Source organism: Panthera leo, chromosome B2 (assembly GCF_018350215.1).
Source record: "Panthera leo isolate Ple1 chromosome B2, P.leo_Ple1_pat1.1, whole genome shotgun sequence".
NCBI classification, from domain to species: domain Eukaryota; kingdom Metazoa; phylum Chordata; class Mammalia; order Carnivora; family Felidae; genus Panthera; species Panthera leo.
The window spans coordinates 142,435,276-142,723,633 of NC_056683.1; the positions used below are offsets into that span (position 1 = coordinate 142,435,276).

The 288,358-nt window shown below is 44.3% G+C and overlaps 1 protein-coding gene and 4 long non-coding RNA genes across 8 annotated transcripts; 3 read left to right on the top strand and 2 right to left on the bottom strand.

The window, feature by feature from the left end:
- The first annotated feature begins 95,397 nt into the window (after window positions 1-95,397).
- On the top strand, window positions 95,398-200,969 carry FNDC1 (fibronectin type III domain containing 1). 3 transcript variants are annotated; one of them, XM_042940213.1, is made up of 23 exons: window positions 95,398-95,506; window positions 121,446-121,640; window positions 123,978-124,064; window positions 124,505-124,573; window positions 139,979-140,185; window positions 145,601-145,699; window positions 147,255-147,372; window positions 149,656-149,843; window positions 150,731-150,838; window positions 153,775-153,963; window positions 155,348-157,930; window positions 159,622-159,722; window positions 161,933-162,044; window positions 163,148-163,543; window positions 178,260-178,328; window positions 179,902-180,060; window positions 182,143-182,373; window positions 185,837-185,945; window positions 191,476-191,555; window positions 194,883-194,912; window positions 195,860-196,021; window positions 197,364-197,486; window positions 200,055-200,969. In XM_042940213.1, exons 1-23 carry the CDS (start codon window positions 95,398-95,400, stop codon window positions 200,168-200,170), a joined length of 5,640 nt encoding a protein of 1,879 aa, XP_042796147.1. In that variant the 3' UTR covers window positions 200,171-200,969. The 3 variants fall into 3 exon arrangements, with proteins under 3 accessions (XP_042796147.1, XP_042796145.1, XP_042796146.1); XM_042940211.1 differs by lacking the exons at window positions 121,446-121,640; window positions 123,978-124,064; window positions 124,505-124,573; XM_042940212.1 differs by lacking the exons at window positions 95,398-95,506; window positions 121,446-121,640; window positions 123,978-124,064; window positions 124,505-124,573 and adding an exon at window positions 118,270-118,349.
- On the bottom strand, window positions 152,877-158,533 carry LOC122220553. Its single transcript, XR_006202930.1, has 4 exons — window positions 158,381-158,533; window positions 156,267-156,361; window positions 155,289-155,401; window positions 152,877-152,978 (listed from the first exon to the last, which is right to left on the bottom strand). It is a non-coding gene; the product is annotated as an uncharacterized LOC122220553 (long non-coding RNA).
- LOC122220552 lies at window positions 163,744-178,963 on the bottom strand. The gene is made up of 2 exons (XR_006202929.1): window positions 178,794-178,963; window positions 163,744-164,586 (listed from the first exon to the last, which is right to left on the bottom strand). It is a non-coding gene; the product is annotated as an uncharacterized LOC122220552 (long non-coding RNA).
- A 9,177-nt stretch (window positions 200,970-210,146) lies between the features above and the next one.
- On the top strand, window positions 210,147-228,854 carry LOC122219220. Of its 2 annotated transcripts, XR_006202314.1 has the most exons (5): window positions 210,147-210,349; window positions 212,951-213,012; window positions 226,158-226,314; window positions 228,141-228,314; window positions 228,483-228,854. It is a non-coding gene; the product is annotated as an uncharacterized LOC122219220 (long non-coding RNA). The 2 variants fall into 2 exon arrangements; XR_006202313.1 differs by lacking the exon at window positions 228,141-228,314 and having other exon boundaries at window positions 210,160-210,349.
- A 54,021-nt stretch (window positions 228,855-282,875) lies between these two features.
- LOC122220554 lies at window positions 282,876-287,224 on the top strand. The gene is made up of 3 exons (XR_006202931.1): window positions 282,876-283,137; window positions 285,534-285,963; window positions 286,702-287,224. It is a non-coding gene; the product is annotated as an uncharacterized LOC122220554 (long non-coding RNA).
- The last annotated feature ends 1,134 nt before the right edge of the window (window positions 287,225-288,358 follow it).

A 288,358-nucleotide genomic window follows, 5' to 3' on the forward strand; every position in this document is an offset into this window, starting at 1 on the left:
CAGACTCTGAGCGGTCAGCACAGAGCCCGATGCAGGGCTCACCCACAAACCATGAGATCATGACCTAAGCTGAAGTCAGATGCTCAACCAACTGAGCCACCCAGGTGCTCCACCCCCTCAACCCCCCCCCTCCCCGCGCCGCCCCCCCCCCCCCCCCCCCCCCCGTAGTGTTCTTGATAGCCCATGACTCCTGGGATCTTCCTACAGAAAAAAGAATCACAAGACTTTCCCTCCTGGCTTTGGGTCATAAACCATTATACGAAACTCTAAGTCGCGAGATGTATTTTCAAACATTCTTTTATCTTTCCTAAATGTTACCCATATGGATTGCAAAACTGAGCCCTGGTGCCATTTCTCTGAGATGTAGCCTTTGTGAGATCTTCAGTAAATCCTCAAGGGCGACCCTTTTTCAGATTTGCACTGTGGTGGTGCTCAGACTTGGACATTCTTCAGCATCACCTGAGGGCTCATGAAAACACAGATTGTGGACCTCGCCCCCAGAGCTTCAGATTCAGCAGGTTTGGGAGAAGCCTAAAAATGTGCATTCCTAACAAGGTCCCAGGTGATGTCGCTGCAGCTGGTCTGGCAAAGACTACTGCTGAAGCCTCATGATGAAGTAAACAGTGAGCCCATGGGACTGGTGCTTCCCGGGCACTGGAGTGGATTCATGGCATTTTTAGAATCACTAGGTTATCCCACAATGCCAGCGCTTTGCTGGCTTTCACTCATATGTCTTGCCCCTGAAATTAGCCTGCAGGTCCTTACAATGGAGAAATTCGCTCTGACCAACACCCTGACACACCCTGACACAAGCCCGAAGTGCCCAGATGTTCATTTTTAAGAATGAGTAAGATAGCAGGCTCCCCAGGAGAAGTTATACTTCTGCTTTTATCAGATATTTGGACACATTTCTACTCCTGTTTGCTATGCTCAATGCTGTTTTTTTTAATCAGTTAAAAAAAAAAAATGGGGACCATTCCAAAGGACCTGTGTAAGCTTTTGTGTTTAGGAGAATTCCAGGCACCTTTACTAGATAGCCAAAGACAGATAAGGCACCTACAACTTGACTCAGTAACTGCAAATAGGCTTTGCTAAATTTTTTTTTATTTTTATTTTTTTTCAAATAAATGTGGTATTCCCCTGTTGGTGACTCACTTCCAGTGGCCCAGGGTTAAGGAAACCAAATGGACCACAAGATATATTAGTTTGTTCTGAACCTTAGGGTCGGCTGTTGGCCCACAAGGTGTCTTATTCCTCATTTAGAGAGCTCAGTTCTCCACAAAATACCCTTCTGCAAATCCCTAAACACTTGAAAGCAAGCTTCCTTCATCAGCATCTACCAGAATATGCTGTGTGTGTGTGTGTGTGTGTGTGTGTGTGTGTGTGTGTGTGACATCCTTCTGTGTACACATCACAAATGACCAGATAGATAAGCATTAGTTGCATCTTTCTTGCCGACGGAGAAAAGGCAGTTTCAAGTTTAAACACCCGTCCTTTGCACACTTTGCTGCACATTAGAATCCCCTAGGGAGCTTTTAAAAATCCCCAATACACAAGTGACATCCTATACCAGTGAAATTGTGATTTCTCGAGACGGGACCCAGACAGACCTCAGTATTTTTAAAAACTCTCTGGAGAATTCCAACATGCACCACATTTGAGAACCAGGGAGGTCAGCACCAGCTTTCTGGGTAAACTGATCTGTTGATTCTATGACCGGATCCTTTTCTGCAACTGTGGGCACCGGGCAGTCTTGGAAGCAGCAGGTTCATTCTTGGCCAGGAAGGAAGGCTGTGCCTCAGTTTCCCTCCTCAGAAGAGCACCAGCTCAGGAGAACCGTTTCCCTGACTCACTCCTCTTTTGCTCACCAAGTGAGAAAGTTAAGGTGACTTTGAATCTGCTGCAATCTTGTGGTTGATCAAATGTGGCTATAAATTCTCTGTAGCTGCTCCCATGAAGAGATGAAGTCTATTTCCCTCTCCTCTAAACCGGGCTGGTTTCATGACTTGCTCTGACCAGTAGATTGTAGCAAAAGAGATGTCACATAAGTTCTGGAGCCTGGGCCTCCCATAGACTGGAAGCTTCCACCTTCCGCTCCTGAATGCAGCCCTGAGAAGGCTGCGTGGGAAACCAGTCTAGCGTCCTGGAGGAGGAACGGCCAGGCTCCCCAGACCTCAGTGACTCACCCGAGCGAGCCCTGTGAAACCAGCAGAGCAGTGGCCGAACCATCCATAGAATCAGGGGAAATCAGAAATTGCTGTTGTTTTGAGAGACTGAGTTTTGGGGTGGTTGTTACTCAGGAATAAGGCTGAAACAAATAGTGACTCCATAAGTTATTCTCATAACTTTTGTCATTGTGCTGTGAGGACTGGCTTGCATAGCATTGCAAGTACTGATTTTAAAAAGTGCTGAGTTAATCTCTTTCTTGGTGGGAATCTTTTTATTTTAAAGCAACCTCATGATGATACAGTATTTCTCACCATGAGCCCCTGATGTGTTTTTCAGTGTGTTCATGATGATACAATTTAAAATAGACTGTAGAGATATAAAATAAAAATAAAAAATAAATACATTAAAATAAAAGAAAAAGAAAAAAGCAGTACCTGTGGATCCAAATGATGTATAAGGGCAGAGTATCTAAAACTTTGAGTAGTTAATTTACAAATTCCAGAAAAGAATGCCTTTCTCTGAGGACTGGAGGAGTTGAATGGGATACTTCTGTACATTTAGGCCTGATATTGTTTGTATTCACTCAGTCAATAAATAAATATATTTTTTGAGTCCCTGCAGTGGAGCAAGGCACTTTACTGAATGTTGAGGAGGTTCAAAGAAGGATGCAGAATGTTCTCAAACTCAGGGAGCATGTACCACGTTGTTATCCTGTCATTTCGGTTTTCCAAATTATTAGCTGCTGGCAACAGGGCATATCCCAGTCCTAATGACTGGAATTCAAATCTGGCTCTTCCGGAAACAGTCTACAGTTTTTCAGTGCTAAGGAGAGGAGCTGTTGTTCCGATAAGGGTTCCATGGATTGATGAATGGAACAGGAAAGATGGGACTTTTCATTCAATATTCTTTACAAGGAGCTTCTACTGGGCAACATAGTCATGTGACTCAGCAATCTAGAATTAACGAGAAGGCTTTGCCTTGCAAGTAACCACTCAAATTTTTATCATTAACTCGCATTATATGTGCACGCATGGGCACATGGTGGCATGTGTGCACACACACACACACACACACACTCTCTCACACAATCACTTCCCTGGATCTGCCATAGTAAAATACCATAGACTGGATGGCTTAAGCAGCAGAAATGTATCTGGAGGCTTGAAAGTCCATGATCAAGGTGTCTGCAGATTTGGTTTCTCCCACGGCCTTTCTCCTTGGCTTGCAAATGGCTGCCTTCTCACCATGTCCTCACATGGCCTTTCCTCTGTGTGTGAACATCCCTGGTGTCTCTTTGTGTGTCCTAATCTCTTCTTAAAAGGACACTAGTCATGTTGGGTAACAGCCCATTCTGATGGCTGCATTCTAACTTAATTACCTTATAAAAGGCCTCTCAAAAGACAGTTACGGTTTACAGTACTGTGAGCTAGGGTTTCATCAGATGAATTTGGTGGGGGACGTAATTCAGTCCACCTCTCTCTCTCTCTCTATTTCCATTGACAGAAAGTATGCCTGCATTTTTTTCTCTGCCAAGGGGTTAGGCTTAGCTCTCTGCCTCATGTTAAAACCTACAGATAAAGACAAAGGGAAGGGGACAGCAGGTGTTTTGAAACAGCAGACACTCCAGACTGAATCGCTGGAGGTAAAGGCCAGAAAAGCTGAGGGGAAGCCTGGCGGGCGTGGGGTGGGTGGGCAGCAAAGCACTGAACACCAGGTAGTGGGTGGGCTTCTCTACTCCAGGCCACACGCCATCAGGGGGGGCGTCGGTCTATGCGCTTCTGACACTGGGACATGCACTTCAGTTCATTGGGACAAAACCCCCACCTTCTTGAGTAATATTGCACAAGTTCCTATTCAGAAATAATCGTCAAGGAGGAAATTACTTTTTTTTTGGCGGTTCTTTTTTTCCTTCTCATTTTTAAACTCTCCTTGATATGATAGGCAGATGCGACTTCCTTAAATGAAAGCCACTTACTTCCCATTTTCTCTAATTGGAGGCTCTTCAAATAAAAAGGCAGGTTATCCGATAGACAGACACACATACACAAGATGTTTCTTCACTGAAGGGGAATTCTGCAGATAACTAGGAAATCTGAGAGGAGGGTGTTGATTTACACACTTAACAGATTGCGTTATAGAATCCAATCCATACTCAAGACTGAGTGAGGAACCTCTGCCCAAAAGAATGTAATGGAACTTTGCTCAACTGCCAGGAAGCCAGCCAGAGGGGAGATTTCCCATTGCCTTCCCCAGGGGGCTGAGCCATCCCAGAGGGAGGGGCCACCCTTCTGCTGGCCATGGGAGGAGACCAGACAGTGTTTCCAAAAGGAAATATGGTGGCACCTGGATAGCTCAGTTGGTTAAGCATCCAACTTTGGCGCAGCTCATGATCTCGTGGTTTGTAGGTTCGAGCCCCGTGTCAGGCTCCGTGCTGACAGCTCAGAGCCTGGAACCTGCTTCGGATTCTGTGTCTCCCTCTCACTCTCTCTGCCCCTCCCCCACGCACACTCTGTCTCTCTCTCCTTCAAAAATAAATAAACATTAAAAAAATGTTTAAAAAAGGAAATATGAACAGCCTTCCCAGGAACGATGAGACTATGTTACATTGCAATCCTAAAATTGGAATTGTCAACAAAATGGCCGGAGGAAAACATCCAGTCCTGCAAACACTGAATCCCCCAGACAGACCTTGACAGGAGGACATTGGGCAGATGCTGTCCATGTCCCACAGGAGTCCCAGATGGAACATCTTCTTCCCATGGGTTTTAATTTTGTAGTTAGTTTGCCTTCCTGCACACTTTTGTTTGTTTGTTCTGTTTTAGTCATGATCGGGTTGAAAATGTTAAAGAAGGCAGACTCAGAGAGAGGCACAATATTTCAGCAATGAACCCTGCACATACAGATGATCAACTTTACTCAGAGCTCATTAAATGAGTAAAATATGTACATATTTTCTGTACTGCTTTTTCTCAATAGAGAAACTACTTTCCCCTAGAAAAGGAGCCATAAGTGGGGCATACATCCCACAGGAACCGTGGGTCTCTCTTGTGGCAGTGAAAGTACCTGTGTGGCATGGGTGGGACCATCTGAACAGAGGGTCTTCTGATGCCCTCCCCTGGGAGCCTCCTTCTGTTCCTCAACTACTCTCCGTGTTCTGTTGCTAAACAGAAGAATGGTGGTCTTTTTTTGATCCACAGACAGATTGAAGTTAGAGATGGAACTTGCTTAGTTTTAACCCCCACGCTCCATATTTATTATGAATTTGTCGCTGACATTTTTCTCTCTTGATATCTACTCTGTGATGCTGTTTGATCTGGCACAAAATTACGCAGGTATTTTACATTAGCATTTCATGGTGATCAAAACCCTTTCTTGTGACTTTCAGGCTCCCTGATGCTCAAACAAGGCTCAAAATCAGACCCTGGGGGCATCTCATACAGTGGTTTGCTTCTCTGTCTGTGAGGGCAGGGGCTGTGCCTCATTAAAATCTGTATTCTCAGGGCACCTGGCTAGCTCAGTTAAGTGTCTGACTCTTGGTTTTGGCTCAGGTCATGATCTCATAGTTCGTGGGTTCGATCCCCATGTCGTGCTCTGTGCTGGCAGCACGGAGCCTGCTTGGGATTCTCTCTCTCCTCCTCTCTCTGCCCTCCTGTGTGTACTCTCTTTCTATCAAAAATAAGTAAATAAAGTTAAAAATTAAAATCTGTATTCTCTCCATATCAGCTGGCTCATAGGGAGCATCCAGTTAAGGCATGTTGAATCAATGAATTATCATCTGTGAGCCTGAAGCAAGCATGGTTTGACTTTGCAATTAATCGTGATGGGGTGTCATCAAATCGCAGTGACTTTGCTAATTAGGCCCATCCAGGTGTTAGTCAAGAGGGAGGCAGAATCATGTTCCAGTCTGGGGACTTCACAGGAAAGGAGACGACATTTCCAGTGTGGTACTGATTCTGGTTTTCTCTGTGGTGCATCTGGGAGGACACCTTCTCACTATGACCAGAGGAGAAAAGTCTATCCCTGCTTCTTCCCATAGAAAACTTTTATAAGAATCCAGGAAAAGATCTAGTGATGGGAGAAGGTGGCCACAGAGCCAGGAAAACGGCTGGTCCCCTAGAGTCTCTTGTTCTTTGATGCCCACAAGCATGAAAAGAAATACCTAGTCTGAAGCTGGACAGGGGATTCCTCATTCTTAAGTGTTAGTGAGGAGCCAATCTGTTCCAGAGAAATAGGAAGCAACGCATCCTGATACTAGTGATCCTTGGCCAGTTGTGTGGGAGGCTATGAAGGCTTTCCAATTAAAGTTCCTTCGTGTCTTTCTCAGAGCTGTATGGTTTACACAATAATAAGTACAACTATTTTTCTCTCAACAGGAAGAACTATTCCCGGGAAGAGTTGATTTTCCCTTCTGAAATCTCTAGACCTCTGAATCCTTTTTTGAGTTTGGAGATTGGGGTGGCTGTGTCCTAGGACAGTAGTGCTCAGGGCTGCCCAGGGAGCTTTTAATGATCCCAGACCCCTGGCTGGACCCAGGCCAATTTCTCTGAAGTCTTTGGACTCAAGCATCAGTATATTCTTTTAAAGATTTTATTTATTTATTTATTTATTTATTTATTTATTTATTTATTTATAAGATTTTTAAAAAACTTTTTAAGTGTTTATTTTCAAGAGAGAGAGAGACAGAGACAGAGACAGAGTATGAGCAGAGGAAGCACAGAGAGAGGGAGACACAGAATCTGAAGCAGGCTCCAGGTTCTGAGCTGTCAGCACAGAGCCTGATGCAGGGCATGAGCTCAGGGATTGCAAGATCATGACCTGATCTGAAGTTGGATACTTAACCAACTGAGCCACCCAAGCCCCCTTTAAAGATTTGAATTTTAAATAATCTCTGCACCCAACGTAGGGCTTGAACCCACAACCCTGAGATCAAGAGTCGTAGGTTCTACCCACTGAGCCAGCCAGGCGCCCCAGGCACCAGTATTTTTTAAAGTCCTTCAAGGAGTTCTAACATGGAGCCAATGCTGAGAACCACCACTTAGAGTCTACTACAGCCCTCACATGTAAAGGTTTTGGTGAAAAGAAAAATAAGGCCAAAGATTTCTTTTAATTGGAAAAAGTATATATTTTTTCACATTCTCGTATCTCAAAAGCTACCAAAGGGATTTTTCCCCCCCTCAACTTTCCATTAATAAAAAACAAAACAAATTTATACTGAAACAATGATGAGAAAATTCAGCCAAAAGTAGAATTTTCCAGAAAGTTATGGGCAAGTGAATAAAAAAAATCAAAGACTGTCATTGAAAAAAATGCTTTTACAGGAATTTCCTTTTAAATCTGCTTGCAATCAATGTCTCATTTCAAAGATGGATAAACAGCATTTGCCAAAAAGTCCCACCTCTGGCTATTGCTAAGAGGCTCAGTGTCAGGTGATGGAAATGCCCACGGCAGAGTTAACTCAGTCTGACTCAATGCGGGTTTTAAAGAAGAAATTAACAAATTTTTTTTGACAGTAAGAGCACAAGTGGGTAACAAAATGACTGGAGGCTATATGACTATATGAGTTGAAAAGAATTATCTGAACAGCTAGGAATGATGGCTCATCTTGCAAGCACAACTTTCTGAAGACTGTATCAACTCTATCTTTTGGTGACAGAAGAAATGTGTCTCCAGTTGGTTATATGCTAGTACTCTGAAGGCGAAAAAAGGGGGGCACATGATCTGAGTTGTGGACCCTGCCCAAGCGCATCAAGTCCTGGTTCATCTTTTGCTTTACTTTAATCTGGCACAAAACATTGACCTCACTGATGTTTTTATTTTTTTATTTTTTTATTTTTGAGAGACAGAGAGTGAGAGAGAGAGAGAGAGAAACTGGGGGAGGGACAGATAAAGAGAGGGGGACAGAAGATCCAAGGCAGGCTCTGCGCTGATAGCAGAGAGCCCCATGCAGGGCTCAGACTCACAAACCTCAAGATCATGACCTGAGCTGAAGTCAGACCCTCAACCAACTGAGCTGCCCAGTCTCGCCCGAGCTCACTGATTTTTAGGCAAAAGCTTCCCAGTGGCTCCAGCAGAAACTCCTCAGGCTGGCATGCAAGCTGCTCTATAATGGGGTCACACCTTGCCTTTCCATCACTGTACCCCAGGGTGCCTTTTAGTGGGCTGGTGTTCCTAAAACCTTCCTAGTGAAGAGACTTGGTGACAAATGAGAGCCCAAGTCTCCCAAACTCTTGTGAGTTTTGCTTTTCTACCGTTGCCGGCCTTATCCTATAGGCTGAGCTCTCTGTTAAGCATCATCCAGACCTTATCAAATAAGCTGCTACCACAAACTGGAGAGGTAGGAATTATTGCCACCCCCAACCCCCCCCCCCACTTTTATCTAAAGTAACTACTGTTGTCTCCTCCTTCAGATACCAGGGTTTGCTGTCTTAATAAAAATAATACCTTTTCACTCGTTTTTTAAAAATGTTTTTTTAATTAATTTATTTATTTTTGAGAGGTAGAAAGAGTGCAAGCAGGAGAGGGGCGGAACAGAGGACCCGAAGCGGGCTCTGCACTGACCGCCAAGAGCCCAATGTGGGGCTTCAACTCAGGAACCGTGAGATTACGATCTGAGCTGAAGTTGATGCTTAACCAACTGAGCCACCCAGGTGCCCCTACCTTTTCACTCTTAAAACATCTAGTAAAGTTGAGGTGCAGGTTGGTGCTTTGTCCCTGGGTCATGTTGGTTTCTTGGGATACTTTTGACTGAGCACGTCTGTAAGGGAATTGGAGCAAAGCAACTCAGGACTTGGCCATGCTGGAATTGCCCCTAATGAATGGAGGAGAGGGACATTCTTTGTTTGGTATCTCTGTCACATGGCTGGGTCATGGCAGGGGCAGTGCTCATGATGGAGGCGAGGAAGGGACAGTCAGATGCAAAGTCTCATTCAGCCCTCCTGTCACATGGCTGGTGTTCTGTGCCTGTGACTGGTGCTCTTGTGCCTCTGGACCTTCATTCCTCTTGCCCCTCTGCTGGAATGTCCTTTATGCACCTCTCTAAAGGCCCAGTCCTGCCCCTTCCTGCAAGGCTAGCTTAGATGCTACCCACTCCCCACCCCCACATCCTTGCTTGTTTCTCCCAACTTGAGATAAACTGCCCGTCGTGTGTTGAATTATGTCCCCTAAACAGATACGTCTAAGTTCTAACTCCCTGTACCTGTGGCAATGTCCTTGTCTAGAAATGGTCTTTGCAAATGTAGTTAAGGGAAGGATTCTGAGATGAGCTCATCTTGGGTTTGGGTGGACCCTACCTCCAGTGAAGGGGGTCCTTATAAGAGATAGAAGACAGACACAGAGGGGAGGCCACATGAAGACGAGGTAGAGGTTGAACTGATGTGTTTACAAACCAAGAACACCAAGATTGCCAGCAACCACGGGAAGTTAGGAGAGGACCTGGAACAGATTCTCCCTCAGAGCCTCCAGAGGGAGTCAACCCTGCCGACCCTTCAGTTTTGCCCTTCTGGCCTCCAGAATGGTGACAGAATAAGTATCTATCAGTCAGCCGTCCAGCTCTGTGGTGATTTGTTTCCCATGGCCCCAGGAAATGAATATACTTCCTGTCTCTGGACTCTCCTATCATTCCATCTGATCTTCTCCTGAGACCCATCAATTCTGACCCCACATTTTATCTTCTCACATACACGTCTGCCTTCTCCTACCAGATCTGTCTGGACCACCCTTCAGGTCTCCTGTGATGCCTTCTGGCAGGCTGCATTTGATGATAGCATTTGCAGGGTGCTGCGGGGGAGGGTTGGAGAACAGACCAGGTCATGCTCCAACAGTGACTGGAGCAGCTCCGGGGAAGGCTTGGACTCTGGAGGCCACTCTTCCCTTCCAGGTGGGGGCCGGCCCAACCCTGAGGCCTTTTTGTCATTTCAGGACTTTGGGGTGACCTCCGCCAACCTCTCTGGCACATTCCAGGCGGCACTGGGTGAGGGGCTCCTGCCTCTGTGTTTCCCATTAAAATTATTATTATTATTTGATTATTCTCATTATTAAAGTGCATGCCTGGATCACTATTTGAATGATTTCTTCAAGGCCTGTCTTCACCAGAATTGCAGCCTGCTAAGGTCAGAGGCCATACCTTATTTTCCTTTGAATTTCCTCAGCCCAGTACTGATGACGTATTGATGTGCAGTGAGTATCATTTAAAGCTCTTAAGGATTTGGTCCCCAGCTAGCTTTTCAGGATCATTTTGTCTTATCTGTTCATTCTGACTGTCCCCCACCCCGCCCCCAGCCTTCCTAGTACAATCCAGTGAAGCCACTCTCTTAGTTAAGCATTAAAATGTTCCCCGCTTGGCCTCTCAAATTCACATGTTGAAGCCCTAGCCCCCAGGACCTCAGATTGTGGCTTTTTGCAGAAAGAATGCATTTACAGGGGTAATCAAGTTAAAGTGAGGTTGTCAGGATGGGCCCCAATACAATATGACTGGTGTCCTTATAAAAAGGGGAAATTCCTGGGGCACCTTGGTGGCTCAGTCGGTTGAGCATCCGGCTCTTGATTTCGGCTCAGGTCATGATCTCAATGGCGTAGAATCGAGCTCTGCATCAGGCTCCACACTGAATGTGGAGCCTGCTTGGGATTCTCTCTCTCTCTCTCTCTCTCTCTCTCTCTCTCTCTCTCAATCTCCCCCCATCTGCCCTTCTTCCCTGCTTGTGCACTCTAAATTAAAAAAAAATTAAAAATAAAAAAATAGGGGGAAATTCAGGCACAGAGACGCACCTAGAGGGAAGGCGATGTGACGACAAAGTGGGGAGACAGCCATCTACAAACCAGGGAGAGAGGCCTGGAACAGGTCTGCAGCCTTCCAAAGGACCTAGCTCTGCCAAAACCTTGATCTTGGACTTGGAACCTCCAGAATTGTGAGACAATTAGTCTCTGTTGTTTGAGCCATGCCGACTGTGACCCATTGTTATGGCAGCCCTAGTTGGTCCTCCTTCTCAGGGCACCCAGCCTCTCCCTCGATCCTTTGCATATGCCGTTCCCCTTTACCTGGAATGTCCTCCCATTATTGGTGTACAAAGCTCAACTTCTGTTCTATGTGGCAGACTGTGCTAGGAGGCTTACAAGCATTACCTCATTTAATTCTCCCAGCAACACCGTATCTGGAAGTTCCCTTTTTGAGAGAGAGACAGATAGAGCAAGAGCTGGGGAGGGGCAGAGAGAGAGGGAGACACAGAATTTGAAACAGACTCCAGGCTCTGAGCTGTCAGCACAGAGCCCAACGCAGGCCTCGAATTCACAAACTGTGAGATCATGACCTGACCCAAAGTTGGACGCTTAACTGACTGAGCTACCCAGGCGCCCCAGAAGTTCCTTTAAAAATAAAAAAAAAGTTTTTTTAAGTTCATGTATTTATTTTTGAGAGAAAGAGTGAGCACCCAACCATGGGAGGGGCAAAGAGAAGGAGCAAAAGAATCTCAAACAGGTTCCACACCATCAGTGCAGAGCTCGACACGGGGCTTGAACTCATGAGATTATGACCTAAGCCAAGATCAAGAGTCGGACACTTAACTGACTGAACCACCCAAGGGCCCCTGGAAGTTGCTTTTCATAAAAAGAAGTGTTGCATCTGCTGGTTGGCCTATACTGACATTATAGTTGGAATTCATCCCAGTGAGTCAAAAAAGCGCGGCTACATAATGTCCTGGTATCCCAGTGACTACACTGAAGGCACGGGTCAAAAGGCACAGCCATCCTTGGGTTCCATGTCCTGGCCCAGCTTGACACGGGGGGAATCTCTTGGTCACCTGATTGATATTGGATGTGGTGGCACTTCCAACATTAGTAAGACAGAGCATTTTTTTGTGACTTAGAGGAAGCCATTCTGGAAACTAAAAATCTGTGACGCCCTGCTTGAAAGACTCTTACCTCACATGACACCAGGGCATCTGTGTCAGAAGGGAAGTGAATGATGTATTGTATGTCAAGGACTCAGAATGGTGTCGAGCACGTAGCAAGTACTGTATACCTTAACTGCTGGCTGTTACGGGTACCATTCTAAGACTTCCTTGCCAGGGGAATGTGTCACAAATGTTAATTAGGGCTCCTCCCTTGTGCATGCAAGCTGATCCTATGAAGTTCATAAGGATAAAATATAAACTTTATCTAGAGTATTGCAGCAAGTGAGGGAAGGTGACACAATATTAGCCATTTCCTGCCAAGCCCCAAATCTGTGGCTACAGCCTCGCAGGACCTACTTCCCATGTAATGATGCTCAGCAAACATCTCAGTTCTTGTGCGCAACTCTAAACTTTTCAAGTAGAAATTGAACCTCTTCATGGCTGCCAAGGGAACCCTCTCCTTGGCCCCTTTTTTTGCAGGTGTGTGTATCTGCTGTACACCACAAAACTCTTCTCTACACTTTGCCATTAAGTGGTTTGCCAGAACAGTTTGAAGCAAGTAAGAAGGTTGTTGGAAATTTTCCAGTCACCCCTAAGAGACTGAGATCAGAAACTGTGATGGATGGTTCTAATATTACCATTCATCTTGGCAGTGAAGCCCATCTTTGCTGATCTGGATTTTCCCCTGCACACACACACACATAATAATAATAATTAGTAGCCGTCATCCATATCCCTATCTGGAATTTTACTTAAGCTGCTTTATTTCTCAATCCTCAAAACTATGTGTGGCAGCAACTCATTTATTTCCTCTCAATATTCTATACAGCAGATATAGTTGCTTCCTTAACAGTTGAGGAAACTAAAACTCAGAAATATGGGAGAATTTGTCCCTGGAAAATAGGCAAGTGTAGACAGATCTAGAACTCCAATGTAGGTCTTCTTGGTCTCATACTCTAGACCATTTACAAATCCCCACAGAGTTTCTCAGCCTGGGAGAACTGGAGTCAGGGTGGACCATCTAGACAGGGAGGGACAAGACTGATGAAGTTCACTGAGAGGGTCCCCTATACCTGGTCTCCAGATGGGTGCAATTCCTTAGTCAGAGTCTCTGTTTCTAGCTAAGGCATGTTTACGAAAGGTGACCATCAGACCTTAAGGACCTTATGTTGGCAACACAGGAGCACTGCCCATGTGGGTCCCTATCTCAGATGGCTCCTGGCAGCCAACCAAGAGCACAGGTGAATATGGACAGGGCACAGAGATTAGGAGGCTTCACAGAAATCACCAGAAAGGAGCAGGAAGATTCAACTCCGTTCAACACATATTTTTTGATTGCTGTTATGTGCCAGACTCTGGGCCAACAGCAAGTTCTGGGCTGGAGCTACCTGTTTCTGGGTGGGGTGGAGATGGACAGAGACCTAGTGCTGTGGATGGGTTATGAAGGTCAGTGGGGCAAAGCATGATGTCAAGGTCATAATGGACCTATATTTACGTTGCCTTCTGTTCCACACTGAAGGAACAAGTACTGCCCTTTCTGAAATTTTTATCCCTTTGATACAGCTGACATGGACAACCATTCCCAAAGCAAAGAAGGATAATTATAACAATGCTTATGTGCATATATGTATATAACAGAGCAGACCCTTCCCTGTCAATTGTCGATTCATGGGAGGACATTTTCACATTTTCATGTTTGTTGTAACAGTCGTGACTCAATTAAAGGGCCAGGGTCTTCCTGAGTATCTTAATGTTGTACACCTACAGTTGAACTTAGCAGCACTCATGGAAACTCGGTGATACAAGGGTTAAAGGTCAGCATGAAGAGGAGAGCGTTTCCTCCACCAGTAATGTGGTCACTGGTTTTGTCTTTGTCCTGATCTACCTCTTTGTCCTAGGAGACTACCCCCAAGGCAGAGAGATGCAGCTTCTGTTTGAATCCTTGTAGCTCCTGGAATTCCTGGGTAAAAGACAATGAGAATTTGGTTTGTATTCTCCATTTGACTCTGAAGTACAGTGGAAATGCTCCAAGTTGAGCGAGTCCTCTCATGAGACCCCTGAGCAGCCTCAATTTAGAAGCTTAGTCCTCTTGTCTTCTTTTCTATCCATATCTGTCATTTGATTAACCATCTATTCAGTATCCAGACAGTGTTTGGAAAGAAAGGACAAGCACTAGCAAACATTTCTGGATCTGTAAATGTGAGGCATGTGAGGAAGGAGCCATCAGTAGGTATGATTTTACACGACACTCACTGACACAGATGATTTGAGATTTCCTCCAGATCCCCCAGTTCCAAGTGGAGAATGGACTTGTAGTTTAGATTTGGCATAGTGCCAGGGATATGGCATCCTTAATAGAGCTGAGTGGGGACCATCCCCACCCAGCTCCCGTCTTATGCAATGACATACTCAGTGACCAAGTGGTTTTTTTTTTAAGTTTATTTATTTATTTTGCTGCAGGGGGTGGGGGGAAGGCAGAGAGAGAGAGGAAGAGAGAGAGAATCTTAAGCAGTCTCCGCACTGTCAGCAGAGTCCGACATGGGGCTTGAAGCCACAAAGTTTGAGATCATGGCCTGAGCCAAAATCAAGAGGTGGATGCTTAACCAAATAAGCCACCCAGGCAGTCCAAGATATGGTCTTGTAAATACAGAGAGAGGAAAGTGAGAGGAAAGAAAAGGTGTTAGAATTAGTCTTTTTAAATTCTCTCTCTCTTTTTTAGTGTTGTTTTTTTTTAAAGTAGGCTCCATGCCCAATGTAGGGCTTGAACCTATTACCTTGAGATTGAGAGTCACATGCTCTACTGACTGAGCCAACCAGATGCCCCTCCAAGTGTTTTGATAATAAAAGCAGTAATAATAAATGAAGGTTATTGCCTTCTCCATTACTTTTTTTGAAAGCACCAAGAGTCAGCAAAAGGACATTTCCTCCCAGCTCATATTTAGGAGACTCCCAGCTTTGTTTTAGGTATAAATAAAAAGCATAATGTGATAGATCAAAAGAAAAGCAGAAGGCCAGGCAGAGAGTAAGCACTTAATAACGAAAAGAAAAACTTACGGAAGAATCGGAACTTATCAGACACTTTGAAGGATGAATAAAGACTCATGAGTACACAAGACTGTTGAAACATTCCTTCTTGACAAGGACAAACTTATAAGTTTCCCCTTCAATCTTAGCGGCTACCACCATGTACCAAAACATAATTATTGTGAAGCTGAGAAGAAACAAATTCTGAATGTGTAGGAAATAGTCATCCTAGAAGTAAGATACTTCTTGGCTTCTGAAGTCTTCTCAAACTCTTTTTCTGTGAAGCTCGTAACTGGGATTCAACAGAACTGTGGGAAGGGGATAGTAGTGGCTTTGGCTGGGGGTGAAAGAGCAGAGTGCCAGGGGTGAGGGTGGTCCTCCACGCCCCTGATTTAGGACGGAAGGATCGCTCCATCTAGAGGAGAGCAGACCTGAGCTGAGTAAGAGGAATGGACTGAATAGTGAGTGCAAAACAAGGGACCCATAAATATCATTTAGCCTCAGCATATTTTCAAAATATTTCAACCATCCCCAAAGCACATGGAAGCTCTAATACATAACAGTGGACTTCGATGATGCTGGGGCATCTGGAAGGCTTGGTTGGTGGGGAGGGAGAGGTTGAGGGCAGAAGAGAGGGCAGGCACAGGTCATCTTTGCAATTCTTCCACGTTTCCAAAGATTAGCAGAAGGGATTCCGCTGGCCATCTGCAAAAAGTCCAGTTATTCTGCAGGGCAGGCTGACCTGCCATCTGAAATATATGGATTTGTAACAACACTTTTCTGCTTGAAATAATAGATAAGAACTACCATTGCATTGGGTTTTCCCCTCTCACGCTGCCACCAGGGCACCTCAGGTTATTTGGACTGCAGAGATCCAGGACAAATGGCCAGTGGCATCCCCAGTTTAAGCACCAAGGAAGAAGTTGCCATACATTTTTCTATGGTTCTTATCATTGGAAATTTTCTCCCTTCAAAGATGGCGCCCTTGCCGTGTGATCACAGACTGTTTCTTTGGAAGTAAACAGACATCTAAGTCTTCCTCCTAAACTTATTCTTGTGAGAGCTGGAGTGCATCAAGGACTCAGACTTTGCTAGAACTTGATCTTCAGTGCCTTTTCCCGAGCACATTTTTGTTTCCAAGGGAGCTGTATTTTGTCACATGTGGCCTGTCAAGAGCAGTAAATGATGCTGGGTATTTTTAAAGTTTATTTATTTATTTTGAGAGAGAGAGAGAGAGAGACAGCATGCAAGCTGGGGGAGGGGAAGAGAGAGAGAGAGAGATTGAGATAGAGAATCCCAGGCAGGCTCTGTAGTGTCAGCATGGAGCCTGACGTGGGGCTTGATCGCACAAACCGTGAGATCTGGCCTGTCATGACCTGAGCCGAAATCAAGAGATGGACACTCAACCGACTGAGCCACCCAGGCGCCACAGTGCTGGGTGTTTCTAAACGCAGACTCCTGAGACAATCCCATCCTCCCACAATTTGAAAAATTTTTAAATATGCTCTTGGTTCTCAACAGCTGCTCTCCCTTCTTCTACTCCCTCCTGTTCCCACTCCCAGGCAAGCCTGCTGTGTTTTATGATCTTCATGACAGGCTTTTACCCACCACCTTCTCAAGGGAGCAGCAGGCTGGGTTACTTTCTGTTTGTTTGTGTTATTTTGGTTTGTCTCTAGGTGGCTGTGCAAACTACAAGCCAAATACACAGTTCTCCCTTTTTTACAGACTCAGTTGATGGCAAGACAAAAGGACACTTCAACCCAGAAAGATGTGGTGCTTTTTACTCATGTGAAGAAGAAAGAAAATCAAGAAATGGCCAATGTTTGGGGTGCCTGGGTGGCTCAGTCGGTTGAGTGATTCTTGATTTTGGCTCAGGCCATGATCCCAGGATTGTAGGATCGAGCCCCATGTTGGACTCTGTGCTGAGCATGGAGCCTGCTTAAGATTCTCTCCTCCCCCCCCCCCACCCCGTGCCCTCCCCTGCTCACACTCTCGTGCTCTCTCTCTGTCTCTCTCAATCTCGAAAATAAAAAAATAAATGGTCACTGTCACTGGTTTTTCTCCTGGGAAATGAGGTGGGGTGTTTATTTTTCCCTGCCCAAATCCTTTCTTGGCTTATGTTTTGGACTTTTTTTTTTTTTATATTTGTTAAGATAGAAGGTGAAATCATAAGCCATGAAATAGCGACGGGGTGCCAGAGACAACACAGTAGACTGTCTCCTTGTTCTCTAGCTATGCTTCACCTGTGGTCATTAAAACATGACCTCCAGTGGGAGGAACTTGATGGGCTAGTGCAGGAGGGGAAGACACAGAATGGGGCCTTTCCTGGGGACAGGGTTTCATGTGATGTGCGGCGTGGGGAAGCTTGTCTGAAGGACCTGACATCTTGCCTCACTCAGACAGGGTTATGAAACAGAGTTGACTCAATATGATGTGTTAGATCTTCAGCTGATACGCAGCCTAGAGCACCAGGAAAGATGCTCTCACATGTGCATGGAAAGTACTGCATTGCTATTCTAGGGAGATGCTCCTTTGTGCAAAGGGGGATGTCCTTTCTCGGCTGGGAGAAGATGGCAACTGAATGGCTATGCTGTCTGGGAATAGGTTAAGAAATCCAGGAGGCCACGCTGGCAGTCCCTCTGGCTAGGGAGATATAATTAAAAGGCTGGATTATCTGCAAGCTTTCCCTTGGTGAGGCTGATTAAACAACTGTGGAATGCCTACACAGCTGGGAAGAAAAATAGGTAAAAGTGAATTGGATTTACTTTCCTCAGCTAATGGATGTGACCTTGCTAGTTCATTGGATTTCATCAAACAGTGATGAAAAAAGAGAATTCTGCGTTAGACAGTACTCCTGGGTCAAGAATCCCACAATTATACCTGATAATACACTTCTAGAATTTTTGCTTCCTGTTGCCCGCAATTTAAGCTCTTGTAGGAAGTTTCACTTTATAAGGGAAGAATGCTTTCCCAGGGAACCCAACAGTGAGTGATTCCTTCTAATTGGCAGTTGAGACATGCAGCTGACAAGTTGGGGCTCCTCATGCCTCTGAACCAAAAGGTAAGGAAGAGAATTATCTGTGAAATAATAGAAGCTGTGTATCTTGGTCTCTGCCCCCAGTTCCTGGCATAGAGCTCCTAAAATACTTACAATTTCCTAAGAGGTAAGAGCATTTAGGAGCATCTTTTGTTCTAACATTTGGTCTTTGATCCTGGTTCCTGGCACAGAGCTTCTAAATCCCTTGGAATTTGTTAGGTGATTGGAGTGTCTTTTGTCCTAATAAAGTGACTTTTGGTAGGCTCCTGAATAGCTTCAAGTTGGAGGCTGATCACCAGAAAGACCGAGGCACAATTAGAAACATGGAGCTTTTAGGGGCGCCTGGGTGGCTCAGTCAGTTAAGCATCAGACTTCAGCTCAGGTCATGATCTCATGGTTCATGAGTTCAAGCCCCACATCAGGCTCTGTGCTGACAGCTCAGATTCTGAGCTGCTTCAGATTCTGTGTCTCCTTCTCTCTCTTCCCTTCCCCCACTCGTACTCACTCTCTCTCTCTCAAAAATAAACATTGAAAAAAAAGAAAAAAAGAAAGATGGGACTTTTAGCCCCAACTCTCATCCTGTGGGAAGAGGAGAGGGGCCAGAGACTGAGTTAAAGATTGATCATGCCTATGTGATGGAGCCTCCATAAAAATCTCAAAAGCATGGGGTTTGGAGAGTTTACAGGTTGGTGAACACCTCCACATGCTGGGAGGTGGTGCACCCCAACACCATGGAGACAGAAACTCCTGCGCTCGGTACCCTTCTGGACTTTGCCCTATGTGCCTCTTTATCTGGGTGTTTATTTGTATCGTTTATCATATCCTTTGTTATATAATAAGCCAGTGAATTTAAGTAAATGTTTCCCTGAGTTCTGAGCTGTTCTAGGAAATGATTGAACTTGAGGAAATGGGTGGTTGGAACCCTGATTTTTAGCACTGGTGACAACCTGGTCCTGGAACTGGCATCTGAAGTGAGGGCAGTCTTGTGGGACTGAGCCCTGAACCTGTGGAGTCTGCACTAACTCCAATTAGTGTCCAAATGAATTGAATTGTAGGATACCCTGCTGGTGTCTCAGAGAATTACTGGGTGTGTGGGAAAAATCCACACATCTGATGTCAGAAGTCTTGTGTGGTAGCAGTGTGAGAGTCAAGGAGAAACACTGTTTTTCCAGCCATGACCCCACAGACTGTGGTAGGTCATCCAACCACCAAGTGGAAATTTGGTTGTTTCAGCACTACAAGGGCAGGGAGGTCTATGTCTGGAATGAGAGGATTTTCTGGGTTGTCCCTTAGTACTTCCATGTCCAATGGAAAACTATAGCAACCAGAGAAGAGGAGGACCACTGAGGATTCCGACCCCTTTGGAACAAAGGGTTGAGTCACTGTGTCAGAGAACTTCAAAAAGCTGAAGACTTGGTTGAGGACAAAGGAAGCACAGAATGGATCATGGAGGAAAGGAGTTACACAAATTAACCAGTTAGAGAGGAAGACTGTAGAAACCAGGCATATTTCCTCAAATGCTCTCTCTGTGTGTGCATCAGTGTGTGCATATATATTCACATAGCTCTTCTCTCTTTACAACAGTGAACACATCGTTGGAGGCTAACCTACAATTTAGTCCTTAGGTAATGCAACATTTGGTTGGGAATGTGATTGAATTTGAGGAATAATTACCCACGTTTTCTTTGCATCTCTAAGCTTTGCTTCTTTTTTTCCCCCTCCCCTCCTGCCTTTATTGAATTGATCACATTTTCTTTTACCTCCTCATATCCCCCTCTAATTGTTTGGAAAGCATACATTCTATTTTTATTATTTATGAGGTCATCCACAATTTTTGACATGCGTACTTGACCTTACATTTTCTAGAGGTGATTTATGTTTCTGTCTTCTTGAACAGGAATGGTTTAGCTTCTTTCTGAACTCTTCCATCTTTTATGGTATCGGCATCTATTATATGAACTCCCCACTGATTTCAAGCAACACTCAATTAGCCCTTATTAGTATCGGTACCAGTCAGTAATGACTTAGATTCTGTAGGGCATTTTACCAATTTATTTGGCTGCCCTTGTTTTGGGGATCTTCATCTTTCCTTTTGGATTCAATTTCCTTCTTGACGAAGTACACCTCTTAGTGATTTTTTTCAGCAAGACTCTGGGCACTCAACTCTCTTTGTCTATGTATGTCTAAAATTGTCTTTAGCTTTAAAATTTTAACTTTGAATGATAATTTAGCTAAAATTTAGATTTCTGTAATGACAATTGTTTCCCCCTGAGTATCTAAAAGATATTATTCATGGCCTCTGGCATCTACTTTGGCTTCTTAGAAATCCACTTGTAGTTTATTATTCCTTTGTAGCTCATCTGTTTTGTTTTCCTTTAGGTAACTTTAAGATTTTCCTCTTTACCTTGGATATTCTGCAGTTTTATTACCCTGTGCCTACATGCTTTTATTTATACGGCTCTAGATTCAGTCTACTTGCATAATATGAAGACATGTTTTTCCTCCCTTTGAGAAAAATTCAGCTCTTATCTCTTGAATATTGTCTCTCTATCTTGTTCTAGAACTTTGGTTAGACATATATTGGCCTTTTCATTCTACCCTATGTCTTTTATATCTCACACTTAATCTTTCTGAACTACATTTTAGGTGATTTCCTTAGTTCTATATTCTAGTTTGCTACTCTTCTCTTCAACTGTATATAACTTACTATTAGTTTTTTAATGTTTATTTATTTTTGAGAGAGAAAGAGAGAGGCAGAGAGAGAGGGAGACACAGAATCCGAAGCAGGCTCCAGGCTCTGAGCTGTCAGCAGAGAGCCGAAATAGGGCTTGAACCCATGGAACCATGAGATTATGACCTGAGCTGAAGTCAGATGCCCAACCAACTGAGCCACCCATGTACCCCTAACTTACTATTAAACCCACCTATTGAGACTTAATTTCCATGTTTTTTGTTTAATTTGTATAGTTTCTGTTTGAGTTTTAGGGGAGGGATCAATTTATCTTTTTCCCCCTGCACTATTTCGTTACTATGTATTTCTTTTTTTTTATCCCTAAATGTTTTAAATGTATTTAAAATCTCTTCAGATTGATTTGTTATCTCTGGTTTTGATGAACAAATGTTACCATTTATTGTGTTTGCTAACTGCCCATTTTGGTAATTTGTTTCCTAATGTGATTTGGATTCTGAACTCATTTTTAGGAAGGGCTGTTTTCAATGGGATGCTGTTGCTTATGGGAATATTCTTATGGAGCAGTTCAGTATTTCATACAAGCCCCTAGTAAAGCATCTACAGGTATCTTTAACCAGATGCCTCATCTGGCTTCTCATCAACCAGAATGGAGTCACATGTTTGTATGTCTGTTCCTGAGCCAATCAATTGCAAGGAGGAAAGAATACTTTTAGGCCAATCAAGTTCACCCCAATTCAGCTGAGAGTTGTTCAGCTTCCTCTTAGGAATGCAGGCAGCTGAGAAGGAGTGGATACCTAAGAAAAATCAGGGTTCTATTAGAAAGAAAAATGGGAGGGGCACCTAGGTGGCTCAGTTGTTAAGAGTCCAACTTGAGCTGAACACATGGTCTCACGGTTCATGGGTTCGAGCCCTGCATTGGGCTCTGTGCTATCAGCACAGAGCCTGGAGCCTGCTTCAGATCCTGTGTCTCCCTCTCTCTCTGCCCCTCCCCTACTTGTGCTCTGTCTCTCTCTGTCTCTCAAAATTAAATAAAGGTTAAAAAAAGTAAAAAAAAAAAAAAAGGAAAGAAGAAATAGGATATCTACACTCACACTGTAACACTCCTAGAGATTTCAAATTTTCAGAGACGCTTAGGAGTTAATTCAGTAGAGAAATTCTTCAACAGTTGTGGAAGGAGAGGGGAAAAAAAGAATAATTAAAAAAAAAACAAACCCAAATACTCATAGAACATACTTTGGTCGACTGTCATTTACTATATTCTCCAGAAATGCCTCACATTTTCATGAAAAGCAACTTTCCACTGTGTGCCTTTGTCTTTTTTCCCTTCTATTTACAGGAAAAAAAACACAAGTATGACAGCCATTTGACAAAGAAATGTAAATAAAATGATCTCTAAATTTCAGATCTGACAAAACAAAAATGTAGCATTAACAATATTTTGAATTAATCTGTGAGGACACTGTGATCCTTTGAAGGGTTCAAAGTCATTTGAAGAAAGGAAAAGCCATATTCACATTTTGATGGAGAGCTTTGCCTGGCCCTTGGTCACACGCATAGTAGTTAAGTAACATTATAGGGAACAGAGTGTCTGGCTCCTGGTTCCAGCACCCTGCCCAGCCACACAACTTTGACACCAGGTCTTTACCAGAAGCAACCAAGGTGGGGCCAAAGCTCTGTGAGGTTTTGCTAACACTGATCTGTCTTCTTCCTCTGTTCAGTCAATATTTGATGAATGCCTACTACGTGTCAGGAATTAGACTAGGTGGTGACAGGCTAAGGAATGAATGAAGTTTCTGCCTTCCTTGGAGCTGACTGGAGGAAAAAATACTATGTCAGACTTTATTTTTAAACCTATGGATATTTGAATTCCTCATTACTCACAGAGATATGTGCCACTTTATTAAAAAGTAACAGTAATACTAATCATAGTGGTAGGTGCTAAAATACCCCAAATTCGACATTGTAGATATCTAGATCCTCCATTTGCTTATGTGACTTCTTCCTGCCATTCACTCATTCATCTATTCAACTGATGTTAGACGAGGTGGCAGAGAAGACCTCTCTGCAAAGGTAACAGTGGAACATGAGAGTAAGTGGTGGAGGTTGGCTGAGGCAAGGAGAATATTCCAGAGAACAGAAGCAGCATATGCAAAGAACCTGAGATGGGGAAGAGTGTATTCCCTTCTTGCCTGAAAGCCACCAGGGAGCCACGCTCCCATGCTCCCCAGCTCCCTCTGGCGTTCCCCTCCTCCCCTTGGGCTTTCTCCTTAGTCTTCCCCTTGGTTGTGCCCTATCTCCCCTTATTACTTTCTCCTCTTATCCTTTCTTGTGTTCCCTCACCTCACATCTCTCCTATCTTATCATTTCATCCTTGAACTTTAAGTCTGCCTGGAAACTGGTTGTTTTCTGGCCATAATGTAATTGTTTAAACTGAAATCTATTGAGTCTGTGAACATGCTTGGAATTGTTGCTGGTCTTCCTGTAAACCCACATTTAGACACCATATTGTAAACTTGTCATGATCTCATATATAAACCCTGTGAGGAAATCAGCATTCGTTCATCATGTCAAAGTTTGCATGGTGCCTTTATGCATGTTACCTCGTGTAACTCCAGCCCTAACTTGTCAAGGAGGTGTTCTCATGAGAAGACCAAGGTTGTAAGGACTTTGCTGAAATCTAAAGGTTAATAAATAGTGGAGGTGAGTCTGAAACCCAGGACTTCTGACTCCAAATCACTTCTTTGTCTTTTCTATAAATCATACCATTGCCCTGAATAAAGATTGAAGGTTTTATTTTAATAACTACAGGACATCTTACACAAGGCTTACATTGAATAGGGTTCAGGGTGTCAGTTGATTTTTGAGATTGAAACTCTTTAATTTAGATCAACTATCCTTCAAGATGGCATGGACAGAACAGATGAAACAACTCATTTTTATCTCCCTTCTTCCCATAGAACTAGGGTCATATTTATTTGTTCAAGTGGATTTTTGTTCAACTGATTTTCTGGATTTTCTAGATCAGGAGTTGACATACGTTTTCTGTAAAAGGCCAGATAGATATTGGCTTTGTGTAACTGCTCAACTCTGCCATTGTAGTGTGAAAGCAGCTATAGAGAGTGTGTGAATAAGTGAATGGGGCTCTGTTTCAATAAAACTTTATTTATAAAAACAAGCAGCTGACTGAATTTGGCGCCCAGGGAGTCATTTGCTAACCCTTGTTTCAGATAAATGATCCCTAAACAAGAAGATGTTTGTTTCTCATTCTCATTTCTCATAAAATGCCCAGAGGCAGGCAGTTCCCAGTTGGTATGGCAGCTCTCTTCTGGGAAGTCCTATGGGTCCAGTGGCCCTTCCAGCTCACCACTCACCATCCCTCATCCTTAGATCTGAGATGACAACATCCAATTCCAGGTAGTAGGATGGGAGACAGAGGAGATGAGAGAAGGGCACATGCTGACTGACTCTTAAGGAAAGTTCCCAGAAGCTGTTGCATGACACTTCCTCTTTCATTCTGTTGGCTGGAGTTAATGGCCACTGGTTGAGTTGCAAGAAAGTCTGGGAAATGAGATTTTTATTCCGGGGGGCCATGTGCCTAATTTAGAATCAATTACTGTGAAAGTAAGTGAGATGGGATATTGGGAGAATTTGTCCCTGCCACATATCCCTTCCTTTGTTCTGTAGCTGAATTTCCTTTGGGTGATTGCTAATATAATATTAAATAGCGAGCACCCTTTTCTTTTGTCTACAATAGGAATGCTGCTGATGTTTCACTTTTAAGTATGATTATAGCAGATTTCTGGTAGAGATCCTTTATCAATTTAAAGAAATTTTATTCTGTTTTTGGCTTGCTTATTTATTTATTTATTTATTTAGACAGAGAGAGCCAGTGGGGAAGGGGCAGAGAGAGAGAGAGGGAGAGAGAGAATTCCAAGCAGGCTCCACCCTGTCAGCATGGTGGCTTGCTGATTTTTTTTAAAATTTATTTTTAATGTTTATTTTTGAGAGAGAGAGACTGAGTGCGAGCAGGGGTGGGCAGAGAGAGAGGGAGACAGAGAATCTGAAGCAGGCTCCAGGCTCCGCGAGCTGTCAGCACAGAGCCCGAAGCAGGGCTTGAACTCACAAGGTGTGAGATCATGACCTGAGCTGAAGTCAGACACTCAACTGACTGAGCCACCCAGAAGCCCCACTGATTACTTTTAAATCAGGATTGAATAAGCCTTATGATCTTCTGATGAGACAGGTCTGGCCAGCCTCATCTTTATATGGTTCATAAGAATGAATTCAAGGCTATCTGAACGGAAAAGTGTCAGATTCCTCACGTAGCTGAGCGGGGCTTTCTCAGTTCTCCAGGGAAGACTCGCCATGCTGCCTGTGCTTCAACCTGTGATTTTACCCTGGGGAAAACCAAAGATGCCTTTATATGGAATCGCCTTTCTGGTTCTCTGCAGAGTGTCTGCTCTGTCAGACTTGTTTGTGGCTGGTGTATTATGACGATTCTCCATCCTTCTGTCCTGTAAACTGTAAAATAGGTTAGTGAGCATTTGCCCTGGGTATCCTTCTTCCTGTTTGTATAGGCTTGTCTCAGCAGATGTTGGGGGAGTTTACTGTTTCCTGTAAGGATAAACCCTAATCGCAGATTGCTTATTGGAATCAGAGTCCTCTCTATGTTTAAAAAAAAAAAACCTCCCAAATCTCTGGTAGAGAGTCTACTGGAAACACCCGTTAGAACAGCTTCTTCCCCTCGGACTTAATCAACTTTCTGTTTGTATGTAGCCTGGGCCTAATTCACCTGCCTTCTCCTCACTACTTTGAAGAAATCTTGGATTTGTTTTTTTCTAGACTGATGGTACCTACTTGTCCCTTCCTAAAGAAACTGCTATGGTCTGGTCTTCATGCCAGGTCCTTCCTGTGGGAGGGAGTCCTGTGTCTGGCATGCCCAACCAGCTCTGTCCCGTTCGATGTTCACATCCAGGCAGAATATTCCCTTTGTCTTTTGTCTGCCACAAAGCACATATCACCATCAATTCAAGGCAGACGAGCCACACCACATGTGTATTCACCACATCTCTTCTCTCTTAACATAGTGACCAGCTGTGTGTGCGACTGAGCATATTCTGTGAGCCTGTGTCCTGTAGCAGTCACAGCTGACCCTCAGGGGGCATGTATCACAAGAAAGAAATACACTTTCATGGTCCTAAGCCACAGGGATATTTGAGTTGTTTGTTTCCTACAGCATAACTTAGCCTATCCTGACTGACACAAAGACTTAAAGAGATTCTTTACTGCAAGACTTCTTAGCCCTTTAAATAATGTTGTGTCGTATGAATGTCCAAGATGGAGATGATGAGATGTACTGGTTTCCCAGTCTTAAATCCCAGCACCTTCTTAACTGAAGCATCTACTGAGGCTTGGACTGCTGTTCCAAAAAAGACAAGTGGATATATCGTTGTTCATGTTTACCCAATTAGGTCACATGTCTCAGGCTATGAGTCTGGAGTTCTTTCTTGTCCAGCAAGAGAGTGGATGCAGAATTGAATATGAGAGAGAGGCTAATGTCTGGGAGGAGACAAGAGCCCTGAACAGGGGTTTCATTTCTGTATTTGTTGAGCCCTCAAGATCTTACACACATGGTGAACATGAAGAAAACAAGATATTACCCATGTGGTGAACATGAAGAAAACAATCAGATAGTAATCATTAACTTATGTGTGTAAGAAGCAAAGGGTTTAGGGGGCAAGTGGAGTTTGTGATCAGAGTGCAATAGTATATTGGCGTCAGATGGAAAGTAATTTCCTGCGGGTGATACAACAAGTTACTTGTGATCCCATTACAATATCTTGCTAGCTTACCTTGGACACTTTCACCCCATGGTGGTGGCTTCCCATCCTAAGCTTTTTCCTAATCCATTTATGTAAGTAGAACCTATTTCCCCACAGTCACAATCCCCTCAGTGTACCCCCCCCCCCCAGGGACCAGCACATGTCTGGCACAGGGTTAAGTTCAACAAAAGCTTGTTGGTAATAAAAAAAACATGAATCCATCCCTGTCACCTCCATGACTACCCGTGTGAACAATTTATTTATTTATTTGCAATATCAGTTTCCTGTTTTGGGAATTGAGTTAAGTGCTTTATGCCTCCTGCTTAAGTCAAATGAGATCCTGTCTAGCCAGTGGAATGATCACTGACCTCTCTGGGTGCTTCTTCTGGGGCAGCACTTGGGAGGCAGAGAGCTGTGTGAGAAGCTGATTTCCAGAAGAGCTGAGGAAGGCAAATGAGTAGGATTCTAATGTTAAAGCTGGGCAGGAATCACTGTGCATCAGAGATCCAGTTTTAAGGCCCATGCTAAAAGGTCTTCAAAATAGGATAATGGCAATCACTCCTTAAGAGATGTGGCTGTTAGGGGGAAATGGTGCAGCCATTTTTTTTTTTTTTCCTCTCAAACAAATGGGACCATTCTTTTCTCAAAAGCCATCGCAAGAGAAATTCCTGTGTTCAGGAGAGAAGGGAGCAGAGTTGGTGGAAAACATTTTGGCCTCTAGTTAATGTCAATGCCAGAACATCAGGGGAGCCGTCAGAAGCTGCTGGGGTCTGTGATTTCCGCTGTCTCTGAGCTTTAAGAGAAGCAGCACCTGAGTAATAGCACCACGGCCCACTCCGTGGCAGGTGGGAGGACAGGAAAAGTCAAACCACAGAGTGGGCTTCTTAGCTGCTGGAGCAGTGGCCTCTCTGTCCTTACCCTTGAGGGGGCTCGGGAGGCCCGGGGGAGGAAGGCAGGCTGGGTGTGAATGTGAAGGTCCTGTCGTGGTTTCCGTGGTAAACCATGGGTTTTCCAGACCCCCAGATTTCAGGGCCTACCCCACAGTGGCCGCCCACCCTCCTACCCCGCTGATCCAGCACAGGTCTCTCTACCCAAGCCCAGCTCCACAGAGGAAGGGGGCATTCAGCCTCTTCTCACAGAAAAGGGAAAGCACTTCTCAAACAGGATTTTGATTTGTGAGCGATGAAGGAAACACAAATAAAACTAGAGCATCATGGATCCAGGCATTTGTTTTCAATCTGGTATTTATTGGGGACGTTTATTGTACCTGGCACTGTGATAAACATTTTCCAGTCATTTCCTCTGCAAGCCTTCCCACCATGACTGTGCGGCCCCTCTGCTGCCCTTCACCTTCTACACAAGAAGAGACTGGCGTCCCCCATGGCAGAGATGGGACTCCATTCAGGTCCAGTTGAGCCCCCAGCTTCTGCCCTTTGCCACGCTGCTGTCCTGTATGGCCATTTTGAAACATTCCGGCTGAAATGGTGATTCCATGGGAACTAAATTCCCTTACTGGGTCAGCATTTCTCTACTTTTCCAAAGAAATTTTGTCAATCTCCTGCTCAGTGGGAGTCCAAAGTGAATGAGTTTCACCCAGCCCAGGAGGCGTCTCCATTCAGTGCAGTTACCGGGGACAGGGGACTTCCTGGCGGAGGTGTCAGCAAGGGTGAAGGCCCAGAAATGGGAGAGCACAGGATGTTTTGGAAACTGTAAGCATTCCTGTGCACACGTTGGAGGGTGGGGTAGAGGGCTGGAGGTGTGTGTCAGACCAGAGAGAAGTGTCCTAGATGCCATACAAAGTTGGTGGGCCTCATGCTTATGATATTGGAGATGGTGTTTGACAGTGAGAATTGGAAATGATGGAAGAGAGGTGAGGCGGGCTGTCTGATGGAGTCAGAGTCTTAGAGGAAGGGTCTGGAAGGTGAAATCGGGCTGGGCAGGGAGCAACCGTCAGTACAAGAGAGGAGGAGGGCCTGGCATACAACTACTTAGGCCAGGGGTTAGGTGCATGGCCTCAGCACTGAATGGATTTGGGGGAAGGAGGAGTTTTGGCTTCTGTCTGGGCCACAGTGTTCATCCCTCACTAAAGAGGACCCTCTGTCTTGACCTTATGTGTACATACCCCCTAAGTGAATTTTTAGGATAGGCATTACCTAAGTGGAGGGTGACGGGTTTTAGGCTCCTATATTTCATTTGCTCACTTCTAGTGTTTGTCTCACCAGCATACATTTGCAGGTAGACCTTGCTCCCGTGGAAACTCCTGGTGGAAGTTGGAAGTCATCAGAGACACAATGGGCTTTGAAAGGTAAAGCTGGTGTCACCTTTCCCTATCGTCCCTCCTGGCCTTACTCTGGGTTTCCTCTGGGTTACAGAGAACAGCATTCTGGGGCTCCTAGCTTACAGAAAATAAAAACACTTGGCACTTAGTAAAACCGAACAGAGACCTGCAATGAGGAAATATTAACTCTGGACCATTCAAGGATAGAATGCTCAGTGGGAGTCCAAGGATAGACTCCCTTGGGCTCAGTGGGAGTCAAGGATAGAGTCTCTTATAGGACATTTCGATCACCAAGACGTAAGAGATGCTTTTAGAGGACATGTGGCCGTCCAGCAGAGAGGAGGGGAAGGCAAATTCAAGTGACCCCTTTAGTTGGCATCCTTGGTAAAATTGGGTTACAGCCTCCTGGGATCAATTTTTTATTTTATAATTTTTCCTTAAGCTCTGTTTTGTTATTTTCACTAGCTATATCAGAAAAGTCTAGCCCAAATTAACTACTGACATCTGGGCCCAGACCCATGAGGCCCCATGTAGAGTCCAAAGCATAGGCTTGGGTGTGGGGCAAACCAGGTTCAAATCCCAACCTCACAGTTTATTCGTGCTGTGATTCTAGGTAAAGAAGTAACCTAAATATTGGCTTCCCCATCTACACACTGAAAAGAAAAATACCAATGATGGGTCAGATTATGAGGGTCAGATTACAGAAATAATATGAAAATGTTATCGTAGTGCTTGGCATATAACATAGAATCAAATGGTAGCTGTATTGTATCCCTCAATCCACAGGAACCAAACCCACGAACGGTGGCATTAAGGCACACGGGTAGGCACACAAAAGGTTTCGGGGTCCAGCACGGGTGTCTTCCTCAGCTTCTCTCGGGAGACAGAGGTGGGCAGCCGGTGTTCACTGTGTTAACGAAACAGAGACCCGACCAAGGTCTCTGCAGCATGGACTTGGACACCCAGCAGGGTCCTTTTCAGGTCAGGCTTTAACCGTACATGACAGGAGGTGCAGAACCTTCAAGAAACCTAAGAGTAACCCAGAACCCTCCCCATCCCTTCCCATCTAAACTCTGGGCCTGTCCCACCTTGGGCACCGCAGGAAGTGGTCCGTTTGTGGACACTAGGCTGGTCACTGCCTACGTCTGTTAGCGGGAAAGTGCCGGGCAGGGGACGGGTCATGGGCTTCTCCTGTGTATACAGGGCCATGGAATACACTGAGCTTCCGGGAGAGGAAAGGTCCCTTCTTTCCCTCTGTCCTTGTTCTGAGTTAGGGCAATAGTGTTCACTGAATGGAAGAAATAGTCTCAAGGGCCTTTTTTGTAAACCTAACCTTCATTCCTGTCAGTGCCCCCTAAATGTGTCACCAATAGGGAGCAGAGAGGAAGGGGAAGGGGAGCTGCCCTCAGTGTTGCCGGCCCCAGCCCCTCTCCTGGTCCACACTTGGTGACGGGGATGTCCACCCTACAACCAACTTCCCTCATCCTTACATTTAGGAGTTCCTGTGAAAAACAGACCTGGAAGAAGGGAATCCATGACTAAAAGAAAAACAAAAACAAGAAACCAAAAGACCTTACAGGGATTTTGAATTAGTTACACCCCCCCCATACTATTCTTAAAATTTACTTACTTTCATTTTTTAAATGAAGCATCAAGAACTTGACACATTCACATTAAATGTTTACTAAGTTCCCTACAAGGGAATTCGATGACTTCAGTTTGTGGGTGAGGGAACTCGTGCCTGCCCACATGCACAGAGCCCAGAAACTACAGGAGAGGGATTGAGACTGTCACCAGAGCTCATGTTCCCTTCAAAACTCTGTTTACGCACCGAGAAAGCTGGCCACCTCAACTAGGGGAGGCAGTCCAGCAACTTCTCGGTCAACACGCGTTTCCCAAGAAAAGAGGATAAAGCAAATTTCTTTGGCTCATGAACCTGTTGTCTCCGGAGCCGGGCTGGAAACTGGCAGTGCCCCTGCAGCAGCTGGCACACCAAAGGGTGCCCCTGCGAAGTGGCAGAAAACAAAATATCCCACATTTATGGTGCTAGTTATATGTTCTACAAAAAGGACTTAAACATTCGAATTAACATTAAAAAACAAAATTTGAAAGGGTTGGTTTTTTAGTAAAGTGGATTTCATTTGGAATTATTTGTTTAACGTTTTTATATATTTTGAGAAAGAGAGAGGGAGAGAGAGTGTACAAGCAGGGGAGGGGCAGAGAGAGAGGGAAAGGGAGAATCCTAGGCAGTCTCCATGCTGTCAGTGCAGAGCCTGATGCAGGGCTTGATCCCACGAACCCTGAGATCACGACCTGAGCTGAAATCAAGAGTTGGATGCTTAACCGAGTCACCCAGGTGTCCCTCATTTGGATTATAACCAACATGGTTTAGCAACATTTTGTTCATGTGAAAATGGTAACGTTGCAATCTACAATTTTGTGAATTGTGGAATTGAAATCTGCAAATTTATGAATCCATCTCCACATCTGGCAGGTAGTCTGTGATGATACAAACGTTGCTAGGTACCTTGCAGAAATGTCACCTTAGTGCCTAGATAGAGAATCGCATATTCGGCTTGCTGAATCACACCTAATGTGGCCACCTGTCAGCTGTCACTGCACTGATATTTCTAAGTGTGTTTGAAAATCACCTTATGTGTTCTTCAGCTCCTCTACTACCTCTGATTTGTTCCTGCTGTAACTAGATGTGTTTATTTTATACAGCTGACCCTTGAACAACACCGGGGTCAGGAGTGCCAACTCACCAGAAGTCAAAAATCCACGTACAACTCTTGATTTCCCCAAAACTTAACTCCTAATAGCCTGTCATTGACTGAAGGCTCTACCAATAACATAAACAGTTGACTAACACATATTTTGTATGTTATGTGTATTATATACTGTATTCTTGCAATAAAGTAAGTTAGAGAAAAGAAAATGTTATTAAGAAAATCATAAGAAAGATAAAAAACATTTACAGTACCATACTGTAAAAAAAAATCCGTGTATAAGTGGACCCGCACAGCCAAAACCAGCGTTATTCAAAGGTCAACTGTATATTTTCTTTTCAGAGGGGAGCGACTTTTAAAATACAGAAAAAAAAAAAAATACAAGCAAGAGAAAAAGCAATCCTCCATAATGTGCCTGCCCAAAGACATCTGTTTTAGTTTCTATGGGTTTATATTTTGTTTTGGTAGATGGTAGATGTTGGAGCCTCTCTTCCTTCTTCTTTGTTTTTCTTCACAAATTTGTCTTGGCTGTTTTTGCACATTTAAGAATTTAAGAAGCAGTTTTATTTAAAAAAATCCCCTGGGGATTTTGATGGGCACAACGATGACAGAGTGATTTGGGGGAGAAATGAGAGCTTCACGATTCATCTCCCCATCCATGAATATGGCATACCTCACCAGTACTGAAGTCTTCTTTTATTTCATATTTAATCAAAATGTTCTCTATAAAGGTCTTAAACATTTTTCTGAGATCTGTGTCTCAGTTCTAATGATTTTCTTTGCTATTGCAAACTAGATATTTTATTTCTATTTTTACATTTTAAAACTTTTATTTCCAACTTTTGATTTTCTTTGTACTTTTTTCTACTCATCAAGGTGCATTTTAATTTTGCTTTTCTAATTTTCTAATAATTATTTTCTAATAATTTTCTTATTTTCTAATAATTGCATTTAAGATGTGAACTATAGAACTTAGGCTAGTTTTAAAGTTCCATATCTCATAGTCAAACAAGAGATCCGATTTTTTGATAGTAAATTTATTTTAATAGTATGGTCAGAAGTTTACCACAGTTATATTTCAAGATTTTGGAAAACAAAGATGAAATCTGTGTATACTATTATCTGTACCTGAAGAGAAATAAGTTTCACAGTGAACCAGGGTGAATAGATCAATTGTGCAATGATGTCAGTCATGAGAATTCATTTTGTTTCCATGAAAGCACTGGTGTTGCATCATCTACATATGAAATAGTTACAACTCAATCTATTTTAGGATTTAAACAAAATTGTTATTTTTCCTTCGATGGTATTTTCTTCCAATTGCTGTTTCATAATCCATTAGCCTCTTACAATCTGACGTGGTCAGCAATAAGTGATTAATAGAATAAGGTGACTGATTGTATTTCACTGAAATTTTAAGCAATATTGCCCACATTGGAACAATTTTTTATAATGGAAAATGAAAATATTAAAAATTTTAAAAAGCAAAAAATTCTTCTCATCAGTCTGAACTATACTTCCCTTACTTTTTTTTATTAATTTGTTTGATGTTTATTTATGTTTGAGAGAGAGAGAGAGAGTGGGGAGAGAGAAGGAGACACAGAATCTGAAGCCAGCTCCAGGCTCTGAGCTGTCAGCATGGAGCCAGATGCCAGGTCTGAACTCATGGACCATGAGATCATGACCAGAGCCGAAGTCAGATGCTCAACTGACTGAGCCACCCAGACGTCCCTATACTTCCCTTATGTTTATTATAAAGTACTTATTTAATGTACAGTTATTAAAATAAAAAAGTGATATAGATTTTATTACATTTTCATCTATTGCATACAAAATCAGTTACAAATATGTAGAAAACAGTTTTTGAAGCAGTTGAAATTTATTCCTGTCCTAGACAATCATATGGAGTAGATTTTTAGGTTCTAATTAAATTCTCAAAACTTAATACTTGTAAAAGGTAAAAAGCTTTGGAATCCCATGAGCTATAAATATATTTAAACCTATTCAAATTATAACAGAAAAACATCCCATGAACCAATTCTCAAACAGTGGAAAATACTAGTTACGTTTTATATTTTAAGACTATATTTATTTACATAAATTGCACTTTTGTTTTACTCATTGCAGACAACTTGAAATGAAAGAAAAATATAAAAAGAGTGAACTTTTGGATAACTAGTGGAATTTTGAAAATAGATTTTGGAGTAACTTCTCTATTTGGGAGCATAAACTTGCTAATTTATATGCAAGGGCAGGTGCAGTTGACAAGCCTGTGGATAAATGACCTGGGGAGATGGGAGATCAGCACGGGCCGGGATCCTCTTAGGCTGATTCTTTTCTTAATTTTTTTAAAAAAAAATTTTAATGTTTATTTATTTTTGAGAGAGAGACAGAGTATGAGCAGAGGAGGGGCAGAGAGGGAGAGGGAGACACAGAATCTGAAGCAGGTTTCAGGCTCTGAGCTGTCAGCACAGAGCCCGATGCAGGGCTCGAACTTGTGAATCGTGAGATCATGACCTCAGCCCAAGTCAGATGCCCAACAGACTGAGCCACCCAACTGTCCCAACTGTCCCCTTTTTTTAATTTAAAAATTTTTTTTTATTTTCGAGAGAGAGAGAGTGCAAGCAGAGGAGGGAGGGAGGGAGGGAGGGAGGGAGGGGAGAGAGAGAGAGAGAGAGAGAGAGAGAGAGAGAGAGAGAGAGAGAGATGGAGGAAATATCTCAAGTAGGCTCCACGCTCAGCACAGCCCAATGCAGGACTCCATCCCACAACCCTTGGATCATGACCTAAGCGAAAATCAAGAGTCAGGTACTCAATTGACTAAACTACCCAGGCGCCTCCTTCTTCTGCTGACTCTGGCCTGTTCCTTCCCCAGGCCTTTTCCCACTCCATGTCTGACCTTTAATGTGTCTTCCCTGGCCCACAGGAGCTTTCACCTGGTTCCTGTTGAGCTACTCTGTGTAAGAGCTTGGGGTCTAGAGCTGGTCTGCTTGGGTTCAAATGTTCCATGTTAGTTTTACGACATTAGTGGACTAATAGAGTACCTGATATATAGGGTGGTTGTAAAGATAAAATTAGGTACTGGACTAGGTAAAGAATTTACAGTAACCACTCAGTGTTGGGTTTTTGGTCTGTTTCCAACCCTCTGTGTCACACTCTGGCTCCCCAGCTGCCTTTTCCCAGTGAGCTGATTTTCCAGTGTGACACTCTCTTGTGAAAGGCACCCAACTGCACCTATAGTGGTCATGCAGTCATGACCCCAAGCTGATCCTTAGATAGAACCTCACAGTCAGAGGGCTGATACGTATAAGGTAGGATCCTCTACGAATACAATCATTTCATAGTTTTCTGGTAGTTAAAATGAGAACACTACTCGGATAAAAAATACTTAGAAAGATTTTATTACAAAATTTTCATTTCTTCCGTCTTTTCCCTCATCAGTGTTCACCTGAACAATCAAGATAATATCTTATTGCTGTGGATGGAGATCCCTTTTTCAATGAAGCCAATGACTCCAAGAAAAACATTATCTAAGCCCAGATAAGTAAAATGAAAGTTAATATCAGCTTTTCATTTCTTGAAAGTGCCAAAAATGAGCCAGGGTTTATTTTTCAACAAAGGCAAATAATTCATCTAAGTAACTTCACTTGACAAAAGATAATGCACCACGAGGTGGTACTGTAGCTCTGTGACCTGAGCAAATACGCAAAGTGTGATACAGGAACCACATGACTTCACAGAGCTGTTGTTGGTAATGAAATATATTAAGATGTGCAAAGCGATAAACATGGCTTCTGGGCCATAGCAGGGTGCGAAGGAAATGACAGACATTATTCAAAGTTGGCACAGGCTAAGTGGAGATGGGTACGGAGAGGGTCATCCCTTCCTAAGTAGCCAGCAGGGAAGTAGCCAGCCATGGCGCAGGGGCAGCCATGGAAGTTGGGGACAAGCCATACCTAGAGCTTTTTTATACATTTTATCAAATGAAAAGCATTTCATGGATAATTATGAATAAATGTGAATCTTGGGATGTCTATTTCTATTTTATCTTTTTGGATCACATTGACGATGGCTTTTTGCCAGTTTGTCAAATTATTACGTTTCAACAAGAAAAATCCATTAATTCTGTAGCTTTGTGATAGTCATAATTTTCTCAAGATTGCCAAATCATAAAGTGAGTTTTCATTAAAGCTGTACTCAAACTTTAACATAATCTGTGATTGCATCAAGTAGTTATTGAGAAGAGTTGAAATTTAGTGAGCAAATTGTCTTTGTGATTTATAAAATCTTATTTCAGTTTGGTGTGTTATTTCATGTTATGCTAACATTAGCTAATATTTTATATAACTTGTTAATAACTTTTAATAGAAAAATATGTTGAAAGAAAAAGATTTTGATATATGTATCACAGTAAGTCACTTATTAGATGATCCCCCTCTGATTATCCAATGGCTTCTCCATTGCCTGGTCCAATTCCCAAATCTCAGTGCTCATGTTACTTGACTTATGTATGGGATGTCCATATAATTCATTATCGGACTGGGCTGCGTTTCAGAGTAAAAGAGGGTGCTATTAGTAACAACACCAGAACAGAACCAGAGGAAGCTGGGATGGTCCTGAGCAAGTCAGGGTAAATGATTACCCTACCTACCAGCAACATTTGACAGAGTAAACCACTATTTCTTTCTTAATGCACTTTCTCCACTCAGTTCTAAAACATCATACTCTCTTGGTTTTCTTCCTACTTTACAAGCCTCTCATTCTTGACCTTCTTTGATGGGTCTTCATCTTCTCCCCCACCTTTCAACGTTGAAGCCTCCTAGGACTCAATCCTTGGTCCCCTTCTCTCTCTCTTTTTTTCCCCACATGCACTCTTCTGGTAAGCTTATCCAATCTCATGGCTTTAAATATAATCTGTATGCAGATGTGATGGTTTTAAAAGTATCCAGGAATCCTTTGGAATATCTGTCCTCAAAAGGTGAAGCTTAATTTGACCTGCCTGGAGTGTGAACTGGATTTTTTGATTGGCTTCTACTTAATAGATTAAGGCAGAAATAATTGAAGGTCATTTCCAAGTTTAGGTTATAAAGAGGCATCAGCTTCCATTTTGAGTAATTCCTCACCGTCTCTTGGGTCCCTCATCCTGAGCTAAGCCAGATACTGTGTTGTGAGAGGCCCACGTGGTGAGGATCCAAGGCTACCAACAGGCATGTGGGTGAACATGGAAGTGTATCTTCTGAGATCTGCCAACTGCTATGCAAGTGACCATGGAAGCTGATCTTTCCCCAGACTAACCTTCAAATGGGACTGCAGCCCCACCAACACCTTCATTGCAGTCTCAAAGCCAGAACTGTCTGGCTGAGTGGCTCCCAGACTCCTGATCCACAGACACCTTGGGGGTAACAAATGATTGTTGTTGTAAACTACTAGGTTTTGAGTAATTTATTACCTAGCAACACATAATACAGTCAATTCCCGTATCCATCTGTCTCCCCACTTTTTCTTCCAGATGTCTAACAATCATCTCAAACTCAACAGGTCCAAAACTGGACTGCTTATCTCACACATCCAGAACCTACCCCATCCCAGTCTTTCCCATTGCAGTAGAAGGCCACTCCATCCTTTTGGTTTCTTGGACCAAGAGATTTTAGTCCTTTTTGGCTCTCTCTCTGCCTCAAATTTGGCAGATTGGCCTTATCTCTGACAAGGACCACCTTTGTTTGATAACAAAGTTTGTTCAGAATCTGGCCACCTTGGACTACGCTTACTGCACCTTCTCTGGGCTTAGCCGCCATTGTCCCTTGCCTGGATTACTGCAGTGATCTCCTAACGGTTCTCCTCCTTTCTGCCCTTGTCATCTCCCCTGACCCTAGGCTATTTGCAGCAAAGAAGCCAGTGTACTTCCTTTAAAGCACAAATGAGATCACAGTACTGCTCTGCTACAATGTTTTCAATGGCTTACCATCTCACTTGGCCAAAAAAGACAAGTCAGGTCCTCCTAAGGGCCCACCAGGCCCTGCTTGACCTGGCACCTGTTACCTGTTGCCTCCCACACTTGCTCCCTGGCCCATTGGCCACCTTGCTTCTCCTTTACCATGCCAGGCACACTCCAGCCTTCAGGCCTTTGCTTTTCTGTTTTCTCTTCCAGGAAGGCTCTTTCTCCTGATGCCTTGGCTAACCCTTTCATTTCCTTCATATGTCTGCTCAAAACTGCCTTTTGCAATGAGGCCTATATTGTTCACTCCCTTCACTATTGGAACTGCCTCCTCTCTGGTATGAATTGCCAATTCCTTTCACCCAATTCTATTTTTCCCCCCATTGCACTTTCCAACATACTAGGTCATTTGTTATGTTTGTTATCTGATATTCTCTATTGCCCCTTGCTAGAAAACAAGCCCCATAAGAGCCCCATAAGATATTTTCTCTTGCCCCGTAAGTGCCTAGAATACTACCTTACATATAGAGATGCTCAACAAAAATTTGTTGAATAGATGAATGAATGGTTATATGAGTAGTGCCATCATCTGGGGGAAGAAACATTGAGGCCAATAACTCAAGAAGAAATAATAATTTTTATGGATCTTACACACCAGACCAAAATGGCAAATATCAGTTTATACACTTCCATTAGTCTGCTTATTTGCCGAACTTGGCCCTTGGTGGTTTCCTTCAGGGCAGCAGAAATGAAGCGTGCAGACTCTGAAACCTGAATGCCTAAGTCCTGGGTTCAGCTCCACCACTCACTGGCTTGGTGACCTCGGGAAGCTGCATAACTCCCATGCCTCATTTGCCTATCTATAAAACAGAAAATCAACCTTTTAATGTTGAAGTTTCCGAGGGCTCACACTGTGGTCTCCTTTCCTTTTTTCTTCATACTCACTCTTTTGGTGATCTTATCCGGTCTCATTTGGTTTCAAATATAATCTGTATGTCGGAGAGATGGTTTTAAAAATATGTTCTTGATTCCCTCAGTATATCTTCTCCCAAAATGTGAAGGTTAATTTCCTCCTTTTGAGTGTGGCTGGACTTGTTGGCTTATGTCTAAGAAGAGACTCTGGTACAAGTGATGGGATGTCATTTCCTACCTGATGGGAATGTTTCGAGAACTAATCAAGTTACTACAAGTGAAGGGCTCTGAACAGTGCCTGGCACAAAGTGAGCAGACACTGTTGTGTTTGTGATATTCAGCAGGTTTGCTCTCCGGGTGGCCCTAAAATTTCTCTTTCCAAATGTGCTGCTTTGGATAAGTCTTGATGAGTAAATTTTTGAAAAGCATGGGAAATAAATAGATATCTGTTATTTTAGTGAACAGACACAAGCAATCTCAATTTTCACTCCTGCTGGAGCCAGGATGGGCTATGTCAACGTGTGAATGAGGGCACGTGGTGAAATCTACAATGAAGTCACATTTTTCAGCCTAAAACAGTTAAAATCGTTTATTTTAAGTTTATAGAAAACATGGGAAATGCATTTATATAGCTCTTATTTAAAAAATAATATTGAAGATGTATCTATTTTATTCTGAAATATGATTTTTGGAAAAAAGATCTTCTGTGAAGCAAAGGGAAGGTTATTAAATATTGGTAAATGCTGGTAAATATGTCAAGCAAAGGTGTTAAGCTTGAAAGTTCCTTAAGTATGTTAATGACGTTAATGTTAAAATACATTAAATTAATAAAAGAGGGCAGCTGGGCTAGCCATGAGGACATGTGACCTGTGCAGTCATGTGGGTCCCCATGTTCCGAAGGTACTTATGTGTGGTCTCATGCTCTGCTCTTTGAATAAGGCACCCCATATTTTCATTTCAGCCTGGGTTCCGCAAATTATGTAAGCCAGTACTGGAGTTGGTAATTATCAACTGTGAACTTCGACTGCCTCAGGGGTAAAAGGAGATTTCAAAACCATCTGGGCAGGTTATGAAATACACTTAACTTCTTTGTATCTCATACTAATTATAGTGAAACGCAACCGAAAGCATTTTTCCTCTGGCAGTGGAAGCAAAGGGTATGTTCTTGTCAATAAATTTCTGTGGCTACCATAGATCTTCACTCACCGATGCTAATAACACAGATCTATATAAAATCCTATAAAAATCCTATAAAATCCTATAAAAATCCTATAAAAATACAATAACACTTCTTTAAAATAGCTCCTCATTATACATATTTGAATATGCTTCCAAATACATCCTAAAAACATACAGAACATTCTACTCTAAATGAGATAAATTGGATACATTCCCCAAACACATAGGAGTTTCAGTCTTTGAATTAAAAAACAAAAACACCAACAAAAACTAAAGTAAACTCAAGAGTTAGCCATCATTCTTTCCCTCTGTCCATCAAGAGGGGCAGACTAATAAACTTTCCTGCTACATTATAAACTCTTTGAGAGCTTGGGCTCTCTGTCTTACATCGCCAGAGTGCAGCAGGAAGCCTTAGGCAGAGGAGACCCTTCAACCCACGCCAGTATTGATTAGCTACTACATTATTAACAATTAACTCTTAGGCTAGTAGACGAGATTGAGATCTCTTCTCTTTTTAGACTGAGGGTGAGGCCTCAGAACCCTTCCTGGAAAACTCTTCAGAAAGGGTTCCTCTTCATAGCAAACACAGAACATCTGTGCCAGCCCTGTTCTAACCTTTTACATGTACTCATTCTTTTCCTCCTCCTCTCAAGCCATCCTGTAAGATAAATACCATTTTATCCCCATTTTACAGACCAGGAAATCAAGGCACGTAGCGCTTAGGTTATAGTTAGCAAATGGCAGAGCTGAGATCAGTCTCAGCAGTGCTGTCCCCAAGAGTATGATTTGTGCATTGGGCACATCTCCAAGCAAGGGTTCGAGTTAGCCACAGGAAGAGGGGCCGGTGGTCAGAGCAGCAGGGACGGAGGTAAGGAGGCAAGAGGAGCCAGACCCACTGGAAGGGATGAAGGTGGGTCACAGGGCCAGGCCACGGAGTCACGGAGAGTGTGAGGACATGTGATATATCTTCTAAAGTGCTGTCGCCCTGATTCTCCTTTGGGGAAGTGACAGGGAAGGATTCCTATATTCATATCCTTTTAAAGCAGTGGCGCGAAGACTCAGTCCTGGACCCGCGGGCTGGCTCTGACGCCACGTGGCAGGTCCGCGGCGAGGTCTGGCCCACGGCGCCCCCTGCGTGTGCGAGGTGTGCTCGCAGCTCGCTGTCCTTTGCAACAGACGCCAGCGGCCCGCACTCCTTCCCTCCCCCGCTCCACTGCGGGGACGATGAGCCGGCTTTGAGGAGTGGGGGGGCGGGGGGGGGGGGAAGGGGCTCGTCCGAAAGAGAGAGGGAGGGGGCGGGGGCGAGGCTCAGCGCGCGCCTGCTCAGCGTCTGGGCCGCCACCGGCGGGGAGCGGTCGCTTCCCTTTCTCGGGATCTTTTGTGCTCGAGACCGAGAGAGGGTCAGGATTTCCCCGCCGCTGTTTGTGACCCCGGGGGATTTCTCGGGGCTGTGAAAACACAGCACATCCCCTGGCCAGGAGGGATCAGGGGGCAGGATGCCAGATGTTTTGAATTCTTTGAAATCTCTAAGCATCTAGAAAAAATAATCATTGGGGCTAGATGCGAGCAGCTCTTTAAAATGTGGCACATTTCCCCCCAAAGCTTAAAATAGAACGTTTCAAGGGAAATCAAATGAGAGTGAAAAATTCGCAAGTGCTCTTCTTGCTATAAAGCGGGAGGACAGTGTTAACAACCTCCTCCTTTCCCGTGTGGCTACAGTCATCAGCATCATGCAAAATAGGGTCCTTTCTTCCATTGCTACAGCCCGCCCCCCCCCCCCCCCCCCCCCCCCCCCCCCCCCCCCCCCCCGCCGTCTTTCCCAGGGTTCTGGGCCATGCTTTGTATAAAGACCCTGCTGCTGACCCTGGATTTCAGAGGTTTCCCTCAGGGGCCCCCCCTGTTTCCCTGATGAATCCCTAATGTCTGTATCTCCCCCCAACGCCCATCCCGCCCTCCCCCGGGGCTTTTCTCTGCCTGTGTGGACTTTTTGAAAGGCTGGCACACATTCCCTGTGCCTGTTTCTGAAAAACACCCAGAATCCTCTGTGATGTGCACATGCCCCTGGGGAGTGCCCCTGGGGAGTGTGACTCACCTCTGATCCCTCCAGGGCCAGAGGGAGGTGCCTTGACAGAGAGTTGCACTTGGAGACTAGGATGCAAGTTTAAGGCCTGCTCCCGCCACTTCCACCTGGCAGAACTTGGTCAAGTGCTCAGTCTCTCTGAGCTTCACCTCCTCTGTGAAATGGGTGTGACGATTAAGCGAGCCAAGGCGTGTGAGGCTGTGGATAGGTGCTCAGTTGTGAAAGTGCCTGATGAGGGTGGGTGTTTCCCCGGGACCCTGCTCCTTGATGCTCTCTAGTCTAGTGTTCTCTTGATTGTGTCTTGGCAATGAAGGACTCTGAAGCTGGCGGGCAGACTCCTTTCCAGAGGAGTCCTTTCCTGACCAGACTCCAGGGTGACCTTCTTCCATATTGTCATTGCCTTGGGGTTCTTTTTTTTTTAATTTTTTTTTCAACGTTTTTTTATTTATTTTTGGGACAGAGAGAGACATAGCATGAATGGGGGAGGGGCAGAGAGAGAGGGAGACACAGAATCGGAAACAGGCTCCAGGCTCCGAGCCGTCCATCAGCCCAGAGCCTGATGCGGGGCTCGAACTCACGGACCGCGAGATCGTGACCTGGCTGAAGTCGGACGCTTAACCGACTGCGCCACCCAGGCGCCCCTGCCTTGGGGTTCTAACTGCACCTTGGGTTTGTTTGTGGGCGGTGGGGATCACACCCTCTGGCTCCCTGAGTGTTCTTTTGGCCCCTGTATCCCTTACAAAGGCTTGGAACATTCTTTTGCACCCAAAGCCTGCTGGTGGCCTGTGGGTGGCTCCTGGTTTGAGCTTCCTTGGAAACCGCATGAGGCCAGCAGCCCTCCCCTGAAGAGAGGATGCTTTTCATTTCCTTTAAGCTTCCTGATCTTCTGGGAGGAGGAGAGGAATCTCCCAAAGCAAGGGGAGAGGAGTACAGGGCAGGGAGAGTTGAGGGGTGGGCGCTGCCTACGGGGTGGATCATGGGCCATTGGCCCAGCTGCCATCTTTCCCACTCTGCTGTGTCCACAGGGTGGTGTTCTTTGCAGCCTACCAGGCTCTTTGGCCCCCTCCCCTCTTCTCTTCCCTGAAACAATGCAGGAGTTACCTAGTCGGTGGGTGACCCTTGTTCCCATTTCTCCTTTGGGTGGAGCTCACATTTCAAAATTGTAAGGGCAGGGGAGGGAGAGGTCGCAAAGTGGGGAATGTGGTTAAGGCCCCTTGGTCCCTCTTCCGTCTCTGCCCAGAGCCAGTGAGAGGCAGCAACCTGGGGTGTTTGCTCTGCAGACTCAAGTTAACAACCTGAGTTCCTGGAAGTAAGGCATTGTTTGGGCTCCATCAGTGGCCTTAACTAGTAACTGCCTGGACAGTTGTAAAGATCCTCTGGGTGGGGGACACCTGGGTCCATCCGTCCGTTGAGCGTCTGACTGTTAGTTTTGGCTCAGGTCATGATCTCACGGTGTGTGAGTTTGAGCCCTGCATCAGGCCCTACACTGACATTGCAGGGCCTGCTTGGGATTCTCTCTCTCCCTCTCTCTGCCCTCCCCCCGGCCCTGTCTCTCAAAATTAAATAAACATTAAAAAAAAAAAAAAGATGTGCTGGGTGGGAACTCTTGTTTCAGAAACCATGATGAATTAGATTGGGTAAGTATCCTGAATGCCTCTGCATCTTACACACATATATACATGCACATGCATGTTCTGGGGAGTGGGAGAAAAATGGAGAGGAGACATTGCAAGTATACAGTTGTCCTACAGGCAAGAAAAGTAATATTGCACTTCTGTTGACCTAGCCTCCCCTAATCTAATGCAAATATTGAAAAAGTATAATTGCATATTTTCCCAAAGAGAAGAATGATTATCGTGGTAATAATGTTAACTCAATTCGCTTCTAGGTTTCTGAGTTCAGATGTATTGCTGAGAATACACTACATCTGTAAGCAAACCAAAAGGCCTAGTTCACGTAGGATTTATTTTTAAATGATGGATTTCCTATACGCCTCTTGTGTAGTTTTCTCCCCACTCCATGTGTGATGTTGCCCGAGGGACGCAGCCTCTTGGCCTTACTTGCCAGGTGAAGGGCAGCTCCTCATGGCACTGGGAGATGATGCAGACCTGGAAGGAATTGCCTTTTAACCAAGAGGGACACGGTGACAGTCTCTCAATTACCTCTGCTTGGTGATGACCAGCCAGTCCCTGAAGAGGAGAAGGTAGCTGTCCTTGGTCTCAGGGTCCGGGTGCAGCACCACAGGGCTGTGGAGGATGGGCTCACCATGCTGGTCAGGCAGCTCCAGCTGTTGGAGGGACGCTGGAGACTATAGACTTTTGTGGGGGAAGGTAGAAATCAATGTGAGGGAAGCGTGATGGATTGATTGGCAGGGAGGATGTGAGGAGCCTCCTCCCAAAACAAGTCAGCTTGAGTTTGGCTTAACTGGAGTGGAAATTAGCAGAGAAAACAGTGAAGAGGCAAATTGCAGATTGTTTTTCTAAAACCTGAACTTTATTATTTATTATTTTTTATTTTAGAGAGAGAGAGAGAACTTGAGCGTGGGAGAGGGGCAGAGAGAGAGAGAGAGAGAATCCCAAGCAAGCTCCACATTCAGCGCGGAGCTCAGGGCAGGGCTCGAACCCACAGACTGTGAAATCATGACCTGAGCCAAAATCAAGAGTCGGTCACTCAACTGACTGAGCCATTCAAGCACCTCTAAAACCTGAACTTTAAAATATGGAATTACAACAAAGCACAGTAAATCAAGTCCAACCGTTGTTTGGTCCTGTTTCAGTGGATAGCTAACTAAATGTTAAGGATTTTTGTGAGAATTTAAACTTCAGGCAATGACTCCCAAACTTTTTCATGCCACATGCTAATTTTACGTCCCACCAGCAGGTGAGCAGAGGCAGGGAAGGCCGACTGGCCCATGCAGACCTCGTGTGGCCCTCTCCCAGAGCAGAGGGGAGCAGTGTGGGGGCATCACTGTAACTCATTTGGGGCACACGGGTGGAACGCTTGGACTTACTCATTTACTTAGGAGAAGTTTTCCCTAAAGGTTGAAAGGGTCAGGTTTATCCTGATGCAAAATGTAAACCAGTGACTCCAAATGAACGATCTCCTTTGCACACAGTGATCTGGCAGCAGTAGAAGGAAAAAACCTTATCTGTGAGGCTCAAGTGGTCGTAATTCATGACTTGGCTCCTTGCGATGCTCAGTTCCTGTTGCTTGCACGGCTTGTTCCCTTCCTGATCACCTGCCCTGTTTCTGGCAGAGATGGGTGACCTCGGCAGGCATGCGTGCAAGTGTGTGTGTATGTGTCTGTACACGTGTGTGTGTAAGGAGGGAAGAAAAGGTAGGTGACCCTTCTCAGCAGCTCTGAAATTATGCCACCCAGATGGCTAGCTGCTTAGCCTTCTTGTCTGGTTGCTTTGACTCCTGCTCACAGCCACCTTCCGTTCTAAAGACAGACGGAGTACTAACTCTGGAAGGTAAGTATTTTATGCATGGAAACTTCTGTTTAATTCAAACGTGAATTAAACTGTGCTGGGGCTCAAGGACACATCTCTGTTATTTAAAGCAAAGCAAACATGAAAAATGTCATTGCTTGGTATTTTCTGGAAATCAGTGATGTGGCATGAGCCTTGGATTGAGCTGTCTCTGATGAAAAGGTCCAACTCATTAGAATCACTCTGCTCTCTGACCTTCCCACCCACCTCACACCTCCCACTGCCCCCGCCCACTTTCAACATGAGCTGGTGTCCAGAAATGATACGATCCCAGTAAAGCCGGCGGGGGTGTGGGGGGGGGGGGGGCGGTATGAAGTAGGGGGTTTTCGGCCCTTGGCGATGGCCAACAAAATGTTAGGGAGGGGGTCAGGATAAGAAAACGGGGACTCAACCCACCGGAGCTGGGAACTAGAACCCCTTGCTCTGTTTATAAATGTCTTTTGGCTTCCTCTGAGTTGACCTGGAAAAATGCTTGATTATTTCCATATAGTTGAGAGATAATAACTCCCTCGTGTGGAGCACAGTTTTGTCTGTCTGGTTACACCGATCGGAGCCACAGACACCCATACACTGTCTAACCTAGAGACTGTGCTTTCAGATGCCTGGGAGGCCAGGCAGGGAGAGTGAAGGGGTGAAGCGTGTTATCTGGAGCAGTGGCTACCGTGGGAAATGGCAGAAGCCGTTTGATGCCCCAACGGGCAGCCCACTGGTACCACGTAGGCAAGCAGTCCCAGTGTTACTGCCAATTTAAAAGGCCAGTGAGGGGCGCCTGGGTGGCGCAGTCGGTTGAGCGTCCGACTTCAGCCGGGTCACGCTCTCGCGGTCCGTGAGGTCGAGCCCTGCGTCGGGCTCTGGGCTGACGGCGCGGAGCCCGGAGCCTGCTTCCGGTTCTGTGTCTCCCTCTCTCTCTGCCCCTCCCCCGTTCACGCTCTGTCTCTCTCTGTCCCAAAAATAAATAAAAAACGTTGAAAAAAAAAAACTTAAAAAAATAAAAAAATAAAAAAAAATAAAAGGCCAGTGAGCCAAAATTCTATTAATTGTCAACTACTTCTAAGCAGTTATTTGTGCAGTATTTAAATTTATTGGGGCGCCTGGGTGGCTCAGTCAGTTGAGCGTCTAACTCTTGATTTCAGCTTAGGGTATGATCTCGAGGTCTGTGAGTTGGAGCCCCGCGTTGGGCTCTGCACCGACAGTGGGAGCCTACTCGGGATTCTGTCTCTCCCTCTCTCTCTGACCCTCCCTCGCTCATACTCTCTCTCTCAAAAGAAATAAGTAAACTCAAAAAAACACGTTTATTTATTTAAGCATAATTCTCTGACCTCTGACCCTCTTCATCGTAGTCACCTGCAGATTTAGAGCACGTGAAGACATCTGGATGATACAGAGTCTCTGGCAATTTGGGCAAAATAATTGAATATTTTTAATATGATGTTATAAGCCATACTGAGAGTAACAGATCTCAACCTGTCAGATAATTAATCATTTGAGCTTTAAAAAACAACGGACACATAGCTAATGTGACCAGTAAAAGGAAGTGGGTAAAGTTTCTTTTTCTAGAAGTCATCTCTGCCAAGTGCTATTCCACATTTAATTTCGGCGGAGACGCTATTTTCCTTGTCCTTCTCTTTTCTCTGCTACTTCCCCTAAATGCACCCCCCCACCACCACTTTTGTGCATTTCTTTGAGATCCCAGAAAACAGGCCGTGGCTGGGGCTTTGGCTCCCCTACACACACAGAGCCGATCTGAGTGATGTCATGAAAAAAGCACCTCGAGTTAACCGTGTTTCACAACACAGTGCCTCTGTGCTCACACCCTGGGGGAAATTTTCAAAACGCACTGAAATAGGAAACAAGTGATGTAGCAAATACTACCTGGTGAACGGAAATAAGTTTGCCCTTTGCCTTTCCACACAGGGGTGAATTTCCAGTGGAGAGCCGGATGGTGGCTTCCCACAGAGAAAGTGCTAGCTGGCCACACGCTGCTCCCAGGGGCCCCTGATGCGGGTAAGGAGCACATGTGCTGAGCGCCCCGCAGAGCCTGGCCTGAATCCACTTGACTGGGAAGGGAAGAACGCCAGGGTGTCCTGGGAGTCTGGTCAGCATGCTCACACCTGCCATTTCCTGGGAAGGAGCCAGGAAATACTTAACTCCAGTCCTACTTCCTCAGTAGGATCCCCTCCCATTTGTCTGTGGGTTTGGCAGAAAGGAAAGGAGGACGGTGACGTGTCAGGGGTTCTCTGAGTTACTGGTTCTCTTTGCAAAAGGGAAACAGTGCTGGTACATTGACTTGAGCAGTAGCAAGCCTGAGCCTTCGTAGGGGGTGGGGTTTGGCAGCGAGAAGCAGGTCCTCTGGGTCACATGACCTGTGTCACCTGCATTTGGAGTCACTCTGTGGGGAGTCACGGGGCACACAGCTCTTTCTCCTGGCAATTTTTTTTAAGTTTATTTATTTATTTTGAGAGAGGCAGAGAGCGCTAGTGGAGGGACAGAGAGAGACAGAGAGAGAGAGAATCCCGAGCAGGCTCTACACTGTCAGTGCACAGCCTGACGCAGGGCTCGAACTCACGAACCGTGAGATCATGACCTGAGCACGAACCAAAGGCCGGACCCTTAACCGACTGAGCCACCCAGGCACCCGCTGGCAAATGTTTCAATGTAGGTTCCTGCTGAAGTCCATGGGCAAGCCTCACTGCCCAACACTGAGGTTTCATTGTGGCTCATCTCTGCACATTCTTTCCTGTTTGGGTCCTATTGACCCCAACCTTGTCATGAGTTACCATTTCCTTCCATGGGGCTGACGTTCTTGAGGGCCTGCCGTGTGTCAGGTTCATCTCTTTACACTCGTTCTCTTTAATTCTCATTACACTCCTGTACAGTTAAGCCCATTTTACAGATAATAAAACTGAGGCTCAGGGATGTTACGTAACCTGCAGGTCACATACCTACCAAGTGGCAGAGTTGAGGGCTGAGGTCAGGACTTTTCCTTCTCCAAATGTCTGAATTCTCATTTACCCCTTTCCTTGTTACCTTAGTTGCTATTGCTGAGTTCCAAGCTCTTGTGGCATGTTGCCTACATTATGTCAATATTTCTGACAGTTTCCTTTCCAGAGATCTTAACACCCTCAATTTTCTGTCACCCTCCATCCTCCGCATCACTGTCTGGGGGGAGGGTGTTTAAAAATGCGTAAGTTTAAACCATCTCAGGCTGAAAATCCTGTAGGGCTCTCACGGCCTTCTGAGCTTCTCAGGGCTCCGTGTGGACCACCCTGGCCCTCTCCTGCTGTTTGCTGGGACACGCCCTCCGCGTTCACCCAGGGACTGCTTGCAGTCTGGATTGGCTGTCTCCCTGCAAACCTCTGTCATCTAGTCACCTACTTGCCAGTCTGTATTCGCTGCTGCGGTGCAGATTTGTTTCTACTCCCCTCAGCAGTGTGCGTGGAGAAAATACACAAGGAACAGTATATGAATGAAGCATTCGAACTTGGGTTGAACCACATTTGAACTTGTATGTGTGTTGCTTAATTTGCTTTCGACTGAGGTCCTCTGGATTTATCTTGTCCTTTACTGGCTCATCCCCCACAGTCAGTTGGAAGCCAGGGGCAGAGTCATGGAGTGATGGGGAAAAGCAGTGGCTGGTGGAGCCTCAGGGAGCCGGAACCACCCTCGGCCCGACTCTGGGGCAGACACAGTGGCGTCAAGAGGGAAGAGTGCCAGCCAGTGCTCTGGGAGTTCCTGATCCAACCTGGAATTATACTCAGGGCCCTTTTCCTTCCTTGTCCATTCTGAACTCGTCTAACAAATGAATGAATGAATGAATGAATGAATAAATAAATGGTATTTATGATACCTTACAACAAATGACAGACACCATTCTCTCCCCCTTGGGTCTCTCTCTCTCTCTCTCTCTCTCTCTCTTTTAATTTAAAATTTTGTTTTGGGGTTATAGTAGAAAGCTGGTTGCTTTTCCTGGGATGTTATCATCAGTTCTCCAATGGTTTCTCTAATAGTAACGCATGGCTTTTCGGAAGGCTTAGAGTTCAGAGTACTTTTCACCCACATCACCTCCCTCGAGTTGACTTCTTGTCTACCCTGGGGATCCAGCAGCCCTATTTACAGATGGGAGACTGAGGCTCGGGGGTGGGGAACAGGAGGAAGGGGTGAACGGCCAGGGTAGAGGCTCCAGACCTTAAGTGTTCCATGTGAACTCGCGCCTTCTCTGTTGTGTTTGTTTACTGTGTCGATCTCTTTATAGATCATCATCTAAGAGCCTCCCACTTGCATGACAGCCGTGGATGGAATGTTCTGTTCAGACACTGTTAGCTGAAGGGTTGACTGTGGGCCCAGGGGAAACACGGGCCAGCACAGCCCGAGCCGCCCACACGTGTGTGAGCTGCAGGAAGAGGAAGCAGGACCGCCCCCAGCTGAGCTCCCCGGTCCTGGGCGAGCAGGCTGTGCTGGGCTGGCCTCTCTCAGCGGTGGGTGGCTCCGGGGTGCTGGGTCAGAGAAGGGGGGTGATCCCGAAGGGGCAGAGAGGCGGGGAGACGGAGCCTAGCTGTATCTGTGCCTGTAGGTCCCGGCGGCTGCAGCTGGCTTGGATGCATGTTAGTCTCCAGGAGGATTTCTTCAACGGGCTCCAGGATGAATTTATGCGGGTCTGTTTTGTTTCAGTTTAAATCACATTCTCGAAGGGTTCCATGTCCCCCCACCCCCAATTGTTGAAGATTCACTATTCTATAGGAGGTCCACAAATATACAAATACCGTCCTACCTCCAAAGTGGGGGTGTTTCTCTGTTACCCCCAATTTGTGGTGATAAGAGGTGGTTGTGCTCAGGACGTCAGACAGGTGTCCTGCTGCCCCCTGCCCAGGCCGCGGTGTCGGGCACGCTGCCCACCGGGAAGCGCTGTTCTCTGCCTGCAGGGTCCCCACCAGGCCTGGCCAACTCCCATTTACTTGTCTGTCGGAACCGGGTGCAGGTTTCATTCACCTCCACACTCCAGCCTCGTTCGACTTCCTGGGGCACCTTCGGGCACCTAGCTCCAAGCCTGTCAGCACCTTGCTCTGGCTCTTACACCTGTCTCGCTGTCCTGGGCTCACTTGTCCACCAGGTGAGCGTCGGGAACACTCGGAGACCGGGGCCATCGTTGCATCCATCTTTGCATCTCAGGGCCTGGCTCTGTGCCAGGTACCCAGAGGGTGCTCAATAAATCTGTTTGACTGACAGCTGGAAGCCAGGCTGCTAAGAGCAGACGTGAAGCTAATTGTGAGCTAAATCGGGTCAGGCTCTCAAAATGTGGTTAGCCTGAGTCACACAGGACTCTTTTTAAATGTCATATGAAAATTGCCACTTGTAGTTTGATGGTGTGGTCACCATGACAAACAGAGCAGAAAACGCAGCCGCTTATTGAGCACCTATTGTATGCAAAGCACTCTACTGAATCCCCTCCTAACAGAATGTGTAAATTCTGTTCAGTTTGGTCAAGCGCAAACAAAATTTAAGGCCTTGAGCCTTGGTCCCATGACCAGACCAAACAGCATGATGTGTTTTAAGATACACTGCATATCTTAAAATGAAACATCTGGTGACAACGAACAATTGGCAAGGAACCAGGTTCTTCTATGCGCCTTTGGAAGGAAAACAATATGGTCATATGAGTCACGTCATTTGTTGATTAAAGATAGTAGCACTTGAAAACGCCGGGTACATCTGGGTGCTCACACGGAGGCAAAGGTATGAAATTCATCTATGTTACTGGAAGTCAGACACACTTCAATTTCATTTACCTCCTTGAATATCGCTAATCACACAGCTGTCTTCCTCAAGACCCACCATCATTTGACTCTTCTATAAACTGGATTCCCATTCATAATTTTTCTCATCCTTCCCTATTGTGGCGATAGCTTGTGATAGATTGTATATATATGTATATATATACACACACACGTGTATATATACGTATATATATATGTGTGTGTGTGTATATATACGTACATATATATACATATATATGTACGTATATATGTGTGTATATATATATACTTTGAAACCTTAATTTCAAGTTTTACCCACTGAAGTCGATTATAAAAATCACAGTATTTGGATTCATATATTCGGTTCCCAGCCAGTAAATTTGCACCATCTCCAACCACACCTCTCGAAGGGCTCCTGGTGACACCCCCTTCTCCCTGTGACATGTGGGCATCTTTTCTCTAGTGGCCTTCACAGGTAACAGATACTGTGTGGGGATGCTGTGGTCCGCACCAGGTGTGTTTGTCTTCTGTAGGCCAACTGTATTACTTGGGATTTTGATCAAGTTTCCTTTATGTTTGGGGAGCTGCCCATTGAAGAAAATAAGCTCCCATCACTTTCCCAGAGAAGTTTTCCATCACCTTTTAACTCCCCACTGCTTGTGCACAGACATCTGTGACTGAGGGTCACTGACCACAATTAAGGTCCCAGCTCAGTGATGCTCAAGTAAGCCCCTGAATATAGTATGATGCTCTCTGCTCTGCTCCTGGCCATTGTTGATCCTCCCTGCCTCCCTCTTCGCTTTTCCTCCAGTCCTGATCACAGCATACACAGCCTGCTGAGTGCTAGCTAGCACTGCTTCTGGGGGATGGGGTCTCAGGGGAGTCCAGGCCATGTCTGCAATGGTCCCCCAAGCCTTTCCTGCTCTGCCATTTCTCCCCCATGCTTTAACAAAAGTCACAACATCAAACCTGGGATTCAAAGGCACCCATCAGTATAACAGCAGTGTTATGCTCATTCTCAAATGATAAGAGACAGTGAGGGAAACTCCTAGTTGCCATCGACTGCTGTGGCTTCCTTTGAAATGTCTACAGCAGATGTGTAAAAGCAGAACCCACTTGTCTCTAACCACTGGGCTTTTACATTCAGGAAGCAGGAGAGGGAACAGTAAGCAGGGACCCTATGGGCTCTGCAAGCAGCAGCCAGGCCTCCCGCACGACTTGGGGACACTCCTGCAAGTGTGCCTGGGAGGACCTGAGTTCTGTGTGTCTGAGGCAGCATGGAATGTGGCTTTGTGCATGAGCATGGGGTCTGGGGGCAGGAGAGAGACCACAGTGTGATCACAGGTGGCTTTGTCCATGGCTGGAGAGGCCCCCGTTTGGTCATTCTCCCAAGAGGCTTGGCCATGCTCTTTTAGGTTCCTCTAATCCCACTTCATGTCACGAGTTTTAGGTAAGACCCAAGACTGGCTCAGACCCAGTCTGAGCTGATATCCCCGTTCTTATGATCGGTATGGCAAGTTACCCAGCCTTCCGGAGTCTCACTGGGACAATAGCTGTACCTACTCCCTGAGGCAGGTGTGGAGGAAGTAATGATGCAATGTGGCGATGGTGAGCAGCATCTGGCCTTTGGGAAATGCCAGTAACTGGTAGCTCTTCCAAGCTTTTGTTCTGCCCACGTTCCTCCTGGCGTGAGTGAGAGCCTTGGGGAGAGGGATACGGATGCTCCCCCATTTGGGGGCCAAGTCCATAAAGAAAAGATTACATTTAAACAACACTTTAGATTGACAACTTTTCATCTGTGAACTTTTTTTTTTTGTTTTTTGTTTTGTTTTGTTTTGTTTTTCCTGCTCTTCGGTTCTGTTTGGGGGGTACCCACATGATGTCAAGGGAGCAACCTGATTCTTTGTCCCAGTGATGCAGCGTGGCAGGGACCACGCTGATGCCTGCTGCGTGTACTTTATCCTTGTCTCACAATCATGTCTCATGCCCTAGAGAGAGAGAGACCTCGGAGCAGAGGTGAAATGAGGGGACAGGCAGGCAGTGCCTCTGCTTAGAGAGGTCGCTGGCCGAAGAGCTGGGGGCGGGGGTGCGGAGGGGCCAGAACTGGAGAGTTCTCCCTCCTGGTCCTCACTTGGCCTGCCCCCATAATCAGGACCCTTGGTGTCTGGGTGTTCTCCCAAGTGGTGGAGAACTGCAGGTGGCTACGTGCAGAGCAGAGAGACTGAGCGTCTTCTTGGCATCCAGGAATCAGTCTTCCCGAGTGAGGCTGCTCCTACGTTTGTGGTCAAGTTCTGAAAAGGGCCCAGATCTTCTGGGTGTGGCATTAGAGCTCACTGCAAGTAGAAATCCCTAAATATCAGACTTTCTGCAATGCAAAAATCCATTGCGAGGTCAAACAGAAAGTCCATTGTCCGCAGTCATGTTGACCCTACAGGATAAAGGACAAGGGGGGAGGGGTATGTTTCTAGCCTCAGGGAAATTTACAGGGGAAGGAGGAGTCAGGACATGTGTGACCAAAAGGAGGTGGATGGCCAAATTGGGCTGTTGACACAAAATGAACACACCTTTTAGAATCTTTAGAAGTGAGAAAGCAAAGTTTTATTGTAACCCAAGTTTGGACAGCTGCCCCAGAAACATGTACTTCATGGGGAAGAAAGTGCTCTGGAGAAGGTACGGTTCTTACAGAGTTATCTACTTTTTACATCTTGTAAAAGCTCAAGAGATGACAGATTAGCATATAGGCAGGAACTATGGGGTTTTATTGTCAAGGGATGCAGGGAATTGGAATGTGACCCATAGGTCAAGGACGAGATGGTTTTCTTTTAGGCTACTCGTTCACAAAGCAAACATACAATGCGTGTGTGTGTGCATGGCAGTCAGAAATCAGGCTTTTGGTTTGAACAAAGTTTATACACAGTCATGTTGACTTAGAAGGAAATCCAGGGACGCTCGGATGGCTCAGTCAGTTGAGCATCCGACTCTTGGTTTCGGTTCGGGTCATGATCTCATGGTTCGTGGGTTCAAGCCATGCGTTGGGGGGGGGGGGGCGCTCTATGCTGACAGTGCAGAGGCTGCTTGGGATTCTCTCTCTGCCCTCCTCCTTCTCTCTCTCAAAATAAATAAACATGAGTCCAGTATGTGAGAGCCTGTGTGATTGAACTGGAAAAAAAGGACAAAGGAAGTGGCCTCTAGCCAGCCCTGTTTTCAGGAATGAAGGAGTCTCTTTTTCCTAATCCTGTCTGTGTCCCTGTGACACCTGAACATCGCCTTGCTTAACAGTCTTTGTTTTCCAAGTTTCTGGATAAAAGACAGATAGCCTAATAAGGTGCTCTTATTTATTTATACCTCCCGGCTAATGACTTGATTCATTCTCTTTTTGAAATCAGAGGTTTACATTAGGGGAAAGGGGATGAGTTTTCCGATGCCAAAAACGTGCTTTGCGGGCCAGGAAGGCCTGGCTTCCTCCCAGTCTGGGGCTCAGGTGAGCAGTTCTGGAAGATTCCCCAGAGTCTCATTCATCCTTTCTTTTCCTGCTACCCTTTCCGAAAGCACCCGGCAGGAGCCCAGGGAAGCGCGGCTGGGCAGGGAGGCTGGGGGCATGAGAAAGGCAGCTGACGCTGGGCGGCAGGGTCTAGAGGCCGGATGGACACATCAGACTCCCACGCCACAGCTGTGCCAGCCGTCGCCCTCTGACTCATCAGCCAGATATAGATCACGTCCTTTTCTTTCCTCACACAGTTTCTGAAGCATGGGCTGAGCTTCCGTGCTTTGGACAGTTGAATCACGCTGCTTTGGTGTCGAGCAGACTGTGTTTGCAGAAGAGCAGGTTGGCGCCTTACGCCAGCCCGGGGGTGGCCGGGCCCTGGGTGCCCCCGTCCAGGCAGCGTCCTGCCAGTTTCCCACCTCAGCCTTTCTCAACCTGGCTTCATGACAGTGAATCCTGCTGGGGTCCCTCAAGGCATCAGAGAGTCTAAAATACCTTGTACCTTGTGCCCTGGGCTGGCATACAGGGTGACTCAGAGGAGAACAGGAATACAGGGATGGCTGAGAACCAGGAGGCTTGGGCTGGAGCAGTAGCACCACCTCCGACTTGCCAGGTGAGCCTGGCCGAATTGCTGAGCTTCGTATGGGGTTTCAGTCTCCTCGTCTGGAAAATGGGCATGGCCTCCGTGTTCTCCTGCTTTTCCTTCCTCCCATCAGGAATATGACAGAAGTCAGTTTTCTAAGCCTTGTCTCTTAGGAAATGAAATACTTTATCTTGGGGGCGCCTGGGTGGCTCAGTCAGTTACTCATCCGGCTCTTGGTTTCGGCCCAGGTCATGATCTCACAGTTCGTGAGTTCGAGCCCTGAGTTGGGCTCTGTGCTGCTTGGGATTCTCTCTCTCTCTCCTTCCCTCTCTGCCCCTCCCCGCTCTCTATCTCTCTGTCTCTCTCAAAATAAATGAATAAACTTAAAAAAAAAAAAGGAAATACTTTATTTTCTTATAATAAGAAATGAAAATGTCAGAAACCAGTTGGAGATTTCAGGGTCAGGTGAAGGGTTACAGGAAGCCCTGTAGTTCACCCTATCTCTTTATCTAACAACTTCTTGCATTTAAAAAATACCTGGCCCTGTGCTGGTAGGTTCTGGGGGGTAGAAAACAGAATAAAAGGACATGGTCTTTGCCTTGGGGACATATTATCTGATGGAGGATGTAGATAATGTTCAAGTCAGGTCAACAGCTTATCAGGCGTTAGATAGATTCACTCAAATGCTATTTCTGAGACAATAATACTTTACATTTTAAAGAAGTAGTAGCTGGAATATTTTGAGGACAAAGAAAGGAGAGTAACCCTTCACCCCACCGCACCCTGAAATCTCCCACCTGGTTTCTGATATGTTCATTTCCTTTCATAAGAAATAAAGAATTTCATTTCATAAGAGACAAGGCTTAGAAAACTGACTTAAGCTAATATCATATTCCTGACAGGAGCGAGGAAAAGCAGAACACATAAGGCATGCCCATTGTACAGATGAGGAGACTGAAACTCCATACAAATTTTCAGCATTTTTGGCCAAGCTCCCCTGCAAGTCTCCCAGGGGCACCTCGGCTTTTCCATCATACATAGAGCAGGTGGCCCAGAATCTCATGGAATACTAAATGAGTAAAGTCAACTGTGGTGAAAAAATGTAACACATGCTGTCGAGAGAATGGAAAGGACCCAAGGCCCAGACAATGCACACTTCCTACATAAGACATGACTGTGAGAGCTTTCGCTTGTCATAGTTTGGTTACAGCATTGGAGAAAATGGCTCATCACGTCAAACCCATGGGCAAGGTCACATTTTAAATGGGAATTTTTTTTTTTTTTTGTCTATGGTGGAGATTAAGGGGCCAACCATTCACTCTTGCACGCCTATAAAATTCCTGGCCCTTCTCTGGTCATTCCATAGTCAGCATCTACTGAGCTCATTCAGGACTCTGCACTGACTCCTTCATGGGGCACAAACAAGGCATGTCCCCGAGTCCCATGTCTCGGGCTGCTACCTGAAAAGTGCCTGACAGGTGACATTGGAGATAGTCCCTGACTGGAAAAGCCAGTTGGAGATGCTCAGCAGAGAAGTTTGCTGGACTAGAGAAATCAGGGAAGGCTTCCTAGAAGAGGTGGATTATGAGCCGGGCCTACAAATCCAGCAGAATTGGGGCAGGTGGTCCACAGTGTGGGAGTGGGCATGCTCAGGTCCAGGGGATAGGTCAACAACCTGGCTAGAGGAGGCAACGGGGGACACACTGCAAGGAAAGTGATTTCGTGTGGACCATGTCCCTGTTAGGAGATGACCACAGCAGCTAGGCTAGGTGGATGTATTTCAGCGAATCCTGGAACGAAAATCGATACGTGCACCACCAGCTACAAACCCAGCTTCCTTATCTCCTGTGTCCCTGCCCACCTCCCCTTCTGCTCTGCCATGTACACCTTGGCACCTTTGCCTTTTCCAAACAGGTGGTGGGTAGAGAGAGAGGCCCAGTGGAACTTGCCAAATGTCCTCCTGTGTAACTTATTTCAGAGGACCATGTGGTGACCTTTAAAACCCGAGGTTTTTTTGACATTTATAAACACACCTCTGCCCCCAGCCCCAAACTGAATTCTGTATTCCTGGGCTGATTCTGGAAGGTAAATCGTCACAGCCCTGGAGGTTGGGTGCCTCCTACTGGTGAGAGTTGGTAATGACAGCATCCCAATGGTCATTTTCCAGACTTCTCCAGGGTGAGAGCCTGGTGGACAGGGACCTCCAGTAGGTCGCTGCTGATATTCCACGACCACTTCCTGTGTGCCAGGAGCTTTCCTGGGTCTTATACAGACTCACTCATTTTCCCCTCTTAGTGAGGTTGGTACTGTTATTGTCCCGCATTAGCCATGAGGAAACTGGAGCCCAGAGAAGTTAAGAATGTGTGTAAGTTTACACAGCCAGCCGTCAGCCAAGGTGTGCCTGCTGACACGGGACTGACTCTTAGATAGAATGTGGGATGTGCAGGAGCTCTTAGTGATACTAATGTGTATTGTGGTGATGCTGTTTTTTTAATGTTAAAACTCAGTTGTTTTGAAAGGTGCAAATTACTCAACTGAACAAACTTTTAATATCTACTGTCTGGGAGTTCCCAGGGGGATACTATGAAATGAAAGACAATGTTATAATAACAAGGTTACAGTAACTCACACTGAGGTAGCAACACTAAGACATGTATTCAGATAATCATAACCCAGAGAATGTTCCAGAAGAATACTATGAATGCTCTAGGAACGTGGAGAGGAAACATGATTTTTGGCATGGTAAGGGCTGGTGGAAGCAGCAATTCAGGTCTGATAGAACTTCCTGGAAGAGTTCTGGGCTGACAATGGAGTCGGTAGAGGAGATGGCGGGGTGGGGGCGGGGGAAACATGGTTGTCGGAGGGATTAGCGCTAGCGAAGGCAGTGAGGCCAGAAAGCAGAGGGTGTTGGCAAGGCCAGTTGATGAGTGAGGCTGTTTGGAGCTTAAGTGGGAGAAATTTAGGTAAGATTGGGAAATAAAGATGGATCGGATCACTAGGGAGTTAAGGATTTCAAGTTATATTGTATCATATGAAAGTTTTGGATCAAGAGAGTGGTGATGGGATACATAAATGTTTGTTGGTGCAAACAAAATCGTGACCAGGACCAACTTTACGGAAAGGTGGAATGTACCTAAATAGCAGGTAACGTTTGCAAAGACCCTCAAAGGATACTATAGATAGAGCACACACATCTACACCTTTGTCTGACCAGCGCTGACCAGCACACCTGTCTCCAAATCCCCCCCACCAACCTGACACCATAGCTGGATTCCAACCCTGAGCGCTCAGCAAGACAAAGGTTTGAATATCAAGAAGGCCTCAATTAAACTGCATATAGTTGCTTGGGAAGGCAGGTAAGACAGGAGCCATGAACACATTAATAAGGATAGTAATGATATCTGCTAATATTAATCACTCTTTGTGGGGGCACTGTTCTTGGTGTGTTACAAAGTCTATCTCATTTCGTCTTTCCCATAATCCTTTGCAGTAGGTACGATTATTATCCCATTTACCAAGGAGAAAATCAAGCCCAGACAATCTGTATGAATAGCAAATGGTAGAGCTGGAATTCAGTCCTGGGGGTTTAACTGCCATATAGGTTTATCAGAATACTTGGCCATTAACTATCAACTAGTAATGGAAGCAGGACCATGAGGTAAGTGACACAGGCAGGCACATTTTGAAAGGACACAGACAAAGTCCAGAATAAGATGACACTTTGAAGGGAGGTTTGATGTCAGAGAGCAGCAGGGAGCCTGGGCTGTCTTATCACATGCAGTGTGCATGCAGCATGTGGGCATATAAACTTACGCCAAGGTCACAGACCTTCCGGACCCTGAATTCAGGGGGCGGAACCACATTAGTGTTAGTCATTGCTGCGTTCTCAGTGTCTTGCTCTGATCAACAAGTCTTGGGGTGAAATTTTATTTGGTCTAGTTCAATTGGATATTTTTTTTCTTAAAAATCTAGTTGGCAGGGACGCACAAGACCCAATGTATGCAGTCTCACAAGAGACTCACTTCGGCTTTAATGACAGGCTCGAAGTGAAGGGATGGAAAAAGGTATTTCACATAAGTGGAAATCAAAGGGGAACAGGGATGGCTATATGTATATCAGACAAAATAGAGTTTGACTCAAAAATCATAACAAGAGGCAAAGAAGTTCTTTATATACTGATAAAGGGGTCAATTCGTCAGGAATATTTAACAGTAATAAATATAGATGCATCCTGGGGCACCTGGCTGGCTCAGTTGCAAGAGTACGTGACTCTTGATCTCGGGGTTCAAGCCCTATGTTGGGTGGAGAGATTACTAAACAAACAAAACAAACAAATATATATGCGTTTAACATCAAAACATGTAGATATATTAAGCAAATACTAACAGATCTGAAGGCAGAAGTAGATTACAATATGATAAAAGTAGGGATGTCAATACTCCACTTTCCACACAGATAGATCATTCAGACAGAAAATAAATAAGGAAACTTTGGGCTTGAACTATACTTTAGATCAAATGGACCTAACAGACCTATATAGAACATTCCATCCAACAGGAGAATGCACATTCTTCTCAAGTACACACAGAACATTCTCCAGGATAGATCATGTATTAGGTGTCAAGTCTTAGCAAATTTAAGAAGATTGAAATCACACCAAGTAGCTTTCCAACCACAACTGTACAAAACTAGGAATTGATAACAGGTGAAAAACTGAAAAATCTACAAGTATGTGGAGATTAAACAACAGGTTTCTGAACAACCAATGGGTCAAAAAAGAAATCAACTGGGAAATTTAAAAAATGTTGAAACACAAAAATGGAAACACAACATAACCAAAACTTTTGGGATACAGATAAAGCAGTTCTGAGGAATTTTATAGTGATAATTGCCTACATTAAGAAAAGGAAAAATTTAAATAAGCAACCTAACTTTATACCTTAGGGAACTAAAAAAACAAATGGAGCCCAAAGTTAGAAGAAGGAAGGAAATAATAAAGATCAGATCAGCAATCAATGAAATGGAGTCCAGAAAAACAATAGAAAAGATCAATGAAGCCAAGAGCTGGTGTTTTCTTTTGTTTTTTAAAGTTTATTTATTTATTTTGAGAGAGACTGTAAGTGGAGAAGGGGCGGAAAATGAGAGACAGAATCCTAAGCAGGCTCTGCGATGTCAGTGCAGAGCCTGACATGGGGCTCAACCTCACAAATGGTCAGATCATGACCTGAGCCGAGATTAAGAGTTGGACACCTAACCAACTGAGCCAACCAGGTGCCTCTAAGCTGGTTTTTTGAAAAGACAACAAAACTGACAAACATTTACCTAGACTTACCAAGAATAAAAAGGGCAAGGACTCAAATAAATTATAAACGACAGAAGTGATATTACAACTGATACCACAGAATTAAAAACGATCTTAAGAGACTATTATGACCAATTCTATGCTAGTAAATTGGACAACCTACAAGTAATGGATAAAAGTCCGAGAAGCATAGAACCTACCAAGCTGAGCTCAGGATGTAGCTGTGGAGAGGCCAGAGGACCAGCCTCCAAAGCAGCAGCCAGAGTGGAGGCCCCTCTTGCCCTGCCTTGGGCAGTGTTGTTCCCCGCACTTTTCTTGAAGGATGGGCTGGCAGATGGAATGATCCGCTGACAGATGAATGGAGAACAGTGAAAGTGAAATATGGCCTGGAGGAACCAACGAGACGTGCTTCTCAAGTTGAGGTTGCGGGATCCACAGCATCACTAAGAGACTCTCTAGGAAGATTCGGACACTGTCTAAACAGACCCTCCAGATGATTGTGGTGGCAGATGTCTGAGAGCCATGGAACTGAGGCCCCACCTTGTCACAGCAGTCCTGAAGACAGCATCCTTGCAGATGGGTCCATTCACACCTGTTTGCTGGCCCCATTGGGCCCTCAACATCAGGGGAAGCCAGGCCTCCCTCCCAGTGGTAGCCCAACAAGAAGTGAAAGCTGGCCATTCATTATGGATTGTTCTTTCTCCAGCTGGATTGCCTGCCATTGGATGCAGGAAGTTCTTTTGAAAAAGCTTCTTCTCAGGCAGGATTTCCCCTAGAGTCAGAAATCAAGCTAACCGTGTTGATAGGCAGGTAAAAAAGATGAACTTCCCACTCTAGTGCATTTCATTTACCTTCATCTTTTCTGTATTAGTTCTCTCTTGAATTACCTCTGCAAAGGGAAGTTCAAGAGTCAGACTCTCTCCCCAGCATTGAGGATATTCTTTGTTGCTTTCTTTTTTTATGCTTATTTATTTTTGAGAGAGAGAGAGAGAGAGAGAGCAAGCAGGGGAGGGGCAGAGAGAGCGGGAGACACAGAATTCGAAGGAGGCTCCAGGCTCTGAGCTGTCAGCACAGAGCCCGATGCAGGGCTTGAACTCACGAACTATAAGATCATGAAACTGAAGTCAGACACTTAATCTCCCAGGTGTACCTAAAAAAAAAAATTTCTTTTTAATGGAGGATATTCTTCACTTCTGAAATGGGAATTTTGCTTCTGTATACTAATGCTGAGGTCAGTCATAGAGATTCAGGTTTAAAAATTTAAATTAGTTGTTAAGTCTCCCTAATAAAACAATAATAATTCTTTAAATATCTGTTGATAAAAACACAATACACTTTTAGCACAAAAGATGAATTTTTTATTATGTGTCTGAAGTTACAAATCAGGAATGATATAATTCAAATATATTTAGCTGTTTGTGTTAAAAAAAAAGCCACATAATAACAAAAACTAGTATAGATTGAAATAACCCTTATACTCTGTATTTTCTTAATTATGACAGCTTCTACATTTGTTCAAGATGTACGAGAAGGGGATCATTTATTCAGTCTGGACAATGAGTCTGGAATTCTCTTTCATCATCTGTGATTTGCTGGAAGCCAAGTTCCACAGATCTGTTTGCTGCTCTATCCAGTCTTTTCCAATTATCAAATAAGTCACTTCCTCCGTGGTATCTTGTCCTCCCAAGGGAAGCACGGGTTACTGGGAAAAGGGGCTTGTCGTGGTTGCCATCTGTTAGGGACTGAATTGTGCCCCCACCACCCCATTTGCACACTGAAGCCCTAACCCCCAGGACCTCAGAATGTGAATGTATATGGAATTAGAGTCTTTCAAGAGGTGATTAAGTTAACATGAGGTCACATGGGTGGGCCCTAAATCCAATCTGACTGTGCCCTTGTAAGAAGAGGTCAAGACACAGACATGCACAGAGGGAAGACTGTATGCAGACACGGGGGAAGGTGGCCGTCTACAAGCCAGGGAGGGAGGCCTCCGAAGAAACTAAGCCTGTCCACACCTTGATCTCGGACTTGCCAGCCCCTGGAATCATAAGAAAATAAATGTCTGTCATTTCAGCCACCCCAGCCTGGGGTCCTTTGTCATGGCAGCCTGAGCAGACTCACCCATACCCCATCTGATCTGCTCCCTCCGGCCGTCATTGTCTGGGAGAACCAGGGCTGTAGGCTTCTTGGGTTTTCCTACGTGCTTGCTCATCCCCACATCTGATTTATGAGCCTTGTCTTCTTTGGTGCTTATAGCAGCTACTCCTTGGAATTCTTTGCTGTTTGGATAAGCACAGCCTGCCCATTCCCCTACATGCTAAATAAAAATGCAGTGGTTGACAAGCAGTCCCTGGCACCCCCTTCCTCTCAACCCCTGCTCGGACCTTCCTTGGGCACCATATGCTGTTAGTGGTGGCTTATTTTGTGTGTTGTCCTTTGGTCTCTTGATTGTCTTTCTTTTCTTTCTTTCTTTCTTTCTTTCTTTCTTTCTTTCTTTCTTTCATGTTTATTTTTAAGAGAGACAAACTGTGAGTGGGGGAGTGGACAGAGAGAGAGGGAGACACAGAATCCTAAGAAGCTCTGAGCTGTCAGCACAGAGCCTGATGCAGGGCTCGAACCCACGAACCACGAGATCATAACCTGCCTCAGTCAGAGGCTTAACCGACTGAGCCATCCAGGCACCCCATTTCTCTTTGTTTCTTATCTGAGCCCACAGGGCGGTATCTCCATGTCTAGTGGTGTCCCAGCTGTCCTTCAGCTTGTGGGATGAAATAAGAATGCCCCGTGCCATGAAAATAGAGTGCTGAGTCTCCCATCGTGGTCTGTTGGACACATACATGCACCAGCACACATGTGCAAAGCGTTTCAGTTATGATTTGTGGACCTACCTGCCTCCGTTCCATGACACACAGAATTCTCCTCGGACAGAACGCCTGGTATTTGTGGGTGTACAACCGTTTCTTTTTTGAAAGGATGAAGGGGTATACACTCATCAGGGAATGGAAGTTGATAGAAGGAAAACTATAATTTCCATAGAATGGAACTAGAATTCCAACTAGAATTTAAACATAACCAAACTTTCCTACCCAAAGGACAAAACTTTGTAAGTAAACCAGATCATTAAAGTCATTCTTGGAGGGGCTCCTGGGTGGCTCAGTCGGTTGAGTGTTCGACTTCAGTTCAGGTCATGATCTCACAGTTTGTGGTTTCAAGCCACGTGTCAGGCTCTGTGCTGACAGCTCGGAGTTTGGAGCCTGCTTTGGATTCTGTGTCTCCCTCTCTCTCTGCCCCTCCCCCACTCATGCTCTGTCTCTGTCTCTGTCTCTCTCGAAAATAAATAAACATTAAATAATAAAAAATTAAAAAAAATAAAATCACTCTTGGAGCAGGCTTACTCTATACACTTTGGTTTTGAATGCAACATTGGTTTTGATTCTTCACCCTGGTCTCCCTTCATGGGGCCATAATCAGGTTCATTTACAGTATCCAGGATCAACTGTTTCCCCCCAGGTCACACAGGAGAACAAGACAGTTTGTGACTCCTCTCATGCTAAGCGGCAATGAGGTTTGCTGTGTGGCTGGAGGTGAGGAGAGGAAGTTTGGGTGGAGGCCTTTCTAGAGACATATGTTGCAGGTGGAAGCAGGGAGGTCATGAGGAGCTGCCTCTCGACACCTGGGGCCCTGGTGATGCTGCTTTGGGGGCACAGATGGCATAATCCCGCCCCCAAAGACAAGGGAAGCCATTCCTGTCCCTACCAGGAGCACAGGGTATGTGACATGGGAGCACAGTGAAGATGCTGTCGTGCACTTTCTGGGCAGGATGAACAGAATGGACTTCATCCACTGTCCACACGGGACAGCCCTGGGGGTCTGGCCACTGCAGGGCGAGGCTGCGAGGCAGGGCGGAGGCATGGCTCCTGAAGTGTGGGTCCTGATGCCCACCAGCCCTCTTTCTTCACCCCAGCCCACCAGGCCTCGGGACCCTTCCCTTCCACAAAGGATATGGTTTTGCTTTTCAGGAAAGGCAAGTAGTCATAGAGATTTATATGATAAGGCCACATGATATCATCACAAGGTGAGTGCATCTCAGATATGATCTATGATCTCCCCCATTTCCCTTTCCTCCCATGCCTTCCCTGTGGGTCCCTTCCCTCATCATTCATGATGGGGTCTTCTGTTCCTCTTAACCCCTATCCCTCCCTCCCTTCCTTCCTTCCTTCCTTCCTTCCCTTCCCTTCCCTTCCCTTCCCTTCCCTTCCCTTCCCTTCCCTTCCTCTCTCTCTCCCTTCCTTCCTTCCTTCCTTCCTTCCTTCCTTCCTTCCTTCCTTCCTTCTTCCTTCCTTCTTCCTTCCTTCTTCCTTCCTTCCTTCCTTCCTTCCTTCCTTCCTTCCTTCCTTCCTCTCTTCCCTTCCCTTCCCTTCCCTCCCCTCCCCTCCTCTCCCTTTCCCTTTCTCTCTCTTCCTTCCTTCCTTCCTTCCTTCCTCCTTCCTTCTTCCTTCCTTCCTTCCTTCCTTCCTTCCTTCCTTCCTTCCTTCCTTCTTCTTCTTCTTCCTTCCTTCCTTCCTTCCTTCCTTCCTTCCTTCCTTCCTCCCTTCCCTTCCCTTCCCTCCCCTCCCCTCCTCTCCCTTTCCCTTTCTCTCTCTTCCTTCCTTCCTTCCTTCCTTCCTTCCTTCCTCCTTCCTTCCTCCTTCCCTCCCTCCCACTTTCTTTGTTTCTTGAAAGAGACAGAGAGAGCAAGTGCACAGGGGGCAGAGGGAGAGAGAGAATCCCAATCAGCCTCCACACTCAGTGCAGAGTATGACTCGGAGTTTGATCCCACGACCCTGGGATCATGACCTGAGCTGAAATCAAGAGTCGGACGCTCAACTGACTGAGCCACCCAGGCGCCCCTCAGCCCCTATTTCATTTCTTTTCCCCGCCACTCAGTTTAGTACTTATTTATCTTATGTTCTCATGTCTTAGTTTCGTTTACTCAGCTAGATCAGAGTGAGTTCTTTGGGGATGGGGACCTGGTCTCCTTATTTGTTGTTGTTGTTTTTTCAATTCCAGAAACATCTACCACATTCTGAGTATACACGGCTGGTGTTCAAGAATTGTTAACTGAATGAATGGCTTAGAAAACAGGATAGTTTTCGACAGAAAATTTCCTGGAGGTGGTAAAGCAGAACTTTTCCTTCTAGCCCAGTACAGCTGCCCGTGGTACTGACACCTCTCTGCTGTTTTCCAAAGATGTGCCCTTTTGTCCTTTGAATGTAGAGTCCGCACCCTTTGTAAAGATCCTAACTGCTTAATTTCAGAGACAGTCTCTGAGAACTGTCAACTCAGCTTAGGTTAGAGGTCCATTTAGAATTCTGTGCCCAGGGATCCTGGATGGCTCAGTTGGTTAAGTGGCAGACATTGGCTCAAGTCATGATCCCAGGGTTCATGGGTTCGAGCCCCTCATCAGGCTACTCTGCTGTCACTGTGGAGGCTACTTTGTATCCTGTCTCCGTCTTTCTCTGCCCCTCCCCCACTCATGCTCTCCCTCTTTCTCAAAATTAAATAAGATTAAAAAATAAAAGAATTCTGTGCCCAATCTGAGTCCCGGGAGCTTGTCTTTTTCTTGCACACGGTGGGCACTCAAAGTTTGTTCAAGAAATACAAATAAATGAAGAGAAAATAATAAAGAGAGAAAACTCTCTTATTTGAGTAAAAGAATGCATTGGTAGTATTTGCACACCTATCATGTGCATGGTTGGGTTGAATTATTTTATGTGTAGGACCCACGGGAAGGGAACAACAGCACAGGATTGCCTCCAAGCTCATCGCTGTCATATTGAAGAGGAGGCGGTCTCCATGGGCCCCTCACCATCACCATGGTGGATCTCTATTTCCCTCTGGTGGCAGATCTGTGTACTGCAATTGGTATTTCTGAGGCTCAGGTGAGGTTAGATTTGAACAGAAACTTGAAGAAACAGGAAGCTTGAAGGACCCCTAGAGGTTTTTGATTCCAGTATTTCTCCAGCGGGAGAATCCTGACTGATGCTGAAAAGCCTTCGAATTCTTTACAAGATCAGCACTTGGCTTGAATTTCGGTGATAATCTAAAATATAAGCATATTCTGGGTTCTGTGGATGATTACTTTCTAACCACGCACGGTCGTGCGGTTCTGTTTTCTCATTTGTGTTTAGATTTAGGGTTAGTCTGGTGCCAAGAATTACGACTTCCACCTGCCAAGGGAGGCGCAGTGTGCCGCAGTTTGAAAACCGCATGCGGCACACCACAGTGGAAGCAAGCCCCGCGCTCAAGCCTGCAATGCCGGGGGCACGCTCCCAGGTGAGGCCCCTATTCTTTTAGAACCCTGACTTTCTCTCTCGTACTAGTTTTGCCAGCTGAGTACTCCGACTTGTAGTGTTGCTATTGCTTACTGAATTTTTTTTTTTTCCTGGAATGTGCTTTGGTGATACTCAAGAGCTAGCTACGAGCCTAAATGGCTGACCCCATATTTTATACTTGTGTATATTTATGTTATTACAGCAAAAAAGAAGCAATCCTACCATGGAGGTCTGAAAATTTTCCCATCAGTTATTTTTATTATTTTAAGTAGGCTCCGTGCCCACCGTGGGGCTCACACTCACAGCCCTGAGAGCAAGAGTTGCATGCTCCACTGACTAAGCCAGCCGGTGCCCTGCAAATTTTCCCTTTAAAAGTGGTCCAGATGCACTAGGTATTTATCCAAGGGATACAGGTGTGCTGTTCGAGGGGTACATGCACCCCAATGTTTATAGCAGCACTATTGACAATAGCCAAAGTACAGAAAGAGCCCAAATGTCCATCGACAGATGAATGGATAAAGAAGATGTGGTTTATAGATACAATGGAGTATTACTCGGTGTTCAAAAAGAATGAAATCTTGCCATTTGCAGCAACATGGGTGGAACTAGAGGGTATTACGCTAAGTGAATTAAATCAGAGAAAGACAAATATCATATGACTTCACTTATGTGTGGAATTTAAGATACAAAACAGATGCACAGAAGGGAAGCAAAAATAATATATAAAAAGAGGGAGGGGGCAAAACATAAGAGACTCTTAAATACAGAGGACAAACTGAGGGTCACTGGAGGGGTTGTGGGAGGGGGGATGGGATAAATGGGCCAGGGGCATGAAGGAGGGTACTTGTTGGGATGAGCACTGGGTGTTATATGTAGGGGATGAATCATTGGATTCTACTCCTGAAATCATTATTGCACTATATGCTAACTTGGAGGTAAATTAAAAACAAATAGATAAATACATTACTAAACAGAAAAAAAAAAAGTGGTCCAGATGCTACGCAGGTTGAGATGATACAGCTGAGGCCCAGAGGAGTGACATTTTCCAAGAATCGCGTGGGTAGTTGGTGGTAGAGGCAGAAATGCACACGAGAGATCAGGCTTTCAGATGCTCAGTCCTGTGTTACCTGGATTAACCCCAATTATCTGGATTAAAAAAAATCTATTTTGATATGGGTACACTCTGTGGTTTGCTTCACTTGGTCAGTGGAGACCCGATCTGTAATCACTTAAAAATAATACACACTGGGTGTGTTACCCTTTTCTCTGGTGATTCAAGTCAAAAAAGTGGGTTTCACACCATTCATAGCATTTTACCCAGCACCATAAAGCACATGGCATGTGGTTCTTGCCCAAGAACAGTTTGTAATTAAATTTGGAGGAAAGACATACGGGCATCCTTTAAATGATTAGCGATAGTGCAGCTGAGGAAAGAAGCAAATGAGTGTCACACTGTCAACTTTTCTCCCACTTGCTGTGTGTCTCTTAACCACTGCTTTCCTTCTTTTTTTCCTGTCTTTCCTTTTTATTTTTTTATTATTTTTTAATTTTTTAAAAATTTAAATCCAAGTTAGTTAACAGTGTAATAACGATTTCAGGAAAAGAATTTAGTGATTCATCACTTACATACAACACCCAGTGCTCATCACAAGTGCCCCCTTAATACCCATCACCCATTTAGCCCATCCCCCCACCCAACACCCCTCCAGCAACCCTCAGTTTGTTCTCTGTATTTTAGAGTTTCTTATGGTTTGTTTCCCTCTCTGTTTTTATCTGATTTCTGCTTCCCTTATGCTCATCTGTTTTGTTTCTTAAATTCCACGTATGAGTGAAATCATATGATACCTGTCTTTCTCTGACTGACTTATTTTTATCGTAAGCTATTCTAGTTCCATCCACATTGTGCAAATGGCAAGACTTCATTCTTTTTGATGGCTGAGTAATATTTCGTTGTATATCTCTACCACATCTTCCTTATTTATTCATCAGTCAGTGGACATTTGGGCTCTTTCCATACTTTGGCTATTGTTGATAGTGTTTTCCTTCTTTGTACCCAGCAGTAATGTTCAGGAGAGTCTCCCAGGAAGTAGAGAACGAAACCCAACCCCCTTGGTCCCTCAGGTGCACCTGTCCATGCCCCGAGGCCTCCACTCCTATCTTCCAGAAGTGGCGCGAGAGTACCCTCAGGTCCACCACCAGTTCCAGGAGGAACTCAGCCTCCCATAAACACACCACTGTGTGGTTTCAGCATGTGTGAGGCTCCTTGGGAAGAGTCCAGGTCCCTGCAGTTAGAGGCCCCCTTCGATCACATGGCCTTGTTTGCCCGGCTAGCATGTGTGTGTGTGAGTGTGTATGAGGGTGTGCGTGGCCTGCAGATGCGTGTGCATACATGGATATGTTTGCTTATGGGCAGTATGGCCAGCTTCTAGGCAGAGTTTGGGTTTTTCAGGCATTGAGTGATGCTTCATCTGGGAGCCTCCAGAGTCATGACTGGGGTGTTCCTAACTCAGTGTGGACTCGCAAAGATTATGTGACTCCAATCAAAATTTCCAAAGACCAGCATGTAGCATTTCCTAATTTTGGGCTAATCAGCTTCAAATTCAGTGAGTGTCTTTTGAATGCATGGTCATGTATCTCTAGGGCCTACAGATGTAGGTCCTGTATCTACAACGTAAGTATGTAAGCAAGGGGACAGAGTTTGGGAAAACTGGGACAGCCCCCATCCCTTTCGTGTAAATTACCCATTTATCCTCAAACAAGCTCATTTTGTTATTTCTTACCACTGTCTGGGTGGGTTAGGCCAGCTGGGCCTGGGTGGACAGTTGGATGATGTCATCCCTTGTCCTCCAGCTGGCCTGGGTGGGTTCCTTCAAGAAGCACCTGTCATCTTTGCTGGTGTCCCATTGGCCAAGACATGTCACATGGCCAAGCTGCTCTGGCAGGATTCAGAGTCAGGGTGGGGGGGCAGGTGGAAGGATTATATGGTCCCCATGACCCAGTGTCAGAGGTGAATAAAGGCAATAGAGGCCCGCAGGGGGCCCCGTGTGGGCTGGTTGGGAAGGTGACCCTGCAAGCCCAGTGATCAGGGAGGTGAGGGTGGCTCTGCAGCCCTGAGCAAGTGGCACAGAGCACGAGGTGTCTGTCCCATCCTCAGACACCTGAAGTGGGGTTTGGGGGGGCCACAAGGAGGTGAGGTGGCAGATGAGGCCACCAACTTCAGCAATTTGACTTTATCGCAGAAAGGGGGGGGTTCTACATTATTATTGTTTTTAGTCAGGCCCACCTTCTTGCTCAGGTGACTAGACATTTTACTTATAAAATTTTAAGTTCACTTGAAAGTGATGCAATTCCTTTGTTGGTGTTTATGCGTATAAGTGACACAGTAGAATGGAAAATATGTGGATGAATTTGTATCTCCGGTCTACGGATGATCTGTTTAATCTGTTTTCAGTTTCAGATGTGTGTTGACATTTCTGCGGGAGTTATCTTTCTTATTCCAATTATATGGTCAAAGGAAGAACACATTCCAAAATCCGTAGCCCAGGCGGTTGGTAACGTCAACTTTCCGGATGAAATTTGGCACCAGGATTCTGGCAATGTACAGAGCTGAAATTGCCGGAGATGTATTTATTATGGCCTGCAGCCACGGGAGCAGAAGTGGAATTTTGTTTGAGGTTGTAAAGAAAAATGGCTGGGGGGATTTATGGAGGCACACACTCCATAAAGTACTAGTGTAATCGGGCTCCAGGTGATGAGGGGCACGTGGCGGCAGCTTTATTTTGTTCCCCGCTCCGAAATGACACAAGCCCCTGTGAAAAGTTCCCTTTCGTTCGCTTCTCCTTCCACCCTCTTCGAGTCACCTCTATTCGTCTTCCTTTCTTCTTCCTGGCTTCACCCTAGAAGAGGAAGCAGCCATTCCTGCGCCCTGGTCAGTTCCACCCTTAAACTGAAGGGCACAGGGAAAGGCCCCGCCCTGCGGTTCAGTTGGGGTAGGAAACATCATGGGCCAGGTTTCCAGGGGGGCAGGCGGCAGTTTCCTTGGGAGACCAAGAGAAAACACAAAGAGTTTTTAACTAGAGTTTCTAACACAGTCTTTTCCTTTTGTGCATTCTTCCCCTCTCGCCCGAGTCTCTGGCATCTGTTCCAGGGTTGGCACAGAGGAAGGGAAAGAGGGAGAGGGGAGGCAGAGTCCAGGTGATTTCCTCACGCTTCTAGCTTCTGCCTGGGACAGGCTGAGAGAGGAGGGTGGGGAGAGAGAGAACGAGACGCAGGAGAGGGATAAGTGAGTAACGACATTTGGTGCTCCAGCATGGTGGTTTACGCGTGGAGGTAGGATTATATCGTTTGGGAAGGAGATTTGCAAGACATCTGCTCAGCTCAGCACACAGTGGTGTTAGTACAGGGATGCCCACTGCAGCATTGTTTATAATAGTAAAAGGTTGGAAAATAACTTGCAGAGTCAATAATAAGGCAGTAGTTTAAAACCGTGGGTTTCCTTCCAATGGAATACTATGAGACGTTAACACAGTGTAGTAGACCTCTACCTACTGACGTTAAAGAGATCTAGGATGTCTTTTTAAATTTCAAAAGTACTTGGCAGAAATTTGCAAAACAACATGTCTAGTAGGATCCTTTTTTTGATAAAAAATACATATAACTGTATATACATTTATGCATGGAAAAAATCTAAAATGACACACAGCAAAATATTAACTGATGTTTTTCATGATTGGAAGGATTTAAGGGCACTGTCCATTCTTCTTTATATAAATACATATAAAGAAATACATAATTCCTTTCTGTATTGCCTGACACTTTAAAATAATGAACATGAAAGTTTTTGGAATCAGACAACCATTAGAGGTATTGTCATTTAAAAGTTTTCTTTTTTAATGTTTATTTATTTTTGAGAGAGAGAGAGAGTGCATGCGTGCATGAGTTGAGAGAGAGAGAGACACAGAATCCGAAGCAGGGTCCAGGCTCCGAGCTGTCAGCACAGAGCCCGATGCGGGGCTTGAATCCACAAACCACAAGATCATGACCTGAGCTGAAGTCACACGCTTAACTGACTGAGCCACCCAGGCACCCCAGAGGTGTTGTCATTTTTAAAATACAATCTACCTTGTGTGTGGCTTCGATAAGCTTGAGTTTTCGGGGCACCTGGGTGGCCACAGGAAGACCCGCCAGTATGAAGCATGGTGTGGTCAGGAACGCGAGCTGTCTCAGCATGGACTCGTGTGAACAGATGAAGGTCTGAAAGGCTCTGCATACTCTAAACTTCCTGCACTTAGACGCAACTCGAGGGAAAAGAGAGGGAGGGAGACCCTAAGCTGACTGATATTACGTAGGTTCTCCTCACTTGGCAGGACGAGGCGTCCAAAGAGAAATCCAGGAAATGAGAACCGAGATCCGTACCCACTACAGACAGGGGGCAAGGGCCAGCTGGGGGTGCAGAAGGCAGCCCCGTGGTTTGGAGCATGCGCAACTTTTATGGGCTCGGAGAGGCTCTGCAACGCAGGTGTTTTCTTGCAGAAAGCCTCTACTATCTTAGACTTTCAGGGAAGTAAAAGAGTTGGTTAAAACAATAAATGAGAAAAACCGCTGAGCAAAATCACACCCTCCTTTTATGCTTTGCTTTGACTTGCTTCACTTTTAAGCTTGCCCAAGGCCAAGTAATCCCCAATTCAAGGCCGGTTAGAACTAATCAGAAGAGCTTTGTTTAACAAACCAGAGGGAGATCAGCCCTTTAAAAGCAAAACTTTCAAAGGAATTAGTTTTTATGCACATAAATGCATCATATTTACTGAGTCCCTGATATGGCCCAGAGCTGAGATGGCCCCTTGACTTCCTCCAGATAAACGAGGGTGGGAGACCTGTTTGCCCAGCTGGTTACTGCTTCTCTTTCCTTCATGGTAACTTTTGGAATGGAAAATGGATACTTCAGAACCTGGCTTCTTAAGCGACTTCTGTCACCAGTTTATTTTCCTATTTGTAATATGGGGAGAATGGTATTTACCTTTCTAATTATTAAGGCAATAGAAAATAGGTGAATCCTTTCAAAGACTTTGACTTGCATAGAATATTACTTGAGAAAATGAATGCTTTTCTGATTGATAACGTTGAGGACGAAACTGACAATAGTGTTGAGAAACCCCTTGTACTGGTCAGGATTTGGTCAGAGAAGCAGGACCACTGGGAGAGAAAATATCATTCCTGTCTATCTGTCTGTCTGCCAGTTATTCCTAGCAATCCTCTAACACTCCATAGCAATTAATATTTAATGAATAAAGTGTCTACATTCACTCAGGCCTTCTTTTAAAGTTCTAAATACAGATGCATAGTTTTCCATATGTTGGCCTCATTGAAGTTATTCTAAGGTAATTTATGACTTGATTGCTTTATAAATGGACTCTTTTATATTTTGATCTGTAATAGATTTTTGCTGGTCTGCATGGGAGAACCATACATTGCTATTTACCACATATTCTTACATCCATCACTTTCCTTACCGTTTTAGCTTGTTAGGTTGCTGTTCATCTGATTTTTTCCTTTGCTTTTTCTTTTTCATCATGAAAGTATACAAGGTTTTGATTGCTTAGGACAGAGTTGAATGAGCTTCATAAATTTTGAGATTTTGGTTAGACAAAAACATTCTATCAAGCACCCACAAATTGTGGGAAAACTCTGTTACAGGCTATCGAGTCAAAGATGAAGAGAAGGCTCTTCTTGTCCTCAGAAATTCATAGCAGTAGTCTAAAAGTCTGGATTATTTGCATTTTACTGAAATGAAGTGTCCCCTTTGTATATTTGGAACGACATCCCTCGGGGATGTTTTTGCAGCTGGACTCAGCAGCCTTTAGAGAAGCTGACCATTCTGTTCATTAAAGCACCTTTAGTTCCGCTTTGCATTTGGAATATTTTCCTTAAATTACATTTCTCTCTTTTGCAAGGACTGAAGATTGAGCGTACCGTAGTTTGTGGTAATTGGCATTGCTGGTTATCTGATGTCTCAGAAGTGCTTCTGTGTCTCTGGTAGAGTTCTGACTAATCTTGAAAAAAAATTTTTTTAAATATTTGTTCATTTTTGAGAGAGGGGGAGGGGCAGAGAGGGAGACACAGAATCCCAAGCAAGCTTCAGGCTCTGAGCTGTCAGCGCAGAGCCCAACATGGGGCTCGAACTCACTAACTGTGAGATCATGACCTGAGCTGATGTTGGATGCTTAATGGACTGAGCGCCCTGGGCACCCCAAATTTTGACTAATCTTGACTCTAAATTTTAGCCAAATGAAATCTGACTACAATGATATTTCCTATACTTTGGCTCCAAGTATTTAACTTCTTTTTGAAACCAAAGTGGATTTAAAAAATTCTCTTTCTGTCTTTAGTTATGTCACCTGACTCTGCAAGTACTGGTATTACCTGTCACTTGAAGAAGCCAAAAATTGTCACAACTGTGTGAGCGCCTGTGCTTCAGTCTCTGGCTTTGGGTAAATGACAGAAACTCTTTCCTTGATTTCTCATGCACATAAATGATTATAATTTCTGAGGCGTCAGATTAATATCTCAAATGACAACTCTTATTATTCATATTGTTAAAACATTCTATCTCTTAGATTTTTTAGAAATAAAAGCACACAGGGTGCCTGGGTGGCTCAGTCGGTTGGGTGTCCAACTTCGGCTCAGGTCATGATCTCGCAGTCTGTGGGTTCGAGCCCCACATTGGGCTCTGTGCTGACAGCTCGGAGCCTGGACCCTGCTTCAGATTCTGTGTCTCCCTCTCTCTCTGCCCCTCCCCTGCTCATGCTCTCTCTCTCTCTCTCTCTCTCTTTCTCTCTCTTTCTCTCAAAAATAAACATTAAAAATTTAAAAAAAAAGAAAGAAAGGCATGCATTTATTCTGAAATATGTGAAGAAATGATTTTAGAACAACATGAGTATTTGTGATTAAAAACAAGGTCCTGAGGTTTCTGTGATGGATTCTGCTGGTTAAAATCTGCACAGGAGTCCATGTGGAAATACGTGCTCCTTACCATTCAAGAAACAGAACTCCCTGCATTAGTCAAAGTAACCTCCTTGCTTTAGCAAACAGCCCCAACGTTTCAATGATTTACTATATAATCAGATGTATTTGTTGTTCATATCAGAGTGTAATGCAGGTTGGGGTGGGGTTGTTCTGGGACCTGGGGTCCTCCTACCTATCAGCTCAGCCATCTCCAAGGGCTTCCGAGTCACCTGCCAGATTCACTCCATCCTCCAGCTGACAACCAGAGAGAGTGTGGGGCTTCCTGTGGGACGTTTTAGGGGCCAGGACTTGGGGTCACGTCTGTCACTTTTATCTATTCTCTGCTGGCCAGAATGCAGTCACTTTGCCCCACTGAACTAACTGCAAGGGGTCTAAGAAGTACAGGGCACGACACAAAACTAGGTGTGCGAGTTTCCCATGGCTTGGGTAACACGTGACCACAGTCTTAGGGCTTGAAACAGCACAGACTTATTATCTTATCGTTCTGGAGATCAGAAGTCCAAAATGGGTCTAATGGAGCCAACTTCAAGGTATCAGTAAGGGCGTGTTCCTTCTGGAGGCTCGAGAGGTGAATGAGTTCCTTGTCTTTTTCAGCTTCTAGAGGATGCCTGTGCCTTAGTTTGTGGTCACCTCCTGTTCTCTGACTCTCCTGTTACTTTCCTCTTGTACCCTTTAAAGACCTTGTGATTACACTGGACCCAACTAGATGGTACAGAATGATTTCCCCATCTCAGGAACTTTAATCACATCTACAAGGCCTCTTGCTTGCTAAGGTAACATGTTCACAGAGATTAGGATGTGGACAGATATCTTGGGGGTGGTGATTCTGCTCCTGCAAGGGGTGAGTTCTGGCTGTTTCTGTCACACTCCCACACTCTACAGTGGCCTGTGCTTGACTCTGGCTATTGCTGGAGTTCACTTAGCTCTAAGTGGGAATAAGCCCTTACTGAGTAACACAGGTTACAGGCCATGAGACACATCGCAGGGTAGAATCTCCAGTGCTGACACTGTTCCATCTATGGTCTGAAATCATGCGGTTGTGACTATAAGTACTCAAGGTATTTTTTCCTTTTTAAAACATTACCAAAAGAATACATCGATATTTGGTTGTTATAGAAAATTCAGAATGCAGAATACAGAGGGGCTCCTGGGTGGCTCAGTTGGCTCAGCATCCGACTTCGGCTCAGGTCGGATCTCGCAGTTCATGAGTTTGAGCCCCACGTCAGGTTCTGTGCTGACAGCTCAGAGCCTGAAGCCTGCTTGAGATTCTGTGTCTCCCTCTCTCTCTGCTTCTCCCCTGCTTGTGCTCTGTATCTTTCTCAAAAATAAACATTAAAAAAAAATTTTAAATGCAGATTACAGAACTAGAAAGAATAAAAGGCAAAAGTCATCTTTCACTTCTCTCTCCATAGATAACTGCTGATGACATTCTGGAAGGTGTTTCTGCATGGCTTCCGTTTGTCCTTCTAATCTGTTCCCCACCCTTCTCCACCCTAGGCTACCCTGCAGCTGGGAGGCTGACCCACACCAGACTGCATGAATGACCCCTTGCTCTCTGGCCTCTCGCTGGCCTTGGCCACAGGGAGACACTAGCAGGAGATGGGAGGTGGAGAGGAGTGATGTCAAGGTATTTATTCCCTCTTGTTCCCTCCCTATTGAGTTATCATGAATTGGTTGCATCCCCACCAAAAGCCAAAGTGACCTTTTCTTTCTTTTTTTAAATGTATGTTTATTTATTTCTACAGGGGTGGGGGTGGGTAGAGAACGTGAGCAGGAAGGGGCAGGGAGAGAGGGAGAGAGAGAATCCCAAGCAGGTTCCACATTGTCAGCTCAGAGCCCGACATGGGGCTTGATGTCATGAACCTGTGAGATCATGACCTGAGCTGAAATCAAGAATCAGACGTTTAACAGTCTCACTGCCCCCAGGTGCCCCCAAAGTGCCAAAGCTTTTCCATAAAGCCCCCTTCTCCAGGTTATATCAGACTTGGGGCTTATAATGCTTTTGTGCTCTTGGTAGTCCTGGGCACTGCAGTAAACCTCATTCCCCCCCCCCCCCAAATTCCACCTGTACTTTAATCAAATTCTTCTCACATTATCCAGTTTTAATTCCAGGACCCCGATAGATACAGTGTGTGTCCTTCCACATCTTGCTATGACTTTACACACAGACACATGCTCACAGGCATGAGTAATAAGATGGTAAACTGGATTAAGGTGTGTGTGGGTGGGGTGTGTGGGTGTGAGAGGAGACAGAGATAGAGACAGAGAGACAGACCTAGGACAAGGCGAGGGGTGGAGGGTGGTATTTGCAATATACCACTATGCAGATATTTGAAAATCGGTGGTCAGGAACTGGTTGAAAGGCTCAAATGAAGGGTATGTGAGGTCATTGGTAGGGTTAGGTCGTTGCAGATTAGAGAGAACTTGTTGGGAGGATTGCTTTGAAAATATGTAACTCCAGGGGCACCTGGGGAGCTCAGTCGGTTAAGTGTCCGACTTCTGCTCAGGTCATGATCTCATGGTCATGGGTTCAAACCCCACGTCAGGTTCTGTGCTGACAGCTCAGAGCCTGGAGCCTGCTTCAGATTCTGTGTCTCCCTCTCTCTCTGCCCCTCCCCACTCATGTTCTGTCTCTCTCTCTTTCTCAAAAATAAGTAAAAACATTAAAAAGAAAAAGAAAGCTGTAAGTCCAGTTACTCTGAGTATCAATCCTATCTCCTAAGGGTGGGAGCACAGAGGTGATTCCCCTTTATCTCAAGCCAATGGGAGCTTTACTGGGGCCCTTCTGAATAAGGGGCCGGCCTCTGACACACAGCTAAGGATCAGAAGATGAGGCTTTTTCTCTCAGCCAGAGGCAGCCGCGTAGATGAACTGGGTGCTCTGCGTGTGTCTGGAGATGGCAGGTGGGGAGAGGGGGACGTGGGTTTATGAGTGTTTCTCACGAACCAGATGTGGGCCATATAGGAGAGAGAACTGGCTATTTTATTTTTTATTTTTTAAAAAATACTTATTTTGGGGAGAGCACAAGCTGGGGAGGAGCAGAGAGAGGAGAAAAGAAAATCTGAAGCCGGCTCTGCACAGACAGCAGTGAACCCAATGTGGAGCTTGAACTCACAAACCAACCGCAAGATTATGACCTGAGCCAAAGATGGACGCTTGGCCGACTGAGCCACCCAAGCGCCCCAGAACTGGCCATTGTAAATAGTGTCCAGGAGGGCTCCTAGAGGGGCAGTGGGTGTCAACCAAGTGAATCCATGTGGCCCTGGCACCCAGAAGAGAGAGTGATGCCAGCCCACAAGATCCCCAGTTGGGCAAGAATTATCTGCTTCCGAACCCAGAGGGGCCAGAATCCTTTAGCAAGCTGAGAGTTGGAAAACTGTAAGGAAGGAAAACAGAAGAAGCAGCCTTCAAGGTCTGCAGGCTTCCAGGTTCCACGGGCTCAGATTGGGAGGTCTGGGAGAAAATCTAATTTAAGTCAATTCTGGTATTTTTATTATTATACGGGATTAGGCATCTTTCGTTGCTGAGTTGACACTGTGTTTATGACTTAAAACAACCATAGGATTTGTTAATTACCTGTGACTTCACAGAAACCATGACCCTGCCTGAGCTTCTCCCCTAGAGAATGAACTTTTCCCACCACATGTATGTTAAAGGACCAGTGGAAGACAAAAATAGGGAAGTTTTATGAGTCTTTCCTGTTCCATAGATGTCTTTTAAAATCTTATGTGATCCTCTTCTGGTACTTCCTTGATTCACTTAGGGACGTCCCTTAGAGATCTTCCTGTGTCCTATAACTTCACTGACCTCAGTGACAACCTAGAATTCCAGTCCAGATGTACAATACTTTATTTAACTACTCCCTTATTAATGAGCATTGCTATCATTTTTATTCTTTACCATTAACAAACATTTTTCACCACCTGTGTGATGTAGAAGAATAGATTCTCTGGATAGATTCACTGATAGGCAGGTGTTGTTGCAGAGAGATTGGCCACGTGCTGCTTTTATCTACCTGTCTGCCATTCTCCTTCTTTCTGACAACAGCACCTCCATTTTCCTTTGGGGGAAAGGGAAACCTTTAAAAAGGTTTATATATTTATTTCAAGAGAGCAAGAGCAGGGGTGGGGCAGAGAGAGAGGGAGAGAGAATCCCAAGCAGGCTGTGCACTGTCAGTGCATGCGAGGCTTGATCTCACGAAGTGTGAGATCGTGACCTGAGCCTAAACCAAGAGTCAGATGCTTACCTGACTGAGCCACCCAGGTGCCCTCTCACCTCGCTGTGCTTTTTTAAAGCAAATACAAAGTGGGGCCAGTGCTGCCCCTTCCTGGAGAAGAAAGTCTGCATCCCACCCTCTTGTGGAGAAGGGGAGTCATGTGATCTAAGCCACTCGATACTCCCTCCTGGAACTTGATTCTTCAACAGAGTGACACAAAATTGGAAAATGGTTGGGGATGATTTGTCCTGAAAGGGGTGCCTTAAAGAAGCTGGCCAAATGTTTCTACCTTTAGACCTCCTGAGTCCTATTTTTCTTGAGACCTTCTTATTCAGCCTTTTGTTCAATCAGGTGAACTCTTTATTCTATAAACAATGTTTTATTATTATTATTATTACCTAATTTCTCACGAGCGTGTCTCTATTGTTCGCAAATGATATAAGGTATGTTTCCATTTAATATTTTGGCAATTATCTCTAGTTGCCCTCCAATCTGAGGTAGCAGTTTACCCTTCCACCAACAGTTGGAAGCTTCTGGATTTCATTCTATTTCGATTTGCTTTAAGCAGCTCTGTGGTGGTATGCACACAGAGTCTCTTTTTATTCAATTTTCCTGATACAAGACTACTTTGATTTCCTAATAGAGCAATTCTATTTCTAAATGAGCAAAATGGTATTTGCTGCAAGGGGTTGGCCAACAAATAAGTCATTTATTGTTTATTAATAACTCATTTACTATTGCTAGAATACAACTGGCTTGTATTTAACTCACCAGAAGTATAGTTGATGAAATGGCCCAGTGTCAAATTAATTTTATTTATAAGTGGAGTGATTCACAAGGACATGAGCCACAAACTTGGACTTCAAGTGTTCCAAAACTGAGTATTCTCACATGATCACCTTAGCAACTGTAAAATAATGACATAATCGTCAAATACCAGAAAAAAGAACAGCCAAGCATGCTACAAAAAGTTCCTCTAATTAACATCATGTTTGCCAATTACTTTATTCTTACTGAAATATGTATCAGAAAAACAAGCTGTGGCGGTAGAATAATTTGTGATTTGAGTTGAAGGCATATGAAAAAAAAATCAGATTCTCCAACTAGGAAAATATGATCATTAAAAACAATACACGTACAGTTCATTGCCCTGTGTGAAGAGAAATATCTAGGTTATTTATGCACATTGGAAATCATAAATAAAAATGAGTAGTAGTCAACACTCAATCACCAAGAATTGTATGTACCAGGAAGAGTATGGAGAAACAGAATCATGTCCACCACCAACTTCTTGAGATATTTCTTGCATCATGAAGAAGGGGAAAAAATGCACACGTTTGACTTTAATCCCCTCTCCTCTGTCCACTTACTTTTGCTGACTTTCAGATAAGAATAGAAAATGTCTAGAGGAGAGAGAATTATAATGTTGGAACAGGGGCTTTCCAAGATTTCATATAGGAGCCAGAGTGCTATTCAAAATATTTGATAGCCAGTATAGCAATGTAAATTAATATATGAAGCAACATCAAATCAGTTACCACCATGTGCCTTATAGGATCTGAGAAAGGAAGAGTGCTTAAGTAAACAAATTTGGGTTGTTTTGTTACTAACATATGTGGAAAAGATTGTCTTTTGTGTGCCAAGCAGTACAACTGACAGGCAGAGAAATTGCCAAGTGCCTGAAATAAAGGCTAATTTTCAAGTCTGCCAGTATGGTGGGCTGATGGGAGTGGGCATTCCATGCTTCTCCTGTTTCACAGTTAAGAAAGGCATTGCTGTACGCAGGTTCTTTATAGATATTATTCATCAGTTTATGGAATCTCCCATTTGTTTTGAGTTTCTTGATTTTTTTTAACCTAAAGGCATGATGAATTTTATCTAATACTTGTTCCTAGTCAAACGAGAAGACCATATGGTGTTTCTCCTCTAATTTATTAATGTGGTTAGTTAAATTTATTCTGATGTTAAACCTTCCACAAATTGCTGGGATAGAGCAAATCTGGACAAGATATATTTTTGTTTTTATACTTGGCTGGATTTGATGTTATGCTGTTTAGGATTTTTCTATCAATGTTTAACAGTTAAATTGTCTGTAATTTTCTTTCATCATATCATCTTTATCTAGTTTTGGCATTGAGGCTCTGTTAACCTCATAGAATTTTACTGGGGCAGTACTCTCTCATTTCCATCATCTAGAAGATTGGAATGATCTTTCTTTGAAAGTTATGTAGAATTTGCTTGCAAAATTGGCTGAACCTGCTATTTTCTTTTGGGGAAGATACTTAACTACAGATTAAATTTCTTTAAAAAATTTTTTTAAAATATTTATTTTGAGAGAGAGAGAGAGAAGTGCACGTGCATGAGTGTGAATGAGTGGGGTAGGGGCAGAGAGAGAGGGAGAGTATGAATCCCAAGCAGGCTCCATGCCTAGCTTGGAGCCCAATTTAGGGCTCAATCCCATGACTGTGAGATCACCACCTGAGCTGATATCAAGAGCTGGTCGCTCAACCAACTGAGCCACTCAGGCACCCCCCAGATTAAATTTCTTTAATAATTGTAGGACCATTTAGGCCTTCTCTTTCTTCTTGAGTCAAGTTTAGTAAGTTATAATTTTTCCAGGAATTTATTTCATAGTAGTTTTCAAATTTATTAACATTATATTGATGAGCAGATCAAATAATAATGATGAGCAAACAATTATGATAATCCATAATATTCTTTTCCTTTTAATTTCTGCTCTTTGTGTAGTTATAACTTCTTTTTATTCCCATTACTCTTTATTTGTGACTTCTTTCCCTTTTTCTTGATAAATCTCACTGAATATTTGGTTATTAGTCTTTTATAAAAACCAAATGCTTTTTGATTATACTCTCTGTTGTACCTTTGTTGCTTTTCCTTAATGTCTTCTCATTTCTTTTTTTAAAAAAAATTTTAAATGTTTTTATTTATTTTTGAGAGACAGAGGGAGACAGAGTGTGAGTAGGGGAGGGGCAGAGAGAGAGAGAGACACACACACACGCAGAATCTGAAGAGGCTCCAGGCTCTGAGCTGTCAGCACAGAGCCCAATGTGGGGCTTGAACTCACAAGCCGTGAGATCATGACCTGAGCCGAAGTTGGACACTTAACCGACTGAGCCACCCAGGCAACCCTCTTCTCATTTCTTTAACTTCTCTTCTAAAGAGTTTATTCTTTTGTTCTCCTAACTTCTAAATTGGACATTCACCTTATTTTCAATGTTATAATTTTAAATACAAGTGTTTAAAGCTATATATTTTCTAGTTTTGCAATATCCTACAAGTTATGATATGCTAAAATGTATTATTGTGCAAGTTCTGAGCATTTAAAGGTTTCTATTATTCAAATTGTTTATACATCTACTATTTTATCTGGTTTATATACCCATAATCGAGAAAGGAATGTTGAAATCTCTCCTGTTGGTTTAGAAATTACACACTCAATTTAAAAAGTTATACACTCTATAATTTTTAGTTGTTACTCTTAAAATTTTGCCGTACTTATTTCAAACACTCAAAGTTAATTTCCAAAAAATTTCCCTGAACAATAAAAGTTGATTTTAACACTTTTAACAATGATTACCCCAAACTGGATTTCTTGTGTGTGTGTGTGTGTGTGTGTGTGTGTGTGTGTGTGTGTGTGTGAGATCCAGTATTTTAGTTTTCTTCTTTTTTAACTCCAGGATTAGACATTATTTTGATTATGTTACCCAACTGGTGTTTGTTTAGATTTCCTACATATTTCCAGATTCCTTTGCCCACCATTCCTCCTTGCATCCCAGACCTTTGTTATGAGGTCTTTCTTTTCTTCTTGAATACTTTTAGAAGTTTATGTAGTAAAAACCTGTAGGTAGTAAGTACTCTCAAATTCTATTTATCTGAAAATGGCTTTATTTTACCAAATTCTTGAAAGATACTTTTTCTGGGTATGTAATTCTAAATTTGCAGTTATTTTTTTCTCAAAGTCTGAAGATATTATACTACCATCTTCAACCTCCTGTTGTTGAGAAGATTGTTGTTAACTTAGTCCTTTTGTAGGTGTTCTCTCATCTATTTTTGGGTGTGTTTAATCATTGCTTTACATTCTGTGTTCTCAGAGTTGCCATCATGTAAGGTATGAATTTCACTGTATTTATCTAGCTTTGCATTTACTGTGCTTCTTATATCAGTGGATTTATAATTTTCATTAATTTACAAGTAACTGTTTCTTTGAATATTGTTTCTTCTCTATTCTGCTTACTCTTTTCTTTTGGGACTTTGATTGGATAGATGCTACATATTTCTTTTCTTATACCTTTTTCTTTCTTCATATTTTCCATCTTCTTTTACTTCTATTTTACAATTTTGGCAATTTCTTCTGACCTGTCATCCAGTTACCTAATTTTCTCTTTCGCCGTGTCTACTCTATGTAACCGTTCACTGAATTTTTATCGTCCATGGTAACATTTTTCATTTATAAGTTATTTTGGCTGTTGTTCAAACCATTATTTATTTTTTACTCTATTTTTATTTCTTTAAACATGTCATGTATAATTATGTCATATTTTGAATCTAATAATTCTAATATCTAAAGCACTTGGGAGCCCAAATCTTGTTTCTTCTGATTATTATCATAGTGCTTTTTTTTTCTCTGAGGATTTGTGATCTCCTATTTTATTGACCTTAAACTGTGGAAATCATGAGTCCTAAAAATGAGGATGCTTTCCTCTGAAGAGGTTTTGTGTTTGCTTCTGCCAGGGACGGAAGATATCTCTGACCTAGGACACTCAGGAGTCCAGGCTGATGTTGGGTTTGAGGATGCTCAGATTCAGTCTCTGACTTGTGGTGAGCCCAAAGATTAATGATGGGGCCCCTTAAACGCCTTCCTATCACACATCTACCATGTTCTGTTAATTCTACCTCCCAGTATCCTGTCTATGAATGCATTTCATTCATCCTCTAGTCCAGCCAACCTGAACTTCTCAGAACTCTCTTTTTCCTTCCTCACGCTGGTCTTTCTGGTGAGAAGGTCCTGTCATCACTGTTTCCACTTGCAATATCTTTCCTTCAAGGTCTGGCTCAAATGCCGACTCTTCCAAGACACCTTTCATTGTCTCCTCAGCTGAGCAAGCTCATGTTTCCTGTGCATTAGGCATCACATAAGCACACACACACAGATGTACGTACACACAGATGCGCACACACACAGATGCACACACACAGATGCGCACATGCACCTGCACACTCACACACAGATGCACACACACACAGATGTACACACAGAGATGCACACATGCACATGCACACACACAGATGCACACTCACACACAGATGCACACACACACACAGATGCACACTCACACAGATGCACACACACAGATGCACACATGCACCTGCACACACACAGATGCACACTCACACACAGATGCACACTCACACACAGATGCACACACACACAGATGTACACACAGAGATGCACACATGCACACACACAGATGCACACTCACACACAGATGCACACACACACAGATGTACACACGCAGATGCACACACACAGAGATGCACACACACAGATGCACACATGCACATGCACACACACAGATGCACACATGCACATGCACACACACAGATGCACACTCACACACAGATGCACACAGACACAGATGTACACACACAGATGCACACTCACACACAGATGCACGTACACACAGATGCACACACACACAGATGCACACATGCACCTGCACACACACAGATGCACACACACACAGATGCACACACACAGATGCACACATACACCTGCACACATACAGATGCACACTCACACACAGATGCACACACACAGAGATGCACACACACTGATGCACACATGCACACGCACACACACAGATGCACACACACAAGCAGACATGCACACAGACATATTCTTCCTTTGGGAATTCGTGGCCTTGTGCTTTTTCTCAGAGTTTCTTCTCCTTTCTTTCCTACTACTATGAAGCTGCCTTTTGGGTCAGGTTATATTTCATTTTTGTAGCCAGTCCCCTGTTTTTTTTTCCACTTCAACCCCATTTTTAATAATTCTTCCACATAAAGGTAAAATGCATTTATGGGATACTATGTGGTTAAAAATTTTTTTTTAAATGCTTATTTATTTTTGAGAGAAAAAGAGAGACAGAGCATGAGCAGGGGAAGGGCAGAGAGAGAGGGAGACACAGAGTCTGAAACAGGCTCCAGGCTCTGAGCTGTCAGCACAGAGCCCGACGCAGGGCTCGAACTCACGAACCATGAGATCATGATCTGAGCTGAAGTGGGATGCTACCCAGGCACCTCGGGATCCTATGTGTTTTAAAGGGAGCACCGTGGAGACATCCCTGAGAAGACTGTGGTGGTTTCTACTGCATAGTGACGGCCAGTGGCTCCCTAGAGGCTTTCCAGGTGGAGGGTTGGACTGGAAGTGGGGTGTGTTCAGTGGGTGCTTTCAGGGGGCTTAATTCTGAAGGGCTAAAAGGCTAAAGTGTCCTCCACTGATGTGTATTTTATATGGAAAGGAGAGATAAAATCTTGAATGAATGATTCAATCTTGAATGAGTAAATGAAGCCCAGGGCTGGTGGCAGTGACCGCATTCAGAAGGATAACTGAGCAGAGCCACGGTGTAGATGAGGGGAGCGGGCTCTCAGTCCATCTGATGGGGGGCCGTGCTTCTGGGAAGATGCTCCATCCTCATTTGGGAAGCCCCGGCAATCTCTCTTCTTGGAGAAGCTGCAGTTTGGCGGCTCAGCAGTTGCAAGTTTTCCTTGTGATATTTGAAAGTTTGCGTATTTTCTTTCCTGCCAACAGTTATAACAAGACATCTTGCTTTTAAAAATACATTCCAATGACATTTTCATGTTAGGCTCTGCAAACCAAGCAAACAAGTGCCTAAAGAGAATATCCAGCTTGATTAATTGGCCTTATTTAGGAGTTTGCTAACTATTACAATATGCAAAGTGGCCATATTTTGATTGCAACATTTGAACTTCTATTTGATACAAAGTTTATTAAACCGTGCAGATAAAGCACACATTAAAGTGAATGATACAGGATTGGACCTTGTGCATTTTGCCATCAAGATATCATTCTGCTAAAAGATTATTCCAGACACTGTGTCTTACTCATGTTTGTGCCTTCAGTATTTATCTCAGTGCTTGATACATAGTAGGTATTCTGTGCATGTTTGTTGAAAAATCAATTAAGGTATTTAAGAATGATTTTTATGTGTGTTCTCTTGTGTGTTCTCTATGTTCTTCATGGTTCTATGAGATACTAAAGAAGAATGAGTTTGCCATCAAGCCAGGAACAACAACACATGATTATGAATGATGTAATGCAGACCTAAGTGCAAAGGAATTTTCAGGAAAAAATTCTTTGAAGGTCTAGTCAGGGAAGGCTTCCAGGAGGAAGTGGCATAAGATTTGAATACATCCTGCAAAGAAACATTTGCTGAAATGAACTGATTAGGTGAAGGAAAAATGGGTAGGGGCCTTCTAGGTTAAGGGAAGTGCACGAGAGAGACAGAGGAGGGATGGCCAACCGGAACAATGAGGACAGAAACTGCATCATTTCCACTCACGGGATGCAGTCAGGGGGCCCTGCTAAATGCAACGGGGCTGCAAATGGAATCTGTCCTGGATGGGCCTCTGCATAGACTTTATGAGCTACAACATATGTCATATTTTATGAGCACACGAGAAGGATCCTTGCCATGAAAGCAAACTAGAAAGCCATAACCTAGCTAAGAAACATGATCAGGGACACGGGCTAGTGGGACACACTGACAAAGGACATCAGAGGCAAGAGCATAAATAAGAGAAGGCGATGGAGAGTAGGATATCATGTTCTGTGACCCTGTAGAGCAAACATTCTGGGGCCTGGGCAGGTGGTGTGCCTTCCCCAGCAGCATGGCTTCAGCTGGAACCAAGGTGGGTGAGCTTGGAGCCAAGATCCAAATCACTGGTCAGTGAACTGAAGAGTTTGCATGAAAGCGGGATACCACTCGCTGTGTCACCGAGAGAATATAATGTAAGTTGCTTTGGGTGACTTCCCAGGCTGGTCATGGAAGGCATTGCTGCTTCTTCCTTGGACTCCTACTCTGCTTGCTGCAGGGAATGCCACCTGCCAAGCTCTGAGGACACTCAGCCCTGTCGGAGGCCCGGATGAAGAGGAACTGAGGCCATTGGCCAACAGCCGGCACCGACTTGCCTGCCATGTGAGTGGATCCTCTTGAAAGTGGGTCCTCCTGCCCCAACAGACCTTCAGATGACAGCATCCTGAGCTGATGTTCTGACTGTACCTAATGAGAGACATCCATCCAGGGGTGCCTGGGTGACTCAGGCTGACTCTTGGTTTCAGCTCAGGTCATGATCTCACGGTTCATGGTTCTGTGCTGACAGTGAGGTCCCTGCTTGGGATTCTCTCTCTCTTCCCTCTCTCTGCCCCTCTCCTGCTCCCTCTCTCAAAATAAATAAATAAACAACAAAGAAAAAGAGAGCCGTCTGGCCACAATTGCCTACCAAACTGCTTCTGAATTCCTGACCCATGGAAGCTGGGAAGGGCAATACATGAGTACTGCTTTAAGTCACCAATATTTGGAATAACAGGAAGACACGCTTTCTGAAAAAACACGAAAAATAAACCTGTCATATCCTTGAGTAATTGTTCAGTCACGGACTAGAAGAGAAGAAGATCATCTAGAGAGTGTCCTTCAATCTGTGCCTTTCTCATAGGACAGTGTTGGTCAAGGTGATCACCGACATTAGGTCTAAGTTCGTGGACAGCTCCTTGGCGTCAGTGGTTAATACTGCATTTACCAAACCGGCTGCACCATCTGATTAGAGAAATTATGGTGTCTGCAAATCCCAAGGCACTCACCACCTATCTGTTGGGCCAGTTAAAGAAACAACAAAAGGATGAGTGTCACCAATTAATGAAAAAAACTGGATTTGTTACACAGTTACTTGCCACTCATTCCTTCCCTGCCTTGGAAACAATAAATGAGTATCTTCTTGCAATTACTAGACTCAGTGCACCAGTTGTCCAGAATGGGAAGTCTCGTGTTTCTAAATTGTGTTTGCAGGAGCATCTCTCAGCCTGATGTCGTCTGCCCATGGGTTCAATGAACCGCTGGGTATGCATGGAGGGTATTAAATACAGCCAGGATTTGGGTGGGAGTGGAATGGCGGCAGGGAGGAGGTCCAGGCTCACCCTGCCTTCCTGCAGAGGCCAACTCTACCAAGGTTGTTCTGCTGAGTACAAAATGTCCTTCAGCCTACATGCCTCAACAAATGTTTGCTGTGCACCTGTTTGAGTCAGGTCATGCACCAGTTCCTGAACTACAGGGTGAGCAAAAACAGACCTGGTCTCTGTCCTAGTGGAGCTTACAGTCCAGCCATGGTGATGCATAATGATACGCACACAGATAAGTGCAAACATGTAGCCATGAGAAGGAATGCAAAGGAAAGATGTATGATGCTTTGTGTGGGTTTACAGGGGGCTTTTTACCAGCTTGCAGAGGTCGGGGTGGGGGGGAGGACTTTGGTATGAGCTGGGTTGTGAAGGAAAGGAAGGAAGGCAGAAAGGAATAGGGGAAAGGATCAGCTGGTGCAAAGGCCCTGTGGGAGGAGGCAGCACGGTGACTCAGACTGAGAGAGGGTGGGTGACGGTGCACACAGTTATTGTAGCAGGAGCCTAGGGGGTGTCTTCCACCGAGAGAAGAGAGGGAGAGCAGAAAAAGGCCCTGACAGCAAAGAAAATGGAGGAGGAGTGTTGGAGAAATGGAGGAGAAGCCAGGACAGTACTGAGCGTCAGGGGCCAAGGAAAGGGTGCTTGCAGAAGGAGGGCGAGATCGTGGGGATAATGCTGTATGGCTGAGGCAGGAGCAGAAGGGCTAAGGTCCCTTCCCAGAATGGAGGTAACCCATGAAATAGCTCCAGAGCATCATAAATACCCAGTTCATGAATTATGTTATAGAGAAGCACACAGGTTTGAACGGTACAAAATCATAGGAAGTTTCTTCTTGGGTGCCACTTCTGTGCTGATCTTTTCCCCTAAAGGATGTAAGAAAAATGGACTTACTTTGCTTCTCAAATGCAGCCTGGAAGAGTTGGTTATAAAGCTGGTGCAAAAAATGGGTACTTTTTCTAAAGTGTAAATGAAAGAGGTCCTAGTCTTAAATGACTGCCTGCTGATATTTTGTTGCTGCTAATTCACAGGAGAAGTGTTATTTGGACTGGCCTAAAAAGCAAAGAGGACTGAGTTTACAAATGGGGTATCACGACTTAGTTCTGGCTCTGACACTTACTAACTGTATATACGTGGGCTGGGCATATAAGGTCCGTTTGTCCCTCTGTAAAACGGGCATAATAGTGTGTTTTCCCTCTTCGTGGTTCCTAAAGGTGAATGAGATCACACTTTGTGAGTTGAAAAGCACCCAATACTTGTAGGGAAGAGCACCTTCCTGAAGCCCTATCAGTCACTTACTCACATTTCAGCCAGAAAGGGGTGTAGGGTCGACCTTGAAGGCAGGTTTGATAGTGGTGTTGGTACTGGTAGAGTGTCCATGGGCGGTGGGGACTGGGGTAAGGGATATAAGAGGAGGTGCCACCCAGGAGGAAAGGGGCTGGGGCTCACTGTGAACAAACTCTCTTCTTCCTCACCTTCTCCAGGGCGGGTCACGCTGGGTAGCACGATACTACCACCAGAGGTGGGTGTTCCTGGAGAGAGAAGGGTCTTTTTGGGCACCAGGATTATGCTGGGACATTCTGTGGCTTGCCCAGGGGTAGCCTCCTGGGCTGTTGATGGCCAAGACCCATCAGCTATCTGCTGGTCCATGCCATTTCAGAGGTGACCACAGGTCTGTGCCCCTGAATATAGGCTGTGTATGTAGTAGGAGCTCATTAAAGGCTTACGGAAGAAATAATTCACTTCTGCATTTTGAGCACGAGTACTTGTCCACGTGTGCGGGGTCTGAGGCGTGTGTGGCTAGTGTGACATGCTCGGCACTTGGCAGGTCTGTGCCCTTGGCTCTGTGGTACCCACCGACCTGCCCCATGTTGTGCTCTGGACCGGAGGCGGGGCCAGGCCAAGGCAGGCTGGAAGGCGGCCAGACATGAGTTTTGCCAGCATAATGCCCGGGCCAGTTTCTCAAACTGCCAACCGTGACTCAGATATTGGACATCTTGAGCTTCTGTTCCACCCCAGTTTACTAATGCCTTCCCCACAAACCAGATTTCTTCATTCCGTAGGATTAGAGTGAGTGCACCCTGAGTGATGCCTGCCTGTGGAAAGTACATGTAGGGTTAAAGCCCTCCTTGGGGAAAAAGGAAAATAAAGAAAGAGAAAAGATAAGCAGCATTTAGAACAATGCCTGTAAGCTTCACGGCCTAAATATCATGGCACTCTGGATTGCAATTTTTTTGTTTGTTTCTGTCTTACTTCGAGGCAAGCACTGCCTGAGCCTCAGTCACATTTTATCTCCAGATTCTAACACATCACTTGGCAGAGAGACAGATGTTCAACAGAGGCTATAGACAGGAATAGATTAATGAATGATTCCTCTCGATCTAGCCCAAGTCCTGTGCCCATTGACAAATGGTAGGTGATAAACTGGAACATCTGGGTGCTTCCATTTGAGTATGTTTGTCTAATGGCCTGGGCCACTAGACAGAAGCTTAGAATAAGGTCTGTGGGCTTTTCTCTCATGGCAATCGAAACATTCTCAATGAGAATCGTCAACAGTTCATAGGCTAGGTTGGCTATCTGACATCTTAATCCTTTCTGTTCCACCAGTTCCCCGTATATTTGCACAAAAGAGAACTTGCCTTGGCAAGAGGAAACCTGTTTCAGGCAATGATGGATTTACAGAAATGTCACTACCACGTCTCTCCTCCTGCACCTTCCAAACCCTGAGAAGGTAAATGATGTAATATCGAGGTCTTGTGTAAGGATTGCTCGCCATTTGGATGATAAAGAAGTGTGTCTGATAAATCTGTACTGGGCGTGGGACATGTAAAATGTACTTGTATTGTCTTCTCTGCTTTGATCCTGATGCTTCTGATGAAAATATAATAGACAAGAGGCATTTGGAGGTACCACGGCATTGTGGAAAAGATGTGCCCCTGGAGTCAGATGGTGTGGGTGGGACTCTCACCCTGAGCAGTCACTAGTGTGGGGAGACAAACCCCACGAACTCTCGGAGGCTTGGATTTCTCTCTGTAAAATCAGAGTAGTGGCTCTAAGATTATTGTGGGAATCAGAACAAAATAGATACCACTCAAGAAAAGTTGGGGGAAGCATTATGTTATTATTTTACTGCTGGTTAGAAGCAATCTCCATCTTTTTTCTCCCATGTCAAGGTGAAGTCTACTCGCTTACCTCTATTTTCTTTTTTCTTTGCCCCTTCGCCTCTGTTTATGGCATCCTAGAGACTGATGCTCTCCGGTTCTGTTGTGCCTGGACCAAGTGATCTCTCAGTCACTGCAAGTGCTGTGAGTACTCCCTTCCTTTCATTCTACGTGATGGAGAGTCTTCTAAAAGCTGTGTGCACATCACCATCATGGAATGGGGATTATACAGTTTCCTGATGCTGTCACAGCATGCAGATATATTCAGGTGTGCTGCTTAAAAAGGAAATTAAAGAGCCATGTGAGCCAAACCGAAGCCTGAATGAGATTTGATGTCAGATGATGGTATGAGACATGCACTTTCTTTTTTTATTTTTTTATTAAAAAAATTTTTTTAACGTTTATTTATTATTGAGAGACAGAGAGACACAGACCATGAGCAGGGGAGGGGTAGAGAGAGGGGGAGACACAGAATCCGAAGCAGGCTCCAGGCTCTGAGCTCTCAGCACAGAGCCCGACGCGGAGCTCGAACTCACAAACTGCGAGATCATGACCTGAGCCGAAGTCGGTCACTTAGCCAACTGAGCCACTCAGGTGCCCCTTTTATAATTTAAAAAAACATTTGAAAAAAAAATTTTTTTTAACGTTTATTTATTTTTGAGACAGAGAGAGACAGAGCATGAACAGGGGAGGGGCAGAGAGAGAGGGAGACACAGAATCTGCAACAGGTTCCAGGCTCTGAGCTGTCAGCACAGAGCCCGATGCGGGGCTCGAACTCACGGACCGTGAGATCATGACCCGAGCCGAAGTCGGATGCTTAACCGACCAAGCCACCCAGGCACCCCAAAACATTTTTTTTTAACGTGAGACATGCGCTCTCAAAACTATACTGGATGGACATTGGAACTTGGTTTCCATTTACCCACATGAGAATAGCATTTTAATCTACCCACCACATTGGAACACCATGACAATGTGTATGGAGAGTGTTGAGATCTTTGAATGTATGGCTATTTAAAAAATAACTAGAACCAGACATAGTGATGTGGACACAGACAGATTCATAAATCTGGAAATAAACCATAGAAACAGCCTGGAGGCCAGCTAGGAAAGGGCCACAATTAAGTACTGATAATCTGTCTGGCCCAAGAGTGACATCTACTCTGTTTTTTTGTTTTTTTGTTTTTTGTTGTTTTTGATAAACAAAATAGAAGCAACAACCAGGAGCTTAAGAAATTATGTGAAAAAAATAGAAAAGTCTATCAGGACAATAGTAAAATAAAGTGGAAGAAAACTTCAGGGAGCTTATATTTTTCAAGTGGTCACATTGAGGATAGGAGACTATGACCCTTAGATCATACTTTTTTGAGATGTTTTAAACCTCAAGTTTGAAGTCTCCTTTTAGGACTTTTTACGATGAAACACACTCTCAAATTTGTAATCAAATCAGAATCCTGACTCATAAGTGTTGATAACTGCATTTCATATCTAAGTCCCTGACTGTTGTGATCCAGTGGGAGGCCATTTTGCTCGTACTTGATTGTGAGATGACCCCATAAGGAAGTTGCTCTAATAAGTAACATGCTGGGAGGCAAGCACATGCGCACAAGCATTTCACATGGAAGGAAGGAAGGTACTGGTCAGGACTCAGTGGTCACATGGGATGGAAATCCCACTCTGATTTAGCAAAAGGGAATTTTTGTCTCCCGGACCTTAGGAAGCACAGGGCTGGAGCTGGAGCCCAGAACCTGACATCTGCCTGACTCTTCTTCCCTGTTCAGTTATTCTCTGTGTGTTGACTTCATTCCGTCTTGGATGGTGCCCGTCACAGCTGGAGCCAGAGACATAGGCACCTCTTGGCTGCTGTATCAGTTGCCTGTGGCTGCTGTCACAACTGCCAACCTGTGGTTTTAAAACAACTGAAATGTCTGGGCGCCTGGTTGGCTCGGTCAGTTAAGTGTCCGATTTCAGCTCAGGGCCTGATCTTCCGGTTCATGAGTTCAAACCCCAGGTCGGGCTCTGTGCTGACAGCTCGGAGCCTGGAGCCTGCTTCGGGTTCTCTATCTCCCTCTCTCTCTGCCCTTCCCCCACTCACACTCTGACTCTCTCAAAGATAAACATTAAACAAACAAACAAAAAAAAACACCTGATATGTATTCTCTCCCAGTTCTGGAGGCCAGAAGTCTGAAATTTGTTCCACTGGAGTCAAGGTGAGGGCCTCAAGGTGCGGGCAGGGTTGTGCTCCCTGCAGAGGCCCTCAGGGAGAATCTGCTCTTTGTCTCTTCCAGCTTCTTGTGACTGCCCCCTACCTCGGCTCATGGTGGGATCCCTCCCATCTCTGCCTCTGTGTGCACATTGCCTTCTCTTCTGTGTATGTCACACCCCCCCCCCCCTTCTCCTTGTAACGGTGCATGTGATGGCATTTAGGGCCCACCAGATAACCCAGGATAATCTCTCCATCCCAAAATGCTGAACTTATTCACATATGCAGCCCCCACCTCCACAAGGTAACATTCATGGATTCCAGGGAATTAGGGTATGGGTATCTTTTAAGGGGCCATATTTCAGCCTACCACAGCTACCACCCTTCAACATCCATGAATGACTGGAGAAAGACTTTACCGCCAGCTCCAGTTAGAAAATTCTGACTTTGATCCTGCTTGGGCCACTGGGGATCCCGGACCAAATGGGCTAGGGATAGGTCCCACTGCAATCACTTGATTGAGTGGGGGAAGGGGCTGCTATTCCCAAAAGAGCAGGAGGTGGGGGCTGCTGGGCAGACAAGAGCCACAGCTCCATTACATGGCTTATGGAGGAAACACTGCAATACTGTGGAGTAATGGAAGAAAGTGTGTATTTAAACATTAAAATGCTTGCAAACTCCAAGAGCTCTGGGAGCACACAGAGCTCGCAGGATGAATGAAGAAGGAACCCTCGCTGTGAACCAGGAGAAAGCTTTCCGGAAGGAAGGCCGAAGGAATTACCGATTTCATAGATGATCACTGGGCAAGAGGCACCAGCCAAGGTTTAAGGGCATGGATGCATTGTCGCTTTGTTTCAGAAAAGAGATGCTGTATTTCTCTTTTTCATCGGTCTACAATTCATTTTATAATCTTTTCCACTCTGCGGAAGGACACAAATCTGGTCTTGGGTTGTCCCGATGGAGAACTGACTCAATGTTAGGTTGTGAGCTTTGGCGGGATCAGGTCTGCGACGAAACTGGGGGAGGGGTGACGACAGCACCCTGCGCCCCAACCTGGGCCCGCCTGATGCAGGTGACCCTGTCGCCTCCAGGGGCGCTCCCAGCCCGCTTGCAGGCGCGGCGAGGCTTCCGAAGGGCGAGGGCTGACTACAGACAGGTGGGAGTCTAATAATAGGCCCAGGGGCACCCTAATAGATACTGGAGGAAGCAAGGCCAGCCAAGTCCTCGGGCTGGATGCCCTCCTTTGAGACGAGTTGACACGCTCCACAGAAACGACAGCCAGGGGCAGCAGTGTCTAGGGACATTAAAGCCCCCTCTCCTGGGCGCGCGGGCTGTGGGAAGGCCCGGGCGAGCCGCAGGCAAGACCGCAATGTGCAGATGGAGGTGAAGGGGCCTGGCTCCAGTCCCCAGCGTTGAAACCAGGATGTTTGTTTAAGGGATCATCACAGGGCACACACTCTTGGGCTTGGCAAGCGATTGGACGCGATGAGCCATTTCCCGAGCCAGAAAACGAGACAGGTTAGACAATGGGAGGAACGTCCCAGGCCACTTCGCCCCGCACCGAAATCACCGAATTTTCAGAACCGCCAAGCGGGGTTCCGGGGCGCTCCGGCAGCCGGAGCCCAGGCGCGGCACCCAGTGCCCCGCCCGCCTGGCCCCGCCGCCCCGCCGCCGGCAGGGGGCGCCCGCTCGCGGCTAAAAGGCACGGCTGGCGGCCGGCGGCCTCAGTACGCGGCGCGGCGGCCGGTGCGCGGGCGGAGCGACCAGCGCGGGGCCAGGGCGCCGCGGACACCGCGCAGAGCGCGCACTCCCATACGGACGGCGGGGACCCGACGGCTGCGCCCCCGCGCTCCCCGACTCCGGCCCAGCGCCCACCCGCCAGCCCGCCCGCCCGGCCCGCCGCGCACCCCGGGCTCCCGATGGCGCCCGAGGCCGGGGCGGCCCCGCGCTCGCGGTGCCCGCTGCCCTGGGCGGCGCTGCTGCTCCTGGCGGCGCTGCTGCCCGTCGTGTGCCCGGCGGGGGCTCCAGGTACGCGCAGTTCCGGGCTCGGCTGCCGGGCTCTCCGCGCCTCCTCGCCGCTTCTCTGTCCACCCTTCGCGCGTCACCCACCCTGCCTGTCGCTCCGGGGACCGCCGTCCCGCTCTGTGCTGTGCGTGTCAGTGTCACTAACCTGTGCGTCTTCATCGCTCGCGGGTCGGGGAGCGGGGTCTGGGCACTGGCGCCGCGCGCGCGGGAGGTGGGCGCGGGGACACCGTTGGTAACCGGGGACCTCAGCGCTCCCGGTTTTGACTTTGCCGTCGAACGCGCAAAGTTCTGGAGACTCGAGTTCTGGAGGCTCGAGCAGTGTAACTTCCCGGAGAGATTCAGGCAAAGGGAAAAAACAAACAAACAAAAAAAGAGAGAGTGAAAAGCGACCCCTCGGTGGTGATGCTTTCCTTCGCCCAGAATTTCCCCGTGGGCATCTGTCTTTCCCCCAGTTCACCTGCCCCGAGGTAGGATTGCCCGTTGGAAGGTGGCATTCGACAGACCAGGGGGGAGGCAGGGAGAGGGAGGCAGGACTCTTCTAGAAGCGCACTCTTCTAAAAGCTGCGAGCTGTCGCGGGGCGGTCGGGTACCTCGGTGCCCAAGCGGCAGCCGCGCCCTGACGGAGGCCAGTACCTCCCGGTGAGAACTTTGGAGCTGGGAGAAGACATCGGTCTTGAGAGCGGAGAGAGAGGGAAAGTGGGGGAGCCGATCTGGGAGAAGCTCCCCCTTCCCCAAAGACTGAAGTTGGAGATGGGATGGTGATGTGAGCATCGCTTTTGGGAAAATGCCCGCGGGCCGGTTGTCAGAGTTCCTGAACGTTTCCTGCAGAAAGAGATACGTTTGTGGTGGCGTTTTCACCCTTAAGCCTTTGGCGGCCCTTGTTCCCACCTCCTGTGCAGGCATTTTCACACTTAAAGCGTGTGGCTTTTATTTATGCCATCAGTTTGCAGGAAGCCAAGAAGTCCACGTTTTTGTTTGAGACTGTTCACTCCTGGCTGGGTTATAAAAATTCAGATGTGACTCCAATGAGGGCTACTTGCTTTATGATGCTGTTTAGTGTCCCCATAGCCCTTTTGTACAAGGGGAATGGGAGAATGTTGGGGGAGGGGTGTCGTGTTGTCGTTCAATTCTTTTTGGTGGGTCCATCCTGCATAACGCTCGGGTTTATGTCACATGCTGGGATGCCAGAGGCACGTCTTCATAAAAGGCAGTGCTAGTGGTGGGTTTTGTTTTCCTCTCTGTTAGCAATCTCTAGGAAAGCATTCACGGAATATGTGGGACAGTGGTTCACAAGAATACAACTATTTTAAAGCCTTTCAAATTCCCCACCTACAACCCATGGCTTTTTTTTTTTTTCCTAAATTAAAATTTCTGAATGTTGAAAGAGTTTTTGTCTCAGAAAATGGGCTGGAGCTGGAAGTAATGCTGAACCGGCTTTGTGACGATTCCACCTTCATTCCTGTTAGATCCCGCTGCCACCTGCCCAATGGGTTACATTTGAGTGCGTCTGGACTCGGGGTTGTTTGTGATAGCTTCAGAAATGCTTCTGTGTTCCGTGCTCTTCCTTCTCTTGCTTCTGCTCCGTAAATCCACTGAGCTGTGGAATGTGCAGCCTGGAATGCTTGCTGGCACTCTCTCTTCTGTGTTGACGTGGGATTTGCAGTACAGTGATGATCAGACTAGAAGTGGACAAGCACATTTCGAAATGAATATTTACTGCATTGTAGGGAAATAGAAGAAGGAAAGAAACAGACATCATCTGCAGATAGCTCCCTGATGCTGTGAAAGAAATCATGGGGCACATAATTTATTTCATCTGCTCCTCTGGAAGGCTTCCTGTCTGTCCTGCTGGACATAGCTCCAGTCACCTCTGCAGACTTGTATTCTGGGTCTGACAGCAAGGCCACAGGCGCACTGCTCCTGCTCTGGCTGAATCAGTGCATGGGCCCAGCAAGCTGCTTGAGTCAAGCCTCCCCCTACTCTCCAACCTTTGGGGGCCAGAATCCCTGTAATGAAATCACCCAGAGCCACTTTAGATGGCAAAGCATCACAGCTCAGAGGGGGCTCTCCTTAAAACAGAGGTGATTTGCGGGGCATGCTGAGGATCTATGTAAACTCTTTAAGTTGGTGGTCAATTAATGTAAAACAAAATAAGCAGGCAATGCCTCCATCATCCATCCCATCAATAAACTAACATGCAACCCTTAAAATTATGATGGCACTTGCCAGTCTGATAGGATGCATTTCTCTAAAAATGTGGGGACACACACACTCACATACATTTACAGCAGTTCCCTCAGGGTGGTTATGGGTGACGTGACTTTGCTTCTTTAAAACTTAAATATCCTTTCAGGGACTCTGCCAGGTCAAAACTATTTTCAAAGTAATACGAAGATACTCTTTGCCTTTTTTTTTTTTTTTTTTTTTTTTTTTTTTACCGTGTTGACATTGACAGCAAGGGTGAGAAGCTTGGTGAGTAAAACCGCTGGTGCTTTAGTGTGAATCAAGGCAGTGGCACCATATTGTACTCGTAGTCACTGAATTTTTTTAGGCCTTTGAAGTGCAGTAAAGCTATGCCAGTTCCAATGAAGCGTGTCCTGTGGCAGCAGTAACAATGATTCATTTTGCCAACTCTCTACCCTTGAATGCATGTCTTTTTAATATTGTGTGTGAGGGAACAGGAAAGGGACATAAAGCAGTTCTGCGAACTACCCAAGTTCAGTGGTAATCCTGAAGAAAAGTTCTTATGCGGTAGCTTGAGTTGGGACCTGAACTAGCTTCTTTTTTCATGGCACGCCATATTTACCAGAAAGAATGACCACAAACTTGGGTATTTGGCAGACATCTTCTCAAAAATGAACAAAGGGGCCTGCCACTTCTAATAGGATAACTGATTGTATGTCTTGCTGGTGATAAAATTTCAACTTTCTAATGAAAGAATTTTGCCAAGTCATCTCTAACATCGATTGAAAGCTTCCTAATACTTAAAAACTTTTCTAATAATATTGATGGTGATATACATGAGTGTGATGTTTTAAATATTATCTTATAAAAATGTCTCAGCATACTGGGTGCCTGGGTGGCTCAGTTGGTTAAGCGTCTGACTCTTGATTTTGGCTCAGGTCATGATCCCATGATCTCATGATCATGGTGTGTGGGTTCGAGCCCTGCGTTGGGCTCTGTGCTGACAGTACGAAGCCTGCTTGGGGTTCTCTCTCTCTGCCCCTCCCCTGCTCTGTCTTTCTCTCTCTCTTTCTGTCAAAATAAATAAATAAATAAAAGTCTCAGGATATGACCTGCATAACCAGGTGAACCAGTAAATCTAAGTGACCAATGCTGAGTGTTACAAAATCTTGCCTGGCTAAAAGATCCGTCCAAAGTGCAAGATAGCCCAATGGATTTTTCATGTAACAAAATGTGAAAAATTCTTGAGATGGTTTCAGATTCTGTATCACAACTAACCTTTAAGAAACTGCTACTTGATGAGTTTTGGTGTAGTATCAAAGATTTTCCAAACTTACTCATAAGGCTTTTAAAATACTTTTCCAACTATAGATCTGTGTGAGGCTGGGTTTTTTTCAGGTTCACCAACCAAAACAACATATTTCCATAGACTGAAGGCATAAGCACATAAGAGATCCTGCTGTTTTCTATTAAAGAGATATGCTGAAGTGCAAAACAATGCCATTGGTCAATTACTTTTTGTATTGGAAAATGGTGATTTTTCATAAAATCCAGTTTTTTAATGCCAATATGAAATGGTTTACTGCTGCTATTTTAAAATGATTTAATACATGCATAGTAACTTGTGCCTAGTTTTAATTTCTGGTCAGTAGATAGCATCAGATAAAACCCACATAAATATAAATCTCTGTGAGAACCTCATTAATTTAACAGTAGGAAGGAATCCAGAGAACAGGAAGTTTGGCAACTGCTGGTGTAGACAAGGGGAGTAATTCCAAAATCAGGATGCCTGGGTCTGAGTCTCATGGTGTCATTCACATGCTGTGTGGCCTTGGGCCAGTCAGTCTCCACTAGTCCAACTGAATGGAAAGATACCTTCCATCTCCAGAAGCCCTCAGTGACTTTCTTGTGGCCCAACCTACACCCAGCTCTGTAGGGTTTCACTCCTTACTTCTGTCCTCTTTGAGAGGAGGAGGTGAAATACCCTTTCCTTTTATCTTGTGCATTGGAGCGCACCCAGATGAACTGTTTAATTCATCAACTGAACATGCAATTTGTTACTGTTGAATCAGAGGTTGTAAAAGAATTGCAGGGTGACAATTCCTGTCATTGAAAAATTATCCCTGGACAATTCCAGAGCATTGTCAATATGTCTAACCAAGGCTGTTCATATCTCTAGCTAAGTCATAAAGGCCCATTCCCTGAAAACAGGCGGGGGGGGGGGGTGAGGAGTGTGTGTGTATGTGTGTGTGTGTGGGGGGGGGGTAATTAGTTTCTTATTTGCTGTTGTAACAGAGTACCACAAATTTAGTGGCATAAAAAAACACAAATTCATTATCTTCTAGTTCTAGAAGTCAGAAGTCCAAAGCGGGTTTCATTGGGCTAAGATGAAGGGCCATGTTCCTTCTGTAGGCTCTTGGGGAGAATCTGATCCTTGTCTTTACAGCTTCTAGAAGTGCCCACATTCTTCTAGGGGCCCCTCCCAGCAGTCCCATGACTCTGCCCCCACCCACACATTGCAGTTTCTGACTCTGACCTTCCTGACTCCTTCTTTCACTTATGAGGACCCTTGTGGTTATATTGGGCCCACCAGGATCATCCAGGATAATCTCGCCAGCACCAGGTCCTGTCCTTCATCACATCTGCAAGGTCCATTTTGCCACATGAGGTCACATATTCTCAGGCTCTGGGGGATTAGGACATACACATCTTTGGGAGCTGTTATTCTGCTACTGCAGGGGTGAGTGGGCAGTGGGGGGGGGGGGAGGGGGGAGTCTGGAAGCAAACATTCCAGGAAAGACCCCATCAGTCTTCAGATAATTAGGAAGCAAACCTCTTTCCGTTGTTCCCTGTGGAACTTGGGGATTTCTTAAGTTATCATTAAACTTCTTATCAGGGGATTTTATTTCAGTTTGGAAATACAGAGGCAAGTATCTAAAGCTATAAAAATAAAGGAGAGAAAAATATGTATCTATTTACTTGTTAATCCATAGACTGTTTATGTTAGAATACATTGGAACCTGAAACTCTGGGTGCCTTTGAGGAGAGCTGGGTAGCTGGGCCAGGGGCGGATATTGCTTATTTCTTTTACTGGTTTCAGTAAGCACATATTGGAGCTTTTGGATCAGGGTATTGATGAGCTAACCTCTTTGTGTCTCTCCTAGAATTTAACCTCCTCTTAGTTACAAAGAATGTGAATTTCATTCTGTTTTGGGGAATTGTGTCATTATTGATTTTTCATTAAGGAAATTTCTCCAAAATGGGCCAGATGGTTAAAATGTAGACATTTTGAACACAGTTATGTTTGTGCCGCTGAGCATTTAGGGGACGTCCTGAGGAAGACAGTTTTCCTGTTCCTTTTCCTCGGCAGCGCTTGCGCTTCGCGGCCCTTAGAGGGCGCTGCTGGCCTGCTGGCGGCGTTTCCACCGCCCGCGGGCCCTTTGCATTGGCGCCCCGGCAGCTGTGGCTTTTTCAGAGTTAAGAAAATTAGGACAAACGTGCTCTGGGTTTCTCTTAGTGTTTGCCCTTGTTCGGTTTTGCTCCTCACTGAAGCTTCCTTCAGACGTTAAGTCAGGAAGGACAAATCATTAAGAGTGGAATTGAGTGCTTCCTAGTAATTTTCAACTGACCATTGGTGAGGAGGAATTTGAAGCCTAAAGTTAAATCCGGGGGTGGGGGGGAGTGTCAGCAACCCTTTAGCCCTGGGGGTCCCTGGTATTTCTGCTCTTCCTCCAGAGCTGCGGCAGCTGGAACACGGGGGACTGGAGGGTCACTGGAGGAGGACGCAGCCTCCTGAGCGCTGCGGGTCCGTTTCGAATGAGTTGATGAATCAGTTTCTCCCCTTTACCCTCCGTGGATTCTCTTGGTATCTGGGGAGTAATGCAAGTTCTAAGGCAGATTTGTAAGTCTAGCAAAATAGCTGGACAGCTGCTAGTGTCATTGCTCACAGTTTTCTGCCTCGGTCTCCTCTATGTGGAGGAAACGATTAACTTGTCATAATGGTATAACCAGCACAATTCCATTTTCACTTTACGTGGCATTCTTAGGTATGCATTTTAATTTCTTTTTAATAATAACTGGCAGTTAAAAGTGCCACAGAGTTTACCGTTTCTCCGTATGTTATTTCATTTGATTTTCACGGCGACCTCGTGAAGTTGGTAGCACCCTCACCTCACCACGAGGGAACTGCGTTCAGGGGAGTTAACTGATTTTCCCAAAGTCGGTCCTGTAGTCTGTGGTATCCCAGGATTTGGACCCCCGTCTTCTGGATCCACATCCTCCGTGCTTCCCGCAGACTCTCCCAGCTCCCATTTGGACGTTTGCTTAATTTCCCTTGTTTTCTTTCTTCTTTAAGCTGGTGGTGGGAACTGGCACCAGCATTTCTGATTTGCTCAGAACGCCCTTGTAAGTCTATGCTCTGGTGACACTGCCGTTGGCTATTGGGAAATGATCCTGTCACACCCCAAAGCGTATTGAGCTCCAGTAGGGCTTAATTTCCGATGAGCCTATTCCCTATTACAAAATATATTTGGCATTTGGGTATAAGCATGATCTTCATTGCAGGAAGTGTCTTTCCTCAGTGGCTCCTGTTAAAACGTGCCCTTGAGATGAGTGTTCTGTGTCTGGTTTGTTACAGAAACACTTCAGTGTTTAGTACAGTGGTTCTCTGTGATGCCTGATCCTTATGGTGGAATCTGTCGGCCTTGTGTTGTCACTAGAAGGTTCCCAGAATTCAAGTTTGTTTACAGCAGACCACTTAAATCAGGGAACAGTGCTGACAGATGTTACGTGTTAACCCCGGGGGTTGGCAGATCCTTACCTCTCCTGGAGGTGGTAAGACTGTAACAGCATTATTGTTAAGGTGTTTGGAACTTCTCAGAAAGAAGTGTCCTCTAAATGCTGGGATTTGTGTTTTAGGGATTATTTTGCAGGGTCACATCTCTTCACCCGCATCCGCATTCACTTCACCTGACCCACGTGCTGGCTTGTACTGTGTGAACTTGGGCAGGTCATGACCCTGTGGGCCTGTTTCTCACAAAGTGACAGAACGGGACTGTAGACATGGCTAGGGGCCCCTTCTGGCTCTAATTTTGTGTGAGTCTCCATCTGAAGGCCATCCATCCATCCATCCATCCATCCATCCTTCCATTCATTCAGTCAGCAAGGGTCAATGCCCAAGCGTCAGTGCCCAAGCATCAATGCCTGTCAGACACAGGGATACCAAGTCCAACAAACACAGTCCATCTGTCCAGAATGCACAGGCAGAGAGGGGGTGGGGAAGAGGGTACACACAGTGTGGTGTGTATGAGGGCAGTCCCTGGGGGGAATCAGACTGGAAGTCTCGGACAGCCGTATTTGAGCTGGGTTTTGAAGACGGGTGTGGGCATTAGTTAGAGAAGGAGGGCAAGGAAGGACATTTCGGGTGGAGGACCACCATGCGGTGGGTGTGAAGGCTCAGAGGCAAGGGGCATCGTGACATGTGTGAAGAAATGTGAGTTTTCTGGTGGCCCCTGCAAAGTGACCCCTTGGGAGAATGGTGGCATTCAGGGCTGGAAAGGTCAGCAGTAGGCAGCTTAGGAAGGGCCTGGAGTTTGACCATAGTCCAAAGCAGTCGTGGCCATTGAAAGGGCATCCACAGTGGGAGATTGCGTGGCCGCTGAGTGGAGGACGGTGCAGGAGTCGGGCCAGATGGGGGGGGAGGATTCTCTTATATCTGCTTATTTTTTTGAAGCTTGGGGAGTTTCTTCATTACATGCTAGACCAAGCTGACAGCTCCTAACTACTGTCTTTACTTCCAGTCCTATCTGAAGTGTTCTAGAACAATCCCATTTTTAAAAAAATATTCATTTTTGGGAGAGCACAGCAGGGGAGGGAGAGAGAGAGGGGTCAGAGGATCTGAAGCGGGCTCTGCACTGACAGGCTGACAGCAGCAGGCCCAGTGGGGGCTCAAACTCACGACCTGAGATCATGACCTGGGCCGAAGTCAGATGTTCAACCGACTGAGCCACCCAGGTGCCCCTAGAACATCCCATCTTGGAATGGGTTCCATGTTACCATGAGTCTCATGCCTTCACGTGTGGGCAGGTTGGTAGACTTTATAGTTAAGATGGGAGTACTGAACGTCAAGTGTCTTTGGGGTTGAGGGTGGTTCTGTGGACAGAATTCAGTGTGGTTTCCAAGGGAAAAAAACCGTGGGTAATTTTAGGAGTTTGTGGCCGTGGTGGCGGTAGGTAACTTGGAACTGAAATCGATGGGCATAATCTATACAGACTCTTGGAGCCTAAGTAGTGATGCTCCGCCCTGAAGGTCACCCAAGCATCCCCTCGTTTCAGGGTCTGACAGCTGTCACGTCGTGGACAGGCGGTTGGTTACAGCCAGCCGACACAGACTGGGGAGGAGCCCGGCTGTTCCTGGCAGAGGGGTGGACGGTGGGTCCCCTAAGCGTGGCGCTGTGGCTGGACCAGCTGGCACCCCAGTGAGCAGTCCCGGCAGGGTGCACAGCGATGGCTAATTGGGGGTGACAGCACGGTTGTCTCCTGGTGACTGACAGTCACTGCGGTCAGAAACAGCAGTGCTGGGCGGGGGAAGAGGCCAGGGACCCTGAGCGTCTCCCCTCTGAAGCAGCGACCTCAGCCAGGCCAGGCGAGGGCGGCCGGGGCAGGCTGTCCTTGTGCGGGGTGGGGGAGTGGCTGCTGTTGGCAGGGCAGTGGCGGGGAGGACTGCCTTCTCAGGGGCACCGCAGCCTCCATCCTCGTTTTGTAAAATGGTATAAAATCCCCTACGGAGATTAGGGTCACACTGTGATGGTGCCGCCTTGTAAGTTGCCACATGGACACTTCCGCCTAGAGAACAGAAAGCTTAGGTGAGCCTTCCCCACAGTGACACCAGTGTGGCCTGTTGCACTCGCTGGGGCTCAGAGTGCTTTACGTGTTCATTTATCGCGAGTCTGCTGTGGCCTGCTCTTTCCCCAAGCACAGGGGTCAGGGGTTTGCACTCCACTGTAAGCTTAAAAGACTATTTCTTAACAACAGCTTTTTATTTTTTATTTCTTCAAAAAAATTTTTTTAATGTTTGTTTATTTTTGAGAGAGAGACAGAGGGTGAGTGGGGGGAGGGGCAGAGACAGAGAGGGAGACACAGAATCCGAAGCAGGCTCCAGGTTCTGAGCTGTCAGCACCCAGTCTGACTTGGGGCTCGAACCCACGAACTGTGAGATCATGACCTGTGCCGAAGTCGGACGCTTAACCGACTGAGCCACCCAGGTGCCCCTTAAAAATGGCTTTTTAAAGTGTTTACTCTGAGGTAGTTGTAGTCACGTACAATTGTAAGAAATAATGCAGAGATCTCAGGTGTCCTTCACCCAGTGTCTCCCTAAGGTGACCTCTTGTGTAACTATAACACAGTGTCCAGCAGGAAGGTGACGTTGATACAAGCCATTGACTCTTCCCATCTCACGAGTGTTACGTGCTTGTGTGTGTGTTTCTACGTAATTTCGTCACGTGTGTAGATTGTGTGACCGCCACAGTCATGATGCAGAACATTCCATCCCCGGACTACTCTTTTATAGTTCATCTTCCTTCTTCCCGTCCACCTCAGCCCTTGGCAACCACTAACCTGTTCTCCACTTCTATAATTTTGTCATGTCAAGGATGTCATATGAATGGAACTATACAATGTGTCACCTTTTGTATGGGTAAAGGCCTATTTTTAAGAAGTATGTTCGGGGTGCCTGGGTGGCCCAGTTGGTTAAGCATCTGACTTTGGCTCAGGTCATGATCTCACTGCCTGTGGGTTCAAGCCCCACGTCGGGCCCTTTGTTGACAGCTCGGAGCCTGGAGCCTGCTTCAGAGTCCCTCTCCCTCTGCTCCTACCCTGCTTGCCCCCCGCCCCCCCGCCTCTCTCTCTCTCTCTCTCAAAACAAATAAATATTTAAAAAAATAAGGAGTATTTTTGCCCATTCTGCTTGAGATCACTATAATTAGCTTGCAAGTATTTTTGCACACACTGAGATACCATGGTATATAATTTGGCATAGTGGCAAAATACTGCCACCGCCTGGTCCAAGCCACCTTACCTGAATTATTGCAATAACCTCTTTACTGGTGTCCCTGTTTCTGCCCTGTTTCCCTACATCCTATTCTCAAAACAGCAGCCACAGTGATTCTCATGACGTGTGAAGTCACAGAACCTTCTAGTAACTCCCCATCTCTCTTACATAAAAACCAAAATCCTAACAAGTTTTCAAGGCTACACATAATCATCTTCTATCCCATGCCCTCCCTCACTGTCAGGTCCAGCTACTTGGCTTACTTGCTGGTCCTCTAATGTGCTAGGGACCTTCCAGCCCCAGTGCCTTTGCACTTACTGTTCCCTCTGCCCAAAAACCTTTCCATAAACATCTATGGGTACATTCCTTACTGTCTTCAGATTCTTTATGCAACATCTCACCAGGTCTTATGTGACCACTTCCTCCCCAATTTAACAGTGTAACCCTATCCCTACTCCCCAGTGCTTCTCACTCTGGCTCTATTTTTCTCCCCAGCTTATCCCTACCTGCTAGGTCATGTATTTTGCTTTTGGATTTGATAAGTGCCTGTTGCCCTCCACTGGAGTATAAGCTCCACAAGAGAAGGATATTTTGTTGGTTTTATTCACTGAAGTCTCTTCATTGCCTAGAATGCTGCCTGCACAGAGTAGGTGCTCCGTAAATATTTGCTGAATGATTGGATGCGCTTTCTTTGGTATTGATTACATGTGCTATAAATATATTGATGTACACTGACTAACAACAGCAGGATATGTGGGGGCGGAGGGTGTGGGACAGTGTCCTGCCCACCTGTCTCCATAGTCCTGTGAGGCCAGCCCTCAAGTTTTGAAGAGTGTTGGCTTGTGTTGGAAAGTCCCTCTGCGGCTGGAGCAGAGAATTACATTTACTAGTTTCCTAGGGCCACAAACTGGGTGGCTTTAAACAACAGAAAATTTATTCTCTCATACTTCTGGAGGCTGGACATCTGAAATCTGTAGGTCAGGGTCACACTGTCTCTGAAGGCTCTAGAGAAGAATCTTTCCTTGCCTCTTCTTTGTGACATGATTTCCAGTACTCCGAGGTGTCCCTTGGCTTGTAGATGTTATCACTCCATTCTCTCGTCTCCACTGTCACATGGTCTTCTCCCTGTGTCTTCTTGTAAGGATACTGGTCATATTGGATTAAGACCAGCCCTAATCAAGCATAACATCATCCTAACTTGATTACATCTGCAACAACCCTATTTCCAAGTCACATTCACGGGTCCTGGGTGTTAGCACTCAACATAGCTTTTGGGGAGACACAGTTAAACCCACAACACATGGTGTGCCTCTCAACACAATTCCTTTTCAGTAGATGAAAGAATTCCTGCAGCTTCTAACAGTGGGGGCCATAGTTGAGCCATAGGAAGACATGAGGCACTGTGTTGTACCCTGTGTTGAATTGTCAGCCCACATTCTGAAGACCTACGCACATTCAGTAGGCCTAATTCATAGGTCAAGCCTGACTCCATCCTTCATTCATAAAGTAAGTAATTAATTAATTAACTTGGATCTTCTATGGCCAGTGACTATGCTAGGCTCTGAGGCATGTGGTACAAAGAAGAAGTCGGGATTGATGTAGCAATAAACAATGGCATTGAGTGTGTGGTATAGCAATATAGGATCATCTAGTACTTTCTAATCAACTTTTACTTGCCAGGTATTGTGTTAAGTTCTGAATGTTTTTACATTAGCATACATAAAGTCATAAGATTAGCAACAGAAATTAGCAAATTTGTGTGAGGACTTTGCCTGATGGGAGCAGTTTGATGTTGACTCGATCTACATTTTTTTTCCTATTCGATAAAATTTGGGATGCATCACTGTCTTTCTCTTACCTGGATTGCGGTCTGTTCGTCTCTCATTGAGATTTCTAGGTGACGAGGTGAGGCAGCCTTGCTCTCCTACGAATGTCCAACTTTCTGACATTCCATATGTTACAGAAAGCTGCCATGTTCTTTTTCTGTTATAACACATGTCTGGGCCCTGCTCTGTTTTTTAACATTTCTCTACCCTACCCAACGATTTCCTTCTATTATTTTCTGATAGACTGGGAGAACTGAAGCCTCTTCTTGTGGTTAATAACTCTCAGAATCCACATAGGTACCTACAGATATCTGAGCAAACGACAGGCAAGGGGAAGAGAAAAGAGGGGCAGAGGGTACTATGCCCCCTGACCTCCCTGAAACCTGGGCTGATCTTATTTTAAAACTGTGCTATCACCATATTTTTATTCTAAGTAGTAAGAAGGAAGAAGTCCTGGAGATGAAACACAGGATATTGCCTGAGCAGATTACATGTCTGTCTTGGGGAACATGAGGGTTTTGACTTAGAGTCTCTGGGATGAGTTTAATGGGGTCCGCTGATGCTCTGAAATTGTAATACATTTTGATTACAGGAAGCAATTCAGAGCATTCTCAGAGGTAAAGGGTAGGCTGTGTTGGAGTCACAGATTAAATGTCCTCTTAGAATCAAAAGTACTGACCAGTGCTCACACACATGGGGGAAATCTCTGGCAAAGGCCCTTCTTGAATGCCACCAATGTCATACTTTGTTCTCTTATCATCCTTACTTGAGAAAGACTTCCTTCCCTTGCCCTTCGGAGCCCTGATAATGTGTATTGTTAGTAGCACACAGGTGATATTAAATGTCTGATACCCTTACTCTTTTACTCATGTGCTAGTAGAGTGCTTCCCTCAGAAGACTTAAGACACTGCCTTTCTTACATACTTGTGAATTTATTCACTGGTATTCCCAGGGCAGCACTTGCATAGTAACTCTGCATCATCACCCAGTTGAGGAACACATTCATAGAAATTTACCTTTGAAGGTGGGGGAATGTGTTGGGATTTGAGTTAGGTAGACATGACTAGTTACAGAAACTACTCACGACCATTTTAGGCACAGAATAGATAGGCAGATTGAAGAGGGAAGTTGATCAGGTTACCTAAGTTTCCTTTCAACTCTTAAGATTTTAAAATTCATTTCAAAGACTATGTCTTAAGATTGAGGAAAATGAAGACCCAAAGCCCACTCCTGCTAGGTGAGGAGGGAGAATTGGTCGAGAGGTCCCAGGTACTAGGAATCATGCTGGGTCCTTTTCTATTAGCCAACAGAAAATTAATTGGTGACACGAGCCCCGCACTGTGCCTCTTCCTCCTCCCATGTGTGTCGAGTGCCTTATAGTTTTCTTTCACATTTTATTCTTACATCCGTGCTTTGAAAGTAGCACTAGAAAAGGAAGTCATTAAGTTTGATATTTTCAGAAAGAAACTTTGGTGGCATATTAGCTTTGTTTTGATGTTTTGAATGGGGGTGAACCTGTCCAAATTATAAGTGAAGAAAAATGGGCTCTTCTCAGCATTTATTTGACTTGACACTGACAGATATTCCTTACTTTCTGAAAATCTCTCTATTTCTGTCTTCCATGATGCAACTATTTTCCAGTTTCTCCTCTTTATAGCTAATATTTCAAATTAAAGTGTCTTCTTTCCAGTCGTCCTTCACACATCTATGTTCTTTGGGTTCTACTGGGGATGTCAAGTAGACTGTTGGACACACTGGAACTCAAAGGAAAACCCAGGACTGGAGTTATGAATTTAGGAACCATCATTGTATGGATGGTATTTGCAATCATAGAAGTAGATGTGCTAACTAGGGAGAGAAGACAGCGGGGTGGAGTGGGGGCGGTGCATGCAGAGAAGAGGGAGGGCCAGAGGTTGGACTCTGAAGTACTCTAACATTTGAGTTCTGGCAAAGGAGACAGATGATGTGGAAGATAAACCAGGGAGGATGGTGTCCTCAAAGGCAGATGACTGTGGGGTTAGAGAGAACAGGAGAAGAGGACTTCTAGGAGAAGGACTCAACTGTTGTTGGAAGTAGAGTAAATCAAGGACCAAGAGATGAAGGTTTGGCAATATCGACTCTTCTTAATATTTGTAATAGTTCACTCAGCACAATGAGCTCATGTATCGCCATGAATTCTGCTGCCACTGATAATTTTTGGTTTTATATATTTGGTTCTGACTTCTCTCCAGGCTTACATTTATCTCTTTTAGTTATAACGGCAGCTGATAGGCAACAAAGAATAGTGGAAAAGCATGGTCTTTGGTTTCATGGTCTTTTGGTTTAGCCACTGTAACTTACTAGCTGTGTGCCCCTGGGGAGTCACTTAACTCTATGAGACTCAATTTCCTCATTTATAAAAATGGGGATACCAAAGCACATTTGATAAGGTTTTTATGGAGACTAAAGACCTAATAGTTGTGATAGCATAGAACTCTTTTTAATCACCTCTGGGTCCCCAGGGCCTATCTCAGAATCTGACACATAGTAAGTATTCAACCTATGTCTGTTGCAGAAATAAATGAAATGACTGGCGCTTACAACATGGGTATACAACAAATGTTCATTTTCTTTCTTCTTTACCTCTCTGTCTATTTGTTCTTGATCACAAATGACTCCATTGCAAAACCTAAAGTCCTTGCTCATTAGGTGTGTTGAACATTTTTTTCCTCTTCATTGATAGATTGTTTGCCTATGCCTATTCATAACCATGAGGTGATATCTGAAATATTAATTTTTAAAATATTAAAGCATAATGTAAAAAATTATTATCATTAGCAATCTGGGTTGTCATTGAGTCCGGGTGGTTGTTGGCTTCTGGTCGTGTCTGCCTCATATACTCTGTTTCATACCTGCCTCTGCACAACATTTGCTTGGCTTGTCTTCTAAGGGTATTTTGCAGGGAACTTTCCGAGTAAGATGAGTGGTGATTTCAGTGACAGTAGTGCCCAAGTGTTTAACATAGTTAGACAATGACTTTCACATTTTGGGAAAAGGAATGAATTTTCAGGGAGTTTTTTTTGGCTGGCGTGTCAGGCAGTTTATAGTAGGCTGAGTTTAAGCTGGACCAGCAAACAATGGTAATTCTTTGAGAAACTATTTCTCAGTTGCGAATTGAATTTGAAGAATGTGCAAAAGATCCCACAAAAACCTGGAAAGTACTGGTGTCTAGTAGGATCTCTGATGCTGGTCAACAGCAGGCATGAATCCTGTATTCCTTTCCAATCCATAGGCCTTTTCTCTTTGGGGTCCCTTGTTTTCTTGTTGTTATTATAAATAAGCATATCTATGGAATCCCTCCAGTTCCACTTCCCTAAATCATTCTGGAAAGCTGGTGGTTTAGATGGGGAAAAATTCTTGTCTTTTCTTTGAACAGTAGCTTTTGCTTACATTAGTTCCTGAATAAAATGGCCAAGACCTTTAAAACTTTAAATCCTAATGATCAAATCCTGCCAGCTCTGTGGGTTAAGTTTACTCTAACTTTTGGCTGCATCATTTTCTGGACAGATGTACTGACTCAAGTCTGTGGCATACAAATAAAGCACTGACATTGTCAAAATTAAATTTCCAGAGAGGATCCCTTAAAAACAACAGAAATAAGTTAGTTAAAAAAAAAAAGGCAGCTCTCATTTAGAAATCAAGGGAAAAAGTGACTTGATTTTATGGATCCAGTAATGATGATACCAGGTAGCAATGGATTGGGTTGCTGATAGCACAGTATCTGATTAACAGTGGCTAAACAGGCAAGAAAATTGTTTATCTCACTCATCAATAAACTCAGGAGCAGAGAGGGTAATGAGGGACCCAGGATCTTTACATGTTTTCCAGTTGGCCATCCCACGCCTTCCCAGTATGTCTAGTTGGACATACTCAGGCTTGTCATTTCATGTTCCAGGATGGCTGCCGCATCTCCAGGTGTCATGTTGACATCTCAGAGTGGGGAAAAAACAGGAAGGTATGAAAGGTCAAAAGCACAGGAGAGCAGATCCTGCCCCTGTATAATGCTTTCCCGGAAGTGATAGTAACTTCCTTGTATGTGTCGTTGGCTAGAATCAATCACATGACCACCCTTAGCTACTGGGAAGGCTGAAGGGTCATGAATATTTAACATCCCAGTTTCTATTGTGGAAGAAGGTGAAGGAGGAAAAAGCAGCCAGGAATGATTCTTGGGTACCCAACCCACTGTTGACCATTTCTGAATTCAGTGCAAGTTCGAAACTGTTACAAATTAGTTGGGAACCTGTACATTCTTGAATGAGACTAATAAAAATTCAACTTAAAACATCTCAGGAGATTCTTGAGGGAGAAGGCAGATTCATTTTAAGAGTGTTCTTTGGGCTTGAGCACTTTGTTTTAGTTTTGCCACTTGCTGCTGGTTTTGAAACAGAATTCCTTGCTGCTTCTTTTTGTTGTCCATTTTTGTATTCTTCCGCTTTATAGATCTTTCCCAAGGTGGCTGGTGAGGAGGAAGAAAGATAATTGAAAGGGAATAATACGAAGTAAACTATATTAACAAATATTCTGACTTTCTCTGTTCACCCCTTTTTCTCCCCAAATACAAATAAACAAGGTAGACTCTAGAACATTCTAGGCAAAAATTTCCCATAAGAAGCCATTAACCTTTGAGGTAATGAGATGGTATTTGAATACAGCCTTTGTTTACCAACATCACAGGACTGTGGCCGCATTGAGGATGCAAGTGGCCTTGGGTGGGAGGTTGGGGGCCAGCTCCTAAGGAGAAAGGGACAGGGGAAAGAAAGTGCAGCCCATACAGCATTGGGACTCTTTCCTTGGGAAGTTCCTGTGAGCTGGCAGGAATGCCTGGCAGCCTAGGGCATGACCAGCTTATGTGTGGCCCCTACCCCTGCCCCGGGGTGCAGCTTACTAAAGCCACATATGAGGATTGCCTCTTTCTGTGACATGTGGCCACCGGAAACTCATCCCGGGGAGAATGCTTGCACAGAGGCAGATGAGGGTGACGGTGGCCCTGACTGTCTGGAAAGGATAGAAATGGTCTCAGACAAACTCTACTGAAGTGTAGCCAGTGGCTCAAATTTTGAGATTTGGATGGCTTCATCATTTGGCTTCTTTGAGCTGATGGAGAAAAAATGTGATTCACAATTGTATTCAGTGACCATCTAGTGCCCTTATAAGCTCATTGGCATGTATGCATGTGAATTTGGCCATTTAGTCTGAATAAAATGATGCTTTGTTGTGATCAAAACACTGGAAAGTGCCCGAGGGTCTGGGGACAAGGGCAGGGAAGTCAGGTTTAGCTGAGGCTCGGGAGAGGTGAGCAGAACACACACTGAACCTAGTGGCTTCCCTCCTCCCTCTGTTCATTAGGAAACTCTGGGAGTGTGAGTGGCGGGGGTGCTCCTGCCGCAGGGAGAGAGGCCTGGGGCATTCTGAGTCTTCTGGTTTCTCACTCCACTTGTATACGCCCTCAGCAGGTAAATGGGACAGGACACGTTGGCCACGGGGTGGAACCCGGTTACGTGGGGTTACATCGTGACAAGGGGAGATGGATTGGGTTTTGAGGAATGTGAACCAGGGATAAGGTCTGGAGAACCCTGACTGCCCTCCATCTCCCCAGCGACCCAGGACATCTGCTTGCCTTCGTGTTTCCCTCTGACGTGAGGACAGCGCTGTGTGGCTTCCCTGTGGTGGGGTCAGAGGTTCTGTTTGCAAAGTTCTTTTGGCTCCCTGGGGTGTTTTTCAAGTTTAAAGACTCCAAAGACCTAGACTCCTAGACCTGGGTTTTGTTTTTTAAAGCAGTTATCCGTACAGAATCGTGCCAACTGTGGAAAACACTTTTATTAAACCCCATTCATATTGTGAAATGTCAGAAGAGGAGCCAGGCCATTATTTTAACACTCAGACTGTGTCTACCCAACCCCAGTCTTCCAGGTGGAAAATGCAGTCAACCATATGTAGATTTTACTAGTGTCAGTTTTACTTCCCACCATGGCAAATGAACCTGTACTTTCTGCTTTTTTATTCTTGATTTTGTTGTTGTTGTTGTTTGCTTTTGCTTTTTGTTTTGTTTTTTTTTTGAGGGAAGAGCCATAATTATTTGGCAAATATAATTCCACCCATTTGACAAGTTATTAAAACTCAGTCAGGCATTTCAGTGTTTTGCCCATGTGTTGCCAACCATCTGGATATTTCTACATTTGTGAATATTCCTGTGCTGTCTGGTATCTTATGGACAATAGCTGAATTTTTCCACCTTTTCTTGGAATGATAGTCTCAAAGTTGTAGACCACGTTGATTTCCTACCCCCCCCAGTTTACATCCTGACCTTTCCTGGCTTATCGATTGGATTTTTGGTCAAACATTCATGGTTGCAGTGAGAGCTGTGTTTTCTTCATTTCAGAGTCTGGGAAGTATTTGGCGGTTTCCAGTGGAAAGTAAAACTTGAATTTCAAACAAAGATGAAATAGGGAGACTTACATAAACACGAAGGTTTTGTTGCATTAAAGAACAATCCTTGGTATACTTACGAAATAATTTTAGAATTTGGGGGGTTTTAAGAGACTCGTTTATGTCGAAAAGTTCTTAACATTCATTTGGAAGTTTCCTTCTTAACCCAGGTTGTCCTCTCCGGCTCCTCAGCATTGACTGCCAGACTGGGGGGGCTGCATGGAGCGCTCAGCTAGGAATGGCAGCTGTCCCTGGCTGGTATTTGCCTTAAAATTTTTTGGGGTGTGTCTGCACCCTGGCAGCCTTTTGTGACTAAATGTACTGGCTTACCAGGGTAGCTTCAGAAAGTTCTTTTTGACTTTCATAGAGGATCTTGATTAACCTATCAGGGTTTGACTGCATGTGGCCAAATCCCAACTTGAACGAATTTAAGTCCCAGAATTCACTGCTTTGTGGAGCTGTACGTTTGGAAGTGCAGGGATTGAGCTGGCCTTAGGGGTTGAGCCCTAGAACCCAGGTTCTAACAGCCCCCAGACTCTCTCTCCATCTCTTGGTGTCTTCTCTGTGTGACATGAGAGCTGTCACTAGCAATTCTAGGATGCTCCCTTCAGAGCCTTATGACTGGAAAGCAAAAGCAGTGCCTGGGTTCCAGCTCCAGTTAAAACGATTCCAGTGGAGTCTTCTGAGCCATCTGGACTCACATGAACAGAAGTCTGTTACCAGAATTGGGGGAGGCTTCACTGGATAGACAAAAGTGATATGTATCCTTTACAGAGCACATTTTGGATTTGCTGCCTTATAGAAATTTTAGGGTCTTGGGGCTCCTAAAGAATTTAGGCAAGTGGAAGACTTTGAATTAGAATCCACATCAATCCCAGTAAAAGACGGAAGAAGCTGTAGTTGCCAAGGGAGCCCTGGCCTCCTCTGGGCCCTTGATGAATGTCCTCTGGCCGAGGCTAGACAGAATAGGAAGAGCAGAAAGAAACTTAGATTTTAATTTCTTCATATTTTAAGCTCTGAGACCAAGAAGGCTTCACTCTTGGACTCTAAATTTTCCTTGAGAATTTTGTAACAGGAAGGACTTATATTGAAATCGGGATATTTCATATTGCTGGTATTGTATTATCAGAATACCTATCATTTCATCTCATTGCTTACACTCTGGTGGGCTATTTTGGACAGCATGAGTTGGCAGAATATGGGATTGGGAAAGGACAGGCAGGAGTGGATTTTCAGCTTAGAGGTCAGCATGGCTTTGGAGTTGGCTAAAGAATGAACCCTCCTCCTTTCAGAGCCTTTTGGGGGCTGGGGGAGATCCCTGTCTGTAACCCCAGGAGGACACATGGTAGGACAGTGGTTGGCAATGGGGAGGCTCCTGAAGGTGGAGCCGGTGGTCCTGATCCTCACTCTGAAGGGGCAGCCACAAGTTGACCTCAGGGTAATGGTCATGCCCAGTGGGGCCAAGTTAATGGTCATGCCCAGTGGGAATAGTCTTCTGGGGAATAGTCTTCTGGGGATGTTAAGGGGACTTCCATTTTCCTCTCCTCATGTTTCGCTTCTGGCCTCTCTCCTCATCCTGTACCCCCTTTCCTCCACGAGACTTGCTGTATCTGAGGGGTGAGTGGAAAGAGCCCAGTCTCCATTGGCCTACTTTCTCTAGTCGGTGACAGTAATGGGTTAGAAGACACAGACATGTGAGTTTCCTCTTCGGGTCTGCCTTGCCACAGGCTCCATTCCTGCTTCCACACGGGAGGGTCCTGGGTTGTGGCTCAGGCCTGTTGCTTTCTCCCCACCTGTGAGGCAGCGGCCCTGAGGGGTTCTGCTCCTAGGCTCAGCTCTCCCTTCTGTGTTCACCTGAGGGTCTGGAATTGGAGAAGAGAGGAAGACAGAAAGCATGATGACAGTCACACATCCGATCCACCCTCTTTAATTTAACCTTATCAATACTAAACCTGTTAGTTTGATTGTTTGCCTATGTAGAGAATATAATGAAGTCACAGTATGACTTTTCAAAAGTAGAACAAAACAAAGAAAAAAGCAAAAACAATATTTTGGATCCAGAAAGGTTCAGTTACTGTTTTTAATCACAGTCTTCAAATCATGATTTTTTACATGAATTGTGTCCATTTTGGATTACTTTTTACCATTGAATCTTTTTTTTAATGTTAATTTATTTTGAGAGACAGACAGAGAGAGAACAAGCAGGGGAGGGGCAGAGAGAGAGGGAGAGAGAATCCCAAGCATGTTCGGTGGTGTCAGCACAGAGCTCAATTTGGGGCTTGAACTCATGAACCGTGAGATCATGACCTGAGCCAAAATCAAGAGTTGGACACTTAACCACTGAGCCACCCAGGTGCCCCTACCATTGATTCATTTTATCAATTAACTCTGAACTTTCCATCCCTTTATTCTGAGAAATAGCCCTTGACAGAATTCCCTTTCTAGGAATATACGTATTTTCATTCGTTGTGGCTATGCCTGTACCCTTAAGGATGGATGGTGATGTCTGAACCAAGATAGTGAGAAGTGAGATACCGAGTTCACTTTGAACACGTTACATTTGGAACTCACATGGGACTATCACATAGGCAGTAGGGACTGTCAGTCTGGGATGGTTAGGCCAGAGCTAGACATCTGGAAGTCATCAGTTTTGCTAGTAGTTGAAGCCTGTGTAGCATCCTACACTCCCCTACCCAAAACCATCCTAGGGTGGACCTTCCTTTCTTCTTTGGAGCCCAGGCCAGTTTTTTTTTGTTGTTGGTTTTTTTTTTTTTTTTTTTTGGTTGTTTTTTTTTTTTTTTTTTTTTTGCAGAGCCTTTAGGTCTCTCATGGGACAAAGGGTGGTCTGGCAGTGAGATAGGAATCCTTGAACAGATCTGTACCTAAAGTGAGACCAAATTGTGCCTTTAGACTCAGTGGACACTCCTTAATATGTCTTCACTATTTGCTCGATCTTCCTGGTCCTTGGAGGTATTTGGGTTGGATATCCTTGGTTGATCTCATGAGTCTAAATCCTGCTAACATCTTTTTCTTCAATCCATCAGCCATTTAAGTGAGAACCAGGCATATGGTCAATTGTGGTGTCAAGAAAGATGCCAGAGTGTCAAGGTGAGCAAGGGGCAGGTGAAGAGTTTTGCCCCTGTCCACTATGAGAAATGGGCCCTGCAGATGTTGGTCAGGCCAGCCTGCCTTGGGAACCTAGCTCTGGCATCCCAAGGGCATTCATCAGCCCTGGAGAATCCCTTGAGGTCACTCTGCAGAAGCTGAAGACCTTCTAAGGACAGACATTACAGAGCCATTGGAATTTTGGTATCTATCCTTGAGCAGAAAGGGATCCATACTTTGACCCTTGAAGCAAACTGGCCTTCTAGAGCCCTCTTGGATAAGACCTGATGTTTGGAGCTAGACCAAAGGAGCAACTCTAGGTACTGACTGTGCCCTTATTTTCCATTCCTGAACAAACCAGTAGAGGTCTCATGGGAACCATGGCTCAGACATGTCTAGCCTGGCAGTGGCTGGGAATCTGAAAGATCACCAAAATACCATATGCCACTTGGTACATGGCAAAATATTCTTGAATGTGGGTAATGGTTACTGGCACAAACTCTGGAAGTGGCTTTGTCATGGCATGAAATTGCTTCCATCACAGCAGACTTTAGTAGCTTCCTTCTTCTGTCTGGAGCATCTTACCATCTGCTCTATTCAAAGACAGCCTTGAATGGGGAGAAAAGGGGAAAGACATGGACAGGAAATTCTTTTTTACTTAACCTAAAATCCCTTAGGCTGCAGCTTAAGCTCATTTCCTCATTTTGCATCCTGTGGAGAAGAAAAAAACAGCTTGTTGTGGCCCTAACCTGTTGTGCACGCTCTGTGAGATTACCTCCCAGTGTTCCCTCTGTTGGGCCATATAATTCCTGTTGTGTTGACTTTGGGCTTTTCCTTTGTCCTTTTTAAAGAGGCAGCTCGTGGGACACATAGCTTTAAAGAATATACCCAGTATCATACGTCCTTATCAGGCAAGAATACTGAAAACTATTACAAAAGGTCACGTGCTCCATTTATCTAACAGAGAGTGGTCTATTATAAGATTCTAAGAACACTTAGAATAAATGAGGAACCACTTTGTCATATTGCATCTTTGTACTCCCAGAATGTTGATCCCACAGCACAGAACCAGAATGCAGTCTGCAGTCCTGGAAACCAATTTCAAAGTCTTTATGCCTTTACTTCACATTTAAGGAAGGAAATCAGGAGACCTACAAAATGATCATCAGGAATAGAACATATTGGCATGTTTCTAGTCCCAAGAAGAAGCTTTCTGTCAGGTAATCCAAGTGTATGCACATTGATTTGTGCTGCCTGGACTGGCTGTTCCTTAGATAGATGCTGATTTGATGAGTTCACTGAGAACTTGGGCTCAGGGAGCTCTGGGTGGGGCTGGAATGACAGACAAGATCACTTTTGATCTAGGGTCTCTCTTCTTCTCTTCCTCCAGTTCTTTCTGAGGAGGGTACAGATGGTAGGAAGCATCACAAATGACATCAATTTTAAATATCAAAGTTGACGAGAATCCAGGGGGTGAAAATACCTGCTAATCAAGCCACCGTATAGTTTGTTTAACTGTCCCAGTTTGCCTGTGCTGGGGGGTAGGGTGGGAGGAGGGGTGATGGTAGACTGGCCTCAGGCCTTTGGAAAACCTTACATTCAGGATTGATCTTAAGGAGATTGACCCTAAGGCTGCTTTGAAAGTATGGTTCCAGGTCCCCCAAAGGTCTTTGTGTTTAAAAACGACCTTCATTAGGTGACTCTCTAAGGCCTAAAACGTTGCTATTAGAAAAGTCATTTGGTCTCAGGTTTTGTCCTAAGAGGTGTGGGGGGAGGGAGACCTGGGCTTTAGAATGGGACAAAGCAGGGCTTGCATTTGGCTCCCCCTGGGTGCAGCTGTGTGACTCTGGCTGAACCCTAACCTCCTTGCTCCAAGGCCTTCTTTCCCCCTTCTGCAACATGGAGGGAGTTATGTGTGTTCTCCCAGGTTATGTGTGTTCTGAGCGTCTCCTGCGGCATAAGTGGGTGCTCAGAGCAGTGCGTGGTGGACGGTAGACAATAAATCCCCTCTTCCTATCCACTGAACTCTCCCATTCGTATTTACTTTAGAGCAGTTGCACGCACCATATGGCCTTTTTCTCAGCATACACATGCTGGCTCAGGCAGTTATCAAGTGGAGACACACTGATGGTACTTGATCATTGGCAACAGGAGAACAAACAGACTCATGCATGGACGCGGTTGGAGGCTCTGATTGTGTGAGCACAACGAAGTGAGATTCATTAGGTTTTGGCAACCCAGAGGTATTTGCCCCTTGCCCTTCTTTACTTGTGCCCCTTACTGGAGCTCCTTGAAGGTTTTGAGTGTTTCCCCATATGCTGGGCTGATGCAACCATTTGAACATGGATTCTTGCGTGAGTTGGAAATTCATCTATGCTGGGTCCAAGGGTAGATGTGAGGCAGAGCCGGGAAGAACAAGGAGTATGTTTATAAATTGTTCTTCTTTTCAGATACTGGTCATGAAAGTCCAGCATTTTCAGGCCTAGGCGGGTTTGTGCTAATTGAATCACGAGTGCCCAAGAGAAGATGTGACAGTGTTTGGGTTTCACAGGCCTCTTGTTTCAGCTGTGTCTGTCCGGGATCTAACTTTTCTTAGATTTGGAATGGAACCGTAAAGAAAAATGTTATTCACGCACTCATTGATTTGTTTTCGTCCTTGGGAGAACCGCCCAGCCGTGAGCATCCCTTTGCAGGCTTTGGAGACCTCGCTTTACTCTTCCACACCTTTTGGTCGCTATGAAACAGTGGATTCCTGGAACTGATTACTGCCGTTGGGGGAAACACGGAATGCAACTAGAAAAAGCTCGTTAGTCAGATGGCAGAGGAGGAGGAGAGGTTTCTGGAATGAAGCCTTGGGAAAAATAAAGGGAACCGAGGGAAGGGAGCCCCAGTCCTCTGGCTAAGTAAGTCCTGGAAGGTTTCTTTTGGGTGAGGCGGGAGTACGTGAGCATTATTGAAGAGTAGCCGTGATTGCTAGTAAATGCGCAGGAAGTCAACCCCTTGCCGTGTGTACAGTCTCCTGAACTCAAAATTCCACACAGAGTACCAGGTTTCTTTTCTGATTTCTCCCATCCCGACACCCTCATCTCTGGAACTGGGGACGGGTTGCTTCGTGGGTTTCTCTTCATGCCCGTAGTCGGACAACATGCTTTTGTCTCTTTCTCTTCTGCTTTGAAATCATCATATTCATTCTGTTCTTTTTTACTCCTTGGATTTCTTTGAGTGGGGTCCACGAGTTCTCCCCTTTTCTCATCGTGTTCCTCCTGAGGCAGCGGGGAAGTTTTGGGGTATGTTAGGGTCATCTGTGCTTCCTGTGTTCTGAATTTTCATCCAGTATTAAAATCACATACTAACCAATCCACGTGTCATCATGAAACACTTCTTCCCCTTTCTTTTTCCATGAGGTTCCAAATTCACTTTTCTTAATGTTACTAAGTTGAAAGGTTTCCAGGTTTTTTGACTACTTTTTTCTTTCCTGGGAGTGCCTGGCATCACTGAATAAACAGTTTCAGATCCAAATTTGCCTAAATTTTATTTGTGTGAATGTTTAGCATGTGTTTATATTGTGTTATGTGTTATGTGTTAGGATCCATTATGGTGTGGGCTGAGAGATTTTGTTTGACAAAATGTTATGTCTCATTTGGGTTATTTTTGAAAATCTAGAATACTTTTACGGAACCTCAGAACTGAAGAAACAAATGGAATTGTGCTTCTTAATAACTTGTTTTTCCTCTTCTGGGACAAAATATGGAGACATTTAAATTAGTTATATTCAGATATACCAGAGGCTTATCTCCCTTTTAAGCTGTTGATGATCTTGGTTTGTTTTCTTTGTGGAAATGAACACTTCCATTATCTCACTTTGGCTGCAATGGATAGTCTCCCTTATCATGAAAATTTTATGTTGCTCTCAGAGGTATTTTAAAGATTATCCAACTATACCATACAAAATGCTGAGAAGTTATTTGATATATGGTTGCCTCTGGAGAATATGTCAAATTATGAGTTCATTATTCCTGTGCTAGCAAAGCAGCATAATCAAGCCAGAGAATGCTTCGAGTTTGTTTTGATTCACTTTTGTTTTAAATTTACCACCCACTGTTTTATCCAAAATACATAAAAGCTTGTGGGTTTGGTATGTTTGTCTTGCTCTCATCCTGTAATGATGTTCAAACATGATTGTACTTAAAGTCTTTAGGACCAGACAAATGAAGAGTCATTTGCTCTTTTGATAACAATATCAGAGAACACTGGAAAAAAAAATTCGTTTTCCCAGTCTGTGTTCCCGTAAGTTCATAGTCATGCTGTTTGCATAGCTGACCACCCACTGAAGCCAAGGCACGTGAAACTGCTGTCCACTAAAATGGGCCTGAAAGTCACATGGGACCCACCCAAAGATGCTACCAGTAGACCCGTGGAGCATTACAACATTGCCTATGGGAAGTCACTGAAAAGTCTTAAATACATCAAGGTGAATGCCGAGACGCACTCCTTCCTTATTGAGGATGTGGGTAAGTGACACTCTGGTCTTGTTCCCAGTCAGAACTAACTGTACACCAACCTTCTCAGTTCCCTTCTTAGGTAGGATGGCTGTTTGTGAGACACAGTGTGGACAGGCTCAAGGGACCTCCTGGTTCTTTGGGAATGGGGAGCCGAGTTCATGAGGCTGTGGCTTAACCTTTATCTTGCCCCTGGGCTTCCTCATTCTGCGTTTGAATTCTAGTATTTCTGGAGATCTCTCTCAATGGATGTAGGAAACCATTTTTAGTTTCTGAACGTGCTTTTGGAAAATACGTTGGTCCTTTGTTTGTTTCATAGAAACTCAACTACTTTGTAGCTTCATCTTGAGATTTCTAGTTGACAAATCAATTAGAGGTTACTCAAGTAATGAGTCCCTGTGAAGGTACGTATGTGCGATATTCGCTTAGCCACATCTGGTTCAAAGATGTAACATTCTCCCCGTTAAATTTGATTCTGGAAGTTTGTAATGTTTGCAGTTTTTCCTAGATATATTGTTTTATAAGGGCAGGTGTAGGCGGTTTTGAACTTAGGTTTTGAGCTGCCACCTCCCAGGGATCCCCTGGCTTCTGCGTTTTTGATCTGACGAGCCTGAAACTCCATTTATTCTACAGTCACGTCACAGCCCAACCTCACGATGGATCGTGAAGAAGTAACAGAAGTCAGCATCCATGACAGCCAGGTCTCCCTGTGCCAGGTCACCATTTTCCTGCCTTCCTCTGGTGGATCAAAATCAACTCATGACTCCTTGGGTTCCTGGCCATAGTCTATGCACTTACTCCTCCCTCCACCTCCTGCGCCCTAATGTTAGGCTTTCTGAGTAATGGAGCGGAGAGTGTATAGAAGGGGCATAAGGGGGACCAGATTTCCTTCTTGGTAGTTCCAGCCACACATACATTTCTCTGAATCCTTTCCATGTCAGTATCACCCTAGAAAGTCCAACTACGAGGTTAAATGGAGATTCTGTTGGACCGAAGGCATGAGCAGAGTCATATCTGCTTGTTCAAACCTTAGGTTGTTAAGATTGCTGCAGAGAAGAAACACATGCAAAAAGAGAGCCCTAGAGCTCACTGAAAAACAAATAATGCCTCCCGAGTAACTCACTGATGAGTTAACAGGAATCAGAGACATGTGGATTACATTTCTTTGAAAATATGAATAACCTCAGGATGAAGAGAGAAAGTGCCTGGCGAAGCATGATTTTGCGTTCTGTCTGGATCTAGAGCATTTTCCAGTTGGCTTGGCAGGTCGTGCCAAACCCTCAATGCCACCAGGCCCTGCCTCAGTCAGACAGAAGTCACACTGGCCTTGAGCACAGCAGGGATGCTAGATGGCATCACTGTGTCGCTGTTCCTGGACCTCTGGCCTGAGAACTAAAGTTCCGTTGCAGGAATACTCCCCACTTTGAGAAATGTAATAACCGTTATTGTCTTTGACACAACTAACTCTTATCTCTCCAACCTTTGGCCCCTCACATGCCCGCACACTTTCATCTCCTCAAGGAGTTCACACCTTCACTTACCTTTCGCAGTAATTTATTTTGAGGAAAAGCAGCACTACTGGAGTTTTGCTTTCTGAAGCTGCACATTTGGGGCGCACTCACTTGGTAATGTGGCGTCTTGGCTTCCCTTCCTGTTCCACTGACTTCAGGAGCTCAGCCAAAGAGAGCATCGCAATTTGACCTTGACCCCTAGATGCAAGTCAAAAAGTGGAGCCCAGTTATTTCAAGATTAGCATTTCCAAGATTCCAACAACTGTTTTTCTAGATATTTGTTGAAATAGTCAAAGACAGCACACAGATCTAGTAAAGGGAGTGTTTTACTGGGATAAGGGGAAAATTTCACGAAGCTTTTTGTGTGTTGCAATGAAGATTTCCCATGTGCTAAATTTTATGAGTTCCACTGACATTTTCTTACTGTTTTTTGGAGATTTCTGTTTGGAGCTTTCATGGAGAGATATTATTGGCAGTTACTGATAGCATAGGTTAAAACATCTAGTTAGCAGACAGTGCATTTCTATTTCCTGCATTAATTTCACATTAAAAAACCCAAAAGCTTTTTCTGCCTACTGCTCACGGATCCAGGCTTATTACACATGCCATGTACTTTGTACTACAAATAAATTTTGTGTTCTTTGGGTCAGGTGTATTTTAGTTACATGAGAGGAATGTTAGCGATAGTGATTAAAAGAGTGAGAGAGAAAGCCGTAGTTAGACTTGTCGCTTAATTCAGATTTCTTTATTTGGTGATATATGAGGAAGACGGTTAGTGAATCGAACTGTCATTCTTGGAGATGTGAAATGGTGGCTTGATATAAACCATATGTTTCAGAGCCGGGTGTAGTGTACTTTGTGCTGGTTACTGCAGAAAACCACAATGGAGTGAGCCGTCCAGTTTACAGAGCTGAAAGCCTGCCTGGTAAGTCTTACCTAGAATTGGAGGCTGTCTTTTTGTTACTTAGATTGGGAGAAACATCTCTCCTTGCTTTCTCAGGTCTACACAAACGTAGAATCTTTAAAGAGTTCCCAAACAGGAATTTTCTTTTTTTTTTTAGACTTGTCTAGCAAGCTGAAAGATTGAAAACTAGGAGAGATTTACTCCTTCTTTTAAAGTAATTTGAATGTAGGTCATTTGTGTTTTGTCCTATTTTTTTGAGCACTCGTTAGAGTAAACCACGTGCAAAAGACCAAAAAGATGTGTTGTCGATAAAGCGTACGTGCCTTGTTATTGATGTGGCCTGAGCAGATCCTCTGGAAGAGTGTTGAAAAGACCATTAAATATACGTTAGGGCTGCGCAGAAATGTGGCAAATCCAATCGTTCTTGTTTCTAACTATGAAGTTGCATTTTCCTCATTTAGGAGGTGAATGGATCAAGATTGATGGTTTTCCCATTAAGGGTCCAGGACCATTTAATGAAACCGTCACAGGTACCTCGTGCTCCTTCGGTTCATGTCTTCACTGAGGCACCATCTCGCAAGAGGGTGGTGTTTCTGTCACACACATGTGCTCACCAACCTTCATTCAGTTCCCATCGCTAAACTAACACACATGCCACACGGTTTTGGTCAACCTGCTGTGCACCTGATGGCCCAGACTGCAGCCATTGTTGCTCATTTCTCACTGTTCTTTCATGTTCTGGCGTGGGGAGGTGTCCGCGTCCACATCTGGGGATACTGTTGCACTGTTAACAGGCAAATATGGTGGTTGAGATGGCAGTCCTGGCCTGATGAGGATTGTTACAGCTCTTTTTCCTGTGGATGGCGTAAATGAATGGAACCCACCAAGCAGTGGCTTTTATTGGCTAATATGCTGCATGCATCAAGTCTTTCTCTGTTTTCTTGTAACCATGGGATATTTTGTGATATGTTAGAGAACCTGCCTTCCATCTCTGCTCCATATTTGTATATATGTTTTATCATTTGGATGTTGCTGTTGTCTAGTCATGTTGTTTTACTTGTTGAGAGAAGTGTGTACATTTCTTGTATGTTCTCGTATGAATGTGGTTGTTTTGGAGTGTGGTTGGATGATATCCCAAAGGCGATATGGCGAGGAACTGTATATTATTTTCACGACCCATGTTTTTAAGTACATCAGTCTGGTGTTGTTGTTGAGAGGAAGGTGAGTACTTTGAAACCAATGACCATAATCTGCTTCTCAGGTCAGATTTGATGGGTGTAGGCAGCTTCAAGGTCCCTTTTCCACCAAAAAGGGGTGGAAAAATGAAACAACCAGAAAAGGAAACTGGCTTTCCAGGAAAGGTGATATGTTTTTGTTCCAATATGTTGGACTTGTGGTGACCCCAGGGGTGATGGAAGGGAGACATGTTAGAGGTGATTACATGTGAAGGGATGAAATTTGGAAGAGAGAAGTAAGAGACAGACATGCATTGTGGAGTCATGCTCCAGAGTGAGAGTGCGAGCAGAGAGTGTATGAGGGTGACAGGAGAGACAAGAGCAAAAGGCCAAGGGTCAAAACGGAGAGGATGATGACAGTGAAGTAGCCAAGATGGTAGTATACCTAGGAATATGCAGAATAGACAAGGGTGTTTATTCCTCGATTGTCTACCCCTGAAGAGGGACATGTAAACTCTTTGCTGACAGAGGTTCAGTGCCTTGTATCTGAATCTTGTATTTTAAATGACCATTTTATTTTTTATAATCTTTCTGATAAAGTTTTCTGAATGTCCATGGTTTTAGAACAAATAGTTTTCTTTTGCTTTTTCTTAAGTAATGAATTTCTTGTGCCTTCTTTAATAGAAGTACGTGTATGTATGATCTTTCTGTGTGTGTGTGTGTGTGTGTGTGTGTGTGTGTGTGTATGTATGACATGAGCATGAATTACCGAAATGCTGGGAATTGGGACTCATGGACAATCGTGTTCCAACTCATTATTGGTCTTATGAATAGTAAGATGATTTAACCTCTCTCTGTAGAAGACTTTGTGTGCCCTAGTTGCCAAAGAGCACACTTCTATAATACATAATAGTATATTTGTTATACATTATGATACAAAAGATACTGGAAGAAATTAGCTGAAACAATTTACAGCATATGCTGTAAAGCAGAATTTTTTTAATGAATATCCAGAATGCATAGACTTGGCGACAGTGCTCCAGAAAAAAAAAAAAAAATCACATTTCATTGTTATTAAAATAATAAGAATAATTTATGAGATGTAATCAAGAAGTGATTGGCATGCATCTACACCTTTTTTATAAGGCTTGGAAAATACTATGCTGCTGTTCTGAGGAATGGTTAATAAATTATAATCCTGGTAGTTAAACAAAAGAAGTATTCTGAATTCCAAGTATCTTCGTTCAAAAGAAGGGATTTGTCCTGGAGATAGTGGCAGACATTGGCATTGACTCCTGGGGTGAGGTCCCAAGGGTTCCCTTTAGTGCTTTGACTGGTGACATCCCACTTTATTCTAGTATTTTATTTGAAGCCAGAGGGAAATCTATTCTTTTGCTTTGCTGGAAACAGTAGTTTCAGTTCAAATTCCAGAAGGCCTCTTTATGCTGCTGAGACCTATTTTGACCTCGTTATCTTTCCTTAAGTATTAGATTCATTCATTTAGCGCCATTGGTTTTGCCAGCATGTCTGGATGCTAAAGATACAATAATGAAGAAGATAGACAAGGGCTTGCCTTAATGGAGACTGTAGTCTAGAGGGAAAGAAAGACAATAAACATATAAGCAAAACATAATGCATATAATCTGTATTAGTTTGCTAGGGTCGCCATAACAAAATACCACAGAGGGTGGCTTAAACAATAGATGTTTATTTTCTCGCAGTTCTAGAGCCTGGAAGTCCAAGATCAAGGTGTCAGCAGGTCTGATTTCCCCTGAGGCCTCTCTCTTTGGCTTGCCTTTCCTCTCGGAGTAGAGGGTAGCTCCTGGTCTATCTTTCAGCCAGAAAGTTCTCTGTGTATTTAAATGTAAGATCCCTCTCACTGAGACTTAAACCCATATTCCTCTGTTTAGTCCCCAGGGAAGAGAAGTCCCAAGTCCAGATACTGGAATCTTATTATTTACCTCCCCTGAAGACTTCTTTTCTGAAGCTGTTTTAGCTTTTTTTTCCCCCTGTTGACTGGATGTGGGGTCCTGTGGTCTGTGCAAAGCCAGACACTGGGGTCGGGACAAGACCATGGCCCAACTCTGATTGCAACCAGCCCAGCGACTGGGCGCGCAGGTCAACCTGCCTTCACCAGGCTCTTCATCTGGAAAATTTTAGTTCTCAGTAAGATCATATGTATTTTTTTAAAGTTTATTTCTTTATTTTGAGAGAGAGAGAAGAGAGCAGTAGAGGGGCAGAGAGAGAGGGAGAGAGAGAGAATCCCAAGCAGGCTCTGTGCCGACAGTGGGGCATGAACTCAGGAATCTTGAGATCGTGACCTGAGCCAAAGTCAAGAGTCAGAGAGATGCTCAACCCACTGAGCCACCCCGGCGCCCCGGATCATGTGTATTTTTAATAAGGTGATGGTTTTCTAAAAATCGTCATGCTGCCCTTAAGCTATGGGGCCCAAACTAGACATAATATGGAGGGAAAAGTCAGATTTGTGCCTCCTATTTTGTTATATCATATTTTAGTTCCTGAAGCTTGCTCATTTTGTAGACAATTAACTTATAGCTCAGACTTGAGCCCACAGTTCTCCGTGGCCATTCTCAACCAACACTGGCTTGGTACCTGACCTCCAGTTTGCTCCCCAAATACAAATAGCATGTTGGCGCTAGGCTCATAATGGCCTATCCACACTGGCGTCCTCCATGACAGTGGCCCATGTGACAGCTTCACCTCATGCTTTCCAGCTGCTGCCATCTACCACCTGTGGTAAAGCTGCTCCTCTCCACAGTCATCTCGCCTCCTCAACTGCTGCGCTCTCCTGAGCTCGCTTTCAGACCTACTCAGGCTTTGGGTCCAGAGACACATCCCATTTCCACGGTCCAGAGCCATCTCCTGGCTCATTTCTCATTTTATCCTGGTCCCACTCATGTCAGCACGGCCGGCCCCCTGACAGAGAGACAGCCTCAGTGGCCTGCTAGTCCCCACACCGCCCCCCCCGCCCCCCATCCCTCCTGCATGTGCATTGTTGAGCCTCGTGGGAGAAGCAGAGAGTTGAGCTGATCTGCACCATTGTCACTCCTTACGGCTGGTTAGCCAACTCCATGCGGGTCCTCAGCGCTGCTTGGCTGTTGTTCTATGTGCCCTAAATCCGGCTCCTTCCTTTCTTCCATGGGTTGGGCCAGAATGTTGCCACTTTGCTCAGACTCCTCCCTCTGCCCGTTCTCCTCTCGCTTTTAGCCCTGCTTCCCTCCTCCCTGGGAAATAAAGGCCATCAGCGTGACACCCCTCCTCTTATTTCCTGTGACCTCCAAACTCTCATCTCCCTTCCCTCCTCTCGGCTCTGAGGGGAGCTGCAGTCTCCACGTCTCTTCAAGGCTGACTTCATGCACGTGAAGCTGCTTTGCACGCATGGTCAAGCCAGAGGGCAGGCCTGGGTTCGCATCCATCATGGGAGCCCCGACGCTCCCCTCAGTGCCTGCCTCAAACAGCTGATACCTGCTGTTGAACAGGTGTCCAATTATTTGACATGGAAATGATGAAATCAGGAAGCCATGCGCCCCACAGGTTGGCGTCTTCCTGCCCTGGCATTTCTTTTCATAGGCAATACCTATAGGCATATGAGAAATGGGTATTTCATAATCTAGAAATACGAATTCTGCCCTTTTCTATCAGTAGCTCATCAAAATGAGCGCTGACCTTCAGGTGTATTTTCGTGCCAATTTATTTAAATGTGACTGATGTCGAGCGTGGAAACTCTAACCCTGGTGTCCGGCGATGGGCTGTTTCCTGACCTGTTGACTTCAAGCCGCTGTCCCCATCAAGCCAGTGTCTCTGCCCTGTGCACGGCTGCCCGGGCTGCCCAGGACATTCCCAGATCCACATTCCTCAGCTGTAACATGCTGCACTCGACAAGAAGTTTTTAGGCTCCTTTCTAAGAACTGTCTCAGGTTCTAGGTTTCATTCTACGGTTCCTTTCAGCTTTGAAATTTCGTGAATTTCGGACACTAAGTGGATTGATTCACCACTTTTCATGGATGATTTTAAGCTTAGCAAGCGATTGGGAATCATTTTTATTGCTGAGAAATGGCTCCGAGCCTTTCTGTCCACCCTACTTTGGCTGTTTTCGGTCAACAAAGTCAAAAATCCTATTAGCAAAGGGAGAAACTGACTTGGAGTGTCTGGGTGTTGAGTGTGTGCCCAAGGACACACAAGTGCACAGAAGACAGAGTTGTCTCCAGGGATACACTGGAAGTGCCTCCCCCAAGGGCCCCCCCGTCTGTGCTGCCCCCTCCTCCTCTGTGTGTGATGGCAGGAATCCTGCCACGTGGGCCAGAAGACACGCGTCCGTGTCACTCTGGGTAAAAGGTGCCGGCACAACCCACCCGTGGGCAAATCACACACAGTGCTGATTATCTGATTATCCATCAGGTAATGCTGGAGCCAGACCATGGGGCTGCTCTGTGCCAGACTTAAGAGTAGACTCCAGTCCAGAAATTTTTAATTAATTACGATCAGTTGGTCTTTTCGCAAGCTAGTTTCGATTAACGTCCCGGCCAACGGGGATTTAATAATGTCTGTGGCATTATTTCCTCGGGAGCTTTCTCATGCCATCATCAGTTGTTACTAAGTACGGTTTGCAGGGCAAAAATCAATTTCTGGTTCACAGCCCGGGTGGTGAGCTCCTCAAGGGCCGGGTCCTTTGATTTACTCATTTTTTTTTTATGTTTATTTATTTTTGAAGGAGAGAGAGAGACACAGAGAGACAGAGAGTGAGTGGGGGAGGGGCAGAGGGAGAGGGAGAGGGAGACACAGAATCCAAAGCAGACTCCAGGCTCTGAGCTGTCAGCACAGAGTCTGGCGCGGGGCTCGAACTCACAAACCATGAGATCATGACCTGAGCTGAAGTCGGATGCTTTAATCGACTGAGCCACCCAGGCGCCCCAATTTACTCATCTGTTTATCTCCAGGGCCTGGGGCAAGCACACAGTAGGTGCTCCATAAATGTTTTTTAAGCAGAAATGCACTTGGAGGCTGCTTCCACTGGGGGGCTGTGCCCTGGTACAGGAGATGAGCAGTGACGAGAGCTTCTGCATCACACAGCGCCGTGTCAGGAGGCCAGGGTCACCTCTGCCTGGTTCAGCCGCGGACGCTGGGGTGGTCCTGGGCCTGCCGGTGTGTCGGCCACAGAGCGGTGTGGTCATTAATCAGAGATCCTAATTCTTCCTTCTGTTTCTTGGAATGATATTGACTGTGTCTGTGGATTGGGATTCCTCGAGGCGGCTGGTCTGTGAGACGAGGTGGGTGCACAGTCCCTCTGCTGTGGGGTTGCCTCTCGGTCCCTCGGAGGCACTGCCCGGAGACAGGTGCCTTCCTCCTGGGGGCTCCCAGCTCTTTATCAGAATGACTGCTTCCAAGTCGCCTGTCACATTAGGGGGGAGACTTCCCTAACCTTCAGGCCCGTTCTTCAGTAATGAGAAAGTAGGGCGTGGAGGCTTGTGTGCAGAGCTGTGTGACTTCTCACGTGGCCGGATGTGCTTGGGTCAGAGCCAAGCCCTTGGGGGTTCCAGCCCCCACAGGTTTCTCCTGGAAGGGAGTCAGGAGCCATCACCGACAGCCATCTCTGACACCAGAGCTTCAACCAGCCTTCTGTGGCGTTTCCCCTGTATTGATGAAAAGGATTTGTGCTCACAGATTTTTCCTTCCGTGAGTTGCTAGGAAGCCAGTGGCCAGGAGTGAGGCCGTTTGCTCGGGGTGGGCTGGGTGCTCCCTTCAGAGCCGATGAGTGGCTGCTCCAAGCAGACAGGGCAGGGCCGAAAGCTGGAGAGATGAGCTGTCCCCATGTGAGTGGCCTTGAGTGAGGGGCTGCTTTCCCTGCCTTCATGTCCTGAGGTCATTACTAAACCCAATGCTTCTGACAAGGTCAGCGTCCTGGGGGCCAGGTGCCGCTCTCTGACTTCATATCCACCATGGCCTTTTCTTTTGATGTCTGAGTGGAAGAGAGGGAGGGCGTGGCCCCTGTGAGGTCGCCAAAGAGGGATGTGCTCATAAGGCAGGAGCCCTGCAAATGCAGATCTTAGTCCTGAAAGAAAGCCCTTTTCTCTTTTAGCTTTTCAGCCTATTCAAATATCTTAACTGGGTCTTCCATTTGCAAAGGGCATGTTGGGTCACAGTAAGAAGTTGAATTCTTCAGTAGCCACTCAGCAAAAACATGGTCTTCATTTCCAGGGAACGAGTGCATTACTTAGTTGTCTACTCCCGAATGAGAGTGATGTAGATGAGCTTTAAGACTAAAACAACTGAACCAAACAAACCTTTGAACTGGGACATGATTTTCCTCAGACTATTTCCCAGTCCTTCGTCTCGGCCTCCATAGTCTCCGTGTTACGCCGCGGGGTGAAGAAATGCCAGAGGTCTGCATTTCAGCCGCTGAGGAGGTCAGAAAAGGGCCGTTCCCCCTTTTGCTTTTCTGTGGCCCTCGTGGGTCCTCAGGAAGTGCCTCTGGAAATGACGATACCCCCAGAGGGATCTAGAGCAGACGCTTTCAGTGACTGCGACTGCCCATCATGGATGGAGGAGGCCTCCACAGCTGGAGAAGCTCCCTGGATCCCCTCATGCTGTGTCCGTGGGGCTGGGCCAGGGGTGGGCTCCCCCCAGGCTCCTGTCGCAGGTGGCTGAGGACATCGGCGGCTGGTTTTGTTCTTCAAGGCTTATACAGGAGCTACTGCCGTGAGTAGGAAGCAGACCCTTGCTCTGCCTACACAGTAAGATGGTCAGCTTAGTGTGGGGAGAGATGCCCCTCGAAAGGCTTAGGATCTGTAAGAACTGGGGAATGTGTCCATGCAGGTGGTTGCTGAACCTCTTAATTCTTGTGCCGGTGGCCGGGCTTCATGACCAACTTGTGCAGGTGTCACTCATGTAGCACTGGCCGCCATCTCAGGGTGACCTGGCATTTTGTAGCCCTGGTCCTGTGGGGTGAAATTGGTGGCATAAAGTACTTTTCACCGATATTCTTTGCACCACTGAGGTCAAAGTCAACCACCGTTTGACACGTTGGATAACATCCTGAAGCTGCTGACGCATTAGTGGTTCTTGGGGCTTCTAAACCTGGGGTTCTCGGAACCTGGAAGTCCATGAAGGTATAGGATTCACTGGCCATGTCCACAGGAAGTGCTTTCTTGATGATCAGTCATTCAAAACGTTACTTTCGAGTGTAAAACAAACACCAAAATATTAAAGAGTCGTCTGCAGAATTGACGTGCAATTTTGAGATAAAGACTGCGTAAATTGCCTTGCTCCTGGCTTCTGGGATTGTGCCAGCTGCTTTTGCTGTTAAGTAAACTCTGGTGAAAAGTTTGAGGAGCTATGCTAAGTGATAACGTGAAACGAACAGCCAAACAAAACAATATGGCCACAGCTGAGTGGTCCCAGGATGGCAGAAAGTATTTGCTTTGTTTCTGGGACCATCCCTACTGGATTCCGAGGGCCCTATTTTAGGGCACCAATGCTGGCTGCCTCACACAGCCTGTGGGGTTCTGACCCCACCGTCCTTTCTCCACGCCATGCCGAGAAGGATGCCCTGAGGCTTGTCATCCGGTGACAGCCTGGACATCACTGCATCATCCCAGGGAGCAGGAGAGAAGAGTTTGTGAAGACCTGGACAGGTCCAGGGGGCAGGAGAAAGCTTGACGGAAGACGCTGAGGTTGGTTGATTTAAGAGTTAGTGTGAGATGTTTTATAAAGGCTCTTTAGGGTTCACGATCCATCACAATGTTAGTAATTGGCATTGATTAGCTTGGGGGAGATCAAGGTTGTTTTTCTTTCTTTCTCTCTTTTTTTCTTTGAAGATCTTCTGTCTTCTCCCCAGCCCTGAAAAGGCAGTAAGGATCCAGTGCCTCCAGGTGTGGGCTTAGGGCCACCGCTCTAGTGTCTCTGAAGGATGGAGAGATGTGTCTAACTTGCAAAAATTCTCTCCTTCGTGTTCTGACTGCTTCTCCGGATGAGTCAGGCGGCCAGGCCGTCGGTGGTGCTGCCCAGGTCCTGGGCTCTTCATCAGACGGTCTTCCCTGGAGTGCTGAAATGTATAAATGTCAGGGGAACCGTGTGATGAGTGTATCCTGATGGGACAGATGGACCAACTTCCCTTAAGAGCAGCCGGGTCCTTGGGGTCTACGCTGACATTTTCCGTAAGTGGGTGTCCTCGTGGTGTGGAAGTCACGGGCAGTGATTACTGGAGCTGCAGACCAGATCCTTCAGCTGAGGTGTCTGTGAGGCACCAAGGGGACCTTCTCCCAGGGCAGCCACCGTGCTGGCCGCTGGTGACACCGACTCTATAACCACCGGGAACTTCTGAACAAGAACGAAGCGGAGAGAATCCGAGCTACAGATCCCACAGACCAGGGTTCCAGCCCAGCTTAGTGCCCCTGCTGTCTGGCTTTGAATTCCCCCTTAACCATTCTGAGCCTCGCTTTCTTTGTAAATGGGCCGTTACTGGATTATGGTGAGGATGTTTGTCAAATGCCTTCTGCCTGGTGGGGATCCAGTTATCTTATGAAGGTTGGTGACATGGTGACAGACACTATTCCAAAATAAAGAAATAAGACAGTCTTTCTCTTTCTGGTTAAGTAATTCTTTCTTGTTAAAAATATTTTCTCACTGTCGTTGTTAGTAATAAACTGTCAAATAAAAATATTTGGCCTAACACACAAAAGCTTAGTAGTCAAATCACTGAGGATGTTTATTGGAAACGAAAACATGGCATTAAAAGGACTTCAGAGGAAGAACTGCAAATGTGGGTGTGTGGAAGGAGAGTTCTGTGAAACATTCAGAGGTGTCTCAGGAGATTACGTGTCAGAGCTCGCCCAGGAAGGAGCCCTTGGCAGACAGAGGTGCTTGCAGACCTATCTTGGCAGATGTCAGTCAGTGCTGGCCCGGACCTATGTTAGCGACAGGGAATCCATACTCCGAGTGGGGACAGCAAAGCCCATGTCCTGTCTCTGTTCTGGCTGTCCGCGGTTCATCTTCACACCCCTCTAATGCACCTTTTCTCCCCTTTTCCCATCCTGTCTCTTCCTTATCATGTTTATTCATCAAATGTGCACATAAGCTTTGGACTCTCTGGCCCCGATGGGGGTGGGGGCTGGGGAGTGTTTCCACAAGCCTTCCAGGTGATTGGCCCCACACTGCCGTGTGGGCGTCACTACTCTAGCCTCACAGGCTGGACCTCTTCTCGCTGGACGGACCGGTGCCCCCGCTGGCCTCGGGGGTCTGATGTTTGGGGATGGTGGGGAAGCTGCCTGGGGCAGAGGATGAGTGAGCACGCGGGCCTGCCCTGCGAGGCCGTGGGAATGGGGATAAGGGCCATTTACCTTTATCTTTGTGAGGCTTGGAGGTCAGGGAAGTGGGGTGTCAAGTTCATCAGTGGAACAGACCACTTAAACCTGGTCCTCAGAGCTGCGCACTGAATGATACCTCACATTCTGCGGAAAATGAGAATGTGCTGGTAGCTGAGGCCAGGCTGAGGAAAGTGGTCCCTGGACAGCAGTGGCCACGGACTCTTTTGGGCCAGCAAAGAGTAGGGACTTGATAATTGTTAGATGCTTTCAGTTCATGGTGCAAAAAGGGGTCTGGATTAGACCACCTCGCGTTTGAGAAGGTTTTCAACGTAAAGAGTCTTTGGCAATAGGGCATCTTTTGCTTTTGTCTGGTTCTTTGCAACGCATTTTCGTGGCGCCCCCTGTGTGCAAGGCATCATGGTGAGCTGTGTAGCGCGAGTCTGGCCCACCCATCCAGTGAGTTTGGTAAACGAGGAATTTCATTTTTATCACAACTGCACACACAGCTAGCAACGAATGTGTGCTTAATATATGCCAGGAACAGTTTTAAATGCTTTTTGTGGATTAATATTACAAAATTCGACATGCTATATACTACTTTACAGAGGAGGAAATGGAGCTTCAGTGAATATTCTCAAAGTCACGCAGCCGGTGAGTATCAGACTCAGATTCAAACCCTGACTTTAGAGTCTGTGGAAACCCAATTCAGAAGCAACCATGTTTAACTAGCTTTGAATTGTAGATGGGCAGAGCATCACGTTGGTTTTTTAAGTTTTTTTCTTTGCATCAAGAGCAGATTCTGAGTCCATGTAATTTCAGAATATTTGCCAATTGGTGTAGCTGGCAGTACAGGTCAGGAGCGATGTCCTAATCCTGTTTGACTTTCTGAGGTCTGCTATAATCCAGATGGTAATTGTTGTCCCCAGTTGACCTGCCAGGTAGATAGTGTGTAATTAATCGCCACAGGTCTTCTGTTATTGACCAGTTCTGAGTAAGATCTACCTGATTATTTTGTACCAGGAGCAAGGGAGGGATTGTGTCCCGCCAAGGTTAAAATACACTCTGCACTGGTCAATGTAAACGGGATTACCCGTGGCAATTGTGACTTCCTGTTTTCAAGATAAAAGACTTACAGAGATTTATTAGAAAAATTTCACAGGGCTTCTGTGAAGCTATCACATACAGCTTAGAGAAGACACCGAAATAGTTTCATTGCAAGTAAATGTGAACCATACGGATAGTTTTGTTTTTTTTTTAATGTGTGCATCAGCTTAAAAGAGAGTTACCAGATGATCTTTAAAAGATCTATGAAAGATGTTTGATGGTGTGAAGGACCCAGCATATTAAAGAAATTTTCAAAATACCTGAAAAAAAAATTATAGCTGGCGTTTCTAAAACCAAGATTAGAAAAATGGAGGGCTGTGTTGAGGGGGGCATTTTCACCTTACTCTGTGGTTTTCAGAGTCTGGAACGTCTGTGTGGTGTGGGAACAGTTCTCAGGGCAATCTTTGGTGAGAGGCCTTCTCTTGTTTGTTTGTTACCTCCTCGGTATACTGTCTGGTCCGTTGAAACACACGCACGCCCACATACACGCACACACACACGTGCGCGTGCCCACACACACACTCTTAGTGCCCACTGTACGAGGCATTATACTCATACCCTGAAGACGGCCTGTTCAGTTCTGAACCTTGTTTGACATTCATTCACTGGCAGACGAGGTTAGGTGGTTGCCGAGGTGGCATATGGGGTGAGGGGAGAACGTAAAGGGGAGGGGTCTAGTTAGACAAGACTGGAACTCGGCCTGCAGTGGTTGAATTCGGGTCTCCACTGGGCACTCGGTAGCTGTGCGGCCTTGGGTCAGCAACTTCATCTCTTTGAACATCAGTTTTCTCTCAGGGATTATGATGTCTGTCCTACTTACTTGGAAGCTCTTGTAAGGACAATTAAAATAAACCATGTGAGGGCTTGGGATAAACTGTGAAGGTCTGTATACAGTAGGCAGTGTGGTTGGTGGTTGGGGCTAGGCTCAGCCCTGTGGTTGGTGGTTGGGGCTAGCCTCAGCCCCGTTCCCTGTTTTCCCCTGAGTTCCTTGTACAGCAGGCTCAGCCTCCTTCCCCAGCCCTGGTGCGGACAGGTCGGACAGCAGGTCGGAGCCGGGGGTGAAAGCCCATACGATCTGAGGGGGCAGCCACTGTCTTTGCCACTGGGCAGTGTGGTGGATAGTTAGCGGGCCTCGCGTGGGTCAAGACAGAGCCCCAGGCACCTCAGGCAACAAACTTGTGCCGTCTGAGACTGAACTCCTTGTCCTTGGAACCTTACCCCTTCCTCCTCCTCAGGGACTCTGTCACTTTTCCTTGTTACTGTTTTGTCAGTATTTTACTGTTGAGTGTCGGGGGTTATTTGTCTGGGGCAGAGACCCGCCACGTTCCCCAAGGCCCAGCAGTGACAGTGCACCCTCCGGGAACACCTTCCACCGTAGCACGTGGGACACGGCTGGAAGCGTCCCAGGCCTGGAGCAGAGCTCCAGGGCAGGGAACAACCATTCTCTGTCCAATAATTTATTTTTTAGCTGACTCCTGTAAGACCCATGTGTGTGTTTTCAGTACATTTGCCCATTTTGCTGGACATCATCCCAGAACTCCCGTGCTGACGTGTTGCTTTCTGCAGTGGTAGGAGCATCACTGTAGGCCGCAGAGGGCTTTAGACCAAGAGCTCGGGGTGGGTGAGTAACACTGAGAACAGTCAAATTGATAACAGCACCACGGACATCTGTCCTGTTTACTGCCGCTCCTCGAGAAACAGACTGTGGCAGCCATGGTGGTGCTGCCTGTTGGGTGGTGACCCTGTCATTTCCACCCGAAAAACAAGTGGAGCAAATGGCCTGTGGCAGCTTGAGCAAGAGTCATTTTCAACCCCACATCACTGAGAAGTGCCCTTGAAGAGGTATGAACTTTTTATAAAAGTCAAATAAACATCATATGTTGTTGGCAGAGACCATTTTCACCTTTTACACTTTTTAAAAATGTAGTACCAATCCCTGCCCAATGCCGGGCATCCTGTGAAATCAAACCCCAACCTCAGGTGGTTCACCCTCAGAGAGTCTGTGTCATTAACTCATGAGAGGATCTTCTGTTAAAATGGAATTTCGTGTGTGTGGTGACAGTTTGCATTAGAGGCCCACGGGTAAAAATGACTTAGAAGATGTAAAGACAGAATGAAGCAAAGGGTTTTGCTTCCTATAAAATTTTCTTTCTTGACTTCTATGCCCATGCTTATGGCTCCTGTAAAGTCTATTTCATCACTTTGCACAAATCTGAAAATGACGTGAACACTATTCCTGAGAAATTAAGCTTGGTTATGTATTTTGTTCTGATGAATGTCCCCCCAAGATCTGCTAACTTTAAAAAACAAACCAAAACGTCATTGTTGATAAATGTGACTGAACATGCTGTTCCTTATCCAGATTTTGCTTTTATATGTGTTGTTTTATAAGACATTTTCCTCAGTATTGTAAAAAAAAAATCTTTTCACTGTAGCCCCACACAACGTCTGTTTGTCAGTGACCCATGCTGATGAAGAAATTCATGTCCACCTCTGTGACACCGTCATCTGTGGATAACTCAAACACTTAATAAGTTTTGGCAACCTGGATCTTTCTAGAAACATGGGACATCGCATTGTTATGGGTATGAAGTAAGAGATCCCCACTGGGAACTCTTAAGAATAACAAATCATAGGATTAATATCGGAACTCATACAGTTAATCAATGCTGTGCCATTAATGAGTATTAGTACTGAACAGTTTTGGCAAATTATTTTCTTTTGAGCTACTTAAATGAATATATTTGTCTTTCCATATCATTTGGTGGTCCTTAATTTTTATAAAGGCTAGTCCTTGAAATTGAGAGCCTACCTCTTAACTTGGAACAAAACGGAGATCAGTTTGGTATAACCCCAGGAAAAGTTACTCGATACCAGGCTGCAAGTTGTGTAAAGTTAGTCCCTTGACTACACTATTGGGCTAAAAACAAAAAATCTTAATAGTTACTACTTTGAGGGGCACCTGGGTGGCTCAGGTGGTTGAGCATCCAACTCTTGATTTTGGCTCAGGTCGTGATCTCAGGGATCGAGCCCTGCGTCAGCCTCCATGCTGAACATGGAACCTGTTTGAGATTCTCTCTCTCTCTCTCTCTCTCTCTCTCTCTCCCTCTTTCCCCCCTCCCTCCCTCTGCCCCTCCCCTGCTTGCACGCATGCTCTCTCTCTCAAATAAAAAAAAAATTACTACTTTGATATTGGGCAAAATATTTATTTTACCATAGCATGATATTCTCTAAGTAGTCTTTAGGAATGCAGGTGCCCAGTGACTGAGTAGGTAACTCCAGCTAGTGTACAAAAGAATATCCCTTTTGATTACATTTAAGACATTGGAGCCATGTGTCTGGCTTTTTAGAATAACCATCTCTAGTGTCTATTTGTGTTATTGAAACTCACACTAACTTGTGACATTAGATTCTGTTTCTATGTCTTTGCTTAGCTAAGAATGTCTAAAACACTAGTTAGAATTACTAATGGGCTGATGTAGGTTGAAGAACAATACCTGGGAAGACCTGGCCTCTATAACCAGAGAGACACGTATTAGCCTAACCATATCCTGATGCAGGGCTAGAATGTGGCCCACCGTCAGAAACAGGCGGTGTGGTCTCCCCAGGGCCCCTCACCCTTGTTCCCAAACTTGTCGGCTCTTAACTGATGTAAAAACAAGACTCGAAACACTAAGTACTGGCCACCAGAATGCATTGCTTTGAAAAAAGTGAACAGTCAGAGCGTTTCTTGAGATCGGCATTTAGCAAGAGGATTTCTAGGCATTGATGTCACGAGAAGGAAAGAGTGGAGACTGGGGTGAGCAGCGGGGTTTACCTGGTGGGGCAAGGCAGCCATGAAAGAGAAATTACAATAAAAAGCAGAAGCCAGTTAGTATTTAGCTCTTAGGGGTTTAACCGTAAAGACAAGGAGAGGCTGTCTTTTCAGCCTTAGAGAGGAGAGCTTCCTGGAGGACAGTTAGAAATAGCACCAAATTGCGTTTCCTATGTTTTTACACTGATCTTTAGCTCTCACCGGAGAATATATAGTTTTGGCCTTAAGAACTCAAAATAGGTGAAAAAGGACGTTGTAAAACATCCAAGATTTCTGGCTGGCAGCCCCACAGTGGTATGTTTCCACTTGAAGTTCTCGAGACCTCTCGGTCCGAAATGCGGGGAGGAACATGTGAGTGGAGTGTCGATACCCATGGGGGAAATACGTTCCTCCTCGAATGCGTTAGCGAACATGGAGGTTTCGAGCACAGCTGCCAGACTTTGGACTGACTTGACGTACTCAATGGTTAAGTCTGAGGGGTGTACTGTTTAATAATTTCTGTGTCATGTCCTCTTTAAGAAAAGGAAGTGCCAAACAAGCCCTTGCGCGTGCGTGTCCGATCCTCAGACGACCGGCTCTCCGTTGCGTGGAAGGCACCACGCCTGTCGGGAGCCAAGAGTCCACGCAGATCACGGGGTTTTCTTCTGGGCTACGGGGAAAGTGGCCGGAAGATGAATTATGTTCCGCTGACAAGAGATGAGCGAACACACGAAATTAAAAAGCTGGGTGAGTTTAATGGTAACTGATGTTTTGATGACCGATGCAATCTTGTCAATGTTTAGAAGCTCGTTCATGACAGAAAGGTACATGGTAGGCATAGCGTTCATTTTCCAGGTATTGCGATTCTTCCGAACTGAACTCTGCAAGGTCTGCCCTCCGTGCCTCTGCCCTTTCAGCCTTCCATTAGGGGCAGGACAAGGCCTCCCCTCCAGGTGCCCATCAGTTCCTTGAGTTGGGCCATTTTTCTGGACATGAGAGGGAAGCTAAGGTTTTCTCATCTTGTCTCTGTTTCCACCATTTTGTCCTTTTTTTTTTTTTTTTTGTAATGTTTTATTTATTTTTGAAAGACAGTGCAGGTGGGGGAGGAGCAGCAAGAGGGGGACAAAGGATCCAAAGTGGGCTCTGCACTGTCACCCAGAGCCCGATGCACAGCTCAAACTCACGGTCTGCGGGATTATGACCTGAGTTGGACGCTGAACTGACTGAGCCACCCAGGTGCCCCACCGTTATGTTCTTTTAAGCTTTGTCCTAGATCCGAGGACACTGGAACTCGGGTGCTTTCAAGATGAAATGTGGTGGCTGCTGATGAAGGCTGCATATCAGGCCTGCCTTCCTCCTTCTCTGCAAACCTTTATTGTGGGAAGGAAGCCTTGGCCACGGAACGTGGATGGGAGGGAACGTCTGCTGTAACGTGGAGAGATTATATGTGCATTGTTCTTGCTTGGGTGGAGGCCTGACCTTTGCTGCCTTTACTCACTGACAGGCCCGGACAGTGGCACAGGCCGTGGTTTTAGAGAGGCAATGCTACAAACTCCTGCCTTTCTCCCCCTTTCCTCACGCCCCCTTATTTACCTGATGAGTCTGGTGGTCGGCGTTGGGTAAGCGTGGGTTGCCCTTTGTGTGTCCTCCACTTGGGGGGAAGCCAGGCTCTAGAGAGCACATGGTCTGCTCAGCTCCTCTAGGCCTAAGTCATGTAGAGCCCAGGGCTGCTGGGCAGGATGGCCCGTGTGATTCTAGGGTTCATTCCAGAATACTTACCCCATGTTCTCTCACATTTGCACCAGCAATAAGTATATTGGCCCCCCACTACTTATTCTCAGTCATTTCCTAATTGGGTCAGTACTCGGGCCAGAAAGGGGGTGTGATTTATTGGGCCCTCCCACAAGACTCCTGTGAGACCTGGTGGTCTCTTCACTTGCATGCCAGGCTTCGCTCAGCTTCCAGCACCCGCGAGATGGGCTGGAGGTGGGAGGGAGGGTGGACTCCAGGCAAAGGAGCCCACGAAGACACGGAGCTGTGTGCCGTAAGCAGTGTCCCTGGTGAGAAGGCAGTGGTGCCCGTGGCTCCTACTCAAGTCTTCTGTCAGACACGACAAGGGACAGGCAAGTAGTGGGAAGTGAGTCTGGCGAGACAAGACGGAGGAGTGGAAGAAGGAAGGGAGAAGAGAGCCCAGAGGGAGGGTGCCAGGCTCACAGGCGCGATGAACAGCGGTCAGGGGCTCAGTGGCGGTGGAGGAAACAAGTCAGCCTCCTGCTGGCCCCAGGCGCCTCAGGTGCTCCGAGAAGACAATCCACTCTGCTCGGTGACCACATATTGTGGAGTCTGGACAGGCAGCTCTGAGTTCCTCAAGGCTCTCAAAGCCTGGCCCCCTGGGCTGCACGGCGGGCACTGATCGGGGCAGATTTGATCCGTGTGGAGACACCGGTGGAAGGCCAGGCTGGATTCCCCTTCTGCAATAGCCCTGAAGTCACCGTCCTGCTCACTGCTCTCTGTTCAGCCACCTGCTGAAGACTCTTGGAAGAGCCTGGTGGGTGTTCTGTCAGGCATAGCATCCAAACCATCTCGAAATACAGGCTCCAGACCTCCCCAACAAAAATGACCAGCCACCCCTCTGCTCCCGTGCCACTGGCCACCACACGGGGTCACAGAAGGAGATGGACAAGTCTGAGCCGTGGGTGCTTAGTGAGGCTTCAGTATGAGCAGCGAGGCCTGGAGCTAGAGGCCCAATCACTCTTTGGTCGTCCATTCTTGAGCCTACCTCTTGCCCTGAATAGTTGCACTTCATGGTGAAATGGCTGTTTTGGTGACACGGGCCAAATTCTACCTAGAGTATCAGCAGAAGAGTGGAGTCTCTGTTTTTACGTTCCTGAGACCGCAGGGGGCCTTTTTTAAGTGGGCACTTTTCACTGTGCTGAGCCTCTCACAGACACCACGCAGTAAGACGTCGGACAGTGTGAACAAGCGTCTCATCTGACTGGTTCTGCTGCCTCTTGATTTGCTCAGTCATGACCCCTGGCTCACCTGAGGGCAGAAGAAGGATTTGTTTGCTGCTTCAGCTTGAACAAATGTGGGACCTGAGGTCAAGGATGGCTCCGGCCTCAGCCTGATGAGCAGTGTGGACCTCCTGTGCCTCAGCTACACCGTGTTAGCTTTTGAATTTTCACCAAACAAAAATGTGTTGGACTTGCCGTCGTGAATGATCCCAGAGGCTGCCGTGAGGAAGAAGAGGTCTCCCTGGACGCTAGCTCCAGCACGGTTGGGAGGATGCCGTGAATTCCCGGGGAGATGTCGCAGCGGGCCTGTTGTGTTAGGAGATGCCTGTGTTCTCATTTTTACCAGAATTAGGATTCTAGTTCTGTTCATAAGCCAGATGCCATGAAAAGCGTGGTGCCTGCAGAGCATGGCCACACATGAAGGAAACTTGCGGAAAGGTGGGCCTGAGGTCCCGTCAGCAAAAATCCTGCCTTCCGAGTCATTTACGAAACACCTTACTGGGCATCTTCTGTGTCAGGACCCATGGGGTTCTGGGGCCCCAACAGTCCCTGGCAGGGACAGACAACGGACAGAGTGTCGTGCAAGTGGAGGCAGAGGTGCGGGCATAGGAGGTGGGAAGTGCTGTGGTGGGCACCAGGGGCTCAGGGGCCAAGTCCCCTCCAGGGAGGCACAGTGGCCCCGGGCTAAGGAGGCGAGAGAACAGAGCAAACACCAGAGCTCACGTGTGAGTGGGGCAGTAATGAAGGAGCGTGTGAGTTTGGGCTCCCTCAGGAAGTGAGGACAGACAAGTCCGAAGTCCAGACACCTGCGTTTCTGGTGAGTCACATGCCTGAGGTCAGGCTCTGTGGCTCTGAAGAGGGGCGGGGGGTGCCTGGGGTCCCAGGGGGCACTGGGCTGGTGATGGTGGGATCAGTTTGGAAATGTTATTCCCAGACTATCAATGATCGGGCACAGAATGGAGTGTGTTGTGATACCAGTGAGGCTTCATTGCTTCTGTGAAGAACGAGTTGGTTGCTCCGTAGCCGGTGCTTGGCTCTGGGCCCTGCTCCCTCCTCACCCAGAGGAGTAAAACTTGGGTGTTGGACTGACCACCTAGTCCATGACCTTGGGTGGGTCACCTTGTCCCCCTGATCCTGGTTCTTCATCTGTGAAAAGGAGACTGTGAGAGTAGCTTCCTCATGGAACTTTTGTCGGGACTAAATGAGTAACTGATGGGACATGTCCAGCATGGCAGAGACAGACCCAGACATGTGAGCTGTCCCGGTTTACTCTTCCTTCATGATAATCTTGGGCCAAGTTTAGTGTGGAGAGCTTGCAAATCAAGAATCTGGGCATTAAAAACAGTCTCGGAACTTTAAGAAGTACATCGCAAATATGTAAAAACGTCAATTGTGGGAAGTTACTCATTTCTTGGTGGCTCTTGATAAATGATGGGTCACATTTTTTATGTTTATTTATACGTGTTCCCGGGTTGTGAGGTTGGATGGCACAATTTTTCTTTGTTGACCTTGGGCTGCTTCCTTTGTCAATAGCACCAAGAAATTGATCCCCTGAAGGGACTTCTCTCTGGAAGCTTAGTTTGATGCTCTATGAATGCGAGGGTTACAAACTTGATTCTTCCCTTTTAATAAACATATATTTCAAAATTCTGTGGTAGAGTAAGATGTCAGAGCCTTAGCCTCAATAATAATTTATCATCCCAGCATGAGTTTTACCTGCTCTCTCTCTCTCTCTGTAAGTATGTATGTATATGTATATATGTGTGTATATATACATATATATATTTGTATATACATATATATGTGTATATATATGTGTGTGTGTATATATACATATATATATATATATATAGAGAGAGAGAGAGAGAGAGAGAAGAAGAAGAAGAAGAAGAAGAAGAAGAAGAAGAAGAAGAAGAAGAAGAAGAAGAAGGAGAAGGGGAGGGAGAGTGGGGGTGCTCAAAGATTGTCAAACATTGTCCCCTTTCCCTGAAATGTGATTAGTCTACAGCAGTTTAGTTTACATAAGTAGGTTTCTCCACGTGAGGTTTTTGAACACTGGTCTCCTTTTATGTTTAACTGACATATTGTTTGTAAAAACAAAACGTTTGTTCTCCCCTTGCTGTGAAACTTTGCAATCCCTGAAAGCAGACCTCTAGTGTTACAGGTTTCTGTTAGGATCTCAGTGTCCCTTCTGCTAATTTGCTTAGGTATTACCTGATAAGATTGTTGTCTGCACTAGAAATATATCAAATTGCCTCATTTTTACTCTTGGGCTGATCAAGGCTGCTACAGGAAGCTTGGTCGGAAGAGCCTGGAGTTAGGCATTAGCAACTCTGGTTTTGGAGACAACTTTGAGTCCTTCTTAGGGGCGTGGCTTTGGGCAAGTCAACCAATTTTTTTCATGGCTTTATGTCCTTATTTATAAAACAAGAAGGTCACATTGGAAGATTGAATGAAGACTTCATCTGGGTCCCAGACTCTATGGTTCCAAGGTGCTTGAGAGTTACAAGTTTTATTTCATCATTGTATTTTTTCCCAAATAAAGTTTTCAAGTTTAGATTCAGTTGGATGCTAGTGGACCCAATGTCCAATTAGGGGAGTGGGGTGGCGGGACCTAACTTAAAGAACAATCCAGAAATAAAGGGTATGTTTAAACTCTTACACTTGCTCTTAATAAATCTTTGGAGACTCAAGTCTGAGGATGTTGGTTTCTAAGGGCCCAGCATGCTCTCTGGACTGCTAATCGGATACACTCACTGTTTTTGTCTTGCTTCCTTCTTTTCGATGACAGAAACAGAGTGACCCCTCTTTCTATTTTGGAGGTAAAAAAGAAATTGAGGGATTTCTGTGGGTAAAATATACTATTCTTTTCTTTTTTAAACATTGCTCATCTTTCTTCAATTTTGGTGAGATAGAAACCTACTTCTCAAGAATTATAGGTAACCGTCACTCCCACATTTTCTAACATAATAGTGTTCTTCTTGAGCCTAGTTCTTACAGTTCTTGGTCTCATCTTTAATTGTCTAGAAGAAATTGGAATGCCCCCAGAAAGCCAAGATTGGTGGTAGGGGTGGGAGACGCAGACAATGAGGGTGTGCATTCCGGAAAGCCAAGTGCAGAGCCTCATCCCTTGCCGGTTGGTCCACAGCCTCGGAGTCGGTGTATGTGGTCTCCCTGCAGTCCATGAACTCACAGGGGCAGAGTCAGCCTGTCTACAGGGCTGCCCTAACGAAACGGAAGATTTCAGGTATGTTTCCAAGGACACACCTGCTCAAGTCATGGTCTGTGTGAATGAGGTCTTGTTTCCAAATGATGCTGGCTAAGTGACAAATTAACTGGGTGTCATTCAGTAGGAAGGAAACAACAGGGCTGGCTCGGCCACATTTCAGACAGAAGTGTGTTTCTTTTATACTCAGAGCCCACAGAGTTCTTCCAATGAAGCATATTTCTTTGTGTATTTTGAATGGCTTCTCTGTGCGGCAAATTTGCCGTGATAGAAGCAGCCAATCGTTTGTTCCACTTAAGGATCCAGTCTGATCTAACATCGGTGGCCCTTGGGGTCAGACTGTGAACAGAGAGGAGTAGGAGTAGGTGTGGAGGGGGCGGTGTGCAAGATCTGTACTCATGCTTCATTTCAGCTAAAACCACCGAAACACAGCATTGAGAAGAGGAAGAAAAGGTAGTAGAGGCTATCTCATAGCCTGATCATTGGTCATTTACCAACAGAGGCTTTTTTCCTACGTCCATTCACAGGTGGTTTTTAATATTACTCACATACTAAGAAATTACACATACCTATTCTGGATCCTGTGCCTTAACTTAAAGAGGCAAACCTATAGCATGATTATTTTCATGAATTCACAATTTATTTGTGATTTCAATAGTATATTGTGGAATAGACATTCTATTACTATGTATAATACAGTAATAGAATATACTATGTATAATATATGTATTATAATTTTATATCTGTGATGATTATGATTGCTTACACTGTGTAACAGAAGCCTCAAATACACGATGTGGCACTTTTATTTTTCATTATTTGTTGCTATAGAAGAAGTGTCTCCATTGCTTTTCTAACAGGCTAATTATTTCCACCTTCCCCTATTTGTAGCATAAGCCACATCCTTTTGAAACACCATCCCTTAAAGGTGAAAAGAAAAAACAAAATAAACAAAACCCCAAGAGACTAAAAAGCAAAATTGAAACCTCTTGATCTTCATTTATGGTAGAGATTGAACAGAACTTCACGAAGAACAGGCTTCGTGACTATAATGTATTCCACTGGAAATCTGCAACTGAAATCTATTTTATGTCTGAGTGTAGCTCTTAATCTGTCTTGAAACCACATTTTCTAAAATGCGAGGACATGGAACCCAGTGTGATTTGTGCAGTTGTTTGAGCCAGAATTTTGTTTCATGCCATGATCGCCAAGGAAATGCTCTGGCTTGACCTTTTCTCCTCCAAAACTTTTGCTTCCTGTAAAGATTGTGTGATTTCCCAGAAACTTACAGTATGTGTTAAGAAAACACTGAGTTGCTTGGAGAATTGTGGACCAGGGCAAAGCATCCCTTTTGTACTGTGCTATATGTCAGCTGGATTGGGCAGCTTTTCAAGTGAACTGCCCATTTCTTAGACTGTGTGTGAGAAGGACAAGAGTGGAGATTTTAGTTTATCTACATTAAGCATAAACAATTTAAAAATTGTACAGCATGATTAATGAACCCTGGGGGGCCAGAGGAACTCGGGGCAGAGCCTGTTGTAGAGACAGCCTCTAAGGTTGCCCCTTGTCATTCCAGAAGAGGATGACCTGGATGTGCCTGAAGACATCAACGTCCGGGTCATGTCATCCCAATCTGTGCTTGTAGCCTGGGTGGATCCTGTTTTGGAAAAACAGAAGAAAGTTGTTGCATCAAGGTACTTTTCCTTATTTCTTTGCCTTTAGGTATGAGAGATGTGGTTTTTCTGGTGCTCAAAAGACCTGTGTTTATTTGAATGACTGTATCTTCTGACATACATGGATGATGGCCTCTTCCCATAGCTGAATGATCAACTATTCTCTGGCAGTCCAGCTAGTCTCGAGTGTGGTCACACACTTCCCACAGATCAGATGCTATCATGGCCTCGTGTGTAATGCACACAGGAGGACCTCGCCTCTCACTTGCTCAGAGTTTTATCTTGTGTCTGGAAATTCCCTCGATTCCATCTCTTCCTTTGCCCCATTTGTGTTTTGCTTTGTCTCCTTACGATCTAGTTGTGCAGAGGATGTGGGCCCATCTTAGAAGGAGTCTTCCCGTCCCTCCCATTACCCAGGAAAGGTTGGCAGGAGCAAGGATTTTTACACAGAGAGGTGGACATTTGTCAAATGCCTTGCACACTGTAGTTCTTCTTTAGACATTCTTCAGACACTGAATTTCTTAATGTCCAGCTCATTTGTGTATAGCAAAAGACAACTGTTTTGTCTCTTAAGCCACGATGTTATGCTCTTCAGATTTTTATACTGATTTGCAATAGCAGTAGAAGAAAAACCAATCATAAGGTTAAAATAATTTCTATGTTAAAAAAAGCCACTGGTGAACAGCATTTCATGTTACTGGTAGATTAATATAGCCATCAAAATTTTATGTGTTAAATGACTGAATAATTAATATTACCAAGAGAAAGCCAAAGATTTGGTAGCCACCAGGGCACTGTGTATTAATTTTTGAACCTATCTACGACCAGGAAGAGTGAATGTCCTTTTAAAAAAATGAATGGAATTGAATGCTGAGATTATATACATATAATATATGTGTGTGTGTATATATGTGTATATATATATATATATATATATATATATATATATATATATACATTATTTGTATTAGATATAGTTTCTGTCACTGTTAGTGAAAGAAAGAAAGAGAAAGAAAGAAAGAAAGAAAGAAAGAAAGAAAGAAAGGAAAGAAGAAAGAAGAGGAAGGAAGGAAGAAAGAAAGAAAGAAAGAAAGAAAGAAAGAAAGAAAGAAAGAAATCTGCTTCTTTTGAAGGACCTCAGAAGGGTCTAGTGATTCTCTCCTTAGCCATTTGGCCTCTCCCAATACAAAGTGTTCCTGATTACCACTGGACTTTGATTTCTAACATCTTGATGAAAACAAAAGAGGGCTTCAGTTTTCTTAGCAGGACTCTTATATTAATTGGTGGGCTGTGTCTGAAACTGAAGTCTTCACTTATTAAATATAATGAATGGCCCCTTTTTAATGTTTCACATGCTTTCTACCGCAAAGTGGCTGCAAAGAAAATTTCTTGAAAAAGGAAGAAACTAAGTGGCATTTGCAACTCTCAGAATGTTGAGGATGCCTTCTGCCTGACATTGTTACACCCTGTTTGCCCACACCATTTCTCTCTGTGATAATCACACAGTAGAGCTCCTTTTATAAGCTCCTCTATCCTGCTGTGTTTATTACATAGTTTTGCTCCTTCTCATAATGATAAGTCTACTCAAAACCACACGTTGTCTTTCCTCCTGAAACTATAGATAACTGCTTTGGCATGAAATGGATCTTCTTGTCTTTCTTTTCTGGAGAACCAAGATACCTTGGGCTGTTCCAGTTTTTAAAAAAAAATTTTTTTTAACGTTTATTTATTTTTGAGACAGAGACAGAGCATGAATGGGGGAGGGGCAGAGAGAGAGGGAGACACAGAATTCGAAGCAGGCTCCAGGCTCTGAGCTGTCAGCACAGAGCCTGACACGGGGCTCGAACCCATGAGCCACAACATCATGACTGGAGCTGAAGTCAGACGCTTAACTGACTGAGCCACCCACGTGCCCCTGTTCCAGTTCTTAATATTGCCCTTTCCACACCACACACACACACACACACACACACATTCACACTCACACATCTCTCATAAGGCACTTGCCTGGTCAAAGCTGTCCCCCTTCTGTCTCTTCCCTTCTGAATCTCTGCTCGATCTTTTGATCTGTAAGACACTAATCTCCATCTTTCTTGGCCTACTTTAGACACCTTTCCCTGGAACTTAAGAGTAAATTCTCTGACTTAATAACATAGTCAAAACTTTAGATTTTTCTCCTCTTTGATTTCTCTGCTTACCTCCAGAAGTCATTACTTATGGGGAAGGAAAAATAGCAATGAATCTAGCGTTCAGTTGCAGGGAATTGGTCAGATGGGTGTGTGGCTGCCTTGTGTTTTCTTACAGACAGTACACCGTGCGCTATCGAGAAAAGGGGGAATCAGCAAGGTGGGATCACAAGCAGACCTCGAACAGACGCGTGTTGGTTGAGAACCTGATTCCAGACACCATGTATGAATTCGCAGTCCGTATTTCACAGGGTGAAAGAGACGGCAAATGGAGTACATCTGTCTTCCAGAGAACACCAGAATCTGGTCTGTATTTAAAACAGAGAGAGAGAGAGAGAGAGAGAGAGAGAGAGAGAGAGAGACAGAGAGAGAGAGACCAAGAGAGCGCACAAACAGGGGAGGGGCAGAGAGAGAGGGAGACACAGAGTCCAACACAGGCTCTAGGCTCTGAGCTGTCAGCACAGAGCCCGACGCAGGGCTGGAACCCACGAGCCATGAAATCATGACCTGAGCCAAATTTGGATGCTTAACCGACTGAGCCACCCAGACGCCCCAGCAGAGGCAGTTTTTAAAGTAACATTACTCCGAAATCTTGGAAGTGTTTCTATGTACGAATGCAAAGAAGTTCAGGAACTGTTCCCTTGGATCTGTGTTTTATCCTTCACTGGCCATTTGCATTAGTGTGTTAATCTGACATGTGGAGCACATTACATCCTAGGATAGAGAATAATTAGGAATCACCACTTCTGCGTGAATGCTCCTGGGTAATGCCTGGCTCTGGAGGGTAGGAGAGACTCTTCCTTCCTAAGGCTGAGGTTGTGTTTGATCCTGGGGGAAAATTTTGCTCTGTATCAATTATTTTTTAAAACTATGTCTTTAAAAGCTTTATGAGAAAGAAGTTTGAACTGGATTTTAGTCTTCTTTATATATTTCAATATTCAGCAATGAGAGGAATTCTGAAATTCTAAAAGCATTTCCCTAGATAAGTCTCAACTCACTACATAAGTTGGTAGCACTGACATAAATCACTGTATTACACTAAGAGTAATGAGAGTGTAGATTTTTCTCTCGTGTATAATAAAAATTAACACAGTATTGCTTCAGTGAAAAATCTATATGTAGGACCACATGTCATATACTTGTAGAATATCCATAAGGGCATTTTTAAACCTTGGGTCCCTGTTCTTTTGTAGCTCCTACAACAGCTCCTGAAAACTTGAACGTCTGGCCAGTCAATGGCAAATCTACAGCTGTCACTGTCGCTTGGGATGCACTGCCTGAGACCGAAGGGAAAGTGAAAGGTAGGCACCTCATTATTTAAGGTGTAAGGTGCACACCGCAGCAAAGTACTCCAAACAGAGATGTGTCCGTTGACTCTGATGAACACCAGTTCTAATAATAGCAGGATCGGTGACTGGAAAAGCAATAGGGAACAGCGTACGCTTGTGGGGCGCTAACCCAATGGACAAGGGTATTTCATGCAGGGTTTTCATTGTCAGGAAGGTCCAGGTTGTCGTGAAGATGACTTTCCATCTTCCCTATCCACAGGGAATTTGGTGCTGCTATCAGGAGGGATGTTTTTGATTGTGTGTGTGTGACAGCGTAACCTTTATCCATATAAGCCACACCTTGTGTTTCATGCTAGGGGTCTTTTCATTGTACCAGGAAGATCATGGAACGTAGAAGTGAGTTGGAACCCTGTGGGACCACAAATGTCTTGAATGAGACCATAAATACTTAATGGGTTTGAAAATCAAGTAATGAAATAAAATTAAAAAATGGATTTTTTCCTATTTTTCAGCCTTTTTAATTATTATTATTTTTTTTTTGGTTGAGGAACAATAAACTATGACCTTAGAAAAAAACATAGAAGATGAAAAGAAAATAGAATAAAATATTCACAACTAGTTAAATTTAAAAAATTGTTGACAGTGTTAAAGAAAGCACAAATCATTTCTTTTTTCTTTCTTTTTTTTTTTTTAAATTTATTTGGAGAGAGAGAGCACGAGCGGGATATGGACAGAGAGAGAGGGAGAGAGAGAGAATCCGAGGCAGGTTCCACACTGTCAGTGCAGAGCCCAACGTAGGGCTCAAACTCACAAACCTAGAGATCATGACCTGAGCTGGAATCAAGAGTCCAACCGCTTAACAGACTGAGCCACCCAGGCATCCCACAAATCACTTCTTTTTAATGTAAAAATATTTAAGAACCTTTCGGAAGTCTGTTTGGAGATATTTTAAAAGGCTATATGGAGATTCCCCCCTGACAGTGCCTGTATAAATGCACCCTAAGGGTATGTTTTATTGTTATTTGATTTTAGAAGACAACTTAAGTCTATGTCCAGAATACTCTGACAAGTTTGTGTAAGCTTAAAGAAATAGAGACAGTTATTGCTAATCTCCTTTGAGGATTTAATTAAAAAACTGAAAAGTTCTCTTGTATACAACTGTAAGTTGTCTTTGCGGACCTGTAAGGTTGTCCGTGGGACAAATAGAAATTAAGGAAGGTAGATGTGGGGCAGTAGTTTCTAAACTTACTGCTTTCTCACTTTGCAGTTTTTAAAGAATATATTATACTGTTCTTGCTCATTTTTTTTTCCAGTGGAATAAATCAGAAGCAAATGAAGAGAAGAAGGTTGGCCCTTTTAATCATCCTTTTTATGACAGTTTGAGCTTTGGCTGTATTATTGTTGTGATGCTGAAAAGGATTGTGAAAATTGCGTAAATACGTTTTTTGGCTGACTACTTTTGTTAGTTATAAAAAAAAAAAAGTCAATTGTTCCTCTTTTCATGACTTTATTACCATGCTACTTATTTGTTTTCTTTCCCTCTCCCACATCTTAGTTTATATTTATAGCTCTTTGGCAAATGAAGCTCCCTCGTAGTCAATGAAATATTTTCAGAAATAATAATAGCTACCGAGTTTTTGTGTCCAAAAGAACTCATGTATCTTAACCCTGTTAGGTGGTTTTAATAAAGGTGTGGTGGTGGGACTGAAAATTCATAATTACACTGGGGAATTTATATGTATGAGAAATAGAAAACATAATAGAAGAATATACTTCGACATGGTTACATTTTTTCCAGATGAATTGAATTCATAAAAAAAATCTGTATGACGATATTTTATAGCAGTGGGTTCTTTTAGTTGTTACTTGTGACCACCACAAATGACTAGTTTGCTCATTTTCAAAGAGAAAAGAATGTTTGGGTGTTTTTTTTTGTTTTTTTTTTTTTTTTTTTCTGGACAAATGCTACAAAAGTATTTTCGGTTGAAGTTTTTTAATTAACATACTTTTTAAAGATTAGATCTCAGGGAAAAGAAAAGGTCTTCTGTGCTCCTCTACGTAGAATGTAGATAGTATGACAGTCGCTTAGCTTTTCTGTGATTCCAATTATTTTTTGTGGTTAGTGCATCCTCCCATTAATGTGATGAGTTCACTGGGAGGAAAACAGACCTGACAGTTTTTAGTTGAGGGTGGAAATTCTGCTTTAAAACATGGCTTCTTTACGTTATAGTATTTCCACATAAGCATAGAGATATATTAGTTCCTTGGACTGAATTTGCTCTGATTTTCAAAGTTTAAGGACATTACATGTTTGTACGTGTCTATAAATATCACTGATTCAAGATGGAAACATTAGACATCACATAAATCTATGAACTAGCAACTTTTCCCCATAGTATTAAATACTGCGAAATGCCCTTATATTGAGTTAAGACTGTAATTCCTACAAAGGAATTCTGCTCCAAGTATAGAATTTATCTGGCCTAAGACGCAAATAAAAATAGCTCAAACGAACACACTGAGGCTGTTAAAGGTGGGAGCAATTGAGACTCAGTTCCTACAGTTGTCATTTCTCCCATGGCTGCTTCTACTCAGGGTATATTAATGTGACATAGTAAGTTAGCAAAAAGCACAATGAAGAAAAAGTCCCATCGCAGCGTAAATAGTTTGGGTAAGTTGTATGAAGACTGGCTTCCTGGGTTCCATGTGTTTAATTTGCTAAAAATGGAAAATTGCCTGCTGAACCCTCCATGACCCTGTCTGGTAGCCCGAATGAACGCTAGTTCACCTTCCACTGTCTTTATGCTCCAGCTGCTGACTCGGCGTGCATTGCTGGAGTATTAATTTTAGTAATGCACGTTCTAATTCATCCTGCCCATACAGTCTGTCTGCTGGACACAGGACTGTTTTCAGTTTCCTCCTTCCAACCGTCTGCCAAATCATTTCAGAATACATTCTTTCATACGCCCCGGCTCTCAAACCATTTGGAGCAAAGTCCCTCACCTATCCTGGAGAGACTACTTCTGCCCTAGTGGATGGTCTGCAGCCTGGGGAACGCTATCTTTTCAAAATCCGGGCCGCAAACAGGAGAGGACTGGGGCCTCACTCCAAAGCCTTCATTGTCACTATGCCAACAAGTAAGCACTGTGTGTCTGTGCCTCTCTCTCTCTTCATTACTGCTAACTGTGGTGTGTTACTTTGAATCATGCCCTTGGGTTTAGTGCTGCTCTGTTGATGATTTGGGGGGCTAAATTTGCCTATTGATTTCTCAAATGTCTTTGTTGTTCCTTTAGAAATTAGTCTCCCCGGAGACTAAAATATTATTGATTGCTAGTAACATGAATTGCTATTACAATAACACGAATGTATTAATTATGTGATTAACCTCATATCACTGTATAATTTAGGGCTTGTGATGACAGGGGAAGAACACTTTTGCAGGTGTGATGTGACATTTTTATGTGTTAGCTCTCCTCAATTTCTAAATAGCACTGAAAATTTTTAGTTTATGTTCCATTATTTTGGAGTGCAGCTTTAGTGGGAAGAATTTTAAGTACCTTGTGTGTCTGACCACTCTGAAAATTAATAAAATCCAAAATTGGAGTGAGGCATTTTTGGACTGTATTTTCTTTTCTGTTTCCCTGTATTGACACCCGATATCGGTAGCTGTCTCCTTCACTGTGTGATGTCAGGATGGCTCCACAGTGTATACTGTAATATTCAACCATTCTGTGCTGGAAAAAGTGAAATGGATGAGGTTTGCTCCCTCCGGGTCCTCCATTGCCATATAAATTCTCCTTCTCTCCCCGCATCCCTTCCTACATTCAACCCTGCTCTCAAGAAAGGGTAAATTGTAGGGTATGTGTCATATAATGTTTTGCCTACACGAGGAGCCTTTTTAGTTTAGGCCTTATTTTGAGATTGCAAACATATCTATTATTAAAGGGATTTTAAGTAAGAAGGAGGAAGCAAGTACCCGCATGTTAGGGGCGGGGAATAGGGAACACTTTGTAATGTCTCAAAAATTACAAATTTGTTGCTCACCCTCCCCCTGCACATCACACACAGCACATCCCCATTTGGTCTTGAGTGTAGATCATTCAACATTTTGTACCAAGCTTATGTGTATTTCTTGCCTACATCGCTAAGAGTGGCTGTAATACATCTGTAATATCCTGACAGTTATGTTAAGAAAATCCTACATAAGATTTTGCATTGCCAAAATCAATGGATTACTTGAAAGTACTCCTTTCAAAATGCCTGCAATAATAAGCTGTGACATAACTTGATTCAATTTCTAGAAATGTAATACAATTTGCTAGGACTACTATGTCTTTACTTAAAACAAAAGAGGTGTTTAGGAGAGATTGCCATAATGTGGAAAATGTGTCCAGTGTCTAAAGAATGAGAAATTATAATGACTAATTATAAATGCCTTCACACGGCCATGTTAAATACTCACCGCATGTGGCACAGCTTTCAAATCTTTTTTGACGGCAAAATCTTTGAAATCTATTATAGCTGGTTCTGGCGTGTCCGATGTGCAGAAAACCCACGCAGAGGATAACTGGAAGCCTGAAAAGCCGGAGATGTCTCCCAAAGCTCCCACTTCCTCAAAACACACTCATTTGCCTGTTTCTCCCCGAGGCAGAAATGTCAAGAACCCTCTTCTTGACTTGAAGAACAAAATATTGGCTAACGGTGGGGTGCCCAGGAAACCCCAGGTTCACTCCAAGAAGACTGAAGTTTTAGATCTTCAGTCGACAGAAATCACCGGCGAGGAGGAGCTGGATTCTCGGGGAGACCCACCAACCGCGTCCTTGGAGACTCAAGACCAGAAGCCACAGCAGAGGCCACCTAGTAGATCTGTCCCCCCAGCCCTTGCTCCTGGAAGGACTCCAGCCAGAGCTCCCACACTAGCGCTGCCCCGAAAGGAAAGTGTAGACAGGGCTCCCTACCCTCGTCCAGGGGCCTCCCCTTCCGCGCCAGCCTCGTCTGCACCCCACACGCCCACTGAGGGCAGCCCTCACCGCCCTTCAGGGGGGCCCTTCCCCAAGCTGCCCTCCAGCTCTGCTGACAATGACTCGGTGGGCCAAGAGGAGGAAGAGCCAGCCGCAGGCTCCCCGGCCCCCAAGGACACCGCTTCCCAGCGGCCGCCTCCCAAGAGCCCCACCCACGCTCGGCCAGCCGTGTGGCCCAGCCGCCAGGCCCCCTCCAGCGCCCTGCGGGACAGGAGCCCTGCGCACCACGGCACAAAACCAGCCTTGCCCGCTCGGAGGGCACCCCATTTGGGGGATAGGGAGGAAAATTCAGATGCTTCAGTCCCACCCTCCAAACTTTCTCCTCCCCAGGGAGGGTCATCTCGGGTTTTGCCTCCTGAACCACACCGCGGAGCTCCACTGTCCAGGGGCTGGAAGGCTGGGCACGACACCCCAGGTACCAAGTCCAGTGCGCCATCACAGTCCAAGTCGTCCTCGTCTTCTGGTGTCTCCTCAAGGACACAGGCCTCTGAAGGAGGAGATGCCTCTGATGGTGCTGGTGACAATGATACAGAAGAGAAAGGCAGGCAGGCTGAGGCCACGGCTCCCACGTCCCGGGCCCGGCTGCCAGCGGGTCCGCCTGTCTCTGGACATTTCAGTTTGTTCAGAAACAAGCCCTTTGCTGCCCACACGAGATATCCGAGCCGGTTTGGCAGCGGCCGAGGACTCCGGCTGCATCCCTCCAGCTCCCCACCGTCCACCGTGTCCCCCCGAGTTCACTCCAGGGTGAATTCTCAGTCAGCTGCTGACCATACGCCCGGCTCGAGTATCCACAGAGACGGCGCGGAGAGTGAAGCAGAAGACGAGAAGCCGCTTCCCGCCACCGTGGTACACGACCACGTGTCCTCCTCCTCCAGGCAGCCTTCCTCCCTGGGTGTGGATCACCTCAGAAGAAGCCCGCAGAGAGGGGTGAGCGCTCAGCGGAAGGAGCCCCTGGCGGAGAACCCCAAGTCCGCGGGCCCTGTGGCAGGTGCCCATCCTCAGGGCAAAGCCCTGCCCCCCAAGGCGCAGGATGTTCAGCAGAGCACAGAAGTGGCTGTGGAGCGCAGCTACCCCAAAGCGCAACTGGCCCCCGCTCGGCGGTCACAGCACCACCCCGGGGCCAGCGTGCCTTCCTCCGAGGTCTCCGTGGCGCAGCCACAGCCCCGTGGTCCCCAGAACAAGGAGATGGGGCATCTGCCGGCCAACCCCCAGCCCGAGCGTCCCCACCCCGCGGCGCAGGAAAGCGCCTCTTTCTCGGACCCCTACGCGGCCAGAGGCAGTCAGTCCCCTCACACGGCCAACTCCCGAGGGGTGCTCCCCACGTCTCCCCACAATCGCAACGAGGATTCCCAGGGCCGATCTGGCGGAACCCCCCACGACGGCGCAGAAGCAGCGGCCCGGGCCAGGGAGGCCACCGCGTCCCTTCCCAAGCACAGCCAGCTGGAGGCTCAGGCAGGAGGCATGGGCGACAGTCACCTCCGCAGACCCCCGGTCTCCCCGCCGAGGCCCGGCAGCCCCCGCCCCCACCCCCTCGCCCGCCCCAGGGGCCCGGGCCGGTTGGGGACCCAGGCTGTGGGGAAGAAGGACCCAGCCTCCCCGTCCAAACGCCAGCCCCTGCCGTCTAAATCTCAGCAGTCCGTCTCGGCAGAGGAGGACGACGAAGACGCGATGTTTTTTAAAGGAGCAAAGGACAAGGACCCTCTGTCTTCCTCTGTTCTAAAGTGGCCCTCCTCCTCCAGCCCCAGGGGCGGCAAATACGCAGATGGGAACAGCGCTAAGGACAAGACTGAGCCCCTCGTTGTGCCCGCGCCTCCCAGGGTGAGCTCCCCCCAGGACGAGAACGACACTCCAGTGCAGCGTCCTCCCCCTCCAGGCAGCCCCCCGAGAGCCCCACACCTCCCGCCCCGACCCCCCCACCGCAGCCCGGCCACCGCAGGCCCCACCGCCCGGGTGCGATTCACCACCCACGCCCCTCCGGCCTATACTGCCACCACCCCCATGCTCTCCTTGCGCCAGCGCATGATGAACTCCAGGTTCCGGAACCCTCTGGCCCGCCAGCCCGTGAGGTCCCCTACCAGGCCAGGTAATGTGCTTTTAACTGAACATTCTCATTGTGGCTCTCAGTAGCGTTCCTAGCAATTCTTGAGAGGCTTTCATTTTACCTTACTGAGTGTCCACTGTGCCCCCGCACCGTGCTAAGGGCTTTGCAGACAGAACGTGATTTCTTAACCTTGCTTCTTGCCTTGTTTCTCCTGGTTTTCGGATGAGGAAGCTAGGGCTCCGGGATCTGAGTGGTTTGCCCGAGGTCAGACAGCTTCCCATCCCAGACGTGGATTCTGCCCCCCCCCACCCAACCCCGCCCCTGCCGTTCCTCTGTCACATGCTGCCTCTTTGAATTCCTGAACATATGCTCTTAATCCGTGAAAATGTGTCACGGTAGTGATGCCAGACTCGGGTTCCTGTGTTGTAGGTTATTTTTAGTCCTTCACCTGCCAGGGTAGATTTAAAGAATCCACAGTAAGGAATTGGGTACCTGTGTAGGCTTGATCTCGTTCTTGTTGATTCTCAACTTAACACACCCTGGGACAGACTCCGATGTGTCTCTTCGACTTTGCAGTCAGTGAATGTTGTTTAAAACTTCCAGGGGAAAAAAAAATGCATGTTAAGGATGATTGTCACACAGAGGAGTAACAGGCAGATGTGTGACTTACATTGAGGGCAGAATGTAGACAGCTATGAATTAGAGTCTGCGTGGACCCCAGGGCAGAATCCTTGCTTGGAATTTGGGCATGATGGAAGATTCTTGAAAGAATGTATTAGTGTTTGTTAGTCTGTGCTATGTATTGTTAGTTTGGCCCACTGTAAAGACATAGAACAATGCACCATGTAGAGGTCAGTTTTCTATTAAAATGGACTATTTTAAGCAATTCTAAGACTTTGATAATAGATGTGAAATCCACATTCCCTGGTGGATAGCAGAATTTCCATAAATATTTAATTTTCATTAACTATTTGAGCAAGAAAAATAAGTCTCTGACCTGCAAATAGTTGTCAGAAAGCCCAAGCACTTTGTGCTGTGGGTGGGGCTGGGCCAGAGCGCTCCCAGCGCGGACCTTGCACTAACTGTAGCTGATCAGAAATGCCCAGAGATGAAGAGGAAGGGCAGGTGCTAAGAGCAGACAGGAGCAACGGAAGGGGCCGCTAACTGAACCTTCTGTTTTCTCTCTGCGCTAACACTTCTCAAGCAGCGCCAAAGACGTGAGCAAGCTTCGAGTCAGCCCCGAGCGTTCACACTTGGCGACTGATGAGTGGACCTGATTCAGCTAGAAATAGTTGTTGGGTTTAGTATAATCTGAGAAGAGCAGGACAGCATCTAGTCTATTTTAGAGGTAGTGTTCTCCGTCCTTCCAACTCTCCCTCTGTCTTCCAACTGGCTAAAATAATGCTATAGCCATTACTGTCTTAAGCTTTATCTAGAAAATTTACTTACTCTGGACTGTCACCTTTCCCCAATATTGTCAGAAAACTGTGACTTTACTGTCCTTTTAATAGACATTCATACTGGGTATTTGGAAGTCACAATTTAAAACTGGCATCTAATATGTATAAGCTATTGGTTTAAAATCCTGTTTAGTATTTCTTTTAGAAATGATATGTTACTACTTAGAGTTTGGTATGAAACAAACTTGACAGGAGTGTTGAATTTACCAGATTTTTTGTTTTTGTTTTTGCTGTATTTTTTCTTTCTTTGTTTCTTTCTTCCGTGCCATGTAGGTTATAATGGCAGACCAAATGTAGAAGCAAAAATACTTCCTGGTAGTAATGGAAAGCCAAGTGGACAAAGAATTATCAATGGCCCTCAAGGAACAAAGTGGGTAGGGTAAACTTCTTTACACATACCAGTTATTTTCATGCTGTTGGGAGGAGAAAATGGTGGGCATTTTGCAACAATAAACGAAATGGTCTTTCGTTTTTCTTCTCTAGTTGTAACCACTCAATGTCAGTATACATGCGTGTTGTTTCTTCCAGTGCTCAGAAAGATCTTCATTCCCCTCAATCACTAATGTGCTTTCTTCGCATGGCCAATAAAATAAAAGGGGCCTTTATTTCCTGTTTGCTTTGACGGGTTAGGAAAATCACACAGACGTATGTTCCAACTGCATGCTAGTGCTTAGCCTCTCAAATGGGCTTCTTCTGCTTCACCTCTGATAGCTTTATTGTTATTGTTTTTATTACTTGATTAACTAGTATACACATGTTTTCCCTGTAAATTGTCTCAAATCCTTTGCAAACGAAAGCAGGGTAAAAACAAATGAGCAAATCAAAATCTACTGAATCAAACAGGCAGTTTTTAACAGATCACCTTTTGAATTTTCCAATAATCGTTGTTTGACTGAAATAAAAAATATTATTAGTATTTTATATATGCTTAAGCTTTAATGACTTTCACTTCCTGAGGTTAAGATAAATGCTAGGGATTTCTTGGCAGGTTAGAGGGTAATGGGGAGAACACTTTACAAAGTCCCAGGATTTAAAATGTTTTTCATTTTTCATTATTCATTATGCAATTATTCATAGTTTGACTGGGAATTCCTGGTCAAAACTTCCCCTTTATGACAGTAAGGTGTAAGAAAACATATTGAGAGACTTCATAAAACTTTTAGTCACAGGTAAAAGATACATTTAACCATTTCTCAAAGGAACAGGAATTGGTAAAGGAAGAATGTATATGAAAGCAAAATGTCATCGTAAATGATTTTTGCAAAACTTTTTTTTTAAGTTTATTTATTTATTTTGAGATAGAGAGATAGGGAGGGAGGGAGGGAGAGAATGAACAGGGGAGAGGCAGAGAGAGAGAGACAGACAGACAGAGAGAGACAGAGAATCCCAAGCAGGCTCCAGACTGTCAGCGCAGAGCCTGACGTGGGACTCAGACTCACAAACGTTGAGATCATGACCTGAGCTGAAATCAAGAGCTGGATGCTTAACTGACTGAGCACCCTTCGTTGTAAACAATTTTGCATAGAAATGGTATGGAGTCAAGTTCAAAAGTAGGGTTTATATAAATGAGTTTTAATTACCAAGACAGCACCCAACAAAGTGGCTTCCTCCCGTGGCCTGCTGTGCAGTCATGGTTCTCAGACATCATGGGACTTGTCAGTTAAGGTCTGGGGTAGGGCTAGGTAATTAACATATCAGACAGTTTCCCAGCTGACGCTGAGGCTGCCGGTCCAGGCCACACTTGGAGAACCACCAGTGTATATAGCATGAGCTTGTTTCTTAACAGGGATGGTAATAGCTTCCCCTCGCCCCAATTTTATGATTCCTTAGAATATGAAGTTTTTGCATGCATTCTATATTAGGCAATTTAATTACAAATTAATTTGTTTGTTATAGCAACTTCGATGTTTAACATTAACAGCCTGATGGAAACATTTCCTATTTTTAATACACCAGCAATACATGGTCATGGCTGGAAGTTAAAACAATTCAGAAATCTATGAAACAGATATATTTTAGGCTAATAAATACCCCAAACTACACTTCAGAGAAAACCATTACTAACAGTTTGGGGTATGTCCGTCCAGATTATTTTTCCCTGCAGTTTTAAGCTTATATACACACATGGATATATTTTTATTTCTGCAAAATAGGCAGTCCTGTAATCTGAGTCTGTAGCAGTTGATGTCAATATATGTAGCATTGCCAAATCTGTATCATGGGCTGCTAGCATTCCACTGTATGGATATGGATTCCACTGTATGGGCCATAATGTATTTAACCCCTTCCTTCCACTGATGAACACTTAAGTTGTCTCCTGCTTTTCAGCATTACACACAGCATACTAAATGGTAGCAGCATTTTGCACATGTTTTGCGTATTTGAGGAACTTAAAACAATTTACATATTCTATGGGTAAACAATAATGTGACATTTACACTTCATTCTTAAACCTTGCAAATGATGTGGACAAAAATAATGTTTCCTACTCACATTATGGTCTCCTTCTGTGGAGGCTTCATGCATATGTTTGTGTAGTTGGATTAATGCTCAGTATATTCTTTAATCTGTGTCATGGGTTTAGGTCGTGGATCTCGACCGTGGGTTAGTATTAAATGAAGAGGGAAGGTACCTCCAAGATTCACAAGGAACTCCTCTTCGGATTAAACTGGGAGGAGATGGTCGCACCATTGTGGGTAAGTGACAGTGGTTTTTCGGCCACGAAAATGTTCTGAATTAGCTGTAGAATAACAACCCCCTCCCCATTTGTGATGGGGTCCCTTGGTCCAGTTATGTTTAGCCATGTGGAAAGGAGTGCCCCACAGGGGCAGAACGTAGCTTTTCCCCTGATACAAGTGTAGTTATACCCTTGCTTCAGATCCCAGCCTCCAGAAAAGGTGGTGCTCGACTTTGTTCTTGAAATAGGGCAGCCTAGAGCAACAGGAGGCAGCAAACCATGGCACGAAGACCAAGCCCTGCCTGCTGCCTGCTTTTGTAATGCCTGTGAGGTCAAACGCGTTTTTGCACTTTTAAATGATTGGAAAAAAAATCAAAGAATAATATTTGTGAAGTGAAAATTATTTGAAATTTACAGAAACACTCCTTTGTGTACTCTCTATGCTTTTTTTTTTTTAAAGTTTATTTATTTTGAGAGAGAGAGAGAGAGAGAGAGAGCGAGTGCTCACAAGTGGAGGAGGGGCAGAGAGAGAGAGAGAGAGAGAAAGAAAGAATCCCAAGCAGGCTCTATACGGTCAGCACAAAGCCTGATGCGGGGCTCAAACTCACTGACCTTGAGATCATGACCTGAGCCGAGATCAAGAGTCAGATGCTTAACCAACTGAACCACCCAGGCGCCCCAAAGTTTCATGGCAGAGTTGAGTAGCTGCAACACAAAGCTTAAAATATCTGGCCCTCCTTCTTCTCTGGCCCTTTGAAGAGTGAGTTTGCCACCCCTGGTACAATGTAACACTTTTCCTCCCAAGGCTTAGGAATCGGGAGGAGGAAAGAATTACTTTCCTTACCAGAGACTAAGAGTTGTTTCAAGGTAATCGGGCATATCGATGGAGTATTTACATATTTATATAAGGTAATACAGAGTAATGGGCAATATAATAAGCCCAGAAATCTCTGGATAACGGCAGACATTGCTACCTCTGTTAATATTCTTTTATTCCTTCCTTTGCTTTTTACTGTTTAAAATACACAAATACATAAGTTTGAGAAGACACTCTGCGTTTATTTTTTACTTCCTCTGGATTATTTCATCTTGTTGCACGGCTTTGGTTCGGTTTTGTTTCAGATCTGGGAGGGACGCCTGTGGTGAGCCCTGATGGCCTTCCCCTCTTCGGGCAGGGGCGGCATGGCAAACCTCTGGCCAGTGCCCAGGATAAACCCATTCTGAGTCTTGGAGGGAAGCCCCTGGTGGGCTTGGAGGTTGTGAAAACAACCACCCGTGCCCCCACCACAACCACACCACCCACCACGACAACCCCAAGACCCACGACCACCACCACCCGCCGCACGACCACCACCACACGTCCAACGACCACGATTCGAACCACTACGCAGACAACCACCACCCCTGAACCCACCACCCCTGTTCCCACCTGTCCTCCTGGGACCCTGGAGCGGCACGATGAAGATGGCAACCTCATAATGGGCTCCAGCGGGGTCCCAGAGTGCCACCCCGAAGAAGGTAACGGCCTTTGTTGTAACGGTGGCCCACGTAACTAGCATGCTGCGTTTGAGAGTAGAGTCACAGAGGCTGCAGGGAGGGGTAAGTAGGTCACCGTGGAATGGTGAGTAGAGGCATCTCTAGTCCCACGGGGTTTGCTCAGGACGCCGTGTCTCAACTGGGGCTGTCAGATTTAGCAAAGAAACGTACAGCATGGGACATACTTAATATGAATAATGATTTGCCTGGCAACCCTATCACAACCCAAGTCAAAAATGTAGCTAAAACATGGAACATGACGAGTGTGGACTAGCGTTTCCCCAAGTGGCTATTACTGGATAGCTGTAGATCCGCACGTGCTGTATTTTTGTAATGAAAAGGTTCTGTGATTAGCTATGTGATTTAAACTAGGTTAATGATCTCTTATGGTTGGATTGTTCAGATCACTGAATAGCCTCATTGTGAGTTTCCAAGAAGAGTAGTGTCCTGAGCGCATTTGCCAGCTGAACACTTTCTTGATCAGCGCTCCCTTTGGAAAATGCTGATCCTTGAGTAGCTGGGCTCTGGTGGCTGCAGGGTAGGTCTGCTGTCCGCTGGGTAGGGCTGTGTCATTTCCCCTGCTGCGGGACACCCAGTCAGGACTGTCCTCTGCCCCTGGAGTGTCTGCCTGCTGAGAGGGGCCCATTCCCCCTGAAGCAAGGACTCTTCGGTCTGGTCTCAGGGGAGCTGCAAAGTCATCATCTTTTCCGCTCAGTCCCTGCTCAGGCTGCTTCGCCAGAGGTCATCCTGCATTTGTGTCAGGCTCGGAGGAAGCAAACTCATCCTCTTTCCCTTAGGTTGAGATGAATTGCAATGTAGGCTGTAAAACATGTCTTTTTAAGCTGATGCAGAGTGAAGGCGCTTCCTTTCAGGAATCATTTTGCATGCCCGGTCTTTTGCACAGCCTTGTTGACCATGATAAGCCCAATCAACTTGAACTTGAACGCTGTATTCAAAATGGGAATTCTGTTTGAAGTCGGTCTTCCCGCAGAAACGCTCCAAATACACAGCAACATTGGACACATCTAAAAATTCACACCAAAGAACAAGGAAACATGCTGAGGAAGAGGGCTGTTGGGAAGATTTGCACACTATCATTTTACCCAGTGACCACGAATTGGAATTTACCTTTGGATTTCTGGTATGAAAATATTACGTACTTCCCTTGAGCTTTTACTTCTGCATACATTGGTGCATTCATTTTTGTATTTTTTATTTAAAAACATTTTTTAGTGTTTATTTAATTTTGAGAGACAGAGAGAGACAGAGTGTGAGTAGGGGAGGGGCAGGGAGAGAGGGAGACACAGAATCTGAAGCCGGTTCCAGGCTCTGAGCCATCAGCACAGAGCCTGATGCGGGGCTAGAACTTACAAACTGTGAGATCATGACCTGAGCCGAAGTCAAAGGCTTAACCAACTGAGCCACCCAGGCGCCTCAGACATGTTTATTTTTCTTTTAATTGAGGTATAATTGGAACAGATATTTACTTAATAATTGTTTGCAACCAGAAGAGTGACTATTTTGGATTTGAATTACTACCATTTAAATGAATATTTGCATTTTCTTTTGTCTACTTTTACAGAGGGCTTGTAGCATATTCATTTCATTTACTTTGGATTTTTAGACTTTTATTTGGCTTGAAAGTCAGTTTTTCATGGTATTTTTGTTCCTCCTCCTCCTCCTCCTGCTCTTCCTCTTCCTCCTCCTCCTCCTCCCCCTCCTCCCCTTCCTCCCCTTCCTTCCCCTCATCTCCCCTCCTTCCCCTCCTTCCCCTTCTCCTTCTTTTGCAAATAATGATGTATGTGTATGTTTTTTACTTCATTTATGTCATCCTTCTGTGTCCCTAGCCCAGGCCGAATTAGTATCCAAGTGTTAATTATAATTGGCCTTTAGGCAGCATTTTCAAAATAAGTACAAATCAATACAAGGTCTTTGAAAAAACTAAATTTAGGGAAAGCAACATGTAATCTTTATATAATGTTAAAATGTACTATAATTATTATTTAAAAATTTTTCCTGTATGGTTGACCTTCCTTTTTTATTCAGACTGCTCCACTGACAGCTTTATTTTCTTCCTCGTATTAATTCTAATCATAGTTATTTTCATTTAAAAATTTTTAAATTATAGCTTTCTTGAGATATAACTCACATACCATAAAGTTTACCCTTCTAAACTGTATAGTTTAGTGGTTTTTAGTATACAGGGTTGTGCAACCATCACCACTATCAAATTCTAGAACATTTCCATCACCCCAAAAGAAATTCCATACCCATTAGCCATCACTCCTCGCTTCCCCCTCCTTCTAACCCCTGGGAAACCACGAATCCACTTTCTGTCTCTATGGGTTTGTCTATTCTGGACATTTCATAGAAATGGAATCCAATATGTGGCCTTTGTGTCTAGCTTCTTTCACTTAGCATGATTTGTATTCAAGTTTCATCCATGTTGCAGAATATATCTGTACTTTATTTCTTTGACTGCTGATCAGTATTCCATTGTGTGGATAAACCACATTTTATCCATTTACTGGTCAATGGACATCTGGGTTGTTTTCACCTTTTGGCTATTATGAATAATGCTGCCATGAACATCGTGTACAATTGTTTTTTTTAACACTTGTGTTCAGTTCTCTGGGGTATAGGTAAGAGAGTTGCTGTGTCCAATGGGAACTCTGTGTTTATGTTTTTGAGGAACTGCTAAACTGTTTTCCATAGTGGCTGCATCATTTTACATTCCCAGCAGCAGGGTACGAGGCTTCTGATTTCTCCACACCTTCACCAACACTTGTTATTGTCTGTCCTTTTCATTCTCACCATCCTAATGGGCGCAAAGTGGTACCTCCTGTTGGTTTTGATTTACAGTCCCTAATAACTAATGATACCGACATGGTGGGTTTTTTATACTTTCCAATGATAGGTTCTGAAAGTGAAGGCCAGCATGATTAAGTTTTGGGTCTAGATCAGCCCTGATTTAGAATTGAGTACATTCATTTGATAGATGTTTTGTCTTTATCATTTTGGCAGGTGACATCATTTTGAGAAAACCCTTGCAGTAAACTAAAAAGCGATAGAGTAGCTCTTGTTTTGTTATTCTGGTTTCATTCATAATTTTATCAAATAAAATAAAATTAGCAGATGATCACTAATCATCTGCATGTGGATCAGGTGTCTTGGGAGATAACAGAAAAGTGGGTGACATGCCTCTGCCTCTGAAAAGCTCACAATATAATGGAAATGACAGCAGGTAGAAACAACTCACTCTCTTGTCAGAAAACCAAGTTGTGGGGCGCCTGGGTGGCTCAGTTGGTTAAGCAGCCGACTTTAGCTCAGGTCATGATCTCATAGTTTGTGAGTTCGAGCCCCGCGTCAGGCTCTGGGCTGACAGCTCAGCTTCGGATCCTGTGTCTCCCTCTTTCTGCCCCTCCCCCACTCACATGGTCTCTCTCTTTCTCCCTTTCTCTCTCTCTCTCTCTCTCAAAAATAAATAAACATAAAAGAAATAAAGAAAGAAAACCAAATTGTTCATTTATAAAGTAAACCAGGACAAGCTAAAGATTGTTTGGCAGTAACCCAGAGAGCTCTCCAGGCCTGAAGCCTTGGTGTCTCCTCTGACTTATTTTGCCCTTTGATCTCCACTGCCAGGTCTCACTGCCCACTCATTATTCCTCCATCACACTTCCTTTTCCTTTAAAGTTTTTATTTTAATCACCTGGTGCTCAACACAGCAAGTGCACTCCTTAATCCCCATAGCCGATTTCCTCCTTCCCCTGCGCCCACCTCCCCTCTGGTTGCCATCAGTTTGTTCTCTATAGACAAGAGTCTGTCTCTTGGTTTGTCTCTCTCTTTCTCTGTCTCTCTCCCCCCATCCCGCTTTGCTTGTTTGTTTTGTTTCTTAAATTGCTCATATGAGTGAAATCATGTGGTATTTGTCATTCTCTGAATGACTTATTTCACTTAGCGTTATACTCTCTGGTTCCATCCATGTCATCGCAAATGGCAAGATTTCATTCTTTTTTATGGCTGAATAATATTCCATTGTATATCTATACCACATCTTCTTTATCCATTCATCAGTCAGTGGATAACCAGGCTGCTTCCATATCTTGCCTGTTGTAAATAATGCTGCTATAACATAAGGGGTGCATGTATCCCTTTGAATTAGTGTTTTTGTGTTCTCGGGGTAAATACCCAGTAGTGTACTTGCAGGATCATAGGCTAGTTCTCTTTTTAACTTTTTGAGGAGCTCCATACTGTTTCCACAGTGGCTGTGCTAATTTGCATTTCCACCAACAGTGCACGAGGGTTTCTTTTTCTCCACATCCTCACCACACCTGTTGTCTCTTGTGTTTTTGATTTTAGTCGTTCTGACAGCTGTGAGATGATACCTCATTGTGGATTCAATTTGCATTTCCCTGATGATAAGTGATGATGAGCATCTTTTCATGTGTCTGTTGGCCATCTGGATGTCTTCTTTGGAAAAATGTCTGTTCATGTCCTCTGCCCATTTTTAATTGTACTATTTGTTTTTATGTGTGTCAAATTGTATAAATTCTTTATATATTTTGGATACTAACCCTATAAAGGGATATGTCATTTGCAGATATCTTCTCCTACTCAGTAGGTTATCTTGTAGTTTTGTTGATTGTTTCCTTTGCTGTGCAGAAGCTTTTTATTTTGATGTAGTCCCCATAATTTATTTTTGCTCTTGTTTCCCTTGACTCAGGAGACCTCTCTAGAAAAAGTTGTTATGGCCGATGTCAGAAAAATTACTGCCTGTGCTCTTTTCTAGGATATTTATGCTTTCAGGTCTCACATTTAGGTCTTTAACCCCTAATGAATTTACTTTTATGTACAGTGTAAGAAAATGATCCAGTTTCATTCTTTTTCATATTGCTGTTCAGTTTTTCCAACCCATTTGTTGAAGAGACTGCCTTTTTCCCATTGGATATTCTTTCCTAGTTTGTCAAAGATTAACTGACCATATAATGGTGGGTTTCTTTCTGAATTTTCTATTCTGCTCTATTGATCTATGTGTCTATTTTTGTGCCAGTACCATACTGTCTTGATTACAACAGCTGTGAAGTCCAGAATTGTGATGCCTCTAGCTTTGTTTTTCTTTTTCAAGAGTGCTTTGGTTATTCAGGATATTTTGTGGTTCCATATAAATTTTAGGTTTGTCTAGTTCTGTGAAAAATTCTGTTGTTATTTTGGTAGGGATTGTATTAAATCTGTAGATTGCTTTGGATAGTGTAGACATTTTAACAATACTTGTTCTTCCAACCCATGAGCATGGATGGAATGTCTTTCCATTTTTTGGGTCATCTTCAATTTCTTTCATCAGTGTTTTATACTTTTCAGAGTACAGGTCTTTCACCTCTTTGGTTAGGCTTATTCCTAGGTATCTTATATTTTTGTTGCAATTGTAAATGGGATTGATTCCTTAATTTCTCTTTCTGCTGCTTCATTATTGGTGTATAGAAATACAGCAGATTTCTATATGTTGATTTTGTACCCTTTGACTTCACTGAGTTCACTTATCAGTTCTAGCAATTTTGGGGCAGATCCTTTTGGGTTTTCTATATAGAGTATCATGTCATCTGCAAATAGTGAAAGTTTTACTTCTTCCTTACCAGTTTGGATGCCTTTTATTTCTTTTTCTTGTCTGTTTGCTGTGGCTAGGACTTCCAGTACTATGTTGAATAAAGGAGAGCGGCGCCTGGGTGGCTCAGTCAGTTAAGTGTCCATCTCTTGATCTCACCTCAGGTCATGATCTCGCAGATTGTGAGACCGAACCCTGGATTGAGCCCTGCACTGACAGTGCAGAGCCTGCTTGGGACTCTCTCTCCCTGTCTCCCTGCCCCTCTCCAACTTGACACACTCTCTCTCTCTCAAAGTAAATAAATATTTGAAATGAAATGAAATGAAATAAAGTGGTGAGAGTGGACATCCTTGTCTTGTTCCTGATTTTAGGGGGAAAGCTGTCATTTTTCCCCCATCAAAGATGATATTAACTGTGGGTTTTTCATATATGGCCTTTATCATGTTGAAGTATGTTCCCTCTAAACTGACTTTGTTGAGGGTTTTTATCATGAATGGATGTACTTTGTCAATGCTTTTTCTGCATCTATTGAAGTGATCATATGGTTTTTATCCTTTCTCTTCTTGATGTGATGTATCATGCTGATGAATATGCAAATGTTGAACCACCCTTGCATTCCAGGAATAAATCTCATTTAATCATGGTGACTGATTTTTTTAAATGTATTATTGGATTTGGTTTGCTAATATTTTTTTTTTTTTAACATTTTTTATTTATTTTTGGGACAGAGAGAGACAGAGCATGAACGGGGGAGGGGCAGAGAGAGAGGGAGACACAGAATCGGAAACAGGCTCCAGGCTCCGAGCCATCAGCCCAGAGCCTGACGCGGGGCTCGAACTCACGGACCGCGAGATCGTGACCTGGCTGAAGTCGGACGCTTAACCGACTGCGCCACCCAGGCGCCCCAGTTTGCTAATATTTTGATGAGGATTTTTGCATCTATGTTCATCAGAGATATTGGCCTGTAGTTCTCTTTTGTATGTGTGTGTGTGTGCGGTGTCTTTATCTCTTTTTGGTATAAGGGTAATGCTGGCCTCATAGCATGAATTTGGAGTTTTCTTTCATCTTCTATTTTTTTGGAATAGTTTGAGAAGAATAGGTATTAAGTCTTCTGTAAATGTTTGGTAGAATTCTCTTGTGAAGCAATCTGGTCCCAGACTTTTGTTTGTTGGGAGTTTTTTGATTACTGATTCAATGTCCTTGCTGGTAATTGGTCTGTTCAAATTTTCTTTCTTCCTGATTCAGTTTTGGGAAGTTATGTTTCAGGAATTTATCCATTTGTTCTAGGTTGTCCAATTTGTTAGCATATAATTTTTCATAATATTCTCTTATAATCCTTTTTTATATTTCTGTATTTCTGCGGCATCAATTGTTATTTCTCCTCTTTCATTTTTTGTTTTGTTTCAGTCCTCTCTCTTTTTTCTTTTCTTTTTTTTTTTTTTTTTTTTTTTTTTATTAGTCTGACTAAAAGTTTATCAATTGTGTTGATCTTTTCAAAGAGCCAGTCTCTGGTTTCATTGATCTGTTCTGCTGTTTTTTTACTTTCTACTTCATTATTTCTGTGTAACCTTTATTATTTCCTTCCTTCTATTAGTTTTGGGTTTTGTTTGTTCTTCTTTTTCTAGCTCCTTTAGGTGTAAGGTTAGGTTGTTTATTTGAGATTTTTTTTTCCTGCTTTTTGATATAGGCCTGTATTGCTATAAACTTCACTCTTAGAACAGATTTTGCTGCATTCCAAAGGTTTTGAACCGTTGTGGGGTGTGTGTGTGTTTTCATTTCTTTCCATGTACTTTTAAAATTTCTTCTTTTATTTCCTGCTTGACTCCTTCATTGTTTAGTAACATGTTATTTAACCTCCATGTATTTGTGGTTTGTGGTCTTCCTAGATTTTTTTTTTCTTTGTGGTTGACTTCTAGGTTCACAGTGTTGTGGTCAGAAAAAAATGCATAGTATGACTTCAATCTTCTTGAATTTGTTGAGACTTGTGACCTAATATGTCATCTATTCTGGAGATGACTTGAAAATAATATGTATTCTGCTATTTTAGGATGAGGTGTTCTGAATATACCTGTTAAATCCATCTGGTCCAGTGTATCATTCCAAGCCATTTGTTTCCTTGTTGATTTTCTGTTTAGATGATCTGTCCAATGATGTCAGTGAGGTGTTAAAGGCCTCTACTATTATTTTATTTTTACCAGTTCTGGTATGAACTGCTTTATGTATTTGGGTTCTTCCAAGTTGGTTGCATAACTGTTTATAATTATTTTATCTTCTTGTTGGATTGTTGCTTTTATTATTATGTAGTCTCCTTCGTTTTCTCTTGTCACAGTCTTTGTTTTAAAGTCCATTTTGTCTGGGGTGCCTGGGAGGCTCAGTTGGTTAAGCATATGACTCCTGATTTTGGCTCAGATCGTGATCTCATGGTTTGCGAGATCGAGCTCCACATCGGACTCTATGCTGACAGCACAAAGCCTGCTTGGAATTGTCTCTCTCCCTTTCTCTCCCTGCATCTTTCTCTTTCTCTAAAAATAAATAAAGAAACTTTAAAAAAAGTTTATATTGTCTGATATAAGTTTTATTTCTCTTTCTTTTGATATCCATTTGCATGATAAATATTTCTCCATCTCCTCACTTTCAATGTGCAGGTATCTTTAGGTCTAAAAATGAATCTCTTGTAGGCAGATTACAGGTAGGTATTGTTCTTTATCCATTCTGTCACCCTATGTCGTTTGATTGCAGCATTCAGTCCCTTTCCATTCAAAGTAATTATTGATAGATATGTACTTATTGCCATTTTATTACTTGTTTTGTCATTGTTTTTGAAGATTTTCTCTGATCCTTTCTTTTCTTTCTCTCTTTCATGGTTTGCTGGCTCTCTTTAGTGATATATTTGGATTTCTTTCTCTTTATTCTTTGCATATTTATTAGTGGCTTTTGACTTGTGGTTACCATTAGGTTTGTATAGAACATCTTCTGGATAGAGCAGTTTATATTTAGTTGATAGTCATTTAAGTTCGAATCCATTCTTTACTCCTCTCCTCCCTACATTTTAGGTATATGGTGTCATATTTTACATCTTTTTATTTTGTAAGTTCCTTGACTGATGTTTTTATAGAAATATTCATTTTTACTGCATTTGTATTTCCTACCTTCATACTGTCATTTTTGGTCTTTCCTTTCCACTCAAAGAGTCCCCTTTAATATTTCATGAAGGGCTGATTTAGTGGTCATGAGCTCCTTTAGTTTTTGTTTTTCTGGGAAAATTATTTTTCATTTTATTTATTTTAGAGAATGCAAGCAGGGGAGAGGGACAGAGAGATAGAGAGAGAGAGAGAATCTCAAGCAGACTCTATACTTGAGCTCTGACGTGGGGCTTGATCCCAGACTCTGGGATTATGACGTGAGCCAAAATCAAGAGTTGGACATTCAACCGACTGAGACGCCCAGGCACCCCAGTCTGGGAAACTCTTTATCTCTCCTCTATTCCAAATGATAGCCTTGCTGGATAGAGCATTCTTGGCTGCAGGCTTTCCCTACTCAGCACTTTGAATATATCATGCTACCTGTTTCTGGCTTGGAAAGTTTCTGCTGAAAAGTCTTCTGATAACCTTATGGGGTTTCCTTTGTATGTAACTGTCTTCTTTTCTATTGCCCATTTTAACATTTTTTTGTTATCACCATGTTTTGCCAGTTTAAGTGCAATATGTCTAAGTGTGGATCTGCTTTGTGGATTTTGTTGGGGGGGGTGGTTTCTCTGTGTCTCCTGGATCTAATTACTGTTTCCTTCCCCAGATTAGGGAAGTTTTCAACTATTATTTCTTCAAATAAATTCTCTGTCCCCTTTTTTCTCTTTTTTCTTCTGGGACTCCTGTAATACAAATGTTATTACATTTTATGGAGTCACTGAGTTATCTAAATCTTTTCTCATTTTGCATAATTCTTTTTTTCATCTTTTGTTCAGCTTGATTGTTTTCCATTACTCTGTTTTCTAGGTTATTAATTCATTTCTCTGCTTCTTCCAGTCTGCTGTTCATTCCATGAAGCATGTCTGTCATTTCATTTAACAAGCTCTTTATTTCTGTGATCCTTATCTCTGTATTAATGGTCTCACTCATGTCTTCCACTCTTTCTCAAGTTCAATGAGTATCCTTTTGATCACTGCTTTAAATATTCTATCAGGCATGTTACTTATATCTGTTTTGCTTAAATCTCCAACTGTAGCCTTGTTCTATTCTTTCATTTGGGACTAATTACTCTGCCTTCTCATTTTGTCTTAGTCTCTCTGCCTATTTCTCTGTGTTAGGAAAGTCAGCTACATTTCCTGTTCTTAAGGGTAATGGCTTTATGAAGAAGAGTTCCTGTAGTGCCTTTAGTGCAGTTTTCCCTATTCCCCAGGGTCTGGCGCTTCTGGGAGTATCTCCAATGTGGGCTGCATGTTCTCTGTTGTTGCTTCCTGGCCACTTTATCCATCAGGCCAGTCATCTGCAGTGGCTCTCTCCACCTGTTGTGGGCAGTGTTTGGTCCCTGGCCTGAATGTGGTGAGTTTTGACTAAGTGTGCTCTGGTCTGCTTGTGAAATGAGACCTGTCACCACTGCTGTAGAATTAAGTCCCTGCAAAACTCCTGGGTCAGGAGATGTGATGTTGGCAGGGGTTTGGGTTGGTCTTCTGGTGGAGGGGGCCACCATGCTAGGACTGAGGCAGTTGTGACTGGGAAGGGCAGTTCTTCCAGAGTGTGGGTGGCAGGGCTTGGCATAAGCAAGTTAAGTAGCCAGTGTCTACACTGTGCTGCTTCCTACAGGTGGGCCTGTGCTTATGCTGAGGGTTGGGGAAGGGAAATGGCACCTGCCAGTTCCTTTGTTCCTGGAGGGGTCTCTCTGTGAATGCTATCTTTCTGGGATGTGCTCTGAGATGAGTGAATAACCTCCTCATTGTGTGCTTCAGGTGCTTTTCAGATCACTGTTTTCATGCTGTATGTCCATGGACTGTTTGTCTAGCCTTCTCTACAGGAACAGTCTCAATGTCCTCCGAGGTATCTCAGAGTCAAGCTTACTGACCTCTAAAACTCCAGGCTTTAAGGGGCACCTGGGTGGCTCAGTCAGTTAAGCATCTACCTTTGGCTCAGGTCATGATATCATGGTTCATGAGTTCGAGCTCCACATCAGACTCTCTACTGTCAGTGCAGAGCCCACTTCAGATCCTCTGTACACCCCTCTCTCTGCCCCTTCCCCATCCTCTCTCTCAAAAATAAATAAATAAACTTAAAAAAAAATATCTCCAGGCTTTAAGCCATGCTGGTTTCCAGAAGTCATGAAATTTTGCTGCTCTCTTTCTTTGCAAGGCAATTGCCATGAGGATTCATTTTTCCCATGCACTCCCCTGTGTGCTAGTCTGTCTCTTATCCTTCTCCACAACCACGGTTCCCTCTCCACCATAGTAGCCATTATCTGTTTCTCTCCCAAGCTGCATCTCTGCACTTTCTACCTTCTTCACTGTGGCCTCTTCTCTCTCTTTAGCTGTGGAGTTGGTTCTGCCAGTCTTCAGGTCGATTTCTGGGGTTTTTAGAATGATTTGATAGTTATCTAGTTGTAGTCATGAGATAAGCCTAGGGCCCTCCTTCTCTGCCATCATCTGCCTCTTCCCTTCATCACATTTCTTATATTTGCTTCATTCTGTCCATCTATAGGCTGGCCCTGTTGGCCCATATTCAAATTGTTATTCTTTATTGGGCTTCCTTCCACCAGCCTCCACTTGCCTGGGGATACCAAGCATAGTCCCTGCTTCATTCATCATTGGAATGAAACTTGTCAGGGCCAATGCTGGAGAGAGGCGTAGGAGCAAGCATCTTGGGTGGGGATTAGCTTCTAAAGATGGCTTGTAATTTGAAAGATGGTCACAATCACTCTGGAAAATTCTATGCATTATATGTGAAATGCAATGAAGTTTGTCATTTTTTGGTGGAACACCTTGTAGTAGCCTTGATATTTGTTCTGTAAATGTTGTAAAGACACTGAGAGCAGAGAGATGCTTTCAGTAAGAGACTCTGATGTCAGCTGAGGGACAGTCCCAGGGCTCCCCTTCACAAATGAACTGCAGAACCACCTGTATCCTGTCTCCCTGCCTCTTATTTGGCTCTCAAGTTTCTGTTTTTCTCATGTATCTTCTCTTTTGTTGTATTTAGTGTCGTCCATAATGAACATTCATAAGCACTGGGGCTTCATGTGCACACATCCAGTATTTAGCAAACGATATTTTGGTCATGGCATTTTGCAGCCTGGTAGCCTGAAATGCTCACTCTTGTAGTGCTTATGATCACCTGCGTTAGTGATCACTGAATGAATACCTTCCCTTCAAGACCCCCACTTCATACCCTCCACCCAGTGACCATTTGTTATTACATTCTGCTGGAAAAATCCAAAAATTTTGTTTTTAGCCCTCTAATTTTCAAATCATTTTTTCCAGGGGCCCCTGGGTGGCTCAGTCGGTTAAGCCCAATTCGGCTCAGGTCATGATCTCACCCCGCGTCGGGCTCTGTGCTGACAGCTCAGAGCCTGGAGCCTGTTTCAGATTCTATGTCTCCCTCTCTCTCTGCCCCTCGCCCACTCTGGCTCTGTTTCTCTCTCTCAAAAATAAACATTAAAAAAAATTTTTTTAAATCATCTTTTCCAATCCCAAAGTCTTGACTGCCCTAGTTAAATCATGCACCCTTTTCCTTTAAAATACTGCTTAAAAATAGTAGGAATAACCTGGTGTCATTCAATCATTCCAATAACTGAAGCAGTGTTTAAGTACTTCCTTATTTGTTATGGATGCCATATGTGTGTGTATGTATATTCGTGGAAGCACAAATGCATGTTATATGTTCATTTGCAGTGTTTTGTTGCTTTTACTCTTCTCTCTTTCTCCATACTTGGATGCGCACACACCCCCACACAGACACACACACAGACACACAGACACACACACACACACACACACACACACACACACTTTTTTTTTTTTTGCTTGATCTGACCCTCCCATTAGAGAATAAACTCCTTGTAGTGCAGGCAATGTCTTCTGCCTCATCTCACATTCTTCATGGTGTCTAATTATTCATGTTTGGTCGGTCTGTCTAAACAATATCTTAAGCTATAGGCATTCTCTGTTTTACTAACTGAGAAGTAAAAGCCAGTGATCTTTGTTTTTCAGGTTCCATTTCTACAGTGGATCAGATGATACCATGCGTGTGTGGAAATGTTGAGCCAGCTGAACATCTTCAGTCACTTGTAACATGATCTTGGGGCATGTTTCAGAAAAACATCAGTCATTACGGAAAGCTGTTCCACCCTCCCACACCTCACTCTCAGGACAGAAAACATAAGGAGAATAGTTGGAAATTCACTTGAGCTGGACCAACTATGCAATTTACAGATATTGTTGGTTTTCAAATAGCTTTTACCTTTTCTCGAAATTTCTACTCAGAATTTTTTAATAGTTTTGTTAAATATCTTTGGAGCTGAGGCCCTAATTCTTTGGTGACATCTTGCACCCGTGTTTTCTTCATGACCATTTGGATGAACTACTCAAGAGAATGAACCATACCACCGTGCTGGCGGCTGGCAGTTGTAGCTCTTTTATGTGAAGAGGTGGAAGCTTTTGATATTGATGCCGAGTTGACTTACAAAGCATCTAGTTTTATGTAGTTCCAAATGCTTCCAAATGGCAATCAGGTGGGACAAATCCTAATGGTCAGTTTTGGTTTTTTTTTTTTTTTGTTTTTTGTTTTTTAAATACACTGACATCTGGAAGTTTCCATTACTTGGAACCAAGATGGTGCTATTTTAGGAAAATTATGCCTGGCTTTATTTGATCTTAAGGGGAAAAAAAAAGAGCACTAAATCACTCAGTAGGATGTTTACTCTTGCCAGAAGACTGAATTGACACTCATTCAAGAAGTGATCCCAGTTTGCAGGTAAAAGGCATCATTTCTGTGGCCTGCGGCACATAATGCAATATTTTAGCGCCTCGAGAATTCCACTTAACAGTGAAAATCCAGCAAGGAAATGCTGTACTTTCCCCTTTTCTTCTTTACTCTGGGATGCAAAAATTATACAGTTTATTCATTTTTGATCTGGCTAAAGATTAAAATGGAAGAAACACATCTGAACCAATAATGAGGAGAAACAAGACTATGCTCTTAAAAGTTAAATTGACACAGAAAAGAAAGTGGTACCAAAAGAAACAATGGCAAGATGGGCCCAAACTGGGTGATGTGAACTTGAAAACTGTCTGATTTGAACCAACCCAGAAGTAATTCCTCTTGGATCCAAGAATATTGACATTGGAATGACCTAAGGAAAAATTAGGTCTTAATAGTTGTTCTTGAAATGACAGTCCTGACCCCTGAAGGGTGGATGGTAATTTACAATTTCTGTCCTGCTGACATTCATTGGCCCCATCAGAACACACCAAGGGTCACCACCTCAATGGTGAAGCAGGTACCGGGGAATCTCACAGGCCCTGGACTGTGGGCTCCCCACCAGAGACTGGGGGGAGGTTAGAAGGGAAGCAGTGAAACACAGGGAACTCACATTGGTGTGGTTTGCCAAGGTAGAATGGAGGAGAGGCAGGAAATCACCCTGCTTCCAAAACATGTGAGCGTGGCAAGATCAGGGGTTGGAGAGAATGAAGGCGTGATGAACAAGGGAGTTCGCCGATGGGGCGATTTTTGTTGCCGTCCTGAGCACCAATCTCCCACTCTTCTGCTTTCTGAGAATGCCTGTTCTCAGACCTGTGACCTGCTGGGCCAGGGCCCTACCTGCAGCCTCCTGAGAGCTGCCTGGGCAGGCTGGAGAGTGGGCACTGTGTGCGGAAGCAAGGTCAGAAAGCGCTTTGTGTTGGGAGAGCCAGCATGTTGGAGCAGGCGGCTTTCCTCTGACCCCTAGGGGGCGTTCTGAGCACCCCTGTCCGAGTGTGAAGGAGAGGATTTCTGGGTGTCAGCATTCTAACGCTCTCCCGTCTGAGAAAGCTGAGCGGCCCTGGCCTGGTGACTGACCCCCTGGGCCCTGGACATGATTCCAAGCTGCAGAGAGGAAACCTTTCTCCTCTTTCTTCACTAGATGATTTCTCAGGATTGGAGACTGACACAGCGATACCCACAGAAGAGGCGTATGTTATCTATGACGAAGGTACTAACTGGTTTTAGATAGATTGGATTTGGATAATTTCTCTCCTTTTAATTACTGAGTGGATGATCTCAATTTTGAGTTTCCTTCAGACTCTGAGCTGCATGGCAGTGCTCGGGAAGGTGGTTTTACCCCAGCTTCCAAGTGAGCCCCCCATTGGTATTTGATCCAAAGAAGAACAGTGTGCTTCATGTGTGAATACAGCCTCCAGACAAGCTCCTGTGCCCCCCATTGTCTCCCACCCCCCAGGAATTCTGGAGCTGCTTGTCTGGGCCTCTCCTTCAGCCACAATTTGTGAAGCCACTTGGTTTAACCCACAACTCTGCTTCCTCTCTTAGCTCCTCTCATTTCCCCCTTTTCTCTTCTTTTCTAATTGTGTAAAAGATGCAGTGCTATAGAGGTGTTGATTTTTTATCACAGAACCTTTTCAAGTAAGGGTAATCTTATAAGAAGAAGAATGCAAAATACCTTGGATAGAGTCTGGAACAGTCGTTCCGTAAAAGTAACCAGGGCTCTTATTCCTTTATGACCCTGTGACAGTTCTGTGTATTTTATAAGTTGCCACAGCAGGGCAAAAACTTCTTGTGGGCATCTTGTTCCCATCCTAGTGCTGGCCTTTGACACTCAGGATGTTCTCACTTTTGTACTCCTTTGCCTGCTGTTATCTGTAGCTCCAGTGGCCTTAAACCACCAATGAGACAATAATGTCACCTTTGATGCAGTCATAATAAAGTTTGATATAGTGGTTTCATCCCACAGTTTAAAAAACAAAAAGAAAGAAAAAAAACAAATGTCAGAGAAAAAAGAAAAGTTTCTTAGCACCTTTGAAAACACTAAACTCCTTTCTTATTTGAGCAGTGGAAAGGAAGCAGCATTTTCTTTTTTAAATTAAAGGATCAGGGGTGCCTGCGTGGCTCATTTGGTTAAGTGTCCAACTCTTTCTTTGGCTCAGGTCAGGGTCTCCCAGTTCATGAGTTTGAGTCCCTCACTGGGATCTGTGTTGACAGTGAGGAGCCTGCTTGGGATTCTCTCTTTCTCTTTGCCCCTCCCCCACTTGCGTGGTCTTTCTCTCAAATAAACAACAACAACAACAAAAAATGAATGTTAAAGGATTAATCCCACCTCCTCCCCAGAAAAAAAAAAAAAGTCCATTCACAGAAGGACTAAATTTCTAAACTTCTAAAAAGTCAAGTTTATTGTCTAATGTGAATCTTCTATGACTCTAAAAGAGAAAATTACTTAGGCAGAGAATGGCCAGGGACCAGTTACAGGAGCATGCTAAACCAGATGAATTCTAAGGTTCTGTCCAGCTCTGATCCTAAAATCTCATTTTTCTGCTCATATATATTTCATTTTCCTCTTCCTTTCTTTCATCTGCAACTGCTTTTCCAAGGGGACTGAAATGGGAGGAATAACTGTTTCATTGGGAACAAATTATGTTCAGGCATAACATTTATTTTTGGGTGTGTGCATGAGTGTTTTAGTCTCAAGTTGAATGTTAAGAAGGTGTCCCTTGGCCACTCGTGGTGCCCCTTTTCTGGAAGTTCCCAACTGCAAAGCCTTCATATCATTTCAGATTATGAAGTTGAGACCTCGAGCCCACCGACCACCAGCAGGCCTCCCACCACCAGGCCTCCCACCACGGCTGCGGCCCCTGAGGTCATCCCGACAGAAGGCTCCATTAGTTCCTTTCCTGGGGAAGAGTTTGATCTGGCTGGAAAGAAACGATTTGTTGGTAAATAGAACCTCCTTAATCAGAGAAACATGGGGTTTTAACTTTTTTTTTTTTTTTTTTACTTTGAGGAAGAGCATAACTAATTTCTTGGCCTGGTCAAGGCAGCCCATTTGGAGCAGAAACTTTCCCAGAGGGAAGTTTCCATTTGGGGGTGATTCAGTGAGTCAGTCCTGCTTGGATACACGTTAACTTGGTTTCTGCAGAAGTCAGGAGAGGGAAGTGTGCAGGAGAAAGTTCAGTATCCAATAGAGTAGAGCTTAGAGAGGCTGCCTCGTGTAGACCAAGAGGAAGGAACACTTTTAAACATCTTCAGGACCAAAGAACATGACTAGTTTTGTTCTAGCAACGTTTCCAAGCCGGGGCTTCCACTAGGGCTCGCCTATATGTTGCTTGTTAAGTTCTTCGTAAAAGACGAGCATCTTACTGAATTGAGCTACTGGTTGTTCTTACAATACCACAGAGCCAGAGCTCCTTCTCTTCCATTGTATCCTGTGATTTTCATTAGCCTCAGGGACTTGGGCTCTAGAGGCTTACTTTATTCTTCTTTCTCAGCTATTAAACAATTTCAAGAGGAAATACTATTTCACTAAACTGTGCCTCAGTCCCTGTGGGAGTCTTCTTTTCCCATGCCCTTAATGAACTTCACTAACGAGACAGTTAGATTAATACGTTACTAAGTGGAAAAAAATATTACCAAGTGGAGACAGGCAACAGCTTAAACTAATATCCCACTTTTCTGTTTCCAAAACAAATGTGCTGCCATAAGCAGAGAACGGCTCTCACCAGCCAAGATGTAGTACTGAGTGTCTAAACTTCATGTGCTTGAAGAGCAAGAATATTAATTTGAGGTAGCATTCCTGAGGCAAGTGCTAATGCTGGATCATGGCGTCAAGCAGCCTGGCTGAGTTCACCAAGTGTTCCGATCTTCCTCTCTGTGCTTCTACAACAGAAACGAAAATGCTTTCAGCACTGTTGTTTGCTGTTCCAAAGAACTTTTCTGAAGACTGAGAGGCTTGCTATTGTCTGGCTATTTTCATATGTCTGTAACTCTACAAAGCATAGTAGATTACTCCCCCAAATTTCCTGGTTAGACCCATCGACAAGCTCTCAAGGCCTAATTTTATCCAAATTATTGGAAAATAGAGGACCTAAAAATTGCTTTTAGTCCCAATGGCCACTAAGAAGGAGAGCCTGTACCAAAAGATGCAGTGGAACATTTAGAAAGTACTAGAAATTGTCACCTGAAAGCACTTGAGAGTCTTGCATGTATAAAGCCCTAGCTCCAGCTCCAATTCCTTGACATTTCTGTCTTCTTGCAGAGCATGTATGATAAAGAGGTGTGGCTAGAGGTAGAGTCTCCTGTCTGGCCCTTGTTTTGTGGGCCCTCTTGGCATTAGTGGGCTCAGATGAAACATGAGATATCAGTCTATGCCCTGCTTTATTCCCGGGCCCTTGTAGCCACTGAGATACGTGTGTAGAAAAACCTGGAACCTGTCCATAAATGAGAGTTACTGTTACTGTACTTAGCAGTAATGTTGTAAAGACTGTTCAGGCCTGACCGTGTATAGATATTCCAGTGGTCATGGGTATCCCTGAAGCTCTACAGAAGGCCACACAAGGACTGAAGGCTAGAAACTGTACATCTTGATCAGTGTATTTTTTTTTTTTCTGGTTCCAAGTCAGTCTAGGGAATGAATTGTGCTGAGAGAGTTCTAGAGCTCCAGTTAAGTGTCAGCTGGGCCTAATTCTGACCTTTCCAAATGTCTGGGCATATACATGGCAGAATGCTGCAGACGTATATACTATGTTGAATTACAGTTTGGGGATCTTTCAAAATTACTTTGAAGACATAATCATTGATGTTCATGGAGTAACAGGATCTTTTGAAACCACTAGATTGGAAGATAAAAATGCATGGATCCATTAAAGAGAGCTAAGCATGTGTTTCTGAGTTTAGCAGGTCTGGAGCCTCTGTCTCACCGAGAAAGACTGAATAGTGATGGCTCCATGGAGCAGACATTACGTTTCTGCCTCTAGGGGAAGCTTTCAACAATGCAGTTGGGTATCTCTTTTCTTTTCCAGCTCCTTATGTGACATACCTAAGTAAAGACCCATCAGCCCCATGCTCTCTGACTGATGCTCTGGATCACTTTCAAGTGGATAGCCTGGATGAACTTATTCCAAATGACATGAGGAAGAGTGATCTGCCCCCTCAACATGCCCCCCGCAACATCACTGTGGTCGCTATGGAAGGCTGCCACTCATTTGTCATTGTGGACTGGGATAAAGCCACCCCAGGAGATGTGATAACAGGTGTGTCCAAGGAAGATGCTCAGTGTTCCCATTGATCTGTAGGTGGAAAATACAGACTATAAGGGATGAATAAGTGATGGATAAGTGGATGGATGGATGGAGGAACATATGGATGATGGATGGGTGGATTGGATGGATGAATGCAAATGCCTCCTTTTAAAAGGATGAAATAGGGGCGCCTGGGTGGCTCAGTCGGTTAAATGGCCGGCTTCGGCTCAGGTCATGATCTCGCGGTCCATGAGTTCGAGCCCCGCGTCGGGCTCTGTGCTGATAGCTCAGAGCCTGGAGCCTGGAGCCTGCTTCTGTTTTTGTGTCTCCCTCTCTCTCTGCCCCTCCCCCATTCGCACTCTGTCTCTCTCTGCCTTTCAAAAATGAATAAATGTTAAAAAAAAAATTTAAAAAAAAGAAGGATGAAATATAGGCAAGAAGGAAAACTTTGTTGAGTAGTATGAAAAGCACTGGGTGGAAGTCTAGAGTCCTGAATCTTAGTCCCAGAATGGATTACAAGACCTTGAAATAGCTACTTAATCTCTTTGGACTTTAGTTTCTACATATGCAAAATATGGTTATATCTCTAAATTCTATCACCCTGCAAATGGCCAAGGAGTCCACATAGCCATTTGTAAGATCAGATCTTGCAGCACAAGTGATGAAAAACCTCCTAATGTGCACTGCCCCATGTGAGAGTCAACCTCGGGATCAAGACTCTGTCTCTGGACTTAATTCAGGCACGATGCCTGTAGAATTGTAGAGGGCATGTTTCTGGATCACATACTCTTGTTAATATGAATCCCAAGCTGTCCAAAGCTCCCTGGAGAATTCGGTGTCATCACATCATCATATACCCTCCACCTAACCTGAAACCAAACCTCAGTGCCCTAATCACAGTTACTCATGCCCCTAGCATAAATAATGTAGGTGAGGTATTTATAGGGGCTTGGGCATTTCCAATATAAGGCTGTGCCAATTGCTGCTATATTCATAACCATGGAACATTTTGGTGCATGACAGCCCTGCAATGTGCAGGAAAAGCAACAGACCTCAAAAGGCTCAAGGAAAAAATAGTTGGAGCTCTTTATCAGTAAGTGAATCAAGCACCAGCCATCGTTATGTACAACGTCACTGTGAGCACACATGGCTTGCTGTCACTGTCATCAGAGGAGGAGGAACTCCTGTGGAGAGAGCAGCAGCCTTTCACAAGTTCTCCCACTATATTTGTTGAAGAAAGCAAAGAATGCATTCCTCCAGGGAACAGTGTGGAAAGGGCTTTGGAGCCCAGCACACCTGCTTCTGGTTCTGGTGTGCCCCTTGGTGAGCTGTGTGACTCTAATCCACTCTATTTATGTCACCAAAATAGCTCTTGTGAAAATAATCAGTCACAGGTAGCTTGCCTCTTAGATGCAGTCGATGCTGTTGCCCTTCTCCACCTCCTTGACTTGTGACCTGATTTTCTTAACCTCTGAGTCTCTCTCACAGGCTTGTCTGCTTTGCCCCAACAGTAAATATTGGAACTTCTTGAGATTGGCCCCAAGTCCCCTTTCTTTTTTCCTCTAAGTTCTCTCCCTCCAGAATCTCACCCAGGAATGTGGTTTTAATTCATCTTGGAGATGAATCACTCATTGATAGCTCAAGGCTAAGCCTGCCTGTCCTCAAGCTTCAAACAGTAAAATCAAATAGGCACTCGATGTCATCACCAGGATGTTTCCAAAGCATCTCTGACTCAGCATATCCAAAATCAAACTCATGATCCTTCTGATACCCAGCTTGCTCATCTGTGTCTCCTATGTCAGAGAATGACCCCACTCCCCACCCTATTTCTGCAAACATGAAGCTTTGGGATTGTCTTCAAATCTTCTACAATTTCTCCACCATATTCAGTTCACCACTCAATCCTATCAGTTTTACCTTCCAGGCTTCTCTTGAACCCATCCATTTCTCTCCATTAACTACCACATGAACCTGAGTAATCTGAGCATTACCACCTCTCACCTGGATATGACAGTCGCTGGCTGGCTAGACCACCTGATCCACACCCCATACCTGATTCATTTTACTCTGCACCAGAGAGAGGCATCAAAGACAGTCTGGTTGTGTCTCCCTTTTGAATGAAAAGCAAAAACCTGTGTGACCTAAGGACACTGAGTATTTTCTCTCTTCTGTGCTTCTTCAGCTTCATCTTATGCTGTCCCCACCCCCATCACTCTGAGACTCCGTCTCCTGCTGGTTTCTCTGTCTTCAACATCTTTCCTGGTCTTCCTTCTATCTGAGCCCCTCCCCCCACCTCCTACCCTGCACCTTGACTGCATCCCATCCTTCAGTGTTCAGCCCCATTTTCATGACCCCAGGGAGACTCTGCCTGCACACACCTCCAAGTGCATGGACTGCCCCTTTGTGACTCTCATCACAACCATGTAATTCTGCCTGTGTGTCTGGCTTGCTCCTCCTTCGGGTTGAAATAAAACGAGTCACTGTTTTATCTCCAGCACATAATATAGTATATGACAAATAGTAAGCACACAGTAAATATCTATTAAATGAATTAATGAATGTGAACTTGGACAAAATATTTAACCTCCCTCTAAGACTCTCTTTCTCTGGGGATAGCAATGCCTACATACCAGAATCAAGAGAATTAATCAAAAGAAAACTTGATTGAATGTGTTTAGAATAGTGTTTGGAACATAGGTGGTACCTGACAAATATTTTCTTCCTTTGTGTATGACATAAGAGACTCATGTAGAGGATGCACTGAGCTGTGGCATGAACTTCACTTGGCCTTCTGAGGCAGCCTTGAAGCCTTGGCAGGTGTCATGGGCTCATTGGGATCCATTCATAGCACATAAGGCAGAGAGAACCACCTCTCAGCTGTCACTAAACATCGAGGTCAAGGGCAGGCACAGATATTCAACAACTAGAAATCAAAGGAGATCCTTCACCAAATGGGTGAGGAGACCACTGTGAGTCTCGGGTCTTTCAGTCCCCCACACATACACGTGAACACGCACGTGTGTACACACACATGCAGAATTCACCATCAACAGTTTCTTTGCTTCACATGAAGGACAACTGCATATATCTCTGCCAGGAAATTCTCAAATACTCATGTGGAGGTCACTGATTTTTCTTCTGCTGCCTTTTTCTCTGTGCAGTCAAGGTTAATCAAGGTGATTAGTCCTGACAAAATGAAGAAGGCCAGGAAATGTGGGAGATAAAGAGAAGGAAGGGAACCAGCAGTTGTGAAGAAGTATGTTTAATTTTGTTATCCATATCTGAATTCACCAGAAGGTACCAACATTATACCCCATCCAGATGCAACATGCAGCTCTCTCTCATTCTTGAACTTTTCCCACAGAAGGGGAATGCCGCTGTGCTGTTGCCTCTTCCTTGTCCTCTTCCAGGGGCATACCTCATGGGTGATGGGTTCATTGATGCTCAGTGGGTTCTTCCTTATCTCCACTTGCAGGTTACTTGGTTTACAGTGCATCCTATGAAGACTTCATTAGGAACAAGTGGTCTACTCAAGCTTCTTCGGTAACTCATTTGCCCATTGAGAACTTGAAGCCAAATACAAGGTATGATGTGTTCATCATTGAAAAGAAACAGAGAGAGGGGTGCCTGAGTGGCTCAGTCAGTTAAGTGTCTGATTCTTGATTTTGGCTCAGGTCATGATCTCATGGTCATGAGATGGAGCCCCTCATTGAGCTCTGCACTGAGCATGGAGCCTACTTAAGATTCTCTCTTTCTCTCCCCCTCTTCCCTTCCTTAGCTTGCATAGGCTCTCTCTCTCTCAAAAAAATTTTTTTTAAAGAGAGAGAGAGACCTGTGTGTGTGGTCACAGATATCCTCAGGTTGAAAATGAAAAGATCGATGGATAGGTTTTATGATTTCTGTTGCACTCTCTATTTACTTCTCATAGAGTTTCCAGGGATGCTCACTGTATGTCATGTATTTTCTTAGAAGAAATTACTCTATTGTGATTGTTAGTCTATCATGTTTCTATTTTATTACCAGTTTTCCAGAGACTAGACACTACTTACCCTTGGGGAAAGAAAGGTGGCTCTGTGTGTTGAAGGGGAATGGATCCATATGCAGTCAATCATGTGGTGGCTTTAGGCAGCACAGCCTTCATATGTGACATCAATGGGGCAGCAATTACTAAACATATTAGTTAACTGGTACTCAGACTCTGTGATGTAGAAGATCAGACCATTTAGAAAGATGCATTTTACACATTAATAAAGGTTACAAGTGCATCTTCTGAAACTGGACAGTGACTGGTTGGCCCGAGGGCCATCTGGGAACCAGAGTTTCTGGCTCTCAGTATGAGAGCTACAAAACTTATTCCCAAGGCAATAAGGGGGTGAGTGTGCATTTCCTCTTTTATACTATCTGGTTTTGATGGTAATGATCATCAGAAAAGCTTTTCTGGTGGATGAAAATGGACAAAGCACCAAGAACATGATGGTCAAGTATGGTGTGTATGTAAACCAGCTCTCTGGGGAGAAAAATCTCTGATTGATGGTGTTTACCAATTTCTGTAGTGTGAATACTCTTGCCATGGCCAATTCCAGGCTACCAGTGGGCCTGCATGATTCTTGAATATTTAATAATTGGCTTTCTCAAGCCCATACAAATGACTCCAGCACATCAGTGCCACATCAAGCCCTTATTTATGGAGCAAAGAGCTCTAAATGACATGTCTGTGGACCTGAGGTCTCTCATTTTCTGTACAATCAGAGGAACACAGAGAAGGTTGAAACAAAATACTTTTCCTAAACAGAAATGTGCCAAAGGGCTAGAAACTAGGCAATAGCCATGGGTACTGAGACACTTGTGAACCAGCTGAGAACCTTCTTCGGTGGCTTGGAACTGCCATGTGGACTTACCTGAGCTAAGTGTTCACAAACTATTATGGGCTTCAGGATTTGAATAAAAAGCAAGGAGCAAAGCAGGAACCAGAGAAAAGCACTTTTCTTTATTTTTCCCTAGTAATTATGAAAAACTGATTAATTAAAGCAAACAAAAACAACAAATTTAAGACAATGGAGTCAATATCCAATTTTTGTGTTTGTGTGAGTGACAGTGCTTTTCCAGAACAGTCTCAGTGTCACAAGGCTGAAAGAGGTGTGAGAGAGGTTCTTCCTCATAGCTTCTGTGGTAGAACTTGAATCCCAGTCTCCTGAATCCCCACCCCATGGCCAATGTTCTTTCTACAACTTTTGCTGCTAGGCTGATCTTGAGTTTTAGATAATGTCAGGAGATGGTTATGCAGGAGGAAGGTATATTCATTCTTCCAACAGGTCTGCATGAGGGCTCATGATTCCTTAAATATGTACCTAGTATTTTCTCTGTGCCAGGCACCAGACTATGCACTGAGAAAAGGGGTGGGATCAGTTGGGGGTCGAGGGGGTGGATTAGGGTGGGGGAGGTAGACTGTAAACTACACCGTGGCCTTGTCTTCATGGAGCTCACAGTTCTTCAGCAATAATATAAATAATAAAATTTCACGAGTCAGTGTCCTGAGGCAGAGTATAATAGGGGACTTTTTTCCTGAACTTGTGGGGGGGGCAGTCAAGTGGGCTTCCCTGGGGTAGTAGTAAGCAGCAGTTAATCTGGAGAATGTGGATGGGGCAAGGCCAGGCAGAAAGGACATCCAAAAGCATGGTATGTTCTAGGAAGGAAAGGAGGCCAGTGTGGTGGCAGAGGAGGAAGAGAGGAGGCTGGACAGGCTGGTCCCAGAGGGTCTTGGGAGTCCCTTGAGGCTCCTGTTTTACCCTCCACCCACAGTCAGTGCCCTGATGGACAGGCTGGAAATAGCAGCTGCTACTGTAGCCTTCTCTCTAGGATGCCTGCTAAATCCTTCCTTCCTTCCTTCCTTCCTTCCTTCCTTCCTTCCTTCCTCCTCCTCCTCTTCCTCTTCCTCTTCCTCCTCCCTTCTCCTCCTCCTCCTCCTCCTCTTCTTCTTCTCCTTCCTCCCCTCCTCTCTCTCCTCCTCCTTTTCTTCTTCTTCTTCTTCTTCTTCTTCTTCTTCTTCTTCTTCTTCTAAGTTTATGTATTTATTTATAGAGAGAGCACACAAGCAGGGGAGAGGCAAGGTAGGGGAGAGAATCCCAAGCAGGATCCACAGTGTCAACACAGAGCCCAACATGGGGCTTGAACCTACAAACCATGAGGTCATGACCTGAGCTGAGACCAAGCGTTGGACATTTAACCAACTGAGCCACCCAGGCACCCCTATTCCTTCTTCTGATGGAGAGTGCTGGCCAAGGCACAGAGCACACATGGCTCCTCTCCGCAGATTTCCTCAAAACCCCTGTGAACAGCCTGATGTAGAGACGCCCATCTTCTCCCTGTGTTACGCTGATACAGAATGTCTCTGGTGGACCCACATTAGTGGTCCCCGTCTTTATTCCATGGAGGCTGCATGTCCCTGTTGTCAGCACTATCCTCAGGGCTTCTCCAGATCCCACCTGAGACCCTGTGGGAGACATAGGAAGTCCCCTCTAGACGAGCCACTGTGTAAAAAACTAAGCTTTGGTTCTTTATAACTGAATCTTGTACTTGAATTTACATGGACATTGCACACCTTGTTCACCCATCTTGGTCCCAGATCACTTTCTAGAGTCTGCATGTTTCATTTATACTTAAAGCACAAAGACTTAGGCTGGGGAGCTATTCAAAAGAAGGTGCCAAGAACTTATATAAGAAGGCAAAGTTGGATTGCTCTTGTTACTTGGGTGAGTCAGAGACTATTCAGTGTTTGAAATATATATATTTTAGTTTCTAGAAGAAGTTTAATGTGGTTTTGAAAGTAGGAACCTTACTTTTTTTTTTCATAATTTCATGTTTTTCAGCTTAGTGTATTTAAATTTGCTTTGACACATTAGGTGAGGTTCAAATGGAAATATGTCCTTGGAATTGGGCCATGAGGGCTTTGTTGGAGGACAGAGTAACTGCGTGGACAGAGAAGGTGGATGAGGGGAACACTTAGGTTTCAGTGGTGAGACAGAATTGATACAGTGACGCAATTGGACGAGTCTGGCGTCCTGTGCCATCTCCACAATTGTAGAGCTGTGCTTCCCTCGGTGGACCCTGGGGACTGGTATCAGGACCGCTGCAGCGATGGCTTAAGAAATATTCAGCAGAAATGTCTCATGGAGCCTCTGAGTATGTGTCATTCCTTAGGTTTTGATTTCCCTTTTTAAGGAAAGAAAGTATCTGTAAGTGTGACCAGTATCATTGACGTATGCCAAACCCACTGCCTGCAGAATTTTGCCTTAAATAACTCCATAACCACTGAATAAAAGTATGCATAATTGGGAAAACACAGACTGCTGAGTGAATTGAGATTTGGAAACTCATATGTTCTTAATTGTGCATATCTTTTTTTTAAATGAAATTTAAAAAGGATTCTCTTCTAAATGAGATGTGAGTGACTTTCTTGAAAGGCTTAAAAGAAGACCAGATTTCCCAAATGAGCTTTTCTTTGCTGTTTAATCAAGCCCAATGTCAAATATCTCTGGGTAACTGTGAGGCCCAAGACTCCCTTGGTGATCTCAGAAGGTCCGAGGGCTTGGCACTGGGACAGTGATGTAACAGAAGTATGAATTTGCAATCTGAATAAATAATTCACCTCTTAAAAATTTAGCACACTTTAATTAATGCATATAACCTGTGTGCCACGACTGACCATAGATAGGCAAAGGCTTGTTACGAACTCTCGGAAACGGCAGAACCACCACTTACAGGGGTCTCTTACTTCCTTCTTCACCTATAAGTAGCTAAGGACCGCAGGAGCACAGGTAGTATCTGGTGTTCCAGAGGTAGAGAAGCCACGAAGATTAACAGTAGATTTAGTGGGTCACAGTTGTGGTGTTGGGCTCCTATAGTTTGTAACCACCACTTCTTGTCCTGCACCTCCTACGAGCACAAACCAAGATGTCTAGGGACTCCTAACCTGCTTGGCCTGTCAGTCTCCTGCTAGATGAACAAGCCCATTCTCTGTTCCAAGACAAAGATTAATCCACAGCAGAACCTCTCCAGGCCTCTTCCCCTTCTTGGACTTGCTTCTCTTTCCTTGAGGCACAGAAGCTTGAAACTCAGTGACTTTTAGAGGTCCAGAGCCAACCATAGTACTTGTCCATGCCCAAAACATCATTGTCAGGTTAGTTCCACTGAGGAGGCCAACCTCGGGACTGGCTGACTTCTCCCTGCCCACAGTGAGTTGCATCATTACTGGGTCAAACATCCTGCTTTTCCACAGAGTCCAGTGATAAGAATTAGGTTACATTTGAATTCTGCTCTGTAAGTGTCTTGCTGCTCTAGCTTCTCCTTCTCAAGCTGTGGAACTCAAGTGGGGCAAGAGCAGGGCGAGAGGGGTGTCCATCCAGGGATGAGCCTGTGTGGGGCCATGTAGCCTTGATGCCTTAAGGAACACACACTCCCTAAGTGGCTTATTTGCCCGATTTGCTCCTTCTGTTGCCATCAGCTACATTAGTCTATGCTGTTAATTGTATTATTTTGAAAAGTTACTAGAAAATGAGAAAGTTCAGGAAAAATACGAATATCAGTGATGTATTAAGTAACACTCCAGGGCGCTAGGTGGCTTGGTTGGTTAAGTGTCTGACTCTTGGTTTCGGCTTAGGCCACGATTTCACAGTTTGTGAATTTGAGCCCCATGTCAGGCTCTGTGCTGACAGTGTGGAGCCTGCTTGGAATTCTGTCTCCCTCTCTCTCTCTCTCTGCCCCTCTCTTACTTGCTCTCTCTCTCTCTCTCTCTCTCTCAAAATAAATAAATAAACTTAAAAAAAAATACTCAGGACATCTGGGTGGCTCAGTTGGTTAAGCGTCCAGCTCTTGATTTTGGCTCAGATCATGATCTCATGGTTGTGGGATTGAACCCCACATAGGTCTCCACACTGAGCTGTCTCTCTCCCTCTCTCTGTACCTCCCCCTGCTCTCTCTCTCTCTCTTTCTCAAAAAGAAAACAAAATTACAGTCAAGCCCTTCCACAGAGCAAATGCTTAATAGTTGGGGAATCTGTCTTATTACACAGAAATTAAAGAAGCTTCTCTTTCAAAAAATGTTTTCTTCCAATTTCAGGTATTATTTTAAAGTTCAAGCCAAAAATCCACATGGCTACGGACCCATCAGCCCTTCGGTCTCATTTGTTACAGAATCAGGTATCTGCAACTTCATATTCTCATTCTTCTCCTTTTCTCAAAGACAAATCACTTGGAATCATGACTACAATGGAATAAAAACTGAAGAAGTACAAATCTTTTCTATTTAATGAGTTCATATTGGGTATCACTTCATAAAATAAACATCGTTTTCTTTCTGCTGTGCTAAAATCTGGATAATAAAATTAAGAGTAATCGTCATTGGGAACTGCCTGGAAAGTGGAAAGGTCAAATTCCAATGAAAGGGAAAAATCTAGTTTTCAACCATGTGGGAAAGATAAGTTTGAATCTCTCTGTAGAAGATTTAGTTACAGAGCTAATTTTTTTTTTTTTATTACAAACAGCTGAAGAGCATCGATGTCATGTGGCCAGAGAGGCGGTTGCTTCTTCCAATTAGTCAGGTCTTCAAGATGCTTCTTTTGCCAGGAGACAAAGATGTCTTTACTTCATACGGAGAGTTTAATTAGAATAGCAGCCAGTCTTATAAGCAGTGTCACTCAGAGGATGTCGGTGCACTGGGGCATGCTGGTGTCCAGAGCTCTCTGGCCCTCCCATAAGGTGTTCTTGTGGTCATGGTCCACAGCAATGTGCACAAACTGGCCATGGCCACAGTCCTGGGTTAGCAGCCTTTCCACACAGGAAACTATGCTGGGAGCTGTTACCTATGACCCTGAATGAACCAGGTCACCTTCAGAAGCCCGTGTGAACTGGCTGTGCGCTAAAATTGCTCTCGCTTCTCTTTGGTTAGATTATTTCCCACACGTAGTTCGATCCCAGGACATTTGTCATTGGAAGCTATTTTTAAGTGTGATGATTTGAAATCTGCATCACAGTAAGTAGAAAAGATAAAATCTTTCATGGGAATATGCTTCATACTAGAAATGCTGGCAAAGGACCTCAAAAGCGTTTTTACTAGTTTCATTTAAGAAGTGTGTTCCTCATTAATAATTAAGAAAGAGAGGAAATCATTTCCAAGGGTTAATTTGGTAAAGAAGGGAACGTGTCTCGTTCATGGCTACATTTCCTAAAAAGAGAGTGGACCTTTGGTGACGATCAGAATTAACATGATAAAAGTGTATAGAAAAAAATAATTCAAATCTAGAAAGCTATCAAGAAATTCTGTCCCCAAGTCTGAGAACAGAAATGTAATTTCTGAGACTGCCATACAGTTTGAAAGAGATAGCTCTCTGCTACTCCCCCTCCTAAGAAAAGTCCTGCCGTGCCCCCACCCTAACCGTTGTGGCTTCCAAAGAGTGAGCGTTGGCCCCCCCCACCCCTCTGAAGAAGACTGTCTTTTACAGTCAGCTCCGAGGAGATCCTTACGTATGCCATTTGACAATTTGATAATTACTTGCAATTTGACAATTATTTGCCCTGGGCATCTTTGCTTGTTCAGTGAGTTTGTTCAAGCTTCTCCTTCCCTTTGCACAGCCCCGCTGAAAGTGGTTACTTGACAACAGGAACATTGTCAAGTAATTGAATTCTGGCACTTGCCGAACATAAAAATCCGTGAAGCAAACGTGTACGTGTAATGTAGGCTGCACCACAGGGGCAAGCTTTGGTTGTTGTTTGTGCTGTGCTGTTGTTCCGTATGTTCCCCTCCACCCTGCCCTGGAGTATTTGACATTTTTTTCAGCAGACTGTTGAAACTTAAGAGCAGGAGAGCAAAACAGGCATTCACACTTACAGCTAATGGTAGGTCCCTGTTCTATGAGAGTGAATGAAAGATCTGTACAAAGGGGTAGCTCAAGGGAGATTTGGGTAATGGAAATATTCTGTATCCTGCTTGTGGGGGTTCCAAGAACAAATGCATGTGTTGAAACTCACAGGATATTTACCCTTAAAGAGCAATTTTTCTTTATGATCATTAAAAAAAAAAATGAATGGCCCATGTTTACCTAGCCCATGGCATTTTATAAAAATGAACTATTTCTTTTTAAGTAACTCTTTCTTAAGGTTTATTTGTGTTTATTTGAGAGAGAGAGAGAGAGCATGTGCATGCATGCTCGCACAAGTGGGGAGGGGCAGAGAGAGAGGGAGACACAGAATCTGAACCAGGCTCCAGACTCTGAGCTGTAAGAGCAGAGCCCAACACGGGGCTCGAACTTGCAAACCGGGAGAGCATGACCTGAGCCAAAGTTGGACCCTTAACTGACTGAACCACCCAGGCACCACAAAAATGAATTTTTTCTAAAGCAGCATTCCTTAAAAAGCTAGTTCTGTATTTTCTTAAGTGGCATTATTTGGGCTAAGATACAGAGATTTTAAGTACCACTTTGTTGAGGTGCAAGTGGCATACAGTAAGCCGCACACACACACGGTGTACAACTCAGTAGCTTTTAAAGTGTTTACCCCCTTGAAGCCATCACCACAATCACGCCAGTGAATATCACTATCACCCCAATGTGCTCACTGCTGCTGTGCAACCCAACTCCCCTGTCCCCGCCATGCGCCCATCTTCTCCCCTGTTTCCAGGCAACCACTCCTCTGCTTTCCGTCTCTCTAGATTATTTACACTTTCTAGAATTGTATACAAATGAAATCATACAGTGTGAACTCTTTTGTCTGGCTTCTTTCACTCAGCAAAATCATTTTGAGATCCATCCATCCATATTGTATATATCAATAGTTTATTCTCTTTTATTACTTAGCAATATTCCATCATATGGCTGTGCCATAACTTACCCGTTCACCTGTTCGTAGACATTTGAGTTGGCTTCAACTTTCTGGCTATTACAAACACAACTGCTGTGAACATTCATGTACAAGTGTTTGCATGGACAAGTGCAAAGTGTTTGCATGGACAAGTATTTGCACGGACATGTCTCTTGGATAAATACTAAAGAATGGGGTGGATAGATCAGATAGTAGGTATATGTTTACCTTTTTAAGAAACCAAACTTTTTTGTCAAGATAGACACATCTTTTAAAAATGACAAATATTGAATTATTTTGTAGTACCCAAATCAAAATCTTAACTATATTGTCCCACAACTTCTATATAAATAATAAGGCAATTTAATTAGAAAAGAATATAGGTGATGGGCAGGAAGGAAGGGACTTGTTGGGATGAGCACTGGGTTTTGTATGGAAACCAATTTGACAATAAATTATATTTAATATATAAAAAAAGAAAAAGAATATTTCTCAGAAGGAAATGCTTAGAAAATAAAAACTAAGGAAAACATTGGCATCTCTCAAATAAAATATATTGTATCTATTCCAGGGAGTTCTTCAGTTAGCACTCTCAGTTACAATAAACATTTCAACAATTGCATGGTTGTGAAATATGATAGTGAAGTCAATTATTTTTTTTTCACTCTACAGACAATCCTCTGCTTGTTGTGAGGCCACCCGGTAAGTTTCTCTTCTTGATGTACATAATAAACTTGACATTCTAGTAATCATGTTGAATACTGAATATGAGATTGCTATGATTACAAGTAGAAATGCTAGACCATTTTTGCATTTTTTTAATGTATTTTTGAGAGAGAGGGTATGAGTGGAAGAGGGGCAGTCTCCAAGCTGTCAGCACAGAGCTGGACGTGGTGCTCGAACCCAGGAACCATGAGATCATGACTGGAGCTGAAGTCGGAAGCTTAATCCCCTGAGCCACCCAGGCTCCCTGACCATTTTTGCATTTTTATGATTTTTTGACAACTTCTGTGGTTTCCTTGTACTCTTCATCCTGATCTAGGAAAAAGAATGATCTGAGAATTTTTTTTTATAGGACCCTAGCAGCTAATATCTATAAAAGAAAACCATTATGGAGTGGCCAATATCAATGAAATAGATAACTATATTTATATTCCCTTTCAATATTTTAAATTGCTGAAAAGAGAGAAAAATGGATTAAGTGTACAACGCATCTTTTACTTGGTGTTTCAAACCAGCTGTGAAAGCCCTATTGCTCAAGTTCAAGACAGGTCTTATGAGTGACAGGAACAGTAGGAGCCTATGCTGAGGGACTTTCGGAGTGGAGAGGTAGGATGGCATGTCCCAAAAGATCAAATATGCCATTATATCTTATTTGCCTTGGGGCTTAAAGGCCTTTTCTTACTTCAAGAATCCCTTATAGAAATGCAAATACAGTACTTGAAATATGTTCAGGTAAGAGGAACTCCTCAATTGTACTTCAGTGCCAAGAAAGAAGGGGAATGAGGAAAAGGGTGCCCACTGAGGAGGTGAGAAAAGCCCTGAGAGGAGGGGAAAGGCCAGTGAACAAGTCAGATTTTCTGATACTTTGTGTGACAATAAATGTTGTGGAGTGCCATGACTTAGAGATTATGTTTTGTATTATCAAGGTGGTGAGCCCATCTGGATCCCATTTGCTTTCAAACATGACCCCAGCTACACGGACTGCCACGGCCGGCAGTATGTGAAGCGGACGTGGTATAGAAAATTTGTGGGAGTTGTTCTTTGTAATTCACTGCGGTATAAGATCTACCTCAGTGACAACCTGAAAGGTAGGTCTTTGAGAATGGTGTGGTGTGGGAAGGTATGGAAATGGAAATTTTTTATTTTACCAGGTATTAAATTGACATAGCAGGTGCATCAGAATGTATTTGAAGTGTGGACCCATTATATCTCACTCTGGCTCAACACAATTTGGATATTTAGGCTCTATTTTGGAGTTACTCGTTTTTGTTTTCTGTATTTTTTAAATCCACTACATTTTAGAAATGAGGTCCAAAATTCTGGTAGATATATGAAGTCCAATTTTCTTTGCCATTAATTCAATAATAATAGGTATGAGCATAAGCCAGAAGTATTGAAGAACAGTTCTGCCCACTCTAGTCCTTGCCATTGCCACACCGTTGTGAAGAAAAACTGTAGATGGTGAAGCATACATCAGAAGTATTATTTTTTTCTGTGTCTGAATAAAAATTGCATTGTTTTCATTATGGTAAGGCATTAAAACAAAGAATTTCATGAGTATCTTGAGCTACTATTTCAAAATGCCATTTCTACCCAGCTGGCTTTGACTCATCCACCTATACAAATATGGTTTTTTTTATTTTAAAACTTGCACACCTTTAAGACTTTACTACATACATTTTTAAAACCTTTATTCAGCTGCTATAGATTTTTTTCATGTGTCATTTTGTTTTTGTTTTTGTTTTTGTTTTTCATGCTAGTGGTGATCATTTAAAGACAACGTCAAAACAAAGTCTTCCCTACCATTCTCCACTCTGGCAGTTTCTCAGTGTGTGTACCTCTCCTAACACCCACTGTCTATTTGTTTATCTGTGCTCTTTCTTTTCTCACCCACCATTGTGCTTTCCGTGCCCTGCATCAGAATTCCCGGGAGAGATTACACAGCCACTCCAGTATCCCAGGGTTGACTGAAACAACTGCCCTACTGTGCAGCTGTGGTTCAGTACCACGGACAGCAGCTTATGACTCAGACACACACCCTACTTCTAGTTATGTATGAAAATAGGTTCTATTTTTTACAGATCTTCATGCCTTTTGTAATTATCTCATAATATATTCTCTATCACAGTTTCATCTATTCCTTTTCTTAAAGAACCAAGGAGTAAAAAGCCCTACCAGTTAAAAGCTGAAACTGCCTATTATATTAATAGTTTCCATTTAGTGAGGACTTGTTAAGTATTTAGCATACACAAGCTTGCTGAATCCTTACAACACTTATGAGGTTGGTGCCATTATAATTTTTCCAATGTGGAAAGTATGACACACAGAATTTAAGTACCCAGTTCAAATGGTCTCCAAAGCTTGTGCAAACTCTCAAACCAGCTGTACATTTTTTGACCAGTCACTGACCCATTATATTCCCTCATGCAGATACATTCTACAACATTGGAGACAGCTGGGGAAGAGGTGAAGACCACTGCCAGTTTGTGGATTCACACCTTGATGGAAGAACAGGGCCTCAGTCCTATGTAGAAGCTCTCCCCACCATTCAAGGTAATTAGAACAAAGGCCTGATTATACCACCCTGGGGGCTGGGAGAGGAAGGCTAATGTAAGGAGAAAATCACCAGAACTCTCCCTTTTGTTTGCCATTTAAAGACAGGTGTTGGTAACATTTTGGATCATAAAAATAAGGAATCAGCAAAATACTCCAACCATGTGCTAGAATTGGGGTGAACTTAGGAAAGGCAGGGATACCAAGGAATATAAGACCTTGTCCATACTCTCAGAACAATCACTTCCCTGCTCTGTAACTGGGAAAGGTAAACAAATAGTGAAAGGTAACTAATTTAAAGAACAACTTAAAATACAGATAATGACAAGAATTACATCACATAATTGTCCTATTATCAGGTAATTGTGCAGATTATAGTCTGCACAATAGGGAGGCAGGCCACTTGAAGCTATCGGGGAAGAAGAGCCAGAGTCTGAGCTGGGTCATAAGAAGACCTAGACATGCAGAGATTGGAGAGTCTTCCAGGCAGAGGATGGCACAAACAAGGGTACAAAGGAGGAAAGAGCCAATGAACATGCAAACCAACCATAGCTTATCATACACTTCAGAAGATAGTGTATCAACTATTTCATTAGGCATTATAGAGTGAGAACAAAGTATATCACTCTTAAAGGTTAACAACTTGTAATACACTACCAACTCCCTCAACTGCCAAAAAAGTAAACGGAACAACTGAATGAGGTACAGCACTGTTTCCATTATGCACTTAACTCTTAGTGATCTAGCATTTTCAAGACATGACATGTTCCAGCAACATGTTTTAGTTTACAAAAAAAGATACAATAGGCTGGCATGCAAATTGCCCATTTTTAAAGAGTTAAGATAGAGTAAAATACACAAAACAGTAAAATAAGTGATTAGAGTTCTCCTAAGAAACAGAACCAGAAAGAAAGAGAGAAACAGAGAGACAGAGAGAGATTGAGGGAGAAGTGTCTTAAGGAGTTGGCTCATATGATTGTACAGGCTGGCAAGTCCAAAATCTGCAGACTAGGCCAGTAGGCTGGAGACCCAAGGAAGAGTACGTGTGGCAGTTTGAGTCTGAAGGCAGTCTGCTGGCAGAATACCCACCTTTTCAGGGGAGGTTAATCTTTTCCTAGTAGGGCCTTCAATTGATTGGATGAGGCCCACCCACATTCTAGAATAACCTGCTTTACTCAAAGTCTGATGATTTGAATGTTAATCTCATCTAAAAACGTTTTTACAGAAACATCTAGAATACTTGACCAAATATCTGGGTACCATGGCCTTGCCCAACTGACATAAAATTAACCACCATAGTCAGTATATAAAATATATCACATTTCTTTATTTTTTCAGAATCTTGCATTGCCCCAGGGTTACTATGCATTATTTATAGTTCACTGTGTTTCTGCGACTGTGGCCATGGTTTTGGTTCTGAATAGAGGTGCTGCTTACTTAGCATGCTCACTGGTAGAACGGCGGGTAACCTTTCATCTGGCAAGAATGAACAGGGCCAAAGGGGAGTTGCCACAAACGCTTTTTGAGCAGGTTGGGGCCTCACTTTAACTTTATGGGAGAACTGCTCAGAAATGCTATAGTATTCTTTCCTTGGAGAGATTCACTGGAAAGAGATCTAAAAGCCTACCCCAGATTCCAAGAATTAAACCTGGAAGCTTGAGGTTCCAGGCAAGTCAGGAGGCCCTAAATTCTGTGAGGATAGGTGGGAATCTTGCTGAGAGTTGCAAGACTCAGAGAAACATTCTCTCTCTCTCTCTCTCTCTCTCTCAAAATAAATAAATAAACTTAAAAAAAAAATAGGGGTGCCTGGGCGGCTCAGTCAGTTAAATGTCCAACTCTTGGTTTTGGCTCAGGTCATGATCTCACGGTTTGTGGGATCGAGAGCCTACTTGAGATTCTCTGTCTCTCTCGTTCTCTGCCCCTCCCCCACTCATGAATGTCTCTCAAAATAAATAAATACACTTAATAAAAAAGACTCAGAGAAGCATTTTACTTACTAGGGTACCGACCAGCTTATTATAAAAGTGTACAGTGGGTGGGAGCAGACAGGTGGAAGAGACACATAAGGCACAGTGTGGGGAAAGGGCACAGAGTGTGCACACCCTCTCTGGGAGTGCCCTCCTCTCAGCATCTGAACCTGTTCACCAGCCCAGAGCTTTCAGAACATCGTGCTTTTGTGTTTTTGTGGAGGCTTCCTTACATAGGCATGCTTTAAGAAATCACTAGCCCTTCATGACTGAACTCAATGTCCAGCCCCTGTCCCCTCCGCAGAGGCCAGGAGGTGGGACCAAAAGTCACACCCTCTAATCACATGGTTGTCCTCTCTGGTGACTAGCCCCGCCCATAGATGCTTTCTGAAGGTAATCTCATTAGCATAATCTCAGGAGTGGCCCAAGGCATTTGTTATGAATGTCCAGATACCTTAACCACTCTTATCACTTAGGGAATCCAAGAGTTTTAGGAGCTGTGTGCCAGGAACAGGGATGAAGACCAAGTGTATAATTCTTATTATAAATCACAATATCACAGATGCACTTTCTTTCCCTCTCTTTCCTTTTGCCCTTTTAGGCTACTATCGCCAGTATCGCCAGGAGCCAGTCAGCTTCGGCAACATTGGTTTTGGAACCCCCTACTACTATGTGGGCTGGTATGAGTGTGGGGTCTCCATTCCAGGGAAGTGGTAACCATGGGATGATCGTGCTGAAACTTGCCCCGTCCGGCCCCCCTGGGCTAACTTGCACTAGGGGCTGAGAGCAGGAACAGACAGAGAGCGTTCCAAGCCCCACCGACCCTGGGTGCCAGCAAGGCCACATGGTGGACACCGGACATTTCAGGCGTCTTCAGTCTGGAACTCAGTCCTCCTCTTTGGCCTGGACTACACACAGTTCAATGTTGCTGTTAACTTTGCTTCTCCACGTGGTTTCCTTGTAATAGCACATCCCAGAGAAACACGCAACTACGGTAGGGGATGCCCACTGATTGAGTACAGTTTTCACACTTTTCAGGCACAAAATTCAGACATGTCGTCTCCAGGGAACAGCATAAGTAAACATGCGCTTGCTTCAGGGACTGCTACATGCTTTCTTTTCTCTCATTGGACTCTTCCAAAATTAGTCAAATTTAAGTTTCAGATCACTCTCTATGCAGTAGAACTGAATTACTAAAAACACCACCAAAAGAGATATATCCTACTTCAGATTTATTCCATGGACTTACCCACTACTAGATCAAATGTACCAAATCATATTTGTAAATTCTCAATTTTGGTATATATATATATGTATATATGCGTATACCTATCCTCACTTGTCTGCAAGAACACCGATTAAAGTTGCTAAATTTGTACTTGTTCACTAGATAAATGTGTGTGGGACTTTTTGGAGCAAAGGCACTGTTTACTAACATCTTTTGGAAGGATCCACAGGATCCACAGGATCTGTATGCCACGTAACGAGGACAATGGAAGTGCCTGTCGCTAGACTGTGGGAGTGACGGGGATACTGCAGTGTTAGCAGTGACCTAGTCACAGACCGAGTGCTTTCTACCTAAGGAGACAGACAATCTTTCCAGACCCGGGTGAAAACTACTAGTTGCCTCTCTGGGGACATATCCCGTATGTTTTCAGAATAACTGGGGACACCTGGATGGCTCAGTCAGTTAAGCGTCCAATTCTTGGTTTGGGCTCAGGTCATGATCTCATGGTTGGTGAGTTCAACCCCTGCATTGGGCTCCCCAGTGAGTATGGAGCCTGCTTGGGATTCTCTCTCTGCCTCTCTCTCCCTCTCAAAATAAATAAAACATTACAAAAAAAGGAATAACTAAGATTTTACATCCCAAATGATTTAAAAATCCAGTTTAAAAAAATCCTTTCCCCTTTCCTGCCTGAGTATTTCCTCCTCTACATATGAGCATCTTATCCCTTTTGACTACCACACAAGAGCATTTATTAAAGACATGTTATTCTAATTCTTTTTAAAATATGGTGTCCTTTCCACGAGCTTGGCTCCCCTGTGTCCTCAGGCAGCTCCGTGGGATGAAGATTTTGCCTTCTTTCGTAAAGATTTCAGCATAGGGGAAGCAATGGTCGGAAGGAGCTGGAGGTGTGCCCTTTTCTGGGGCCCCCAGGCTGTACCACCGTGTACTGATTTAATGGCAGAATTCAGTCCAGCCTCCTGGAGTCAATTATTTTCAGTACCAGTACTGTGTTAAGATGAAACCTGATGTATCCGGTGGGTTTGAAGGTAAAACTTACATGGAAACAGGTAACTTTGCAGGGTCCTTTCGATGGGGCTGTGAAAGCTGATATTCTCCTCAGATTCCACAATCCCCTTCCCACGATAAAGAACAGTAAAGAAAATACAAGCATTCTGACAACCTGGGAAGATACTAGAATTCCTGAGGGGGCAGATTAGATACCCAGTTCGTATGTTACTCACGGTTTAATGTGCAAAATAGGATGGGCTCCTCTAAGGAGCTTTTGGGGCTTTTGCCCATGAAAGGATTATTTAAAAAAGGATGTCTGAAAACCTTATTCCGTATCCAAATGAATGTTCAAACATACTTCACAGTTCTAAGTGAAAGATCTGATCTTTAAATATAAGTGAATTTTCCCAATAAACACACAACTTGCTTCCTCCATTTCTCCTGCCCACCCCTCCAAACTTCTGTCTGGGTTTAGCCTCCACTAGCATGCTATTGGAGAGCAGAGAAAGATGCCAAAATGAGGCCCTGGGGAGGGGAGAGAGCACCAGCAGATTGCACATTTCCTGAAAGTGTTTCCTCGGGTATAAATAATTCATTAGCATGGACAAGAGGAGAGCCATTTGGTCTGTTCCACAAGCCTGTTGTGGTTACGGGGCCTCCTTTGGAAGATACAGAGCTCTGGATCATCCTGGAGACACAGGCAACCCCTCCTCTGCGATTCACACACTAAAGGGCGCATTCCCTGCCTCACCCCCAAAGGACTGTCTGCTCATTTCACATACTAAAGGACATGTGTCCCTCAGAAGGAATTTATACTCACCTCACAGAAATAAAAAGAATTTACTTGCATTCACGCATGCAATGATTTTCAAGCCCTGCCTAGATCCTTAGACTGTATTTCGTTATAGAAATCTAAACTTCTAGTGAAAGTAAATGCTTGGAGTTTTTGATGGAAATTCCTACAAACCCCAGATGACAGAGCAGCCAAAACAAAAGCAAAAACCACTGAATCTCAGTATAGGTGGTGGTATTATTACTGATACTCTGTCCATACTAGGTTATGTAATGGTCCAAACACATGCATGGTGGCCACATCAAGTTTCTGGTTCTGTGTCAGTTCTGGACGCCACATTCTCGGAACACCACAGGTCTCAAAACCACTTCATGCCAAGTTCAGAGGAAATTAATGGACTGTTTTCCCAAAGAAGACTTCCTCTATTTCAGAGGCTCTGAGGAAGAAGAACTTGCCAACTCTAGAAGTCAGAAGTAGGCACACGTGTGAATTAAAGGGAAAGAACATTTGGCTCAGTGGGATGCAGTTTTAGAAGAGTCCAATCATCAGAGGAGTCTCATTGGAAGGTAGTGAGATGTCCATCACCGAAAAGCCTCAAGTATACTTGGAAGTGTAAACTTACAGTTGGAGGCCCACACCTGTTTTTCTATGGGCTGTGAGCTCAGAATGGTATCTATGCATTTAAAGCATTATAAACATAAGAGACAGCTGAACAAAAAACCAGTAATATATTACAGAGACCATATGTGGTTTGCAAGGTGTAAAATACCATCTCACCCTATTAGAAACAGTTTGGGTACCTACGGATCAGTTTTCTTGAGGTTGAAAGAAGGTTTAAGCATTTAAAAACTAGCACATAGTACTTAACAGGTGTCCATTCAGTTTTCTCTTACTTGAGTTCTATTTATTTCTGACCATCTCTACAGCCTAATAATGCTTGAACGCTCCAAGTGGTTGGATCCTGGGTTCCCAATTTTCCCATTTGGCAAACCCTTTGTTTGTGCTGTGGTCTCAGGAGGTAACTCGCTCTTTGGGAGGCTTCATGCATATTTATTACCATCTGGTTAGAACATAACTTGCAGCTTTTACAAGATGAGTTTTGACTTATTTTCTCCCCTTTGACCTACTCGAGCCACATGTCTTGGTTAGTTCAAGGGGGCTGGGGAATTTGGAAATGTGGTGATAAATGGGGTTACATTGGGGTTCCTCTCTCTGCATGGAAATCAGCTCTTAGTCACTAGTACAGTTATGTGATGATTCTGCTGATAGAATCAATCAGCCCATGCTTGTGTAGCATCTTACATGTTGTAGATGCCTTAAAATCATCTCCTTGAGGTGTAACTATTTTGTAGTTACAGGTTAGAAGTGAGTTTTAAAAAAAATATCTCCCCAACTGTCCATTTCCAACCATTCTCAGATCAGGTTGAGCTCAGTAAAATTGTATGAAACCACAGAGTGTACCTGTTATGAGGTGTGGTTTTAAATCTTAGTTGTGAGATTATTAATGTACAGAGTTTAGCAATCAAATGAGAGCTAAGCACGCAAAGGTTTATGATAAAAGTGAAATGAAATTGATATGAAATTGCAAGTCAACAGGGGCTCCTGGGTGGCTCACTCGGTTAAGCATCTGACTCTTGGCTCAGGTCATGATCTTAGGGTCATGAGATTGAGCTCCGCGTTGGGCTCTGTGCTGAGCATGGAGCCTACTTAGGATTCTCTCTCTCCCTATCTCTCTCTGCCTCTATCCCCTGCTTGCACTCTCTCTCTCTCTGAAATAAAAAAATTTTTAAAGCAATGAGAAAATGAAGCCGACAAATTTAACACACGCACAAAAATGTTTGATCTAGATTGGGAAAGCAATATTCTCTCAGGCAGTGGTTATTTGATGGCCAAGAATAGAAATACCTCGAGAGTTAAGTAAAGGGTTTGTGTAAGGTTGGACTGCACAGTCTCAGGACAGGAAATAATATGTGGGAGGCACTGCTGGGTCACAGGGATTGTCAGGTTGGGAAGTAGTTGTTCTTTCCTCTTTTCCTCTCTGGTGTGTTGTCTCTCCTGCTCTCCGTGCACAGCCCCATTCCCTTCCCTGCAGATGGCTTTCTCTGGATGCAAGTGGCCCAAAGGGCTGCCGTATACAACTGCAGTGTCTGGCTACCACACTGTATGCAGCGATCTGTCTACAAGACCTTGTAACTTTGCTTCTCCAACTCTCCAAGTCTCTCAGTTTCCAGTTCCAAATATCCCCACTACACTCCGATTGGATATGTTGGGCAAGGGTCCACATGCTGATCAAATCAGCTCTTCCCACGTGGGGGTGTCAACTGGTAGAAACCAGACTGCCTATGCCTGCCCCATGCACAGGGGCCGTTTGATATGGAGAAAGGTAATAACTGATGTCTTGGGACAGATACACATAGGTGAATAAGAAATCAAATAAGAAAAGTGAATCATTTTAAAATCTGGCCATTTTAAAATCTCAGGATGTATCATGTTTGTTCACGACGAGGCTTTATGTTTTCTATGCTCTTGTCTTTCTACCATTGGGGTAATCTCCTGATAGAATCCAGGCATCCACATCAGGCAAGATGCTACACAAGCATGGTTTGATCAGTTCTATCAGCGGAATCAAATCAAAGAAGTTCGAGGATAATTCTAAATATTTCTGATTAAATTATGGGCTGGATGCACTCTACCACACATATGTTTCTAAAGAAAAAATTAATGTATTCCTTTTACTGAGATGCTCCCAGAAATAGTTAAATTTTGCTATTTTTTTTAACGTAGGCTCCATGCCCAATGTAGGGCTTGAACTCACAACCCTGAAGACCGAGAGTCAAATGCTCTATCTACTGAGCTATCCACGTGCCCCAGTTTCTAAATTTTGGACAGAAATAAGAAAGTATTCAAATACACAGTCTTTTGGAAGCTTTCTGTTACCAGGTCAATGATGAAATAAATGGCTGATACTAGCATAGTCTTCCTGAATGAGATACAATGAATTAGCCAGAAATGGAAACTTCTTGATAGCCCTGGAAGTAAATGGCCCTGAATACTCACAGGGGTGGGTGGTGGTTGTGGAGTGTCTCTGGAGTGATGAGAGGTACACTTTGCTGGGTGCTTTGAGATACCCACCTTCCTCAGGGTAAAATCCTAGGTCCTTCCCACAGCCTCCAAGGTGCTCCACAATCTGGTCACCCCCCACCCATGCCCCCAACATACCCATTGACACCAACAACCCGGCCACCACTCTGCCCTCCTGCTGCCCCCTCCAGCTGCTCCTGCCTGTCACAGAGTCCACACAGAGTGGGCTCACAGTAAATATTCGTTAACAGGGTAAGCATATGGCGAAGATATAGATAGGAATTGAAAAGACAAAGCTTTTCGATCCAAGATTATCAATGAGCAAAACATGCTCCTTCAGCCTGCCAGTCTGTCTAGGGTTCCCTCAGATCCCTGCAGCTTTCTGCAAAGGTTTATCAGCCTGTCCCCAGGGTGCTGACATCTGCTCCCCATCGCCACTCACCTGCATCCTCCACTGCCCCTCATTCAGGAGACTCTTCACCTCTCAAGGCAGATGGAGCCAGCAGGTGAAGCCACCAGTCTCCCATGAGCCTGCAGTGTGCCCACTCTATGCCCCGGCCTTCCACCTCATCCCACACATTTGTCACACCACCGCCACACCCAGGCCTCTGTGACCCACCTCACACCCAGCTCCCCTGGCCCCAGTCTCCCTAGTGGCTCAATCCAGTGGACACCGGTCGGTCTTTTCCAATTATTGAGGTTTGGCAGCACTTGAATACTTACCAGTTTGTCATTGAGCCATTCGCCACATGGTTCTTCCTTTCCTGGCTCCAAAATGGCAGCCAAGTCCGCTTGTTTTTTAAGGGACTTTGGATAATACCTGAAGGCAACTTTCTCCTCTACCTTTCTTTTCAAAAGCCTAATAACATTAAAGGGATTTATGCAAGGGCAGGGGATGAATGCTTTGGGGGTTACTGTGGGGAGGAGATATTTCCCCCAAGATGGTGGGTAGTTGCTAGATAGGCCCTTCAGGCCATTCCTTCCCATCTCTCCAGGGATGTGGTGGAACGAGGATGAATGTAGTGAGCCAGTAGGGATGGAGCTGAGCTCACAGACGTTTCTAGCTGACTACATCCGGAGCCTTCTCCCACTGACGCACCGCAAGGAGCACGAGGGTGTTTCCTTCAGCTGTGTAGGCCTGGGAGTGAACACACAGTGACAAGCCACCCCTTCTTTCATGCACCCTGCTAATTCCAATTGAATTAAAAATATGTGCCAGACATTCCTCTAGGTACTGTGGCTGTGCACCCAATCCCTGCCCTCATAGAGATTGTATATCATGGAGCAGATGGAAAACATGCAAACAAGTATACCAGATGTCAGTTGGTGAACGTGAATGAACATCAATAGAGTGGATGATTGCATCACGGGCAACTGGAGGCTGGAAGCAGGAAAGGCCACCCAAATGCTCAGTTCTGGGAAAGACCCAGGATTTGGTGAGAGAGAAGGAAAGTGGGGCATAGGAGGGAGCACCAGTAATGACTGAACCTAAGGAGTTTCTACCTGGGCATATGGGATCTCAGACTTGACATGTAAAAGCAGTAGTAAAATAATGCTCATTTCCTGGTCTTTGAACTCAGTAGGAATACCCTAGTTGATTATGTTGCTACAAGTTTAACACCATAGCAAGAGAGTCTAGATCTTGCCTACCCAAAGGACTCCTACCCACGTCCAAACCTACCCACCCAACTAGTGACCCATCTTCAAGCCCAGACATCACCAGTGAAGAGAGGAGGGACAGCAAGGCTTTTTCATCCAAAGATCAAAGATTTAGGACTCATTTCTCCTTTTACACAGTAACTGGATACTTACTTTATGTTTGGGTGACTAAAGGGCTCTTTTGTAATTTTCCCCAAACAAAGGGTATCTCCCCTCCAACAGACAGATCAATTGATGTCCATATTTTTTTGGAATCTTGCCAAACCAACCTCCAATGCACACTGAATTATAAGTGTCATGAAGGCAGAGGCCATGTCTGCTGGGTTTTTTACTGTCATATCCTGGCATCATATACAGAGCCTGGCCCATAGTAGGTGTTCAGTAAGTAAGTCTTCAACAACAAAATGAACGAGCAAATGAATAAGTGAATGCATTCTCTGTTGCTCTCCTCTGATTGCATTTCTTCTAGGTATGCTACTTCTTTCAATCTACTGGCTCTGTTCAATTTGTTTCAAAGGACAGAGAATTTGAGGCTAGGATCATTATCTCAAGAAAGTCCCACTAGCCTGGAGAAATTCTTCCAGTGTCTCCAGTTAGTATCTCCTCCAGGTCTTCAGTTAGCTTACTTCCAGTTCTGTGACAATGTTTTTCATTTATGCAATTTTTTTTTTTGCATTTGGAAATTGGAAACCTGATACCTGAGATATATTATATACCATTGTCACATAGAACTTAGAATATGAAAGTTTGGTAACTCAAGACTATCATGCTTCCTTTATTTTTGCCAGGAAGCAGGGGAACTTGCAGTTAAGGACAAGAAAAATTGAGCAGGGGAGGAACCCCCATGCAAATAGCAGTCCCCTCAAATCTCCTCCTTGCCCTAGTCTTCCAGAAGGCTTTTGACACTAGGTAGTGAGAGGGTCTGGCTGGGAGCTGGGTCTCAGACTAGGGAAGGAGTGGCTATAAAGGATTCTAAAGATGGGTCTCTATGACGACTGCTTGCTTTCACACTCCTACCCTGGTCTGTTTTTATGCCTTTACAGTCCACTTGTACTGGAAAAGTCAGGACTCCTCAAAGCACCTGCAAGTTACAATTCCACCTGCTGTCCCTTTCTGAGAAAAGAAGCGTTATGAAAGAGCTGTCCCACCCAAGTCTCACTGGACAAGAATGATACTAGAGCTAGAGGGTGATTGTAGGGACCCTCAAATGCATCCATCAGATTATCCCTTTAGGGAGATGATAGAGATAGATAGATAGATGATAGATAGAAGACAGATAGATAGATAGACAGTAGACAGGTAGATATAGACAGACAGGAAGATAGGCAGGCAGATAGATAGATACATAGATACATAGATAGATAGAAAGATAACAGACAGATATACAGAGAGTAAAACCCACCATGATTTCAATAGTGACAGCAAGAAAGAGGCTTAGACAGCAAGAGACACATGGGAAGAGCCAAGCTGCTTGGTCCAGGATGTTTGTTCACAATTCTCTATCCTTGCTCTCCACAACTAATCAGACCTTTCCAAAGATGATACAGCCATCCAAGTAGACATAGACCTTATACATATTTCATCAATTAACCAAACATTTATTATTTACTGATTGTATAAGGCACAGTAATGGTGGATTAGCATCCCAACAGTAAACAGATGTCACATTCAAATGAGAATCATTCAAGGAGGTTGAAGAAATGGACTGGTTATGTAGGTTCGAGTGGGGACCCCAAGGAATACTGCATCAGTGGGCTGTGGCTGCTCTTGAGTCTGAAGGGCCAGAGGAAGGAGTGCTTAGCAGAATCCAGAGGGATGTTCTCATACAGCAGTCCAGTTTTAGAAAAACGATGACCTCACTCAAGGGACCACGCCAAGTTCCCTTATTTTCCCTTCCCCACCTTCCTAGTTCCTGCCAGGTCCCCATCACCCAAAACCATCTGGAAGCCAGGTGACAAGGAGGCCAGCTGATGAGGTTGAAACAGGTTGGCCCTGCAGCAGAAAGCAGGGTGAAGGATGGAACTGAGCATAACTGGAGAGACCAAATTAGAAGCATGCACCACATCTGGGAATTGATAACTCATTTTTCACTATCATTAGTTCCTTTTAGCACATTATGATATCATTAGCAAAAATGAGTTGAGGACAAGTTTTAGAGCATTCATTCAAATAGAAATGGACTTCAAACTCTGTTCTCTTCCTGGAGCTGGTAGAGACTTCACAGGGTATTTCACCTAAATCATTATAGAGTTAAGGAAACTGAGACTGAAAGCTGAAATAAGCAGCTAACGCCACATACTGAGTCACAGGTCCTGCTCTTCTCCCTGGCAGGAGTGACAATATGGGCATAGGGGTCACCACTCGGCTTTCCCTGACCATGATAGACTGCTAATCAGTCAAGGTGGTTTTCTCCATCAACCTGCATTTGACTAGAGCGTCACCATCAACATCTATCTTGGGCAGTTGTCTCACTGAACAGTGCCAGCAGTCAAGGTCAGACCTACTTGCCATCTCATACTGTAAATGTCTCTTCATTTTGATTCCTGGCGAGAACTAACCTTCTACTCTCAGCCCCCCCCCCCATATGTGGTCAGAATTGGGGGGAAATGATAGTTTGAATCAAATCAGTGTTTTCTACCAAACAGCATCCCGTTTTTGGTTTAATTGACAAATCGGGTTTCCTTCAGCAGCACCAAGTCTTCATTTAATTCAATTTATCAAAGGTTTGTTTATAAGCCTTTGCTACATAGTCAGCACCATGCTAGCTGCTGCTGAGGCCAAAGGGAGAGAAGGTGTGCTTGTCGCCCTCAAAGGTTTAGTCAAATTTAAGGAAAAACATCCATCCCACTCTTCCTGTGTCCAGGGTGACCCTGGCATTACTTCCGGTTACTTTTCCAGCTACCTCCTGTGATGTCATATTCAGAGGAGCGTCGCATCCCCTCTGTCCCTGCCTCAGCGTGGAGCCAGCCATATTGTTTTCACTGCTCTCCCACTTGGCTCTATCCAGGCATGGCATACAGACCATCCGCCCACCCTACAAGGCCCTAATAAACCCCATCCCCCTACCACCTGCTTGGAAGATTTGGAAATTTATGAATTTGCCTTGAAAAAGTAGGGGAATTTGATGGTGAGTTGAAAGATGGACCTTGAAAGCTCTCTATGGGAGGTAGTCCTGCTCTAGTGGAAGTCTGAGGTTCATTCAGAAATGAACGTGTGCGGTGCAGAGTCCCTAGCATTATACTTCATTCTGAAGCAAGACTTCATGGGCTTCAACTTCAGACTTAGGGAAATACTGGGAGAGTGGGTGCAGCCTGACTTGTGCCCTCAACACGTGATGTTTAGGAGCAACGTGTTGATCCTCCCTTTTTGATTCGACAAACTTTCAACGGCATGATGTGCCAGGGGGTATGAATGAATGACAAATACACATAGCCCATGCCCATCTCAGAGTTCACAGTCTACACTAAAACAATACTTGAAAAGCTGGGCTTCTTTAAAAGATTGGGAAAATTGTGCCTCAATGATGGATAGTGTGTATTTATTTGTATCTCTGTGCTGTCATCTTGATCGTTCTGTTCCATGTGAAGCACAGCTGCTTTGAGACTCTAAATTCCGTTGACAGCATTTTTGGGTTGCCTCGTTTTATAGGAAATATTTATTTGGTGACCAGGGTTCTGTTCTGTTTTTGATATTGAATTGGAGAATGCTGTTTCCCCACTGGGAATGCTCTAGTTAATGAGAAACAAATGGTGGTCTGAGAGGTACAAAACTTGTTGACCAGTCCCAATTTTCTTGGTATTAATTGAGGGTTATATCTATAGTCAGCATATTTATGAGTTAATTGGTAATTATTGAGTTGTAAAATAGATTGTATCCGATTTTACACAGGATGTAAAATGTTCAAATGCAGGGTAAATATTATTAATGCATCCATACATGCATCCATAACAGCCAATTTCAGTAAGTCCTTACCAAGTGCCAAGGGCCCTTCCAAATACAGATTCATTCCTGGTTTGTTTTTACTATTATATATATATTTTTGGTCTTTAAATCATTTTGAGGTATGATTGACATACAAAAAAAACTGCATATAATTAGTGTATAGAACTTGGTGAGTTTGGAGATAGTATATATTCGAGAAACCATCACCACAATTTATGCCTTAAACATATCCATTACCTTCAGAAGTTCCCTCTACCCTCTTTATTTATTATTATTTTGTGTGTGTAATAAGAACACTAACATAAGATCTACTCTCTCAGCAACATTTTAAGTATACAATAAGTAGTATTAGCTGCAGGCACTATTCTGGACAGTAGATCTCTAGGGCTTATTCATTTTCATAATTGAAACTTTGTAGCCTTTGACAAATCCCTCTCCATTTCCCCCTCTCCTAGCCTCTGGAAACCACCATTCTACTCTCTGCTTCCATGAGTTTGACTCTTAGATTCCTCATATAAGTGGTGTCATGTAATATTCTATGCCTGGTTTATTTCACTTGGCCTAATGGCCTCCTAGTTCATCCATATTGTCACAAAAAGCAGGATTTCCTTCTTTTGTGAGGCCAAATAACATTCCATTGTGTGTCGGTACCATATGGTTTTATTCACTTCTTTTTTTAAACTATAGCCACCATGCTTTACATTACATCTCCAGGACTTATTTATGTTATAACTGGGAAGTTTGTACCTTTTGACACTTGACTGATTTCACCTATTCCCAAATACCACCTCTGGTAATCACCAGCAATCTGTTCTGTATATCCATGAATTCGGTTTTTTTGGGTTTTGTTTTGTTTTATTTAGATTCCACATATAAGTGAACTGTTACGGTATTTGTCTTTCGCTGTCTGACTTATTTCACTTAGCATAATGCCCTCAAGGTCCATCTATGTTGTCACAAATGGCAGGAGTTTATTCTTTATTATGGCTGAGTAATATTCCAGTGTATATGCACATCACATCTTTTTTTATCCATGCATCTATGGATGGATACTTAGATTGCTTTCAAAACTTGACTATTGTAAATCATGCTGCAATAAACACAAGGGTGCATATATCTTTTCGAATTAGTGTTTTCATTTTCTTCAGATAAATACCCAGAAGTGGAAGTCCCAATACATATGGTATTTCTATTTTTAACTCTTTGAGGAACTTCCATACTGTTTTCCATAGTGGATGCACTAATTTACATTCCTACCAACAGTGCACGAGGGTTCCCTTTTCTCCACATCCTCACCAACACTTGTTATTTCTTGTTGTTTTTATACTAGCCATTCTAATCGGTATGAGGTTGTACCCCATTGTGCTTTGATTTGCATTTCTCTAATGATCAGTGATGTTGAACACATTTTCATGTACCTTTTGGCCATTTGTGTGTCTTATTTAGAGAAATGTTTATTCAGATACTTTGTCCATTTGCTAATTATTGGATTGGAAGGGTTTTTTTTTTTTCTTTGAGTTGTATGAGTTATTTTTTTTTAATGTTTATTTATTTTTGATAGAAAGAGCATGAGCAGGGGAGATGCGAGGGTGGGCAGAACAGAGGATCCAAAGCAGGCTCCTTGCTGACAGCAGAGAGCCCTATGCGGGGCTTGAACTCATGAGCCACGAGATCATGACCTGAGCTGAAGTCGGATGCCACCCAGGCACCCCTATGAGTTTCCTTATGTATTTTACTAACCCCTTATAAGATATATGATTTACAAATATTTTCTCTGATTTGGTAGGTTGCTGTTCCACTATATAAAAGTGTCACTGTTTGGTTATGCATTTACCAGGTGATGGACATGTGAGTATTTTCTAATCTGGGGGTGATTATGAAAAAAAAAACACTATAAACGTTCATATACAGGATTTTGTGTGAACATAAGTTTTCATTTCTGTAGGAGAAGATTCCTTAGTAATGTGGTAATTACGTGCATGTTTAACTTTGTAAGCAATTGTCAAACTGTTTCCCAAAGTGGCAGTACCATCTACATTCTTACCAGCAATGTATGAGAGTTTCAGTTTCTCCACATCCTTGTCAGCACTTGGATTTGTCAATTTAGCTTTAAAATTTTAGCTATTCTAACAGGCGTGGAGTAATATCTCATTGTGGTTTTCATTTGCATTTCTTAATGTCTAATGATGTTGAGCATCTTTGCATGTGCTCATTTACCATCCTCATATCTTTGGTGAAATGTCTTTTAAAATATTTTGCCCATTTCTTTTAGTTGGTTTGTTTGTTTTCTTATTATTGAGTTACAAAAGTGTTTTATATAGTCTGAAAACAGATTTTTGTCAAACATATGATGAGCATATATTTTCTTCCAGTGTGTGATTTCACTTTTTAATTCTCTTGTGTCTTCTATAAAGCAGAAGTTTTTAATCTTGCTGAAGCCTAATGCAACAGTTTTTTTCTTTCATGGATTATGGCTTCAGGAAAATATATAAGAAATTATAAATATTTTCTCCTCGAAGTTTTATAATTTCTTCTAGGAGCTTTATAATTTTAGCTCTAACTCTCAGGTCTATGATAATCCATTTTGGGTTCATTTTTATGTAAGATACAAGATATATAAGTTGAGGTTCTTTTTTCTGCATCACATTCAGTGATACTCCAGCACTATTTGTTGAAAGACTAGAATTTCTTTATTCAATTGCTTTTGTGCCTTTGTTGAAAATCAAATGACCCATAAAGTGTGGGTCTATTATGGACTCTATGTTCTTCTATGTCACTGATATTTTGGTCTATCTTTATGCCAATACCATGGTCTCTTAAAAAAAAATTTGTAGCTTTAGAAAAAGTCTTGAAATAAGATAATATGAGTTATACAACTTTGTTCTTTTGCAAAATTATTTTGGCTAACTTGCCTTTCCATATACTTTTTGGAATCAGCTTGCCAATTTCTACAAAAAAAAAAAAAAATCTTTGTGAGATTTTGGTTGACATTGCACTGAGTCTAAGATAGTTTTGAAAAGAATGTACAACCTGACAGTAATGAGTCTCTCAATCCATGAATTTGGTATTTCTTTTGATTTATTTAGACCTTGTTTGTTGTTTTCATCAACGTTTTTAGTTTCCAGGATATAAATCCTGCATATATTTTGTTGGACTTATCCTTATGTATTTCACATTTTGTTTGGATTTTATTTTTTGCTTTACTTTAAAACTTTTTAAATTTCCAATTGTTTATTGCTAATATTAGAATTACAACTCACTTTGTATGTTGATCTTGTGTCTTCAACCTTGCTAAACTCACTTATTAGTTTATGAGATTTTTTTTGTTGGCATAATAAGACTTTCTACATAAACAACCATATTTTCTGTGAATAGAGACAGGTTTATTTCTTCCTTTTCAATCTGTATGCATTTTATTTCTTTTTCTTGCCTATCACTCTAGCTAGGACATCCCGTATGATGCTGAATAGGAATGGTGAAAAAAAAAATCTTTGCCTTCTTCCTGATTTTATGAGGAAAGTGTTTAGTATTTCACCACTATGATGCTAGCTGTAAGCTAACATTGTAGATTCCCTTTCTCTTACAGATACTCCCTTCCATTCCTAGTATCCTTTGTGTTATTATCATGAATTAATATTGATTTTTTCAAAAGCTTTTCTGCATCTCAGATAGCTCAACAGTTTCTACTATTTGGTCTTTTGATATGGTGAAATATATTATTATATTTTCAAATACATAACCAGTATTGCATTATTATTATTATTATTACTACTATTACATAGTATTAATTTCAGTTTGATAGTATTTTTGTTAAAGTTTCTTGCATCTATGTTTGTGAGAGATAATGAACTCTAGTTTTCTTTTGGTATCAGGGTAATTCTGGCCTCACAAAATAAGTTCAAAATGTTGTATTTTTTTCTAATTTCTTTAAGGACTTACACAAAATTGTTATTATTTCTTCCTTAAATGTTTAGTAAAATTCTCCAGTGAAGCCATTTGGATCTGGAGTTTTCTTTGTTGGAAGATTTTTAACTACATATTCAATTTCTTTAATAAGTATGGAACTATTAAGTTCAATCTGTTTCTTTTTTTTATTTACTTTGAGAGAGAGAGAGAGAGAGAGAGAGAGAGAGAGAGAGAGAGAGGAGGGGAGAGGAAGAGAGAGGGAGAGAGAGAATCCCAACCAGGCTCCATGTTGTCATCACAGAGCCTGATGCGTGACTCGATCCCATGAACCTCAAGATCATGACCGGAACCAAAATCAAAAGCTGGACACTTAACCAACTGAGGCACTCAGGAACCCCTAAGCTGTTTCTTTTTTACATAAAATTTTATAGTTTGTGTCTTGCAAAAACTTTATTCATTTTATCTAAGTTGTGAAATTTATGGCATAAAGTTTTCATGGCATTCTCTTAGTATTGCTTTAATATCTATATGGTCTGTAGTGATGCCCTCTCCTTCATTTCTTTTTTTTTTAAATTACTTTTAATTTTTTTTTAGAGAGACAGAGAGAGAGCAAGCAGGGGAGAGAGACAGAGAGAGAGAAAAAGAGAGAGAGAGAGAGAGAGAGAGAGAGAGAATCTTAAGCAGACTCCATGTTCAGTGGAGAGCCCAACGCTGGGCTCAATACCATGACCCTGGGATCATGACCAGAGCTAAAGCCACGAGTCAGATACTCAACAGACTGAGCCATCCAGGTGCCCCCTCTAACATGAGTAATTTTCTCTTCTCTTTCTCTTGGTTAGTCTGTTTAGATCTTTATCAATTTGATTGATCTTTTAAAAGGAACAGCTTTTGGAGATTTCCAGGGAAAATGGTAGAATAGGAAAATCCAAGGCTCACTAATCCCAAGGATACACCTATAAAATACCCACATCTGTGTAAATAACCAAGAAAATGACCAGAAGATTGGCAGAACACACTCTCCACAGCTAATGTAGGAAGGTCAGAGACACAGTGGAGAGCTAAAAGGACCCACAGGACTGTTTGTGGGAGGGAGGGAGAGATGCCACCAGTATGGAGAGGGGAGAGGAGCAGACCCCACACCAGGCACCCTAAACACAACAGACCTGATTGGAAAGATGTCTCCCCATAACAATTGGCTTTGGAAACCAGAGGGGCCTAACTTCACAAGTTCTTATAATTATTGGGGCTTAACACCTAGAACTTTAAAAAATCAGCAGGCTCAGCTCTAGGAGAGGCTGAGGAAGATAGGAAACTGAGTTCCCTTCCTTAAAGAAACAGCACAACAAACAACCTGTGGAGATGCAGCATATAAACAGCAGAAAAACCCCTGGGGTAAACAGGAGGGAGATTTCTTTACCAATCTCAGAGTATGTGCTGGAGGGGCATGGATATTTGGGAGACTTCTCCAAGAACAAAAGAGCTGGAAAGCGCCATTTCCCTCCCCCACCCCCCAGCCTAGGACACCTGCAGAAAACAGCACAGTGCCAACACTACACCTCGCTTGCTAACAATACACCCTGTCCCCACACTCTTCTGTGGTCCTGCCTCCTCCAACATGCCCTTGACAGGAGTCTATCCAAATTGGTTCCACAGCATGGCAGTGTGGCAGCAGCTCCAACAGGAGTCAGCACCACCCCAAAGTACTCCTGCCAAGGGGAGAAGGAAAGAAAATCATACACATCAGTTTGACTGTGGCCCTGGTAGTGGGCTGCTGGGAGACATCTGGTCTGAGTGCAAGCTATACCTACCAACAAAAGCTTCTCAGGGGACAACATAGGAAGAGCACCCTACAGTTTGGTGCTACCATAGTTCTGACAAATGCCTGGTCTGACTCAACTCAAGTCCAAGTTGGCCCCGACCGGCCAACTACCAACACAGGGACCAAACCTTGGTCACAAGCAAAGAAAACTATTGCAGATGACTGGTCTAAAGACAAAAGAGTTTCAGCCACAACAATAGGGCACATGCAACATACATAAGAGACACCCCTCAAGCACTAAGCTCTGGTAAACAGGAGACATTGCACTGCATGGCACTACAGGACCTCTTCTTCATAAGGTCACTACTTTCTAGAACAAGAGATATGGCTGACTTCCCTAACACATAGAAACAGACACAGAGAGTTACACAAAATGAGGAGAGAGGAATATGCCCCAAATGAAAGAACAGGACAAAATCACAGCAAGAGACATAAATGAAACATAGATAAGTAATATGACTGATAGATAATTTAAAGTAATGGTCATAAAGATACTCACTGGACTGGAGAAAAGAATGGAGGACCCCAATAAGACCCTCAATAAAGAGAGAGAAAACATAAAAAAGAACCAATCAGAGATGAAGAACTCAATAACTGAAATTAAAAATACACAAGATGGAATAAATAGTAGACTAGGGGAAACAGAGGAACACATCAGCCACCTGTAGGAAAGAGTAATGGAAAGCAATCAAGCTGAACAGGGGAGAGCAAAAAGAAAAATAAAAAATTAAAATAGTAAGGGAACTCAGAGGCTTCATCAAGCATAATAACATTCACATTATAGGGATCCCAGAAGGAGAAGAGAGAGAAAAGGGGGTAGAAAATGTATTTGAAGAAATAATAGCTGTAAACTTCCCTAACCTTGGGAAGGAAACAGAAATCCAAATCTAGGGGGCACAGAGAACCCCCCACCAACAAAATCAACCCAAGAGGTCCACACCAAGACACATAGTAATTAAAATGGCAAAATGTGGTTAGAAAGAGAATTTTAAAAGCAACAATAGAAAAGAAAACAGTTACCTACAAGGGAAACCCCATAAGGCTATCAGCTGATTTTTAGCAGAAACTTTCTAGGCCAGAAGAGAGTGGCATGATATATTCAAAGTGCTGAAAGAAAAAAGTCTGCAAGCAAGAATAATCTATCCAGCAAGGCTATCATTCAGAATAGAAGGGGAGATAAAAACTTTCTTAGACAAATAAAAGGTAAAGGAACTCACCACCACTAGAACAGCTCTACAAGACATATTAAAAGTGACTTTTTGAGTGGAAGAGAGTAGCATTTGGTTGGGTACACTGAGTGAAGCAGATGACCCTCACAATGCAAGTGGGTATCATCCCAATCCATCGAGGGCCTGAATACAACAAAAGGGTAAAGGAAGAGCAAACTTGCTCTTTACTTGAGCCACTCCTGTCCTCAGACATCAACACTCCTGGTTCTTGGGCATTTGGACTCTGGCTTTCTTGGTTTTCCAGCCATCAGATGACAGATCATGGAACTAATTGGCCTCCATAATCTTATGAGCCAATTTTTATAATAAATCTAATATCCGTCTGTCCATCCATCCATCCATCTATCATCCACCCATTTCCTACTGGTTCTATTTCCCTGAAGAACCCTGAATAAACACTCTTCTGGTGGGTACAGACTGAAAGTAAATAATAAACATAGTGTGTTACAAGATAGTAGGTGTGGTGAACAAAAAGAAAAAGAGCAAGATAAGGGGCATATGAAGTACCTGGGTGAATGTAGAGGTGGAGATGATAATTTTAGATAGGGTAGTAGAGATAAGCCTCACTGAGAAGAGCCATCTGAGCAAGGCCTCAAAAGAGCTTTGCAGATATCTGGAAGATTGTTCCAGAAAAAGGATCAGCCAGTGCAAGGCAGGACTGACCTGCCAAGGCCCATGCTTTAGAAGGCCCCACACAGCACAAACACCCACACAAAATAAATCTATTGAAACCATGCACAGGTGCCTGAGTCATTGAGAATCTGGTGCACAGAGCTGGCACAGTGCTTCCCATAGCCCCAAACATCTGCTGTTAGAGCCAGCACTGTTCAGACCCCAGGGCAATGCCTCTCCAAAGCTCTTGCTGTATGTTTTTGAAACATCAGGCAACTGTTTTCCAAAGCTCCACTGTTGGTGGACTGAACTTTGGCCACCATCAAGTGCAGAGAGGGCTGGGCAGCAGAAGCATGTTGGTAAGGGGTATGACAAAGTGATTAAAATGATCAAATCCTTAGTGTGAATGCACTAGATTCTTGCAGAACAGATGTCTTTCTTTTCCCAGTGGTATCAAATATCTACTTTTCTTTCTTCTCTTCATGTTCTAATTCTTGATCTGGGGTTCTCATAGATGAGTGTGGTGTTTCCAACAGTTACACATGGAGGTTGAAGGGTATTCTGCAATAGTAAACGATTCATCTGACTCTTCAGTTTGCATGTGTACACAAAACATGCCTGAAGCACTGTACCAATTCTTTCCAGTGACAACAAGATGTTCAGTCTTCAGTTACAAAATCATAAATTTCTATTAAAATATTTAAGATGAATATTTGAATTAAAATCTCCAGACATTTTGGCTATACTCAACTGATATTTATTTAAAATTGTGATATTAATAATCATGTTGTATATTTTGCCTTATAATTTCAATAGATAATAGAATAATTTAAAAGAAAAATTACTGCTTAAAATACAAAGACAATTTCAATTTTTAATTATTTACATTTAATTTATTATATTTGATGAAAATATCTTAAATTTTTGAATACTTTGATTATAACTAAATTTTAGTTTCTAAAGTTGATTTTTTTTTGAGAGACAGAGAGAGAAAGTGAATGGGGTGGGGCAGAGAGAGAGGGAGAGAGAATCCCAAGCAGGCCCTGAGCTGTCAGCATGGAGCCCGACCTGGGGCTCAAACTCATGAACCACAAGACCATGACCTGAGCAGAAATCAAGAGTTGTCCCCCTAATCAACTGAGCTACCCAGGTGACCCCTAAATTTTAATTTTTAATGCTTAAATAATTATTGTCAATATAACATAAATAACATAAAATTTGTCATAATAATTTTACTGAAATAGAGACAAAGAAAATAAACATTATGGATAAATATAAAATAATTTGTGAAAGTCTTTATTTCATCTCCAGCCCGACAACACTGAAACATCCCAATAATAATGAAATACAGTCTTCTTTGGTATTTTTCAGATTTTCAGTCACATAAAAACCATAACTTATGCATTGTTTCTATTTATGTATGTTGATGTTTTATGTTTATCTTAATAATTTTTATATGTTATTTTTAAGTATGATGGTATATCTGTCAAGGTAAGAGAATAGAATAGATTTTGTTTAGAATAGGTTGTTGTGATTTGTAGCTTCAAATTTAGACACATGGTATGCACCCATCTGTTCTTGCTCCCTGGGTGTTAGGGGAGGACCTGGTCTGAGACACAGATTGGAGAAGGTGCATTCAGGCAGGACCACAAGCAATTGCAAAGTCTTTACCTGGCAGGCCTGGGGAAAAGCTGCCCTTCCCACACCAGACTTGTGCAAAGCCAATGCATCACAGCCTCGGAGGAGACCTGCAGTCAAGGACTCAGGCCATGCTCTTATGCATATCTGCACTCCTAGCCCGGGCATCTCAATTCAGAGGTCTCTTTATCCAGACCTTCCTCAAGCACCTCTGCCAAGACCACTTTATCAGAGGAGAGAGGAGCCTTGGAGATACTTCTTCACTCTGAGTCAGTACTCAGTACTTTTCCACTCCCAGGCCTCCCCTTAGCTCCCAGGTCCATAAAATGGCAGGAACTTTTTGTTTTAGGCTCCTGGGGCAGTGAGGAGATCCCACATCTTTGCTGATCCACCTTTGCTGATCCATGCCATTCCATGAGGAAAAACGGAACAGGAGGGAGCCAGCACTTCCTCCTGTTTAGAGCATTATTTATACCATTGCAGAAAGTGATTAAGGTCTTGTCTGTTGCTTTAGTTTCGGTTTGTCCTCTTAATCAGCTATTTGAGCACCTCTCAGCTCAGTTCCCTCCACTCAGCTCAGCTCCCGACGTGCCCTGGAGGACTTGTAGGCTACTGAGTAATTATTGCCACTCCTGAGTGAAATGGGAAGCCAGGGAGCAAAGATGTGACAACATCTGGCTAATGTTATAAAGGGATTATTCTTGGTGCTATGTGGAGAAGACACAGAACACAGGAAACATGGGTGAAGGGAAGCAGGGAGATAGGTTCACCCATTCTCCATAGTGTGAGGCTTGTATAGCATAGTGTAATTACACTTTTCAAGGAAATATTCAGGATTTAAACCACATACTCCTAAATAACCCCTACATCAAAAAGAAAGTCAGAAAGTAAAATTGACAAATATTATGAATTAAAAATGAAAACACAACATAACAAAATTTTCAGATGCAGGTAAAGCATCTTAGGGAGAAATTTATAGCATTAAAATATCCATATTAAGAAGGAGAGACTTCTCAAGTCATTGAATTAAGCCTTTATTTTAAGATGTTAGAACTAGAAGAATAAATTAAATCTGAAGCAAGAAGAAGAAATAAAATAATAAAAATAAGAGCAGGACAGTGAAGTTGAAAACAACAGATAGCATGGAAAATTAAAACAAAAGCTGCTCTTTATTTATTTTTTTTTACTTCCAGTTTAATTAACATACCGTGTTATATTAATTTCAGGTACACAATATAGCATTTCAACAAATCTATACATTATTCAGTGCACATCAGCATAAGTGTACTCTTGACCTCCTTCACCTATTTCCCTTACCCTACCCACCTCCCCTCTGGTACTATCAGTGTGTTCTTTAGAGTTAAGAGTCTGTTTTTTGGTTTGTCTCTTTTTTTTCCCTTCATTCGTTTTGTTTCTTAAACTCCACAGTTGAGTGAAATCATATGGTTATTTGTCTTTCTCTGACTGACTTATTCACTTAGGATAATGCCTCTAGATCCATCTATGTTGTTGTAAATGGCATGATTTCATTCTTTTTTATGGATGAGTAATATCCCATTATATATATATACACATATATATAATATTCTGTTATATATATATATATATATATATATATATATATATATATATATATAATTTCTTCTTTATCCATTCATCTATTGATGGACACAGGCTGTTTCCATGATTTGGCTACTGTAAATAACGTTTCAGTAAAAGATAGGGATGCATATATCTTTTCAAATTAGTGTTTTTGTATTCTTCAGGTAAAAACTCAGCAGTAGAATTACTAGATCATAGGGTAAGTCTACCTTTAATTTTTTCAGGAAACTCCATACTGTTTTCCATAGTGGCCACACCAGTTTGTATTCCCACCAACAGTGCACGAAGGTTCCTTTTTTGCGACATCTTTGCCAACATTTGTTTCTCGTGGTTTTGATTTTAGCCATTCCGACAGATGTGAGGTTTTGGTTTTGATTTGTGTTTCCCTGATGATGAATGTTATTGAGCATCTTTTCATGTGTCTGTTAGCCATCTGTATGTCTTCTTTGGAAAATGTCTGTTCATGTCTTCTACCCATTTTTTATTTGGATTATTTTCTGGTGTTGAGTTGTAGAAATTCTTTATATATTTTGGATACTACCCTTTATTGGATATGTCATTTGCAAATATCTTCTCCCATTCAGTAGGTTGTCTTTTGGTTTTGTTGATTGTTTCCTTTGTTGTGCAGAAGCTTTTTTATTTTGATGTAATCCCAATAGTTTGCTTTTCCTTTTATTTCCCCTGCCTCAGGAGACATATCTAGAAAGATGTTGCTATGACCAATGTTAGACACTGCCTATGCCCTCTTCTGAGATTCTTACAGTTTCAGATTTCACATTTAGGTCCTTAATCCATTTTTAGTTCATTTTTGTGTATGGTAGAAGAAAATGGTCCAGTTTCATTCTTTTGCATGTAGCTGTCCAGTTTTCCTAAAACCATTTTTGAAGAGATTGTTTTTTTTTCCTATTGCACATTCTTGCTTCCTTTGTTGAAATTAATTTACCATATAATCATGGGTTTATTTCTGGACTCTATGTTCTGTTCTATTGATCCATGTTTCTATTTTTGTTCCAGTACTACATCTTTTGTTACTACAGGTTTCTAATATATCTTGAAATCTGGAATTGTGATACCTTCAGTTTTATTCTTTTTCAAGACGATTTTGGCAATTCGGGGTCTTTTATGATTCCATATAAATTTTAGGATTGTTTTGTTCTAGTTCTGTGATAAATACTGTTGGTATTTTGGTAGGGATTCCATTAAATGTGTAAATTGCTTTGGGTAGTATAGATGTTTTAACAATATTTATTCTCCCAATCCATGAGCATGGAATATCTTTCCATTTGTTTGTGTCATCTTCAATTTCTTTGATCAATGTTTTATGGTTTTCAGAGTACAGGTCTTTCACCTCCTTGGTTACATTTATTCCTAGATATTTTGTTGGTTTTGGTGCAGTTATAAATGAGACTGTTTTCTTTTCTTTTTTTAAGTTTACATATTAATTTTGAGAGAGATAGAGCACACAAGCTGGGGAGGGGCAGAGAGAGAGGGAGACAGAGAATCCCAAACAGGCTCCGTGCTATCAGCACAGAGCCTGATGTGGGGCTCCACCTCATGAACTGTGAGATCATGACCTGAACTAAAATCAACAATTGGGGGCTTAACCGACTGAACCATCAGGCACCCCCAGCTGTGGTTTTTTCACATACAGCCTTTATTACATTGAGGTATGTTCTTCTACACAAACTTTGTTGAGGGTTTTTATCATGAATAGATGTTATACTTTGTCAAATGCTTTTTCTGCATCTATTGAAATGATCATTTTTTTTTATCCTTTCTCTTGTTGATGTGATGTATCACACGGAAGGATTTGCAAATACTGAATCACCCTTGCATCTCAGGAATAAATCACACTTAATCATGGTGACTGACTTTTTTAAATGTATTATTGGATTCAGTTTGCTAATATTTGTTGCTAATATTTTGCTAATATATTTGCATCTATGTTCATATTGGCCTATAGTCTCTCTCTCTCTCTTTCTCTCTCTCAATCTCTCTCTCTCTCTCTAAGTGTCTGGTTTTGGTATCAGGGGAACACTAGCCTCATACAATGAATTTGGAAGGTTTTCTTCCTCGTCTATTTTTTGGAATAATTTGAGAGGAATAGGTATTATCTCTTCTGGAAATGTTTGGTAGAATTCACCTGTGAGGACAGCTGGTCCTAGACTTTTGTTTGTTGGGAGTCTTTTGATTACTAATTCAATGTCCTTGCTGGTAATTGGTCTGTTCAAATTTCCGATTTCTTCCTGATTTATTTTTGGGAAGTTATATGTCTCTGGGAATTTATCCATTTCTTCTACATTGTCCAATTTGTGGGCACATAATTTTTCATAGTATTCTCTTATAATCCTTTGTATTTCTGTGGCATTGATTGTTATTTCTCCTCTTCCATTTCTGGTTTTTGTTTGTTTGTTTGTTTTTGTTTTTTTTTTTTAATTTCAGTACTCTCTCCTTCTCTCTCTCTCTTTTTGATGAGTCTGGCTAAAAGTTTATCAATTTTGTTGATCTTTTCAAAGCACCGGTTCCTGGTTTCATTGATCTGTCTTGTTGTTTTTTAGTTTCTATTTCATTTATTTCTGTCTAATGTTAATTATTTCCTTCCTCCTACTAGTTTTAGGTTTTGTTTGTTCCTTTTTTTCTAGCCCCTTTAGGCATAAGGTTAGGTAGTTTATTTAAGATTTTTCTTGACTCTTGAGGTAGACCTGTATTGCTATAAACTTCCTTCTTAGAACAGCTTTTGCTGCATCCCAAAATTTTGGGGCCATTGTGTTTTCATTTTCATTTGTCTACATGTAATTTTGGATTTCCTCTTCAATTTAATGGTTTATGCATTCATTGTCTATTAGCGTGTTATTTGACCTCTATGTATTTATGTTCTTTCTAGATTTCTTCTTGTGATCGATTTATATTTTCATAACATTGTGGTCTGAAAAGATACACGTTTGACTTCAATGTTTTTTAAATTGTTGAGGCTTGTTTTGCATCCTAATTTGTGATCTATTCTGAGAATGTTCCATATGCAATTGAAAATAATGTGTATTTTGCTGTTTTAGGATGGAACTCTCTGAAAATATCTGTTAGATCCATCTGGTCCAATGTGTCATTCAAAGCCACTATTTCCTTGTTGATTTTCTATTTGGATGATGTATCCATTATTTTAAGTGAGGTGTTAAAGTCCCCTACTATTATGATATTACTATTGATTGCTTCCTTTATGTTTGTTATTATCTACTTTATGTATTTGAGTGCTTCCATGTTGAATCTGTAAATATTTACAATTGTTGTATCTTCTTGATGGATTGTTCCCTTTTTCATTAAGTAGTATATTTCTTTGTCTCTTATTACAGTCTTTGTTTTCAAGTCTATTTTGTCTGACATAAATATTGTTTCTCTGGCTTTGTTTTCACTTCCATTTGCATGATAAATGCTTTTCCATCCCTTCACTTTCAATCTGCATGTGTCTTTGTCTGAAATGAATCTCTGGTAGGCAGTATATAGATGGGTCTGGTTTTTTATCCATTCTCTTACCGTATGTCTTTTTTTTTTTTTACATTTATTTATTTTTGAGAGACAGAGACAGAGCACAAGCGGGGAAGGGGCAGAGAGAGAATGAGACACAGAATCCGAAGCAGGCTCCAGGCTCTGAGCTGTCAGCACAGAGCCCGACGCAGGGCCCGAACTCACCAACTGCAAGATCGTGACCTGAGTCGGAGTAGGATGCTTAACCGACTGAGCTATCCAGGCGCCCCACCCTATGTCTTTTTATTGGAGTGTTTAGTCTGTTTACATTCAAAGTAATTTTTGATAGGTGTGCACTTACTGCTATTCTGTTATTTGTTTTATGGTTGTTTTTGTAGTTGTCTGTTCTTCTCTTGCTCTCTTTTCTCATGGTTTGCTGGCTTTCTTTAGTGATATATTTGGATTCTTTTCTCTTTATTTTTTGCATATCTATAACTGGTTTTTGTTTTGTGATTACATTAGGTTTGTATATAACATCTTCTGCATATTAGTTATGCAGTTTGAGTCCACTCTTTACTTCTCTCCTCCCCACGTTTTAGGTATATGATGTCATACTTTACTTCCCTTTATTTTGTGAATCCCTTGATTGATTTTTATAGATACACTTAATTTTACTGCTTTTGTGCTTCCAACTTTTCTTACTTGTACTTATAATCTTTCATTTCCAGAAACACCCTCACAGACACTTCGAAATAATGTTTTACTAGATATCTGGGCCTCCCTTAGCTTGATCAATCTGGCATGTAAAATGAGCCATCACAAATGGGAACTCCAAAGAAGATAGGGATCTGCGGCATCCTGGGTGCCTGGAACATTAGCACACAGGTAAACGAATCAACGTCTGACTCTGTTCTAGGCCATTTGTATGCACAAAAACTAAGGCAGAAGTGGTGAAGTAACTCTTCCAGTGACACAGTAGGAAGGGGTGACACTGGGGTAATTCCTCAGAAAACATGGTGAGGGCTCCATGGTATAACTCTGTCTTAAGTACTTAGGCAGCACCTTTCATGTCGTAACTAGTCAATAAATTGCAACATTCTTATCTAATGAACAGTCTCCCATCAGGTCTGTGGTCTGTGAGAGCCTGCGACATGTTCACAAATGCACACCATTTCCTGTCTTTTGTCATGTTACAGCAGATGAGATCCTGACATTGTTATGGACTCATTAGTCCCTCAGAACATTATCATACGCTGTGGGTTTGATTAAAACCCCAAATGCATTTTTGCAGCCCCTTTCTGTGCCTCTACCTGCCATCCACCTGTTAACAGAAACTGGACTCCTACGTTGATGATCCACTTATATCTCATTAACTAAAATTCTGTCCAGTTGGAGCCAAGAAGATTGTCTTTTCCTTGTGAAGAAAGCAGAAGTTACATATTTGCATTGGGAGAATAACAAAAATCTTAATTCAGTCTGAAACAGTGACCTCACTAATTTTTAGTAGTTTCTGACCTGGGCCAATATGGGCAGCTCTCAGTTTATGAAAGATTCATACTTAGCATCCATCTTCATTGTTTTCTGCTCTGATGACTAGTGCAAAACAGACATTTCTAGCTCCATTCGTCTTCCAAAAAGCCACCAAGATCCTGGAAGACTTTTCCATATGGCTTACCAAATATTGCTGATAGATCCTTCCTAAAGAAAAACACCTGAATTTTGCCACCATCATAAAAGAGTTTCTTAAAATTTTTAAATATGGAAATAAAATATTGTATGTAGATATCGTATGTAAGATAGGAATTGTGAGGCTACACAAGTCTTTCTATAGAAAAATCAAATTAGTTGTACAGTGTCCTATGAATGACAACCCTCCCTGAGTGAATCCTGCTTGTATAACTTTTTTCAGCTTGTAAACCTAGCACGCAGCCAGTCCTGAGCACTGGGAGAATTTTCTAGCCACTAATAATGATGCCTGCTTAAGGGTGTCTGTAAAAACGGCTGCAGAGTAGGTGGGGTGAGCTGCTATGGTTATGCATGTAACAGTGTATAGGCCGCACACTAAGCAAGAACGTGGAAAGACATATTTAAAAAGAGAATTTTTAAGAACTTAGTCTCCTCTTTACATTAGTTTTGTCATATTTCAAGTAATCAAAACCTATTGCCAAATTTGAAATAAAACTGAAGTGTTAACTTTCACTTAGACTAGAATATACAAAGTACTTTTCTCATTAAACGTACCAAGTTACTCAAATGCCCCGGAACCACTGACTTTCATCTTTGCTGCTGACCAGATGCCAAAGCTAATAGAGCTAAGTGGGACCCAGGGCCCTTCCAAATGGAGGCATTGCAAGTAAAATCTTAAACCTCATCAGTCTCCAAAGTTTCTTTTCTCTTTTGGAATGAGGAGAAAATTCAGATATGACAAAGCATTAAGAATCCTCATAAGGACACAGGAGCCTGCAGATTCAAGGGGGAAAGGATGAGAATTCTGGCTGCTGAGATGTTTTAATTCCCTCTGAGTTGGGTCTCTGGCTGTAGGGGTTGACTCGGATTTGTCAATAGGACGTAAGGCTTGTATGAACATTGCAGAAAGGTGTCCATAGTGTCCAGAGTCCTTTCCTGTTAACGGACATTATTGTTTTATTAATAAGTGGACAGTGGCCATTATTGCAGCTTCTCCTGAATATTCTGGTTCTCCTCTTTCCAAGCACTGGGTTAGATTGCAATTCCTGGTCCTTCCAACAAAAGTGACATGTATCACCTCCAAGAGAAGCATTTCATTGCCCATGTGAGGCACTCCAGCACCCCCTCTTCCTCTTTGGGAGTTGCGAAGGCAAGTGCTGCCATGCATACTTGACCATCCTGGACTCTGGGTGACCATGGTGAGCAGAGCTTCCCACAGATTCGTATTATGTGGTGGCAGGAGAAGGGGTGGGCTTCTGTTGGGTTTCTCCTGTGATTTGGAGATTATTTGTTACTACAGATTAGCCGGGCTAATCTACCATCTGCTGTTTTGACTTCCCCAACATTCATTTTTTTTTGTTTTTCAGAAAAATGCTCCTCCATTTTCCCCCAAAGAGACCACCAGGATTCCATCCTCTGCCCATCCAATCTGTGTGGGGATGTGCCATCTTCTGGCTCCAGGAATGGGTAGATTAGAAGAGGCAAGTACAGGATAGTATATCATCCTTTAGAAATCAGGGCGTCCACAGTTCAAGTCTGCTAATGAGCATCAGGCCCAGGACTCCTACTGCAACATTTATCAAAGAGATGTATCTCTCCACCAGGGTTGTCAGGCTGATAGGACATGTGTCTAATGCTGCTAGTGGCTATCTTGCTACCAACTCGAAAAAGCTTGACATATATCAAAACTAATACACAAAAAGCCCAAAATCAAGAATTAAAGAGAAATTGATGCTGGAGACATGGTTTGAGCACCTGGATCCAATTATATTTCCAGGAACACACTCTGTCATGTACCAGTTGGACAAGCCAGTGGCTTAGCTTTCTGTGCATACATCAGTTCAAGTTGGGTTTTTGAGACCTGGCATGAAAACAATCACCCAGGAAAAACATAACTGATGGGACAATTCACAGACTTCTCTGAATCTTGGACTCCCTCTAATACATTATTAAATAAGAATTAAGAGAGGTTAAGTGGGTTGGCACAGTGAGTGCTGAGTGATATGGAATTAGAGTGAGTGCGTCTTATAGGCCGAGTTTGTGAGTGAAGAAGGGGTACTGGAGAAGCTGAGGATGGGGGTTGGGTGAGAGTGGAGTGTTCTAGTAAATGATTCTAGAGTCGAAAACCATGTATTTAGGTCTTCTTTAATGTCCTTCAGAGATGCTAGAATAATAGAAGTCCTTTTTAATTGCATTTGACATTCAAACTGAGCTACTTGAACCTTGCACTGTGTGTTTATGGATCCCACAGGACTCTAGGTTGATAATTTTTGTGTAGCACAGTTTGTAAGGCAAAGAATACTTTCTTTCTCAATTTTAATTCCTCTGTTTACAACTTTTGTTTTGACTTGAGAAATCTTCACCAATGCCTACAAACTTCATTGTTTCCTAATATTAATATCCATAGAAGAATGATAAAGTACAATTATGAGGGGACTAATATGAAACTATACAAATGTCCAGGTTTTCAGTATAGTTTTATTTAAAAAACAGACTAAGAAAAAAATTTGATTTTATCCAGAGACTCTTTTTTTGAAAATATAAGTGTTGCATTTCATAATGAAATCAATGCTAAACAAAGATCTGTTGTTTTTGTTGTCTGAACTGATTTGGATAAATTTCTGGAGGACAAACTTTGGTTAGCAGTACAGACAGATGATGACTTACTCAGCACTGGTTTTCTCAGAAATGTAGCATAGCACATTCTGCTAGCCAAGGCAATACCATCATGGTGATGGGACTATGAGTGTATTGCCTTTTCATGTTATTTTGAAGTCCTGAACTTCAAATGCCAGTGTTGAAAATATATATGAGTAAATGAGTGATAATCCAACAGTATAAATGTTACTTGAGATCTAGTACATCATGAAATGCTTATTGCCCAAAGCTAAAGAAGAAAAGGGGCAAAGAAGCCAGTGAAGACTTAATAGTCTTTATTTTTGGTGAGAGACTATTCAAAGTATTGGGCCTCGTTTTGTTCTTGTCCCTGTGAGATTTGGAAAGAATTTGGGAAAGGAAGCAGCGTCTAAAAGAAGGAACAAGAAAACCTGTGAAGTTAGCTTTACAGAAGTGGGCGTATCTCTGCAGAGAAGGCAGAGGGGCAACATAGAGAGCGGCCTCGAGAATCTTGTGGGTGGTGATAACAAGCCGTGGCCAGGTGTTCTCCATGTCAAGAGGGACAAGAAACAGCAGATGGGTTTATGATGTAACTATAAAATTTTAGATTACAGCAAAGGAAAAGATTAACGGTGAAAAGTTCTTCTAAGAAATGCTGTATTGTCATCCAAAAACATATTTAAAATACAGCTGATTTTCATCTTCCTTGTAAGGCTTTGAGGAAAAGGAATGTATGAGATGACTATGAGATGTGCCTTTGGTGGCATCCCGGCTGGATGCTGGACCCCAGTAACTCTTCATGCTCTTAATGGTGCCTATGATTCCCAAAAAAGAGCCCCCTGTGAGAATGTGGAGACCCTAGAATGGGAAACAACAGAAATCACTATGGAATCACAGAACGTTAGAGGTTGGAGGGACCTTGGTTTTCATCACAATCCTCTGGACCTCTTCATCACACCTGGCATATATTGTAATTAGGTGTTTGTTTGACAACTGACATCCTCTTTAAGTCAGGAGCCAGTATCTTTGTTCCCAGCCCAGTGCCTGGAACTCTAAGTAGTCAACTAACATTTGTTGAATGAACACAGGAAGGAACTCTCTTACTTACAAATGAGGAATCTGAGCTCAGGGAATTCACACAGCTGGTTAGCAGTAAAGGCCTTTCACCCAATCTTTGCTACATTCATCACATTTAATACATTTACTGCAGAGAGGACTAGCCCCCAATTCAACTAAATATAAGTCTTAGTCAAGAGGGAACTGTTTTTTGGGTGAGGTCTAATTTATTTTGAAAGTGGAACCTTAAATTGCAGAGATTTGCCTTTGAATTCCTTACAAATTCAGCTCAGAGTGCATGTGACAGGCCAATACTTTGGAAATATTAACATCTCCCCTCTTTCCCAAGATTTCCTTCTTCTCATTTCCTCTCCACTGACATGGCTGGTGCTTTTGTGTTCATTGTTTCAGGAGGGTGTGGTGGTGTGGAAAGCAGATATCTACCCATTTATTCAGGTATGAACTCATTCCATAGAAACTCATCCCATGCTAAAGACCAGCAAAGCACATTTAACACATCTGCAAGTAAAAAAATAAGCCAGCAAGTCTCAGCCTGTCCCTGACCAGGCAGATGATGGCACAGAAAGATGACTTAGTGTACTGGCTCCATTGCAAGAAGGGGAAAGACGGGTGCTTCTCCACGGCCTCTGTGAGATGGCCCATCCCAGATTCCCTCCCACCTCTGTGACCTCTTCTGCCCCTTTGCTGATGTGCCTCTTCAAATGAGTTGGGGAAAGCTAGACAGCCCTGAAGTTTGGCCCTAGACCCTCCTCCTTTCCCACACTGTGCAATGGACTGGATGTTTGTGTGCCTCCATAATTTGTGTTGAAAGTGTGGTCCAATGTGATGGTGTCAGGAGGTAAGGCCTTTGGGAGGTGATTAGGTCATGAGGGTGGAGCACTTGTAAGAAGAGATGCCAGGGAGCTTGCTCTCTCTTTCCCCTGCCATGTGAGGACACTTCCAGAAAATGGCTGTGTCTAAGCCAGAAAAAGAGATCTCACCCAACCATGCGGGCACCCTGATCTCAGAACTTCCAGCCTCCAGAACTGTGAGAAATAAATGTTTATTGTTTAAGCCACCAGTCTGTGGCTGTTATAACAGCCTGAATGGACTCATATACATTCTACTCTCCACTTTGCACTGAGAATAGGAAGGAAGACTTTGAGGAGAGCTGAGGGCAGAGCTCTATGGAAAGGGATAGTTTGCTCAAAAATAACATCCTATCCTCGTGATGCTTGCAAATCTCTGTGGAGTTAGCTTCTTTCTGTGATCTAATTCATTCCTGTTTCTAATCATTCTTTTAAAAATGTCCAAGAATCAATTTTCCATTATTTACATTACCATTTTTCATGATTACTGGTAACTCAGCAGCCAAGGATAGCACAATTATAAATGTTTAATTTTGTTTAGATTTAATTTTGTTTCAAGACCCTGTGCTTTGATACCCTACATAAAAAAAATTTTTTTTGGAAACCATGTGCCAATTTCAATTAACTTGTGGGAGATATTCTTTTTTCTTTTTTTAAATTTTTTAATGTTTACTTATTTTTGAGAGAGAGAGAGAGAGAGTGCAAGCAAGGGAGGGGAAGAGAGAGAGGGAGACACAGAATTCGAAGCAGGCTTCAGGCTCCAAGCTGTCAGCATGGAGCCCAATGCAGGGCTCGAACCCACGAACCGTGAGATCATGACCTGAGCTGGAGGTTGGACGCTTAACCGACTGAGCCACCCACACACTCCAGGTGAGATATTCTTAAATGAAATATAGAATGTTTTGATTTCTATGAATTGCTGAAAATATCTTTTTGGTTTCTGAGTAAATAGATGTGTGTTCTTCACTGAATATTTAATTGGATGTCCTTTGGAGATAAACCATTTAACGCCATTTGATTCAGTTTGATTTGATCCAGTTCAACTTAGCTCAATTCCATCATGTTTATTAATATTTATTATCACCTTCATTCATATATAACAATTTGTTAGCAATTTCTATCACACTCCCTAAATTTGAAAACTCATTGTCTAATTGGGGAAAAAAAAAAAAGACAATTTCAAGATAATTTAAAAGCCAAAGCATGGTTCTTGGGAGAAGCGGGGATGACATAATTAAAGCCATCATACCACACTCCCCTCCCATGTCCATGGCAGACATTGCTAATCATTGCTGCATTATCTCTGTAGTCAATGGCATCTCCAGGATCTTTCTCAGTTAGTCACTACCAATCAATCAGTATTGGTATGTTACCTAAACCCTTTATCCATCCTGGAATAAATTCTATAAATTCTCAGATGGATTCCAAACTAGAGAATTTCATCTGGGTCTGGGCCTGCAGGCTTTGTCTTAAGAAAATAAAGTAGCTTGGTAATTACAAGGATTTATTGGTTGAGCATGAATTAAAACAACATGAATCTTTACTGATTTTTTTCCAGTCAACTCAGAGCATAGATTCCTACACTATTGCAAAGAAACATTTGAGAAATTACTCAGAGTTTTGAAATCTGAAATAGAGATTAAAATTTCAAAATCTGCAAAGTGCATTGAAACTCAGGAGAGCAAGATTCCATTGTGCTTTGCCACTAATTCATTGTATAATCGTGGATGATTCTCAACCTTTCTGTACATTTGAGTTTCACTATGAGGGTTAGGAAGTGAAATATTTTTAAAACATGTCTTTCAAAATGATCCAAATTCAGCACCCTAATAAAATAATAAAAATGCAATGTTTCCTGATGGAGCTGAGGCTTGAAGCCTGAGCCCTGACCCCCATTGGCTTCCCCTCAGCCTCCACCTCAGTCTCGTGGAGACCCCTGGAATGTTTGCAAGGAACATCAGCAATTTGAAGAACACATTTTTAAAACTCCTAGACAAGAGATTCTTGGGATATCCTTCCAGCTCTACACATGTTAATGAACATAAATCAGCTAGAGGTAACTCATACAATTATGCTGAGTGTTGATAAAAATAACAAACTCTGGGAATCATTCATATTAGGGGAAAATTTGAGCAGCTGGAGCACATAGTCAGTTCTTGCCTCCATTTAGGGCCATTCACTTCCTCACCCACTCTCGAGGTCCTGGTTTTGGACCTTCTGTACGGTCCATCTGATTGTTTGCATATCACTTTGCTCTCACTGCCACGTGACAGTGTGAGATCATCTCTGTGTACATAAAACGAGAAGAATGAATAAACTTCTAGTGGACTTGGAGGCCAGATTGTTAGCTCCAGTCTGTTTTTAGCATTTTGACATTTTCTTCTTGACACCAGTTCAGTAACATATTAAAAGATTTTCCAGGGGCTGTATTAATCATAATGCCATAAAACAGACTTACTGGATCCTGCACTTCATTGAACTATTAAGGTCATATATATATATACATATATATACACACACACACACACACACACACACACATATATATAATATATATGTAGAATATATATATAGAATTTATATATAAAGTAGAATTTATATATATAGAATATATATAAAGAAGAATATATATATGTATATATATATATAGAGAGAGAGAGAGACAGAGAGAGACAGAGAGACAGAGAGAGAAAGAGAGAGATAGAAGTAGAATCTTTGTGCTCTAATAGTAGCAAAACAGGTGTCTGGTGATTTGGTTTTTCTAGGGTCTAGAGTTGCTTAGGTCTTGACCTGGCTGGGGGAGTGCTAGAGAGCCTTGACAGGTTACTTATGTCCTGTCATTTATAGATTCAGTCCTGCTGGATTTGAAGTTGGAATCACACAAGGAAAAAAAAAGACAAATTAAATCATTTAACAAAATTCTCCTTTTGATTGTTCATTCAATAATAACTAAAGAGAACTCTGGACATCCCTTCTGGGATAAACTTTCACAACAAATTTTTCAAGCTCTTGGGTTCTAAAGAAACTGGATCACTTACAGGGGATCCGAGGCCTCACAAAGATTCTAGAAAGTAGCAAAAAGAACAAAAAGATAAGTTTGGACAACATCCAACAGGACTGGAACCCAATGTCGGCAATACTCATTTGTGCTAGAGGTGATGAGCATTAAAAAAAATTTTTTTCTAGAAATTGTCTTTAAGAGGGCAAGAGTCAAAGTGAATCAGAATACACTGGGCTCTACTTAGGAAGAGGGATCTTGGAGCTGGAGGATATATCAGGCTTATTCTCACCTGCATTTTTTTCATTTGGTCTCCCTACTGACATTCTTCCAGCTCTCAGGCACTGTGTACTACCTTCTCGATGGGCTGAGACTTCAGTGGTCATGGACCGTGTCTCTTGTAAGTGTCTTATAGTCTAAGGCAGTTCTCAGCAGCTTTAAGAAATACCCCTCTTGGCCCACCTCAAACCTTCTGAATTGGAATTACTGAAGGCAGCTCCTAGAAATAAGTATTCCTTAAATATCGGGGACGGGGGAGGGCACCTGGGTGGCTCAGTCAGTTGGGTGTCCGATTTCTGCTCAGGTCATGATCTCGCGGTTGGGTGTTTGAACTCCGTGTCAGGCCCCGTGCTGACAGCTCAGAGCCTGGAGCCTGCTTTGGATTCTGTGTCTCCCTCTCTCTCTACCCTTCCCCACTCATGCTCTGTCTCTCTCTTTCTCAAAAGTATACATTATTTTTTTTTTTTTAATTTTTTTCAACGTTTATTTATTTTTGGGACAGAGAGAGACAGAGCATGAACGGGGGAGGGACAGAGAGAGAGGGAGACACAGAATCGGAAACAGGCTCCAGGCTCTGAGCCATCAGCCCAGAGCCTGACGCGGGGCTCGAACTCACGGACCGTGAGATCGTGACCTGGCTGAAGTCGGACGCTTAACCGACTGCGCCATCCAGGCGCCCCAAAAGTATACATTATTTTTTAAATTTATTTTGAGAGAGAAAGTGCAAGCAAGGGAGGAGCAGAGAGAGACAGGGGCACAGAGACAGGGAGAGAGAGAAAGAATCCCAATGTGGGGCTTGAACTCACAAACCATGAGATCACAACCTGAGCTGAAAAGTAAGTGTCAGATGCTTAACTGACTGAGCACCCAGTGTGGTGCTCGAACTCACAAAACTGCGAGATCATGACCTGAGCCAAAGTCAGACGCTTAACCAATGGAGCCACCCAGGTGTCCCCATTTAAGACGTGCTTTTCTAATCTCTGCTGATGCTGATGTAGGATGTGTGTTGCTATGATGATTAGGGGAAGGAGGTAAGGATTAGGAGTGGAGGTTGCAAGGTGGAGAAAGGTACCGACTACATAAACTTTTGTCAAGGTGACACCTCTGAGTAGGCATCGCTTGTCACTTTGCCTGCTCAACAGGGGCCACAGGTGTCTGCTACTGCCCAGGCTGAGAGCCCGGCTCACTGTCTGTCTTACATTAGTCTGGATCTCAAAGGACAACAGGTAATGAGGACTTTCCCTGGTGATAATTTTATAATGTGGCAACAGTCAATCAGGCCACCACTTTCCATTACGTATTACTTTCTAAATGACTAAATTACTTACTAAATTCTGCCATGGGCAATGTTCGCCCAGCACCAAGGCAGTCAAATACTGAAAATATCAGTTAGTCTGGTTATTTTACATAGTACAGAGTCCCAAACTCAATTGTTGGATAGAACTGGGTACTTTTCAGTTGGCTCTCTTTAGTGTGATATACCCAGGGCCAAGACAAATGTACAAGATCTTGCAGGTTTTGTACAGTTTGCAAATAACTTAATTATAGGGCCCAGAAGGCGGCAAAACAAGTCAGTGTAGGACATGGGCTAACTCAATAGGAGCAACTGAGGCAGGAAGGCACAGGTAGTCGTTCAGGTTTACAGCAGTCAAGGCAGGTGAGAGGTCTGGAGGCTGACAGCCAGGCTAGGCCTGCACTCGCAAGTCAGAAGCAACTAAAGTCAGTAACCAAGACAGAGGCCAGGAGCCAGGATCCCCGGAGGTCGGGGTCAAACCTGTGGGTAGGAGTCTGGGGTTCAAGATCATGACCGATCTCAGAGGCCAGCCCAAATTCAGAGTCAACCAATACTGCACATCACAGGTGCCAAGCACCTGCACCATATAGTTAATCCCCACCACAGTTACAGAGTAGGTGTGACCCATAGCTGAGGTGGGGCAACAGTTCCAGAGAACAGTGGGAGTAGAAAGTAGTAGAAATTTGTTGAGTGTAGGCACTCACTGTATTAGCATATATTGTTTCGTTTGGCTTTCAAAATTCAAGGCATACTTACAAATGCCGCCATAGAGCAGGATTGTGCCAGGTGCAAGGGATTTAAAGATAAATAAAACCTTGTCATCACCCCCTGACCTCAGAGGCTAGAATGGTCGTTCTCAGATGGAGCGATTTTGCCTCCCAAGGGATGTTTGTTTGGCAACAGTTTTGGTTGTCACCCCTAGGGGAGGGGGCGAAGGCCAGGGATGATGCTAAATATCCCACAATACATAGGACAGCCCCCACAGCAAAGGATTATGTGGCCCACAGTGCCAATAGTAGAGAGATTGACAAAGCCTGGCTGGGATGGTAGAACGCTCACGTACCTCTGTAAGTGCAATACAGTGTTAGGTGTGGGATGGGACTACCCACGATGCAGTGGGGATTCCGTAAGCAGGAAGGTCACATCTCCTGTGTGGGAGGGAATGGAAGGCGCTCAGGAAAGACTTCTGGAAAAGGTAGGTCTTGAAAGAGAGCAGGCGTTGCCCTGGCAGATGGGGTGCGCAGGGAGGCAGCTGTATAAGACCAGGGGCAAGGAATATGCCATGGCATTTTGATTTAGACAGTTACACTGTTACACTGTCTAAACCAAAATAGGGTTTTTTTGGCCAAGTTTTCGTTTTGGCACATTAACAAATATAATGAGAAAACATTATAATCAAAGAAATCCCCATTATCGATTCTGAAGCATGTTTTCACCACTCACTATTGTTTGGTTCACTTCGACGGGTTGAGGTCAAGACAATGAGGTTGACTTTCCCACTCGGGAGCTCTGAGCTTTCCTCTGTGAAGTGCAGAAAAGTGAAGTAACTGCACAGTCAGCTTCCTCGGCCAAGGAGGGCATAATGAAATCAAGAACCTATAAAATATTTTTGGAATTTGCTGGAACTTCTTGCATTTTTACCTAGGGCTGTCACTTTGCTAACACTTTCTCACTTCAGTCCTATTCCACAGAATTAGTCAGCTGAAGCGAGCCAGCCCTCCCTGCTGGAGATTCATTTATGAACAGAGGCTAGAAAGACAGTTTATGGAAATGTTGCCTTGTATAGTCAAACCTTAAATGTACTCCAATATACTAAAGAAACAGTAATGAGATGTCAGGATAAAAGGAGGCCAGTATCTGAGAATGCAAGAGAAAATGTAATAAATGAGTCCCTGAGCAGGAGGTGGGTTACATAAAACCCTGGCTGATGTGGCCAACAGACTTTTCTGGAACTCTGGAATTCAAACCCTCTTCTTATGGCATAGGATAGGGTTACAGGAACATAATGTGCCGGGTAATTGATCAAACCATTAAAAATAACAGCAGAAAAGTTCAGAGCTTTGACAGGCTTGATTCTTTTCAGAAGGAAGCCCGGCTTGTGAAAGTGCTGATGTGCATCTTTGCAACCTTCTATAAAAGTGTGGTGAAAAAAGGGAAATTTATACTGGCACTCCTCCACTCGTCAGCTGAATTTCCAGCGCCCTGTTCACTAGCCGGCCTCGCTGGCTGTTGGCTGACTGCGACACGGGGAAGGGAAGCCCAGAGCTCACGTTCAAAGGTGGGAGGCTGCACCTCAGCTTACGACTGGGAAATTAACCAGAGGAAGACATGGGGCCAGGGAGGGCGAAGACACATGTGGGGACGGGAAGGGTGGGGACCGGAAGGAAAGGAGGACCTTTCCTTTCTGAAGGAAAGAAGGACCTTAATCGCTGAATGAACTTTCCAGCAACAAAGATTACTGATGGCTTTGTGAGCAGAAGCAATCGCCTGCCTGGTCAGATAGCGAGGAAGAAAGCAAATATACCTAGTGGCTTTCGTGTGTGACAGAACGGCACTCCTGTGCCAGCCGGGGGCCTGAAGATATTTATAAAGCAGCACTCCCAGGGTCCCCTCAGAGAAGAGGAACACACATTGCCCTGTGTTTTCTTGTCCACTGATGTGCTGCCACTGAGCTGTGCTGGGTCCTGGTGCCTTGTCGTAACCACCGGATTAGGGGACTCTTGTGTACAAGTGGAGGAAACTGTCCCGTGATCTGGGACAGTCGGGTCATTATCTTTTACATCATTGCCTCAGTGTCCCTCGTTTTACTGGATTTGTCCTTCACTAATTAATCTTGCATTTCTTCTCTGGTCCGCATTCTGGGGACGAGGGTGGAAGAAAGAGACGGGGGTCACTGGAGGTCCACGTGCCCTCGGGCAGATTCCACCTCACACGAGAGTGCCCTGGCAAAGGCAGCCCATCACAGCTCTGCTGAGCCCTCACCTCTGGCATGGAGCCGCTTGGGAGCTTTTTTCTCATTCATCCCCAAAGACATAATCCACCCACCTGGAAGAGGTACCTTCTTCATCCCCACAAAGATGCATATGTGGGGGGCAGCCCCTCTTCTCATTGGTTTCTTATTCAGACCAGGCTACATCCCTTCCTTCTACCCGCCCCTCTCCCCCTCATGCTGCACCTGAGCTCGGGATGGTACCCCAGCTGCTGGACCCACAATGCAGAGAAGGGTGGGGACAGCCCTCCTCTGATGCCCCAGTGAATTGTTCCCATTGGAATGGTTGGGTGGGTCCAAGGTTCAGTGATGGAGGTTGCGATGTCAGCTGTGGACACACCTGCCCGTGTGCACACGTGAGTCTATGGGCAATCATGAATAGTCCTTGTATCGTGAACACAGCTGAGGATTATGTAAATCATTCCAGAACTCAGAGGAGCAGAAGAGGAGCAACCAGGGACGGACCAGGAAATTGTGTGCTTGAAAGGAATCAGAGATGTTAAGTTCTGTAAACTGAGTAACAGCACAGTAGAGGCAAGAGTCCTGCACATCCTCAGTCTGCCCCATGTGTCACACTGAGGTCGTGAGAGGGGATGGGAAGCTGTCCTCTAGAGAGCTCTTTTGGAAAAAAAGTGGCTTAGTGGGAAAGAGCCCTGCAACTAGAAAAGAGATGTGGTTCTTGCCCCAGCTCTGCCACTAAATAGCTGTGTGATCCCCTGGAAGTCAGCCACACTTTCTGGGCCTTAAGGTTTCTTGATGTTCTGAAATGCTGTGGATTTAGAAGACTAGATGGAATTGTACAGCTATGAACTGGCAGAGCCTAAAAAAGATTCTGGCCCCCTAGAAACTTCCTCCACCTCAGAAACCAGTGCCACCCCCCACGGCTTGCTTTCCAGCCTGTTCTTTTTTCCACAGACTCCAGCAGAGCTCACCTGCCCTTCAAGCCTCCGACACCTGGCATCATGGGGCCGTCAAAGGGGATCGAGTTAAGTGGCAGTGTCTGGGTGCCCCTGCCCCAGAGGGGTTCTCCATGCAGCCCGGGGTCCATGGGGCCAAAGCAGCAAGACAGGGGAGAAATGATGACATATTTCAGTACAGAAATAACAAAACAGGCTTCCACTTTCCTGCCAGCTCTGAGCTGTTTCCTCCTTGATGCTCCCCACAGATACAGAACAGAAAAGGTGACAGCACTAGCAAGGCCACAGGTGTGTGTTTGCCACGCCAAGCAGAGCATCTTAGGCTTTTGTGACCTGTGGCAAAAGAGAGTCCTATTCAATTTGGGGCTCAGTCGGTTAAGCATCCGACTCTTGATTTTGGCTCAGGTCATGATCTCACAGTTCATGAGATCAAGCCCCACATTAGTAGTAATAGCACAGTATTATATTAGTATTAGTACTAATAGCACAGAGCCTGCTTAGGATTCTGTCTCTCTCTCTCTCTCTCTCTCTCTCTCTGTCCCTACCCTCGTTCACGCGCTCTCTCTCAAAATAAATAAATACCTTTTTTAAAAAAAGAGAGAGTCTTATTCAATTCCTAATCTAGTGACAGTGGCTTTTTTACTCCCTCCCCAGCCCTACAGGACCCCATGCCCTCCAAGGGCAACGGCAGGGGTGGGCAGCTGAGAGACAGCTGACTGCTCTTCAGGGGCAATGCAGCTGTGTCGAGCATCCCGGCCTTTGTTGATGTGGCCTGTGCGGGTACATCTCTGGTGGGCACGGCACTCTCCAGCCGCAGCCCAGGGAATTCCCACCATGGGGTGGGTAGCTCCCGCGAGCCCTGTGGCATGCGAGCGCGGGCACCCTACTCTTTCTGCTCTGGCCGTGCTCAGGGGCCAGGGTCCAAGTGTCATCCCGCTGTGCCCACGCCCTCATCTCCTCCATGAAGACAAAGAGCTCAGGTGGCTCAGAGGCTCCTCTTCCCACAGGAGGTGGTGCTGCATGAGGCAGTCCCTCTGCTGAGCTCTGCCCAGCTTCCTTTGGTCCTTCCTTTGCTTCCTCAGCCCCTTCCATGCTTTGTTCCCACCCTCAGTCATCTACCACTTCTTCCTGGCTCCCTGCAAACAAGGCCCAGAGAGAGAAAAGATATTTACATATTTTTCTCCCCAGCAGACCTTCTACATCGTGCTCTCAAAACGATCATGTCTACAAGGGGCCATTTGACACCCACGGAGAATCCAGGCGGCCTGAGATCTTGCCCTGAGGCCAGGTCAGGATGCTGTAATGCCGAGATGGTCCAATACCATCTTGGTGGCCTCTTTGGTCTCAGAGGAAATGGCACAAATGGCCTGGCCACGTATGTAGCTTTAACATCAGATGCACACAGGCAGAATCAGAGATCTTCCTGTCCTGGGCTCTATACGAAGGCCTTACATGTCCGCAGTGTCTAGGGAAGTGTAATGCACACCAGCTATTTTATTAAGACCCATAAAACAAACCAAGAAAAAGTGTGCCGTGACTTTTTCATAATCATATATGTTCAGGCCTCTGAAAATGGTGCTTTATGTGAAATATGTTTTCTTATTGAAATATAAGTTACTGACACTTAAAAAGTGAAACAAACGTCCTAACGTTTATAAAAGCACTTAAACAATGGCAATGTCCATTTCATAAGAGCAATTCATGCATAAAAATAGTGATGGCACTACCTGTAAAATGGCCTAGCACTGTCTAGACAAACACAAACTTGGAACAGCTCAGATTTGGAACAAATGGATTCCTTCTAGAAATGTAATCTCCATTCATGTTTTGTCTGAAAAGCCAAACAGCCTATAGAAATAGGATTCCCTTGCTATCTTTTTTTTTTTTTTAAGTTTATTTATTTTGAGAGAGAGAGAGAGAGTGAGCGTGCAAGCTGGGGAAGGACAAAGACAGAGAAAGAGAGAGAGAGAATCCCCAGCAGGCTCCACTCTGTCAGCAGGAGCCCAATGTGGGCCTCAAACCTATGAACTATGAGATCATGACCTGAGATGAAGTCAAGAGTAAGCCACCCAGGCACCCCTCACTTGCTATCTTTGATTCAAGAGAACATTTTTAGGACTATTGGGTCAACATCAACCAAGATAATCTGGCTACCAAAGATGAAAGCATGCACCTCTAGAAATCATTATCTTTTGAGAACTAACCTAAGTGGACCAATAATTACAGAAATAGTGGCTAAGTGAATCCAGAGGCTTCACGTCTTCCTAGAATTGATTGTAGTACCACTGATATTACACCGAATGGACTAATGATCCCCAAACTCTGGGCAAAGGGCGAGGGATTCATAAAGCCATATGGACAAAAAGTGTGGCATAATATTTTTCAAATGTATGTAGATGCTGTTAGAATTAGTAAAGTATAGTTTAGAAGTATTGCTCTTTAACATTGACTCAGTGGATATTAACAATACATCTGGGGGCGGCAGCGGTGATTCCCTGAAACGTGTTTCGTGTTGCCAAGTTGAGAATCACATGAGGAAGCTTTTAGGTCTTCAGATCAAGTCACCCATCCTTTTAGGTGGCTGTTACTAATTTTGTAACGTTTTTGACTTTCCTCTGGCATTATTCACCGTTGAGGGAACTTATCCTGAATTGTGTCCTACTTGTCAGAGTATTTTTGAAAACATTCAAAAGTCCAGTGTGTCTCAGTTTCACCCCAAGGGTGGCTATTTAGGGAGATTTCCACTAGGTCTGATTGTACTTGATATTGGTTTATGCTGTTTCCGGTCTATCGCTTTCAGCCATCTCTGGAATGTTCAAAGAAATGAGTACTGAGGACTACAAAATGGTATCACTTAGGGAGACAGATCAGTCATGAGCAATCTCTGGGTACAGTTCCACCTAGTGCTATCCACTCAGCTTCTTCATTCCATTAAGTGAGCTAAATTATTTAAGTGGGTAGGCGTGGCTCTGGCCCGATGTTCAGCATGAGTTGCTGGGGGGCTTTTTCCGCTGAGAGCCTTTGGGGGTGCCATTACTCTAGTCTTGATATGATGGTCGCTTGTGGATGGAACCACTTCTAGAAGCACAGTCAAAGCAGGCTGGAGGAGACAAAGTGTGAGCCGAGCCATGACAAAGTGTGGCATCGTTTCAGAAGAGCCCAGCGTAGAGCAGCCCAAGAGAGTCAGTTGCAGTCTCCGAGGGTATGTAGACACCCACTGCTTTTGCCAGCAGATCTTCCAGAAGATGTGAAAACTAAGACACTTATCTAGGGGACTAATGCAATAGAAAATTGACCCTAAAAAAACAGTTTCTTTTTTATTCCTTGTGATGGTTTTAATGTTCCAGTAACTCACGCTTTCTTTTGAGAGTTGAAGATAAAGCATCCTTCCAAAACCCTGTTCCATATGCATCTAGAACTGCCTCTACACATGTCCAGTCCTAGATGCATTTTGTGGGGCAGGGAAGGAAGGTTGTCTTGGATATTGATAAACAGCAGGATAACAGGAAATGCTTTCCCTCTCCAGCAAAGACCTCCTGAGGTCCCGCCCACTGTTTGATCTTTTCTCTTCTGAATTTGAAATGAGTGATCCAGATCGGTGGTATGAGAACCATGCCCTGCAGAACGCTGAGCTGGAAGATGGCTGGGACCTGGTGCCTCGTTAAATCAAACAAATATTCTGAGCAGTTAAAACACCCTTAGAGACACTATGTTTACATGTCTAGCTTCTAACAACAACGGAAATTGGAGCGAGTTAGATTGGAGGTCTGGGCGTCCACTGCCAGCAACATGCTCAGGAGTTCTCGGACAGTTCAGAGTCATTGCTTTTCTGTTTCCTGTCACTTCTCCCAGTACAGACCCTCCTTATTTCCAGTTTCCTGGACTCCTCCTTCCCTGATCCTCCTCGTGGCAGACCATTTACTCCCACTGCAAGTATCCTTCTGGCCTCTGCAACAAGGCTTGCTGAGTGTCTGTAACCTGACATCTCCCTGGTTTGTCTCAGGGAGGGACACCCCCCGCCCCCAACCTTCTGCAAGAGTAAGGCTGATCTCTGGGGTCCTTAGGGGATCCTGAAACATTTTGATTCTTCTTTACCAGAGACAGGAAGAGAGAACCTATAGCAAATCTAGTTTTTGTTATTCCTGCAAAAAATTTTAACTTTCTATTTTTTTCTACTCAGAGACAACCCTGAAATATAAAGTAAATTGCCAATAGAGTTGTGTCCCCTCACTTTAGAATTATATAATATAATGTATTTTGTTCTGTTTTGAGGTGTGACAGCAGTTCCACGTGTAGCAGGTTTTTCTCATGATTGTAAGGGGCAACAGATACATCCGGGATTGGTCCAAATGCTGGTCAAATACCCTTGAGGTTTTATTTATCCATTTGTCTATTGGGGTTTGTAAAAAGTAATTTATTTTCCCCATGATTTTAGATCTGTATGTTTCGCATAAAAGGGAGATCACAGAGTGTAAAGTCTGAGACGGAAATAGCTAATAACTAGTAGTGGCCAAATTCAATTTGTAAATACTTTGAACTTGCTTCCAAAGTAATAGCACTCTGTTCTTCAAAATGGAATGGTAGTGGACTCCTCAAGCGCCTTCCAGGTTCAACCTCTGCCCCCTGGGCTCAGCCTCTGCTCACCCCAGAGTGAAGGGCTCTTTCTGGGTTGGTGACTTCCGCCCCCAACAGGATGGGGTAACAGGGACAGATGTACCTTCCTACCCCAACCAATGAAAAAACTGAAAAAACATATGAAACAACTGCTTTCAAGGCACTTCTGGGGCAGCAGGACGAGTACTCGGGAGTGTCTTGCCCCAATGAAAAGGAAGAGGCTGTCAGAACTGACAACACAAAGAGGCCAAACTGTGTGCTGCCTCCAAGAAACGCAGTTTAAATATAAAGACACAAAAAGATTGTAAGTGAAGGCCTACAGAAAGGCCAACACCAATCAGAAGAAAACAAGGACAGCTGTATTAATATCAAACAAAATCTATTTTAGAAGAAAAAAATATCAGATATGAGAGGGTAATTTCATAACGGCAAAAGGTCAAACAATCAGGATGATATAAAATCCTAAATGTTTATGCTCTTAATGATGTTTATGCTTCCCGGGCACCTGGGTGGCTCAGTCGGTTAAGCATCCAACTTCGGCTCAGGTCATGATCTCGCGGTTTGTGGGTTTGTGCCCTGCATCAGGCTCTGTGCTGACAGCTCAGAGCCTGGAGCCTGCTTCGGATTCTGTGTCTCCCCCTCTCTCTGCTCCTTCCCCGCTTGTGCTCTGTCTCTGTCTCTCTCTCTCAAATATAAACATTAAAAAATTTTTTTAAAAAATTACAGAGCTTCAAAGTCCGTGCCATTAGAGCTGGAACCTGGGGCTCCAGCGTAGACTGTCCTTTCCCATGGAAGAGCAAAGAAATAACATCCAATTTGACAGTGGAAACAGTTGTGGAGCCCCTTTCAGCCAAAGATTAAGGGTGTAGCGAAACCAAACCTCCAGGGGCCCTACTTTGCCAACTCTTCCTACTTTCACTCCAAAAAAGGGTAAGGAGTTTGCTCTCCAACCACCGGTATCACGGCTCACCTGATACTTCTTTTTGGATGCAAGGCCCCTGTGATGGTGACTGGAAAGTCATAGTTACTAATACATAATAAGAAGCCTAACAAGGGTTATCCCTGCTTGGCATTGACTTTGACTCTCTTAGGAAGCTTTCCCATAGGTGTGCTTTGACAAAGCGAACGTCCTGGTTGAGGGCTTTTCTCGCAGACATCCTGGGGTCTGGGGTGGAGCACGCCTGGGGGACCGTATGGCTGGCCCAGCCGCTCAGGAGTTCTGTTCTTGGGCAAGGTTTGCAGCCTCCCCATGTCTGGCTTTCCTCTTCTCTAGTGGGGACAATACTAGTACCTGCCCTGTGGGTTGTTTCGAGAACCGAGTTTTCTAAAGTGCTTAGCTGAGCGCTGGCACACAGTAAGTGCCACATAGGTGTTTTCTGAGCACAAGACACAATTTTTAGCAGCCGCCTTGAAGCAAACACACAGGCAAAGGTTTCGTGTTGTGCTCACTGCTCCGGGCCACTTCAGCTGTTGCTTCTCTCCGCAAGCTCCACGAAGCTGGTGTGCCTTATGGAAGCTTACGGTATCTTATGATACGTCCCCGTGGCCACAAAGCCGAGACCCCGCCAGCTTCAAGTGGGCATGGCATCCGGCTGGTCCAGTGGCCTCTCTTCCATTTTCCAAGAGAAGAATCTCTAAACTAGTCAAGGACTCATCTTCATCCCGGTAACAGAATTTTTCATTAGGGGTGTTGAACAGTCTGTGACAAGGTTTACAAAGTTCTCAAATTTGAAAATGTGTTGAGGCGATGGGAAAAATATAGGAAATAAGGGAAAACATCACTGTTCTTTATTATTATTTGCTGCCCCCACACTGTTTCCCCATTTTCCGACACACTGGGGACGTTTCTTCCAGTGACAGCAGCCCCCTCTGCGTGGTAGTAGGAAAAGCATGGGGAGAGGTGGCAAAGCCAATGGAGCAGGGGCATTTTGAACTTTCCATACCCAGGCCTCACCCTAAAAAATGGTAAAGCATTTCAGAACGCAAAGTAAAACAAGAAAGGCTTTTTGGCACACTACAAGAAGACCAAAAACGTTCTAGGAACTCCGTGTGGCAGGCACCGCGATGGGCTCCACCCTTGAAGAAAGCCACGTGGCTTCAGCCTCCAGCCCCGGGGCACCAACTACCTGTCAGCCTCTCCTGAAACGGGCTCTGGATCCAGGGGAGAAGGTCTGTCTTCATCTGCCACTGGTCCCTTAAGACAACTGTGATGGGAGCAGATAAACAACCCTCCTGCCAACTTCAGGACACATGAAGTTCCTGTTCAAACAATAGGAAAACATGTTTCGGTGGGAGGTGAACCTCAAAGCAATAGGCTCCAGCTTCTGCTGCTCCGACAGGGGTTTGGTCAGTGTAACCGCCCTTCTGTGGGTGCTACTTGAAGCCAAGAAACACGTGTCCCCACTGCAGCTTCCAACACAAACTTCCTTAGCTCTGTCGTCTCCCAGACAAGCATTCTTGCCTCTGCAGATGCAGGCCTTGCGGTCCTGGGGCTTCTCCTCCGGCAAAGTGACTCAGAGAACACAAAAGACCAATGTTTTCTAACTTGCTGGTTCAATCAGGGTTTTAGCGTCCCTACCAAGGGGGTGCTGACCACTTTTTCACCCATAAAACGCAGTCTGCTTCTATCTTAGCCACCATTGATGGCTTGCGTGTTTTCTCTAGGATCCCTGCGGATGCTTTGAACCTCTTCTCACCAACTGGGGCTCCTGAAGTGTTAGGTGGCTCTTAAGAACTGGCAAAAATCAGTTTACTAAAAAGGAGAAGAGAATCAATGGATACTGAACCTTTGTTTTAGGATCATGATGTCAAATATACTGCTTATCTCTCTCTGCAGCCAAACAACTTTGCACTGGCTTTTATTAGTGTACTAGAAAAAAAATAGGTTGAAATGAGATTAATATTTTTATTTTTTTATTCAAAAAAATTTTTTAGTGTTTATTTATTTTTGAGAGAGAGAGAGAGAGAGTGCGAGCAAGAGAGGGGCAGAGAGAGAAGGAGACACGGAATCGAAAGCAGGCTCCAGGCTCTGAGCTGTCAGCACAGAGCCCAATGCAGGGCTCGAACCCACGAACCATGAGATCATGACCTGAGCCAAAGTCAGACGCCCAACTGACTGAGCCACCAAGGCGCCCCTATTTAAATTTTTTTTTTAATGTTTATTTCTTTTTGAGAGAGAGAGAGAAAGAGAACACAAGCAGGGGAGGGGCAGAGAGAGAGAGAGAGAGGGAGACACAGATTCCGAAGCAGGCTCCAGGCTCTGAGCTGTCAGCAGCATAGAGCCCACCCAATGCGGGGCTTGAACCCACAAACCGTGAGCTCATGATCTGAGCCTGAAGCCGACTGAGCCACCCAGGCACCCCAAGATTGATATTTTTAAACTTACCTGCTTCATCTCTTACCAAAAATATAATAATAATGGGAAACAAAGAAGGCCACCACTTCATGAGAAAAATGAATTCTATGTACCACGTGATTAACACTTAAGAGGTGATAATGACATTGTGCTCAGCATATGCAATATTTTCTTTAGTCTTTTCTCATTCAATTCTTATAATTATTCCATAAACTTGGAAGAGTAGATATGATTATCGTTACCTTGTAAATATGACTTGTCTGATGCCGCGTGATGATGTAGTGTCAGAGCTGAAAGAAGAATTCGGTTCTCCTCAGAACCGGTACTGGATCCCTCTGTGGCCAGACAGGCTCCTCTCAGCCCCGGATCCAGCCCATCTGTTCCCACTGTGATATTGGAGGCTCCTGGCCTTCTTCATTCTCATCCCGCAGCCCCCACCCTGGGAAGGCAGCCCTTTAACAAAATACTAAATAACGGGACGGCACTCCAGCCGAGGTTTGGTATGATACCGTGAAGATCAAATTACTGGAAAGGACCTGCATCTCCCCGTAATGCCTGCCTTACACAAGGATCACATACAAAGCAGGTGCTCTGTGTCACCGGGCCCTGCAACTTTTAGAACCAGCCAAGCTAATGTGGGACAGGGAAGGGACGCCACATGCTGGTGGGGGCCAGCATTCAGCCACGTGGGAGGAGCGGGTGGTGGTAATGGGGTCTGAAGGTGCAGCCAGTCAAACTGCAGAACTCCAGACTTTGGCCGTTCTCGAATGTGTCTTCATCAGCAGAATCTACTCCTCGATAGAATGCTGGCGTGGAACCCCTTCGTGTAAGTCGGCTACCAGGAGAGCTGCCTCTGGCCAAGCCGGGGAGGAAGCTGAAAACACCCAGCTCCCAGTTCCCTGGGTCCCAAAGGCCTCTCCTTGTGCCAGGGGTCACAATTTGAAAACCACTGACCTAATCCAACTCCCTGCTTTTACAGATTTGAAAGCTGGGCCTGGAGCAGCTAAATGGCCTGCCAAAGGATATTTATGTGACAAAGCCCGCGCTGCTGTCCTCAACCCCAGCTTTAGGCAGAGAGATTAAAAAAGCTTAGACTCTGGTACTGCAGGGTCTGGAGCTGATTCCTTGCTACACTACTCATTGGCTGTTTGACTTCGGACAAGATCCTGAACCCTTGTTAGCCTCAGTTTTCCCAATGGCAAGATGCAGGTGATAATAGCTGCACACCTGCCTCAGAGGGTTGTGGGGAGGCCTGAATGAGAGAGTAAAGCACTGGGAACAGCACGTAGCAGGGACTAAACATCACCCTGTTTAGTCGCAACATTCCTGTTGCGACACAGGAATCAGCTGCCTGAGCTGGAAGCTTGGTAACAGCGACTTTTCGTGAGGTGTTTCCCCTTCACAATGCACACCAAGGCCCCTTTCCGGTGTTCCCAGGTGATGCCGGTAGGATTAATCGTATTTCCTCTTTAGTCCATACTGCATTGGTGACCATCACCCATTGCTTTAGCTGTCTATCGCTCTAGGACAAGTCACCCCAAGACTGAGGGGCTCAAAACCACAACCATCTCCGTGCCTGCCATCCTGTGCTTTGGGAACCGGGTAGGACTTGCAAGCGATGCTTCCCTGACCTGGTGTCAGTTGGGTGACTCAGCTCCTACCCACGTGACCTCTCTTTCCCTACACCCCTCACCATTCGGTGATGGCGCTGGGTTTCTAACATGGCCGCTGGCTTCGAAGGGGGCACCGCGGAAGCGGAAGCGGAAACGGGGAGGCCTCCTGAAGTCAGGGCTCAGGGTAGCCGCCTGTTGGTCACACAAGCCTCCCAGCAGCCTGAGTTCGGGGGGAGGAAATTGGTTCTATCTCTGGGTAGGAGGGGCTTCCCGTGGACACAAGGAGGGGGCGCTCTTGGCACCCGTCAGCAATGCTGACCACCCTGCAGACAATTTACCAAAGTGCTCTTTTTGCAATTTACCACACTTATTACAGCTGTTTATCTCGCAAGTCTTCCTCCTCTGGGTGCACCGTGGTGTGTTTATCCGGTCGCCTCAGGGCAAAGCACACAGACTGACGTGCAGACTATATGCTGATTGAATTTAGTGAAAAACAAAATGAATGAATCTTGGTTTTAGCCTTAACTTGTCAACAGTAACAGACAAAAACCACTCGAAGTCGTATTTAAGACTTGGAAAACGTCAGACTTTCATTCCTTTTTTAACTTTCAATGCACGTACTTCTCTCTCTCTCTCTCTCTCTCTCTGCCATTGTGTTTTCAGCCTTTGGGCTCTGCAAATAGGAAAATAACAGTTTTGAAAGGATGTCATAAGAAAAAGTGAACTTCACCCAAACTGCAGACCAAGGTGGTCTGACTGGAGAGTGTGTGGGGGGAGGGATAGTCAAGCCTTGAAAAAAGATGAGATGGGTTTAATATTTATGTACGCGTTGAAAACTGAAACTTCAAAAAAAGTACATGATTTCTTAAAGCAAAGCAAAGTTTAGCAATAAAAACAAATCCTCATAACGTCTCTTAGGGAAGCTACACTTTAGCCTCAGGGCACATTCTTGCCTCAAACCTTGGTAAATAGATTTTTCTCTTCACAGAAAGCTGTAAAGCAGATCCTGGGTTGGCATAATGAAGCTTTGTTTCTATCTTCGCAGCCAAGCTAAACAGCGCGCAGTCCCGTGTCAGCCGAACTGCCCAGGAAGGAGAATGCAGGGGGCTGAAGCAGGGCCCAGAAAGGGAGCAAGGGCCCCACCTCGGCGAAGTGCGTTCACGGGCCTCGGGGGCCCTGGCCCAGTCCTGGCCTCTCCGCACAGCCAAAGGCAAACCGGATACCCTTCTTTTCTCAGTGGCGGTGGATTCCTGCAGCTGTGTCCTCAACCAGGGATTGAAAACCAAGGGAGGCAGTGGGGCTGGGGGTGTGGGTGGGAGGGGTGAACAAACTTTCCACTTTACCATGCGCTTGGAACAAGACAAATCCCTAAATTGTCACTGCAGTTTAAGCAACCCCAGCCATGTGGAAACTCGGGGGGCCTGAAGCCAGGACCATTTGTCAAGCATATTGGATTCCAAAAAGGAATCTTAATAGTTACCAAGAAAACCTTGCACTCTTTGGGAGGGAGACAGAGCTCTGTTAGGAGTTAGGCAGATATGCTTCCCTGGAACACTTCTGCCCCCCGGTTTAGGCTGGTTGTTTATTCTTGTGAGCTGTGCTTTGGGGACCGGCAAACTCCAGATGAGCCACATTAATCCCCATCCTGGTGGCACAGACTTTGCAGACTGTGAGGCTGGGCGGTGGGGGGATGGTGCTGCTTGGTTACTAGCTGGGAGTAATGGCTTAAACCGAGAAGAAGGGGCATGAGGACTCAAGCTGGGGTCCCGGCACCAATGAGGGGCCAAACCCAGCGGCTGCCATTTCCCAGCTATCCCATCTTCGAGGCTTTATTTTCTAGGAGCCTCTCGATTTCCTCACGTGCAGAACAGAGGTAATCACTCCTTCTCGTAGGGTTGTGGGAGGACCATGTTCTTCAGCACCACACGAGGACTTCATAAATCAGCTCTTACTAGTCACTTAAGAGCATGTGATCCAAAGCTGTACCTACAGTCCTACATTCATGGAACTTTCCCAGGAGAAGAATTCATTAGCACAAATCCCCATTTTATGGCAGCGATACAGAACAAAGAGACCACGTGAGCTCAGAAGAAAGACATTTGAGTTCATGGGCATAGGTCTCAAGGGAATCAGACTAGCAGTTATCAAATGCCAAATTATTTGTCTCACTCACTGCACGGAAACCTTGTAGAAGAATGTTCTTTTCTCCACAGCTGACTGTATTGATGCAGAAGAACAGTCTCAAGGTAAATGTAGTTTTAAGAGACATTAACGTCCTCTGCACAAGCACGTTCTTGAACATAAGCACCTGGAGCTTGAGCAGAACGAGTCCGAAGGTGTCCAGGTCGGTAGTTGAAGAGGATCTTACTGAAAGCCTCACGCTTTTACACATCTTCACCCAGTAATTTTCAAGAGTGTGAACTATCTATAATTTCTCCTTTACGGGCAGTAAATAATTACTGCTTTGTCATAAGAAAAAAAAGATTGTATTTTAACTGAGAGAGGAACCAGCGTTCACAGGCTTGAGTATGATCCTACAGAAAAAGGAGATGAATCTTTGGCTCTCCGTTCTGGTAGATTCAATGCTACCTTACCAGTGGAAGGGAAACTCAGACATACTTAGAAGCTGCTAGGTTGAAACTATCTGGAAGAGCTCATCAGACCAGCCAGGGCTATCCCTGGGTGAACTAGTCCACAGAAGGCAGAGCTAGGGCCATCCCTGCGTGAGGTGGTCACCACAGCCTGGCTGACCGGCAGGGTTAGAATCAGCAAGCGCAGTAAGTCTTCCAAAAATAAGTGGGCCAGAGAGAAGAGCTGCCTTAAGAGAGATCCTTAACTGGGGCCAACTTTATTCTAGAGGCTTCCATCCAAAGTTCAAATCAGGGCTATTCAATCACCCCTATCAGCATGATTCTTTTGAAGGGCTGAGGTCGGGCAAGGCAGTTTTGAGTCTCCCGTGAAAAATGGATGATCTTTATTAGAACTTCAACTTCTACGCTTTGAAGACAGAATCACACGCTAAAGCCAGCTTGGGATGTTCCCAGATACCTGGGCTTCTTTGTTCCTGGAGAGTTTGGGTTCCGGGCCTGAAGAAAACCAGGAGCATTACAAGTTATCCATCACGTCTGCATTCAGGAAACCTCATCCTCTTGACTCAGTTTACCCTGAGACAATAGTAGAGTCCATGGCCTCCCAGACCTACTTCATTGGGGAAGCAAAGCCTGGTTTGGTTTCATGCTTCTAGCAGAAGAATCAGGCAGTTAAACCAAAACTCTCTGTAGGCTCTGGACCTTTCTATCTACTGGTGCAACCAGATCATAGACTCCAGAATAAAGCTTATCTCAAATTCTCTATTTTGTCTTACCCAGTTCGGGGATGAATGCACTGATGGAGGTTGAAAATCAGAAACAACTTCTTTAAGGTGTTGAAGGAGAAAATTAAATATTGGATGCATCCACAAGAAGTGAACTAACCCAGACACAGACTAATTCTCTAAAGGAACACAGGAATCCCAAGGAAGTCTTCTACTGTTTTCGGAAAGCAGGATCAAACCAGGTCTATTAAAGCTAAAGGTCCTTTAGCTGATGTTGCTTGGTGGTCTGATAGGAATTGCATCACAAAGGAGAGGGCAGACAGAGGGATCTGAAAAACACAATCTAATAAGCAGGAACTCTTGTGTTTCTGGGGGACACTGATTGATTCCCAGGAAGAGTTTAAGGGGAGCAGTTGCTCATTGAAGAATACAGAGGTCTTTTATTTCAGTCAAAGTCAGCTACACACTCAGAGGGACAAGCTTAAGTTCCACACTCAGCCATAGAAGCTCAAGTTCCATAAAAAAGCTTAACCTTCTCTCCAGAGTCAATATCATTAAGACAACCTATACCCTTTGTCTGAAATAGAGGCTTCCCAGGGTGAATTTGCTTCCAAGAGGAAAAAGATGGGCAAACCAAACTGTTTTTTTTCTTTGATTTAGAGTAAAAAATCCTAATTTTCCATAATCTATTACCAGCAAGGTGACAGGAGACAGGAGTTGATGTTCCCTAGGTCCAACCATAAGGGCAATTTTTTCTCTTGCAAGGATGTGAGAAGTTCATTCAAGCCCTTGCTTCCAACTGTAGCAGCTCCTGTTCTCATTCAATTTTTGGCAAAATATACTCAAGAAGTTTCAGCTTTATCCAAGAAGTTTTTGAGACTTGGGAAAATATGTTGAGAAATAAAAGATGTCATGAAAAACTACAGACTCAGCTCAATTCCCAGCATAATTATTTCCATTCTCCTTTGGTACTTGTTGTGGGAGCTGAGTACTTCACATGGAAAACAATGATCAATTTCTAATAGCACAAGGATATATTTAGAAGTTAGATGCGTCTTTAAAAATAGTCTTGTTGAGGGGTGCCTGGGTGACTGAGTTGGTTAAGCGTCTGGCTTCAGCTCAGGTCATGATCTCACTGTTCGTGGGTTGAAGCCCTGTGTCGGGCTCTGTGCTAACAACTTAGAGCCTGGAGCCCGCTTTGGATTCTGTGTCTCTCTCTCTCTCTGCCCCTGCCCCGCTCTCACTCTGTCTCTGTCTCTGTCTCTTAAAAATAAATAAATGTTTTTTAAAAAGTTTTTTTAAATAGTCTTGTTGAATTCTACACTTAAGTGCATTTCTTTCTTTTTTTTTTTTAATGTTTATTTATCTTGGAGAGAGAGAGAGAGGGTGAGGAAGTGGGTTGGGGAGGGGCAGAGAGAGAGGGAGACAGAGAATCCCAAGTAAGCACTGCACTGTCAGTGTAGAGCCGGACACAGGCTTGAACTCATGCACAGTGAGATCATGACCTGAACTGAAATCGAGAGTCAGATGCTCAACCAACTGAGCCACCCCGGTGCCCCGAATTCTACACTTACATGCATTTCTAAATATATAGTATACATCAATTAAAAGTAAAGTTCACAAAATAGTATTGCTTTGCCAAGATTATCAGTCATTGTTTATGTACACACTTAAGTGTGTACGTAATTGTATAGAATTAGCCCATATCCGAAAATTATTTCTACAGTATACAGGCTTATTTCTTCTCGTTATCTAGTCATTCTCTTTGTGCTAGGTTTAAAAGTTCCTTCCACATAATTATATGATTAATAGTAACTTTACATTATGCCTTCAAAAACACAGTTTTAATGAAAACATTTCAAATTTTAAAAATCTCCTTGGGGTTCTACTTCCACCTAAGAGGTAGAAAGCTACAAAGGTATTGACCCATTGTAATAAGGAGAAAAATCCAGAAAAAAAAAAAAAGTAGTATTCACAGCATTTCTTGAACCCATCAGAGAGCTAACCTTATGGGGCAACCAATCAAGTAGTCCAAAATCCAAGGAGGGATAGGCTTCCCCAGGAGAGTTGGGATGCACGTACTAGCTCATGTGTGAAACAGCACCAGAGGAAGGGGGAGTTGCCATATAAGTAGGGAAAAAGAAATCAGCTATACTTTTACAGAATTTCTAAAGGTCAACAGTGGGCTAACATGACAGCATAGAATCCATGGAGGCCCCAGATATGAAGGGAGTTTGTACTAACTTACAGGATCTTTTCTACAGACCTCTGTGGGTGGCCCACAAGAAAGCTCAGGTGCGGGGTAGGAGACAGAGAGAGCCCTCCCTAGTGACATCGATGGTGGGAAGCAGAGCAGCTGCCGTGATGACAAAGGCTTGAAGCCTTGCCCTTTGGGGATTTTTCTCACAGAATGAACATCTTGAGCTTCTCAGGGAAGCAAACCTTGTCATCACCAGGGCACAGGTAAAGATCCATTGTTGCTGTGGAAAGTACAGGCCAACAAAACAGAAATGAACAAACGAAAAATAAAACTTTTATTCCTGGGGAGGGGAAGGAAATAATCCAGGGCCCTGGGTTCTATACAAATATAATTAGGGACCTACTCCTGGTTGAGGGTGGAAGATTCTCTTCTAATCAGGGTCTGCCACAGATACAAGGCAAAGCTTGGCTGATGGGTTCATGCCACACATAAGGGTAAAATATGTGACAACTGGGGCACCTGGGTGGCTCAGTCACTTAGGCGTCTGACTTCGGCTTGGGTCATGATCTCATGGTTCGTGAGTCTGAGTCCCGCATCGGGCTCTGTGCTGACAGCTGGGAGCCTGGAGCCTACTTCAGATCTGTGTCTCCCTCTCTCCCTGTTCCTCCCCTGCTCATGCTCTCTCTCTCTCTCTCTCTCTCAAAAGTAAATAAATATTTAAAAAATAAAAAATATGTGACAACTACTGTACCAAAGATAAAAGAGAGGGATCAGAGCATATTGTTGTAGGGTTCTTACAATGTATGTGAAGTGGTATCATTCACTTAATGATAAATTGAAGATGTATATGATGAATCCAGGGCAATCACTAAAAAATGTTGGGAAAGAAATCATTACTAATAAGCATTGACTATAAAGGGGCCTAAAGAAATGTTGGGGATGAGATATTTACTTGTTTATTTTTTGCAGCAGTTATAAAAATTCCTAGAACCATACACCTAAAACAGCGAATTTTAGGGTATGCAAATTATACTTCAGTTACTCTGACCTCTACCCCTAAACAAGAACAAAATATGATCTCCCAAGACTGTTCCACCTCTCCTCTTTCCTCTTCTCTTCTTTGCTAAAAAGTTAAATTTAGAGCCAGGCTGGTAGGCTTAGCAAGGTCGGCATATATGTGTGTGGAGGAGACACAGTTGGCCCAAGTGGAGTCTCAGAGTCTGTCAAGAGTGTGGGAGGCATCTCCTGAGTTGTGGCCTTTCATGAGATGTCACAGCTCAAGAGGATGAGGAGGACGTCACTATGTGGGACAAGCCTGGTAGAGGGAGTCAGATCTCAAAGACAGTGAGTATGGCATCCACTGAAGTGGGAAGTCAGATCCTATGAGTGTTAGTAAAGCTTTCAAAGGTGGGGGGGCAGGGTTCAGCAAAGGATGGTAAAGGATGAGTGAAGAGTATGTCCATTTGAGAGGAAGGCCCAACATGGGTGCTGGAACTTAAGCAGGTAAAGAGAATATATGGGCGAGATGGGGGTGATCCATCATAGGGATTAGGATCCAGAGCAGGGCAAGAAAGGTGTCCACATAGGGTATGAGATGGCCCAGCATGGTGGTGGCTAGGAGTGAGGAACAGAGCCTGAAGAAGGTGAGCAGGACATCCACACAGAATACGGTGTTGGAGCCCAAGCAGAGGGACGGGGGCTTCCTCCTCTGTCACGCTGGAACACATGGTTTCAACTGCAACTTTGCTCAGGGAAAAAGGCCTACTGAAGAGTCCAGTTGAATTGGAATTGTTGCAAATATACAGCCAGATGGACTGAATGGAAGCAGAATGCTTGTTCCGTTGGCATTGAGCAGCACCAGGGAGATGCAGCTTCCCTGCAAAATCTGGGGGAGCTTCTGCAGAACCACAAGAGTAGACCTGTCATCACTTGGATTCCCCCAGTGGATTTATGGCTACCGGTATCCGTGAGGCTAAGTGCACTGTGCCAAATTGAGCCAAGTATGGAGGACAACCATGGACTCTTGCAATAACGACACAGCTCAGTTGAGAACGGAGACAGGAGTGACATTCCCGGGGAAATGGTAGAAAAGAACTTGCATCCATCTCCCCCTGTTGAGATCCTTTCTGTCTTTCAAATCCCATAATTATCAATTCTCCTTTGAAACCATTTTCCCAGTCTTCCGCACAGGTGCAAGCTTTTTCTTCCATGTACCCCATAGTGTTTTTAAAACCTTTAATTATGGAAATTATTAAATAGATTCAAAGTAAAGACGATTGCACAATCAACAGCATTTGCCACATGTCCATCACTTGGCTTCAGCAGTTACGCACACAATGCCAATTGGCCCTCGACGCATTGCACTCGGGTTCCTTTTTTTGGACAAGAAAAATCTGAACTTTGAGTTCTTTCTGTAGATGCCTCACATATTCATCCCCCCTTCCACTTTCCCCCCAAATACCAGATTCCACACGGTGGGACCTGTATTGTGTATCAGTGTGATCCCCACTGTCCTCAGCAAATGCTTGGAACCTATCTGCTCAACTGCATTGAATTAATGAGAACCCAGTCCTTCTGTGTGAGTTTTCTCTCTCTAAATACCAGAGGCAAATTTCTCCCCAAGGACTGCTTGATTTTTAATTTGGAAGTAGGAAAGCTCTGCAGAGATAACAAAGCATAGTGGGGTTGGGCTGGCTTGGTCTGGATCACACCTCCACGGGGTATAGGTTTCTGGCAGCAGGTTACTTGACCTGTGGGTCTCAGTTTTATCATCTGTGAAATGGCAAAGATTATATCTACTGTACATTTGACTTAAAGAACTTGGGGATTGTGTGTGTGTGTGTGTGTGTGTGTGTGTGTGTGTGTGTGTATTGATCCAACACCATGGCAGTGTAACAATATCTAGTTGTAGAATAGTTAGACTTAAGGAAGACAGCATGACTCTTCCTAAGCTTTTAGTCCATTCCTGAGAGTACTTCTGAAAGCCTTGGGCTCCAACAAAACCACTTACCCAGTGAGAAGTGAGACAGATTTGGGGATCCCTCTGAGTGGGAGGAATGACTATCAGTCATGTTTCTCAACTTGAGGACACTGCAGACTATACATTTAATGACACCTGGCCAAAAACATTTTTCTAGATAAAAGACAGTTGCAACTCTGTTAATAATTCCATTTCAAAATGTTATTCCCCATGGATTATACTAATTAGAATAATATGGGAACATTATCCCCCTCTTCTTGGTAAACCATTCAATTGGCATTAACCTTAAGTGGTGCATATATATGGCAAGCCATATTTATGTACTCATATTCACTGGTATACTTTGTTTAGGGTATAGGTTTTGCAACTGGTAGATAAAGCCTAAAGTAATTCTTATTAACTAAAAAATATTCTCTAACTCTGAGGAAATTTGAGTAGACAGTATACCTATAGAAGCAAACTAGTAAGACCATCAATAATCATTTGCTGCAAATTTTATTTGGTTTCCAATCCAATTTGTGTGAACCAGATCTTCAAAGTTTATTTAGCTATGTAAGATCTGTATTTCAGGTTAAAAGTATACACATCTCACAATGATTGCTGGTGATAAGAGGGGAAACATAAGTTTGGACAAAGGATGGGTATACAAGGTACAGATTAGAAGTATTGCTTAAAATATAATTTCATGGATCCCTCACCATTTCGTAGGTTCATACGGATCCATTGCAGCATAAAAGGGCTCATATTCAATAATCCTTCACAATTTGGGAAAGCAGAAAGAGATATCTTTTCTTCTTGAGACCCGGTTGGCAAGTAAAACACAGGTTAGCCATACAGGACGGTTCGTGGAGCTCTTCCTCAGGTCTGCTGAAGTGTGAAAGGAACAAGAGAGATGGAGAAGTATTCGTGCATGTGTCCGCTGTGGCCCAAAACAGAGCTTCTGGTGGAGCCTATGGCTCGGTTCTCCATAAGCATCACAACACAACCACGTCAGACAGGATGGTTTCCCAGCCCTGCCCACCTCACTACTCTACACAGGTCACGTGTGTGTGTGTATGTGCGCGTGTGCACGAGGAGGGGAAAGACATGGAAGGGGACTAAGACAACGTGGTACATGTCCCAGAGAAGGGAAAAAGTGGTCTTTTATACTTTCCCTCTCTGGGTCTCTATTTCACTTCTTACCTCTTTCCTCTGCCCATTCACAGACCTCCTTCACACGTCAGAGTCTGAGTGGACGTACTCGCCATAGAATAGATTTATGCATTACAAGGTGACCACAGCCCACACCTCCCCTCTGACCTCCAACTGATAGGATCTTTCCATTGCTGCCACCTTTCCTTCCTGGGTCCTGATCAAAGCATCTGCACATCACTTCTCTCCCCCTCCCCCACCCCCACCCCCAGGTTATGTGTGTGACACTACCTCTACCCTCCCCCACCCCCTGCAGATGTGCACTGCCGATCCCCCTGGCACCTCTGCACCACTGTCAGGGGAACAGAACGTTTTTGTATCCTCTCCATGGTGGATGCCTCCCTTCTGCCTCAGTGATCCACAAGCCATTTCTTTCCTACCAATGCTGCTCTCCGTTGTGCCTTCCCCATAAAGCCTGTTGCCTTCCCCATAAAGCCTGTTGCCCTTCTGCATTCAGAGACAAAGCTGAGGTTCCCCACCTCCCAAGGTTTCTGGGATTTCTTTCATTCTCCCATCTTCAGGGGCTGGGCCCAAAACAGAGTGGAATATCTTCGTCCAGAACTCACTAGCATCTGAGCCCAAACCAATCACCAACAGGGAAACTTCTCGTCTGTCCTAACATCATCACACGCTCTTCCCCACTCCATGTATGGAAATTGTATGTCCTAAATTCCATAGACCATTTTCCTCCTTATAGTCAAGGTCAAGCTTGTGAATCCTTAGAGAAAATTCTCCCCCAAACTTCCAGCTCTTGTATAGAAACTGAGCCAAGATTTTGATCCTACTCTCGGCTAACCATCCCTTCCCCCGAGGTTTCTGCACAAAGAACGCCATCAATGCCACCAGTGGTGGGGCGAGTAATGGGTACAGGGGACCACCGTGGAGGGAACCTCAAGGATTACCTCAAAAATACTATATTGCCAAATTACCGGTGTCCCATTGTCAGCACTAACCCCAAAATGTAACCTCTGACTAGGAGCAAGATGGCAGCAGGAAAGGAATCTGGTTATGTTCCAGTATCATGGACCACCAACAGAGGTGGCTGCTTTGCTACGTTTTCATATTGGCCCCATGTTAAGTCACAGACTGGGTGGCTTAAACAACGGAAGCATACCGGAAACATATCATCTCAGAGTTCTGGAAGCCAGAAGTGCGAGATCCAGGAGCAGCCACGCTTGGTTCTTCTGAGGGCTGTGAGGAAACTTTGCTCCATCTTCTCTTCTAGATTCTGGCGGTTTGCCGACAGTCTTTGAGGCTCCTTGTTTGCAGATGGCGTTCTCCCTGTGCCTTCACACTGTCTTCCTTCCGTATGTGCCTTGTTTTTTGCACGTGGCATTCTTTTTGTAAAGACAAGATTCATATTCGTTCTGCACATGGTATTCTTTTTGTAAAGATAAAATATCCATATCATAGATTAGGAGCCCACTCTACTCCAGTATGACCTCATCTTGGCTTAATTACACCTGCAATGACTCTATTTTCAAATAAAGTCACGTTCTGAGGTACCAGTTATGAGGATTCCAATATATGACTGAGGTGCACGGCGGGTACATGACTCGACCCGTAACAGACTCTTTTCTCTTCCCCCAGTTGCTCTGAACAGTTTGAGAGTCAAAAGATTGGACCCAAGGTCGGCTTCTGCTACCTCTGTCATTAAAGAGACACGTCTTCTCTGTCTCAACTCTTAATTCCGGAGAGCCATGTTTTTTACACAGCGGGACCTGGGATCCGAAACTCTGACTTGAGCAATCAACATGATTTACGATCGACAATTATAAGATCAAGACGGCTAGGTGGAACAGGTCTAAACCGGTGTTTAACTCCACTTTGATTTGATTTGATTTCATTCCAGTGCCCGCAGAGGCTCTTCTTACAGCTGTGTCTTTTTTTATCAGTAATTTTCAGCTTTTAGGAGTAACCTCAATTTCATGTACTCATTTCATTTAGCTCCAAATTAAATTACCATTTATATTTAACCACAATTCCAGTGCTAATTAAGCCAAGCCTGTGGCATAACATCTGGCCGCAGTCCGTAACCTAGCATGAGTGAGCGCGTGCGTGCCTAGGAAGTCCCTAGCTCGTTAATAAGCTAGCTCATTAGGTAACCCTTTTTCTTTCTCTCCTTTTGAAATTGCAGACAAGCCATACACGTTGTGAGGTCTGAGTCTGAGAGCGCAGGCACTAATAAATTCATGAACCCTTATTTCCAAGACATCCCTGTTCTCATTGTTCACTCCCCTTCCGGCACTGAGGTTGTGTTGGGGCAGACGCTGATAGCCCGGGGTTGTCTTGTCTTTAGATGGAGCTTCTCCTCATGCCAGGAAGAGGGCGTGAGTGTTGCTTCCCTCCCCTGAAGGGGATCTAAGGACAATAAATGCTCCATCTTTCCTCCAGAATCATAATGGAGAGCAGGGTTTGATCCAGGACATGTTTTAGAGGACAAAGAATCAGGTAGTTATTTTAAATACTGCACAGCTTCTGAGCCCCCTTCCCCGTCACCCCCTGAAAATTTGCCTGGTCGCACAGCCACAATGACAAGTGCATTCGGGCCCTCCTCAGCCACCTGGTCCCTGAGGAGCTGCTGGGACCCAGAGCCAAGCTCCCTGCCTTCCCTCCGCTTTCCTGCTGAACAGACACCTCATTGTTTAGGGAGCTCATGTTTGCCATAGGCTGAAATTACCTCCTCCATCCCAGATTCACTTTTTCTGCCAGCTGACAGTGTAAAGATACTACCAGAATTTTTTTTTTTTTTTTTTTTTTTTTTGCCAGATTTGAGTTACCTTTAATGTCAAACATAGACGTCAAGGGAAATGGTCATGCATGTTTCCAAATACATTGTATTATCTCTGGTATCAATTGAAAAATGAAATTTTAATGGATGCTGAACATTCAGTTTGCCACTCATGTTATATGGCTATTCCCACACAGCCCCAAAGATGCATTGGCTGACAACAAGGTTTATAGTTGCTCAGAACACTTTTATTTATTTTACTTTTTTTTTTAAATTTTTTTTTAACATTTATTTATTTTTGAGACAGAGAAAGACAGAGCATGAACGGGGGAGGGGCAGAGAGAGAGGGAGACACAGAATCGGAAGCAGGCTCCAGGCTCTGAGCCATCAGCCCAGAGCCCGACGCGGGGCTCGAACTCACGGACCGCGAGATCGTGACCCGGGCTGAAGTCGGACACTTAACCGACTGAGCCACCCAGGCGCCCCGCTCAGAACACTTTTAAAAACTGAGGCCAAGTGGAGCATGGGTGACCTCTCACCAGATCATACTAGTCAATGCACACAACTAGATTATGCAGCACGAGAAAACCCAAATCAGAGAAGCAACAGGGGAAAGTCAACGGAGAATTGTCTATAACAGCAGAATCTAGGGGACAAGCCAGAGGAACTGATCGACAGAATTTTAAAAGCAATAGCTGGGAAAATATTAGGATCCAGTTTGGGAATGCGTGCTAAGCTAAAAAACTAAAAGGATCGAGGAAGTAACAGGAAATCTGAGCAGCCCAACTGATTTTCCGCAGAGACGGATTCCTCGGCACAGGACTTTTCTTGACGTTCCCAAATTCTCCCATTTAGACTTAGCTACTCGTTGGTGTTCACGCACCTGAAATATTGGATCTTTGGCAACTATGGTTACATAACGTTTGCTTTTTTTGCAAGTTCATTTCATTATTCTATTATCTTTTAAAACTATGCAAAATATTGTCAACAAAGAGAAATTAATCCTATTGCTCTAACTGGAATGCTTGATTTTTCCATAGTTACAGTATTTACCATGGAAATGGATGAACAGATAATCCTCGGGTCACCTGATGACACCAATACTGGCTTGGAGATGTTTCTGGCATGGGAAAGAATATTTGGCCAACAATGGTAAAAAATGAACTTCCACTCCTAGCTCAAACTTCCAACTAGATTTCTAACAACTTCCCCTCCGAACACATACACCCCTTAAGAGTTTTCTCTGCTTTGTCCCATTTATTTCTGCCACTTACTCTGTAGTTAAGTCCTTTAGATTCTGCAAGACACTGGAAATACACAGACTGACTGCATTTTTCTATTGGTTTCTTTTATTGCAATGTGGTACAGGAGTAAAATGCCCTGCAGTCTGATGGGCCATAACGAGAAACGGTCTTCCGCTACCAAGGCCTTGATCATGTGCTGGTGGATTTGGGGGGAATGAGATGTGTAAACAGCACGTCACTAACAGAGTAGTTTTGTAAGACTAAGACTGGATCTTATTGTAAAACCAGTTGAAGTGGGAGAGTTTGTGGATTCAATTCATAGTTCATTCAATAAATATGTCATGAAAGTTGATATTAGGCTTGATATTGCTCTGGCTGCTAGAGATTCAGCAATGAACGTAAGAAAGCCCACCCGTCAAGTAAATGATATTACGATATTTGTGGAGGAGGGGGGAATGGTAGACAGAGGATGAACAAAAAAATAAATATGCAGGCTAGCAGGTGATACATTTATGAAGAGAACAAAACAAAATTGGGTCCAGGAGAGGAAGAGATGGCTGGCAGGGACAGGGGTTTGTTTTGTATGGGGGAGTCAGCGTAAGCCTCTGATAAGTGGTTATTTATGCTCTACCAACCCACCCCTCCCTGCCCCCACCGTAGGATTTCTTTACACAGCCCATTCCCTTCCAGTCCACAGCCCACACAGTTGGCTTATGACACTCTACCTACCCCTTTGGGGCCAGAAAACAAAAAATGAGCATCATTCACCATTAACTTCAAAAGCCACTGAGCCAGGTGTAAAACAGAAAGGATTTGAAAAGAGATGTGGTCTGGCATAATCGTTTCTGCCGCCTTCCCTCCTGGCATCCAGATTTGATAACATTCCTCGGGGCTGGGACGGGCATAGAGAGTTGAGTATGAAGCATAAACAGGGAATACATCTGATGGAGTTTCCCAGACATGACTAGACAAAAATCATGTCTGGATGTGTTTAGCTTTTAACTGAACGGGGCTCAGAACCAGAAATATACCTAATCGTTCTACTTCTGAAAAATCAAGTTAAATTCTGCCCCCTCCAGCTCATGACGACGAGAACCAGTTCCTGCCCCACAAAACTAAACCGGTCAGTTGCGTGGGGATGTACAAGACTGCGTAAGAACAGCAAGGATGCCATCAGCCAGCCTGTGAAGCTCCCCTGAAGGTTTGTGTCGTGCACGGAAGTGCGAGCGTTGAAGCAAGCCCCGAGCCTGGGTCAAATCCCAGATGCCCCACAACTGACCAACTGTCGCTTAGGCTGCTGCTTCCTCCTATTCAAAACTGCCATAGTGATATCTGGCTTTATGTTTTCTGTGAGAATTAAGGTATTTGAACATTTGTAAAGTGCTAGAGTTGAAACTGCCATTGGATGTTGGTGCCTGCCAGGCCACATATCCGCTCTAGGGAAAGCCTCTCCAGGCAGGGTTTTTTTTTTTTACTCTTGGTGGCCCTTGTCACACAGTGCCACGGGGGTCACACAGGTGCACAAGCCGAAGATAACGAGGATCCAAGCAGGACATGAGGTGCCTTTGGGTAAAACTGAGCGGTGACCTATTAACATTCCCTTCCTTGGTGTGGCTGGGGCAGATGCACACACGAGATGCTTGACCTGCTTCTCAATATGTCTGAGCCACCATCCGAACCCTCCCTGAAGCCTCCTCCTCCTATAATCCCCGTCTCAGGAGGCTCTGGGACTTGGAGTGACTTTATAGCTCAGAAGAAGCCGACAGCCCCATGTGGCTCTTGGTTCCCTTTGGGTTCTTGCCGTAAACCCTCATTTTATATAACCTCAAAGAGCACATGAATATCCGTTTGCATCAATAAATAAATACAGCGTATAAACAAACCCATAAAATACAAGTAAACTAACAAATAACATGCAAAGCTGTTCTTGGGCAAGTTGCCAACAAAGCAATAGGTCTTTTGGGATGGTGAAGGGGTGCTCTGCAGCTATGTGGGCTGTATCGTTTGTTAGACACTGTGTTTTATAACAGCAGGTGGAGATGAGCCCGTCGTCCGCCCCATGGACCCCTTCCCCTTCCTGGAAGTCCTCTCTCTTTAGAACCGGAAGAGGGTGCCTTGGCCAGGGAAGCATGGAGGGCCTAAGGGCTGATGGCAAGGTGGGGCTCCCTCCTGTGTTCCGGACCTTTGACTTCCTCTCGTCGTGGTCACGGGGGTCCTGGCCTCCCTAGGGACTTCGGATTAAGTCACGGTGGCTGTCTCAGAGCGTGTGTCTGAGGACTGAAGGAGTTGCTTTCCTTCAGGGGGAAGGGATGGAAGGAGCAGGGGCCCCCGCAGCTGTCTTTCCTCCCAGAGCGGCCACCCCAGCGTGGGGTAGAGGTGCTGCTGCTCTCTGTGTGCCACATCCAGCTGCTGCAGAGAAATGGCAGTCCCCAACACACCCATAGCATTTGGAGTATGTTTAGTCACCTGCAGATAGTTACAAACTGGAGGGGTTGGTGCTAGATGTTTTGGGGACCACTCTTCGAGACAGGAGAGCACTCCAGGAGCTGCCTAGGAGGAGACAGTTTTGGAGGCGCAGGGGGATGTGTTGGAGACGAAGCATGCGTTCTGACCAGAGAGGGACAGAGCCCCGCCAGTCACCACCCAGCGAGGGCGGCTCATTTAAGGGAGGTCAGCGTCTTCCAGAAACGCTCCGCTCTTTTCCTGACCTAAAAGCACAGTTTTCTATTTATCTTTTGTAGACTGGTCTCATGAACAATTCACTTTTAATCAGAGCCAATCGTCTTATCAGTAAAGTAGTTGAAAAAGCTTCCCACGTGGAGGCAGACCAGACATTTGTGAAGAGCTGTGCCGGCTCATGTTGACAAAAAGCTTTAGAGACAAGATAAGATCTTTTTCAAGATGTCTTTCCTTTTCTAATGAGAAAATGTTTCTTGCAATCAATGCGATCATCGCTCAGTAATCCCGCAAGCCTGGGGCTGAAATCAGTAGCTAGATTATTTTTTTGTTTTGTTTTTTTGGTCAGTCATATTCAAATTCTTTCAAGTTTGATGGAAGGAGTAAGAAGGGACGGTAAAGAGGGTACGTCTTTTGTGGGTTTTTTCCCTCCTAAAAAAAGGTGGTAGTTACTGGAAAGAAGAGTTTGAAAAGATGTAACAGATTCAGGCGCTCAGTCACAGCTTGCTGATTTCCTCCTCCGTGCACCCGCTGAGTCAGGCCCTGGGAACAGAACCGGCCACGGAGTTACAGAGTCGCTTGGGAGATAGACGTTTTTCAAATACCACGGAAACAGATGTGTAATTATGAGTCGGGCTAACTGTCACAGTGTTCCGGAGCTGTGAGCATGTCAGGTGCAGATTGACCGATTCTGAGGGAGGGACTGGGGGTAAAGCTAGCATGAGAGGGGAGGCATGAGTAGCGCCGGGCCTAGGGAATGGCATGTGCAAACGTCCTGGGAGAGGATACAGCTCTGAGAATTCTTGGAGCAGAAAGAAGGCTGCAACATCTTGAGAGCAGGGAGCAGGCGACAGAGTGGGATGAAGGGAGAGTCTGGAATGACCCAGACCACATAAGGCATCAGTGGTTAAAGCCCTATAAAAGTGAATGGAGAGGTTGGGAGGGCAGTGAGGAGCAGGGTGTAATTAGATTTACATTAAGAAAAAAAATTTTTTAATGTTTATTTATTTATTTTGAGAGAGAGAGAGAGAGCGCGCGCATGCAGGGGCAGAAAGAGAGGGAGAGAGAATCCCAAGCATGCTCTGCGTGGTCAGCACAGAGCCCAAGGCAGGACTCAGACCCACAAACCATGAGATCACGACCTGAGCCAAAATCAAAAGTGGGGTGCTTAACCGACTGAGCCACCCAGGTGCCCCTTAATTGGATTTACATTTTCAGGACAACCTGGCTGCAGGAGGAAGGATTGGAGCCTGAGGAAACTCTGGGGCAGGAAGGCCTGGAGAGAGGCCATTGCAGTGGAGTTGGTCCTCGAGCCCCAGTCTGGAGAGGAGGTGACGGGGAGAAGGAGAAATGGAGCAGCCAACAGAGGTAGGGGTGAAATTGGGAAGACCCAGCCATAGACTGGATATGGGGGGTGGGGGGAGTGCCAGGGCGGCTTCCAGGTTTTTACTGCGCACAGAACAGGAAATACTGGTTTTTCCATTTTGTTTACATTTCTATCAGTTTCCTAGAGCTTCCATCACAAAATTCCCTCAAACTATGTGGCTTGAAGGGACAGAAATTTATTCTCTGATAGTTCTGGAGGCCAGAGGTGTGAAATAAAGGTGTCAGCAGGGCTAGGCTGCCTCTGAAGGCTCTAGGGGAGGATCCTTCCTTGCCTTTTCTTGCTACTGGCAATGCCAGTAGCCCTTGGCATTCTTTGGCCTACAGCTGCTTCACTCCAATCTCTGCATCTGTCTTCATGCGGCCTTCCTTCAATGTGTGTTCCGTCTCCATGTCGAAATCTCTGTCTCCTTTTCTTACTTGGACCCCAGTCATTGGATTCAGGATCCATCCTAATCCAGTATGACCTCATTTTAACTTGATTACATTTGCAGGAACTCTTTCCGAATAAGGTGACATTTACAGGTCCGAGGGATTAGGACTTCAGTGTATCTTTTGGGGGGACACAATTCAACCCACTACATCTTAGGATAATATTCTATTGTAGCTGTTGATATTGTGTACAGACATTAAATTTGCTGATATTTTCCCTGAATCTCTCAGTTGTCCTCAGTATTGTTTTCCAACTTGTAGATTTCATATAGCACGGTCAATTTCAACAGCCCTACAAAGGAGTTCAGATTGGTGGAGTCCCTATTATGAATTCATTTTATAGCTTACTAGTTTCTCTATAATTAAAGACCTTTCTCATTTTCCTAAAAGGCCTTTTGGGTGAAGATTTCTATGGTTAATTTTATTGATGACTTTTATTTTTTTCTACGGAAATATGGCAAAAGACTATCTCCAAAGATGATAACAGTAGAATTTTCTTAAGAATATCATGTGTGTGACGGTCTTATTACCCTGAAAGAGGGTTTCACTGGTCCGGGTCCCCAGCTTCTGGAAGAACTAACATACCTAAGCCATGCCAACTTTGTGGTGGCTCTTGTATTGAAGTATACATGCCTCCAAATGCATTTCTCTAAAGACCCGGTCCCATGGTAAATACGGTGCCCTCAAGGCAGAACCACTAGAAGTTTTCCAGAGTTAAAGTATTGTGGCAAATCTCAAATTGTTGCAAATGCTTGTATATTTATCCGTGTTCATGTATGTAACTTTCCCTAAAACAATAGTTTGAAAAACGGCCCAATATATTTTCCTAAGTCTTTAGGAAAAATGAATAAATTATTGTAATTTTCCAATCCTATAACTATGTATATTCTGTAAGTTTATATACCCAGAATATGATTTTCATCAGGCATAGAATTATTTACCTTTGTCACTTGGCTTATTCCATTTATTATAGTCTACATTGCTATCAGGGTTCTATCAATAGGCCTTCAATTTGGCCTCTACTAAGATGCATAGATTATAGTTCAGCCTACCGAGAGACCTGTCCATGCTCCTGTTGGCTGTGATAAGTAAACCCCCCATGCCCCACTGCTAGCATTTGGGTTCCTTGACCTTCTAAACCTCTGGGTCCCTTTATACCTTTGGGTCCCATAAAGTCTCAGGATCTTGAATATTGCCACTTAGTTCAGCTATAGCCATGAGCTTCTTAACCCCAAATTAATAACTAAACCTGAAGGTGATCTCCACACTATTCCTTTTTTTTTTTACAGCTTTATTGAGATATAATTGATACATAAAATTATATAAGTTGAACATGATTTGACATATGTATATATTAAAAAATGACTACCACAATAAGTTGAGTTAATAAATCATCACTTCATATAATTAGCTTTTTTTTATTGAGATGGTGATGAGAACATTTGAGATTTACTCTCTTAGCAATTTGCAAGCATACAGTACAATATTGTTAACTTAATCACCATGATCCCCAGAACTTAATCATCTTATAACTGGAAGTTTGTATCCTTTGACCAACGTCTCTATTTTCCCAACTCACAGCACCTGGCAACCAGCATCCTACTGTTCCTATGAGTTTGACTCTTTAATATTCCACACGTGAGTGAGATCATGCAGTACTTTTCTTCCTCTGTCTGACTTACTTCACTTAGCACAATGCCTTCAAGTTCCATCTATGTTGCTGCTCATGGCTTAATAATACTCATTGTATTTATATTCTTGCATTACATTTATATTCCCATTTTTATTTAGTTGCTGTGAATATCCAATTTTCCTAACACCACTTATTTAAGAAACTACCCTTTCCCCATTTGCATATGCTTGGCTTCCTTATCAAATATTAGTTGACCATATAGCACGGGTTTATTTCTGTTTTTTTTTTTATTTTGTTCTATGGGTCTATGCATCTGTTTTATGCTAGTACCATTATATTTTGATTACTATACATTTGTAATCTAGTTTGCCATCAGGAAATGTAATGCCTCCAGGTTTGTTTTTTCTCAAGCCTGTTTTGGCTTTTCAGGGTCTTTTGTGGTTCTATATGAATTTTAGGACTTTTTTCATTTCTGTGACAATTTCCACTGGAATTTTAATAGGCATTGCATTGAATCTATAGATGGATTTTGGTACTGTGGGTATTTTAACATTACCTTTTCTGATCCATGATTGTGGGCTATCTTTCATTTATTTGTATCTTTTGGCATTTCTTTCATCAGTGTCTTATAATTTTCAGTATACAGATCTTTCACTTCATTGGTTAAATATATTCCTAAGGATTTTATTGTTTTTGATGCCATTGTAAATGTGATTGTTTTCTTTCTTTTTCAGAGAGCTCACTGTTACTGTGTAGGAGTGATCGCTTATGTTGATTTTGTATCCTGAAACTTTACTATATTTATTTGTTTCAACACGTTTTTAGTGGAATCGTTAAGATTTTCTCTACATAAAATCATATCATCTGTAAATAAAGACAATTTTACTTCCTCCTTTCCAATTTGGATGCCTTTTACCCCTTTCTATGTCTAATTGCTCTAGCTAAGATTTCCAGTCCTATGTTGAATAGAGATGATGGAAGTGGGCACCCTTGTGTTGCTCCTGATCTTAGAGGAAAAACTTCGTTTTCCACCATTGAGTGTGATATTAGCTGTGGACTTGTCATATACGTCCTTGATTATGGTGAGGTATATTCTTTCTGTATCTACTTTGTTGAGGGTTTTTATCATGAAAAGATGTGGAATTATCCAACGCTTTTTCTGTATCTATTGGGATGATCATGTGATTTTTATCTTTCTTTCTATTAATGTGGTGTATCCCGTTTATTGATTTGCATATGCGAACCATTCTTGCTTCCCATGGATAAGTCCCACTTGATCACAGTATGCTCTTTTTTTGAAAATGTACTGTTGCATTCAGTTTGCTAGTATTTTGTTGAAGATTTTTGCATCTATCCATATTCATCAGGGATATTGGTCTGGAGTTTTCTTTTCTGGTAGTGTCCTTATCTGGGTAATGCTGGCTTTATAAAATGAGCTTGAAAGTGTTCCCTTATCTTCATTTTTTTGGAAAAGTTTGAGAAGGATTGGTATTAATTCTTCTTTAAATGTTTGGTAGAATTCCCCCATGAAGCCATCTGGTCCTGGAGCTGCTTTTGACTGGAAGTTTTTGATTACTAACTCAATCTCCTCTTTGTTATTGGTCTGTTCGGATTTTCTCATTTTTAATGATTCAGTCTTGGTAGGTTGTATGCTTCTACAAATTTATCCTTTTCTTTAGGCTTTTCCAACTTGTTGTTGTGTAATTGTTCAGAGCGGTCTCTTATGGTCCGCATTTCTGTGGTATCAGTGATAATGTCTCTCTCCTCTTTCCATTAATAATTTTATTTAATTGAGTCCTCTCTCTCTTTTCTTCTTGGTAAGTCTAGCTAAAAGTTGATTTTGTTTCTCTTTTCAAAAAACTAACTCTTAGTTTTATTGGTCTGCACCATTCTTGAAGACTGATTCTGGCCAAGGTAAAGAGTCAAAAGGAATAAAGCTTCAATTTAGTAGCGGCCTGGGACATTCATTGATTCAATTCACCACCATCTGCTGACCATTTATTATATGTCAAACGCCGTGCAGTAAACTGTGTACAGATGAAAGGGCAGGTATTTCCTTCAAAGAGCTCACAGTCCAGCAGGCAAGAAAGAACACAGAGTGGGCCATTTAGTAGAGTAGCAACTGCTTCATAGTGGTAACTGGGAGAAAATGTACTGCTACCTCAGATTCTGATCACTCAAACTGAGCTAGATTACCCTATTTCCCTGGTCCTCTGGCCGATGAACAGCCCTGTCCTGTTGGAATTGATGCCTATACTGGGCATTTTCCCTTTAACCCGCTGTGTCCATCTTGTTCTGTGCTGGGTTCTATAGGCAGCTGCAACATCATCCATTGCCCTAGGCTTACAGTGGCATTTACAAGCAACAACTCAGAAGACAGAAGGAGCTGAGTTGCAGAGAGAGTGTTGGTGGCTTCCCCAAAGAATGTAACTCCCTCCACATGGCCCCCTCTCTCTCAGGAATCCAGTAAGCATTTCTGGCCTTCCCCCATCAGGCCCAGGGGGCAAAAGGTCTCCTTGTTGAAATTGGCCCTCTGGCGTTTCATCATTCCATGTTCATTTCTTTTAAGCTTATTCATGTTTTTGCAAATAATCATAATATTAAACTTTCCTTAATTATCCCCATTTAATGTGCCATCTTTTCCTGATGAGATGCTTGTATCCTTGCTTTACCCTTGAACTTGTTGCTGAAGGTCATGGGTTGTGGGATCATTTCTAAGGAATGTGACAGGTTGATATTCGAGTATCAAAGTTTGCAAATTACCCACTTCTTTATGTAAGTTAGAACCGATTCAAATATATGCCTATGAAAGCATCACTCTCCCTGGAATTATTCCATCCTTTCTTGTGGAATCGCAGCAATCAGCTGGGACTTTCTCCTAAGTGTGACACACATGGGAGGACCATCTTGTGTCCCCTCAAAGTTCTCCCCAGAATGGATTCCCCAGCCCTGTTCCTCTTTCTGGAGGATGTCCCGTGCACTTGTCCCTGGGTCAATGAGCTTCTTAGTACATTTCCTGGATGAAATCTGAATGTCTGAACACCTGTGTTGGGATATAGCCTCTGCCCCACCCAGAGCCCCCAAGCATACCTTCCCCACCGCACCTTTGTTACATTAGCATTGTTTCTTCACAGACACATCTGCCTTACTGTTTTGCCTTTTCAGAAGACAGTGAAGGATACCAAGAAACCTGACCGAAACTCTGTAACTGAACACACCCTGGGGAATTCTTTTGCAAATACTCCTGGGTTCGGGTGGGTTTCCATCACTGGCTTTGCCTGGACACATCAGATTCACCTTGAAGGAATTCAGTCAAAGAAACCACCTGCTGCTATGAAGTTGTGTCTGAAACCACCATGACTTGTTTCAGCTGATTGGCAGGTAAGGAATGATGAATTATGATCTCAAATAAAAAGAAAGCATGCGAGCAGAAGAGGAAGGAGAAAGAGAGCAAGCAGCTCAGCCATGCAGGCAGATAAACTGTCCCAAGAAGCCTGTCTGTGGCCGTCTGGGAGAATGTTCCTCTGCGAATTCCTCTCTCACCACAGATCACAATAAAGTCAGAGACGGTCACGGTCTGGAGGCGGAGACATTGTTCTTTATTCCATGTAAGTCATAAAAATGGAAAGCCTTCTTCTCTTTTGCTAAGAGATCAGCTTACCAAGCGGGTTTGGGGAAGGGAGTGGGTGAGTAAATGTGGTCAATTTGATTAGAAGGTCTAGGAGCCAATTCTTCCTTCACAGTCCATTTCCTTTTTGCGAGAAATCGGTTTCTACAAAAGAACACTGTCCTGATCGACTTAATAGAAAGTGGAGTTTTAAAAGTTTATAATGGCACAATCAGACCCATAATCGCTGATTAACATGAGATTTGTGAAGACACGTGGTAAGTAAACAACTCCTTTAAGTTTTTAAAGCATTACGTATGACTATATTTTTTAATGGCCCCTTTTAGCATGTGATGACCATACCTGGTCCCCAACTTATATTGGACCACCCAGGATAAAGGGACTTAAAGTGAATGATGGATCCATAAAAGACATACAGACAAAGGGAATAGGGATGACACCAAGTACTTAAACACCTAACACAGGAGAGACTATTTTATCCATTCTGGAAGATTATATCATAAAGGAGTATTCTTCAAACAGCTAAAAAGACACAAAAACAGCAGTGCTGTTTCTGTAAATACAATCTTGCACAAGCTGCCACATGTCAGATTGATGAACCTCCTCCAGTTGAGGCTGGCATGGGCCCCGGGTCTAGCGCTCCCGCTCACCATTCCTCCGAGGCCCCTACTTGGAACCCTGGCACTCTAAAGGAAACAGTTTGGAAACCTCTGGAAGCATTGGCTCAGCTGTTCTCCATATACACTCAAGACAGTCCAAGAGTAAATGGATTTGAGATATGGGAGTAGGAATGTCGGATAAAATAACGGACTTTTAAAACATTGCACGGAAGCCCCCGAAAAGGATTCCGGTGGCTCCTAATTGTTGATAAAAGGAAATACAAAAGCACCTCCTTTAAGGCCACCCAGAACTGAGCATTCTGCCTAAGCCGGGAACCCTGAGGTCATGATCTGGCCTCAGTCTTTCTCTCCAACCCAACCTTCCACTGCTGGTCCGTCTCTCCCAGGTAGCACAACAGCGTCCTGCGCTATTGGGTTCCCACCCACCGGCCGCATCTGAAATGGAGCAAGCCTGAATTGAGATGTGCCAGAGAATAAAAGTGCATTTTGAAGATATAGGATGAATAAAGAATACAAATGTCTCATTAATCATTTTTATTGGGGCCCCCGGGTGCCTTAGTCAGTTAAGTGTCCGACTCCTGCTTTTGGCTCAGGTGATGATCTCACAGTTCATGAGTTGGAACCCTGCATCAGACTCTGTGCTAACAGCACGGGGCCTATTTGGGATTCTCTCTGTCTTCATCTCTCTCTGCGCCCCCCACCCGCCTCATACATGTGCACTCTTTCTCAAAATAAATAAACTTAAAAAAATAATTTTTATTTTAATTGCATCACATTTTTGACATGTTGGGTTAAACAAAACATATCATTAAAATTAATTTTACCTGTTCCTTTCTCCTTTTTAAAAAATGTGGCTGCTGGAAACAGTGCATTACCTATGTTGCTTGATTGCACCTTCGGCTGGCATTATACTTCCATTAGCACGGCTCTAGCTGTGGTCACCAAGTCGGATGACCACAGGGGCTGGCTGGTGACACGGGTGGTCCCCCTGGGACGTCCGCCGGCAGCGATGGGGACCGTGGAGTACGTGCCTACAGCCAGGCGCGAACAGGGCCTCAACTGTTCCTAGATCTCCCAAGTTTGTTTTTTTTTTAATTGAAGTATAGTTGAAACCTCACCTAAGTCTTTAAAGAAACATTGGCAATCAGGTTCTAAATGTGTGTGGGCAGTGAGTGAGCCTGAGCGCACATGAATTTTCCAAATTTTCAAAAGTTGGCAACTGTCTCATAATTTTAACAGCTAATGTAGCACAACACTGTTCAAGTTGAACGATACATGTCGGGAGGCCGACGTGACCCACAGCCGGCAGCGTGTGCGGCACGTTCACCCCCTCACCCTTCCCCCCTCCCCCACCTCAGCACCCCGCCCACCTCCCCCCCCCCCCCCCCCCCCCCCCGCGCTGCCTGCGGCTCTCCCTCCACCCCCAGCCCAAGGCCTCCCGGACCCAGACGGGCTGCATCCTAAGTACCTACCTTTTGGGCTCAAGTGCCCCACCTGAGGCACCTAAAGATACCGAATAGAAGGCTGTGCAATGACGCGATCAATAACGCTTCTGGAATCTTCTTGCTTTGGAAGGTCTTAAACGGGAACAAGTTCCTGCCTTTCGGGGTCTGGGCTGTGGTCCTGCCCTGAAGGGAGAATGAGGAACCAGCTACTTTACCTCGAAAGACCCCCTCCTTCAAACATTTCTGCAAAACGTAAAACGTTCGTTTTGTCCTGCCAGATGGAGCTGCTTGCTGTAGGTTTTCTTCTGTGCTGGGGCTGAAAGTTGAAGAAGGAGGAGGAGGGGGAGGTGAGCAGGAAGCGGGGGAGAAGGAAGGGGAGGAGGGGGGAGAAGGAAGGAGAGGAGGGGGAGGAGATAAGGAGGAGGGGGAGGGGAGGAGATAAGGAGGAGGGGGAGGGGAGGAGATAAGGAGGAGGGGGAGGGGAGGAGATAAGGAGGAGGGGGAGGGGAGGAGATAAGGAGGAGGGGGAGGGGAGGAGGAGGGGGGAGGGGAGGAGGGGGGAGGGGAGGAGGGGGGGGGGAGAAGCTGAAACTGAAATTCTGGAATGTAATTTTTAAATGAGGCCTGAATTCTAACCTGGAGCCACAGAGCCAGGAGGGGATTTGGATCTTTGGGGGGGGGACTAGAGGCCCGGTCTGTGAGTGGCCAGGCTGGGACCAGGTTGTTGCCGGGCGGCCCTGAGTCCAGGCCCCTCAGGGGACCATACGGAGCTGAGCGAGCTGCCCAACCCCGCGTCCTGAGTCATGAGATCAGGCGGGGTTATAAAACCACCCTTGCCCACACCCTGTTTTGTGGCATGTCCGATGTTTTAGAAATACCGGAGGTCTAAATTCTGTACGCAGTTTTTAAAAATCTGGTGATTTGAAATGTACTGACTTGCGTTTCAACCCTGGGAGTAAACGTCCTTTTCGGTGCCCTGCCGGACCTTCGCTTCACCAACTGTGCGGACTCGGCGAGAGGAGGACCTGGTCCGGAGACACAGGCACCCGCAGGGTGGCCTACAGGTCGGCCGCTGGCCCCCTGCGCTTCTGTCCTGCCCCAACCTCAACAATTATGACGTTTGAAAATTTTCCGCTTTTCAAATAATAATAAGCATTCGTGAAAAACCCGAAGTACTTTATGTCACCACCCGGAAGCCAGCTAAAGTGCCCACTGCGAAAACAAGGAAGAAAATAAGAAAATATGCCCCAAAGAGAAAGAATTAAAAATCGACTCTTCTCTGGGAGAAAATGAAATCGAGAAGCTCAAGACCAGGACCTCTGATAAATGAGTATATTTGGGAAAAGGTTTGATTTTCCAGCCACTGGTGCCTCAGCTTTGGGCTTTGCATTTGCTGGGCTTCTCCTAACACCTCTGGCACCCAGCAGCGTGTTCACGGGGTCACCTGCTTCTGGTAAACTGCCCACATGGGATATTTTGGCTGCTGTGTTCAAGACATTACCTCTCTGCACTTGAACTTCCCTTTTGTCACACTTCCCTGAGGTCAAGTAGCACTGGCGAGTCCAGGGGAGTTTTGGAGATCTGTCTTCTTATAAGAGAAGCTGAGTTGGAGATCTGTGTATATATTTAATCTCACAGTGTCTCCCATGTATATAGTTAAGTCATGGCCATCGGTCCTGATCCAGGAAGGGCTTCCAGGAATTCTCCTGCCACGCACCTGCTGACTTACCCAGCGCGGACAGAGGTCCAGGGATACGGGATATCACCATGTGAACGGGTCCTCCAGCACCAGACCTCGGACGCAGGCGGGCAACGGAGGAGAAACCCAGTTTGACATGAGGAGTCACCCCGTGGGAAGCTTTCTAGCATCAGGCATGGAAATTGTAAGCTAAGGACTTAAGTTCTCACCAATGCTTATTCAAAATTAAAGTTTTCCCCTACAGAGAATATACTCCCTACTGCAGTGTATGGTATTATAAATGTGAAGTGCAGCTTTGTCTTGTTTTTGCTTTGTTTTGTTTGGGAATCCTGCAGAATAGCATTTATCAGAACTCCTGTGTCTGAAGTCCATCCCTTCCAGTCCTGGCCCTGTTGGTAACATACCTGATCTTCCCATGAATCAGGCATCGGTTGATTTATTAACGCGAGCGGAAACTAAAACCTGTTTCGTGGACCAGCCCATCTCAGCCGCTATTGGTCCTTACTTGAACTCGTCTGTTTTGCTAACACTAGACTGTGACTCTGACACCAGCTTCTGGCCTCCCTTCCGTCTCGTCAACTCTCTAAATTCCATTCCTGGCTTGGGAACCCTGGTTGTGCTGTGCTGAGTTTGTCCTCGTGTTCCCTCTCCACCCAGAGACAAGGGGCCCTGTCCCTCTCAGAATCTCCTGGGGCTCTGGCTTCTCTTCTCTGTGTGCCTTTGTCTTCGCTCATGCCGAAGTCCTGGCTTACAGTGTCATTGCTGCAACCTCTCTGCTCAGTCCCCTCCTGTTTTTCCAAGTCTGCCTGCTTGACCCTGAATGTTGATCTTTGGCTCCAGATGGGTAGCCGCACCCCTCCTCCAGGCTAGGCCAGTTCCCGGAGCCCAGGCCAAGGCCAGATCCCTGGACGCCCACTGCCAAGGAAAGAAATTCGGACACACGCAGTTCAGTTTTGCTTTTTCCCTTGGTCTGAGCTTTCCTGTTGCCCCAGATGAGCACCCCCGCCCTCTGCAGAATATCCCTGGCTCGCTCCAACGGTGGTAGGAAGATAGGGTTTGGTGACTAAGTTTATCAGGATAGAAGAGTTGCGAGTTACCCGGCCCAACAGTCAGGCTGAGGCTAAGGCATCATCAGCATCCTGCAGAACTCAGCATTGTTAACCCCTGGGTCCACCCAGCCAACCTCCCTTTGATCTAGAAACGAATCAGCTTTCCAGGACCAGGAATGCCATATGGATAAACTTGGAAGGGATTATTTACTCCGCAGGCCTCACTGTCTGATTTCGTCTTTGTTTTGGAACATCCGCGGGAAGGTCAGGCACGAGAAAGTGATCACACTCGTGGATCCTTTTGTCTTTCTTTCTAGGTGGTGCTGTGTTGTTTTTTTTTTTTTTTTTTTTGTCATCCAGAATGAAGAAGTACAAATGGCTAGTGTATTCAAGAAAACCTTCCTAACAGTTTATGGTTACGGTGAACATAATGCAGACACTTTGATATAAGACAAGTCATACAGGAAAAATATTTTTGACCACAAAGTGATGGTAATCTCTGAGACACAGCGTTTTGTTCATTGCAGGAACTGTTCTCCAGTGTTTCACTGACCCTTAAAGGTATGTCAGCAGAGCTGGTAACATCGCAAAGGCAACTTGAAAGAGAGCGCCTGTCAGGCACCCTATCTCAGAAATTCAAAAGCCGATGAGGAATTAATGATACTATAATTCCAAATTTAAGTGGTGATACATCCCAGTTCTCTACTTCTGTTTGATTCCAGCCAAGTAAAAACACATTGAGAAAGTAGCCTTTGGTCTGAATCGGACCGAAGAAACCTAAGAAGTATGGCGAACTAGGAGGTAGCAGCTTCATGGATGGCAGAGCTCCCCTAGGCTTCCTCCAGACCCTTGCGGTGGTGAGCCCTGGCTGAAACTGCCACCATTCGTGGATGGACACCAAGGATCCCATCTGGTAAAAGGACCACAGGCCAGAGTGACATGGCCAGCATGGGTTGGCCTGTAGTCTATCCCAGGAATTCAGGGTTCTTTCCTGAATTCCTTTTGAAACAGTCATCCCAACAAACAGACCGTGTGGAGCATGTTTGTCGTCCAAAGACTTCAAAGTTAAAAGTTGTATGATGTTGATCACGATATGTAGTGATTTAAATATTGAGCTTTGCTCCTGTTACTAACTCATTTTAGATCGATTATACCTCAGCTGCACTAAGTCTTTCTTGAGCAGGTGCAAACTACGTCTGATGCCCATCCCAGACACGTGCAGGCTCTGAGGTCCTGGTGCTATCTGGGATGTGATGTCCCCAAACCCAGACCTGAGCACAGGGTGGCTGCGGGGGGGTGGGAAGCAGGACTCCATCACTAGGGGCAGTGAGAGAAGCCAATGGGAGTCGACTCTTTTTGGATGAACTAAAGTCAAAGGCAGGCACCTGGTTCGACTGAGTCACTGATTCAACAAGGAAGGCAGGAAATCCACTTCCAGGTGGGAGGCAATGGGAAAACAAGTGAGGAAGAGAGAAGGGGATCCAAGCAAGGTGTAGGAAACATAGTTTTGGGAAATAAATAATTCACAAGTACTTCTCAAATAACCAGTCTTTTCTAGCCTCATTAATCTGTGACTACAAAGTAAATTGCATTTCCTTCTAATATCATAATTTTATAGTAAAAGTTCCCTAGTGCCTGATTGGCCCTCATAACATGCCTGATTATGTCACCCCAGTTAGTGTGTTTTTCAGTACTGCTTCTATTGGTCATCCGCTGTCATTGGCTCCTCTCACTGCCCCCAGTGATGGAGTACCGCTTCCCAATCAGCAAAATTAATGGCTAAAATTAACAACTCAGGCAACGACAGATGTCGGTGAAGATACGAAGAAAGAGGAACCCTTTTGCACTGCCGGTGGGAATTTATCCAAAGGATACAGATATGCTGATTTGAAGGGGCACATGCACCCCAATGTTTATAACAGTGCTATCAACAATAGCCAAAGTATGGAAAGAGCCCAAATGCCCATCGATGGATGAATGGATAAAGAAGATGTGGTATATATATACAATGCAGTATTACTCAGCAATCAAAAAGAATGAAAGCTTGCCATTTGGAACAAAGTGGATGGAGCTACAGTGTATTATGCTAAGTGAAATTAGTCAGAGAAAGACAAATATCATATAAGTTCACTCATATGTGGACTTTAAGATACAAAACATAAGGGAAGGGAAGCATAAATAATATAAAATCAGGGAGGGGGACAAAACATAAGAGAGTCTTAAATACAGAGAACAAACTGAGGGTCGCTGGAGAAGTTGTGGGTCGGGGGATGGGATAATAGGCAACAGGCAAGTGTTTGGTGAGCACCAGGTGTTATATGTAGGGGATGAATCACTGAATTCTACTCCTGAAATTATTATTGCACTATATGCTAACTAACTTGGATATAAATTTAAAAATTAATTAATTAACTAATTAGTTAATTAAAAAAAACAAGTACCCTCCTTAATGCCTGTCACCCATTTAGCCCATCTCCCCACCCAACACCCTTCCATCAACCCTCGGTTGGTTCTCTGTATTTAAGAGTCTCTTATGGTTTGCCTTCCTCTCTGTTTTTATTTTCTTTTTCCTTCCCTTCTCTGATGTGCATCTGTTTTGTTTCTTAAAATCCACATATGAGTGAAATCATATATTTATCTTTCTCTGACTTATTTCGCTTAGCATAATACACTCTAGTTCCATCCACTTTGTTGCAAATGGCAAGATTTCATTCTTTGTGATCGTGGTGTAATATTCCATTGTGAATATATACCACCTCTTTTTTTTCAACATTTATTCATTTTTGAAAGATAGAGACAGAGCGTGAGCAGGGAAAGGGCAGAGAGGGAGGGAGACACAGAATCTGAAGCAGGCTCCAGGTTCTGAGCTGTCAGCTCAAAACCACAAACTGTGAGATCATGACCTGGACTGAAGTCTGGCGCTTAAACAAATGAGCCATCCAGGTGCCCCGATACCACATCTTCTTTATCCATTCATCAGTTGATGGACACTTGGGCCCTTTCCATAATTTGGCTATTGTTAATATCACTGCTATAAACATTGGGGTACATGTGCCCCTTCAAATAAGCATTTCTGTATCCTTTGGATAAACTCCCAGTACTGCAATTGCTGAGTCACAGGATAGTTCTATTTTTAATTTTTTGAGGAACCTCCATACTGTTTTCCAGAGTGGCTGCACCAGTTTGTGTTCCCACCAGCAGTGCAAAAGTGCTCCCTTTTCTCTGCATCCTCACCAACATCTGTTGTTTCCTATTTGTTCATTTCCATTCAGACAGGTATGAGTTGGTATATCAATGTGGTTTTGATTTGTATATGCCTGATGATGAGTAATGTTGAGCATCATTTCATGTGTCTGTTAGTCATCTAGCTGTCTTCTTTGGAAAAGTGTCTGTTCATGTCTTTTGCCCATTTCTTCACTGTACTATTTATTTGTTGGCTGTTGAGTTTGATTAGCTCTTTATAGATTTTGGGTATTAACTCAGGGGCCATTTTAGAAGCTGCCCTCTATACCACACTGCTAGATAAGTTGCTAAAATCCCCTGGCTTATTGCCTGGCTCCCACTGCTGTTATGACTGCTGCTTTGGTTGTCAGTGGCCCTAGGAGATCACCACACAGATGCTCACAGCTCCCCATAGCATGAGTGAAATGGGGCTCTGCCCCAAATGACACTTCATCAAGAGCCCCTGGGATTAGAAAATCACAACTCACAGAGTAAAACGCAGCTGTTTCTGAAGGGTCTGTTCTTAGGGTTCATACACAGGCCCCCGACTGACCCCACAGGTCCCCTCCCAGGGAGCTCCTTACCTGATCCCAGGCCAACCACATGGCAGGGCCTGGGTCACATCTCCATGAGAACTGCAACAACTCTTCAATTTTCACAGTCTTCCTTTTCTAGATATCTCACCTCAGGATTAGTGTTTCCCCCAATGACTGAGGTTGAAAACATCCATTGTTTTTCAGTGAAAAGCCCCCTGCCACCCAGAGCGTGTGGTCTGACTCCTTGAGCTAAACAGGACGAACACAACCCATCAAACACTCCAAAGTCCAAAATCACCCATTGTCCATTCTCTCAGTCCTAGTTATTCAGTAAAATGCCATGCAGGGGACCTCAGTGTCCAGCCCAGTGTGTGTGCCATGCTTTTCCATTCCTCCTCCTATCATTCCCTCCAGGGTCAGGGGAAGAGAAAATCAGCTAGGTGTCCCTGCTGCCCTTGTCTTTACCTCCCAAACTCCTAGAAACAGTTCTTAGGTATGATCACACTCTAAGAACAATAATGTTCAAGCATGAGGCAGCCTAGCTCCAAGGGGGAACATGCTAGTAAAATGCCCAATTGACATTACTAGCTGCAACATTCAGCCTGGAGCATTTTTATTTGGGTTACTTTACTGCATTCAGGGTTTCATCAGAACACTGTCTAAGTAGTTCTTCTAGAAGAGGAATCAGAAGATATTCTAATCTCCACCTCAAAAGATAGAAAACGGGGCACCTGGGTGGCTCAGTTGGTTGAGCATCCACTTCAGCTCAGGTCGTGATCTCACGGTTCATGGGTTTGAGCCCCACATCGGGCTCTGTGCTGACAGCTTGGAGCCTGGATCCTGCTTTGGATTCTATGTCTCTCTCTCTCTCTCTCTCTCTCTCTCTCCACCCCCCACCCCAACTTGTGCTCACGAGTTCTCTCTTTCTCTCTCTCTCTTGCAAAAATAAACCTTAAAAAAAAAAGATAGAAAAGCTTTTTGGCTCCCCAAACCTCATTTTCCCAGCTTCAAAATAATGCAAACTCCAGTCCCCATCAGGCACTCTCACACAGTCTCCAGAGTGTTGGGCAGGGGTCATAGGGGGGTGGGGGAGGTGGTGTTCAAAAGTCTGGGGGATATTCTGTGGGCTAAAGCACCCTTCAACATGATCAATGGGCCCTTCACTCTTTCAGGCTTCAAGTGGTACTGTCTTCTACTGTTCCAGAACATAATGAAGGAATCTAGTGGTCGCTGTGCACGCAATTCCATGGAGAGTCTACATGGCAACTGGTCATCATTATCATTATCACGACATGAAGCCGGAATCCATGGAAGGAGCAAGCCACACAAGTCTCCCTGTGGGCTGCAGCTGACCTCTCCCCTTGAAATATCCGACACCCCCAACACTGTGCTTGAGCCACCCGGGAGAGAGAAAGGATACTTCCGTGACTGGATACATAGGTGGCGGCCACCTAACCAAGCTTTCTCCCATTTTCCGTCACCTGATACTTCAGAGGGCGCTTAACAGATTGCCTGGTTTGGGGTGTTGGGTTCTGTGGTGTATGTCACTGTAGGTGGGGACAGGACGGTTAGGACAGTGAAGAAGAGGCACTTGGAGGGATTCATCATTGTGGTCAGACGTGATCGAAGGGGGTTTATACCCCTTTTCAGGAGGACTCCTGTCCTGGTGTGTGAAGGTATACAGGGCAGAGAATCTTGGTGCGGAAGGGTTGAGGAATAGCGTTCCCTGCTCTGGGTTGGTCTGTGAAAAATGAAACAGCGCCAGATGCAAGCACTGCCAAGCACAAATTTATACACTTCAAAGAATTTTTACTTTTTCAATCAGAAAAAGACATGAGATTCCAGACTCTAGACTCTCTATTTCAGTCCCAAATTGCCAAATTGCTGATGTTGCAGTCTTTCTTAGAATTTGTTTGGAGAAAGCAGCAAAGGGACGAAAAGGAAAAACTGTGTTTTACCCAAATGAGCTCCCTGAATTTGTAGAGTGTGTTATTAAGCAAAGCTGTGTTGGGGCAAGAATCATTTTACATTCCTAAAGGGTGACGCTCTGAGGCTCTTCAGCCTCGGGGCTGGTAAAACTCTGGAGAGAGGACAGAGGAGGAGAATTCAAAAATAACGGAGAATCTGGAGCTCAATGTGGGAAGGAGGAAAGGCAAGCACTTTTTAAACGCTCGCCTAGCCTTCTTAGCCCTCATGACACTGGTTGAGTCCCAAGCGCCTGGCTGGCTGCAGAAGGGCAGCCCCTCACGGGGGCGGAGCTTGTGGCGCTGAGGCCCCTCCCACCAGTCAGGTGCCCCAGTGCCTGCAGAAAACAAGGCCAGAAAGTCTCCCTGGGGCTACCCCCGCGTGCCTTGTTTAATGCCCTGATTCATATGGACTGAACCCTTCCTGACACACGGGCTACCTAAATATGAAATTCCTTCCTTCCATGAGCATTGAATGAACACCTACAGTATACCAGTCAGAGGGTCCCCACGGCCAACGCACTACGCATTACGTCATCGTAAGTCAGCCAGACGCTGCCTGGGCTGCAGCCCGCAGAGGGCACGGCAGGGGTTCAGGTGGAACAGTGGGCAGATAGAGGGGGGAACCCTGCTGCAGGTAACGTCCATCCCCGGTATGTCATCTGTGTTTAGTTTGGTCCTTTGCACGTAACACTCTTCATGGTTTTATTCCTAAGTGGCCTTTATTGGGGGAGCAAAGAGAAACAACCTCTAGTGATTTATAACTGCTGCGTAGACCTCCTGAAACCCAAGCAAACATCCTGTGGATAAGTTCATGGGTCAAGTTGCCGGATGTCTGACATTGCTGGACACCGAGAAGTCCAAAAAGACAAAAAAGACAAAAGAAAAAAACTAGAGAAAGGAAGCCGCCGAGTCTGGCGTCAGGGCATTTCTCGGCCAGTGAAGAAACAGCCCTGGAACGCGCCGTACAATGCGGTTTGGGGTTTCTTCCAGAAGAGCCTGGGTGCGGGAAGGTGCAGGGAGGGCCTCCTGAAGAGGTTGTGGCGCGTGCTGCACACTGCAGTCGGCCAGAGGGAGGCGGAGGTGGGGTCCGAGGGTGGAGGCCCCTGGCGGCTGGACCGCGGCAGGTCCAGGAGCAGAGGCCGGGTTCATGTGGGTGCAGGGAGTGGGTGCGAGCCCCGGGTGGCCTGGGGAAGTGAGGGCAGGAGGACAGGGGGCCAGAAGGTAAAGTCGGTAGGGTCCCCGGTCCTGGAGGCCGAGGGGCCAGCCCAGCTCTCTGGATTCTATGCACTTGGCAAGGCCAGCCGATGAAGGGCCGGTGACAGATTTTAAGCTGGGGGTTAATAATATATACTTTTTAAAAAATCCTGTGTATTGGGGTTCATTTCCCAAGTCCAAAGGAATGCGTGCTCTTTGAAGAAAAGTCGGAGAGTCCAGAAACACTAAGAGAAAAGTTAAAGGAAATAAAATTTATGAAAAATGAGAAATCACAATCCAATCACCTAGAAAGAATTGTAAGCATATTAAACCATGAGCGTTGAGCGTCTCCTTGCTGTATTTTATAGATACTGGGGTTGGTTTCTGGTCAGGGGGTGAAGAGGAGAGAGTCCCCAGAGAGGTCACATCATCCCCCAAGGGGAAAGGAAAGGAAACCGCGGCTCCGAGCCCACGCCCAGGGTTTCTGTCCACGCAGAGCAGCAGTAGTGGTCACCATTTGGCGGAAGATCTGTGTACCTTCTTCCAGATGAAGAGAAGGAAATGTATACGCTGTGTTGTCTGAGAAATTCAAGGACATTGTGAAAATATCTTCAGTAGCTGTTGAAGCTGTTACTCAGAAGCTGTTACTCATCTTTTCATTGGTTTCCTTTACAGAACATCTAAGATGTTAGCCTGGGGAGGCGGGGAGACAAATGGAAGGTGAGGAGCCACGGATGATCTGGACATCCTGAAAGGCCTTGAGGCATGAGGTGGGTCCTCGTCCAAGGAGCTGGAAATTCGTCTCTGTCTTCCCTGTCGTCTGTCCTAAGTGGTCTTGGTATTTTCAGTCCCGTCATGCCTTGACCCCCAGAATTCTCTTTCCGATGTTGGGAGGAAGGATCCTTGAAGTGATCCAGAGCAAACGCTTCCTTTACTTGAGAAAACCAAGGACCGGAGATGTGAGGAGACCTGCCCGGAGCCACAGACCTGCCGTGGGAGAGATGGGACCAGACCCCGTTCCCAGAACATCCAGGTTCACCTTGCCTCTCCTGAGTGACCGCTGCGACCACACTGTCTCCTTCTGATACTTCATGATATATTCCCAGTAGGTAGAAACACACCTATTCATGTTAACTATCACTGAACGTAAAGGTAGAGCTAATACTACAAATTATTTTGATACACTATTGCTTGGCTTTAGAAAAAAGCATATGTTTGGAGAGTTATACATTTTTTTTTTTTTGCAAAATTTCCTTTTTCAAAAAAAGATTCCTTGAATTAGTTGTTCTTATTTTAAGAGAGGTAGAGAGAAAGAGAGATCCACTGCTAATATTTTTGTATTTACTTACTCTTCATCTGAGAAACTTTCAAGCACGCACCAAAGTAGAACAATATGGTGAGCCCCCATGGATCATGTGCTCAACTTCAAGGATTATCAGCATTTTGCCAATCCTGATGTCAGAGAGCTCTTAAAATACAGTTTAATCCACAAAGATTGTATTTCCATCTAGCTTTTCATGGCCAAGCCTACATGTAAAGAAAGACAATTTTTTTACATGTTTATTTGTTTTTGAGAGAAGGAGAGAGCTCGTGGAGGAGGGGGAGAGAGAGAGGGAACAGAGAAAATCCCAATCAGGCTGTAAGCTGTCAGCACGGAGCCCAATGCAGGGCTCAAAACCACAAACCATGAGATCATGACCTGAACTGAAACCAAGAGTGGACTTAACTGACTGAGCCACCCAGGCGCCCCAAGAAAGACAATTTTAACTCATTTCCTGATCTAAACAGATAGGGAAGATCACGTTCTTCTGCTGGCTACTCACTGATTTCTCCATTCTCAAAGGGTTCCTGGCACACCTTCTAGGCCCCACGTGGAGACAGCACCCACACCAGGCTACGTACCCTTACTGAATGACCAGGCCCCGCTCCGCCACCGTTGCCTGGAGCCGTGCAGCCTGCGGGGAACAAGGGACTACAGCCAACAATCTGGAGTTCTCACCTTGGCCTTGCTGCTAAACCAACCCAAGCCACAGGATGTCCCCAGTGACTTGAATTCCTCCATCCATAGACTGAAGCTGTGTCTGACCTATATCCCCAGAGTCTGGGAGAGGCTATCATTGACCACTTAAAATGCACTGCTGTGCTAGGTGTGGCACTGGGTATGTCTCTACCACGTGCTGCGCTGGCTTTACCACAGTGCCCATCACTAGCTGTCACTTTCCTGTTCATTTGTCACTTGGCTTATTCCGCTTTGTCTATTGCCCATCTCCTACTAAAGTGCAGATTCCTTGGACACAGAAGAAGCGTCTCCCCTGTTTGCTGTTGAATCCCTGTGAAAGACTGTCCACCCTTCAGTGAGCTAGCTGTCTGCTGAATCAGATGGGATAGTGCATATAAAAACATCGCGTGCAGTAACACGTAGGGTGTTGTTTTTATGGTGTTGCTTTAGCTGGTTCTTGACCTGCTGAGCCCTGTGCTCTCCAGACGTTTATCCAAAAGCATAGCTGAGAGAAGAACCTAGCAATCCTCTCTCCTCCCTTTCCAGTTGGCAAGTTCTTCTAGAGTTTCCACTGAATTGTTGGGCTTTCTGACCGCTGTTCATCCCACAGGAGATCTGGAGTCTCTGTACATCTCACAAGGCTGCATTAGTATTTATTCAGGTGGTGCCTTTACTAACGTTGATAAAAAATCCACCTCTTTGGCCGAAGAGAGAGCCACTGTACATGGAGGCGGTACCTCTGGTAGATTGTATTTTCCAAAAGTGGCTGAAGCAATATACTTTCCATCCCACATACTCTCACAGTCCTACTTGACATTTCTGCAATAAGAGGTGGGCTCCATGAACCAGAGCAGGCCTTTGTGACTGCCTTGGCCAACAGAACACAGTAGAAGTGATTCTGCCTGCCTGCCAAGGCTAGGTCATAAAAGGCATACAGCTCTGCCTGGATCTTTCTTTGTCTCACGATGGTCACACTGAGAAGCCAGCCACCACGTCGTGAGGAAGCCCAGGTCACGTGGGGAGGTCTTCATTACTGGGGAGAAATAACGAAGGATGATTGTCTTTTAAGCCATGAAGTTTTGGGGTCATTTGTTATGCGGCAGCTGATAACCGTTACACAGACTTTTGGAGATCACTCTGGTTTCACTGCCAGCATATATGAATCTCTATAGAAGAAATAATGGGCCTGGGGGTTGGCTGTCTGGTTAGAAGAAGGGTCTAGGGGATTCGTTATGAAGCTATGCTTGCATACCAAGCCACTATTTTCACTCAGGGCAGCTGGAGGTAGGACAATGGAGATGGCCGCTTCTGAACATCACTGTGGCTGTGCAAGTATCTTTGCAGTTGACGAATCTTATAAGTGTGTTTAGTAGCCCTTCCATAACTTTGTAAGGCAATCCAAAGCCCTTCTGAAATACCCATAAAAATAGTTAAACAATCGTTTCACAATAGTTAAACCTTGAGAACTGGACATATTCTTGGGTCTGTAATGTTACTGGGA

Bases quoted from the DNA above. Each gene is read 5' to 3' on its own strand.
- FNDC1 (XM_042940213.1), top strand. From the start codon at position 95,398: ATGGCGCCCGAGGCCGGGGCGGCCCCGCGCTCGCGGTGCCCGCTGCCC. The intron at 178,329-179,901 runs GTACTAACTGGT...ATATCATTTCAG, and splicing joins GTATGTTATCTATGACGAAG to ATTATGAAGTTGAGACCTCG. The intron at 194,913-195,859 runs GTAAGTTTCTCT...TGTATTATCAAG, and splicing joins GCTTGTTGTGAGGCCACCCG to GTGGTGAGCCCATCTGGATC.